A 288358-nucleotide genomic window follows, 5' to 3' on the forward strand; every position below is an offset into this window, starting at 1 on the left:
GGGCGGGGTTTATACATGAGTGGGCGGGGTTTCAGCGGCAAAAAGAGCCGTTTAGCGATTTTAGTGGCTCACTTTGGTGATCCGGCTCCTGTCAGTCTCAGCAGGGAGCCGGATCTTTGTGACGGATTGTTCGCGACCGACACATCACTAGTTTGTGCAGTACCCTGTGACGACCTGAATAGTCCAGGGGCGTCACAGAAACGCTCAGTTTTCTATGCAGATTTTCCCCATACACTTGCATTAGATGTGGAAACTCATGCGGTTTTAGTGCGTTTTCGTGAACCCCTCCACGATATTTGCCCGCAGTGGCCGGTCGCCTTGGTGACTGTACAGCCCATCATGGTTTTGACTGCAAAACACACCTATTAGTGGCCAAAATTGCTTGTCTCATTAAGGGGTTAATAAAGTTTGCAATAAATCTGAAAAGAAAAATCCCACTAAGCACATTGTATATGGCAGCCTCCCTGTGCTGTGCAGAGTGCGGGGTGAAGCTGGGCGCAGCTCCTCCACCTCTCACCTGCGACATTACAGGCTCTGCCTGGCGCACAGTGGAGCGGGCACAGGAAGCCGCCGTGCGAGCAGCCATGGAGGCGGAGGGCGGCCTGGCTGACGAGCTGCCGCGGGATGTCTGCTCGCTCTTCTCAGACACTTACACAGAGGAGAGCGGCTACAAGTTCTGCGGCCGGGAGCTGCGGATAACACAGCACTTCGGCGCCAATCTCGGGGTAGCAGCGCCGGTGTGGGACGCGGTGAGTACGAGGAAGCACCGAGCAGTGCCACGTATGATGGAGCCGTGCGGCCCCTGCAGCCATCGAGCGCCATATGTGAGGGAGCCGTGCACCCCCACTGCAGCGAGCAAGCGCCACATGTGAGGGAACCGTGCGCCCCCCCTGCAGCGAGCAAGCGCCACATGGGGTGGTGCACAGCTCCCTTACTGCACAGAGCAACTGCCACATGTGAGGGAAGTCCGTGCGCCCCCCCTGCAGCGAGCAACTGCCACATGTGAGGGAGCCGTGCGCCCTCCCTGCAGCGAGCAACTGCCACATGTGAGGGAGCCGTGCGCCCTCCCTGCAGCGAGCAACTGCCACATGTGAGCGAGCCGTGCGCCCCCCCCTACAGCGAGCAACTGCCACATGTGAGGGAGCCGTGCGCCCTCCCTGCAGCGAGCAACTGCCACATGTGAGCGAGCCGTGCGCCCTCCCTGCAGCGAGCAACTGCCACATGTGAGGGAGCCGTGCGCCTCCCCTGCAGCGAGCAACTGCCACATGTGAGCGAGCGTGCGGCCTCCCTGCAGCGAGCAACTGCCACATGTGAGGGAGCCGTGCGCCCCCCCTGCAGCGAGCAACTGCCACATGTGAGGGAGCCGTGCGCCCCCCCCTGCAGCGAGCAACTGCCACATGTGAGGGAGCCGTGTGCCCCCCCTGCAGCGAGCAACTGCCACATGTGAGCGAGCGTGCGGCCTCCCTGCAGCGAGCAACTGCCACATGTGAGGGAGCCGTGCGCCCCCCCTGCAGCGAGCAACTGCCACATGTGAGGGAGCCGTGCGCCCTCCCTGCAGCGAGCAACTGCCACATGTGAGGGAGCCGTGCGCCCCCCCTGCAGCGAGCAACTGTCACATGTGAGGGAGCCGTGTGCCCCCCCCCTACAGCGAGCAACTGTCACATGTGAGGGAGCCGTGCGCCCCCCCCTACAGCGAGCAACTGTCACATGTGAGGGAGCCGTGCGCCCCCCCCCTACAGCGAGCAACTGCCACATGTGAGGGAGCCGTGCGCCCTCCCTGCAGCGAGCAACTGCCACATGTGAGGGAGCCGTGCGCCCTCCCTGCAGCGAGCAACTGCCACATGTGAGCGAGCCGTGCGCCCCCCCCTACAGCGAGCAACTGCCACATGTGAGGGAGCCGTGCGCCCTCCCTGCAGCGAGCAACTGCCACATGTGAGGGAGCCGTGCGCCCCCCCCTGCAGCGAGCAAGCGCCACATGTGAGGGAGCCGTGCACCCCCACTGCAGCGAGCAACTGCCACATGTGAGGGAGCCGTGCGCCCTCCCTGCAGCGAGCAACTGCCACATGTGAGCGAGCCGTGCGCCCCCCCCTACAGCGAGCAACTGCCACGTATGATGGAGCCGTGCGGCCCCTGCAGCCATCGAGCGCCATATGTGAGGGAGCCGTGCACCCCCACTGCAGCGAGCAAGCGCCACATGTGAGGGAACCGTGCGCCCCCCCTGCAGCGAGCAAGCGCCACATGGGGTGGTGCACAGCTCCCTTACTGCACAGAGCAACTGCCACATGTGAGGGAAGTCCGTGCGCCCCCCCTGCAGCGAGCAACTGCCACATGTGAGGGAGCCGTGCGCCCTCCCTGCAGCGAGCAACTGCCACATGTGAGGGAGCCGTGCGCCCTCCCTGCAGCGAGCAACTGCCACATGTGAGCGAGCCGTGCGCCCCCCCCCTACAGCGAGCAACTGCCACATGTGAGGGAGCCGTGCGCCCTCCCTGCAGCGAGCAACTGCCACATGTGAGCGAGCCGTGCGCCCTCCCTGCAGCGAGCAACTGCCACATGTGAGGGAGCCGTGCGCCTCCCCTGCAGCGAGCAACTGCCACATGTGAGCGAGCGTGCGGCCTCCCTGCAGCGAGCAACTGCCACATGTGAGGGAGCCGTGCGCCCCCCCTGCAGCGAGCAACTGCCACATGTGAGGGAGCCGTGCGCCCCCCCTGCAGCGAGCAACTGCCACATGTGAGGGAGCCGTGTGCCCCCCCTGCAGCGAGCAACTGCCACATGTGAGCGAGCGTGCGGCCTCCCTGCAGCGAGCAACTGCCACATGTGAGGGAGCCGTGCGCCCCCCCTGCAGCGAGCAACTGCCACATGTGAGGGAGCCGTGCGCCCTCCCTGCAGCGAGCAACTGCCACATGTGAGGGAGCCGTGCGCCCCCCCTGCAGCGAGCAACTGTCACATGTGAGGGAGCCGTGTGCCCCCCCCCCTACAGCGAGCAACTGTCACATGTGAGGGAGCCGTGCGCCCCCCCCCTACAGCGAGCAACTGTCACATGTGAGGGAGCCGTGCGCCCCCCCCCTACAGCGAGCAACTGCCACATGTGAGGGAGCCGTGCGCCCTCCCTGCAGCGAGCAACTGCCACATGTGAGGGAGCCGTGCGCCCTCCCTGCAGCGAGCAACTGCCACATGTGAGCGAGCCGTGCGCCCCCCCCCTACAGCGAGCAACTGCCACATGTGAGGGAGCCGTGCGCCCTCCCTGCAGCGAGCAACTGCCACATGTGAGGGAGCCGTGCGCCCCCCCCTGCAGCGAGCAAGCGCCACATGTGAGGGAGCCGTGCACCCCCACTGCAGCGAGCAACTGCCACATGTGAGGGAGCCGTGCGCCCTCCCTGCAGCGAGCAACTGCCACATGTGAGCGAGCCGTGCGCCCCCCCCCTACAGCGAGCAACTGCCACATGTGAGGGAGCCGTGCGCCCTCCCTGCAGCGAGCAACTGCCACATGTGAGGGAGCCGTGCGCCCCCCCCCCTGCAGCGAGCAAGCGCCACATGTGGGGTCTCAGGATGGGATTGTGCATAGCTGTGTGGGCAGGCCGGACACAATGTATGCAGTGTACTCACTCGGGCTTTGTGGATGTTGGGGCAACCATTAAAGGGAACCGGTCATCAGAAATTTAGCTTGAAACCTAAGAGCTTCCCCCTCTGCAGCTCCTGGGCTGCATTCTAGCAAGGTTCCTGTACTTATTGTGGCCCCTTTTAAACCAAATTAAATACTTTATAAACTTGTACCTTTTGCTATGTAAATTTTGTAAATCGTCCATGGGGGCGGGCTCTCTGCTGACCGTTGCTGTTCCTCCAGCACATTGACGCCGTCCCCCCACGCTCCATTTCATCCATCAGGACGCCGCCCACTGCGCCCGAGGTGCCGCCCACGCCAGGATCACTGGTGACGTGTGTCACAAGCACGAGATTATGGGCGGAGCTGTGATTGCATCGCAAGTGCCCGCCCATAATCTCGTGGACGCGCTTTCCCCCACTGCCTCCAGCGTTCTGCGCAAGCACTCGCCGGCCAAATGACCCGACGTCACCTCCTTCCCATCTTACCCTGCAGCAGGACAAGATGGGAAAGAGGTGACGTCGGGTCGTCTGGCCAGCAAGCGCTTGCGCAGGACGCTGGAGGAAGAGGGGAAAGTGCGGTCACGAGGTTATGGGCGGCACTTGCTGATGACACTCACAGCGCCGCCCATAACCTCGTGCCTGCGCAAAACGTCACCAGCGGTCACACGTCCACACAGTGCACAGTCCCGCTACAGTCGCACAGCGCATGCGCGGGACCACGGGCGCCCAGGGGCGGCGTCCTGAGATATGAAATTCAGCGTTGGGGGGCGGCGTACATCTGCTGGAGGAACAGTACCGGTCACCAGAGAGCCCTCCCCCATGGACGATTTACAAAATTTACATAGCAAAAGGTACAAGTTTATAAAGTATTTAATTTGGTTTAAAAGGGGCCACAAAAAGTACAGGAACCTGCTAGAATGCAGCCCAGGAGCTGCAGAGGGAGAAACGTTTAGGTTTATAGCTAAATTTCTCTAGTCCCTTCCACGACAGCATAGGAGGTTGTCTCTCCACGCCCTAATTGGGACAGGAAGTTCAAGAGGTTTAAAAGGACAGTCCCACCTCCCACAGCCAGTGTCTTTCCTGTCCCCATGGGGCATGGAGAGGTTTTGTTTTTTCTCCTATGCTGTGGTGGCCGGCGAACTGCAGTATATTTTTTTTTTTTTTTTTTTTTCCCCCCTATTACCTTCAGCCGGACGGCATCGGTCGGGCCTTCACCGCTCCTCCCTTGCTGTTCCCTCACGCTGTGGGGGACCGCTGCTCCAGCCTTCCGGATCCTCCTGAGGGGTGATGCAGGCTGTTGAGCTCCCCGGCCGGCGTCCTCCCTGAGCCGCCGGCCGCCTCCCGCATGCACGCTGCCGGAGCGATCCGGAAGTGCTCCCGGAGGCGGGACTTCTGGTCTTGCGGACTTCCGGTCGAGCGCTTCCGGTTTGCGGAGGCAGCGTGGAGGCACGCCGACTGCGACTCGACCTGCCCAGGACCGGATGCGGGAGGCGGGGAAACGTTCACCGTCACTGGGGAGGCAGGCCCTTGTCCATAAGGGCTGCCACGAAGACATCAGATCAGGGTAAGACCGTGCTCCCTGTCATGTCTTCCGCTGCAGCTGCCTCTGCAGAACCCAGTGTGCCCCCTGCTACTGTGAGTATGGAGGGGACTGGTCCCTCGGACATAGGTCTCATCAGTGATTATGGCTCTCTGCTCTGTGTTTTCTAGGAGGACAAGGCCACCAAGAAAACTGACAGAAATGAGAAATCAGAGAAACCTGAGAAGTCAGAAAAAACTGACAAGTCCGATAAGCCTGATAGACCTGACAGAGTGGACAAAATTAAAAAATGTCCCATCTGTATAAAGAAGCTCCCTGCAGTATGGGATAAAAAGCTTTGCCAGCAATGTACGGACCAGGTTATTAGGGCCGAACAACCATCTCTGATAGATGAGTTGCGGTCCATGATGAAACAGGAGATTAGGGCCTCACTGGCTTCTCTCCCTGTTCCTGGCCCTGTTCCTGGCCCTGTTCCTGGCCCTGTTCCTGGCCCTGTTCCTGGCCCTGCTCCTGGCCCTGTTCCTGGCCCTGCTCCTGGCCCTGCTCCTGGCCCTGCTCCTGGCCCTGCTCCTGGACCCTCTCCTCCAAAAAAGAGGAGACTCCAGTCGACCCCTTCTGATCAGGAGGACGCTGATTCCACCTCTGAGGGTCCTGATGAAGGATTTCCATCTGGGGGGTCTGACCAGTCCTTTCTTTTTCACTCAGAAGAGTTGGGGGATCTTATTGAGGCAGTTCGGAGCACTATGGGTTTAGAGGAAGTGCAGTCTCTTCCTTCAATCCAGGACGAAATGTTTGCTGGCCTGAAGTCAGTCAAACAGTTGGGATTCCCAGTTCATGCCAATATATTGGATATTGTTTCTCAGGAATGGGAATGTCCTGAGAGGCGGGTACGGAGTGACCTTAGACGCCGGTTTCCTCTGGAACCTTCGGGACTACATTGGGAGATCCCAAGAGTAGACGTTCAGGTGGCTAGGGTAGCTAAGCAAACGGCTCTTCCCTTTGAGGATACTTCCCAACTGAAGGATCAAATGGATAGGAAGGTAGAGGGCCTGATGAAGCGGTCATGGGAGGCATCGTCTTCCTCTATTCAAGCCAACATTGCCTCCACCTGCGTATCCAGGTCCCTAATTAGGTGGTTGGACCAGTTGGAGGCTCATATTTCCCAAGGGACCCCTAGGGAGGAATTACTGGAATCCCTTCCCTTGCTTAGGAAGGCTACCTGTTTTCTGGCAGATACCTCGGTGGAATCTGTCCGCCTGGCAGCCAGGACCTCGGTGCTTTCTAACTCTGCCCGACGTGCCCTCTGGCTTAAGGCCTGGAGTGGAGACTCCACCTCTAAAATGAGGCTTTGTTCCCTTCCTTTTAAAGGGGATTTGGTGTTTGGACCTGCCCTGGATGATATCCTGGACAAGGCGACTGATCGTAAGGCCTTGCCCGATCCTAGACCTACCAGGAAGCGGTCCTTTCGTCCCTCGATGCCTCAGGCCTCCCAGCCCAGAGGGAAAGGGAAGGCAGGCAGGTGGAGCTATCCCAAAGGTAGAGGGAGAAACATCCTCATCCCTCCACATCAGCAACGTCCTCAGCAGGACAAGCAGTGACTCGGCCCGGGTGGGGGGAAGACTCTCAGCGTTTCTTACCCAGTGGCAGTCCATAACCTCTTGCCAATGGGTTCTGAAGATCATCTCGGACGGTCTTCTCATAGAATTCCTTTCCCCCCCTCTTCCGGGTCTCCGAGTCACTGCGCTGGCATCGCCGGGTTCACAGACTCTGTTGTACACAAAGATTTTAGAGTTAGTGCACTCGGGGGTCGTTTCCCCAGTCCCGAGTCGGGAAGAAGGGATAGGACACTACTCCCGTCTCTTCCTGGTCAAGAAGCCATCCGGCGACGTCCGTATAATTATCAATTTAAAAAGTCTAAACCGTCAGGTCAGGTACCGGCGGTTCAAGATGGAGTCGGTGAGATCAGCTATTCCCCTGATAGGTCTACACCACCAGATGGCCTCTATCGATCTGAAAGATGCCTACTTCCATGTACCCGTCCATCCGGGACACAGACAATACCTCAGGTTTGCGGTGCTTCACGGGGAAGAAGTACTTCATTTCCAATTCAATGTACTTCCCTTCGGGATCTCCTCAGCTCCAAGGATCTTTTCCAAGATCATGGCAGAGGTGGTCGCCTTCATAAGATTGCAGGGTATCTGTCTAGTTCCGTATCTGGACGACTTTCTTCTCGTGGCTCCGTCTGCTCCAACCCTCCGGAGTCATGTGGAGAGGTCTTTGGGAATCCTTCGGTCTCTGGGATGGATTCCCAATCTCAAAAAATCACAGTTAACCCCCTCCTCCACACGGCAGTTTCTCGGAGTGCTGCTGGACTCCGACAGACAGGCATCTTTTCTCCCAGAGGGCCACAGGATAGCTCTGTTATCCAAAATCTCGAAGCTCCGCAGGCAGGCTCGCCCAACGCTTCGAGCGGCTATGTCAGCCCTGGGTTCCATGACATCCTGCATCCCCTCGGTCAGGTGGGCTCAGGCCCATTCTCGGTGTCTCCAGGATCATATCCTGGCACACTGGGACAGACTCCCGTCATCCCTAAACAGAAGGTTTCGCCTCTCGGAGTCCGTCTCCTCATCCCTTCTCTGGTGGCTGAGTCCCGCCAACCTGCAGGTGGGGGTTGCCTGGACTCAGAAACCCCTGGTTACACTGACCACAGATGCCAGCCTACGTGGATGGGGGGCAATGGTGGCAAATTCCCCATTTCAAGGGGTCTGGAGTCCTTACGTCAGCTCCCAATCCTCCAACTACCGGGAGCTCAGGGCAGTCAGGGAAGCCCTCCTTGCGGCTCAGGACCTCGTCCGGGACTCTCACGTCCTGGTATATTCAGACAATGTCACAACAGTGGCACATCTCCGCCATCAGGGCAGTACACGCTCAGGCGCCCTGAAGTCGGTATCCTCCCGAATCTTTCAATGGGCAGAACAATCTCTGCTCTCCCTTTCTGCGGTCCATCTGAAGGGCTCCCTCAATCTTCAGGCGGATTTCCTGAGTCGTCGGGATGTTCATCCAGGGGAATGGAGCCTGGATCAGGCAGTGTTCTGCTCTCTAGTGGCAAGGTGGGGTGCACCAGAGGTGGACCTCTTTGCCTCAGCAGAGAATCGCAAGGTCGCAACATATTTCTCCCTGAACCCAAGGGACGAGGCTTTAGGGGTAGACGCTTTCTGCCACAGTTGGTCCTTTCGCCTCGCTTACGCGTTCCCCCCTCTTCCTCTTCTCGCACGGGCCCTGAGGAAGATCAGAGACGAGGGGGTCCCAACTATACTGGTAGCCCCTCTGTGGCCCCGGAGGAGTTGGTACAGCCTGGTCATGACGCTAGGAATCGACGGCCCAGTCCTCTTAGGTTCGGACCCCAGCTTACTGTCACAGGGTCCGATTTTCCATCCGGCTCCTCAGAAACTCAACTTGGCTGCCTGGCTTCTGAGGCCCGGGCACTGAAGGCTCAAGGGCTTTCTGACAAAGTTGTGGCTACGCTGCAGAAGAACCGTAAACCTGTGACTAATAGTATATACAACAAAATCTGGAAGAGATTTTCCTCCTGGTGTGGTTCTCGGCCTCCTGACCCTTTTCGGCCTAATATTGCGCAGATTCTGGACTTTCTCCAAAGTGGTTTAGACTTAGGTCTTAGGCCCAGCTCCCTGAAAGTTCAGGTGTCAGCACTCAGTGCAGTCTTTGACACGGCTCTGGCAGATCATCGTTGGATCCGTCGGTTCTTTGTGTCCGCTAGTAGACTCTGTCCACGTCGGAGGGTCCTGACGCCTCGCTGGGATCTCAATGTGGTCCTTACAGGACTATCTCAATCTCCGTTTGAACCTCTGTGCTCTTGTAACATTCGTTCCCTTTCTCACAAGACTGCTTTTCTTGTGGCTATTACATCTGCTCGCAGAGTCGGCGAACTTCAGGCTTTGTCTGTTAGGGAACCTTATCTGACCATCAGAGATGACAGCATTGTTTTTCAGCTGGACCCTTCCTTCCTTCCCAAGGTGGTTTCGGATTTTCACCGTTCGCAGTCCATCGTCCTGCCTTCATTCTGTCAGAATCCTCGGACTCCGGGTGAGGAAGTGTTTCATTCTTTGGATGTCCGTCGGATAGTGTTGCACTACCTAGAGGTTACTGCTTCTTGGCGCCTTGATTCTAACCTGTTCATCCAGCCCTTTGGCCGCAATAAGGGCAAGAAGGTGGCTAAGAGTACAGTCGCCAACTGGATTGTGCGAGCAATTAGAGATGCATACCTCGCTCAGCATCTCTCTCCGCCTACTGGATTCACGGCGCACTCCACCAGGGCTACCTCTGCCTCCTGGGCCGAACGGGCAGGGGCCTCCCCTGAGCAGATCTGCAAGGCGGCTACGTGGTCTTCGCTCCATACCTTCACGAAGCATTATCGTCTGGATCTGGATTCCAACAGGGATTTGGCCTTTGGCAGGAAAGTCCTGCAGGCTGTGGTCCCCCCCTAGGTATCAATTCTTTGGTATTCCTCCTATGCTGTCGTGGAAGGGACTAGAGAAATAAGAATTATTCTTACCGATAATTCGCTTTCTAGGACCTTCCACGACAGCAGGTAATTCCCTCCCCTATGTATTCATGTATTCCTGAATGTGTAGTACTTCTCATATGCTATGGATTCTTTGTAAGACACTGGCTGTGGGAGGTGGGAGGGTCCTTTTAAACCTCTTGAACTTCCTGTCCCAATTAGGGCGTGGAGAGACAACCTCCTATGCTGTCGTGGAAGGTCCTAGAAAGCGAATTATCGGTAAGAATAATTCTTATTTCTGATGACAGGTTCCCTTTAAGTAGACTCTGACACAGGAGTAAACCAAGTCTCTGGTTGCCGCTTCCACTCTAGGGAACTCGTCTGGGTATCTGTCCCCGCTGGTATCGCTAGTGGTCTGGATCCTGCCTCCATGCACATGTATTTTAGATGTTTGAGTGACCCCTCGGCCTGAAGCGGTCGGGGTCCCGCTCCCTATAGTTAGACCGAGGAGCTGTGCTCTCGATGGCTGACACTTGGGATTTCTGTAGACTGCATAAGCTGGAAAGCCCTATCCCCCTCGTTGTGTTAGTGCCTTCGATCTCTGAGCTCTTGGGGAAAGTTCATAAAGAGACTATCCTCCACAGGTGAATTACCAGGTTGTGTGAAGCTACTCCCTGTTCTAGGATCCTGTACCCTGCCATGCTCGGTACCTGGTTACTGGACTTTCCGATTAAGACCGTTCTCCAAAACTAAGTCTGGGCATCCTTCTCCAATACCCTGCGACCGGGTCTCCTTCTCCTCCGGTCCCAGACCACCGTCTGCGACCTAACCAAAAGTGCCACAGGGAGCTCCAGCTCCTCACTCTTTGGAAGCTACCATTAGGGTATGTGCGCACTAGGCGTTTTTTTCACGCTGCGTTATGTGCGTTTTTGTCTCAAAAAACGCACCCGCGGCTAAAAGACGTGGCAAAAACGCATGCGTTTTTACCGCGATTTGGTGCGTTTTTTGCTGCATTTTTGCTCACTGCGTTTTTAATCAGTGCACAATGCCATTAAGATTGTTGATGGAAAAAAAAGTTCTGATGTCATTTCCTTCTTCAATATGTTCTTCATTGTATGCAGGAGAGCAGACAGCTGCAGAACTAGTGTATGCAGGAGAGCAGACAGCAGCTGCAGAACTACAAGGCTCAGCATCCTCCATCCAGGACTGTATGCAGGAGTTTTTTTGCCCAAAAAGAAAAAAAAAATGACATGGGCTTCGCTATATTTTTGTATGCTAGCCAGGTACAGCAGGCAGGTACAGGCTGCCCCCAGCTGCCTATTTGTACCCGTCTGGGAATCAAAAATATAGGGAAGGCCCCTTTTTTTTTTTTTTTTTTTTTTTTCATGAATTTCAAGAAATAATTTAAAAAAAAAAATGACATAGCTTCGCCCAATTTTTGAGTCCAGCCAGTTACAACTAGGCAGCTGGGGATTGGAATCCGCAGTACAGAGTGCCCAAGCTTTCTGGGCACCCCCGCTGCGAATTGCAGTTCGCAGCCACCCCAGAAAATGGCGCTTTCATAGAATTGCCATTTTCTGGCGCTGTATCCAACTCTTCCAGCTGCCCTGGTGACGGTGGCTCGCTGGGTAATAATGGGGTTAGGGCTAGCTGTATATTATGAGCTGGCCCTAAGCCCGAAATTCATGGTGTCACGCCAATATTAGACATGGCCACCGTGAATTTCTAGTAATGATAAAAAACAACACACAGAAAAATATTTTTATTAGAAATAAAACACAACACAATTAGTGACTCCATCTTTATTGAAATAAAGAGCCCCCCTCCACAGTAATCCTGGGTCAAGAGTCCCGCGCCGTCCAATCCAGATCCAATATCATCTGATCGGTTTGCTGGAAGGCATACCGATCAGATGATGTGTCAGGTTAAAGGACGTGAATCACATCACACATCAGCTGATTGTATAAAAGCCGATTATACAATCAGATGATGCATCAGTGCAAAAAAAAAAATACTTATGTGCCGACTACCGGCAGCTCCTGGAGTGATCGGATGAGAGTCTGATCCTGTCCCATCGCTGCAGGAGCTGCCGGTAATCAGTTGATTAAGTCTCCTGACGGCAGGATCAGCTGATGGCCGGCCGGGCGCTAAAAAGCCGGCGTCACCGCGAGAATTACAATCAGCTGATGCGTCAGGTGACTGCATCAGGTGATCCATCGCCAGGTCCTGCAAGCTATCGGAGGTATCCCGGCCGTCAGCATACAGCCAGAGCGGTGATACCGGGAGAGGAGCTGGGAGCGGACATGGCACCGGGAGTCTGCAGACAGGTGAGTATGACTTTTTTTTTTCTACTGTTCACTTTTGTTTTCGCCGCTGCCTCCACCTCCCGCCCAGACATGACGCCGCACGGCAGCAGACATGCACAGGACTGGAGGTGGATGCAGCGTTGATGGTACCGGGAGGATTCATGCTTCTGTATTTACTGACAGAAGGAATCTTCTTCCTCTACACGTCACTTTAGTACCCACCCCTTGCGTTTATAGTCATAGAAACGCAGCTATATGCGTTTTTCATTGCGTTTTTGAACATCTCATTGAACTCAATGGGTGAAAAACGCAGTGAAAAACGCAGAAATAATTGACATGCTGCATTTTTGAGGTCACCAGAAAAACGCAGCTACAAAAAAAACGCTGTGTGCGGACAGCACTTATGAAAACCCATAGACATTGCTGGAGAAGCAATGTCACTGCGTTTTCAGCACAAAAACGCGGTAAAAACGCCTAGTGCGCACAAGGCCTTAATCTGACTCTAAGCTGACTTCCACCCTCCCACCAGTCTGCCTGACCCCTAGGCGAGTGGCCCTATTCCAGCTAGACCACCCACTGGTGTGCCTGACAGGGTGTGGTGTGAGGTGTGACTAGGATTTGCATGCTGATGGAGCAATACCAAAGGTCAGGATCCCATAACCATGGAGGGTGAGTTCTGCACCAACAGAGAAAGGAGTGCAGTTCCCTGTGACACCCTGATAGTCAGGGGCGTCACACGGGCACAGCCAACTGTTCTTGTGATTGACTGGCACAGCCCACTGTTTTGTGTTCTGGTGGTAGATTGGCACAACCCAGTGTTCTGGTGATTTCAAATGCAACCCCCCCTCCACCAAAACCCCTTTTCTAATATGTTTTGCCCCCTTGGCCCAGAGCTCGACGACCGCACAGACATCCTGCCATGTTTTGAAAAGTTGCAAATGATAATTAGGTTAAAACATCTGGATCACAAAACCACCTCGTTGGCCCTGATTTATCAGTTTTCACCACAATCCCGGTGTACAAATGCTGAAGCATCGCTGTGAACAGGAGATGCGATTGGACAGTGCCAATTTCAAGTCTCCTAATGGGACTAAAAAAAATCAATAAAAAGAGTGTGTGTGTATATGTGTGTGTATATATATATATATATATATATATATATATATATATATATATATATATTATATAAAATAATTAGCCCCCATTTTGCCTTATTGAAGAAAAAAAAAAGACTATTTAAAAAAATAATACACATATTTGGTATTGCCGCATTCAGAAATGCCCAATCTATCAAAATAGAACCACAAGCAGTTCTGGTTGTATATTGCTAATCCCTGCCTAACCGTCCCTGTATACACTAGCATAGATTAAGAGATCTATAGAAAAAGTATTTCTAAAGATCCTTCAGTATATGCTAATTAGGCCAGGGACTAGTCGCAGGGGTGTTACTTCACTTGGCTAGTCGGCCCCTTAGGCTGCTTTCACATATCCAGTTTTAGCAGAGCCGGCCAATGCGGCTCTAAAACCTATGCAACGGATGCGGCGACAATACCGCATCCTTTGCATAAGTTTTTGACATGCGGCCCGTCCGTTTTTTGCCGCTTGCGGCACGCTACTGAGCATGCGCAGTGGAAAAAAATGCATGCGGCGGCCGGATGCGGTGTTTGCCGTAGGACGCCGATTGCGGCGTCCATAGGCATGCATTGCAAATCGCGCCGCATTGGCGGATGCGGCGCGATGCGGTTTTTTTTTCGGACAAAAAAAAACGTGCCAGGCAGCGTTCCATCTGGCCGCCGCATCGGCTAAATCTGCGCATGCGGCAAAAACTGGACGGAACGCAAGCCCATGCTGCACAATCCGGCACTAATGAAAGTCTATGCAAAAAAAACGCAACCGGCGTTTTTTCTGCAAAGCGCTGGATTGTGCCGCACAGGAAAAACCGGAGGTGTGAAAGCAGCGTATGTTAGCACGCCCCAGTCATAACCTGTAGATGAGACGTTACAAATGCAGACCGGAGAGGTGAAAGGACCCTGCCTACATATTCATGATACTTTGTGCACAAAAAAAGAGACCTCTTGTGAATGGCGCCATAGAAAAAAAATCGCAGGCATTTGGATGCTGTCCATATGTTGTCTGTTTTTACTCTTGAATAGGTAAAAGTTTATATATATATATATATATATAATTTTTTTTTTTTTTTGCATAAAAGTGAAAAATTATTTAAATTTAATGATAAATAATGGACACAAACCAAAAATTATATCCAGCAGACTGATGAAATAGTGTTTTTTTTTTTTTTTTTTTTTCTTCCCCTCATTCACATAAAAACTACAATCTGGCTTCACGTTAAGTCCTTAAAAGGGAATCTGTTGCCAGGTTTTTCCCAACCTTATCTGAGAACCGCACAGAAGCGGATTTCGGGATGTATCGCCTACTGTGCTGCTTGCTGCAGCTTTGATGAAATCAGTTTTATTTGCTGCAGTTCTGTAAATGCTGATCTCTGTATAATCCGCCCACCCGACTGATTGGCAGCTTTTTGTGTACACTGCATCTTTCATAGCAGGTTTCCTAATCTCAGCTCTGACTGTCTGGAGCCTTGTGCTTGTTCATGGCATGTTATTTGTATGTGTAAATGTAGTCAGAACAGTTTAGACTTTAGAGCAATAACAAACAATAAGGGATTAAAGGGAACTTGTCACCAATTTTTCACTATTGAACTAAAAGTATCACCTCCTGCAGCTCCTGGGCTGCATTCTATGAAGGTGCACCTTGTTTCCTGACTCCCCTTCCAGACCCCAAAAATAACTTTATAAAACCTGGCCGTTACATATGCTAATGACCTGTGTGGCTCAGATGGGCGGGCTCATTTTCGGCTCCTGTCCCCACCTCCCCGCCGTTGTTCGCCGTCCTCCTTTCTTGATTGACGTGATGACGCCTCCGTCATCATCCACATTGCTCTTTCAAATCTCGCGCCTGTGCAGTCATGTCCGCTCGCGCAGGCGCAGTTCGCTCTGCCATTTCGCGGGCAGAGCAGAAAACATAGCTGCCCTCGCGCGTGCCAGTGAGCTAAATGCGCAGGCACGAGGATTAGGTCAGGTACAAGGATGACACAGCGCCGACCATAATCTAGCGCCTATGCAAATAGCTCACCGTTGCGCTCGAGGGCAGCTATGTTTTCTGCTCTGTCCGCGATATGGTAGAGCAAACTGCGCCTGCGTGAGCCGACCTAACTGCACAGGCGCGAGATTTCAAAGAGCAACGTGGATGATGACGGAGGCGTCCTCCCGTCAATCAAGAAAGGAGGACGGCGAACAACGGCAGGAGGGGGGGACAGGAGCCGAAAAAGAGGACGCCCATCTGAGCCACACAGGTAATTATAAACGCTGACCGCCACGTATGCTAAAGTTATTTTTCGGGTCTGGAAGGGGAGTCAGGGCCAAGGTGCACCTTCATAAAATGCAGCCCAGGAGCTGCAGAAGGTGATACTTTTAGTTTAATAGTGAAAAAACTGGTGACAGGTTCCCTTTAAGACCTTAAAGTGGTACATAAAGGCAGATCTCTGTTTGTGGCTGTGTGAAGTCCTATTGTGCAGAGAACACTCAGTATTTCTGTTTTTCTCTTTCAGGCATTATATCTTTGCACCTACTTTGAAGAACAGAAACTGAATTTCCAAGGAAAAAAAGTTATTGAGCTTGGTGCCGGGACTGGTATAGTGGGCATACTGGTATCGTTGCTTGGTAGGTGTAAGGGATAACAAATGCACATCTGACTTGTGTTAGGCTCTGTGCCCACGTTGCGTATTTGCATGCGGTTACGCTGCGTATTGCACTGCAGCGTAACTGCATGCATCCTGCGTCCCCAGCACAATCTATGAAGATTGTGCATAATCCATGTGCACGTTGCGTTTTAGAACGCAGCGATTTGCATGCTGACAAATCGTTGCGTTCTTTAAAGTGACATGTCACTTCTTTCGTGCGCTTTGCATGCGGTCCCCATTCTGTCTATAGGGAGAGGCAGCATCCAGAGCGCACGAATTCTGCAGTCACCAAACTTTCAGAATGCAGCTTTTCAGCTGCGTTCTGAAGCGCACATGCAGTGACTTTGCGCTGCGGTGCAGAGCGCACACACGTGGGCACATAGCCTTATATTGTTTAAGTCTTAATATAAATATAATAATATTTATTCATTTATATAGCGCTGTTAATTCCACAGCGCTTTACATACAATGGCAACGCTGTCCCCATTGGGGCTCACAATCTAGAGTCCCTAGCTGTATGTCTTTCGAGTGTGGGAGGCAAACGGAGTACCCGGAGGAAACCCACGCAAACACGGGGAGAACATTCAAACTGCTTGCAGATGTTCTCCTTGGTGGGATTTGAACCCAGGACCCCAGCGCTGCAAGACTGCAGTGCTAACCACTGAGCCACCGTAAATAAATAAATACAAAACTCACTAGAGCTGTAAGAGTAAAATCACACTGTACAGCTATGACCCAAATTTAGATCCATTTTTTTTTCTGTTGAGGCAAAGCCAAAAAAATGTGTGTGTGTGTGTGTGTGTGTGTGTATATGCTTTTTCTTTAAAATTTACCTCTGGCTTTGGGTGTAATTGAAACAGAAAAATGGCACCAAACTGCAGTGTATAACCTCGATCTAACTGCATGTTTACATCAGATTTGGGCGCCCTGTCAAAATTGCAGATTTGATCATTTTTGAGAGACAGCTCGGCAAAACCAGACAGATCTATGTGAGAAGAGAAAACAAAAACATGGGGGTTTCTTTCTAGCAAACAATGTTAAAAACACAGCACACAAAGACCATCAATGTGGTGTCCATATTGGTTTTTTTTCTGCACTGATATATTTATTTGAATGAGTGAGTCCTGTCCACACCAGAGTAGGACATGTTTGTTTGTTTTTTGTGGACCATTAGTATACCAAAAAATAAATAAATCTGTGTATAATCTTGGTTGAGAGAACCTGATGTGTGAACATCTTGTTTGTGATCTTTATCTATGTTTAAATTCTCTCAATTTACTGCAGTCCGTTTAGAACAAATTAGGGATCAATGGCGTCAGTATTTCTTGGCTTTATTTCAAAGGATGTAATTCAGTCATTTGCATTTGGAGGTTAAAAACGTGGCCTAGTGGGGTTACTGTTGTATAGACTATGGGACAATTCATGTTGCTGCAGTGCTTAGAGGATAGCCTGCACATGGTAGCAAACCTTCACCTAGTTTAGGACTCTAAATGGATCCATCCGCAACACTGACCTTTTTGAGGCCATACATGTACGCCTGTTTAGTAAAGTTAATATAAACTCAGAATGTATTAAAATCACTTGCGGAAGAGCCGAGGTGTAGCTAGGCTTTCTGGCACCCGGGGCAAGACTGCAGTTTGGCGCCCCCGCCCATGTGACCAATCATTCATATGTGATTTGCACATTCAGTCATGTGATGACGAGCTGCTCTTCATAATTTAATTCTCTGAATGTTCAAAGAGAAACATAGAAAGAAAAGCTAGTTGTCACATGCAAGTATGAAAATCACATATGAGTGGAGCGGCCATATGATGACTACTGGAGCCAGAAGCAGAGCTGAATTCTGACAGGGAGTATATTACATGCTGTTATGACAGGGCTACACTGCTTAATTTTATAAGTAAAGGGGTTGTCCAGGTTTGAGATGAAAATCTGCAGTCACTATGTGACTGCAGATTTCTGAATTCTCACAGTGTGCACACTGCTCGCTGTCAGGATTCTCTGGTGCCGGCGGTGAGAGTGGGAGGTCACGAAACTGCAAGTATGTAATTTACATATATGTGGTCAACTGTCGACTAGACATGCGTGGTCTCGCTCAAAATGTATTGAGTGAAGCTGGACACGTCAAATCAGCATGTGGCCAGAAGTGTAAAAATCTCATACTTGTGCTCACATGACCGTCTACTATTGCCACTGGCACCAGAGAATCCTAAAAGTGTGCAGAGCATACGTTGTGAGGATTCAGAAGCCTACTGTCACCTAGCGTCACTGCAGAATTTCATCTCAAACTTGGACAAGACCTTTACTTATACTATTAAGCAGTGTATGCCAATTCTCAGTAAAAAAGTTTTTCAATCTTACCATTTATGAATTGTTACTTGTGTACAGGATCAGAACTAATAACACCAGAACCAGCAGAGGTACAGAAATACATAATTATAACACCCAACAGTACAGAAACACAGCATCACAACCACCAGCAGTACAGACATTCATCATCAGAACCACCAACAGTACAGAAATACATCCATATAACCCCATCAGTTCAGAAACACAGCATCAAAGCCCTCATTGGTACCGAAATACATAATCAGAACCACAAGCAATATATGGTACATCAATTGTAATGCCAGGACAGACCCATACACATCTGTATTGCATGAACCTACAACTTCCAGTACATCCAGGGCTCGCTCGAGGTTTTTGTGGGCCCCAGGCGAAAGAGTCTCAGTGGGCCCCATACACACATAGAAACGCACATACACATATTTAAAGACAAATTCACTAGAATACATCTAAATAGACAAATCTATACACCGTCATATACACTGACATACATAGATACACATCGTACATGCACACACAGACACATTAGAGATATTTTTAATATGGGGAAGCCGGCAGCAGCCTCACTCACCTCCCCCGCTTGTCTCCCATCCAGCTCCTCCTGGGCATGTGGCTGTACTGTGCTTATTGGTGGCAAGGGCTAACAGACATGGCCGCACACAGTGCACACTGACACTGCTATATATATGTCGCGGGCGGGGAGGAGGGTGTCAGCACACCGCGCTCACCCCTTCTGCTCGGGTCCGGCAGCTGCTCCTTGGTGGCTCGAGCGGTGGGCCGGATCCCGGGGTGTCTCGAGCGACACTCCTCGCCCGTGAGTGAAAGGGGGTTGTTTGTTGGGTGTGGGGATTGTTATAGTTCGTGACGCCACCCACGGTTGTGGTGATTGCACCACCGCTGCTCAGTGTGGGGGTCCCGGGGATGGTGATGCGGAGCAGCCAGGTGTTGTGTTGCCCCTCCGTGGGTAGGGGTTGGTGATCCCGGGGCCCGGTGATGAGACGTGAAGTGTAGGGCCTGGAGGGCGCAGGGACGCGGGGGCAGCGCTGTGCCTTGCGGCACTATGGTACTCACTCAGCCTGACACACGGACACAGTTTGTACGGTAAACCAACGGCTGGTAGGACGGTCCCACAGACGGCTGCACCTGCACTCCCGGTAGGTAACGGTGACGTTTCTCTTCCTTGCACCTATGTTGTCTGATGGTAGCGGTGGATTCCCTCCGGTTACCCGCTCCCCGACTGCAATCTGGGCCGGAGGAGCTCTACACTTTGCCCGCAGGCGCTGGCCCTGGGGAAACTTGTGCCTTGGCGGTGGCGGTGTCTCCCCGGTAATGGTCGGACCGTTGCCGTCAATCGGGACTTGGTTGCTGGGGGATCTGCGTCCCCGTCACTGACGGATTTGGCAAATCTGGCGACTCCTAGCCTTGCCGGGGTCCGAGAGGCCCCTGCCCTGGTGCTGACTGTCCTTCGGAACACTGCTCCAGACCACCGGGCACACAGCCAACGGGGTCCTTCCAGGAACTTCCAAACTGTCCCCCTCCAAACAGTCACCGCCGTCGCTGACCTTGCTGTTCTGGCCCTACTCAAAGCGGGGCTCTCAGGCTTTCTTTCCTTCTGTCACTTTGCTTACTCTTCTTCTTTACTACTTTCCTTACTTTCACCACTGTCACTTCTCTGTTTACTCTAGCCCCTGCCTGGGCTACTCCTCACTCCTTCCACTTCCTCCTCCCTCACTCGACTCTCCCTGGACTCTAACTGCCTGGTTACTTCCTGCCTCCAGAGCTGTGAGCTCCTTGGTGGGCGGAGCCAACCGCCTGGCCCACCCCCTGGTGTGCATCATCAACCTCTGGAGGAAGGCAACAAGGATTTCTGGTTAGCAGATGTGCCTACCTGGAGTGTGGGGTGTGGTGGTGTTGTGACCCGTGTCCCCTGGCTTGCCCAGGGCGACACATATACATCACAGGAGAGGTTGTAGACATACAGCAATGGGGGAAAATACAGCTCTTGAGGGAGGCATACAGCTCTGAAGTGGTATACAGCACTGGGGTGGGGGACATACAGTTCTGGGGTATACAGCACTGGGGTAGGGGGAGATACTGCACTGGGGTGGGGGGACATACAGCTCTGGGGGTATAGCGCACTGGAGTGGGGAGACAGTTCTGGGGGATATACAGCACTGGGGACAGACAGTTCGTGGGGTATACAGCACTGACGTCAGGAGACAGACAGTTCTGGGGGTATACAGCACTGGTGGGGCAGACAGTTCTAGGGTGGTATATAACACTGGGCTCAGGGGACAGACAGTTCTGTGGGTATACTGCACTGTGGTCAAGGGACAGACAGTTCTGGGGGTATACAGCTCTGGGGTGCTCTACTTCACTGGGGTGGAGGGACATAGAGCTCTGGAGGGTATAGCTGCACTGGAGTAGGGAGACAGACACTTCTGGGGGGGGGTAAATGGCACTGGGGTCAGGGGATAGACAGTTCTGGAGGTGTACAACATTGGGGTCAGGGACCAGACAGTTCTGGTGGGTATGCCGCACAGGGGTCACGGGACAGACAATTCTGGGGGTATACAGCACTGGGGTGGAGGGGGGGGGGGCGACATACAGCTCGTCGGGACGTTAATGCTTCAGCTCCTCTCCATCTGTTGGTTGAGCCTAGAATGTATGGGCTCCTTCCAGGTTAGTGGGTGTAACCAGCTTAAGTCATTCTAGCGTCTATCTTCATCTGTGGGACAGGAGCGCAGTGCACAGTGCGTGCTAGCTCCGCCCACAGACGAACTTAGACCCTGCACGCAGCAGCGAAAGCCCCGTGCAGGTGTGGATTTAATTGCCAGCAAATCAGTGTCGGCATGAGCGCTGCGGTCCCCAGAACTCGGCCGGCGCTGTAAAAGGTTCACCAGACAGCGCCCCCCTGACACTGCGCCCGGGGCACGTGCCCCCCCCCCTGCCCCTAGATACGCCTCTGCGGAAGATTAGAAGCTTTACATTATGTGGTTATTTCTACAAACTGTATATAAATCAATAGTACAAGCAAAAATAGGGAACGTTATATGAGGGGCTGCTGATAAGTCTTTGGGTTTACCCAGAAAGAAACGAGATAGTATGATGAAAATTTACATTTATTCAACATACTGTCCACTGATGTCAACGCACTTCTTACATCAGTTTTCCAAGTTCTGTAAGCCTAGCAAAAAGAAGGATTTCGGTTGTGCCTCAAACCAGGCATCCGTAGCAGCCATGTCATCAGAATTGTGTGAAAAAGGTGTGAAATTTGGAACCCTTGAGGTGTTTCTTCAGGTTTGGAAACAGATGATAGTCGGAGGGAGCTAGATCTGGTGAATAAGCAGGGTGGTCAACCAGCTGGAAGCCCAGCTCTGCCAGTTTTGCTGTGGTCACTTGTGCAGTGTGAGCGGAGGGTTTGTCTTGCAGGAACAAGATTCCTTTGGACAGCTTGCCGCCCCTTTTGGCTTTCAGAGCTGCCTTCAATTGGTCCAAAAGTTCAATGTAATACCTTGAATTGATGGTGGATCCCTTTTGAAGGTAGTCCACTAGCAGCACGCCCTCCTTATCCCAGAACACAGACACCATCACCTTAATGGTTGATTGCACCGTGAACTTCTTTGGATGAGGAGAACCATTGTCCCTCCACTCTTGACTGCTCCTTGGTTTCAGGGTCATACAAATAAATCCAGGTCTCATCCATAATGACCAGTAACCGGGAAGTTCTTATCAATCTGGAAAGACTGACAAATGGACCGGATGTTTTCACTTGCATGCTTCTCTGATCTGTTGTCAAACATTTGGGAACCTACTTTGCAGAAGCTTCCTCATGTCCAAATGTTCATGGATAATGACACAAACACGTTCACTGGGAGTCCCCAGTATGAGGTTGTGCACAGCATCGACGATCTCCGGAACAACAACCACTCTCGGTCATCCAGGACGTTCCTCATCATTGGTGCTGAAGTTGCTTGTTTTAAATTTGGCAACCCAGTTCTTAACTGGAATATGAAGGACATTGATCCGCCAATGTCTGTGACATATCACCATGAATACCCTTTGCGGACTTTCCTTGCAGAAACAAGAATTTTATCCCTCCGCTGCTCTCAGTTGCTGTGAATATCGCATTAGACTCTGCCATTATGTTTTCCCGGGTGCGTAGAACACTGTTGCCATGAGCAACAAACACAACATTTTGAAAACATATATTAGACACATAAGGCTTTTATGTGATGTAACATTTATTACCATAGAAATTAAAAAAAAAAATCATACAGCCAAAGACTTATCAGCAGCCCCTCGTAATATGTTATCAGAGAAATTTGCTTCTTTCTCCACTGATGAGCCACTTATCCCCACCTCACCTTTTGAACTAATTATATATGCTGAAAAACAGCTCAAATCTGTCTTGGTTGCCTGATGATGGATCGTTCTTTCACTGAAATATGTTACAGCTCCTATTTAATCTTTGTGGAGAATGGAGGGAGGAGTGAGAGACCAGGCAGATGGTGCTGGAGCTTCTAGCAAATATATTTTACTTCAGTGCTGGATTCACAGCCACACAGTAGTGCGATATAATGTGTGTGTGCTCTAAGGCCTCTTTCACATGTCAGTGATTCTGGTACGTATGTGCTAGATTTTATACGTACCAGAATCACGGACATACGCAGACCCATTAAAATCAATGGGTCTGCGCACACATCAGTGAGTTTTTCACTAACCGTGTCTCCGTATGCCGTACACGCGTGTCCTTGATTGCTGCGCGAAGACATGTCCGTTTTTTTGTGGCATTACTGATGTCCCACGGACCACACTATGGTGTGATCCGTGAAACACATAACAGAAAAACACGGATATTGAAAATAAAAAGCATTTTATACTCACATTCTCCAGCAACGCTTGTCTCCTTCCTCAGCTGACTACTGCTTCTGATCCAGCTCGTTATGGTCAAGCATATTCATGTATGCAGCCACAGCCGACCCGGAAGTAGCTGCAGCGGGGGCGGAAACACAGCAGAGCCGATGAGTTCAGCACCACAGACAGCAGGAGCGTGTACAGGTGTGTATACCTTCATGTGTAATAACGGATTACGTCTCAAGGATTGCACATGAACAACCCACGTGTGCCATGAATCGCGGCACACAGAGGGACAGAGGGACGTTTTCAAAATGTATGACGTGTGAAACAGGCCCTACAGAGACAGGAGCAGAAAACCCTAATGATACTGTGTATGAGACTCCATATCAGTTAGTATTTATCCACTAGCTCAGAGACAACTGAAAATTGGAGCTGCAGCCTGCAAAGCAAGATTTGGGGAAAAAATGCAGGATATAAGTCATATAAATACTAGAAATGGTGTTATTCCTCGTGCACACACAACAGCTTCTTCTGAAAGTTACTTGAAAGGACAGGTATACTTGTCAGCTAAGTTATATTACTCACACCATGAGCAGAATGATTCACTGACCGCTCCACTATTGTTGCCTTGTAGGTTTCATTCAGACATGTGGTATTTCAGAGGAACACCCTTTAAATAAGGCTGGGCATGATACGAATAGGATTAGTCCAGGAGGCAGGTTCCTTGTGGCCTATGAGGCTCACATTGAGGCTCTCATAGATTTTACATTGAAAAAGCATCTTCTAGTCTTCACAGAAGACACTGCGTGAGCTGGATAATTTGAATAATTTGAATTTGGTGCACAATAACATAGGAATAGTAGCGGATTACAGGAGACGACAGCTATTGGGAAGTTCATTAATACATGCACACTGCATGACCTGCTTATTACACAGGTAGAAGTGGTACTTTAAAGGGGTATTCCCATAGCCAAGATCCTTTCCCAAAATTTAGTAAGTATAATATTAGCAAATACCTCCAATTAGAAATGTAGTATAGTTCTCCTGATATAGCCATGTCTCTTACCTCATGTGCAGGGCATTGCAGCTTGGGTATCACTTTCTCTAGCATTATTCACCTCTTAGGGGTACTTTGCACGCTGCGATATCGCTAGCCGATGATGGCGATGCCGAGCGTGATAGTACCCGCCCCCGTCGCACATGCGATATCTTGTGATAGCTGCCGAAGCGAACATTATTGCTACGGCAGCTTCACACGCACTTACCTGGTCGGCGACGTTACTGTGACTGCCGAACAATCCCTCCTTCAAGGGGGAGTTGCATTCGGCGTCACCGCTACGTCACTAATCGGCCGGTCAATAGAAGCGGAGGGGCGGAGATGAGCGGGATGTAAACATCCCGCCCACCTTCTCCCTTCCGCATTGCTGGTGGACGGCAGGCGCAGGTAAGGAGTTGTTTGTTGGTCCTGCGTCTTCACACACAGCGATGTGTGGAGCTGCAGGAACAACAAACATCGTACTTGCGGACGCACCGACATTATGAAAATGAACGACGTGACACAGATCACCGTTTTTTTTTTTTTTGTTTGTTTTTTTTTGACTGTTTCACGCTCGTTCATCTCTCGTAGGCTTTACACGTTGTGACGTCGTTACCGGCGCCGAATGTACGTCACTTTCGATTTGACCCCGATGATATCGCAGTAGCGATGTCGCAACGTGCAAAGTACCCCTAAGTTTGCTTACTATAGATCATTTTTTGGTCCAAAATGTTTATGCAGTTGGTAACCAGGTAAGCCGCTCCATACCTCTATGGTTAAGACCACATAGTGCAGCTGGCAGCACAGCTGAAACTCAGCTATTAGGGCAAATTGTCACATGGCTATGAAACAAAATCATGCGGCCACTTGCCACTATAGCTGAGTGGAGTTGTGTGTCCAACCTCACTTGTGTCTTAGGGGGAGACCACAGCAGTTTGTTTAATGAGCCGGAGAAAGGTATAGACACTAGTGATGAGCGAGTATGCTTGTTACTACTCGGTACTCGCACGAGTATCAATGTACTCGGGCTACTCGGCGTGGACCGAGTAATCTCGCGATACTCGTGCTGTACTCGTGGTCTTCATGTTGGCGCTCTTTTTACAGCCATCCCTTATGCAGGGATTGGCTGGCAGACCACTGCAATGCCACAGCCCTGTTGTGGAATTGCAGTGATTGGCCAGCCCGCACAGCGTGACCGTGCCTTTAGCCCGACACTTCCCCGCTCGGCTACGGCCCCTCCCGCACTCCACTCCGCGTGTATATATATATGCACGCCTACACACACACGCACGTTTTTTTTTTTTAATTTACAGTTTTATGGTTTCTACATGCTGCCGGGGGTCATTTCAGAATAATACTCGGGTCTCCCATAGGATAACATTGGGCTCGGTGCTCGGGCCGAGTACACGAGTATTTTGAGATGCTCGGCCCGAGCCTCGAGCTCCCGAGCATTTTAGTACTCGCTCATCACTAATAGACACCAGTGTTTTGGTGTAAAATAATCCAGAATTGTAGCATGCTTGGCTTACTAAATATTCAGTGTAATATTTTGTTCTTAGCTAATCTGTGCACAAGTAACTGCTGTGGTTTTTTTTTTTTTTTTTTTTTTTTTTTTTTTTTTTTTTTTTTGTTTGTTTGGTTTTTTTTTCGGATAACCGGGTGAAGTTGCCAGTTTTTTTGGCTTGAATAGTTGCAAAATTTACTACAAGTGGTGCATATTGTAGCTGAAATCTACACCAACTCATAGCCAGCATAGATTTAATTTTTTAGTGATGTGCCAAAGTTAATTAGAAGCTGCTTAAGGCTATGTGTGCACTAGAAAGGGCCTTTTTCTTAAGGGTACTTTCACACTTGCGCTTTTTTCCTTCCGTCACAATCCGCACCTTTGGAAAACAGCGGAAACCGTTAACGGATTCCGCTGTTTCCCATAGATTTGTATGGATGACTGATTGTGCCAAAAGTACCTGCGTTGCTTCCGCTGGCCGACGCTGCGTTGCTTCCGCCGGGCGGAAGGAACGCAGCATGTAACGTTTTTTTGAGCAGCGGAATCCTTAGGATTTCACTGCGCATGCTCTCTGGCTCCCTGCACCCGTAACCAGGGTACACATCGGGTAACCAAGCAAAGTGCTTTGCTTAGTTACCCGATATTTACCCTGGCTACTTGTGCAGGGAGCCTGACACTTCCCGCACTCCACTCCGCATGTACACATGCGTACACACACGCAGGTGTACACAAACGCACGCGCGCACACACGCACTCACCTGTCCTCAGCGCCATGGCCCCGCTCGGCTCCACCCACCCCGCACTCCGTCCCCCGAACACATTCTCGGCAGCCGAACGATCAGCTGGGAGCGATCACCCGGCGACCGGCTGCTGTGAGCGATCAGCTGATCACCCGGCGACCGGCTGCTGTGAACGATCAGCTGATCACCCGGCGAACGGCTGCTGTGAGTGATCAGCTGATCACCCGGCGACCGGCTGCTGTGAACGATAGCTGAGCGCCCGGCAGTCGGGCGATCAGCTGATCGTTCACAATAGTCTGCCGCCGGTGAGATTGTAAAAAAAAAAAAAACTGATTCCGGTATTTTGTACAATCCGTTGCATACGTTGTGCCACTATATGCATCCGTCACACAACGCAATGCAATGGATGCCGTTCAACGCAAGTGTGAAACTAGCCTAATTAAAAAACGGACCCTCATAAAGAATCCTGCACCTGCGGTAAAAGCCCCACCACCAAAACCGCAATGAAATCCGCATGCGGCTTACTGTGGTTTGCCATAGATTTTGTGTGGATTTACCGCGGGTTTTCCGCAAGTTGGTCCCTGCGGATTTTTACCATTATTTATGGCAAAAAACGCAGGTACCTGCGGAAAAGAAGTGACATGCACATTAATTCCGCAGCGGAAAATGTATGCTCACAGCATTTTTTGAAACCCATAGGATTTGCTGGGGAATGACGGCAGCAGTGTTAGGCTATGTGCGCACTAGAAATGTGAAGTTTCTCAAGAAAATTTCTTGAGAAACTTCTGGGAGTGAAAGATTTCCGGACCTCCAGAAAAAATCCGCACCAAATCCGCATGCGGATTTGCCGCAGATTAGCCGCGGAATTGCCGCGATTTGCCCGCGGGTGGTTCCCTGCGGATTTTTGCAGGCTGTACTGCCGAAATCCGCAGGGTACCTGCGGAAATAATGGACATGTTCATTTTCTCAAGAAAGTTTCTCGAGAAATTCTTCTCAAGGAAATTTCTTGAGAAAAATCCGCACAGTGCGCACAGCTATTTTTTTTTACCATAGAATTTGCTGGGAAATGTCTGCACAAAGATTGCAGACATTTCTCAAGAAATTTCCGCGGCAAATCCGCGGGTAAATCCGCGGGTAAAAAGCTCTAGTGCGCACAAAGCCTTAGACACATTTTCTGCAGCAAATCCGCGGCAAAATCCGTGGTAAATCCGCAGGGTGCGCACAGGGCCTAATACAATTTCCGCCTCTAACTGTAGCAGCCTTTGGGCACACGATTGGCTTATGAAGCACCAGTCTTCATAAATTACCCTCAATATTTGTAAACAAAATATAAAAGCGGAAAAAAATCTAAATTTCTGTCGCTGTCTTGGTGCTCGGGTACTTCAGCAATATGGTTTGAAAGAAATGGACGCCTAGGACTACCGCGTACCTCTTGGCAAGGCTCTGCAGCATGGCACCACCGCTGTGGTTCAGCTATTTTAGATTTAATAGGCCTGAGAGCCGCCGCTCCTCTTTAGAACCTGTTGGTGAGCGGATGAGAATTTTAAGTGCCACTTAGCTGAAGGTACTGCTGTCTTTGCGATTCCCATTCCTTCTTTAAAAAGCTTGAACAGACCTGTTCTTGTTTGGTACAAGTAATGGACCCATTAACATTTTCCATCTGGTTTATGGAAGATTTTCCCACGTTGTTGTATTACTCAAAGCACTGAACATTGGAGAATTGAAGTGACATAAAGAGATGTTAACAAGAGCATGTCTACGCATTGTGCTGCCTTTATATTACACAGTATTGATAGAATGTGAAGATTCTCCCATATGAGACTGATTAACTCCATGTTATCCATCAAGTTGTGGTAGCAAAAGCGCTCTGCTGTTCCCTACTGGACGGTCTTAGCAGAAGCTGTTTTCTTATTAATGTTGCATGTAGCTCAGTGGTGTCTCATGTCCCGGTTAGGGATGATTTGTAGAGGTTGTGTTAGGTCAGGGCTCTGGCAGACAGTATCACTAACCTTACTAAGGTGTCTGCAGTAATGGGCTTAAAGTTTACATGGTGTCAGTAAACAAGCTGTTTACGTGACATAACTGGAAAACTTTGCCTTTTTTTTTTTTTTTTTTGTTTTGGTCTTTGTATTTTTTTTTCTTAAAGGGGTTTTCCCATAAACTATCCCATCATTACTGGGGTTCTGACTATGGTATCCCCCCAACAATCACTACAGCGGGGTCCTAAGTCCCGTGTGAATGGAACGTTAGTGAGCGTATGCAACCGCTGCTCCACTGTAGAGGAGGTGACCAACACACCGCAGAAACAGGTTTGGCTTTGGGCCACTTGCTCTGAGCAGCCACTTTGTGGATAATTAATAAATGTTGATGGGGCTACTCTTTTACCAATAGCAAAATAAGTATTACCGATGACTGCTGGTATGTCTGTCAAGCGCAGTGGAGTAAATGGAGCGTTATAAGTGTGTAAAATATAACTAGAGGAGTGACCCGATGTAATTTGGTTCTGTGGGTTCAGCTGGACTTTATATAAAGTTCTGTCCGGGACCGAGACTTGACCTGAACCCTGTTGGCAGTCACTGACTGGGCAGTTTTGGTCTCCGCTCACATGTAGACAGCCATAAACAGAGCGCTTCCAGGGGATGGAAAGTACACAATATATCCGATAACGCTGCTCCATTACCCCCAATGTGAACCACTCGGGGACTGCAAGCGGCTCGCACTGGGCCGAGCACAAAGCGTACCTGGGCACAGTGATGCCCGCTGTAGTGGTCGGCATACGTGAAGAACCCAAACGCTGAACACGCAATATATATATTATATATATATATATATATATATATATATATATATTATATTATATATATTATATAATTTTTTTTTGTAAAGTCAGTGTTTGGTATTAACACTGAGCTGTAAAGTTTGGTTTCACTCATCTGTGATAACAAATATGGTGTCAATTCATGTAAGGAGAAGGATGAGAATATAAATTAACAATATTAGTTTTCTTGTGTGTGATGCTAAAATGAGATTTCAAGGGGTTTTCCCATAATTGCAGTTTATCAACACCCCACTGATTGATGAGAATGGGTATCCCGAGTCTGCTGTTTGACACAGTGGTTGAGAGTGTGCACGGACCCGACAGAGAAGCTAGAAGTCTGCGCTTGCCTCGGTCAATCCTGTACACTGAACAGGTCAGGAGTAAAAGGACGTCTTCCGCGTCGCTGATAATCCAAATTAGTATCGCCCCAGGCAAGGAGTGGATGACGTGTGGTTTGAGTGTACGCGTTTCAAAGCCCTCTGGTTTCTTCATCTAGTATTTGTCCCGATGAAGAAACCAGAGGGTTTTGAAATGATTTAGACTCCAGTAAACCACGTCGTCCACTCCTTGCCTGGTGTGATTTTAATTCCAATTTTCACCATACAGTAATTAGCCAAGCATGATTTTCCGGGTCCGAAAAAATTGCTTATGTTGTCTTTTTCTGAGACCCTTAAGATTTTAGATTTTTGGTAGATGAGACTGTGTGGGAACTTTGTTTTTTGCTCCTTGAGCCCATGTTTTTAGTGATACAATTTTGGGGTAGATACAATGTTTTCTTCTCTTCTCAATGCATTTTTTTTTTAAAGTGTTTCGGCAGACGAAAAAAAACATAATTTTGGGGTTTACGTTTTTTTCTCATTACACTTTTTTTGATCAGGTTAATCTAAGATTTTGATAGATCTGAATGTTACAAATGTAGTGATAACCACAAGTGTTTTTATTATTTTTAATGGAGTGAAAGGGGAGTCCCCTTAAGGATCTTGCGCATGTGATCATCTGATTGCTTGTGCTATATTGCGCAACACCACAGTATCACAGTCTGCTATAAACACCAGCCAGAACCTGGGGGTGACAGGAGTAGTGTGTCAGAGACTGGAGTATTGCATATGGTGATCCATCAGCACTCCGAGATCCAGTCCGTGGTGCATACAATGGTGCCCCCTACCGGTGTGGTGTAAATGCTGCTGCCAGAGATTGACATTTAATAGGTTAACAGTCGTGGGCAGAGCTGTGATATTCAGCCAAAGGTGTGGGCTCTGTTCCTTAGCCAGCATGTGATGTAACTGTACGTCATATGTCGCCAAGGGGTGAATTAATCGTCCTCTATGTTTTTGTTTTTCAACAGCTTTTAACAGATCCTCATAGACTCTTAATGGCTGAATCTAATCCAGAAACTGGATTATAACAAGACCTAAGTCTCAGTCCCTACGTAGAGCACACAGACGTGGGCAATGGATGCGTCACTGCAGCCTTTCCCATACCTCCCCCAGTCTTCAGTGCTCCCCTCCAGCACACGTCACTCATCCCCGCATCTGCCAATGGTCTGCTGCATATACAAAATCTGTCTCTGATGCCATCAGGAGCTTACCAATGTACAGAGGCCCCAATTTATCATTTGCATTTTTTTTTTTAAAGTGACTTTTCAGTATTTTGATATTACTTGCTTTCCCTTTTAGAGCTAAATTAATCAAAATGCTGCACACAATTCAAGAATTTGGTGCCAAGTCATTAAAAGGCTTGCTTCCTCTCTTGTCCTGTCTCCCCGACATCAGTGATAGTTTTGTCTTGCTTCCTGTCTTGAACAGTTTTTTGGCGCCGAAAGTCATGAAAATTGTGCTAAAATTTTAGAGTACTGAAAAATATGCAAAGGAGAGACTGGAGCGAAGTTGACAAATTTAATCAAGCTAAACCGAGAAATAAAGCAAGGAAAAAAACTGACGAACACATAACATATGTTAAAATGGAGGCAGATACAGACATTCTGCTGCAAGGTCTCCTGAAAGGACAGTTCCAGCTCTCCATAGAACTTTATCAGCACTAACTGCCTTCTCCCATCTCAGTAATGGGAACGTCTGTAGTCACTGAAAACAGAATTTACCCATGAACTGAGAATTTTGATGCTGATCAGTACAATAGGAGAAAGAAGCAGATTTCTCTAATATGTTACAAAGTCTATTACTTTACCATATACCATTGATTCATGTAAAAACAAAAATGATGGGTACTCTTATTAACCCCTTTGTTTTATTCTGCTGCATAAACTGCTGAGGGCTGTTCACTATTTAGCCTCCATCGTAGAGAATTTCATCTAATATATAAAGCTGAACGTGTGTGTGTGTGTCCGTCCGTCCGTCCGTCCGTCCGGGATTGGCATCCGCACCGTCGCAGCTACAGCCACAAAATTTTGCACACTCACACTTCTGGACCCCGAGAGCGTCATAGGCTATGTTTCGAGGGGAAATTTTAACCCCACTCTTTACAGTTATTCGCCAAAAAACCTGCCTCCATTAAAGCGAATGGAGCTGGGGGCTACAGTGCAGCCAGAACTTCAGAAGAATGCGCAGCCACGCCCTTATATGGAATGTTGGCGTGTCACAATGCAGCCAGGGAAAGAGACAGACACAGACAGGGTGAGAAACAGACATAGACAGGGTAAGAGACAGACACAGACAAAGAGACAGGGAAAGAGAGGGAAAGTGACAGGCAGGGAAAGTGACAGACAGGGAAAGAGATTGAGACAGACTGAGAAAGAGACAGACAGACAGACAAAGAGAGAGACAGATATATACAGAGGGGGAGACAGACAGAGAATGGGAGAGAAACAGAGAGACAGTTACTATCCCGGGCAGCGCCGGGTGCTATGTTGTGAGGCGTAATTTTAACCCTGCACGTTCCAATTTACCAATCAATTCTGCCCCTATCTACATAATGGAGAAAAAGTGAAACGAAAAGTGTTGGGGGCAAATTGACAGCTGCCAGATGTGAACAAGGGGGACTTAAAGAATGAGAACGATGGCGCCAAAGAGTATATACCGTACAGTTGCTAAGGTGGGGCCCCGACATGGGATACTCACCACACTCGGGGATATGAACACACACACACAAAATGCGCCACACACTACCACGTGCTTGAACACATATACCACCCTCAGCACACATCTCACCACACATACACCAACCTCGCCACATAATCGCCCTAAACACACACAAGTCTGGTATTATCCTTCAAAAATAAAAATCTGATTAATAAGCAGCCAAACTACAAGAACAACAAATGCACCATATAGGAAATACGGCAGCTGTCAGTCACATGACCTGTCTATATGTGTATGTGTGAGCTAATATATACTGTCAGGGGGAGGGCTTTCTGTTGCCTGGAGATTTATCAGGCTGCCAATAGCAACCAATCACAGCTTAGCTTCTATTTTGCTACAGTTAATTAATCTGAGCTCTGATTGGTTTATATAGGCAACAAAGGACATTCTCAGTATGTGTGAGGTCATAGGATGTTAAATCTGTGTGGAATATCTGTTGTGTTGAAATATATGTTGTGAAATGCTTCTATTAGCTTAGTTTTTGCCTTTTAATAATTCCATTTCTATCTATTTGTTTTGTGGTTTTTGTGCAGAATAAATTTTTGTTAATACATTCTATTTTGTTAACAGCAGTTATTAACCCGGGCGAAGCCGGGTAGTACAGCTAGTCTAATATATAAAGCTGAATGTGTGTGTGTGTGTGTGTCCGGGATTGGCATCTGCACCGTCACAGCTACAGCCACAAAATTTTGCACACTCACACTTCTGGACCCCTAGAGCGTCATAGGCTATGTTTTGAGGGGAAATTTTAACCCCGCGCTTTAGTTATTCGCCAAAAAACCTGCCTCCATTAAAGCGAATGGAGCTGGCAGCCACAGAAGAACTTCAGAAGAATGCGCAGCCACGCCCTTATATGGAATGTTGTCGTGTCACAATGCAGCCAGGGAAAGAGACAAACACAGACAGGGAAAGAGGCAGACACAAGGTAATAAACAGACATAGGGTAAGAGACAGATACAAAGAGACAGACGGGGAAAGAGACAGACAGGGAAAGTGACAGAGATAGACAGGGAAAGAGATTGAGACAGACGGAGAGAGAGACAGAGATATATACAGAGGGGTAGACAGACATTATAATTACGGTACATTTTTATCTATTTGTTTTGTGGTGTTTGTGTGCAGAATACATTTTTGTTAATACATTCTATTTTGTTATCCGCAGTTATTAACCCGGGCGAAGCTGGGTAGTACAGCTAGTTTTAAATGAAAGTATAAAATTGTAACCCTCTCTTATACCCTGGCACACCAGTTAGTAACTTTAACCCCTTCAATCCCTGAAATTGGAGATAAGCAAAGCCAACCTGTAAAGTTCAGTGTTTGTACCAAACGCTGGGTGTCCAAGGCTCGAAGATGAGCATGTGTGTTTGTTTTTTGTTTTTTTTTTTTCTGTTTAAGAAAAAAATGTCTGTGCCCGAGTTTCAGTGCTGTTTGTATGTAACCACTTGATTGAGCATGGGGGTGCTCGGGTATGCTTGGCCCAATGAGAGCCACTTGCAGTCTCTGAATGGCTCTCACTAGGGGTAAAAACTACTTTTTTTTTTTTTTTTGTTGTATAAAATAATAAATAAATATATATATATATATATATATATATATATATATATATATATATATATATATATATATATATATATATATATATATAAAAACCTCCCCTGGAAATGCTCTGTATGTGAACGAAGAGCTGGACTGCACAATTATTGACTTCCATTATGCTCAAGTCAAGCCCGTAAATCAGGTCCCCATTGACTAATATGGGGTCAGGTTCAAGTAAAGTCTGGGTCCCGAAACAAACTTTTTTAACTAAAGTCTGGCCGAACACAAACATCTCTGAGGCCACTATATAAGTTTTCTTACTTTCTGTTGTTTTTTGTGTTCTTCTAGGTGGTGATGTAACCCTGACGGATCTTCCACATGCGCTTCCACAGATCAGGAAAAATGTATCAGTCAATGTTCCCTCGGATCACATTGCTAATGTCTGTGCATTGTCGTGGGGAGTTGACCAAGCGCACTTTCCCCAAGACTACGACTTTGTGTTAGGAGCAGACATTATATATCTGAAGGAAACGTATGATCTTCTGGTCCAGACATTGCTGCATCTCTGTGGTCCTCAGACAACCATATTACTGTCTTCCAAAATGAGAAAGGAGCATGGAACGGTGGATTTCTTCCAGAACCTCCTGCCTCAGTATTTTAATGTGGAGGTTGTTAAGAGAGATGCCGAAGATGAGCTGAATGTCTACAGGATGACTCGCTTCCAGAATTGACCTACAGCAGCATTTTATCTACATGTTCTGTACATGAACAGCGATGACCACGATCATGGATGACGCGAAGTCCTCTGCTGGTTTCGGCCTCTTCTTTTATATTCTATTTCTATAAAACTTGCTCTTTTTTCACCCCACAAAAAAAATATAATATAATTCATTTCATAGAAGTGAATCAATTTCACTGTTAAACATTCCTTATGGTATTCAGAGATCATGCCTGCACAATTCCCATAAATTGGTCTACACCGCATCGTGTGACCTTCTGTCCTGGGTGGACTTGTCCTAAGACACAGCTCTGATCCTTCACTTGTCTGTTCATCCAAGATCTTTTTATATTATATATTTTACCAATAGTAAACACTGAAAGCTCTTATTGACTGACAGCAAGCAGAGATCTTGAAAACCAAATAGTGACCAAAGGATATTTAAAAAAACATGTATACAATTTTATTTTTTTTTTTGGTTTTTTTTTTACACTTCTAAAATTGCTGTAAATGAACTGAAAAAAGCTGCGTGGCATTGGATTTTTACCCATCAGATCCTGTAAGGAATTGTTTACCCAATGCGGATAACTGGTGGTCAATAAAAAGGACTGGCTCATGACTTATTCCTTCCAAAGACAATACTAAGGATCAGGGGCCATACACTGCGAGTGGAAGAAAAGCGATTCCGGCAGCTAAATAGGAAAGTGTTCTTTACAGTTAGAGCAGTCAGACTGTGGCATGCCGACCACAAGAGGCAGTAATGGCAGATACTATAACAGCTTTTAAAAAAGGGCTGGATGATTTCCTCAGTGCACACAACATTGTTGGTTATAACTGACTTGGGGACAAAATGTAGAACTGGTGGAGGAAGGTTGAACTAGATGGACCTAGGTCTTTTTTCAAACTATGTAACTGGAAATTGTTATTCCACTTGTTTAAAGGGAATCTGTCACCAGGTTTTTGCTCCCTCATCTTAGAGCAGCATAATATAGAGACAGAGACCCTGATTCCAGTGATGTGTCACTTACTGAGGTGTTTGCTCTCATTTTGATGAAATCAATGTTTTCTCCGCTGCAGATCTAGCCGTTATACAGAGCGCATGAATATACTGGACTACCTGGCATCACACCAAGTAGTCCTCTAATGATAATCTACTGCTGACTAAACAGTGATTTTATAAGAACTACGCTAAGCAGCCCAGTAAGTGACACATTGCTGGAATCAGGATCTCTGCCCCTACGTTATGCTGCTCTCAGATTAGGTGACAACTTGTGACAGTACCTTTTGATAAAACATCGAAAAGACTGCCACTTATCTGCACCATATGAATAAACCCTGAGAAAAAAAAAATGTAAATTAACGGACAGCGTGCCATGTTCTGCATCATTCCAAAATAAAAAAACAGGTATATTTCTTAATAATCATTTAATAAGCTGTAAAAAAAAAAAAAAATGTACACACATTTTTAACAATTGTTGATCTTCGTATGTTTAGCATTTTTACATAAATAAAACTGATTTTCTTTCTAGCTCTCTGGTCTTCGTTGCGTAACTATGAGGCACAAATAAGACTAAATAGTTTTTTTTGTTTTAGAATTTATGTAAAAGATGATTTTTGTGGCTCATATTCTACACCTACATGCCTCTGTATTCTGCTTGTGGGGCACATAGGAGTGCTAGGATGGCACAAGCCCTTTGTTTCCCAAGGACAGCACATTGCTCTCTCCCTATTCCAATAAACATGTATTCCTAGGTGATGTCTACACAGTTTTGTTGGCTGGCCTTCCTTGTTATAAAAACAAACAAAAAAAATGCTTAAACCTTGAGGCTTTTTTTGCTTATTTTTTTTATTGTTAAACCACTCTGTTGTGCCCATGTGCAGTGTTTTCAGCGCTTTTTTTTCAACTAGGTTTTCTTCAACACCTGAAGTGAAATAATGCTGAAAAAAAACTTCTCCAAATAGGCATTATCCAGTCAAAAGGCTGCAAAAAAACACTTCAGGAAAAGATAGGGTACAGTCTCACTATACGACATACCAGCAATTCCGACCACGATATGACGTCAGGATCGCTGGTACGTCGTTACATGGTCGCTGGTGAGCTGTCAATCAGGCAGATCTCACCAGTGACCAGCCACCAGCGACTCGTGGAAACGATGCTGCGCTTGGTAAACAAGGTAAATATCGGGTAACTAAGCAAAATGCTTTGCTTGGTTACCCGATATTTACAATGGTTACCAGCGCACACCGCTTAGCGCTGGCTTCCTGCACTCGTAGCCAGGGTACACATCGGGTTACTAAGCAATCCGCTTCGCTTAGTTACCCGATGTGTACTCTGGCTACGTGTGCAGGGAGCCAGCACTGGCAGCCTAAGAGCGGTGTACACTAGTAACCAAGGTAAATATTGAGTAACCAAGCAAAGCCCTTCGCTTAGTTACCCGATGTGTACCTTGGTCACCAGCGTCCACAGCTTCCAGACGCCGGCTCCCTGCTCCCCGCACATTCAGATCGTTGATCTCTCACTGTCAAACACAGCTATGTGTGCTTCACAGCGGGAGAGCAACGAGCAAAAAATAACTCAGCACTGTGTGTAACGAGCAGCGATCTCACAGCAGGGGCCAGATCGCTGCTCAGTGTCACACACAGCGAGATCGCTAATGAGGTCACTGCTGCGTCACAAAAAACGTGACTCAGCAGCGATCTCGCTATGTGAGAAGTACTCCTTGGAAGCAAGAAGTCTATTGTTGAGGAATTGGTCTGTAAAACAAAGAAAAAATCCCAAATCTTATCACCAAATTAAAGCGGAAAAAAAGCCTCCCAAACACTAAAATCGAGTCCCAATTAGAGTTGAGCGAGTACCTAACTATTTGTACTCGCTATACTCCATAACAAGTACTGTCTAATACTCACATATTCATTCCGAATAGCGTGTGCAATGCAAGTCAATGGGGAAAAAATGTAATGAGTAACCCGAATACCGCACTATTTGCTACTCGCACGAATAGTATGGCATTCAGGTTACTCATTACATTGCAAGTTTTTCCCCGTTGACTTGCATTGTACATGCTATTCGGAATGAATACGCGAGTATTAGGCTGTATGCGCACGTTGCGTTGTATCCCTGCAGAAATTTCTGCAGGGATTTGACAGTACACGTAAAATCGCTGCAGAAACACTGCGTAATGAATGCAGTGTTTCTGCAGAAAAAAAACTATTTCATGCGCTATGGATACTGCCTCTCCCATAGACAGAGCGGGAGCTGCATCCAAAGCGCATGAAAGAAGTGACATGTCACTTCTTAGAACGCAGCGATTTGGAACAAAATTTTGGCATCCAATTGCTGCGCTCTCAAACGCAACGTGCGCACGTCTCAGGCACAATCTACATAGATTATGCAGGTCGCATGCATTTACGCTGCGATGCAATACGCAGTGTAAATGCATGAAATTCGACAATGTGCGCATGAGCCCTCAGACAGTACTCGTTATGAGTATAGCGAGTAAGAATAGATAGGTACTTGCTCAACGCTAGTCTCAATCTGAATGAGGCCTCGCTCACATGAGTGTATAAATCGGACGAGTCCAATGCAATAAAATCTCACGCCACGCAGGCCAATGTTAGTCAATGAGGCCTGTGAGGTTTTTTTTTTCTCTCATGCAAAATCGGCATGAGAGAAAAATCACTGCATTCTGCGATTGACAGGTTCTTGGCTCCCATGCTCCCATACAAGTGGATGGATGGATGGATGGATGGATGGATGGATGGATGTGTGTGTGACAACAGACTGCACTGCGGTATGATATATACAGAGACAGACAATGGAGAGGATGGAGAAATTAATCTCCCTTCTCATCTGTGCTTTGATTCTCACATGCGAGAGAATCAGTTCACCGTATAATGACACTCAGATCACACTAAAAGTAAAGTTTGGGCCAAGTGTCATTAGCATATCGCATATGATTCTATATGCTCATGTGAACTCGGCCTCAAAGGGAATCTGTCATAAAGTTTTTGCTGTGTAATTTGAAGACAGCATGCTGCAGGGGTTAACACAGAGATTTCAGCAATGTATCTCATCACATTGTGTGCTGTTGCTTACCTACAATGTATGGTTTAACTTCAGAAGATTATAATTGCAGGACTAGGTCAGCTGGTTTGGCACTCCCTGTGCTGTGACTAGCAGCTCACTGTCTATAGGCCTTGTACATCCAGAGCCTGGTGTGGGTGGTGGCAGCATTCTGAGCTCTGCTACATGCTAAATCTTAACACTCTGATTGGTCAGTACTGCTGCACTTAGGAAACTAGGTGATACAACCCCCCCATGTGAGCAGACACTAAAGGGTGCTTTACACGCTGCAACATCGCTAACGATATATCCTCGGGGTCACGTCGTTAGTGACGCACATCCGGCGTCGTTAGCGACATCGCAGCGTGTGACCAATGAGCGACGATCAACGAGCTCAAAAACGTGAAAAATCGTTGCTCGTTGATACGTCGTTCCTGCAGCAGCATACATCGCTGTGTGTAAACCCGCAGAAACGACCAACATCTCCTTACCTGCATCCACCGGCAATGAGGAAGGAAGAAGGTGGGCGGCATGTTCCGGCCGCTCATCTCCGCCCCTCCTCTGCTATTGGACGGCTGCTGTGTGACGCCGCACGAACCGCCCCCTTAGAAAGGAGACAGATCGCCGGCCAGAGCGACGTCGCAGGGAAGGTAAGTCCGTGTGACGGGTGTTAGCGATGTTGTGCGCCATGGGCAGTGATTTGCAGCGATTTGCCCGTGTCGCACAACCGACAGGAGCGGGTACGCTCTCTAGCGATATTGCAGCGTGTAAAGTACCCTTTAGGCCACGTGCACATGTTGAGTATTTGGTCAATAAATACAGTGGGTAATAAATACAGAAGTGGTGCTTGTGTTTCTTTTATACTTTTCCTCTGATTGTTCCACTCCTGCTTTTGGCTCCAAATACTGAGGTAGAAAACTCACCAAATACTCAACGTGTGAACATGGCCTTACAGCTCTTTGTTAATGAAGCTCAGTCTTGCAGCTAAGCAGCCATTCCCCCAACAGCTGTTATCCCTCCATCCTTATGACATCACTCTGAAGGACTCGCAGGTCTTGTGGACCCTCCTGATATGTCCACATGGCGTCTGTTCCAGGCGGTCGAATCTGACAAGTTTTTCAAGTGGAAATAGCTTCAGGAAATGCCGGCATTTTCATTTTACAGGGCCGAAAGAGACACACGCGCAAATCTTGCATCACCGGCATGTCCTGCTGCTCTCTGGACAGAAGTAGAGTTCAGAGAAAAGAAAATTCACGGTGCTGGATAAGCGCTGCTCAAAGAGGAGCTGAATGAATATATAAGTGAAGATTTATTCATATAATGATAGAAGACACAATGCGTTTCGGGGGCATGTACTCCCCCTTCCTCAGGTAGCAATAAAATAAACAAAAAATGTGGACATATGTCTTTGTGCATATATATTTTCAAATAGATAGACAAATCCTCCCCCAGAATTAATTGGTTCCCAATCAGTCGATTTAACCCATTCACATGATTAACCCCCAATTTTCCAAAGGGGGGGTGGGGAGTTGGGGGAAACAGATTGAATTTGTATAATAAAAACAATAAATATATGAAATATATATAAAATTAAATTAGTAAAAAAAATATATAAATAAAAACGCCCACCGGCTGCTGTGATTGGGTGCAGTGAGACACCTGTCACTCAGCATGGGGGCGTGTCTCACTGCAACCAATCATAGGCGCCGGTGGGAGGGGAAGCAGGGAATACGAGATTGTTTAATGAGCGGCCGGCTTTTTCAAAATAGTAAAAGCCGCCGCAGCAGTGTGAATGCCGTGCAGCGCCGCGCAGGAGATCGGGGATGGGTGAGTATGAGAGAGGAGGGGAAAATGACCGACAGACTGTGAGAGAGGGACAGAGATAGTGACGGACCGACAGAGAGAATAGAGACCGAGAGGGAGAGACCGACTGACAGAGAATAGTGATTGACAGACATTGTGAGACATCGCTAGTTTCCAGTGTTTTAGGAAACATGCGAGAAATGTATTTAGAAAATCGCATGTCACTAGGATGGTGTGAGTGCCGTCCCGTGACATCCGATTTTTTTACATGCTCCCATAGACTTGCATTGGAGAGACTCGCAGTAGAAACTCGCAAAAAAGCAGCATGCTGCGATTTTTTTCTCAGTCCGATTTGGACTGAGAAAAAAATCGCAAATGCGAGCTGAATCATTCACTAACATGTGTCCGATTCCAATGCGAGATTTTTTCGCATTGCTCTACTGCGAGAAACTCGCAAGTGAGAAGCAGCCCTAAGTGTGTGTGTGTGTGTGTGTGTGTGTGTGTGTGTGTGTGTGTGTACATGCTGAGTGCGGGAGTAGGCGGAGCCGAGCGGTGAAGTGTCTGGCTCCGTGCACAGCCAGGGTAAATATCGGGTAAAAGCAAAGCACTTTTTGCTTGGTTACCCGATATTTATTTTGGTTACCAGCATACACCGCTTAGCGCGGGCTCCCTGCACATGTAACCAGTGTAAATACCGGGTAACTAACCAAAGCGCGTTGCTTAGTAACCCGATGTTTATCCTGGTTACCTGTGCGGGGAGCCAGAGAGCGCATGCGCAGCGAAATCCAATGGATTCCACAGCACAAAAAATGTTACAGGCTGCATTGCTCCCGCCCGGCTGTCAGTCAAAAAACGACTGACCGCACGCAGCGGATGCAATGCAGCATCATCAGTCACAATCCGTCGCCAATAGAAGTCTATGGGGAAAAACTGGAATCCTGCAAAATATTTTGCAGGATACCGTAATTCCTCAAGGCGACGGATTGTGACTGATACAAAACAACGGAAGTGTGAACTGGATTGTGACTGATACAAAACAACGGAAGTGTGAACTTAGCCTAAGGCTACATTCACACTTCCGTTGTTTTGCATCAGTCACAATCCATCGCCTTGAGGAATTACGGTATCCTGCAAAATATTTTGCAGGAATCCGTTTTTTCCCCATAGGCTTCTATTAGCGACGGATTGTGACTGATGGCCTTGTGTTGCATCCGCTGCGTGACGGATTAGTCGTTTACTTACTGACCGTCAGGCGGGTGCAGCGCAGAATGTAACATTTTTTGGAGCGGCAAAAAAAACCACTGCGCAGGATTTCGTTGCCATCCGTCAAGATCTGTAATGGTTGTCTATGGTGCTGTATTCCATCATGCTCTACTGAGCATGCCCAGCATGTTTGGCACACCCATTGGGCTGCCCCAAACATAAACAGATCACTACAGATCCGTCAAAAAACGGACGCACAACGGATGTAACGGACGTGATGGATCAGTTTTTTTTTTACAGGATTCCTGTGAACGGAATCCTGTGAAATAACACATCCGTTGCGTCAGTTGACATCTACAAAACGTCGGATCCGTTGTTGCGTTGCAACGACTGACCTGACAGATTTAAAACAATGGAAGTGTGAATGTAGCCTAAGGCCGGTTTCACAAATCCGGCTTTTCGCCGGTTTGGCGGATGCGGTACACGCCAGTACAGTGTATACTGGCAGCACAAAAAGCGCCAGTCACGTGCTGTCATGTGACCGGAGCATGTGACCCGGACGTTGCTGCCACTGTACTGTATCATACTGTACTGGCGTGCGCCGCATCCGTCAAACCGGCGAAAAGCCGGATGTGTGACACTAGCCTAAAAGAAGCGAATTACACTGAACATATGAACAGCAAGCCATTTTTACATAGAAATGTAAGTGGACATTGTTTTGAGGATTTTATGTGTGTGTTTTCAGGCGCTTTTCAAAGCAGATCTGCTCTAAATCTGCGTGGAAAAAAAAGAACATGTAAAAAAACAAAGTGGAAAATCCAGCAGTGTACATCGCCCAAAAGCAAGAAGAGGCCTGTGAGCTCTGCTATATGAGCTGTACCAAACCCGACCACTAGGGGCAGCATGTTCCTGATCAATCTCCGGGCGGGGCTGTGTGGGCGCCTGTGTCTTCACCAAAATGGCGACTGCTCCGAACTGCAGCATCTCCCTCTAGTGATAACTACTGGCGTGACGTCATCTCTCCGCGCCCTGTCATTCATCCTGGAGAAGTATGGCTGCGCTGTCAGGATTCCTGCGCTCCAAGGTTAGACGTGTCTGCAGAGGCTGTGCCTGATCACGGCGGAGGGATTCCAGTGCCGGTATAAGAGGCTCCGCGTGTGCTCCACATACATAACATACCGTATCACCGGGGGAGCATTGCGCTGTGCACTGTCTGGTGAGGTTCCTCCGGTGATTCTGCCTGGCAGCTTGTTCTGCAGGAAATTTACAGAAATTCAGAAAAATAAATGTGTTTCATCTGCTCCGTGCAGTCAGAGAAGGCTGTGCTGTGCTGTGCTGTGCTGTGCTGTGCTGTGCTGTGCTGTGCTGTGCAGATGGGGAGACTGCAGGCAGCAATATTCAGGGGGATGGACCTGATCAGCCCCCACAATCTGCCCCCTGTGAGTCCAGGAATAAGGTGATCATCTATAGATGGCGGAGTCTATACTGCTCTATGTAATGGCTTCTGGCTAGGTTCACATTTCCGTTGTTTTGCATCAGTCAGGCTACTTTCACACTTGCGTTCAGCGGAGTCCGTCACTATGGAGAATAGCACAGTCCGTTAACGCACTGCCCTATTCTCCATAGACTTGTATGGACAACGCACTGTAACGCAAGTGTCAGCGTTGCATCCGCTGGACGACGCAGCGTCGTTATTTTGACGCTGCGCTGGGCGGGAGAAACGCAGCATGTAACTTTTTTTGAGCAGCGCAATCTGTAGGATTTCACTGTGCATGCTCTCTCTGGCTCCCTGCACCCGTAACCAAGCAAAGTGCTTTGCCGATTTTTACCCTCGCTACGTGTGCAGGGAGCCCGACACTTCCCCGCTTGGCTCCGCCCCCTCCCGCACCTCACTCCGCATGATGTACACACATACACACATATACATACACACACACTCGCCTGTCCTCAGCGCCATGACCCGCTCGGCTCCACCCACTCCGCACTCCGCCCCCCGCACACATTCTCAGCAGCCGAACGATCAGCTGAGCGCCCGTCCGCCAGCATGTAAGAGTGCTCAGCTGATTTACTGGCCACTGGCATGTGAGAGCGCTCAGCTGAGCGACCGGCCGCCGGTGTGTGAGAGCGCTCAGCTGCCGGCTATTGAGAGCGAACAGCTGATCGTTCACAATAGTCTGCTGCCGGTAAAGAAGAAAAAAAAAGCTTTCGGTTGTTTTGTACGATCCGTAGCATCCGTTGTGCCACTATATGCAACGCATCCATTACATCCGTCACACAACACAATGCTACGGAAGCCGTCCAACGCAAGTGTGAAAGTAGCCTCACATGCGTTGCTTGACGCATGTGACTGATGCATTGTACAACGGATGACAAAGAACAGACTTGTCAGACTCGGTTGTGTGCGGGCGGCGGAGTTCGGGGGGATGGAGCCGAGCGGGGCCGTGGCGCTGAGGACGTCAGTGCCGCGGGGACTGCAGGGCTGGGGACAGGTGTGTGTGTGTGTGTGTGTGTGTGTGTGTGTGTGTGTGTGTGTGTGTGTATATATATATGTATGTATGTATATATATATATTATATACATACATACATTCATTCATACATACATACATACATACATACATACATGCATGCGGAGTGCAGGAGGGGCGAAGCCGAGCAGGGAAGTGTCGGGCTCCCTGCACACGTAACCAGTGTAAATATCGGGTAACTAACCAAAGCGCATTACTTAGTAACCCGATGTGTATCCTGGTTACGTGTGCAGGGAGCTAGAGAGAGCATGCGCAGCAAAATCCTACGGATTGCGCTGCTCAAAAACCGTTATAGGCTGCGTTCCTTCCGCCCCGCGGTCAGTCGTTCCACGACTGATCAGTTGGGCGGAGGGTGCAACGCAGCACCATCAGTCACAATCCGACGCTCATACAAGTATATGGAAACAACGGAATCCGCTAAACGGATTCCGTTGTTTACCAGAGCAGCGGATTGTGACTGATACAATTTAACGGAAATGTGAACCTAGCCTTAGTCTGCTTTCACACCTCCGGTTTTAGCAGAGTCGGCCAATCCGGCTCTAAAACCTTTGCAACGGATGCGGTGACAAAACCGCATCCTTTGCATAAGTTTTTTACATGCAGCCCGTCCGTTTTTTGCTACTGAGCATGCGTAGTGGAAAAAACGCATGCGGCGGCCGGATGCGTTTTTTGCCGCAGGGCGCCGCATGCGGCGTCCATAGGCATGCATTGTAAATCGCGCCGCATCGGCCGGAAGCGGCACAATGCGGGGTTTTTTTGCCGGACAAAAAAACGTGCCAGGCAACGTTCCATCCGGCCGCCGCATCAGGCTAAATCTGCCGCATTCGGCAAAAAAACGGACGGAACGCAAGCCCATGCGGCACAATACGGCACTAATGTAAGTCTATGCAAAAAAACCGCAACCGGCAGCAAAAAAACGCTTGCGGTTTCTCTGCAAAGGGCCAGATTGTGCCGCACAGGAAAAAACGGATGTTTGAAAGCAGCCTTAGGGTAAGTTCACACAGTGCATTTTTCGCAGCGCTTTTGCGCGTTTTTCGGGTGCGTTTTTGGCCTCAAAACTGCATGACTTTGCTTCCCCAGCAAAGTCTGAGTTTTCATTTTTGCTGTCCGCACACAACTTTTTTTTTAAGCTGCGTTTTTGAGCTTAAAAAAAAAAGTGGACATGTCAATTCTTTCCTGCGTTTTTCAGCGTTTTCCCCCCATGCAATGCATTGGAAAAACGCAGAGATCAAAAATGCACCAAATCGCGGTAAAAATGCATGCGTTTTTTCCGCGGTTTTTGTGCGTTTTTAGCTGCCAAAAACGCAGCGTCAAAAAAACGCAGCTTGTGCACATAGCCTTAGAAGGTGCAAGCGGCCGTGGCCATCACAGACAGCAGTGAGCCGCATACAGTCTGTCCTCAGGGTTTCTTCTTTTCTTTTTAAGGCTGCTTTCACACTTGCGTTGTTTTGTATCAGTCACAATCCGTCACCTTGAGGAATTACGGTATCCTACAAAATATTTTGCAGGAATCTATTTTTTCCCCATAGACTTATATTAGGGACGGATTGTGATTGATGGGCCTGCATTGCATCCACCGTGTGACGGATCAGTCAGTTACTAACTTGCGGCAGGAGCAACGCAGAATGTAACGTTTTTAGTGTGTGGCGGATCGTTTTTTCACTGTCAGCATGTGCACAGTAAAAAAAACATGATCTACTGTAAATTCAGTTCCAGCGGCCGGCCGATCAGCTGATCGTTCACAAAAGGCGACCGCCGGTAAAACCGTTAAAAAAAAACCAAACCAAACAACTGATCGTTTTTTGTTTTTTTTTGCAGCATCAGTCACATAGGTTGTCCCACTATCTGCAACTCATCCGTTGCATCAGTCACACAACTGATTGTGACGGATGTAAAACAACGCAAGTGTGAAAGTAGTTAAATTTGTGCTGGACTGCGAGTCATGGGCATAGCCCTCACATACTGTGATTGTGGCCCCTGAGGCTCCCAGCACCACGGTCCACTGTTTGCCCATTAGTCTGGGGACATATTGTTGCATCATTGATGTAATGATTTCTTATGGGGTGACCTGTGACTGTCACAAATGTCCCAAATGTGTTGGATTGATAAACCACACTCAATCCAAGTGGCACACAACTTGCAACTTTTCTTTTTATTTAAAGGATATTCCCATCTCCATGATCCTATCCCAATATATAGTACCGTGTTTCCCCGAAAATGAGACAGGGGCTTGTATTCTTTTCTGCTTTGAAAAATGCACTGCGGCTTATTTTTCATGGAGTGTTTTCTATTTGCCTGTTGTATTAGTGCCCGAAAATCGCACCACAATCATCGGCGCCTCTCCTGAGCTGAATGTAACCACTGCATAGACATACACAGTTTACACTCTGCTGAGGAGAGGTGCCGATGAATGTGGTGCGATCTTTAGGCTGGCAGTAATGGTAGTACAGCAGGCAGAGTGCGGGTGCAGTGCAGGACTCAGAGCGGTGGGCAGGATAATGAGAGAGGAGGGTGAATATTCATTCACTTAATAAGCCGTGGCTTAGAGCAACACAAGGGCACAATAAAAGTTACATTTCCTGAAATAGTTCTGAAAAACTGGTCAAAGTCACAGGATCAAATCAGAATGGTAGAGTTGGAAGGGACCTCAAGGGCCATCAGGTCCAGCACCCTGCGAGTGCAGGTTTTCCTAAATCATCCCAGCTATATGTGCAGCTGCCAGGGGGCAGGGGAATGTCAGGCACGGGGTCTCGTACCTGAGTTACTTGTCACCATGCCAGTGTGATGGTCTGTGATGTTGCGGTGGCCTGGCCGGCTTTGTGCCCCAAGGTGTACACCATAAGGAGAGAAGATGATGGGGGTTGTAATAGTATAAATGTTGTGACGCCACCTGTGGTACGTGGCCAGGGATTAGCCGCCGCTGCTGTTGCTGTCCTCCGGGACAGATGGTAATAGCAGCCAAAGATGGTATTGCTCCCCACAGGTGAAGCGGGCCCCAGGAAGGATGATGAGGGGAGTAGTGATGGCGAAGGCCTTTGACGCCGAGGCGCAGGGTGGCGGCGCCGGTAATAAGAGTCAGATCCAGATGCTGCGGTTCCAGGTGTCTTTACTCACTCTTTGTGCCGCTCGCCCGGTTAGTACTGGTCACTCACTGTGATGTGCCCCATCAGCCTCGAATAAGTTAGAAGCAGTTACCGTGTTGGAAAGAAGAAAGTCCTTTTTTAGAGTTGACCTTCCAGCTGTGAAGAACCCAGCTGAGAGCTCCGCTCCAAGCCTCAGGCCCTGTGAAGAAAAGAAAGAGGTGATGGTGTTGTGTCTTGGGTCGACTGACTGACGATTGAGTGAGTTTGCTCCTACTTCTACCCCAAGTGGATCCTGCCCCCCAGGTGGCTGGCCTTAGTGACTGGGGAAGTCCCATGCCTTGTGATGGCCAGCCCCTGCCTACCCTGAGCCACCCCCCCCCCTGTGGGAAGGCTCCTAAGCTGTTTGTAAAGTGTGAATGTGGAACACCGGTGATTAACCCCCTCTTTACCCAAGGTGAATATCGCACCTTAAATAAGGTGCAATACTCTGTGGTGACTGCTTTTTCATAACAATGAGACATAGCATGTGATCTTCCTGTTTTCTGTGGCTTGTGATTGGTTGGAGCATGTTGCATATATAGTTGCTTTTGATCACATAGTGATTTGGTAGTACTTTGCGTACCCTATATGCTCCAACACATGTACATGGCAATCATTAGTGTAATTTTTCTTAATTCACTGATTTCATAGGGTACAGAGAGCGATACGATGCGAAACGGGGGCGCCCAAAAAGTTACGTTGTCATACCCTCCGTTGTCAGGCAGGAGCAAGATCCCATAGAGCACTATAGGGATCCCATTTATATAGCTCATTCCCTTCTACTGGTCCTTGTGTGTTCACAAGCACTGGGTGTTTCCTATTATCAATTTTAATATTTTTCATATATTTGTAGAAAATATTAATAGCCTGTATATTAGAGGAATAAGAATGGGATCTAAATATTCTCCAAGGGTGACTTTTCCCAACGATCCAGGAGCAATCTGGTGATGATCAATGATTTTCTCAGAATGATGGAGACCATATCACAAGGCAAAAGTGATAACTAAGTGGTGGCACGGTGAACAAATCATGGAAATTTTGTTTTTCATGTTCGGGAAACGCCAAACATTTTAATCCCATTGAGAGTATGTGGTCCATCTTCAAAAAGCGGGAGGACAAATACCGTCACAGGGTAGAATCACCCGACCATTTTCCATCAGAGAAAAACTGTCCAATTATTCTGACCAGAGAACAATCTGATTTTTTGTCTCAGAGGTGGAAAAAAAGGGTCCTCCATCTTCTCCATTTAGTCTATAAAAATCGGACCTCATTCCGATATCCGAATGCAGTTCACTGGTTTCTATGGACCTATTGTTACCTTTTTTTTTTTTTTTTTGTTTTTTTCAACCTTGGAACGCTCTAAGGAAAAAATCAACACGTTTGATATTGAATCTTCACATAAGCTTGATTAATTTGTCAATAAAAGTATAAAAACTTCTGAAATGTAGAGTATTTTCTCTATAATATAATGGTCATCACTATTTTAGCTGGCTTGTTCCCTGACATGGGGCCGGCTGATATCTTTGTATTTTGTTTATTGAATCTTTGACCTAATAAAAATCTAAAAATAAACCACCTGAAATCTTATCATTGCGCTTCACTAGAAACAGCCGACTAAAAGATCTAAAAACACTGGAGCAGGAAACTTTGTGAAAACCAAAATTTTTGTCAGTCCCGAAACTTTTGGGCATGACTATAGCTTTGTTCCGGAGGTGTGCCGCCTATACTGTACTGAGTGTTCCCATGTTGATTTTTCTCCTCTTTTTTTGTGTTTGGCAGCTCTTCTCCTGGCAGCAGCTTGGCCTATTCCACTCCGGCTGCCGGTTACTAGCGGGTGACAAGGAGCTTTTAGTGAAACTCCGAAAGAAAACCGGCTACTCGTTCATAAATTGTAAGAAAGCGCTAGAAAAGTTCAACAATGATGCAAAACAGGTGAAAAATGAGAGATCTTTTCATGATGTCCTTAGAAAGAAACATTAAGGCTTTGTGCGCACTAGAAATGTGAAGTTTCTCAAGAAAATTTCTTGAGAAACTTCTGGGAGTGAAAAATTTCCGGACCTCCGGAAAAAATCCGCACCAAATCCGCATACGGATTTGCCGTGGATTAGCCGTGGAATAGCCGCGAATTTGCCGCGATTTTCCCGCGGGTGGTTTCCTGCGGATTTTGCAGGCTGTACTGCCGAAATCCGCAAGGTACCTGCGGAAAAGAATTGACATGCTCATTTTCTCAAGAAATTTTCTCGAGAAATTCTTCTCAAGGAAATTTCTTGAGAAAAATCCGCACAGTGCGCACAGCTATTTTTTTTTCTCATAGAATTTGCTGGGAAATGTCTGCACAAAGATTGCAGACATTTCTCAAGAAATTTCCGCGACAAATCCGCGGGTAAATCCGTGGGTAAAACGCACTAGTGCGCACAGAGCCTAAAACTACAAGTTTCTTCCTGTATAAATAAACTGCGTGCAGATGATTCTGGCCCAGCTTTTATTTGTCCTTGTTTTTTACACTGACTGTTCATTATAAAGGCAGAGACGTGGCTCCATCAGCAGGCACAGAAGGAAGGGTGGAATAAAGCCACCAAGTTACAAGGAAGGAAAACTGCGGAGGGTCTTGTGGGTCTCCTACAGGAAGGGAACACAGCGGTAATGGTGGAGGTTAGTAACCTATGCATCTGTGTATGACCTACATTGATTTCTTCACTTTTCTTCATTATTTATGATAGTGGAAATATTAAGACTTCTATTATATTGGTTCTATATTGCATATAGCTGTGTGTAGCCTTGTGATTTCCAGGTGCACAGTGGGATGAGTCGCTTGGGCTAAAGGCCATCCTTAGTGTTGTGTACAGCTAAAATCATCAGCTCTATTTGTTACTGCTACTAATCATGATGTAATCGGGTGTAAGATGAAAAACCTCCCTTGTGTTGGTGACAGCTTCTCTTATAAACCAGAATTTGTACTATCTCCACTCTTTCAATGCTTAGAAAAGCACTCTTATCAACGTTTTTATCCTCATAATATATTGAAATCATTATATTATATAGCACTGCGTATTTACGGTGCTCATTTTGCCTTTCTACCCAATAAATTCTTCTTTTTTATCTGCTTTTTGCAGAAATAGGAAGTCTTCTTTTTTTTTTTTCTTTTTCCCCTGCATTAATTATTACCCTCTTCAACTCCTGACCCAGCTGCTCCATCCTCCCCCCTGATAGGAACTTGAGTGATGGTGACTCATGCCGGGAAAAGAGAATTCCTGTTTCTACATAGAGCTTAGAAGGATTCAGCTAGTCTGTTTTTAATCATGTGATGTCATAGTCCTAATGGAAAAGAGAAGAATTAACTGGGTAGAAAGGCAAAAATAGCAATTGTAAGTACGCAGTGCTATATACAGTGAACAAAAATATGAGCGCAACTCTTTTTTTGTTTTTGCTTCCATTTTCTTTTTCGCTCCTAATTGGGAGACCCAGACAGTGGGTGTATAGCTACTGCCTCTGGAGGCCGCACAAAGAACTACACTTAAAAGTGTAAGGCCCCTCCCCTTCTGGCTATACACCCTCCCGTAGGAGTACGGATTCCTCAGTTTTAGCTTTGTGCGCAGGAGGTCAGACACGCACGCATAGCTCCATTGTTTTTAGTCAGCAGCAGCTGCTGACTATGTCGGATGGAAGAAAAGAGGGCCCATACAGGGCTCCCAGCATGCTCCCTTCTCACCCCACTGTATGTCGGAGGTGTTTGTAAGGTTGAGGTACCCATTGCGGGTACGGCGGCAGGAGCCCACATGCTGATTCCTTCCCCATCCCTTTTTACAGGGCTCTGGGTGAAGTGGGATTTACTGGTCTCCAGGCACTGAGACCGTGCTCCATCTACAGCCCCTGGAGAAGATGCTGGATGGAGCGGAGTACATCAGGGACATGGCCCTGCTTCCTCAAGGTACTCTGTGTCCCCGTGCATTTGGCGCTCACACCGCAGCATGCTGGGTGTTGTAGTGCGCCGGGGGACATCAGCGCTGCGGCGCTTGTGCCATGGCCTCATTCAGCTTCGCTGAAGCAGGCACACTTCTGGGAATCGGTCGCGCCGGCCGCTGGGACTGCGGCGCGGCTGGCACTTGTGGTGCGCCGGGGACTTCAGCGCGGCCCGCGCTTTTACGGCGGCCGCGCTGATAACTCGAGTCCCCGGCTTTTGCGGCCTGCTTCCGTTCGTTCCCGCCCCCAGACCTGCCAGTCAGGAGAGGGGCGGGACGCTGGTCAGTGCATCAGCGCTGAGGGCTGGAGTCGTTTTTACATACTCCAGCCCTCACAATAGGCACAGAGGGGACACTGTTTCCCGCACTTTTGTTTGGGAACTCCCACGGACCGCCCCTCTCCACAGACGCCGGCAGCCATTCCTGCTGACACGCTGAGCTGCAGAGGGGAGCCGGGGAGACCCAGACAAGGAATTCTTCGCCTCTTACCCGCTATTCAGCGGGCGGTAAGCAGCCCTCAGGGCTCACCCCCTCTTGTGCCAGTAGTATTCTTAGTATTTTGTTTCTACAAATACTTTGTATTGCATAGCGCTGGTCGCCCTTTGGCTATAGACTCTCTCACATTGCAGAGAGCCAGCAGCATGTCGTCCGTAAAACGCAAGGGTGCCAAGGCACAGACATTATATGCTTCCTGCACCGCATGTGGGACTTTTCTACCGGCAGGCTCCACGGACCCCCATTGTGTGCAGTGCTCGGCCCCTGCGGCGCTTGCACAGCCGGGGCCTCTGCTGGACGTGACCCAGGGTGTACCACCTGTGAATGCTGTCCAAGTGACAGGAACTGAGTTTGCAGCTTTTGCTGACAGAATGTCTCTCACTATGTCACAAATTCTTGACACATTGCGAGCTAGGCCTGTACTTCAGGCCACGGACACTGTGCAATCATTGCCCCCTGGTCCCCCTCAGCTGAATTACCTCCAAGCTCCGGGACGGGCATATACACCTCAGGGTGAAGACTCTGACTCGGACGATGGCCCAGGGCAGCCTAAGCGGGCTCGCTATGACGGGCCTTCACATTCATCTCAATGGTCAGGATCCCAGCGAGATGAATCTATGGGTGATGAGGCGGACGTAACTGACCAGGATTCTGATCCTGGGACCGCTCTCAATCTAGATACACCAGATGGTGACGCCATAGTTAATGATCTTATATTTAACATCAATAAGATGTTAAATATTTCCCCACCAGCTCCTCTTGTAGAGGAGTCAGCTTCGCAGCACGAGAGAATCCATTTCAGATACCCTAAGCGTACATTAAGCACTTTTCTGGACCACGCTGACTTTAGAGACGCAATCCAGAAACCCCACGCTTATCCTGAAAGGCGTTTTTCTAAACGGCTTAAAGATACACGCTATCCTTTTCCCCCTGAGGTGGTCAAGGGTTGGACCCAGTGTCCAAAAGTGGATCCTCCAATTTCCAGGCTTGCAGCTAGATCCTTGGTTGCAGTTGAAGATGGAGCGGCACTTAAAGATGCCACTGACAGGCAGATGGAGCTCTGGCTGAAATCCATCTATGAAGCGATTGGAGCGTCATTAGCGCCTTCTTTTGCGGCCGTATGGGCACTCCAAGCTATCTCAGCCGGGCTTGCGCAAGTCGACTCTGTCACACGTGCATTTGCCCCGCAGGTAGCACCATTGACCTCGCAAATGGCGGCATTCGCGTCGTACGCGATTAATGCTGTTCTTGACGCTACAAGCCGCACGGCAGTGGCGTCAGCCAACTCCGTTGTTTTGCGTAGGGCCCTGTGGTTGAGACATTGGAAAGCAGATTCTCATTCCAAGAAGTGCTTAACCAATTTGCCTTTTTCTCGTGACCGATTGTTTGGAGAGCGTTTGGATGAAATCATCAAACACTCCAAGGGTAAGGACTCATCCTTACCGCAACACAGACAAAACAAACCCCAACAGAGGAAGGGTCAGTCTGGTTATCGGTCCTTTCGAGGACCGGGCAGGTCCCAATTCGCCTCGTCGAAAAAGACTCAAAAAGACCAGAGACGCTCAGATTCTTGGAGGTCTCAGTCACGCCCAAAAAGGACAGCCGGAGGAACCGTTGCCAAGACGGCGTCCTCCTGACTTGCGGTCTCCGATTCCCACACCCGCGGTCGGTGGGAGGCTTTCCCACTTTGGCGACATTTGGCTGTCACGCGTCAAAGACCGTTGGGTGAGGGATATTCTGTCTCACGGGTACAGGATAGAGTTCAGTTCTCGTCCGCCAACTCGTTTCTTCAGAACTTCTCCACCACCAGACCGAGCCGATGCTCTGTTGCAGGCGGTGGCCGCTCTAAAGGCGGAAGGAGTGGTGACCTCCGTCCCTCTTCAGGAACAAGGTCACGGTTTTTACTCCAATCTGTTTGTGGTCCCAAAAAAGGACGGATCGTATCGACCCGTCCTGGATCTAAAGTTGCTCAACAGACACGTAAAAGTCAGGAGGTTCCGGATGGAATCCCTACGCTCCGTCATAGCCTCAATGTCTCAAGGAGATTTTCTAGCATCAATAGATATCAAAGATGCGTATCTCCACGTGCCGATTGCACCAGAGCATCAGCGTTTCCTACGCTTCGTCATACACGACGAACACCTGCAGTTCGTGGCGTTACCTTTCGGTCTGGCAACAGCCCCCCGGGTCTTCACCAAAGTCATGGCAGCAGTAGTAGCTGTTCTGCACTCGCAGGGTCACTCGGTCATCCCGTATCTAGACGACCTGCTTATAAAGGCACCCTCTCAAGAGGCATGCCAACACAGTCTGAAGGTGGCACTAGACACTCTCCAGAGTTTCGGGTGGATTATCAACTTTCCAAAGTCTCATCTAACCCCGACCCAATCTCTGACTTATCTTGGCATGGAGTTTCATACTCTCTCAGCGATAGTGAAGCTTCCACTGGACAAGCAGTGCTCGCTACGGACTGGAGTGCAATCTCTCCTTCAGAGCCAGTCGCACTCGCTGAGGCGCCTCATGCATTTCCTAGGAAAGATGGTAGCAGCAATGGAGGCAGTCCCGTTCGCGCAGTTTCATCTGCGCCCTCTACAATGGGACATTCTACGCCAATGGGATGGGAAATCGACGTCCCTCGACAGGACTGTCTCCCTCTCTCAGACTGCCAAGGACTCTCTGCGTTGGTGGCTTCTCCCCACCTCATTGTCACAGGGAAAGTCGTTCCTTCCCCCGTCCTGGGCAGTGGTCACGACGGATGCGAGCCTATCAGGGTGGGGAGCGGTGTTTCTCCACCACAGGGCTCAGGGGACGTGGACTCAGGAAGAGTCCACCCTGCAGATCAATGTTCTGGAAATCAGAGCAATCTATCTTGCCCTGCGAGCCTTCCAACAGTGGCTGGAAGGCAAGCAGATCCGAATTCAGTCGGACAACTCCACAGCGGTGGCATACATCAACCACCAAGGGGGAACACGCAGTCGGCAAGCCTTCCAGGAAGTCCGGCGGATTCTGACGTGGGTGGAAGACACGGCATCCACCATATCCGCAGTCCACATCCCAGGCGTAGAAAACTGGGAAGCAGACTTTCTCAGTCGCCAGGGCATGGACGCAGGGGAATGGTCCCTTCACCCGGACGTGTTTCAGGAGATCTGTCGCCGCTGGGGGATGCCGGACGTCGATCTGATGGCGTCACGGCACAACAACAAAGTCCCGGTTTTCATGGCACGGTCTCACGATCACCGAGCTCTGGCGGCAGACGCCTTAGTTCAAGATTGGTCGCAGTTCCGGCTACCGTATGTGTTCCCACCTCTGGCATTGTTGCCCAGAGTGCTCCGCAAAATCAGGTCCGACTGCCGCCGCGCCATTCTCGTCGCTCCAGACTGGCCAAGGAGGTCGTGGTACCCGGATCTGTGGCACCTCACGGTAGGCCAACCGTGGACACTACCAGACCGTCCAGATTTGCTGTCTCAAGGGCCGTTTTTCCATCTGAATTCTGCGGCCCTGAACCTGACTGTGTGGCCATTGAGTCCTGGATCCTAGCGGCCTCAGGTTTATCTCATGAAGTTGTTGCCACAATGAGACAGGCTAGGAAACCATCCTCCGCCAAGATCTACCACAGGACGTGGAAGATATTCTTAGCGTGGTGCTTGGCTCAAGGGTTTTCTCCCTGGCCATTTGCATTGCCAATTTTTCTTTCCTTCCTGCAGTCTGGGTTGGAAAAAGGTTTGTCGCTTAGCTCTCTTAAGGGTCAAGTCTCCGCGCTATCCGTATTCTTTCAGAAGCGCTTGGCACGGCTTTCTAAAGTACGCACGTTTCTCCAAGGAGTTTGTCATATCGTTCCTCCTTACAGACGGCCATTGGAACCCTGGGATCTGAACAAGGTTCTCATTGCTCTCCAGAAGCCGCCTTTCGAGCCTTTGAAAGAGGTTCCCCTTTCTCGGCTTTCACAAAAGGTAGTTTTTCTTGTGGCGGTCACGTCTCTTCGAAGAGTGTCCGAGCTAGCGGCGTTATCTTGCAAATCTCCCTTCCTGGTGTTTCACCAAGACAAGGTAGTACTGCGTCCAATTCCAGAGTTTTCTCCCAAGGTGGTTTCTTCCTTTCATCTCAATCAGGATATCACTTTGCCATCTTTGTGTCCGCATCCAGTTCACCAATTTGAAAAGGGTTTACATCTGTTGGACCTGGTGAGAGCACTCAGGATTTACATTTCTCGCACGGCGTCTCTACGCCGTTCTGATGCGCTCTTTGTCCTAGTCGCTGGGCAGCATAAGGGATCGCAAGCTTCCAAATCCACCCTGGCGCGGTGGATCAAGGAACCAATTCTTCACACATACCGTTCTGCTGGGCTTCCGATTCCATCTGGACTGAAGGCCCATTCTACCAGAGCCGTGGGTGCGTCCTGGGCATTGCGGCATCAGGCTACGGCTCAGCAAGTGTGCCAGGCGGCTACCTGGTCGAGTCTGCACACGTTTACCAAACACTATCAAGTGCATACCTACGCTTCGGCAGATGCCAGCCTAGGTAGACAGGTCCTTCAGGCGGCGGTGGCCCACCTGTAGGAAGAGGCTGTCTAACAGCCCGTTCATGTGGTATCTTTTTACCCACCCAGGGACTGCTTTTGGACGTCCCACTGTCTGGGTCTCCCAATTAGGAGCGAAAAAGAAGAAGGGAATTTTGTTTACTTACCGTAAATTCCTTTTCTTCTAGCTCCAATTGGGAGACCCAGCACCCGCCCTATTTGTTCTTAGGGTTTCGTTTTTCGGGTGCACATGTTGTTCATGTTGTTTCTTAAGTTCTCCGATCTTGTTATCGGATTGAATTTGTTTTTGAAACTGTTATTGGCTTTCCTCCTTCTTGCTTTGGTACTAAAACTGAGGAATCCGTACTCCTACGGGAGGGTGTATAGCCAGAAGGGGAGGGGCCTTACACTTTTAAGTGTAGTTCTTTGTGCGGCCTCCAGAGGCAGTAGCTATACACCCACTGTCTGGGTCTCCCAATTGGAGCTAGAAGAAAAGGAATTTACGGTAAGTAAACAAAATTCCCTTCTTTCATGCACAAAAGGCTTTTTTCTTTCAATTATTTTTCACAAATTTATCTAAATCTGTTTTAGTGATCTCTTCTCCTTTGCTGAGATAATCCATCCACCTCACAGGTGTGGCATATCAAGATGCTGATTAGACAGCATGATTATTGCACAGGTGTGCCTTAGGGGTACTTTGCACGTTGCAACATCGCTACTGCGATGTCGTCGGGGTCAAATCGAAAGTGACGCACATCCGGCGCCAGTAACGACGTTGCAACGTGTAAAGCCTAGATGCACCGATAAACGATCGCAAAAGCGTCGTAAATCGGTGATCTGTGTAGTGCCGGTCATTTTCATAATTTCGCTGCAGCGACAGGTACGATGTTCCTCGTTCCTGCGGCAGCACACATCGCTGTGTATGAAGCTGCAGGAGCGAGGAACATCTCCTTACCTGCCTCCACCAGCTATGTGGAAGGAAGGAGGTGGGCGGGATGTTTATGTCCCGCTCATCTCCGCCCCTCTGCTTCTATTGGCCGCCTGCCGTGTGACATCGCTGTGACTCTGCACGACCCGCCCCCTTAGGAAGGAGGCGGGTCGCCGGCCAGAGCGACGTCGCAGGGCAGGTAAGTGCGTGTGAAGCTGCCGTAGCGATAATGTTCGCTACGGCAGCTATCACAAGAGATCGCATGTGCGACTGGGGCGGGTTCTATCGCGCACGACATCGCTATCATCGGCTAGCGATGTCGCAGCGTGCAAAGTACCCCTTAGGCTGGCCACAATAAAAAGCCAATTTTTGAGCAAGTGTGCAATTGGCGTGCTGGATTTATGAATGTCTACTAGAGCTGTTGTCTGTGAGTGGAATATCCATTTCTCTACCACAAAACGTCTCTAAATGCGTTGCAGAGAATTTAACAGTATATTCAACTGCTCACAACCGGAGACCGCGTGTAAGCACAGTAGTCCCGGACCTCCACATCCAAAATCTTCCCCTCCATATATCGTCTGAGACCGGCCACCCGGACAGCTGTTGCAACAATCGTTTTACATAACCAAAGAATTTCTGCACAGACTGTCGGAAAGTCCTCATCGAGGTCTCCACCTGACTACAGCTTGTCGTAACTGACTTGAGTAGACAAATGCTCAAATTTGATAATGTCTGACCCATTGGAGAGCTGTTCTCTTCACTGATGAATCCCAGCTTTCCCTGTACAGGGCAGGTGGCAGACTGCGTGTATGATTTGTAACCAAGCAGAGGTGAGTTTTTATATGCAGCTACCAAAGAATGTGTGCACGGTTGTATGCATTTAACAAAAATCTGAAAAAGACCAAAAAAGACCTATTGTGTAATACAAAATAGTCATTTTTATTATAGTCAGAAAAAAAGTCTCAGACAGATTGCCTTACAAAAAGGGCACACATAGTTACATAGTAGAAAAGGTCGGTGGGATGAAAGAGGTAGTGGAATGAATGGACCTGCATTCAATGGTGGAGAGATAAATAGCTAGGACAAAGGGTATAAAGGTGTGGAGGTAAAATAAACCACAGTGCATAAAGAGCAAACAAACACCTCTAAGCATAATGATGCATGAAAGTACGATTGCAAGAAACACTGCAATAGTTAAATAGGTGAAGAATGTGCCCGAAGTATACATGCACTGTGGAAATTCACGAGACCTTACCCATAGCAATGCTCCAAAACAAATATGTCCACCAAGAATAGCAGGACACCTCACACCGACGCATCAGTTTTACCATATAGTGAACAGGGTGAATAAAATATCCCCAAAACAATAGTGCAATTGCACTTTTTTTTTACAATTGTTCCGCATTTGGAATTGTTTTTGCTGTTTTCCAGTACACTAGATGGTAAAACTCATGGTTTCATTTAAAAGTACAGCTCGTTCAGCAAAAAACAAGCCTTCACATGACCAGATTAACTGAAAAATAAAAAAGTTACGTCTCTTGGAAGAAGAATGGCAAAAAAAAAATGGAAAATACAAAATCGGCCGGTCGTGAAGGGGTTAAAAACCCAGCCGCTGTTCATCAGTAAATTTGGATTTGATTTTCCTCAGCGTTTGGTCCGTGTGTCAGACTTTTATCATTAGTGATGAGTGAACATGCTCGCCAGTCTTTGGCACTCCATCAGGAATCGGAATGCTCGGGTACTCGCGGAGCTCAGCCGAGTATCACGGGTGCTCGGATATTTCGTTGGTGAAACAACGACTACAAAGCACAGGCTTGCTTCACTGCATGATGTGTGCAGGAACCCCAGTGAGAACCCCTCGCAGTCGCTGAATGGCTCTCACTGGGCGTAAAACAACGTTCTCAAAGTGCGACACAAAGAAACAAACCCATTCTTCCTTCCCCCGGAAATGCTCTGTTTATGACAGACTGTGTGGGTGGAGAGACAAAATGCCTTATCAATGACTTTCCATATTGCCCGTTACTCGCGTCAAGCCCGTCCGAGCATCTGACCAGCTTGCATCAAGGAACGAGCACCTGAGCATTTTAGCGCTCACCCATCACTATTTATTATCAAATTGTCTCTGGAGGAATGAGATGAACTCTGGTGCCACCTATTGGAAGTAGCAATCCTAAAAGTGGCCCTTTAACAAGCCTTTCATTTGACCTAGGATTGAATTTGCAAACACGGTGTTTTGGGGTGATTGCCCCTCGTCAGTGCAAAGTTTGAGATCTGATCTGGCTCTACTGGGGTTTAAGGGGAAAACGTTTTTCTCCTTGCAGAGACTGACAAACCAATCTGGCTGTCAGTGTTGAGGAGTCTTATAGCTGCAATGCTCCTCTGGGTAATATTCCAATTGTCTCTTCAGGGAGGAAAAAGATTAACTCTAGTGCCACCTATTGGAAGCAGCAATCCTAAAAGTCAAAAGTGGCCCTTTAATTTATTATCATTGATTTTTCCCTAATGGGGAAAAAAAACTGCAAAGCTTCTATCCACTATACTGTTATTCAAGGACAGCAGATGGATGCCAATAGTGTGCTCTTTGTGATTTTTCACGGGCCCATAGACTTGTATGGGTCATTTTGATCTGTGACTCCAATAACAAACCTATTGTCTCTAATTATTTTGTGGGGACACAATCCTCAAAAAAGCAGGGTCATGTGAATAGCACCCTAGATGTTATTGTGTACCTGCTCTAGCCGTGAAAAAAATGAACACATAAATGTGGTCTAAAGCTGATCTGCCATGAGACTTTACTGCCCCATGTAAGAGCAGCATGCTAGGTCCACACACTTATGTTCCAAAAGAGTTGAAAGCTTTGCTATTAGAGAATGGTCCGAACATGGAGTTCAATGTGTTCATGAGGAGAGCATCAACCAGACCGTCCCCACCGTTCTTCTTGAGATTGATGGTCTGTTGTTGGAGTTGGTGCAAATCGATTCACAAGACCTGGTCCATCGGCCAGTCAGTAATCTATGGCTGTCGAAAGGGAACCTTAAAAACCACCGTCTACCTCCCAGCATCTACGGCTCTTCTCTTGATTAGCCGACCTGGTGTATTGTCGTTGTTGTGGCATGTCTAACATGTGACGTTGCGCCACTGACCACTCAAAAGAAGAGTCGCAGATGACGGGAGGTCTATGGTGATTCTCATGGCTCCAGTGTGATGGTCACAGATGACTGACGTGGCTGATGGACTGGTTCTGCACATCTATTTATGCCATCTATAGCTGATACGTCTCTCGTTCTAGTTCCTCTGAGGATTTGTTCTCACAGGGCACGTTGATCTGGTGACACAAGCCAATATTTTTTTTTTTATTTTTTTTTTTATATATAACACTGGGGAACGCAATTTTTTAGGAGTTAGGTTAGACAACTGTTCTTAATTAATTTTTGGATGCTGAATCCAGAAATGATCTCAGTTTTTCTCTATCACGTCAAGTTTTTGAACTATAGGATTTTTGTCTTCTCAAAAATATGTAAACTACTGTACATAAAAAATGTTTTTTTTTTTTTTTTTAAATAGTACAAATATGAACAAAAAATGAAATATATAAGAAATAGGCATGACAAATATGTTTTTTAACACTATCGTGTTTTTTACAAAGGATATATATATATATATATAAGTATTTAAGGTAAAAATGTACATTTATAGCTTTTTATGGAGTGTTTAACTTGAGGACAATCACGTTTGATGCTCCAGCAATAGTCAGCCATCATATGTACATCCCATCTACCCTGGTAACGGTCTTCCATAACCTTCAAATCTTGGTGAAATCGTTCACCTTGCTCATCGCTAACAGCACCAAGATTTTCCGGAAAGTTGGCAAGATGGCAATGCAGAAAATGAGAAAATGTAGTTTAATACTCATGTTGCAACCAAGCGCTTTGTAGCTCTCCAATAGTTTCTGAAGAATTTCTTTGTAATTACTTGCACGTGTATTGCCAAGAAAGTTCTTGACGACGTCTTTGATAACCAAGCATTCTTCTCAAGATCTGACATAGTCCCGGTGAAATGTTCATCTTTGATGAGCTGTCGAATTTGTGGACCATCAAACACACCAGCCTTGATTTTCAATGGTCAGTCCAGGAAGTGCCAACATGATGTACTTAAAACAGTCGCCGTCAGTTGGCAATGCTTTTACAAATTGCTTCATGAGACCTAGTTTAATGTGCAGAGGTGGGAATAGTATATTCTTCCTGTCAACAAGTGGCTGATGTAGAATGTTAGGATCTCCAGGTTTAAGACCAGATCTTGGAGGCCAGTTCGACTCAACCCAATGCTTTTCTCGAGCTCTGCTATCCCACATACAGAGAAAGCAGGGATACTTTGTGCACCCACGTTGCTGACCAAGAAGGAAGCAAACCATTTTAAGGTCAACACAGATGATCCAATTGTGTGTGTCATATTTCAATAACTCAATAACTCTCTTTACATCTCCATGTTCTTCACGAAGAGAGACAGAATGCCCAATAGTGACTGCACCAAATAAATTGCCATTGTGTAGAAGGACACACTTAAGACTCCGCTTTGAGCTATCAATAAACAGTCGCCATTCGTTTGGATTGTACATTGAAAGCCCTAATTCTTGTAGTAAACCAGGAATATTATGGCAAAACACAAAACCGCTGTCACACCGAAAGTACTGCAAAAATGTACTTTCTCTAGTACGAAAGTATGATACCTTCGCTCCTTGTTCAAGTAACTGTTCTCATTCAGCCTTGATGCTAGTAATTCTGAAGCATTTTTTGATAAGCCCAATTCACGTGCTAAATCATTTAACTCTGATCAAATCCCTTACGAACTGAATCCTTGTGAATTTCAAATTCTGCATCATTGCTGTCACTGTGTTCGTCAACATCACTCAGAACTTCTAGAGATGGTCGCTGTTCACTGGCACTGGAATTTCAGCTGAATGAGGCATTGGTCTGATAGCTGACGGTAGATTTGGATATTCTATTTTACTTTTATTTTTCCTGTTAAATCCTGATGTTTTCACTAAACAGAAGTAACAGTCTGTGGAATGACTTTTTTGCTCTCTCCACACCATGGGGATACCAAATGCCAACTTTTCACGTGTTCCTTTGGTCCACATCCGTAAACTCTCGACACACTGCTTGCACACTATGTGAGGGGCCCATGGCTTATCTTGATCACCGAGTTTTACTTTAAAATATGCAAAATATGCTTGTTTGACAAATGCACTGATGTTTGCCCTTTGAACTGGAATGGTGAAAACACTACAATTATAGCAGAAGGAGTCAGGGTTGTTTAGGCATTTACGACGAGAGGAAGAAGGAGCAGACATGATCTGAAACAAAGGAAATATGTACATAAGTAAATAAAACACTGAGATGGAAAGTTACAAGCTTTGAAAACTAACAAAGAAAAAAATCATAAACGATATATAAATTACAACTAAGCGCCCAATGTAAAGAGAAAAGCTATCACAAATCCTATTTATTCCTACTATGATACATTTTTTGTGTAAAGATATTGATAATTATGACGTATTGGGAGCTGCACACACTTCTCACCACACTGTCTCAGTTGTGACTACTCTTACAAGTTGCCACGTAGCTCTATATGAGTCGAATTGTACTCAGATAACAAGTCTTATTACAGAAATTAGTGCAATTGTGCTTCTATGGCAGGTAAGTTGAAGAGGGAAAAACTTGACGTGATAGAAAAAAACTGACTACATTTTTGGAATCGGCATGCCAATTTTAGTATAAATCAGCTCAAAAACCTAACTCAACAAACTTTTTTTTCAAATTGTTCCCAAGTGTAATTCATACATTTTTCTTAAGCCACTATATACAAAATAACCTAAACTAATTTTGTAGAGCACCATGAAAACAAGACCCAAAATACTTTTTGCCACACTTTTTGCTGTTTTTTTTTTTTGTTTTTTTTTTAGTACATTATATGGTATATTATATAGTCCCCAAAACACAAGCAGAATTTTAGCAAATTGTGCATATTGATAATAGATACATAGTGCTACAAAGGTTCACTTCCCTTATTGTCGGCGCATATTTGGGGATTTCAGCATGCGTTGTTCCCATATTTTATATCTTTGGTCGGTTCAGTCACATTAGTCCACAAGGGCTTTGTGTATAGGGTAGAGCTCTGGTTTGTTTATTATAACATTGACCTTGTTTTTTTGTAGGGCACTCGATTGGAGAGAATTTCTCCTCCCTTGTGCCCACTGTGGATTTCATGTTTCAGTGCACTACACTATACCGTATATAGAGCTACACCAAGGCACAGTAGGGTGAGTCGACGAGAAACGGGGGCGCCAGGCTAAGTTAGGGTGTCATACCCTTCGTTGCAAGGTAAGAGCGAGTCCTAGGGTATCAATAGGGCTGTTATTATCCACGGTCCCAATCAAGGGTCTGTGTTTGTATATATAACTGCTTTCTGCTTCTACTGCTACCCGCTGCCTACTAGATCCGTGGCCCTGTTGGTAGTCCCAGTGTATAACTACCCTTGATTAATTTTTTTGCTATGGTGTTTTTTTCACTTGGCTGGTTTTAATTTAATAATCAATAAAATCTGGGATTTTTGAATTTTCCTGTTAACCCTAATTACACAATCCCGCAGACATTGTGCTTGTTACATTTTTAGTACATTATATGGTAAAATTAATTATAAGTAAAAATAAAAAAAATTCTAATACAAGAATGTTGATGAAAATATAAAGTTATGACTTTTGGAAGAAGTGTTTTTTTTTTTTTTTTTTGTGCAAAAAGGAAGATTTACTGTGGTTAAAGGGTTAGAACCCACATCCAAAGCAGCCTTTGCACCCTACGACTTAGACTAGGTTCACACTTCCGTTAAATTGTATCAGTCACAATCCGTTGCTCTGGTAAACAACGTTATGCGTTTGGCGGATTCCGTTGTTCCCATCGACTTGTATAAACTGAGGATTGTGACTGATGATGCTGCGTTGCACCCTCCGCCTGACTGATCAGTCGTGGAACGACTGACCGTGGGGCGAAAGGAATGCAGCCTGTAATGTTTTTTGAGCAGCGCAATCCGTAGGATTTCGCTGCGCATGCTCTCTTTGGTTCCCTGCACACGTAACCAGGATACACATCGGGTTACTAAGCAATGCGCTTTGATTAGTTACCTGATATTTACACTGGTTACGTGTGCAGGGAGCCAGCGCTAAGCGGTGTACGCTGGTAACCAAGGTAAATATCGGGTAACCAAGCAAAAAGTGCTTTTGCTTTTAGTTACCCGATATTTACCCTGGATACGTGTGCAGGGAGGCCGACACTTCCCCGCTCGGCTCTGCCCCCTCCTGCACTCTGCATTTGTACACACACACTTACCTGTCCCCAGCCCTGCAGTCCCCGCGGCACTGATGTCCTCAGCGCCAAGGCACCGCTCGGCTCCCTCCCCCGCACACAACGGAGTCCGACAATGAATTCGGTTCTTTGTCATCCGTTGTACAACGCATCAGTCACATGCGTCAAGCAACGCATGTGACTGATGCAAAACAACGGAAATGTGAACCTAGCCTTATTCGTGGGGGTTTCCTAGTAAACATTGGTGTAATGCTCCATGTTTGGGGGTTGGTAATCCCCAAAACGCTGGATATTTAGTTGATGCAGATGTGACAATTGAGGAAGTGACCAGTCACATGTCTCAGTGTAATTGCTGCTTGTTCGCTGCTGACAGATGAATTCTGCCGCCTCTGACCTTGCAGCGTGCGGTCTGTGATGTCTGTGCGTTAGGGTTTTGTTGTATTCAGATCTGATGGTAATAATGTAAGTGCTCAGGGCAGATCGTCCATTGTACAAGTTGTACAACTCACAGACACATTATAAATCTTTGTTCCCAGGTGAATTGTGAGACCGACTTTGTGGCCCGAAATGTGAAGTTTCAGCAGTTGGTTCAGCAGGCAGCACTGTGTACTCTGAGACATTGCCGGAGCGGAGAGCAGCGCCAGGCTTCTTATTCAAAGGTAACCTTTACCCCACTTGTCCTAGATTCCCAGGAATAGGCTCGTATGAAGCTTTCATTAGTCTGCATTCCGAGGATGGAGCCAGTAACACACGATCATCACATAGGAAGCTCCGGAGCATTGATCTATTCAGCCATATCATGCAGCAAAACCATCCGATAAGAGATCTCTGCGCTTTGATTTTATTAAAGAAATCTATAGAGAGTATATTTAGTTACTTGGCCCGAAATGCCGCTAAACCACAATGAAGGCAAAAACCCCACAATTCTATATTCAGCTTTATCCCTGTAGCAATGGTGAAATGTGAGCCAGAGAGGTTTCCACTTTTCCCCCTTTTTGCTAATGACGGTGATTTTGTGCTTGGCACATTTCTTACATTAAAACATATATAGTTTCTTTTTTTTTTTTATTTGAGCAATATATTTCAGAGTATAGTGGAACCTTGGATTAAGAGTAACTTGGTTTGAGAGCGTTTTGCAAGACAAGCAAAGCTTCTTACAAATTTGTAACTTGGTTTAAAGGGAACCTGTCAGGTCCAATATGTACCCAGAACCATGAGCAGTTCTGGGTGTATATTGCTAATCCCTGCCTAACCGTCCCTGTATACACTAGCATAGATGAAGGGATCTTTAGAAAAAGTGTTTCTAGAGATCTTATATCGTATGCTAATGAGCGCAGGGACTAGTCCCAAGGGCGTTAGTTCCCCATTAGCATGTTAGTACGCCTCAGTGGGTATGCTAACATGCTAATGAATGCGCAGTGTCACAGGATGATCATCACCGCCCGCCGCTGGATTTCGTCTCAGTGCGCATCACCCGGAGTTTGGGTCATACGCACTATGTAGCCGGTTGTACGCGTCCTGGCTTCAAACTGAAGTAGTGCGCATGACCGAACCTCCGGGGTCATGTACACTGAGCTGAAATCCCCCGTCGGACGCAATGGCGGCGGGGAGGGGAGTGAGATCATTCTCTGACGCTGCACATTCATTAGCTTGTTAGCACGCCGACAGGGACATACTAACATGCTAATGGAGCCGACTGGCTGGGGAACTAACGCCCAGGGGACTAGTCCCCTCGCTCATTAGCATATAATAAGAGATCTTTAGAAATACTTTTCCTAAAGATCTCTTTATCTATGCTAGTGTATACAGGGACGATTAGGCAGGGATTAGCAATATGCACCCAGAACTGCTCGTGGTTTAGGGGAGAATAGATTTGGGGTGTGTTTTTTGTGTATTGTACTAGAAGAAAGGTTGTCATATTTATACATCATTTTCTCTCCCGCACACCAACAATTCTATTGTAAGCTAATATGCAGTTTAATTTGCTTTATATGCTTTTACTGTACAGTATTTTGTATTAGTGTACTGTAATAATTTTATGACTACAGTACATTATTTTGTATTACTGTAATAAGTTTCATTAAATGCAGTACACATTTTCTTTGTCGCTCCATTGGGAGACCCAGACAATTGGGTGTATAGCTTCTGCCTCCGGAGGCCACACAAAGTATTACACTTTAAAAAGTGTAACCCCTCCCCTCTGCCTATACACCCTCCCGTGGACCACGGGCTCCTCAGTTTTATGCTTTGTGTGGAAGGAGGCACACATCCACTCATGCATTCTCATAACTTAGTTGTCGGTTGGAAGAAAAGAGGACCCCCACGGGGTCCCCGGCATGCTCCCTTCTCACCCCACTATGTCGGCGGTGTTGTTAAGGTTGAGGTACCCATTGCGGGTACAAAGGCTGGAGCCACATGCCGTCTCCTTCACCATCCCTTAGCGGCTCTGGGAGAAGTGGGATCCTGAGCGGTCATCCATTTGCTGGGACCGTGCTCCATCCGCAGCCCCTGGTGGAACCTGCCGGACCGGAGCCTCTTCAACCCCAGGGACCGGGCCCTGCTACTTAAAGGTACTCTGTGTCCCCATTGGGGACTGTACAGGGAGCGCACCTTCTTCCCGGAAGCCGCGGTAGTTGTAAAACTGAGGAGGCAGGTGGACTTCCGCGCCGACCGGGCCTGCTGGTCGGGCGCGGCCTCAAATTTAGTCCCCGGCTTCACCGCGGCCTAGTCGCGAAAATCCCGCCCCCGGGCCTGCCTGTCAGGGGTAAGGGCGGGATTACCGACATGATGTCGGATGTGACGGCTGGAGCATCCTGCATGTCTTCCTCCCCCATCACTGACCACTGTGGAGACCCCAGACGGTACCCATTGCGGGTACGGAGGCTGGAGCCACAGGCCGTCTCCTTCACCATCCCTTATGCGGCTGGGAGAAGTGGGATCCTGAGCGGTCATCCATTTGCTGGGACCGTGCTCCATCCGCAGCCCCTGGTGGAACCTGCCGTACCGGAGCCTCTTCAACCCCAGGGACCGGGCCCTGCTACTTAAAGGTACTCTGTGTCCCCATTGGGGACTGTACAGGGAGCGCACCTTCTTCCCGGAAGCCGCGGTAGTTGTAAAACTGAGGAGGCAGGTGGACTTCCGCGCCGACCGGGCCTGCTGGTCGGGCGCGGCCTCAAATTTAGTCCCCGGCTTCACCGCGGCCTAGTCGTGAAAATCCCGACCCCGGGCCTGCCTGTCAGGGGTAAGGGCGGGATTGCCGACATGACGTCGGATGTGAGGGCTGGAACATCCTGCATGTCTTCCTCCCCCCTCACTGACCACTGTGGGGACCCAGACTCCCGCTCTTTGCTGGCGCCACTCCTCCCCTGAGAGCTCCGGCGGCCATTTTCTGGCATTCTGCCGGTGGGTGCTTCTCAGGGGAGCTCAGGGTGAACACAGCACCCGGTGCTGGTCCCCCTAGGGTGCCGGATACACATGTATATATTATATATATTTCTGTTCGGACATTTACCTTCAGTGGTCACTCTCCTAGGAGACAACAGCATTTCGTCCCAAGGAGCTAAGCTACTAAGGCACAGGTTTTTTCTCGCGGTCTGTACCTCTTGTGGGGCTATGTTACCTGCGGGATCCACCTACCCTCACTGTGAGCAATGCTCAACTCCTGCCTCGCTTGCTCAGCCGGCACTGGTGGGCCCCTCGGCTCATGTAGACCCCCCTGCTCCCCCTGAGCAGGCTGCAGGGACAGAGTCACCGGTGTTGGCCCTCAGCCATTTTCATATGAACAAATGGTCTTCTAAGCTCCTTGAGGCATTGCAGTCCAGACCGGACCTTTCACAGGCCCTGGCCCTGTTAGCTTGTCTCATCCAGGCCCCGCTTGGTTAGCGCCGCAGCGCGCTCCCAGGTTGAGCCCTAGGGCTCAGGCGGAGGACTCCTGCCCGGACCGCAGTCCAAGACCGGCTAAGCGGTCTCGCTGGGACTCTTCCCCGACTTCCTCACGCTGCTAGGGATCCCAGCTTGAGGACTCTCAGGAAGACGAGGCGGACGGGGGAGCTCAGGGCTCTGGCCCTGACTTCACCCTTAACCTTGATACTCCTGAGGGGGACGCCTTAGTAAATGATCTTATCTCGTCCATCAACCAGGTGCTGGATCGCTCTCCTCCGCCTCCTCCTGTAGAGGAGTCGGCTTCTCAGCAGGAGAAACACCAGTCTCGGTTCCCCAAACGTACACTCAATACGTTTTTTGATCACTCTAACTTCAGGGATGCTGTCCAGAAACCCGAAGTGGTCCCGGACAAGCGCTGGGTTAAACGTCACACTGACACGCGTTACCCCTTTCCATCTGAAGTCGTTAAGGGTTGGGCTCATTCTCCCAAGATGGATCCTCCAGTCTCCAAATTGGCTGCTAGGTCCGTTGTGTCTGTTGCAAATGGCTCATCCCTGAAGGATGCCACTGACAGACAGATAGAGCTCTTGGTGAAGTCCATCTATGAGGCCACGGGCGCGTCTTTCGCCCCGGCCTTTGCAGCCGTGTGGGCTCTCCAAGCAATCTCGGCTTGTCTGAAGGAGTTTAATGCTGTCACATGGAATTTTGCTCCGCATGTTCCGTCTTTGACTCTCGGGCATCAGCCTATTCGTCCTACGCCATGAACGCCGTACTGGACTCCACTAGCCGCACGTCTGTAGCATATGCTAACTCCGTGGCAGTTCGCAGGGCCATGTGGCTGCGCGAATGGGAACCAGACTCGGCTTCAAAAAGGTTCTTAACTGGTTTGCCCTTTTCTGGCGACCGTTTATTTGGCGAACGATTGGATGATATTATTAAGGAATCCAAGGGAAAGGACTCCTCCTTACCCCAGTCCAAACCTAAGAGACCTCAGCAAAGAAAAATGTCCAATCGAGGTTTCGGTCCTTTCGTCCCTCCGCCAAGCCACATTTTTCTTCGCCAACAGGCCGGAGAAAGGCCAGAGGAACTCATATGCGTGGCGGCCCACGTCACGACCCCAAAAGGCCGCAGGGGGCACGGCCTCCAAAACGGCCTCCTCATGACTCTCGGCCTCCCCTAGCCGCATCCTCGGTCGGTGGCAGGCTCTCCCGCTTTGGCGGCGCCTGGTGGCCACAAGTTCAAGACCGATAGGTGAGAGACATTCTGTCTCATGGTTACAGGATAGAGTTCAGTTCTCGTCCTGCGGCTCGTTTCTTCAGAACCTCTGGGCCCCTTCTCAGGTGGCGTGTCAACAAAGCCTTGCCGTCGCTCTGGCGACTCTCCAGGGACAAACGGCTTTCTCTGCAGGTGGGGGTGCAATCACTTCTTCGGAGTCAGTCACACCCCTTAAGGCGCCTCATGCACTTCCTGGGGAAGATGGCTGCAGCTATGGAGGCAGTGCCGTTCGCGAACCAAGGCGGCACTCGCAGTCGTCAAGCCTTCCAGGAAGTCCGGCGGATTCTGCAGTGGGTGGAAACCACAGGCTCCACCATCTCCGCAGTTCACATCCCGGGCGTAGAAAACTGGGAAGCAGATTTTTTCAGTCGTCAGCGCATGGACGCGGGGGAATGGTCTCTGCACCCAGAAGTGCTTCGAGAGATCCATCGCCGCTGGGGAACGCAGGACGTCGATCTCTCAAGGTCCTGGCTTTCATGGCACGGTCTCAGGATCACAGACCTCTGGCAGCGGACGCTTTAGTCCAGGATTGGTCGCAATTTCGACTGCCTTATGTGTTTCCCCCTCTGGCGATGCTGCCCAGGGCACTATACAGGATCAGGTCCGACTGCCGTCGCGCCATTCTCGTTGCTCCAGACTGGCCGAGACGGTCGTGGTATCCGGATCTGTGGCATCTCACGGTGGGTCAACCGTGGGCACTTCCAGACCGCCCAGACTTGCTGTCACAAGGCCCGTTTTTTCCATCTGAATTCTGTGGCCCTCAACTTGACCAGGTGGCCATTGGTCCTTGACTCCTAGAGTCTTCAGGGATATCTCAAGATGTCATTGCCACCATGAGACAAGCCAGGAAGTCAACGTCCGCCAAGATATTTTACAGGTCTTGGCAAGGCTTTCTATCCTGGTGCGCTGATAACGGCTTCCTCCATGGCCGTTTGCCTTACCCACATTCCTTTCATTCCTACAATTTGGAATGGACAAGGGTTTGTCCCTCGGCTCTCTCTCTAGGGACAAGTATCCACGCTCTCCGTGTTTTTTTCTTTCAAAAGCGTCTAGCCAGGCTTCCGCAGGTCCGCACGTTCCTGCAGGGGGTCTGCCACATGGTCCCACCTTACAAACGTCCGTTGGAACCCTGGGATCTTAGCAGAGTCCTGACTGCTCTTCAAAAGCCGCCTTTTAAGCTGCTGCAGGAGGTCTCTCTCTCCCGTCTTTCGTAGAAGGTGGCCTTCCTGGTGGCAGTCACATCACTTCAGAGAGTGTCTGAGCTGGCAGCGCTGTCAGGCAAGGCTCCCTTCCTGGTTTTCCCCCAGGATAAGGTGGTTCTTCGTCCTGTCCCGGAATTTCTCTCTAAGGTGGTATCTCCTTTTCATCTAAATAAGGATATCTCCTTGCCTTCCTGTTGCCCTAATCCAATTCACCAGTGTGAAAAGGTTTTGCACTCTTTGGATCTAGTGAGAGCACTCCGGTTCTACGTGTCTCGCACGGCGCCCCTGCGCCGTTCAGATGCGCTTTTTGTCCTTGTCGCTGGCCAGCGTATGGACTCTCAGGCCTCCAAGTCAACCTTGGCTCGGTGGATCAAGGAACCGATTCTCGAGGCCTACCGTTCTTCTGGGCTTCCGCTCCCTTCAGGGCTGAAAGCCTATTCTACCAGAGCTGTAGGTGCGTCCCGTGCATTGCGGCACCGGGCAACGGTTCAGCAGGTGTGTCAGGCAGCTACGTGGTCTAGTCTGCACACTTTCACGAAGCACTATCAAGTGCATACCTATGCTTCGGCAGACGCCAGTCTAGGTAGGCGAGTCCTTCAGACGGCGGTTGTCCACCTGTAAGAAGGGGCCGTTTTCGGCTCTTTTTTTATTGAGGTATTCTTTTACCCACCCAGGGACTGCTTTTGGACGTCCCAATTGTCTGGGTCTCCCAATGGAGCGACAAAGAAGAAGGGAATTTTGTTTACTTACCGTAAATTCCTTTTCTTCTAGCTCCTATTGGGAGACCCAGCACCCGCCCCTGTGCCCTTTGGGCTGGCTGTTCTTTTGGGTTATGGTCTTCAGTTCTCCGAACATCCTTCGGATTGAATTTACCCTAGACCAATTTATAAGTTTCCTCCTTCCTGCTTTTGCACCAAAACTGAGGAGCCCGTGGTCCACGGGAGGGTATATAGGCAGAGGGGAGGGGTTACACTTTTTAAAGTGTAATACTTTGTGTGGCCTCCGGAGGCAGAAGCTATACACCCAATTGTCTGGGTCTCCCAATAGGAGCTAGAAGAAAAGGAATTTACGGTAAGTAAACAAAATTCCCTTCTTTGGGCTGTGGAATGAATTGTCTGCATTTCAATTATTTCCTATGGGAAAATTCGCTTTGATATAAGAGTAACTTGCTTTCAGAGCACACTCCCGGAACCAATTATGCTCGTAATCCAAGGTTCCACTGTAGTATAACTCCTTAAATCGGAAATTTTAAAAAAATTGTCCAATATTTTTAAAATAACCCCTGTCAGGTGCAGTATCTACTCAGAACCATGAGCAGTTCTGGGTGTATATTGCTAATCCCTGCCTAACCGTTCTGTATCTAGTAGCATAGATAAAGAGATCTTTAGATCCTTTATGATATGCTAATGAGCGCAGGGACTAGTCACAAGGGCATTAGTTCCTGCGCTCATTCCGCCCTTTTAGCATGTTACCACACTGTTGAAGTGCTAATATTTGTGTATTCAGCCCCCATATTCTGAGCATGGCTTACAGCAAGACACACCTTAAAATGGTGTGATGTCTGCTATCTGGGCAGAATTGTGTGACCTTCATTCCTTCTGGTAGGACAATAGTCGTTCTTTTCTGCTCATGTGGATTTACACTGTGTTTTTAATATTTAAGGGTTCCCTGCCTGGGGTGGAGCTCTTGCAAATGAAGACAGATGAATCATTTCTTAAAGATGTCCTCGCAATGACAATTGGTACGTATAATAATCCTTCAGATCATGTGCTTATGATTTGTTATTTCTCCAAAAATTAGCTATTGATGGTTACATTAAATATATCTATACTTAAAGAGAATCTGTCACCAGGTTGTTGCTACTCTGTGTGAGAGCAGGGGCAGAGACCCTGATTCCAGCAATGTTTCACTTACTTTGCCTTGAGCTGCAGTTTTAAAGAAATGTGTGTTTTAATCTGTTACAATTTTACCAGTTCACTGAATGCTGAGCTTTGTATAACTCCACCCACACCATTGGTTGGTAGCTTACGGTTTACACTGTGCATAGGCAGGAAACTGCCAATCAGTGGAATGGGCGTGGTTGAGCTACGTGGCAACAGATTTATTAATCCTTTAGTGATAAAATCCTGCTGATTAAAACAGTGATTTTAGCAAAACTACATCAAGTAGCACAAACAGTGACACATCGCTAGAATCAGGGTTTCTGCATCTACATCATGCTGCCCTCAGAATAGGTGATACAAACCTGGTGAAAGATTCTTGTAAAATTGGGTATTTATTATAACTTTTTGTTTGTTTTGTATTACTCTCCATATATTAAAACATACCTATATTTTTGGCAGCCATCAGGGTCATTAACCGATGGCTGCTAGCTTCACCCCTGTTATCTTTGGACAATTTGTCCTTCATGTAAATTGTAATACTCTATTTCGAGACTACTAATCAATATATAGGGACAAAAACGTGTTAGTAGGAAAAGTGCTGCGTAAAATCTGTGTTGGTTTTTTTTTTTGATCCATTGCATCCCATGGCTGTGTGCCTATAGTCGGGACCGAGCCACTCTCTGCCCTTATTTAGATTGATGTCTTTTGACACATAGTGAGGTTTTAATATCAGAGAGTGTAGGTACCGTCCCGATTTTTGATACACCTTGTCGCGGTGGGATGGCTTTATGCTTTTTTGATCAAAAATAGTGCCTACTAAGTACCCTATGTTTATATGCACTATGCTTTTACTTAGTTACAGCAGGGTATATATTCATATTATTCTTATTTTGGGTTTTCTACATATACAATGTCTATAGACGGTGAGCTGCTAATCACTGCAGGGGGTATTACAGACTAGCTGACCTAGTTGGTATTGGTAATCTCTTGAAGCTAAAACAAACATTGCAGGTAAAAAGCACACAGTGTGGTAAGATACTCATTGCTGAAATCTGTGTTAACTACTGCAGTATGCTGTATTCAGATTACATAGCAAAAACCCACTGACAGATTCCCTTCAGTCTGGGTGTGAACAGAAAAATCATTAACAATTTAAATTATTGTGTTTGTTGTTAATGATCCCAATACTGTTCAGATTAAATTAATATTATTCATGTTTTGCTCTTTATTGGTAAGTAACTAGAGAGAAAAATGTTTGTGGGGCATGTAAATGCCAAATATTTCCTTTAGTCTTATTTTCCATATGTACTGCACATCCCTTTTTCTTTCTCTCACTTTTTTGTCCTTTGATGATATTGTAACATTTTGAGCATAACCTTAAAATGTTATTCCCATCTCGGCCAGTAATCCCTCCCTCCGCTGAAGGCTCCGCTGAAGGTTGAGCTCCGCTGTTTCTGCAGCTGCCATAAAAATAAATGCGTTATGGAAAAAGCATAGCTCAGCAGATCACCAGATCATGTTTCAGCATTTCACCTCCAATGGGCGGAGCCTGGACATGAAAATCTAAACTGGACCTATCCCTTTAGGGTGTGTGTACTCAGCGCCGGCAAACCCGATTCGTCTTGAATCAAAAGTTGCTTCCGGACAAACGCCAGCAGGTTTTTTTCTTAAAGCATCAACTTTTATGTCTATTCTGACTGCTTTGTCAACAGCCTGTTTTTTTGTTGTTCTTGTTGTTGTTGTTGTTGTTTTTGTTTTTTTTGTTTTTTGTTTTTTTTTTTTTAATTCCGTATTTCTGAAGATTGGACCAGTCACTTCTTTTAACCTCTTCATGACTTTCAAAGAAGTGAAAAAAGATGGAATATTTGCTCAGCAAGTCGTTTTGACATTGTCCCACTTTCAAAAGTATAATTATACTATTTTTATCATTGAATATATTAAAAATAAATATAAAAAAATCCTATAAGGATAGGGGTACGGACATTTCTTTCTGGGTAATTATACAAACACTTTTTATACCTGGGATCATGTCTTTACTATTATAGCTCTACATGTGGGTGTACTAATGCAAATGTACTTTTTCCTGATGGCTGATAGCCTATGAATTGTATTTATTTATTCATGTTTATATGGATAACTATGCAAAAGGGTTTATTTATTGGTATTTTTACATATACTTATTATACCTGTGATTACACAACTCTACGCATAGGTATATTTAGACGTATGCACCTTGTATGGATGATTTATAGACCATAAACTGTATTTCTACCTATATACATAATTACGCTAAACGCGATTTCTGCACATCCACTGTTGAATTGTATACACCTGTAATCTTATTGACACAGATCTGGGTTGCTATATCTCTCTAGTAGTGATGGGCGAACCCGGACTGTAAAAGTCCGGATCCGCACGGATTCAAAAGAACCCGAATACCAACTCCAGGCACGGATTTCATTGAGAAAAATCAAAGAAAAAAGAACATAAGAATAAAGCAAGCGCTTTATACTTACCAGTTTCCGTGCAGCTGTAACTCTGCTTCCAGACCGCTCACTGTACTTCCGTGGCCTCTCATTATTTTCAGGCATATGTACTGCTTTCCCCGCTCACTGGCAGTCCCGGCGTTTGGTTGCAATCAGACAGCGCCCCCAGCCTGTGTGACACTGTGCCTGACAGCAACCAATCAGAGGCACTGTGTGTGCATTTCTAATGCTGTAAAAATAAATACATTTTGCGTAGGGTCCCCCCATATTATGATACCCATTACAGATAAAGCATACGGCTGCAGCCCGCAGCTGTGTGCTTGTATTGGCTGTGTATCAAACTAAGAGGGACCCCATTTTTCCTTATTTAAATAAATAAAAAAAAACTGGCATGCGTTTTCCCCCCCAATTATGATACCCAGCCATGATAAATCCGACAGCTGGGAGCTGGTACTCTCAGGCTGGGGAGAATCATGCTTATTGGGCCCCCCAGCCGAAAAATATCAGCCTGCAGCTGCCGACGATGGTCATATCCATTAGATGTAACAATCCCAGAACTTTACCCGGCTCTTCCCAATTGCCCTGGGGCAGTGGCAATCAGGGTAATACAGGGTTAATAACAGCTCACAGCTGCCACTAAGCCCTAGATTAGTAATGGCAGGCGTCTGAGACCCCTCCCCCATTACTAATCTAAGTGAAAAGAAATAAACACAAACACCGAAAAAATCCTTTATTTTATTTGAAGTAAAATGCAAAAAACACATCCTCTTTGCCCCTTTATTAACCTTCAAAACAACCACGTCCAATGTAATCCACACGAGATCCCACGACGATACCAGCTCTGCTACATCTGAAGTGGTAGTGCGCAGGAATAGAACATGACCGCCCACTGTGAGCTTCAGGCACAGAATGACTGAGCCTCAGCAACGTCACTCAAGTTATTTGCGGTCACAACTAGAGGTTCCCACGGACCTGCACCTGTGACCACAGGTAACCTGACCTCAGGTGATCTTATTGGTGATCTTATTGAACTGATTAACCTCACCGGAAGTAACATTACAGCAGTGCGGGAGATTTAGTAAGTACCTATCCCTACTACCAGCATTTTAAAGCGCCAGATTCTGGTCCCCACAGACTCATGTGGGAATTAGTGTCCGTCCAGATATCCGGGATCAATTCCGGGCCCGAAACAGTTTTATTTTTTTTAAACCCAGTTGGACCTGCCGATCTTGGGTATCTGCGTATTCGCCCATCACTATTCTCTATATATTCTTATACCCTCAGCTACAGTCATGGCCAAAAGTGGTTATAGGAAATTATTGATTGCAGTTATTTATTCCAATGGATGTGCAAACAAATATTAAGTTGAGGGAGCCAACAATTTTGTCCGGCCCATTTTTGGAATCTTGTGTGAAATTATGTCCAATTTGCCTTCTTTTTCATTTTTTTTTTTTTTTGTGTTCCATAACACACAAAGAAAATAAACATTGTATGACAAAACCTGTGTAACTCCAATACGTTTCAGGGAAAAATACTTAATTTCTGGAACAATTTCAAGGGTGCCAACACTTTCGGCCATGACTGTATACATGTTCAATTTTTTAATTTGTATTTCCCTGCTTCCTATATTCTTTTATATTTATTTTAATATAGTCAATAATAAAAATTATGTTTTACTTTTTATTTGTAGGGATAATATGTATATTTTGTGCATACTTAACAATTTATACTATTTTTTTTGTGACTAGGTTATATTGCTGTGCATATGTTCCTTTTTGGCATTTTTTTTTTTTTTAACCCTTTTTCAGGCAGGTTTCAGATGGAAACCACCAAAAAAAAGACATCTAGTGCACATGCTCTTACTGTGTGCTTCATTTGTAGGTTGGGAATGCCATGAGCAGGCGCCATCTTATCTGCATCCATCCTTTTACTCACAATAATAAACTTTTCTTCATTTCTTAATAACTGTTGTATTTAATTTTCATGGTATGTTTGATTTTTTTAATCTTATATTTGTGTTTTTCTTTTTGTTTTACAGGAAAACTTGGAGAAAACATGTTAATGAGAAGGGCTGCATGGGCCATGGTGTCTTCTGATATGTTTTTTGGGTGGTACATGCATGGCGCTTTACAGGCCGACCAACCGTCCTTGGCAAACATGTCATTTGGCAAATATGGGTCACTGGTTGTATGTAGAAAGACTGAGACAAGTTCTACAAGCAACATTACTGAACTTGGTCGGAGACTGGGCCAGCATGTAGTAGGCATGAATCCTTTGTCGGTGGGGTCTATAGAAGATGAATCTGCTGGGGATGCAGAAACCAGAATGTTGGCCCAGCCTTTCCTGCTGGAGCCCAGCCTGACTGTAGGACAGTATCTCCAGCCACACGGAGTAGAGGTGTTGGATTTTGTGCGCTTTGAATGTGGGGAGGAAACACAGTCTTCAGAAGCCGGTCCATCTCAATGATTCATACAAAACCATTCCTGCCTTATGTACTATATGCAATAAACATGACATTCACAGCATTTATTTTGCCAACTTGATTTCTCGATTTGGCAAAAAGTGGTATTGTAAGTTTCCAAGTTTGAGTCTGTTTAATATATAATTATTGGCACATGGTGGACTTCTTGGTGCTGAATCTTCTCTTAATTCCACACTGTAGACCCAGTAATTTCATGAGAATATGGGGACCAGGACGATAATTCCAACCATCAACCTGTACTTATTAGGAAATAAAACCATATACACCATGTTCCAAATTATTATGCAAATTGGATTTAAGTGTCATAGCGATTTTTTTTTTTTTTTTTTTTTTTTCTCCTCCAATGAAAGTCATTGATGGTAGTGTGTCTCAGGGTTCTTTTGGATCACTGGAATCAATCTGACACCTGTGATTAGTTTGCCAGGTGAGCCCAATAAAAGGAAAACTGGATGTTCCATAATATTAAGCAGGCCACAGTTTTCAAGTAACATGGGAAAGAAAAAGGATCTCTCTGCTGCTGAAAAGTATCAAATAGTGCAATGCCTTGGACAAGGGATGAAAACATTAAATATTTCACGAAAACGTAAGCGTGATCATCGTACTGTGAAGAGATTTGTGGCTGATTCTGAGCACATACGTGTTCGTGCTGAAGAGGCAGAATGAGGAAGGTTTCTGCCAGGCAAGTTCATCGGATTAAAAGATCAGCTGCTAAAAAGCCATTACAAACCAGCAAACAGATATTTGAAGCTCCTGGTGCCTCTGGAGTCCCTCAAGTCTCAAGGTGTAGGATCCTTCAAAGGCTTGCTGTGGTGCATAAACCTACTATTTGGCCACCCTTAACCAGTGCTCACAAGCAGAAACGGTTGCAGTGGGCCCAGACATACATGAGGACTAATTTTCAAACAGTCTTGTTTACTGATGAATGTCGAGCAACCTTGGATGGTCCAGATGGATGGAGAAGTGGATGGCCACCATGTCCCAACAAGGCAGCGACGTCAGCAAGGCGGTGCAGGAGTCATGTTTTGGGCTGGAATGATGGGAAGAGAGCTGGTAGGCCACTAAAGGGTTCCTGAAGTTGTGAAAATGGCCTTTGCAAAGTACATAGAGTTTCTGACTGACAACTTTCTGCTTTGTGTACCATGGAAGAAACGTGCCTTCAGTAGCAAAATCATCTTCATGCATGGCAATGCACCATCTCATGCTGCAAAGAATACCTCTGTGTCATTGGCTGCTATGGGCATAAAAGGAGATAACTCATGGTGTGGCCACCATCCTCCCCTGACTTCAACCCTATAGAGAACCTTTGGAGTATCATCAAGCAAAAGATCTATGAGGGTGGGAGGCAGTTCACATCAAAACAGCAGCTCTGGGAGGCTATTCTGACATCACGCAAAGAAATTCAAGCAGAAACTCTCAAAAAACTCACAAGTTCAATGGATGCAAGAATTGTGAAGATGATATCAAAGAAGGGCTTCTATGTTAACATGGAACTTGGCCTGTTAGGATGTTTTGGATTTAAATAGCTTTTTATTTAAGTGAATGTGACCTCCTAATGCTGCAAATTCCACAAATGAGCATCTTCAGTTCTTTAAAACATATAAAATGTTTATAAACTCTACTGTGCCTATAATTTGGAACAGTGCATTTTGAGGTTTTTTTTTTAATTTTCAAGATTATACTGTTATCATTGGAAGGTTTCTTCAATAAAATTCGATGTATACTCTAACTGGTGATAACTTTTATTAGACTGACTGTCATTTGCACCGACCATTTAGGAAAATCAGAGAAAAATATAATATGCATAATAATTTGGAACATGGTGTACATACAGATAACTCAAAGCCTTAAGGAACAACATGATCGTTCAAGAGGAGGGCACCAGATGTCTATATACTCGCCCTATATAGTTACATTTTCAGGTTGAGTGTCCCTTTACCAGACCTAGTATGGCAGTGATGAGATATTTGCCTCAATTCTCCACTTAGACTAACCTGGTATCTGGCAGTATTGGTGACGGGCCCATCAAATCATGTTTTATGATTTACCTTTATTGATTGATCATGATACATTGTGGTATCCAGCTCCTTTACAGGCATATATGGGGGTTCTGTTGTGAGTAATGAACGTTAGGTCTTTTTTCAAACCTATGTAACTATGTCCATCAAGTTCATCCTTTCTTCACCAATTATACATTCTTTGTCACAAGATAATACATAACCCACAATGCTATTTGTGTTCAGGAAATCTTTCAGCCTTTTTTTAAAAGTTGTTATAGTGTCTGCCATCACTACTTCTTGTGGAGGGGCATTCCACAGTCTGACTGCTGTAACTGTAAAGAACCCTTTCATATTTAGCTGCAGGAATCCCCTTTCTTCCACTCTCAATAAGTGCCCCCTGGTCCTTAGTATTGTATTTGGAAGTCATGTGCCAGTCCTTTTATATTAACCACACATGTATTTATACATAAAAATGAAATCTCTTCTGAGACGTCTTTTTTTCTAAGCTAAATAAGCTCAACTTTTCCAACCTCTCATCATACGGAAGGCCTTCCATTCCTTTTAATTTAGTTACCCGTCTTTGAACTGACTCTGACTTTCGTATAGTCTTTAGAAAATGTGAAGCCTAAAACTGGATCCCATATTCTAGATATGACCTTATAAGTGATTTATAGAGGGGAAATAATTGGTGATGAGCGAATACTAAATATTCGGGTTATTTGTTTCGAATATCTAGTACTATTCCAGTATTAATCTAAAATATAAAACCTAATGCAAATCAATGGGAATCCCGAGCAGTTTTCTGGGAAATCGTCAAGAAAAATGCTCACGTTCCCCATTGACGTGCATTAGGTTCATTATTCGTGAGAAATACCAGAATAGTACTAGGAATTCGGTAGAAATAATCGAACATGAATATTTCACTATTCACCCATTTCTGGTAATAATACATCAATGATGAATTTGACAAGATCAAATTGTGGCTGGAAAACATCTGAGCTAACTTCACTGTGAAAACTCACCTTCTGTAGATTTGGGTGAGATCTAGGATAATTCCATGTAGCACTGAAATTTTAAAGCGTTGGTTCACTACTGTGCAGTAGTGACCACATCTCTGTAAAACTGATAGGGAAGGATTTTTTCTAAATACCTTGTGTTGCCGTTTTAGCCTCTGAGCGGCGCTATCGCGGTCCGCTTTTCCCCATCATGTGACCTCTTGGATCCGGTGATGTCAGGTCGACTTCCAGTTGACCTGACATCACCGAGCCCGGCCCCAATCTTCCTGAGTGACTGGGCTGTGGGTTGAGTTTCACTGCTCATCACAGCCCAGCGTCACTCCTGCTTGCGGCACTTTGCAGGGAAGGAGAGAGCACGACATGTTGGGCTGTGACAAGCGGTGAAACTCCGCCACAGCCCAGTCACTCAGGAAGACGAGCCGGCCGCGGTGAAGTCTGATTAACTGGAAGTCAACGTGACATCACCGGATCCCAGAGGTCGCGGAGCCCGGGGGTCACTTAATGGGGATGAGTGGTCCACATTAGCGCCGCTCAGAGTCAGAATTGGCTGAACAAGGTATTTAGAAAAAGCCTTCCCTATCAGTTTTACAGGGATGTGGTCACTACTGCAAAGTAGTGATCCATCTCTTTAAGTATTGTTTAGCAGTGTAATGAATGTACTCTAAAGCAAAAGTAAGACCATGCACATGAGATGTCAGGCATTGTGCACTGTGCATGTGTGACTGGAATTGTAAAAGAACATGACCACGCTCTGCTGTATGCTACTAGAGGCAAATACTCTGTGCACAAAAGTACTTGGACCCATATTCGGGTTTTTCAGTCAGGTGTATAAAATCCAACCTCTAGCCTTGCAGAATAACCTAACAATCAGCCATGAAGTAGCAGACAATGTAATGTCATAGGTCCGGATCGGAGAGTGAAAAAGTAGCCAATATTCTGCTAAATTAATAACTGCAGAGTTCCACTTTTCCAGAGCCCAGATCACAACCCCAAACCCCATCGATCACTAAATGGAAGCTATTTTAGCTGTAGATATGGAGCCAACTCCAAAATTAAAACCTATGAATTGATAGACTTGTCAATGATAGGCAAATGATGAAAAATGGAAACCAAAAGTTTGACAAAAATCTACATGTATGCAGTATCGAGTTTGAGCGCCAAGCACAGAAATACACACACACACACTTTGGCCTCCGTCAGTGGCTTTATTATTGTCTGAGGAGTGTTCTGTCACACTGGATGAAAATCCTCAAGATCCACTGCTGGCAGCTCCCTGTGCAACTCACGACCAATGATGTTCCTGATGTGCTTATTGGGAAACAACTGAATGAAAACTAGAGGGGTCCGACTTCTTGGTGTTGCAATTTCAATGTTTTGGAATGTAGCATGAGATGTCATAAAATCTGTGGTGAAAAAAAAAGGAAGTGTTGAAGTTTGTCGTGCGCTGTAGGTGACAAGGAGCCAGAGGTGTAGTAATAACAGATTTATTATGCACATCGCGTTTCAAGGACATCTGTCCTCTTCATCAGGTGTTGCTGATAAAGCACCTGATGAAGAGGACAGATATCCTTAAAACGCGTTGTGCATAATAAATCCGTTATTACTACACCTCTGGCTCCTTGTCACTTGCAGCGCCCGACAAACCTCACCACTTCCTTTATTTATTTATTTTTCCCCACTGAGTATCATTCCTCAGAACCTGTGCTGAGGTAGAGGTTGGAGCTGCAGCAGGTTGCCTGGACGCCACAATCATCTCACTACAGGGCAGACATCTGCAGCCGAGGTCCGGACAGCACTCAAGCGGTTACCACCAGGCTTCCACGGCATTTTAATCCTTCATCCATATCCAATACCGGGGTTGTGCAAGGGTGCACAACTCCTCTAGGTGAGTTAGGTCCTATTGACCTGTCTACAGATTTCCTTGCGGTATCACATGAGCGCTCCTGTTTTTTGTTTTTTCTTTGCATAAAAACTCCTGTAGGTGTTTCAGCATTTTTGTACATATTGTTAAGGTGTAATTGATTTACCTACCAGCTAAGTGATATGAAGCAGGGTGATTATTCACAATATACCCTGATTGGGTGACAGTTAACAATGGGGTACAACAGGGATATTTCTTACTGACTTCGTTGTGGGCATACAAAGTAGAATTTCGGTATTTGCAGATCATACTAAACCCAGGATTGGTTCTCAGTATTAGTATGGTGGGGCTCTGACCCCGAGCACTCCATCCATCAGCTCATACCAGCTCCACTGGTGGTTGATTGTAAACTGTTGAGCAGAACACCCCAGCTCCATACACTGGTGGCTGCTCCTGGATACTGAAGCTCAGTCTTTATATACAACCACTAAAAAAAATGAATACACCCACCAGTGGCCACAAACGCAGTGTGTACCTTGCCTTCAGACTTTATTTTTTACCTTCGTTGACATATTTTTGAAGAACCACCAGACTAGGTTTGCTTGCAGACATTCAGAAGTTTATTCCAAATATTGTCATAAATGTAACAAAAAGCATATGTATATCTTTTGCAACAAGTGAAATGAATGGTAAATTGGCTTCACGGATCATGGCATCTTAACAAAAAACACATGGCATTACCACCAAGACCACCTTAAGCCATGTATATTCTGTATAATAAGGCAGAAGGGAATGCCGTAACTGAACTTTGACACAGTAGTAAAACTCCCAGGAATAGGAGAGGATTGCTCCGGCTAAGCCCAATCACCTGCATCAGGCCTTGTATATTATGGTATATTGTAATTTACATGTTATCGCTAATACGGCTGTAGAGGAGTGAGCGCAGCTTTAGGATGCGATCTTGCATACTATGTAATTCTGACAGCAGAGTCTTCTACTGTACGTGTTGTGCTCTGAAACATACAGACGGTCTTTGGTAATTCCCGGGACATCGGGCTCGTGCAGGATCGAGGGAAGGTTAGAACAGTCCTAGCTGCTTTTTTATATTCAGTTGTTTCCATGAAGGTAATGCAGAAAATTCTCCCCTGGTCATCCCAAAAGCAGAGATAAAATCCCGATCAGAGAGATAGGCCTGTAACAGAAGCAGAAATGATCCGTTATAGAAGCTATAGCATAGCAGGCAGCCATGTCTGGTACACGGGTGAGGAGTCGCCTGTATTGGGAACTAACCAGTGGAGGGTGTGGTACATGTCACAGTCACGGACTAAAACAAAACCTTCTGCACACAGTCGTATAATGGCTCCATTTTGCATTGTGTTCACATACAGATGTTCCCTTCTCCCAGTTATTAAAGGAACCAATCCCCAGGATTTTCGCATATAACCTAAAGCCAGTGCTATACTGGCACTATCAGGCTGATTCTATACATACCTGTAGTGGTCAGCTCGGATGTTTTAGGTTTTGAAATCCAAAAAAGTAGTTTATAAAATGAGCTGCGTGTTGAGTGACAGCAGCAAAGGAGCAGATAATATATTCATAGTAAGGCTGGACTCACACGAGCGTATGGCATCCGATGCGAGAGCATCGGATGCGATATGCTAATGTCCCCCGGCTCAGGCTCTGCTGCGAGCGTGAGCCGGGTGTCATGCGACTGTAACCCGATCTTGCGATCGGGTCACAGCTGTGAAGCTGAGTGCAGGCGCTGCGGAGGAGAGGGAGGGGTTAATCCCCCCATCTCCTCCATTGTCAGCCTGTCCGTTTATCGCACTGCACTGCACTGGGATAACATCCCATACGGCGGTAGCAGCAAAACGCAGCATGCTGCCGCTTTTCTCGCATCCAGAATCTGGATGCGAGAAAAGCTGACCAACAGCTCAACCTCATTGCCTAACATTGGTCAGAGTGCAATGCGAGAATTTCTCGCATTGCACTTGTCCGATTTTCACGCTCGTGTGAGCGTACCCTTATACTCATTCTAACAGAGGGAGGAGATAAGCCTTATACAAATGACTCACTTTGTCTAGCAGGACCTGTGGTGAGGTCATACCCATGTGACCTGGGATCCAGCTTTGGTGGCTGAGGCCCCGCCAATTCTGGTCACATGGGTATGACCTCACACAGGTCCTGCTAGACAAAGTGAGTTGTTTGTATAATACTTATGCTAATTCTAACAGGGGGAGGGGATAACTATGAATATATTATCTGCTCCAGTGCAACTGTCCCTCAAGAAGCAGCTAATTTTATAAACTTTACTTTCTTGGATTTCAAAACCTAAACATTCTAGCTGACCACTACAGGTATGTATAGAATCAGCCTGATAGTGCCAGTATAGCACTGGCTTTAGCTTATATACAAAAATCCTGGTGATTGATTCCCTTAAATTCAGATATCCATGTTTCCCAGTCTGTATATGGGACCCAAATCCTGGACTGACAGTTCTGGGCAGGAGACCCACAAAGACTTTTGTGTCTGAGGTTTGTTAGATCGGATCAGGAGATCCATATTCGGGCTGGGCATCAGGCAGTATATGGACTGTGAAACATGGCAGTCTGAATTCGGTCTTACCAATATAAGCAGGGCTGCTTTACCCCTACAGGAAGTCTGGCCTAGATTGGACATTGGCAAGTCTATAGGAAAATTTACATTTACCGGACAATAGCATTTACATATCTCATCGACACACGACTTCTGCAGCCAATCATTGACTGTAGCAGTAACGTGTTTGACACCACTAGACTGCCAGGATTATTGTGGTTACTGGAAGACCACAAACCCATGAAGAGGCCAGGAAGGTTTAGTACAGGACTAAAAGTGGATTGGTAAAGTATTACTTCTTTTATTTTAGACAAGAGGTCCCCAACCTGTGGCTTAGGAGGCACATGTGGCTCGCAGGCCTGTGGTGTTCAAGGCTGTCTTCCAACTTGGTATATAAACACCAGGTCTACCAAGCAGCTATAAAGACGAGGTCTCAGTTTGTTGACTTTTGTCAGTAGTCCCAAATAGAAGAGCAGATCTGAATGGGGGTAAGGTAGGTACCGTTGGATCTTGGTATACTGCCTCAGTGTGATTTCTGTGGAGAAGCTTTTTCTGTCATTATACTGGTAATCGGGGCTCTGGGCATCACTACTGAGAGGGTGACAAGGACTGGATGTTTCTCATGAACCTCTCTCTGAAAGATGGTCGAGAGACACATTAAGGTCTGAGCTAGATGTGTCACTCAAGATCAGAAACATTGGGGACCCCTGTTTTAGACCATTGTCAGCTGCTCAAAAATCATGGAGAAAAGTCCTATAATCACTGCATTAAAGATTATGATACCAATGTCAAAAGTTAAAAAGGATCTTAGTATTTCAAAATGGTGCATTAGGCAGGCGTAGTAGTACCAGATTTGTCAATTAAAAAATAGATTTTCTATAGTTAGTACTGTGTGCACTTAGTCATGGACACACCTCTTCTACCAGCTATCTCACCTCTTTCCTGGTGGGATCTACTCCTTCCGGTAGCTCATGCTTCTGCTTCCCTTTTAGGTCCTCGATTGGGAAGCATTGGAAGATGTTGCTTGGGTTTGGTGTGCTGGGAGATACGGCCATTCCATTGACGTCCTGCAAGAGAAAGGTCATTGAACTGTAGCGTCAGGCTTAGAAAGCAGCAAAGAAGATTCATGATTGGGATACTTTTTGCAATGTGCAATTATGATGGAAGGCTGATTGAATTGTTTAGGAATATTATATACTATAACATATTTCCTAAAGTCATATTGCTAGAAGAAAGATACCCGAGTAATTCTCTGGATGGCTGTGGAGTCACCTAGCTCCTTCTTCATTTCCTCATAGGACTTTCCATTCTAGAAAGAGATTGGAGATGGAAATAAATAAGTTCTTCTAATGTAACGGTATTCGTACATGACACAGAGATGATGGCATGTATCGGCCCATATTTATTAAGTTCACGCCTGAATTTAGCGGGAGTTGCACACAAGTCACATCTAAACTAGATGTTTTCTACAGTCTACAGTTTAATTACCACAAAATACACCATTACGTTCTTATATTGGCTTTTTAGGCTGTAATTAAACAGTTTAAAGCGATTATTCCATACAAATCCACTGGCCATTCAGCTTCCCCATCAGCTAAAATAATGCCATGTGCATTGTTGGGCCATCAAGTACATTGATGGCCCCAATTGTGACAACCACTAAATAGGACTTGTTACCTCTACAGAAATATCTTGTTTAATAAGGCCAAGTTCACATATCCGTGAAGCATGGATCGTACTTGGATCAGAAGATCTGGTCAACAGGTCTTTTGATTTGAGCTAATTGTTTCATATATGCTCAGGTCGGGAGCCCCTGCTATCAGGCCAGGTCTTCTGATGTGACAATGGCCCATATGCACCAGCTTTAGGGTAATCCGAGATCGAGCACCCATAGTGTGGTGGCTTAACCACTGTTTGATTTTTTTTTAAGACGCAATCACTTGATTTTCAAGGGGATCAGCTGTTTCACCTGCTGCCGATTTGTAATTAACTGTCCCCGTAAAAATTAAGTTATCGCTTGACAAACATTCACCAAACAATACCTCCAGTTTTCAGCCAAGTCGTGGCAGGACCATGGCGGTGACCTGGCTGCTCCATCTGGCCTCACCCTAAATTTGCTATTTTCCATTAAATGCCAAATCTGGAGCATATTTTATTAAAACTCCTGTACCAGTGCACTGTTATTTTCCCTAGAAATTATTTGATAAATAGACAACTGGGTGTTACCTACTGGGTGTCCTTGCCCAATCGGTGCTTGTATCAGACTGCATAGGGGAACACCTTGATAATGGACATGGCACCACAAAATTATGATGCATTAATATATTTATAGGAGGAATAACAGGAAAACACAGTCCAGAATTAAAATATATCATGCTCCAGAATTGTTATTTCATGGAAAATTGAAGTATTTACAAAATCAGACATATCCGAAGTGGTGACACCTACTGTATGTCTGCAGGACGTCTAGTCAGATTAGCCATGTACAAAGGAGCAGCACTCTACACATTGTCTTTATTAGCACAGATGCCATCTTAAGAGTGCCTTCGCGCACGGGCATATTCATCAAGCTAAATGCACCTAAAATTGTCTTTATTGACTTGAACCAAATCTATGATGTGTCTTAGACACTTTTTCCACTTGTCCATCCAGGAGGCTTGGCTGGGTGAAACAGGACATGGCTTGGCGCGCAACAAAAAGCGCCAAAATTATGGCACACATTGCAGGCACATAGGAGGACAATTGTTGTGTGGTATAAACTTAGGCAAGACATACAGAAAATTAGACAAATTTGTCAACTACAATGAACGACTTTGCAAATTTAGACTTGACAGTCATAAAATGTGTCTAAAATATTACTAAAATAAATAGTTTGTCTTTATTAAAACACTGGGGCATATTTAATCAATGTGTGTTGTTTGTTTTTTTTTGCTACAGTATTAAGAAATTAAACATTGACGGGTACTGATATATTTAACAGAGACTGGATGAAGCCTATGTGCAACAACACCACATGAAACTAATTAAAAAAAAACAGAACATAAACTCCTCAACGTGGAAATTGCAACACCACAAAGAAGTCCTGGATAAAGAGATCACAGGATGGATAGACATGTTAATGAAATGCAAATTATAAATTGAGATGTTTTGAATATTTTGTTTCAGTTTTTATTTATCAAGTATAGAGTAGGAGCACCATGTGCAGAAATTCCCGCACTCGAATGTACTTGGGCACACAAATCATCAAGATGTTCCGGCAGCTCCCATAAACAATTCCTGACCAATGATATCACAGATGTATTTGTTAGGAGACGAGTCCGAAGACTCTGCAGGCCATAATAGCACATTTTTAGGCCACACAGACTATTCTCAGTACCACGAGCAACATGGTATTGTCGAGTTGAAAAACGTCTCTTTGGACATTTTGGAGAAATGACCGTACCACTAGTTCCATGACCAAATCAATGAAACACTGAGCTGTTAGTGTACCTGTAATGAAGAATAGAAAGGTCCGGGTACCATAATTATGCCACCACATAACATGATCCCACAAGTAGGACCAGTGTGAAGTTCCCTTCTAAAGGCTTTTTTATGGCGTTGACCACGTGGTCTCCAGACCAATCTGTTGCTATCATTGTGTCCAAGACAAAAGTCAGACTTTTATTTTGGACGCAAGGAGAGGATAGATATTTTTTCTAGCATCCACCATTGCCATCTTGCTCTGCACCATGACTTTGAGAGTGGTGGTGTGTGGTCAATGGAACACCTGTGGCTGGATTTCTGATTTGTAGCCTAATGTTATTCAAATGCCTTCTGATGGTCTGTGTAGACATTAATGATTAAGGCTGGGTGTGTGATTACTTACCATTATTATAATCTGCTGATCTATCTGTGCAGATAATCGACTCTATTACCGATCATGCGGTCTTTCCAGTTTGTCATTTTTCTCTAAACCACTTGGACACGCACCATTGAACAGCGGAGACATCTCAGTCTACATGCATTAGATTTGTCCGGAGTGGTAAACCTAAGGCCGGCTTCACACTTGTGAGTGACTTGGCGAGTCTCGCATGGGCATCACCCGGCACAGCCGCACACTCTCCTGACTGGAGCGAGTCGGCTGCATGTATTTCTATGCAGCTGAAACACTCCTGTCAGGAGTGTGTGCAGCCATGCCGGGTGATGCCGATGCGAGACTCGCTGACACACTCGTAAGTGTGAAGCCGTCCTTAGTCTCTCATTGCAAGGATGCTGTCCCTCTGAGTTTCCGACAAGTTGAGTAACAGGAGGCATTGCACAATCATCCCATTATACTTGATACGATTTTTGAGGTTTAATGTGGCTAAAAAAATGCTTTCAATCTGGATTTTATTCCCATCCCACATGTGAAAGAGTGGATTTGGGTGCTTAAAAATTTGATTGTTTTCAGATCTTAGGACACTTGTTACTTCCTTGTTTTGCATAACCTTACTGCTTGTCCTTCTTGGTGTTGCAATTTCAGTGTTGAGTGTGTATGTACTGTACAGTATATAGTCAAATGTAGTGTAAAAATGTAAAGAAAAAAGCTAAAAACATTTAAAAATCCCTAAAGCATACTGTATTTCAATCTGCTTTTTTTTGTGGCTTAATGACTTTTTTGGTGTTTTTTTTTTCTATTGCATTTTGTATAGAAAAAAAACCATAATAAATGTGTATGACCAAACAAAAAAACCCCACCAAAACCATTAAATTTATTGTGGGTTTTTTTTGCCTAAAAAGACATAAAAATATGACAAGTGAGCCTAAATTGTCTTGTCTGTTATAAAATAACTCTTGAAACAGTAACTTAAAATTCTATCATCTCTCACACTCCATTTCTGTGGATCCCAAGCCAAGAACCATCCGGTAAAGTTTGGTGGCTCATATCCCTGTTTGATGATAAGTATTGGAGTATCTGGATCTCGGTCACCGGGGTGAGTCTTTAGGTAATCTATAGCAGTTGCAACCGCTTCCTTCTTCTCAACATCATTGGCCTCCACTCCGATCCACAGGAAAATCTTGGTAAGGAAAGGAAATTCAAACTTAGTTTTGCTACTAAAATAATGATAGTTTCTTTGGTTCCATAAAGAAGGGGATAGCCATTACTTTTTGTACTGATGACCTTATAGGTAAGTGTCTGACACCCCCACCGATCAGCTCTTGCAACCTCTGGCAGGGGTAGATAGTGAACAGAACAGAACATCAAAGTTACATGGCTGCTTAGTGGCTTCTTCAGGGTAAGGCTAGTTAAAAACATCCGGCTTTTCGCCGGTTTGCCTCATTTGGCACACTTCAGTACAGTGTATACAGTACAATGGCAGCGCAACAAGCTCCGGTCACATGCTGTCATATGACCAGAGCATGTGACCCGGAAGTTGATGCGCTGCCATTGTACTGTATCACACTGTACTGGAGTCCGCCGAATCCGGCAAACCGGCGAAAAGCCGGATGTGTGAAACTAGCCTAAGCAGAAGTTGCTGAGCCGCAGTACCTGGCAGTGGCCACTGCACAGTGAAGGGAGCTCTGTTCTATACACTGAACATATTAAGACTATGTTCACACACTGCATCTTTTACTGCGTTTTTGGTGCATTTTTGAGATCACAAAGATGCACCTAAATTCATTCCTTCTCCCAGCAAAGTCTGAGATTTCTATTTTGCTGGCCACACTGTGCTTCTTTTTTTGGCTGCAGCTTGGCTGCGTTTTTGAAGATGTAGCGTGTCAATTCTTTCTGTGTTTTTGCCAGATTTTTTGAGCCCTTCCAGTCAATAGATTTGACTTAAAAAATGCGTTGGGAGAAATGCGGTAAAAACGCGTCAACAACAAATGCGTTTTTTTATGCATTTGTGCCGCGAGTGCATTTTTTGGGGCCAAAAATGCTGCATCTTTGTGGTTAAAAAAAAGATGCAGTGTGTGAACATAGCCATAGTGTTTAAATGATAAATGAGATGCATGAGCACGGATTTTTTAAGAATAGGTGTTAACCACAATTACAATGGAATTGCTATGTTGAAATGGAATTAGAAGGTGGAGTAATTTAATATTCCTTTAGGAGCTATTATATTGACCCTATCCCTTAACCCCTTCATGAACAGCCGATTTTACGCTTTCCTTTTTGTTTTCCTTTCTTCTTCCGAGAGACGTAACTTTTTTATTTTTCAGTCAATCCGGTCATGTGAGGGCTCATTTTTTGCAGAACGAGTTGTACTTTCAAATGAAACCATGTGTTTTACCATATAGTGTACTGGAAAACGAGAAAAAAATTTACAAATGCGGAAAAATTGCAAAACAAAGTGCGATTTCACGATTGTTTTTGGTATTTTATTCACCATGTTCACTATATGATAAAACTGATGTATTGGTATGATGCCTCAGGTCAGTACCAGTTTGTAGACACCAAACATGAATACGTTTACTTTTATCTAAGGGGTTAAAAAAATCTGAAGTTTGTCCAAAAAAAGTGGCGTACATTTGCGCTATATTCCGTGACCCGTAGCGTTCTCATTTTTTGGAATTTATGGCTCAGTTACAGCTTATTTATTATTATTATGATTATTATTATTATTTGCATCTCAGGCCTTTAATTTTAATGAAGTGAAAGGGGGGGAGATTTGAACTTTTATTTTTTTATTTTTTTTTTATTTTTCAAAACTTTTTTTTAAACTTTTTTATTTTATTTTATTAGTCCCCCTAGGAGGCTATAAGGACCAGCATTCTGATCGCTTGTTATTTCTCCCAATCAGAGCAGCACCACTCAAATCGGGAGAAATGATTGTGTCTGTTAACCTGCAGTACTCGGCGGCTGGTTAAAGGACCTGAGTCGTGAGCTACAGGACCATGTGATCACATGATCCTGTGCTACCATGAGAACCATCGGATCCACCTGATCACGTCATGTGGCGGTCTGTGAGTATGGGATTACTGCGATCACCGTTAAAATGGTGCTGTCACATTTCAACAGCGCCATTTAAGGGGTTAACAGGTACGGGTGGATAGCGATTCCACTTGTACCTGCGAGGCACACATGTCAGCTGTACAAATCAGCTGACATGTGCGTGTATCTCCACCTGTAGCCCACAGCAGCAGGTGGGGATTAACACTTTGACCATTAGGACGTAAGATTACTGCCCGCGGTCGTTAAGGGGTGCCAATGTATGTAAAGCGCTGTGGAATTAATAGCGCTATATAAATGAATAAAATTATTATTATTATAAATAAAATAGCACTACCTTGCATATTGAGCTCGCTAACAATTTTTCTTGATAGTTGTGTAGGAGTAAGAAACAATATTGGGATAGTGGCAATATACACTCACACACTTTTTGTAGGGATTGGTGGCAATAATAGGATACAATCCAGAAGTGTGGGGTGTATCTTTGAGATTGATATTCTCATTCACTTACATAAGTGAGAAGAGATTTGTTTTTTTCCAGTTTCAGGAAATTGTCATTATCACTTAGTTGTTTTTAGGTCTTAATAAAATAATAGTTTTAATATGATCCCTTTCAGTGATATCATACAATCATAGAATGGTAGATTTGGAATGGACCTCCTGGGTCATCTAGTCCAACCCCCTGCTCAAAGCAGGACTCACTAAATCATCCCAGACAGATGTCCGTCCAACCTCTTTTTAAAGACTTCCAATGAAGGAGATCTCACCACCTCTCGTGGCAGCCTGTTCCACTCGTTGATCACTCTCACTGTTAAAAAGTTTTTTCTAATATCTAATCTGTGTCTCCTCCCCATCAGTTTCATCCCATTGCTTCTAGTCTTTCCTTGTGAAAATTAGAATAAAACTGATCCCTCTACAGTGTGACAGCCTTTAAGATATTTGTAGACAGCTATTAAGTCTCCTCTCAGTCTTCTCTTTTGCAAGCTAAACAATCCTAAATCCTGTAACCGTTCCTCATTACACATGGTTATGGATATTATCTATACACTGTTGACATCTGACCACTGCTGGAGGGGACTATATGCAAACTGTATTGTCAATAAAAAAAATCTCAGAATATAATGGGTAATCAGCGTAAAGAGACTCTATTTATAATATACCCTTTAAAAAGTCAATTAACCCCTTCACGTATATTTACGTGTTCAGTCATGTCCTTGCCTTTGATGTGGGCTTACATGCTGAGCGCAAATCTTTACCTGCACTTGATGGCTGATTTAATCAGTCATCAAGTGCCTCTTACACCCCTGGGTGAATCCGAGATGCACCTGCAGCTGTTAAGTAGTTAAATGCCACTGTCAATCACTGATAGCGGTAGTTAACATGCTCTGACAGGAAGCGAGTCACTAATCCCGCCCATCAGCGTACCTATCACGTGCCATGTGGAATTGCACTTTTTTTGCAATTTCAACGTACTTGTAATTATTTCCTGTTTTGCAGTACAATATGGGGCAGAATGAATAGTGTCATTCAAAAGTACAACTCGTCCCGCAAAAAACAAGCTCTTCTATGGCTATATTGGTGGAAAAATAAAAAAGTTATGGCTCTTGAAAGGAAAGGAGGAAAAAACAAAAAATGGAAATTGCCCTGGGGTGAATGGGCTAAAAACAGAGATAACCTCAAAGCAACAAATATTAAGAGTCTAGCTTATTATCGCTGTATTGGGAACCATAGACACACATGGGATCTGAGAAGCAAAAGAAATATAATAATATAAAGTGCAAAGTGATAAACCGTGTCAGTATAAAGTGCTTCAATCTCACCAGTCCAGAAGTATGAGCATATTAGTCCGTAGAGCCCCAAGGGGAAACAGTCCAGATACACAGTAATATTTTTAATGCTCTATTATACCCAGTGTTGTGGCTCCCATCCTAACAAGGGCAGTACCCAAGTGTGGGACTAGACAGTGTCCCCAAAAAGATATATCCCCTCCAAGATGGTAAATAGTTCTCAAAAATGTTTACCATCTAGTTGAGAGGGTACAGAAAAATACAGGGTCAGTATGTAAGGGGGTTGTAAGGCTCTGTCGCCGTAGACCTGCAAATCGCCTGTCTGTAAATGTACTGTTTATTGTTGATATACTGTGTATATTGTAGATATGGTTTAATGATATATTATGTGTGCGGCCACTAGATGGCCACATGGGGTAAGCTACTTCCCTTGGTGCTCTCAGGCTAGGGAGATCTAATGGCAGGGAGGAGCTTAGTAAAAAGCCTAGGAAGACAGGAAATAACAGCAAAGTCCCCCAGAGTAGCAGAGAGATACCACACCTGTGGAAGGTTGAGGTAAAGCCCATAGGAGAAGAAATTGAGACCCTCTGGGTCATATCCCGGCACCGGACATGTGGGGTCCTGTTGAGAGGTAGGCTGACCTAACCACGTCCCAAAGGGGTGAAGTCCAGATGGCCTGGATGGTGGCTGCTCCCTGGCGTATACCCAACGAACCCCCTCTCCAGGCTGAAGGTCAGTGGGCTCCTCAGGAGTAGGTCTTGACAAACCAGAACAGAAGAGTTCTGTCCCCAGGGACCCCCCGTCGCTCCTTATAGTTAATCCCTGTGGATGGGAGACGGACCCCTGAAGGATTATATGAATCTGCCCAACAGAATGAAGATGAGTGAGGGGATGAAGGGCTCTAGGAACAGAGTTCCAGGGAAGTGGCTGGCAAATTGAGAGTAACTCCGGTTGCTAATGGCGACGACCACAGTGGAGAACCGGAGTGGAAGTCCAGAGGACTGTGTAGCATGAAGTATCTACCCATTGTAACAGAAATAAGATGTGTCCGCCACTGGCGAGATGTAAGACCGTTCATGACCATGTTACGTAAAGAGAAAATTTTGGTTAAGAAGAATCTTGTCTGTGTGTGGTGTTTGGGGACACTGGGGCCTGCTGCAGTCAGCAGCTGTGAGACGGCCCTGAAGAAACTAGCACCAGTCCTGGCCTCCGGCCTTGAAGTAAGTGTCCCGCACCACAAATCCCAGCAACCCTTCCCCTGTAGTGGAACGGAGGTGGTGGTGGTGCAAAGTACTAATCCAGGGCTGCACTGCGGCCATAGAGCGGTACCCTACTGCTACTACCAGAGTACCCCGCTGTCCCTTCTACAAGTAAGCGACAGGTATACCCTGTCTGGTATGCAAAGTGTTGCATCAGCTACAACAATTGGGGAGGATTCAGGCAGGAGCCAAAACATGGGGAGTGACAGGTAATGAAAAGTATCCCTGTGTATCTGGACTGTATCTCCTTGTGTCTCTATGGACTATGTAGAGCGAAAGTATTGAATATGTATGTATGTATGTGTACATATGCAGTTAAAACCAAAGGTTTACATCCACCATCTAAAAAGACACATCTGCAGGTTTTTCTCACTATCTGACATGAAATCAGAATAAACCTTTCCTGTTTTAGGTCACTTAGGAACCAAAATTATTTATATTTGCCAAATGCAGAATAATAAGAAGAGCGAGAGAATGTTTTAAGGCATTTTAACCCCTTCACGACCTTTGACGGATCTTTCCGTCATGGATCGTGTGAGGTTAAGCCCCGCCCCCTGCAGGATGTGGCGATCTGAGCACATATCAGCTGTTTTCAACAGCTGACATGTGTGCCTGCATGTTACGAGTGGAATCGCATTCCACCCGTAACATTAACCCCTTACATCTCGCTGCCAAAGTCTGGCAGTGAGATGTATATACCGTACGCGCAATCATGATTTTCACTTACCGCCACCCCCACCGGAAGTCACATGAGTGATCACGTGACTTTTGGTGGTTGTCATGATAGCACAGGGTCATGTGATGACGCCTGCAGCTATGACGAGTCACTTTCGTTTTCACTCGGCCCGGAGGCCAGTGAAGCAGGAAGTGACCGTATCTGCTGTTTACAGCTGTATAGCTGTGATCAGCAGATAGTGCAGAGCGATCGGATTGCTGATCGCTATAGCCCCTAGGGCAGACCTGGGCAAGGGGCGGCCCGCGGGCCACATCCGGCCCGCCTGCTCTCTGTGACCGGCCCGCCCGTCTTCAGCCGGTGCAGTGGAGCCGGGCTGCAGCGTGCCGAGCAGGGAGAGATCCTGTGCAGGTCTGCACAGTCAGTGCAGGCAGCGGAACGCAGGAGTCTTTCCTCTGTTCCCTGCCGGCACTAATTGTCAGTGACACACGCGCGCGCTCTGACATTGTCAGTACTGCGCTGCGTGTGTCATTTCAAAAGTTCCCGCCTGGGAGAGGAAGAAGCAGCACAGCAGACGGAATAATTCATCTTGCAGGACCTGCGATGATGTCACGCCCATGTGACTGTGTGGGAGGAGACACAGGATGCCGGGCAGAAAGCAAAGATACTGAATCCTGAAGGAGATGTGGACACATGATGACTGGTAATGAGAAAAGAGGGGACATAAGGGGGAGGGGGGCTGCAGGGTGAGTGGCATATGAGGGAAGATGGAGTTGCAGGGTGAGTGCATATGAGGGCTGCAGACTGACAGAAGGATGTGAAGGGGTGCAGAGTGTTTGAGAGGGGTAAGTTGGGGTACAGGCAGGGTGAGATATGTGGGCAGGGTGTGTGACATATGGGGGTGTAGTGTGTGTGATATGGGGTGTAGTGTGTGTGATATGGGGGTGCAGGCTGTATGGGGAGCAGGGTGTGTGACATATGGGGGAGTAGTATATTACAGGTGTGCTATATGGAGGTGTATATAGTGGTGTAGTATATGGGGGTATAGTGATGTAGTATATTACAGGTGTGCTATATGGGGGTGTAGTATATTACAGGTGTGCTATATGGAGGTGTAGTATATTACAGGTGTGCTATATGGAGGTGTAGTATATTACAGGTGTGCTATATAGGGGTGTAGTGATGTAGTATATTACAGGTGTGCTATATGGAGGTGTAGTATATTACAGGTGTGCTATATGGAGGTGTAGTATATTACAGGTGTGCTATATGGAGGTGTAGTATATTACAGGTGTAGTATATGGGGTGTAGTGATGTAGTATATTACAGGTGTAGTATATGGGGTGTAGTGATGTAGTATATTACAGGTGTATATAGGGGTGTAGTAATGTAGTATATTACAGGTGTACTATATGGAGTTGTAGTATATTACAGGTGTGCTATATGGAGGTGTACTATATTACAGGTGTAGTATATGGAGTGTAGTGATGTAGTATATTACAGGTGTAGTATATAGGGGTGTAATGATGTAGTATATCGGAGGTGTATTATATAGTGGTGTAGTATAATACAGGTGTATATGGGGGTGTAGTATATTACAGGTATATGGAGGGAGTGTAGTATAATACAGGTGTAGTATATAGGGGTGTAATGATGTAGTATATCGGAGGTGTATTATATAGTGGTGTAGTATAATACAGGTGTATATGGGGGTGTAGTATATTACAGGTATATGGAGGGAGTGTAGTATAATACAGGTGTAGTATATAGGGGTGTAGTGGTGTAGTTTATTACAGGTGTAGTGATGTAGTATATTGGATAGAAAGAACTGAGGTAATTATATTAGTCCGGCCCTCTAAACCAATCCCAATTTCTCATGCGTTCCCATGGGAAAATTAATTGCCCACCCCTGCCCTAGGGGGACTAGTAAAATAAAATAAAAAAAGTAAAAAAATAGTTTTAAAAAATAAAAAAAAACTAAAAGTTCAAATCACCCCCTTTTCACCCCATTGAAAATTAAAGGGTTAAAAAAATAAATAAATATACACATATTTGGTATCGCCGCGTTCAGAAATGCCCGATCTATCAAAATATAAAATCAATTAATCTGATTGGTAAACGGCGTAGTGGCAAAAAAAATCCAAACGCCAAAATTACGTTTTTTGGTCGCCGCAAGTTTTACGCAAAATGCAATAACATGCGATCAAAATGTAGCATCTGCGAAAAAATGCTACCATTAGAAACGTCAACTCGAGCCGCAAAAAATAAGCCATCACTGAGCCATAGATCCCAAAAAATGAGAACGCTACGGGTTTCGGAAAATGGCGCAAAACATGCGCCACTTTTATTGGACAAGCTTGTGAATTTTTGTAACCCCTTAGATACAAGTAAACCTCTACATGTTTGGTGTCTACAAACTCGCACCGACCTCAGGCATCATACCCACACATCAGTTTTACCATATAGTGAACACGGTGAATAAAACATCCCAAAAACTATTGTGCCATCACACTTTTTTTTGCAAATTTTCCACACTTGGAATTTTTTTGCTGTTTTCCAGTACACTATATGGTAAAACTTATGGTTTCATTTAAAAGTACAACTTGTCCCGCAAAAAACAAGCCCTCATATGGCAAGATTGATGGAAAAATAAAAAATGTTACGGCTCTCGGAAGAAGGGGAGCAAAGAACAAAAACGCAAAAACGGAAAGTGCCCGAGGGCTGAAGGGGTTAATAGTACCAACAGTCGTATTCCCAGTACCCTAAAAAATGCAGCATTACATGACTGTCTCTAGAGCAGGAGACTCTCTTCTCATGTGCTCTCCGCTCTGGATCATAAAGAGGAATCCAGTTGCTTTATTTTCCCACTATCCCTACTGTTTGCTATAAAAACTGACTTGTAATTAAGGCATTTGTTCCTGACCTGATCCCACGTGTCCAGAAGCATGACATCAGTTGGGTCAAGGTCATCTTGGTTGAAGTCAGTGACTTCTGTAACCACAAAGCGCCCGGTCTTGTTGGAGCATTCAAACAGCCGGGGATGGACATCTGCTGCAACTTGCTGGAGCCTGGAATGAACATAGGACAAGATTACAGGATGGCAGTGATGATTCAAGGATTTTTTTCCCACACATTTTCACAGTTAGTATTTGAATAAATGGGATAAACTATGGGACACATTGGGAATGAATAGTTAAAGGGAATCTGTCACCAGGTTTTTGCTAACCATAACCATCTGACAGCAGCATAATGTAGAGACCGAGGCTTTGATTCCAATGATTTATCACTTTCAGTGTTGCTTGCTGCTTTGCTAAAATCAACATCTGCTTCAGATCTACCATTTCTCTGTATAACTCCACCCACACCACTGATTGGCAGCTTTCTGTGTACACTGTGCAAAGTCAGAAAGCTGCCAATCAGTGGTGGAGCCCATGAAAATGGAGAATTACATGTCAACAGGTTTATTATTTATTGTTGATAGTCTCCTGCTGATAAAATACTGATTGTTCAAAACTTCAGCAGGCACCCCAATAAGTGACACATTGCTGAAATAAGAGTCTCTGCCTCTGCATTATGCTACTCACAGATGGGGGAGCAAAAACCTGGTGACAAATCCCCTTTAAGCTAAATGTGAAAGAATTGTAGCACAATTTCAAAACTGCCTTTCATGACTTGCATTATATATATATATATATATATATATATATATATATATATATATATATATAAAATGTTTTAGACACTCTTTGTGCTTGGATTAAAAGTTGGTTTCATCTATATTGCACCACCACAAGCCAAATTTTTTGTTCAAATTTCTGACATAATGTAATCCAACAAATAGGTGATGTAAATTTAATTTATACAATTGAAAGATGCACCATATTTATCAAAAAGCATGAACAACTGTGATAAACTAGCACACTTTAAAGGGAACGTGTCACCAGATTTGGCCACCAGTGGGCTCTTATATACAGCATTCCAGAATACTGTATATAAGAACCCAGGTCGCTGTGTGTAACATAAACACTTATTATACTCGCCTACAGGGGCTCGGTTCCAATGGGAGTTGCTACTCTCCGGTCCAGTGCCTCCTCTCTGTGGTGATTGCTGTCCTCCTGCTATGTCCTACATCATCCACACAAACCGGCATTGCAGTCCTGCGCAGGCGCACACTGATCTGCCCTGCTGAGGGCAGATCAAAGTACTGTAATGTGCAAGTGCAAGGAAAAGTTAAAGACCGCCTGCACATGCACACTACAATACCTTGATCTGCCCTGACCAGGGCAGATCAAAATGCACCCGCAGGAAAGCAATGGTGGCTAGTGTGCATGGCATAGGACATGTCATTCATACTGGGATGGGTAGAAGGAGGACGGCAATCACAGCAGAGAGGAGGCGCCAGACCAGAAAGCAGCGACACCCATCGGACCGGACCGACACGCCAGGTGAGTATATCTACAGTATTCTAGAATGCTGTATATAAGAGCTCACTGGTGGTGGCTGCAGTTCATAGTCGCCAAATCTCGTGACAGGTTCCCTTTAAGTCTGTCTAGTCTAAAGCTGGTGTCACACACAGCGACAACGACAACGACGTCGCTGCTACGTCACCATTTTCTGTGACGTTGCAGCGACGTCCCGTCGCTGTCGCTGTGTGTGACATCCAGCAACGACCTGGCCCCTGCTGTGAGGTCGCCGGTCGTTGCTGAATGTCCAGCTTCATTTTTTGGTCGTCACTCTCCCGCTGTGACACACACATCGCTGTGTGTGACAGCGAGAGAGTGACGAAATGAAGCGATCAGGAGCCGGCACTGGCAGCTGCGGTAAGCTGTAACCAGCGTAAACATCGGGTAACCAAGGGAAGACCTTTTTCTGGTTACCCGATGTTTACGCTGGTTACCAGCCTCCGCCACTCTTGCTGCCAGTGCCGGCTCCTGCACTGTGACATGTGGCTGCAGTATGCATCGGGTAATTAACCCGATGTATACTGTAGCAAGGAGAGCAAGGAGCCAGCGCTAAGCAGTGCGCGCGGCTCCCTGCTCTCTGAACTGTGACATGTAGCTGCAGCACACATCGGGTTAATTAACCCGATGTGTGCTGCAGGAGAGCAAGGAGCCAGCGCTAAGCGCGGTTCCCTGCTCTCTGAACATGTAGCACAGCGACGTTATGATCGCTGCTTCTGCTGTGTTTGACAGCTAAGCAGCGATCATAACAGCGACTTACAAGGTCGCTGTTACGTCACCGAAAATGGTGACGTAACAGCGACGTCGTTGTCGCTGTCGTTTAGTGTGAACCCAGCTTTAGGACCAACCAGCAGCAGGTAAATAAACACCGACCGGTAAATATTTACTGATGGTCGATTAATAGCCTGTTTACACATTCAGACTGCAGTTTATGGTACACCATGAATAATCTGTAATAAATCTCTCAGTTGCCATAGGACAATGCATTCCCGTGAATGATGATCTTTTGTGCTGCACTAAAGATCATTTCACCGATGAAGGAGCGTCCTGCAAGTTCATCATGTTATCAGCAGAAACATTATCAGGAAACTAGCATTGTTAAGAATATTCGATCACGATAATCTTATATTGTAAATGCAGCTTAGCTATTCCCTGTCTAAATGATAGATAGTACTGATTAATGTCTCACTGTTTTTGCTTGATAATGGCACACAGATAAGTGGCTTTTTGAAGTACCAAATTAGTATACTGAGAGACAGGGCTGAGACGAGGGGTAGGCAGTGTAGGCACCTGCCTAAGGCACTGCCTCCTGCCACCTCGAGGAGGGTGCATTTTGGGGGGGTATTATACAATTTGCTGTGAGCACTGCCAGGGACAGGAGCAGAGGAGCTGTAAACAGCCCTCTTCTCTGCCGGGAACTCGAGCAGTACGCAGACCGTTTCTGGCCTGCACCCTGCTTGAGTCGGCACACGCAGGGGATGCCAGAAAGCACAATGCAGTGACGTCATCGTGGCATCCAGCATCCACTGCTGTACAGGATATTAGAGACGCAGGCTGCGCTGGTTTGGGAGCCTGCATTAGGTGAGTATAAGCTTTTATTATTTTTTTCTTATACCGTAATTGTCAATAAATGGGCAACATGACAAAAGGGGCTGACTGAGGAGATATGAGAGGCTGGCTGTGGTGACATATGTGGGGTGGGTTGTGGTGACATACTTGGGGCTGGCTGTGGCGATATACAAGGTGATAGCTATAGATACATACGTGGGGCTGTGGAAACATACAGTTGAAACCAGAAGTTTACATAGACTATCTAAAAAGACATATGCATGTTTTTCTCACTATCTGACATGAAATCAGAATAAACCTTTCCTGTTTTTGGTCAATTAGGACCCACAATTATTTATATTTGCCAAATGCCAGAATAATAAGAGCGAGAGAATGTTTTAAGGAATTTTTATTACTTTCTGAAAAGTCAAACGTTTACATACATTTCATTAGTATTTGGTACCATTGCCCTTAAACTGTATGACTTAGGTCAAACGTTTTGGATATCATTTCACAAGCTTCCCACAATAGTTGGTAATAATTTGGGCCCATTCCTCCTGACAGAACTTTTGTAACTGAGCCCTGTTTGTAGGTTGCCTTTGTCACACCGGCCTTTTCACCTTTGCACATACATTTTTAATAGGATTGAGATCAGGGATTTGTGATGGCCACACCAAAAAATTTACTTTGCTACCCTTAAGCCACTTTGGAACCAGTTTGGCAGTATGCTTCAGGTCACTGTCCATTTTGAAGACCCATTTCTGCCCTTGCTTTAAGCTCCTGGCTGATGTCTTGAGATGTTGTTTCAGTATTGCCACATAATCTTCTTTCCTCAAGTTGCCATCTATTTTGTAAAGTGCACCAGTTCCTCCTGCAGCAAAACAACCCCCCAGCATGATGCTGCCACCCCCGTGTTTAACAGTTGGGATGGTGTTCTTAGGCTTCAAAGATTCTCCCTTTTTCCTCCAAATGCAACAATGGTCATTATGGCCAAACAGTTCAATTTTAGTTTAGTCAGACCACAGGACATGTTACCAGAAATTAAGGTCTTTGTTTCTGTGTGCATTCGCAAACATTAATCTGCCTTTATGGTTTTTTTTTGGAGTAATTGCTTCTTCGTGGCAGAGTGGCCTTTCAGCCCATATTGATGCAGTACTAGCTTCACTGTGGATAATGATACAATCTTACCAGCTTTCACCAGCATCTTCACAAGGTCTTTTGCTTTTATTCTTGGGTTAATAAGAACATGTCTGACCAAAGCACATTCATCTCTGATACACAGAACCCGTCTCCTTCCTGAGTGGTATGATGGCTTGACATTCCCATCTTGTTTGTACTTACGTATTATTGTTTGTATAGATAAACAAGGAACCTTCAGGTATCTGGAAATTGCACCCACGGATGAACCAGACTTATGCAGACTGGGAGCTGTACAGGACATCATAATGTATACGGGACTGTGTGGACATTATAATTGGGGCTGTAGAAACATAATACTGTAAAGCGCACTATGGCGACCATATTGTATAATGGGTTGTAGTGCACATCATACCCTATATTGCAGTCCTGGGGTGGACATCACACTGTATGGATGGCTGTGGTAACTATGATACCGTGTAGGGGGATGGTGTTAGGAGGGGGCACAGTTTGGAGAGGACAACATGGTGGGCAGTATGGAGGCATAGTGTGAAAAGGGGCACTAAATGGATAAGGAGAGGGGGCAGTGTGGAGATATAGAGAGTGTAGGGAAAAACAGTGGAGAGGTGCCAGTCATTGTATAGACCATGGTTCATAGGGGCAGATGGTATGGCAGTGATGGACTATAATGGCAGATAGTGGGGAGGATATGGATCATTAAGGCGGACAGGTGACATTATAATGGATTGCTGTACTAAACTTGGTGATGTAGTCATGTATTGATGGTGGTTCTGGTGATGTATACATGTACTTATGAGGGTACTGTTGTATTTATTTACTGATGGTGGTTCTTGTGATGTATTCATGTACTGATTGAGGTTCTGGTGATGCATTAATGTACCGATAGTGATTCTACTGATTTATTCATGTACTGATGGTGGTTCTAGTGATATATTTATGGATTATGATTCTTGTGTTCTATTTTTGCGCTACTGATGGCGCAGGTATTCTATTTATGTACTTATGATGATTTTGGTTTTGTATTCATGTACTGATGATGGTTCTGGTGATGAATACAGCACCAGAACCATCATCACTATATGAATGCATAAGCAGAACCACCATTAGTACAGGAATACTACACAAAAACTACCATCAGTACATGAAAAAGTCACCAGAACCACTATCAGTATAGAAAATTGGCATCAGAACCACTATTGCTTTTGTTGCAAAGTCTATTTATCACATGGCGTATGTTAAAATCAGCATGTATCCCTTTATCTATAATGGGGTCTGTTTATTTTGTATTAGTGAATCAGCCAAATGCTGGACAACTTAATTGAAACCAATTGGCCTCATTCTAGTTAACTTACATTACTCTCCATGCTGACCTTGGGTCTGACATTATAATAGAGGACGTTAGGGATGGATACAATGAACTCACTGCCGCCCGACCACCGTGCGGAGCTGCTGCCCGACCACCGTGCGGAGCTGCCACCCGACCACCGTGTGGAGCTGCCGCCCGACCACCGTGCGGAGCTGCCGCCCAATCTACACCCCACCTACTGTCTCCTCCCCATAATCCTATAGAATGTAAGCCCGCAAGGGTAGGGCCCTCTTCCCTCTGTACTAGTCTGTCTTCTGTAACTTGTATATGTATTCTGTATGTAACCCCTTCTCATGTACAGCACCATGGAATTAATGGTGCTCTATAAATAAATAATAATAATAATAAAATAATATCGTTATTCTATATAAAACTTTGAAAATACACTCCCTGTTGAGCCTCAACCCTAAAGTATATCACTTTTGCTAATATTTTGGGGTGAAAAAGGTAACAATTCCACCCATTGAAGGGGGAAGGGGTGCTCTAGGGGTCCTTTTAGCTTAGTTTCTGACCCACTCCTTTACTTAAGGGCTAAGTGTTTATCGGGGAGGGGGGCACCATTGGCTTCATCTGCTTAGTACACCAAAATTCCTTGTGTCGACCCCGCTAAGAAAGATTTACTAAGTTAAATGCAATATAATTTTGATTTAATTTCAGACACAAATCTGATGCATATGTGTAACTCCAGATTTTTTAATGTGTTTTTGACACTTTTTGCACCTCACTAGACAGTTTCAAAAAGTGATTAACCCCTTAATGACCGTGGGTGGTATATTACTTCCTACCGTAGCAGTCAGTGTTAATCCCCATGGGCTGCTGCAAGCAGCCTGCGGTGATCAGCGCACATGTCAGCTGATTTGTACAGCTGACGTGTGCCTGTCAGGCATGGGTGGAATCGCGTTCCGCCCATGCCTTTTAACCCCTTAAATGACGCTGTCAATATGTGACAGTGCCATTAGAATCGTGATTGCGCTAAAACTTTACTTACAGCCTGACACCAGAAGTCACATGACGTGATCACGTAGATCTGATGGTTGTCATGGTAGCACAGGGTCCTGTGATGACTCTTGTAGCTCATAACTAAAGTTCTGTAAGAAACAGCCGAGTACGGCTTACAAGAGATGAGCTTTTCTCCCGATCTGAGTGATGCTGCTCTGATCGTGAGAAAGGAACTAGCGATCAGACAGCTGATCCTTATTGCCCCCTAGGGGGAATATTAAAAAAAAAAAAAAAAAAGGTTTTTTGAAAAATTATAAAAACCTAAAAGTCCAAATTACCTCCTTTCACCCCATTGAAAATTAAACGGTTAAAAAAAATAAAAAATATACACTCATTTGGTATCGCCGCATTCATAAATGTCCGATCTATCAAAATAGAAAATCAATTAATCACGGCGTAGCGGCAAAAAAATTCCAAACTCCAAAATTACGTTTTTGGTCACCACAAATTTTGCACAAAATGCAATAACAGGCGATCAATGCGAATCATCTGCACAAAAATGGTACCGTTTAAAATGTTAGCTTGAGATGCAAAAAATAAGCCCTCACTGAGCCAAAGGTCCCGAAAAATGAGAATGCTAAGGGTCGCAGAAAATGGCGCCAAAGGTACTCCACTTTTTTCGTACAAACATCTTATTTTTTTAACCCCTTAGATAAAAGTAAACCTATTCATGTTGGGTGTCTAAGAACTCGCACTGACCTCAGACATAACACCAACACATCAGTTTTACCATATAGTGAACACCCTGAATAAAATATCTCAAAAACAATTGTGCAATTACACTTTTTTTGCAATTTTTCCGCATTTGGAATTTGTTTACCGTTTTGCACTTTGCAGTACACTATATGGTAAAACTCATGGTTTTGTTTAAAAGTACAGCTCGTTCCAAAAAACAGGAGCCAAAAAACGAACCTTCACATGACCAGATTGACTGAAAAATAAAAAAGTTATGTCTCTCGGAAGAAGAATGGCGAAAAAAAAAAAGGAAAACGCAAAATCGGCTGGTTGTGAAGGGGTTAAAAAAGGATGAGTCTTAAGATGCAGCAACATTTAGGTGCAAAATGTTAGTATAAAGTAGTCTTAACATGAGGACGTAAGAGGTGCCAAATCTATCATACAGTGTAAGTTACCGTGATAATTTGCATCTTCTGCCTTCTTGGTCTAGTTTTAAAAATAGTAATGATACAGTAAATCTCCACTATTATATTACGGCCAATCATGATAACATTTGCTCTTCTAAGCTTGAGATGTTATATATTAACACAATGGATTGAAAATGCATTATTACTAGTGATGAGGGAACACAACCATGCGCAGGTGCTTGGTACTCGCAAAGTATTGAGTATTTTTCCAGAAGATCTTCTGGAAAAATACTCAAGTTTCCCATTGACTTCCATTATGCTCGGTACACGAGATAAGCCCGTCTGAGCATCCAACTGCATGTAACTAGTACAGAGCACCTGAGCATGGTAGTGCTCGCTCATCACTATTATTTATAAGTAACCAAAAATTATTTGTGGAAAAATCTGATTAGTAACACAAAAGAAGGGAGCATGGGTTGACTTTCATTAAGTTGCTTTCCCCTAATATGTAATGCATGGATGTAGGCAAAAATAAAGGCAAATTAATTTTTACTGGGCACAGAATTGTTTCTTAGCATTGATTTAACATAATGTGATACCTCTTGTCATTAGCATATGGTGCTTTTCCACCCAGAATCTCCCAAAACTGCACTGTCTCCTGTCCTTCCGCTAAGGTCTCTTCACTGCCATCAGCCAAAATGGCTGCCAACTGCTTGGCCATTTCTCGTTCATCTCCACTTGATCCCTGTTACATAAAGGAAGATGAATTGTAATATGTAAATAATGTACTCCTATAAAAATAAACGGGTTATGCGATTGGTTTAGTCCATGCTCACCTTGCCATACCACAAGAAATACTCTGCCTGTGTCTTGAGGAGAAACACATCGTTGGAGTTTAGGGAAGAAGCATACGCAGGAACTTCCACAGCTTTGGTATTTGAAGGTTCTGTCCCATGAATCTGGAATAGTCTTACTGGTGGCTCAGGCTCCTCATTACCCTTCCGAGATGTACCACCCTGCACAACCAAAAAACAACATTAAGGATGGCTTGATTTTCATTAGTAAATCATAAAATTCAAATCACATTCTGTATTTTTAGGTGACTTCATCGCTGTTTTTTTTTTAGTTAGTTAAAAACATAATGCTGGTCAATAGTTTGAAATCATCTGTTCATGTAATCCTTTTCCATGTCTTTATAACAAGTGTGAAGCAAACCAGAATGTGTTTACACCTTAGATTCCTTAAAATACTCAACCTTTTTATTCTGGTGACAACGTTACACCAAATTAACAATCTGTTAAGCAGCTTCATCAGGTAGTCACTTGGAAAGGCTTCCAATGAACAGATAAGCCTCACTAAGACTTCATTTATGGAATTACTAGCCTTTAGAAAGTGTTTGTGACCATCAGGTGTGTTTTGCAGAGGCAGTGTTGGTATAAGGTTGTCTACGGTGATGAGGTATAAGGTTGTCTACGGTACTCCACAACTGTTTTAAGCCAGAATATGGCAAGAACTACTCAACTTAGTAAAGGGAAATGTCAGTCCAAGAATATAGTTTGACATGAAAGTCACTCAATCTGTAAAACTGCAAGAACATTAAAGGTATTCCCAAGTGTAGTTATTAAAACATCAATTGCTATGATGAAACGGTCTCTCATGAGGACCACTTCAGGAAAGGAAAACCAAAAATGACCTCCGCTGCAGAGGATAAGTTCATCATAGTTACAAATTGACAGAACCTCAGAAATAATAGCCCTCATAAAATGTACACAATAACAAGTAGCAGATACATCTCAACATCAACTGAGCAAAAGAGACTGCAACAAATAGTTTTATTTGCTCAAATTGCTACAAGAAAGCCATTACTGAGGACCACAAACAAGAGTTGTTTAGGTAAAGCAACACAAGAACTGAATATTATATCAGTTCAAATCTGTACTGTGGTCTAATGTACAGTATTTTGCAATTACCTACTATGCCATCTGGTTTGCACTTAGTGGGACTATCATTTGTGTTGCAACAAAACCAAAAAAACATTTCCAGGCTATGTAAGGGCTATGTGACCAGGTAATAGAAAGATGTAGTGTTTTGTCAGATGACATGACCTCCACCAAATTAAGATGGTTTGGGATGAGTTGGACTGCAAAATGAAGGCGAAAGCCAAGAAGTACTCAACACTCCTAGGAACTCCTGTTAGGCTAATGGAAAGCCATTCCACTGGACTAACTGATGAAACGGCTTGAGATAAGGTCAATGGTATATAAAGCTGTCATCAGAGTAATATGGGGTAAGGTTTAAGTCTAGTGATGAGTAAGCATTACCATGCTCGGTTGCTCAGTACTTTTAACGAGCAGTGGATTGCTCGGATGGGCTTGACCCATGTACCAAGTATAATGGAAGTCAGTGGGGAACTCAAGCATTTTTCCAGATGATTCTGGAGATATGCTCAATTTCCCCATTGACTTCCATTATATTCGGTACATGGGTCAAGCCCATGCGAGCATTTGACTGCTGGTTACGAGTACAGAGCACCTGAGCATGGCAGTGCTCGCTCATCACAATTTAACACATATTTCTTTATTCCTCATTTACAAGTCAAACAAACCATTCCAAGTGGCTATTTAATGAAGATGCTTGAGAGAATGCCAAGGGCATGTAAGCGGTCATCAGAATAAAAGTGTGGTACACTGAGGAATCTAAGATTTATACCTATTCTGTTTTTTTCACAAGTGTTTCTTAACTGCTTTTTTCCATATGTGTTCCTATGTGATTTTGCAGCTTTCAGTCTGAATCTACAGAGTGCACAAGGGAAACCATTGCATGAACAGATGTTGTCAAACTTTTGACGGATCTGTATGTGATGATGAGACTTAAGGCAACTTTACACGCAGCGACATCGCTAACGAGATATCGCTGGGGTCACGGAATTCGTGACGCACATCCGGCCTAGTTAGCGACGTCGTTGCGTGTGACACTTAACAGCGACCGCTAGTGATACGAAAAGTGCCCAAAATCATTGACCGTTGACACGTCATTCATTTCCCAAAGATCATTGCTCGTTTAGTACGCAGAATGTTCGTCGTTCCTGAGGCCGCACACATCGCTACGTGTGACACCCAGGGAATGACAAACAACAACGTTCCTGCGTCCTACGGAAACGAGGTGGGTGTGTCATTAATGCGGCTGCTCTCCGCCCCTCCGCTTCTATTGGTGGGCCGCTGTGTGACGTCACTGTGACGCCGCACGAACCTCCCCCCTTAAAAAAGAGGTTGTTCGCCAGCCACAGCGGCATCGTTAGGAAGGTAAGTTGGTGTGATGCATACCGGCGATATTATTCACCATGGGCAGTGATCTGCCTGTGACGCATAAACGACGGGGGCGGGTGCTATCGCTAGCGATGTCGCAGCGTGTAAAGTGGCCTTTACATTCGTTTTGCATTTTTTTTTCTCATTACAACTTATATGGTTCAAAATAATATATGACTATGTTGCAGAAATAAGGATACAGTCATGGGGAATCAGGGTAACCAAAGAGGGACCTCAAAGATGACCCTCAAAGTAGGGACCCTACGCTGTACCTTATCCCAGAGGTAAGCTTGATGGAAGCTAGGTCTATGCCTCCAGCATGACCCTAACTGCTGTTTAAGCCCTGATCTTACACTTCTCTCCCCCAACCCAGGTGAGGGCTGGGACCGGAAAAGCAAACTCCACAAATAACATACACAGGGGAAAGAACCAAAAAACATTCACACTGCAGTCAGACACGAGGAGAGATAATACAAACCCAGAAGGAAATAAAACACAGGAAGGAAATAAACTAACAATGGGGATATTTCCACACCACTCAGGAAAGCACACACCAGATCACCAGGCTCTGGATCAATACAATAAGGACCGATATCGCAGGAACAACGCTGAGCTATATGTGACGACAAGCAACCAGGTACAGAACCTTATAAAGAGTGAATAAACTCCTGCTGGACTGGAGAGCAGTGAAGCAAAACATAGCAGACACCCGAGTCAGGCTGTACAACTACGAGATCTCAGGTGCTTGTCAGACTCTGCGGTGTGAACAGAGTCCGATGCCACCATGACACCGAGCGAGTGCAAAGACGAACACCGCATGACAGATACATTAAGGCAACATAAACTTGTGGGTGGAGGTATCCAATTGCAATTATTTTATAAGACATGCAGTATCAGGAAATGTAAGGGCTATCCTTCAATGCTCCTCCTTAATGCAAAAGAAGGATACCATAAGTAGAAAAGTTTGCCATGTACTGAATCCATAAACACTGGATGGCTTACCTCAAATAGGACAAGCTTTCCTTTGAATATGGCCATAAAGTGTCGAGGTTCCTTTCCCATGCAAACTCGCACTTGCACAGGTTCACCATTAAAATCTTGATCAAGCTGAACAGCCAAGAAAGCGGAGGCGGCTAGCTCGTCCTGTGATGCATGGCGACCCTGCAGGGAAGACCTCAGTATTAGGTAATTGGGGAAATGTACAGAAAAGTCAGCAAGTCAGCTTGTTATTTACAAAATATGTATATACAAATACATGGAAAAATACGTAGCGGTCATCAGACAGTTATCTGGTGGTGATCACCATATAGAATACATTATAGTCATATAGTTGGTCAACCTTTATGTGTTGGGGTTACACTTACTTGCCATATGTAGAGAATATAATGTGGCTTCTTGTTCACATGATATGTATAAAGCACCAAATAACAGTCACCACCATAGAAGAATCCATACCACTCAACCTCCACTGGTACCAACTCCAGATTCTCAATCCTCCAAACCTGAAGAAATATCAATAACTGTTAATAAAATAACTATAAATTGACGACATATAAAAAAAGTGGTGTAAAAATGTGGCACGTGAAATTTTGGACAGCTTTTTGCACACAAAGAGCTAGAATTCTGGTGCGCTGGCAGTAATAAATCATCTCCACTATGTACAATCCTTCGGCTTACAGTAGATTTTGTGTTGATGCCATTTTGTGCCTTCTTCTGTAGATAGCTGGCTGCAGACTTACATAAATATAGTGGTGGATAGACTGAGGAAAAAGGGAGGAGAACAATAATACATGGTGAAGGTATAGACCGTAATCTGTTACCTCAACGACGCCGCTTCCATCATCGACCATGCGCTCCTGGGCAGCCACCGATGGCTTAGCATGGAGTAAAGAGGCATCAAATTTCTCTTGGCTGACTTTCGCTGTAATACACATTGACATGTATTCACTTTACAATCCCTTCTAACTGATTTAAGTACAAGTTTTCAAAGTTTGCAGTAACAGATAGAAAGACGTGCATAGGGTAATGAGACTCAGTAACAATAAGAAGTATTTATTTTGATAATGAAGCAAAAGGTATTATGTGGGGTCATCCACATGAATGTTTTACAAATATGCAAATAGTGTTAAAATTGTATGTAGCTCTGCTCTAATACCTTATGAAGGGAAGAAGAAAACTTCACAAATAGTCTAAAGGGTGCTTTACACGCTGCAACATCGCTAACGATATATTGTCAGGTCACGTCGTTAGTGACACACATCCGGCGCCGTTAGCGACATCGCAGCGTGTGACACCAAAGATCGCAAAAACGTCAAAAATCGTTGACCGTTGACACGTCGCTCCTTTTCATAATATCATTGGTGGTGCATGCTGCTGGTTGTATGACACCGCAGGAACGACGAACATCTCCTTACCTGCGTTCAACGGCAATGAGGAAGGAAGGAGGTAGGCGGCATGTTCCGGCTGCTCATCTCCGCCCCTCCTCTCCTATTGGGCGGCCGCTTAGTGACGCCGCAGTGACGTCGCTATGATGCCGAACGCACCTCCCCCTTGAAGGAGGGATTGTTCGGCGGTCATAGCGACGTCGCTGAAAAGGTATGTGCGTGTGACGCTGCCGTAGTGATAATGTTCGCTACGGCAGCGATCACCAAATGTCACACGAACGACGGGGGCGGGTGCTCTCGCGCACGACATCGCTAGCGATGTTGCAGCGTGTAAAGCACCCTTTAGGCTATGTGCGCACTTTGCGTTTTTTTCATGTGTTTCCGCAGAGTTTTGAACTGCAGCGTTATAATGCCAAAATGCATGTGTTTTGATTTTCAAGCAAAGTCTATGGGAAATAGGGCTTTCTTGTGCGCAAAATGCTGTTAAAAACGCAGCATTTCAGTTGCAGAAAATTTGGCAAAAACTCAGCGTTTAAAGAAGCAGCATGTCAATTGTTTTTGCCATTTTGGCAGCGTTTTGCTAACATTAGAGTCAATGAGAACTTTCAAAACGCATTCTACATCAAAATCCAAGCATTTTACATGCGTTTTTGACTTTATAATAAGATCATGATATGTCCCTTTACACACACAAATAGTCCGACAATTAAATTAATGAAAATCCATAATTTAACGGTTTTTTTTAGGCATAAATATTATAAAACAGTTATAATTTTAATAAAATTAGCTATTTTGTGCATGATTTTAATCATATTTGTTATCATTTTTTCCCTGTTTTTTTCATAGTGCTTGAATGTTTAAACTTTATTTAGTAGTGTATTTGTATTCAAAATGCATCTGACTTTAAGCAATGAAAAAGCATGTTAATCGCGGTAAAAACGCGGTAAAAACGCAAGCGTATTTTTAGCGTTTTTGTAGTCAAAACCAAATTTGACAAAGACAATTTCTGCCAGAGGATGCGTTTAGAACTGCAACAAACTCAACGCAAAGTGCGCACATAGCCTTAGAAAAGAATCTACTCATTTGTGTACACAGCTCCTATCTAGACTTATGTGTCTCCAGGGTTACAGAATAGCATGAGAGATCATGAGGGGTGTGTATTATTGTTAGTTCCCCCTCATTGCCATTTTTGTCGGCAGCACATCAACTGTTTACATAACAAAATGTGCTGCTGACAAATAACAGTTTTTGTCCACGTAATGCTTCAACGACAAATAAGCATTTATTACTTTAATAATTGAGGAGGTTAAAGGTATGTGCCCACGTAGCAGATTTGTGTATAGATTGAACGCACACAAATCTGCATGTTTTGGCAGGAAAAACGCAGCAGAAAAAAAATTACCATTTTTTATCATGTTGTTGCATTTTTTTCTCGTGTTTTTTCAAGCGTTTTTCAAAGTCCATGGCGAGCGGGTCCTTGTAAGGCGATCACGGGGACCAAATCGCTGTCATGGGAATGCTTAGTCATTACCATGACGACCCGGGTTACTGAACTACAGATCGCTTCACAGGCCATGCTGCATGGATGGTGCGTGAGGCGAAGTTTCAGTGCTGCAAGTGACAGATATAATCCACTGCAATGATCAAGCATGAACAAAAACACAGACAGAAGTGACATGCTGCTTTTTTTCAGCACCAAAATCTGCAAGGACAAAATCTGCAACATGTGCACAGCAAATCAGGATTCTAATAGACTTTGCTGGGATGCGTTTTTCCTTGCAGTATTGATTAAAATCTGGAAGAAAAAATGCATGAAAATACGTGATAAAAACGCAGCATGGGCACACAGCCTCAGGCCTCCGACAGACATCCGTGGCGCCGGTATGTGTTTGGTACGTTTTTGCACGTACCAGCGGCACGGAGACACGTAGACCAATGCTACCCTATGGTAGCAGGCACACACACGTAAAAACACACGGAACGTGTGTCCGTATCGTTTGTACGTGTGTGTGTTTTCCAACACGACATGTCCGTTTTTCTCCGGGATCACGCAGGCACGGACCCGCTAAAGTCAATGGGTCCGTGCCTCCACGGACGGCAGACGTAGCATGTCCGTGTGCTACACGCACCGTCCGTGTGCGTTTTTAAGTGAATGATGTTGGTCAATCTATTTGTTATTTGGTTATCAGTCAATTAACCTTTTTTTCTGTGGTTGTCAGTCAATATCCCTTGGTCGGTCGGTCTGTATCTCCCCCTGTCCATTACTTACCGATCCCCGATCACCAGCGCGGCGAAGAACAGCTGTGCAAAAGATACGGCGGCTTTAATTATTTTGAAAATGCTGGCCGCTCATTATTCAATCTACTATTCCCTGCTTCCCCCGCCCACCGGTGCCTATGATTGGTTGCATTCAGACACGCCCCCACGCTGAGTGACAGCTGTCTCACTGCAACCAATCACAGCATGCGGTGGGCGTGTCTATATTGTGCAGTTAAAAAATAAATAAATAATTAATTAAAGAAACCGGCGTGGAGTCCCCCCATTTTTAATACCAGTAAAGTCAAACGGCTGAAGGCTGGTATTCTCAGGATGGTAAGCCCCACGTTATGGGGAGCCCCCCAGCCTAACAATATCAGCCAGCAGCCGCACGGAAAAGCCGCATCCATTAGTTGCGACATTTCCGGGACTCTACCCGACTCTTCCCGAATTGCCCTGGTGCGGTGGTAATTGGGGTAATAAGGAGTTAATGGCAGCAGCCCATAGCTGCCACTAAGTCCTAGGTTAATCATGGCAGCCGTCTCCCCAAGATAACTTCCATGTTCAACCTGTTATTAAAATTAAATAAACACACACATTCAAAAAGTCCTTTATTTAAAATAATTAAAACAAACACCCTCGTTCACCAATTTAATAAAACCAAACAACCCATCCAGGTCCGCCGTAATCCATGGATGTCCTACGATGCTCTCAGCTCTGCTACATGACGGTGACAGGAGTGGCCACACACAATGACCACTCTCTATCACCTCCAAGCAGCAACTAAAGTGAGCCGCGCGATCACCGATGAAGTCAGTCAGGTTACTCGCGGCCACCACTGGATCCTCCACCTGTGACTGCGAGTCACCCAAGTGACTGAAGTGAGCTGCGCGATCAGCGAAGAAGTCACAGGTGAGTTGTGGTGTCGGGTGGGTGACTCCAGCTAGCCACGGGTAACCTGAGTGACGGCAGCGCTGTCGCCGCTAACTTCAGTTACTCAGGGGATTAGCGGACACCGGTGATTCCATCACGGATGTCCACTAATCAGGACGCCACACACAGACAGAGCAGTGGTATGACAATGAAGTCGGTCGAAGTTCACCCGAGTTCATTCTCATCGCTCGTCTCTGTCTGTGTCGGCTGTCAGCGGGTATGTAGCAACGACATTTTACAACACACACAGATCAACACATACGGACACCACACGGACATGACACGTACGCATACACGGATATTCCACACGCACACACGGCAAGCATACGCCATCACACGGATGTCACACGTATAGGAGAAACGCCCATAAAAAACGGAACACGGACCCGAAAAACGGAGCGTGAGACACGTACGTTTTTTATGCGGAAGTGTGTTTTAGGCCTTACATGGTTTGTGCAGTGGTCAGGAATGAACATTCGCTTGGTGATCATTACCAGTCATGACCGAACTTGCTAGATACTGCTCTCTACTTGATCGAGCATTTTGGTGCTTAGACACCAGGCTCAAGTTTCCGCCCCGCATGTTTCCCAGCTTTTTATCAGCCAGTAAACATGCAGGGATTGGCTGCTAAATGCTGTAGCCATTCTAGCCTTAAAGGTAGGGTGTCGCGTTTTTTTATTTTTGTATTAATAATAGTGATTATGAAATCAAGTATTTTTAATCAAAATTAAATTCACTGTTTATTTAGTTTTTTTTTAATTCTAGTTTTACTGAAGGCACTGGGTGGGGGCTGCCATGCTGGATTTGCTGTGTGCAACGACAGTTACTCACTCCTTTATGGCAGCCCCCTGTGCATTCACGCTGATAGTCGGACTCTGACCCCTAGGCTTATTACAGGAGAGCTCCCTGCTGTGACCTGGACTCGCCACCTGCCCTGTCCAGAGCACAGCAGAGGGAGGAGATCATCACCATGTTTCTGCAGCTCACAGCGGTCATGCTGTGTGCTGAACTTTTCCCCCTGTCACGCGATTGGCCTGTGTGAGTAGTGTACCGGCGCCGCCGATGCTACCGTCTCCAATGACACCCCCACACTCTCCCCCCATGGCTTGTCACCTGTCGGCCTGTATGAGTTGTGTCCCGACCTCCCCTCCCGGCCGCACCGGGCGTGCATGCAGAGCATTATGTGTGTGTGTGTCTGTGTGTGTGGCAGAGTTATGTGTGTGCTTGCGTGTGGCAGAGCGTGCGGCAGAGCATTTCGGGTGGTCGTGCATGCAGAGCATTGCACCGTCATGCTGCTCTGTCACACACACAGTATATACACAGTGTTCACACAGTATATAGTATATACACAGAGTATATAGTATATACACACGCTGGCTCCGTCTCCTTCATGATGCTCAGTCATATACACAGTATATACACAGTGTACACATGGTATATAGTATATACACACACAGTATATAGTATATGCACACAGTACATGGTATATAGTATATACTTGCTGGCTCCACCTCCTTCATGCTGCTCGGTCACACACACAGTATATACACAGTGTACACACGGTATATAGTATATACACACAGTATATGGTATATATTATATACACACACTGGCTCCACCTCTCTCATGCTGCTCGGTCACACAGTATATACACACTGTACACACGATATATAGTATATACACACAGTACATGGTATATAGTATATACACACACTGGCTTCGCCTCCCTCATGCTTCTCGGTCACACACACAGTATATACACAGTGTTCGTACGGTATATAGTATATGCACACAGTATATAGTATATGCACACAGTACATGGTATATAGTATATACACATGCTGCCTCCGCCGCCCTTATGCTGGGTGCTCTGTCACACACACAGTATATACACAGTGTACACGCACACACACACTGTCTGCGTCCGTGTGGCAGAGCATTGTGGGCGTGCGTGTGGCAGAACATTGCGAGTAGGCGGAAGAGCATTGCTGGACCGGGGCGTGCAGAGCGTTATGTGAGGAGCACTATGCAGCTGTCCTTGGTGACACTTTAGACATTTGTGGTCACCAACAAAATGGCTCTGGTAAAGGAAGTGGTATCCACCACTATGCAGCATAGTGGTGGATATTACTGCCTTTACAACTACCCTGACTGTCTTAATAACAAGTAGTCTGATGAAGGCCACATGGCCGAAACGTCAGATGTTGCTTTAAGACTTATGGAATAAATTCTTCGTGTGTATCACCATTTGAGAGTGCCTTGTTTCTAATTCTCTGGACACATGTGGGGTATGACCAGGTTCAGGAAACATTGTGTACCACATTATGGGGCCTTTTTTTACTTATTCCCCTCTGGGGTTAAAACAACATTGTAGTGGTAAAATTGTAATTATTTTTTCTTGATCGCCCAATAGTATAAAATTTTGTGACACATCTGTTGAGTTAATATGCTCACTGCAACCGTGGAAGAATTAATTGAGAGGTACAGTTTGTAAAATAGGATCACTTGGGGGTTTCTGCTGTTATTGCACCTCAGGGACTTTGGCAATGTGACATGGCACCTGCAACCTATTCCAACAAATCTGAACTCAAATATAGCTCTCCTTCCCTTCTTCAGTTTGTATTGTGACTCAAAAGTAGTTTTTGACCACATATGGGGTATTGATGTACTCAGGAGAAATTGCACAACAAATTGAATAGTCCATTATCTCCTGTTACCCTAGTGAATTTGAAAAATGTGAGGTTAAAGCAACATTTTCGTTGTTAAAAATCTGTGAAGAACCTGGAGATTCACAGTGCTCACCAAACATCTAATAAATTCCCTGATAGGTCTAGTTTTCAAAATGGGATCACTTGTGGGGAAGCTCTACTGTTTAGGCACATTAGGGGTTCTGCAAAAGTTACATGGTGCCTGCTAACGATTCCAGGCAATTTTGCATTTAAAAAGTCAAATATGGTGCTCTGCACCTTCCGAGCCCTGCCGTGCACTCAAACAGTTGATTTCTACCACATGTGAGGTATTAGCATACTCAGAATAAATATCATAACAAATGATGCATTTCCTCCTGTTACCCATGTGAAAATAAAAGATTTGGGGTTGAAGCAACATTTTTTGGTAATCATTTTTTTTATTCACGCCTCAAAAGCTATAAAATTTTGCGAAGCATCTTTGGGGTTCAAAGTGCTCACCATACATCTAGATAAATTCTTTTAGGGGTCTGGTTTCCAAAATGTGGTCACTTGTGGGGGAGCTCCACTGTTTAGGGACATCAGGGACTCTCCAAACGTGACATAACGTCTGCTATCTATCCCAGACAATTTTGCACTCTAAAAATCAAACGGAAGTCCTTCCCTTCCCAGCTCTGCTGTGCACCCAAACAGTAGATTTTCACAATACATGGGGTATCAACATACTCAGAAGAAATTGCACAATAAATTCTACAGTGTATTTTCTCCTGTTAGCCTTGTAAAAATGAAAGGTTTAGGGTTGAAGTGACATTTTAGTGGTAAAAATATATATATTTTTTTCACGGCTCAACGTTATGAAATTCTGTGCTGTTCCTGGGGGTTTAAGGTACATCTAGATAAATTGCTTGAGGGGTCTGGTTTCCAAAATGTGGTCACTTGTAGGGGAGCTCCACTATTTAGGGACATCAGAGGCTTCCCAAACATGACATGGCACGCTATCTATTCCAGACAACTTTGCGATCCAAAATTTAAATGGCACTCCTTCCCTTCCAAGCTCTTCTGTATGCCCAAACAGTACATTTCCACCACATATGGGATATTGGTGTACTCAGGGGAAATTGCACAACAAATTGTACATCGCATGTTCTCTTGTTACCCTTGTTAAAATGTAAAATTTGGGGCTAAAAAAGCATTTGTGAGGAAAAAAGTAAAATATTTTTTTTTCCACATTGTTTTAGTTCCATGAAGCACCTAAAGGGTTAATAAACTTCTTCAGTGTGGCTTTGAGTACTTTGAGGGGGCAGTTTTTAGAATGATGTCACTTTTGGGTACTTTCTGTCACCTAGGTCTCTGAAAGTCACTTCAAATATGATGTGGTCCCTAAAAAATTGGTTTTGTAAATTTTGTTGGGAAAATGAGAAATTGCTGATGAACGTTTGTGTGATGTAACTCCCTGGTTTAAGGGTATAAAAATTGAAAGGTTGAAAATTGCAAAATATTTGCCAAATTTCCAATTTTTTCACAAATAAATACAAAAAATATCGTCCTAAACTTACCACTAACATGAAGTATAATATGTCACAAAAAACAATGGGGGTTAAAGCAATAAAATACATGGTTGCAAACGTTTATAAATCCAGATTAACAGATTATCTTTATATTTAATCTTAGTTGACAGATATTCACCTGAATACTTTTTCAGTCTTCCATTGATATGATAATATACAGTAGTGGCCGATTTACACAATGTTACCTCAATAAAACGTAATGGAAGGTTATTTGGTGAAAATCAGGAAGTTTGCACGTACTCACCGATTTTACTGGCACTGTAGGCCTTTCCGATACCAACAGACTGGTCTTTCACAGACCATTTCTGGAAGAGTTGTTTGAACATGGCGGACTCGGCCCCATCATTAACGGTTTCTACGTTGGTACTGTGCGGATAGGATTTCATTTTAATGAACTCCTGTTATATGCAAGACCAAAAACAGCAGTTTAGACATTTGGCTCATTTCTTCAGCAAGTCCAAGTTATGCTTAACTACATAATAATGAAGAATGTCATGACAACTTAGTCATAAATCCAGGAACATTTCTTAGTAATATTCAAATGCTACTTACCAAAGCTCTAGACATTGCAGTTTGCCTTTCTGCTTTTGTGGCACCTTTTCCTTTCCAGACATATATTTTGGTTCCACCCTGATCCAAGATGTAACAGTCCTGGAGAAGGAGTTTGGAACCATTACATAATCTAATTGTTTACTAATATTGATTAAGCAACTTACTGTACACGTTTAAAAACTATAACTGTCTTTCAAAAATATATATTTTTCTTCCCGCTTCATAGTTTTTGTGAATGGTATTTTTCTGTATAACTGCATTATTGAGTAGCAGGCTTTTCCAGAATCTGCTGTGACCGATTAGATTTCGTCCCCACTGCTCTAGGGGAAACAGAGATAAACTGCACCTTCAACTCCCTCCTACCTCCTTCCTTACCCTAATGTCATACGTTCAGAGAAAGGATAGGCCAAGAAAGTGCCACTCAAAAAGGTCCATGGAGCCTCTGTTAGGCGTCTTGACACAGAAAATAGCCAGATATCCCTCCGGGAAGGACCTAGCCAAGGAGTGGTTCTTTTTAGGAGACCACCATATTAAGTGGCCCTTTTAATCAATATCCAGCACTTGACGAGTTTAAAGATATGACAAGGGAAATACCAAGGCCAGGTATCCATCCGACAGCTGTTTCGGGGTATTGCCCCTCATCCGTGTGGAGTAGGATTCTGGCCAGGTGGGAGCGATGCCTAGTAGACCAACAAGACAAAACAATCACTGATCTCGGGGAGACCAGCCAATGAAAACACTGCCGGCAGCCAGCGAGGGTGCTCAACACAGTGAAATCCTAGGTGCATTGCCCCCTGGGAAGTATGCAAATCAAAAGGTTGATGGAGCCTCTGTTAGGAGTCTCAACAAAGAAAATAGCCAGATATCCCTCCGGGAAGGACCTAGCCAAGGAGTGGCTCTTTTTAGGAGACCACCATAACCACCATATTAAGTGGCCCTTGTTTTGTCTCAAGAAAGTGCCACTGTCATGGTCATCTCTCTATTTTTGGAGACTAGTGACAGAATTAGGGTTGGTATCCCTCATTTCCATCTGCCACTCTATAATTAAACATGTTTTCATTTCTTTCAGTACTTCTTGAGTTAGTCAGTCTTGTTTCCAGGAGTTCCTAGCTGAGTGTTTCAGCTGCAGCTGCTTTGTAGCCATGCCCCTTCAGCTTTAAGTAGAGGTGTTACATAGCAATACTTGTTGAAGATACAAATTAATTTGTTCTCTGGGTCCTTGGTGGAAGAACCTGTCAAGGAGTTTTCCAGAAATCAAACTTTATATTTTTGTGTTGCTTTTTATCCCATTTGTCTCCCCTACCATCTTGTCTTATTAATGCAGTGGTGGGTCTAGTGAACCTCACCTGCCTCTCACTAGTCAGGGGATCTATAGGGTTTCTTAGGGATACAGGCTGCTGCTTGGCGACAGTTGCAGAGACTGTATAGGGACTGGCTAGGAGAGTAGGGACAGCTACAGGGGAGGACAAGAGGTGTCCCATCTACCCTCTGACTAGCGCCAGAGCCCACTATTGTTATTGTGTCCCGGTGTCCCCCCCCTTGTTTTGGGTGTTGTTTTCGTGTTTTTTTCATTGTGTGTCAGACTCCTTTTAGTCTGAATGCGCTCGCCACGCTTGTAGCGTAACAGCCACATTCCCTAGTATATTACAAAGCTTAGTGTATTCATACATAATACTGATTTAAGTACAAAAATTATAACATGTACTTTTCAAATATTTTAGCAAAAATATTCTATAAAACGACACATGACATTTTGAACAAGTCAATAAGAAACATCATTTAGCATCTGAAATTACCTGGTGGCTCAACATTTCTTGAACTAATGGACGTGCTGCAACTTCTTTCACCTCCATTTGTCCACCAGCATCTGAAACACTAGCAGGAAGGCACAAGACTAAGTTGCAATTTATTAGTTATACAGTATAAAAAAAATCAGCCCGATTTTCATCCTGAAATGTGGCACAATCACAGTTTTTCTCTTAATCTCTCCAGAAAATAAACCAAGCTTGAAGAGTCGGCTAGGGACCATGGAATAGATATGACTAGTCGGCACTGCCCCAGGCTGGCTTCTATGACTTTAATAGATAGGTTTCTCCAGAAGTGCACACTAGGGTGAGACCTGTCAATCAATTGGAGCAATGGAAGACAGCCGTGGGCCACATCAGACTCATTATATCTAATCTATGGTCTCAACCCGGCTTTTCAAAATATATTTTCTTACCGTACTTCCACCAGCGCATTTCAGAGTAAAACATAATTGGCTGCCGTTGTGCAGCCAGACTTCGATTCATGCTATCCATGGTTTGGGCATGATGAGTCAAGTAACACGATCCCTTTGGTAACGGTATGAAATAGGCACTTACTGGTATAACATAATGTTCGCTCTTTGGGTTTGGTCAGCCACCTCATCAGCGCACCCAGGGACAATTTTTTGAGTTCTCTCTCCAAGTGTACTTATAAGAAGTTTCATTAGCTCTTGTGAGGTTTGCTCATGATCTCCTTCAATCACGCCTATTTCCATCCGACCTCCTCTCTCGCGGTCACGTATGTCTTTGGCTAGTAACATTCCCTTTTGACAATGCACAAAAATAATTATATTAGAAGATGGATCTATGAAGAATCGATCCTGTCAAACTAATCTGAGGAGGTAAGTTCCAAACGACACCCTGGTAAGGCCGTGGATTTTGTATATCTCAACTCTTCAAAGACGCTCAATATGGTGCTACATAAAAGGCTGGTACATAAAATCAGAACAATGGGAAAATACATGCATTTAGGTTAACAAATGGCTTACTGAGATGAAACAGAGGTAGTTATTAACCCCTTCAAACCCAATGTTGTATTATTACAAGTTACAGGTGTAAGGCGCAGGCTCAGGAGCTGAGTCTGGTCCACACAAGTCTTGTATTGGCTTTATTATACAGCCGGCACTAAAATCTAACAGTCGGAATTAGTGGTAGCTTCAATAATTGCTCTTTAACACTAGAACTACTGGACTCGTGACACCTACAGTTAGGTCCAGAAATATTTGGACAGTGACACAATTTTCGCGAGTTGGGCTCTGCATGCCACCACATTGGATTTGAAATGAAATCTCTACAACAGAATTCAAGTGCAGATTGTAACGTTTAATTTGAAGGTTTGAACAAAAATATCTGATAGAAATTGTAGGAATTGTACACATTTCTTTACAAACACTCCACATTTTAGGAGGTCAAAAGTAATTGGACAAATAAACCAAACCCAAACAAAATATTTTTATTTTCAATATTTTGTTGTGAATCCTTTGGAGGCAATCACTGCCTTAAGTCTGGAACCCATGGACATTACCAAACGCTGGGTTTCCTCCTTCTTAATGCTTTGCCAGACCTTTACAGCCGCAGCCTTCAGGTCTTGTTTGTTTGTGGGTCTTTCCGTCTTAAGTCTGGATTTGAGCAAGTGAAATGCATGCTCAATTGGGTTAAGATCTGGTGATTGACTTGGCCATTGCAGAATGTTCCACTTTTTTGCACTCATGAACTCCTGGGTAGCTTTGGTTGTATGCTTGGGGTCATTGTCCATCTGTACTATGAAGCGCCGTCCGATCAACTTTGCGGCATTTGGCTGAATCTGGGCTGAAAGTATATCCCGGTACACTTCAGAATTCATCCGGCTACTCTTGTCTGCTGTTATGTCATCAATAAACATAAGTGACCCAGTGCCATTGAAAGCCATGCATGCCCATGCCATCACGTTGCCTCCACCATGTTTTACAGAGGATGTGGTGTGCCTTGGATCATGTGCCGTTCCCTTTCTTCTCCAAACTTTTTTCTTCCCATCATTCTGGTACAGGTTGATCTTTGTCTCATCTGTCCATAGAATACTTTTCCAGAACTGAGCTGGCTTCATGAGGTGTTTTTCAGCAAATTTAACTCTGGCCTGTCTATTTTTGGAATTGATGAATGGTTTGCATCTAGATGTGAACCCTTTGTATTTACTTTCATGGAGTCTTCTCTTTACTGTTGACTTAGAGACAGATACACCTACTTCACTGAGAGTGTTCTGGACTTCAGTTGATGTTGTGAACGGGTTCTTCTTCACCAAAGAAAGTATGCGGCGATCATCCACCACTGTTGCCATCCGTGGATGCCCAGGCCTTTTTGAGTTCCCAAGCTCACCAGTCAATTCCTTTTTTCTCAGAATGTACCCGACTGTTGATTTTGCTACTCCAAGCATGTCTGCTATCTCTCTGATGGATTTTTTCTTTTTTTTCAGCCTCAGGATGTTCTGCTTCACCTCAATTGAGAGTTCCTTAGACCTCATGTTGTCTGGTCACAGCAACAGCTTCCAAATGCAAAACCACACACCTGTAATCAACCCCAGACCTTTTAACTACTTTATTGATTACAGGTTAACGAGGGAGACGCCTTCAGAGTTAATTGCAGCCCTTAGAGTCCCTTGTCCAATTACTTTTGGTCCCTTGAAAAAGAGGAGGCTATGCATTACAGAGCTATGATTCCTAAACCCTTTCTCCGATTTGGATGTGAAAACTCTCATATTGCAGCTGGGAGTGTGCACTTTCAGCCCATATTATATATATAATTGTATTTCTGAACATGTTTTTGTAAACAGCTAAAATAACAAAACTTGTGTCACTGTCCAAATATTTCTGGACCTAACTGTATATAGAAATACATGGTGCAAAGTAATCAAAATGACTACCTCAGTAGTTCTAGTGTTAACCCCCATTAAATTCCCTAACCTTTTAACTGGCAAAATCCTACTGGGACTCCCATTAAGGCATCAATCAACCCTCTGCTCATATTTTATTGGTATTAGTGCTTATTTTGTATTAAGGAAGACTTGGGGTTTTCATGTCCCATGCTGGAGGTGGTGTATATGTTACATAGTATTTGGGTTTTTTCCATATTTGTTTAGATTTTTCTTGTACTTTCAGTCCTCATAATGATACAAATCTAAGGTTTCATAATAGTAACATATGGTATTTACTATATACTCCCTAAACATGAAGTTTAATTAGAATCCTCTACATTTTGGCATATGGGGGGACCAGAATATGGAGATAAGAGGGTCATCATAAGGAATTCTGTTCCAATGTCGAGTGGTCAATCTATCATCCTATATACAACCTGTGGGACACTGTAGCCAAGTTCCTTAAAGGGAATCTGTCAGCAGGTTTTTGACATCTAATCTGAGAGCAGCATAATGTAGGGGCAGAGATCGTGTTTTCAGCGATGTGTCACTTACTTAGCTGCTTAATGTAGTTTTGATAAAATCACTGTTTTATCAGCAGGAGATTATAGAGGACTAGTAGACCTATTCCCAGGTAGTCCACCATATTCATGAGCTTTGTATACTCCTGCCCCATTACTGATTGGCAGTGACAGCTTTCTGTGTACACTGTACATAGGCAGAAAGCTGCCAATCTGTGGTATGGGTGGTGTCATACAGAGCTCAGCATTTAGAGAACTGCTAGATCTGGAACAGATGAAACAGTGATTTTATCAAAATGACAGAAAGCAGCACAGTAAGTGACACATCACTAGAATCAGGGTCTATGTCCCCATGTTATGCTTCTCTCAAGTTTGGGTAGGAAAAACATAGTGAAAGTTTCCTTTATGGAAGCTAGCAGCTTCCTCATGTTTAGTAGGGACTGATGTTATACACTTTCCTGGCTCACAATTACTGGTAGACTGTTAGATAGACATAGAGGGCTGTTTAATATTGTTTAGCCAAAGGAACCCTCTGCTGTCCGTCTGTGGCATTGGTCAATCTAATCCTAATGCTGCTTCACCTTGTACACATTTCACCAATTTTCTAGGTACAAGTAGAAGATTGAACTGGATAGCTATGCCTGTCTTCTTCTATTTTACCATCTGGTCAGATACCTTCATTCTCTCTGCTTTGTTGCTGTCAGGGCCATTCCATTGAATAATAACTTTGCCGAGGTCCAATAAGAAGACATCACCGAGGTTAAAACTGCTCCAGTTCAGCTCCACCTATGTACAGGGCAGAATTTAGGGTGTTATTGATGAAGAGAGCACATATTACCGATCTATCAAAAACATTGCAGGATATTTATTAGGCCCCCTTCACACGTCCACGTTTCCAGGACTTGTGGTGTCCGTTTTCCCACAGTTACACATGCATACTCGTCAAAATCTCTGATGATTCTGAAACTTCCATGTTTTCACATAGACCATGTGTCCATGTGAATCCACATGTGTCCGAGGGATCCATACGGAGACATGTACATTTTCTACCAGTAGCACGGATTAAAATTGTGTCAATAGAACTCTATGGGTCAGTGAAAAACACGTACGGCACGCGGATTACATCTGTGTGACACGTACCAGAATTAAATGCTTTCAAGAAATTAATGTATTTATGTGTTAAAGATGTGCAAAGAGAAGATCTGATAACTGGCAAATATAAAGCAGACAGTTATGAGCTGATATTACAGGTCTGGGAAGGTCCATAGGTATTGGGTCTTTCCCAGCCTAAAAATACCAGCCCGCAGCCGACCCAGAAGTGAAGCATCATATTCCGCCTTGCAGTAGCCTCATCTTGCAAAGGTGATACACTAAAGGGTGCTTTACATGCTGCAACATCGCTAGCGATTGCTAGCGATGTCGAGCGCGATAGCACCCGCCCCCGTCGTACGTGCAACATTTGGTGATCACTGCTGTAGCGAACATTATCGCTACGGCAGCGTCACACGCACATACTTTGTCAGTGACGTCGCTGTGACCGCCGAACAATCCCTGCCTCAAGGGGGAGGTGCGTTCGGTGTCATAGCGACGTCACTGCGGCGTCACTAAGCGGCCGTCCAATAGAAGTGGAGGGGCGGAGATGAGCGGGAGGTAACATCCTGCCCACCTACTTCCTTCCTCATTGCCGGTGGACGCATGTAAGGAGATGTTCGTCGTTCCTGCGGTGTCACACATAGCGATGTGTGATGCCGCAGGAATGATGAACAACATCGTACCTGTGGGAGCAACAATATTAAGGAAATGAGCGATGTGTCAACGATCACCGTTTTTAAGCGATTTTGCGATCATTGATCGTCGCTCCTTGGTGTCACACGCTGCGATGTCGCTATCGGCGCCGGATGTGCGTCACTAACGACGTGACCCTGACCATATATCGGTAGCAATGTCGCAGCGTGTAAAGCACCCTTTAGGGTTTATTCCCTATTTTGATATATGGGTACATCCACATGTCTTCTCATTTATCTTTGGTTGCAAATAGGAACTACGGCTACTTGGAAACACAGGTTTTCACATCAATTTATTTCTGTTGCTGCTTCATTATTTTATCTCATATCCCAATTGGGTTTTTGTTTGCATATTGTCCTTTCCTTGTCATACTGTGTGCAATTTGATTAGCCAGTGTTATATGTTTTGCTTCCATTACTTCTTGGCATTATTATTACGACTCATATTATTTGAATCTTGATAGGGGAACCTTAGCTTTATAATAAGCCGGTCCTGGGGTATCTATTGTTGCCTTTGGATTTTTAAAGGTTCTTATATTGTCTGTTTTTTTTATATTCAATAAATATTTATTATTTTAAGATAATCCCTTTTCGGTGATACTTTTCTTTTCCATATCACTAATGTATCTCATTAGCACACGTCCTTGATGCATGGTCACTAAGGTGCGGGCGACCAGTAGTCCTGACATTACTTGTCCTGTTCCCTAGGGTTCGACCTGTACCCTCTTCACTCTTTTCTTCTAAGGACATCCGGGCCCAGATCGGCATAGTGAGCACTGTCTGACAATGTGGTAAAGTCAGGGAGATATTAGGGGCTACAATTACTTTTCCGAGGGGTTGGGATGCTGCTGGCAACCTTTGACTAGCCCGGATCAGCTATTGGAATACTCTTGTACTCGATGGTGTCATGTCACATGTCTCCAATCACTTCCACATCGACTATTTGCCAGAAACTGTCCCTCTTTTTTCAGGACGTTGATCCCCAATTAGGCTTTTCACTAGCACAATCTCCTTCTTTCCCACATTTCTTCTACAGATATTTATCTCCATCCATACTACACCCGCTACTGGCATGGGCAACTGGTTGGCAGCCATCAGTCAAACTCAAGGTTGGGCCCCTTCTGAATCAGGTGACGTTTGAGAAGTGTTGTCGAAAATGTGCTTTTGGCGCTGTGGTTACCTGAGACCCCATGTCCATTAAGCAGCGCATCCTCTGTCTATCTAATTCAGCCCACCTTGTGGTGCTCTCAGAAATGACATCTTTAGCGCCTTCATTCACCTCTCTAGTCGAGCCCCGTGGTGTGTGCATGTCAGTTTAAGAGCTGCTTTTGCTGTTGGTTTTCTTGAGTGGGGCAATTCCTCGAGATGTGTCCACTACCTCTACAGGTCCAATATTTAACCCTACGCACATCTAGTAGGCAACTTGGTCAGTACTGCTGGTTTCTCAGTGGGGTGTAAAGTCTCTCTTTATAAAGAATAAGATAAGATAAAGAATCCAGTTGTGAGGTAGTTGCAAGGGTTCTTCTCATACTAGATAATTTTCCTCTGATTTCTCGCATCTCCTGAAGTAATTTATGAGCACTGTCTGGCTCAGCATTGGGCAACCTCGATGTGGTCAGTTCATGGCTCTGGACCATACCTGCCAGAGTTGTCTCAAGTAGGAATCTCTTAGCAGAATAAGTAAAAATGCACAGCTCACTAGAGAAAATTAAGGGTGGTGGTGCACAGACAACCTGCTTTGGCTGACAGGTGAAATACAAAATTAGAAAGGGAAAAAAATCCAGCACCAGCAACTAAAATGTAATTAAGAGCCTTTTTTTGCTTGAAATGCGTTGACGTTTCTTTGCTCTGTACCCGCCCTAACAATTTTTGTTATGGGCTTTTTAATTATGCTTTAGAAATCTCTTAGGCCCACAACCATTTGATCTCTTAGTACCACGTCCAGGGGTTCTAGTCCTCTATATTCACTGTCAGATTGTTAGTGATGTGAGCTGTTACCTCCTGCAGACTGTTCACAAATTGGGCCACTATCTCTACCTCTCTCTGAACTCGACAAAATTTGCGAATATTTCAATTGCCCAAGTCAGTCTTATCGCCATGCATGTCCTTTAGGATCCTAATCACCTTATCTACCATATCATGCTCTCCTAGTTGTCTAAATATGACTGTCTATCAGGCCCCTCTGTCCAAAGTCAGCAGGGCTATTTCCACCTGTAAGACAGGGGTCATAGGGTGCATACGTAACATACTTTTCAGTCATTCAATCCAATCCCACCACAGTAAACTGTCCCATGTAAATTTAGGTAAGTTGTTAAATATAGCCCCAACAGGAAGACTCCCCATTGTTAAATCAGTAATCGACTGATCCGCCATTACTGAGTTTGAATGTTACATCCTAACAGATATGTCATGTGTAAACAGGGTTCAAGCATACAATGGTGCAGAAAAGCACAATTTATTGGTAACTTAAACAGCAAGTATTTATTTCACGCAGATAGTGCCTTGAGACTGAGACAGGAAATGGCACCAGAGGTGATAATTATAGCAGAGTATATAACAGCAAAAAATTTGACAATGCAGATATACAGGGTAAACACACAATCTTATGTACATGTTATCACTTTAAATACGAAAAATTGGCCATAGTTAATGCACCGAGAGAGTAAAGGCCCTGTCACACACACAGATAAATGTTTGGCAGATCTGTGGTTGCAGTGAAATCATGGACATGTTGTTCCATTTGTACACAGCCACAAACCTGGCACTGATTGTCCACAATTTCACTGCAACCACAGATCTGCCGCAGATTTATCTCTGTGTGTGACAGGGCCTTAACTGAATAGTATCCCTCGGGAATAGTGCCAACTCCAGAAGGCATATGAAAAGGGGAGAAAAAAGGAGATAAGGCATAATTGGAATAAATTAGATATTTTATTAATGACTAAAAGACAAAATAGAAAATAGTACAAAAAACATAAAAATGTATGGAATTGGTCGCCGGTAATGTGGAGAGGAAAGAGTTCCTTATGGAGGGTTTAAAGGGGTAACAAACTTACCACACAGAACCAGCCGTAAATTTTTTTATGATTAAATAAATGTATATTATTTGTATACACACCAGTATCGTAATGTAAAGTAAAAAGCTCGAGTGTGGTAAACTAATGGGGGCGCACGTTAAAAGGAATATATATACAGTTAGGTCCAGAAATATTTGGACAGTGACACAATTTTCCCGAGTTGGGCTTTGCATGCCACCACATTGGATTTGAAATGAAATCTCTACAACAGAATTCAAGTGCAGATTGTAACGTTTAATTTGAAGGTTTGAACAAAATATCTGATAGAAATTGTAGGAATTGTACACATTTCTTTACAAACACTCCACATTTTAGGAGGTCAAAAGTAATTGGACAAATAAACCAAACCCAAACAAAATATCTTTATTTTCAATATTTTGTTGCGAATCCTTTGGAGGCAATCACTGCCTTAAATCTGGAACCAATGGACATTACCAAACGCTGGGTTTCCTCCTTCTTAATGCTTTGCCAGGCCTTTGTAACTTGGGCAGGGGGCGCCTCAGGGGGTGTAGTCGAGTCCCCTCGCCTTGTGGGCCGCAGGCTGAACCCCGGCTCGGCCGTCACTTGCAAAACAGGTGTGTTGTTGGGGCAGAGTGTGGATGCTTGGGGCCCATTCATGACAGCGTTCTTTCTGTGCTCTCCAGCTCCTTCTTCACTTTCAGGAAAAAGACAATTGCAGGCAGCGGGTAAACCAAACACTGATTTATTAAACAAAGCTTCCATCTTTTTGTTTGCAGCAGGCTTACTTTAGTACGTTACAAGTTACAGGTCCTTTTCTACAAAAACGGTTTCCTTTTCTCTACGGGCACTTTCCTTTGCCTGCAGGGGACATACGTTAACCCCCTAGTAGCTGCGCTCTAACCCGGATTTACTGTAGGGCAGATCCAGCACACACTACCGGCTCTGGATAAGTTCTCACCTCTCCACTTCTTTGTCAGGGCACTAACCTTCGCCTGGAGGGGCCACTTGTTATCCTCCTGATAGCTGCACTCCACTCTAGTACACACCACCGCCTCCGGACTAGTCCCAACTCTTCCACCGTTTCTCATGGGTTTCCTCTGCTTTCTAGCCAAGAGTACTCACTCAGGCTGACTGCCTCGTCTCACTCCCACACTCTGCCCCGTCACCTCAGACCGAGCTTGCTCGCCTCTCACATCTCACTGCACACTGGACTCTGCATTCAGAACCCTTCCTTCCCCACCTAGGCTGCCCTGCCCCTTCCTTCCCTGCCACTGTTACCAGGGGAACCACTGCTCTACACTGGCACCTAGTGGGGAAACAGTTTATGACAGGTAACATTTTACCATCAACATTTACAATTTGCCACCATACTACTGTGGCGTCTTCAGGGGGGGAAAAACCGCTCCTTCACTACCAGGGGTCCGACTACCCCTTACATTCCTCCCCTCTTTAACCTCAGCCTCCTGGCGAGGTTCGTACCTGCAAAACAACACATGTAGGAAAACACAATACTTAAAACACACAGACTGGCACACAAGTTTGGTGCCCGGAGTCCCTCCAGGGAAGCTCCCGGTCTTAGTCGCACATCTGCCCGGAGGCCCTCCTCAGGCACTCCCGGTCTTAGCTGACCTTCTGCCCGGAGGCTATTTCCAAGCGCTCCCGGTCTTTGGGTGGGCAGAAAACAACAAGACAACAAGATTCCTTCTTAACAGTCACGGAAGGAGTCCACGCACAGTTCTGCATTAAGCTCCTCCCGGGTTCAGTACTTTTAACGTTACTGTAACTGGAAACATTCACCGGCTTTCAACAGTACCGGTTTTCAATGGCAAACAAATCACTCTCTTCCGGACGATTACATCTGGTTCTGGGATATCTTGCCAGTACAGGGCCTTAACTCCTGAAGCAGAGGGCCTACCTTAACAGACGCGGGCGCCTCCGGAATCTGTACGGATGCTCCTGGTGGCCCGCTCCCCAGAGTCAGCCGGGACTTGTAGGTGGCCCGGACTTCCGTCGTCGTTTCCCCGGTAACGGCATCCCATGAGGTAAAAAACGTGACCTTCGCTGGTTTCTCCGAGACCCCAGTCACGACCGTTATCATGCTTGCCGGCAACGTGATGGTGGGTAACTCTCCCACCGAGCTCTCCATCGGACGTCCTCTTCCGCGTCCTACGGGCACCAGCGCTCCCGCTACGGCTTGCTTGTCTGTCCTGGCCTCCATTTTGTGTAGCACAGGTAACTGGAACTGTTGCTTCTGCTGCTGGGATTGCAATGGCGCCGGGGAAGGTGGAGGCGGTTCTTCTTTTCTCGCTTTAGCACACACTCCGCCTCCGGCTTCACCCACCAGGTCTGCATAGCGTTGGCGACGCCTTTTCTTTCTTGCGGCGCCGCCCACATCTCTAGACCTCTGCAGCTTCTTGGGGCAAGTACCTCCCCTCTTTGGGTGGCGCACTCCGGGCTTCTTCCTCCCAGGCAAGCCCAGCGCTTTTCGTTTGGCGCCAACTTTTCGCGCCTCTGCTGAGTCCATGAGGACATCCGCCATTTTGCCGCCATCTTGTGGCCCGTTCAGCACGTCAGGCACCACTTGATGTTCCTCACAGTCTCTGGTCATGGTTTCTTGCATGCAGGCTTCATCCTGCCGACTACGCCAAAATGTAACGGGGGCAGGGGGCGCCTCAGGGGGTGTAGTCGAGTCCCCTCGCCTTGTGGGCCGCAGGCTGAACCCCGGCCCGGCCGTCACTTGCAAAACAGGTGTGTTGTTGGGGCAGAGTGTGGATGCATGGGGCCCATTCATGACAGCGTTCTTTCTGTGCTCTCCAGCTCCTTCTTCACTTTCAGGAAAAAGACAATTGCAGGCAGCGGGTAAACCAAACACCGATTTATTAAACAAAGCTTCCATCTTTTTGTTTGCAGCAGGCTTACTTTAGTACGTTACAAGTTACAGGTCCTTTTCTACAAAAACGGTTTCCTTTTCTCTACGGGCACTTTCCTTTGCCTGCAGGGGACATACGTTAACCCCCTAGTAGCTGCGCTCTAACCCGGATTTACTGTAGGGCAGATCCAGCACACACTACCGGCTCTGGATAAGTTCTCACCTCTCCACTTCTTTGTCAGGGCACTAACCTTCGCCTGCAGGGGCCACTTGTTATCCCCCTGATAGCTGCACTCCACTCTAGTACACACCACCGCCTCCGGACTAGTCCCAACTCTTCCACCGTTTCTCATGGGTTTCCTCTGCTTTCTAGCCAAGAGTACTCACTCAGGCTGACTGCCTCGTCTCACTCCCACACTCTGCCCCGTCACCTCAGACCGAGCTTGCTCGCCTCTCACATCTCACTGCACACTGGACTCTGCATTCAGAACCCTTCCTTCCCCACCTAGGCTGCCCTGCCCCTTCCTTCCCTGCCACTGTTACCAGGGGAACCACTGCTCTACACTGGCACCTAGTGGGGAAACAGTTTATGACAGGTAACATTTTACCATCAACATTTACAATTTGCCACCATACTACTGTGGCGTCTTCAGGGGGGGAAAAAACGCTCCTTCACTACCAGGGGTCCGACTACCCCTTACACCTTTACAGCCGCAGCCTTCAGGTCTCGCTTGTTTGTGGGTCTTTCCGTCTTAAGTCTGGATTTGAGCAAGTGAAATGCATGCTCAATTGGGTTAAGATCTGGTGATTGACTTGGCCATTGCAGAATGTTCCACTTTTTTGCACTCATGAACTCCTGGGTAGCTTTGGCTGTATGCTTGGGGTCATTGTCCATCTGTACTATGAAGCGCCGTCCGATCAACTTTGCGGCATTTGGCTGAATCTGGGCTGAAAGTATATCCCGGTATACTTCAGAATTCATCTGGCTACTCTTGTCTGCTGTTATGTCATCAATAAACACAAGTGACCCAGTGCCATTGAAAGCCATGCATGCCCATGCCATCACGTTGCCTCCACCATGTTTTACAGAGGATGTGGTGTGCCTTGGATCATGTGCCGTTCCCTTTCTTCTCCAAACTTTTTTCTTCCCATCATTCTGGTACAGGTTGATCTTTGTCTCATCTGTCCATAGAATACTTTTCCAGAACTGAGCTGGCTTCATGAGGTGTTTTTCAGCAAATTTAACTCTGGCCTGTCTACTTTTGGAATTGATGAATGGTTTGCATCTAGATGTGAACCCTTTGTATTTACTTTCATGGAGTCTTCTCTTTACTGTTGACTTAGAGACAGATACACCTACTTCACTGAGAGTGTTCTGGACTTCAGTTGATGTTGTGAACGGTTTCTTCTTCACCAAAGAAAGTATACGGCGATCATCCACCACTGTTGTCATCCGTGGACGGCCAGGCCTTTTTGAGTTCCCTAGCTCACCAGTCTATTCCTTTTTTCTCAGAATGTACCCGACTGTTGATTTTGCTACTCCAAGCATGTCTGCTATCTCTCTGATGGATTTTTTCTTTTTTTTCAGCCTCAGGATGTTCTGCTTCACCTCAATTGAGAGTTCCTTAGACCGCATGTTGTCTGGTCACAGCAACAGCTTCCAAATGCAAAACCACACACCTGTAATCAACCCCAGACCTTTTAACTACTTCATTGATTACAGGTTAACGAGGGAGACGCCTTCAGAGTTAATTGCAGCCCTTAGAGTCCCTTGTCCAATTACTTTTGGTCCCTTGAAAAAGAAGAGGCTTTGCATTACAGAGCTATGATTCTTAAACCCTTTCTCCGATTTGGTTGTGAAAACTCTCATATTGCAGCTGGGAGTGTGCACTTTCAGCCCATATTATATATATAATTGTATTTCTGAACATGTTTTTGTAAACAGCTAAAATAACAAAACTTGTGTCACTGTCCAAATATTTCTGGACCTAACTGTATATATATATATATATATATATATACTAGAAGGTGGCCCGATTCTACGCATCGGGTATTCTAGAATTTACGTATTGTGTAGTTCATGTATGATTTTTGTTATATATATATATAGATGTTGTTGTGTGTAGTTACCAAGTGTTTGTGTAGGGCGCTGTACATGTTCTGGGTGTTGTCTGGGTGTGATGTGGGGTGAGAGCAGTGTTGTTTGTGTGTTGCGTTGTTTGTGGAGCGCTGTGTGTGTGTAGCGTTGTGTGTGTGTGTTGGCTTTGCATTACAGAGCTATGATTCCTAAACCCTTTCTCCGATTTGGATGTGAAAACTCTCATATTGCAGCTGGGAGTGTGCACTTTCAGCCCATATTATATATATAATTGTATTTCTGAACATGTTTTTGTAAACAGCTAAAATAACAAAACTTGTGTCACTGTCCAAATATTTCTGGACCTAACTGTATATCTATATATATAATTGCCTTATTCTGTCTGTCTGTCTGTCTATCTGTCTGTCTATCTGTCTATCTGTCTGTCTGTCATGCTCCGAAATTGTGTCCTTACGGTGACACAAAGCTGATTGGCCGCTGGGCTCGCCATGGCCCCGCCCCCCCACACGGATTGGCCTCTCGCCCCGGCTCTCTGCAGGCCCCGCCCCCCTCACGCAATCCACGCTCGCTCTGGCCCAACTGACACGGAGCCCCGATTCCCAGGTGAGTACACACACACACATCAGATCACACTCACTCTCACACACACCTCACACATCACAACATGCTGGGATATCGCTTGCTTCTACACCGGCTCCGTCAGGATCCCAGCAGCGCCAGACATAACCTTGCGATGCTGGGATCTTCACGGAGGCCGTGAAAGCTGGTAACCATTATACACATCGGGTAACTAAGGTCCCTTAGTTACCCGATGTGTATCATAGTTAACAGTGTACAGCGGCTCACACTCACTCTCACACACACCTCACACACACATCACACACACATCACACACACATCGCATCCACACATCAAGGTCCTGCAGCGCCGGAAAATACAGACACATAACAGCACACACACATAACAGCACACACATACACACACACAAATCAGATCACACTCACTCACACACACACATCACATCGCATCCACATACTCACAACATCCTGGGATATCGCTTGCTTCTCGGCCTCGATACTGTGCTGTTGTGATCTTCCAGGACCTGCCGGAGGATCACATGGCCAGAAGCATGTGATATCCCCGGATGTTGTGAGTATAAGCGCGTATGTGCGATATCGTCAGTGTCTGTGTGTGTGAGTGGATGCGATCGGGTGTGTGTGAGTGGATGCGATCGGGTGTGTGTGAGTGGATGCGATCGGGTGTGTGTGAGTGGATGCGATCGGGTGTGTGTGAGTGGATGCGATCGGGTGTGTGTGAGTGGATGCGATCGGGTGTGTGTGAGTGGATGCGATCGGGTGTGTGAGTGTCGGCAGAGGAGCACGGCGTGCTGGAGGAGGCTGGGAGCAGAGAGGCTGATCATGGGGAAGGCTGGGAGGAGAGAGGCTGATGGTGGGGGAGGCTGGGACGAGGGAGGCTGATGCTGGTGGAGGCTGATGCTTGGGGAGGCTGGGAGCGGAAGGCTGATGCTGAGGGAGGCTGGGAGAGGGAGGCTGGGAGGAAGGAGGCTGGGAGGAGAGAGGCTGATCCTGGGGAAGGCTGGGAAGGGGAGGCTGATGCTGGGGGAGGCTGGAAGGAGAGAGGCTGGAAGGAGAGAGGCTGATGCATGGGGAGGCTGATGCTGGGGGAGGCTGGAAGGAGAGAGGCTAATGCTGGTGGAGGCTGATGCTTGGGGAGGCTGATGCTGGGGGAGACTGGGAGGGGAAGGCTGATGCTGAGGGAGGCTGGGAGGAAGGAGGCTGGGAGGAGAGAGGCTGATCCTGGGGAAGACTGGGAACGGGAGGCTGATGCTGAGGGAGGCTGGAAGGAGAGAGGCTGATGCTGGGGGAGGCTGGAAGGAGAGAGGCTGATGCTGGTGGAGGCTGATGCTTGGGGAGGCTGATGCTGGGGGAGACTGGGAGCGGAAGGCTGATGCTGAGGGAGGCTGGGAGAGGGAGGCTGGGAGGAAGGAGGCTGGGAGGAGAGAGGCTGATCCTGGGGAAGGCTGGGAAGAGGAGGCTGATGCTGGGGGAGGCTGGAAGGAGAGAGGCTGATGCTGGTGGAGGCTGATGCATGGGGAGGCTGATGCTGGGGGAGACTAGGAGCAGAAGGCTCATGCTGAGGGAGGCTGGGAGGAAGGAGGCTGGGAGGAGAGAGGCTGATCCTGGGGAAGGCTGGGAAGGGGAGGCTGATGCTGAGGGAAGCTGGAAGGAGAGAGGCTGATGCTGGGGGAGGCTGGAAGGAGAGAGGCTGAGGCTGGGAGGAGAGAGGCTGATGCTGGGGAAGGCTGATGCTGAGGGAGGCTGGGAGGGGAAAGCTGATGCTGGGGAAGGCTGGGAGGACGGAGGCTGGGAGGAGAGAGGCTGATCCTGGGAAGGCTGGGAGAGGGAGGCTGATGCTGGAGGAGGCTGGAAGGAGAGAGGCTGATGCTGGCGGAGGCTGATGCTGGGGAGGCTGGGAGAGGGAGGCTGATGCTGAGGGAGGCTGGGAGGAGGGAGGCTGGGAGAGGTAGGCTGAGAGAAGAGAGGCTGATGCACACACACACACACACACACACACACACACACACACACACGCGCGCACTGCACAACACACCACACACACACACACACACTGGGAACCACAAACAACTGCCCTACACAGACACCCACACATACAGACAACGCTGCACACACAGACAACGCTGCACACACAAACACCGCGGCACACACAAATATACGCACATACCGCACAACACACACATTGCTCAAAACATACCTCCCCCCAAAACACACCACACACACACAAAACGCGCAACACACACACAACGCTACAGACACACAGCGCTCCACAAACAACGCAACACACACAACACACATACAACACCGCTCTCACCCCCCGTCACACCCAGACAACACCCAGAACATGTACAGCGCCTACACAAACACTTGGTAACTACAGACAACAACATCTCTCTATATATATATATATATAACAAAAATCATACATGAACTACACAATACGTAAATTCTAGAATACCCGATGCGTAGAATCGGGCCACCTTCTAGTATATATATATATATATATATATATATATATATATATATATATATATATACACAGTACAGACCAAAAGGTTGGACACACCTTCTCATCTCTAGAATAACTATTAAGAGGAGACTTTGTGCAGTCGGCCTTCATGGTAAAATAGCTGCTAGGAAACCGCTGCTAAGGACAGGTAACAAGCAGAAGAGACTTGTTTGGGCTAAAGAACACAAGGAATGGACATTAGACCAGTGGAAATCTGTGCTTTGGTCTGATGAGTCCAAATTTGAGATCTTTGGATCCAACCACCGCGTCTTTGTAGAAAAGGTGGACGGATGGACTCTACAAGCCTGGTTCCCATTGTGAAGCATGGAGGAGGAGGTGTGATGGTGCTTTGCTGGTGACACTGTTGGGGATTTATTTAAAATTGAAGACATACTAAACCAGCATGGCTACCACTGCATCTTGCAGCGGAATGCTATTCCATCCGTTTTCCGTTTAGTTGGACCATCATTTATTTTTCAACAGGACAATGACCTAAAACACACCTCCAGGCTGTGTTAGGGCTATTTGACTAAAAAGGAGAGGGATGGGGTGCTACGCCAGATGACCTGGTCTCCACAGTCACCAGACCTGAACCCAATCGAGATGGTTTGGGTGTGAACTGGACCACAGAGTGAAGGCAAAAGGGCAAACAAGTGCTTAACGTTCTCTGGGAACTCCTTCAAGACTGTTGGAAGACCATTTTCGGTGACTACCTCTTGAAGCTCATCAAGAGAATGCCAAGAGTGTGCAAAGCAGTAATCAAAGCAAAAGGCTACTTTGAAGAACCTAGAATAGAAGACATATTTTCAGTTGTTTCACACTTTTTTAAGTATTTAATTCCACATGTTTTAATTCATAGTTTTGATGTCCTCAATGTGAATCTACAATTTTTAGAGTCATGAAAATAAAGAAAACTCTTTGAATGAGAAGGTGTGTCAAAACTTTTGGTCTGTACTGTATATATATATATATATATATATATATATATATACACCTGTAGTCAGGCATGTAAACAATCGTGCGCCCCACATGAGTGTACCACAAGAATTAGATACAGAGTGCAACTCAATCATTAGCAGGCACTGCCCTGCTCTAGCGACTTGACTCCTTGTAAGCAATGAGAGTAGCTATCAAAATGCCCAGGATAGGAGCAGTGTGCAAGAGAATGGAGGGCACAAAGTAAATTCTGTAGAAGAGTTTATACAGTACTTGGTGGTGTGTAAGAGGCTGGTTCTGATGGTAAAGTAGCCTGCTAACAGCTGTTTCGCAACACGCTTTTTCTGAAGGAAGTGTGGTCTGTGTGTACCGCCCTGAGAGGGGCCCGGCCGCTTCCTGCACTTGCTCGGGCCGATCCGCTCGAGGTCCGGGCTCGGGTTTGTCGGTGGCACGAGCACCTCCAGACCGGGGGCCACGTCACTCTTGTTAAGGGGAAGTAGGCGGTGGGAGGATGGTGGTCGTGTAATGGGTCGTGACGCCACCCACGGGTCGTGGTGACGGGGGAAGCACCACCGCTGCGGCTGAAGTAGTGGCGGGCTCGTCCGGGATCGGTTTTGCGGCCGCAGCCGAGATGTTAGCCCCTCCGTGGGTAGGGGCGGTGTGTCCCGGGGCCCGGTGGGGGACTGTAGGGGTTGGTGGTTGTTGTAGTCGGGGTGCAGGGCGCCGTGCCGCGGTGTAGTGTGTCGTGCCCGGATGGCACTGGTGTACTCACGATTAATTCACACTGAGTCACTGGTAAACCAAAGTTCGGATTTGGTCGGTCCCCGCGGCCGGCTGCTGATGTCCCGTGTGAGGTTGATGGTGGCCCCTTTTCCCGTGCACCTCTGGATGTTTGTGTTTCGGCCCCCCCCTGCCTGAGCAGTGGTAGCCCGCTCCCCGGCGTTGAGCTACCGGAGGAGCCCTCAGTTGCCCGCAGGCGCTGGCCCGTTGGGTGTTTGGCCCTTGGCGGTGGCGCTCACCCGGTCTCGGTGGGCTTTTGCCTTCTTTAGGGACTTTGGTTGTGGATGAACCCCTGAGGTCCGGCCAGGAATCAGTCAATTTGCCTATACTCAGTGACTTCTAAGCTAGGACGAGCAATTTGTTGCCCATGTCGCACAAAGTCGTTTACCCCTGTCACACGTACTTACCTCCCAGACGACCTTGCTGTGGGTGGCGAAAATCCTCTTCCTGAAGGGGGAGGGACGTTCGGCGTCACAGCGACATCACACAGCAGCCGCCCAATAGAAGCAGAGGGGCGGAGATGTTCGCGATGTAACATACCGCCCACCTCCTTCCTTCCACATTGCCGGAGGACGCAGGTAAGGAGATGTTAGTCGTTCCCGGCGTGTCACACAGAGCGATGTGTGCTGCCTCGGGAACGACGAACAACCGGCGGGCAGAAGGAAGAACGACATTATGAAAATGAACGACGAGTCAACGAGCAACGATAAGGTGAGTATTTTTGCTTGTTCACAGTCGTTTGTAGCTGTCACACGCTATGATATCTCTTACGATGCCGGATGTGTGTCACGGAATCCGTGACCCCGACAACATATCGCCCGATATATCATAGCGTGTGACGCCACCCTTACAGTGAAGAGAGAGAAATTATTGATTCCTCCTTTGATGCGAACATCTTCACTCCACAATATATACATCGGTATATTAAAATTATGCTATGCCCAGATAAAAGTGCTATACAGTGCTCAAATATAAATTCACAAGTTTGCTGATGATGATACTAAAGGAATAGGTAGTTATTTTAAAAGGATGGCAGAGACCCACTTCTATGCCTTGGGAGTAGTTAAGCAATACATTGGCATTATTTCAATAAAAAGCTTTATGTTATTGGATATTTACCTCAGTAGCAGTGACATTTCTTTTCCCTTTTACATGAAGCAGTCTCTTTACATCATATGTGTTGGTGTCTACATGTTTCATCCCAGATGCTACTCCTCCTTTCTTATAGCTAAGAGAGATACAAAAGGAAAATATTGTACATGCACACATTATTGGTAACAAATGCACCGAATAAGTAACTCCAATTGTTCACAAAAGGATGGTATAATTTATATTATATTACCCAAACTAACCAATTTTGGCAAGAACAACCTACTATGTAAAGTGAGTGGGGATCTTCTGACTCTACCCCGACAGATGAAACTTTATAATATACTAGAAGGTGGCCCGATTCTACGCATCGGATATTCTAGAATTTACGTATTGTGTAGTTCATGTATGATTTTTGTTATATATATATATATATAGAGAGATGTTGTTGTCTGTAGTTACCAAGTGTTTGTGTAGGCGCTGTACATGTTCTGGGTGTTGTCTGGGTGTGACGGGGGGTGAGAGCGGTGTTGTATGTGTGTTGCGTGTGTTGCGTTGTTTGTGGAGCGCTGTGTGTCTGTAGCGTTGTGTGTGTGTTGCGCGTTTTGTGTGTGTGTGGTGTGTTTTGGGGGGAGGTATGTTTTGAGCAATGTGTGTGTTGTGCGGTATGTGCGTATATTTGTGTGTGCCGCGGTGTTTGTGTGTGCAGCGTTGTCTGTGTGTGCAGCGTTGTCTGTATGTGTGGGTGTCTGTGTAGGGCAGTTGTTTGTGGTTCCCAGTGTGTGTGTGTGTGTGTGGTGTGTTGTGCAGTGCGCGCGTGTGTGTGTGTGTGTGTGTGTGTGTGCATCAGCCTCTCTTCTCTCAGCCTACCTCTCCCAGCCTCCCTCCTCCCAGCCTCCCTCAGCATCAGCCTCCCTCTCCCAGCCTCCCCAGCATCAGCCTCCGCCAGCATCAGCCTCTCTCCTTCCAGCCTCCTCCAGCATCAGCCTCCCTCTCCCAGCCTTCCCAGGATCAGCCTCTCTCCTCCCAGCCTCCGTCCTCCCAGCCTTCCCCAGCATCAGCTTTCCCCTCCCAGCCTCCCTCAGCATCAGCCTTCCCCAGCATCAGCCTCTCTCCTCCCAGCCTCAGCCTCTCTCCTTCCAGCCTCCCCCAGCATCAGCCTCTCTCCTTCCAGCTTCCCTCAGCATCAGCCTCCCCTTCCCAGCCTTCCCCAGGATCAGCCTCTCTCCTCCCAGCCTCCTTCCTCCCAGCCTCCCTCAGCATGAGCCTTCTGCTCCTAGTCTCCCCCAGCATCAGCCTCCCCATGCATCAGCCTCCACCAGCATCAGCCTCTCTCCTTCCAGCCTCCCCCAGCATCAGCCTCCTCTTCCCAGCCTTCCCCAGGATCAGCCTCTCTCCTCCCAGCCTCCTTCCTCCCAGCCTCCCTCTCCCAGCCTCCCTCAGCATCAGCCTTCCGCTCCCAGTCTCCCCCAGCATCAGCCTCCCCAAGCATCAGCCTCCACCAGCATCAGCCTCTCTCCTTCCAGCCTCCCCCAGCATCAGCCTCTCTCCTTCCAGCCTCCCTCAGCATCAGCCTCCCGTTCCCAGTCTTCCCCAGGATCAGCCTCTCTCCTCCCAGCCTCCTTCCTCCCAGCCTCCCTCAGCATCAGCCTTCCCCTCCCAGTCTCCCCCAGCATCAGCCTCCCCAAGCATCAGCCTCCACCAGCATTAGCCTCTCTCCTTCCAGCCTCCCCCAGCATCAGCCTCCCCATGCATCAGCCTCTCTCCTTCCAGCCTCTCTCCTTCCAGCCTCCCCCAGCATCAGCCTCCCCTTCCCAGCCTTCCCCAGGATCAGCCTCTCTCCTCCCAGCCTCCTTCCTCCCAGCCTCCCTCTCCCAGCCTCCCCAAGCATCAGCCTCCACCAGCATCAGCCTCCCTCGTCCCAGCCTCCCCCACCATCAGCCTCTCTCCTCCCAGCCTTCCCCATGATCAGCCTCTCTGCTCCCAGCCTCCTCCAGCACGCCGTGCTCCTCTGCCGACACTCACACACCCGATCGCATCCACTCACACACACCCGATCGCATCCACTCACACACACCCGATCGCATCCACTCACACACACCCGATCGCATCCACTCACACACACAGACACTGACGATATCGCACATACGCGCTTATACTCACAACATCCGGGGATATCACATGCTTCTGGCCATGTGATCCTCCGGCAGGTCCTGGAAGATCACAACAGCACAGTATCGAGGCCGAGAAGCAAGCGATATCCCAGGATGTTGTGAGTATGTGGATGCGATGTGATGTGTGTGTGTGAGTGAGTGTGATCTGATTTGTGTGTGTGTATGTGTGTGCTGTTATGTGTGTGTGCTGTTATGTGTCTGTATTTTCCGGCGCTGCAGGACCTTGATGTGTGGATGCGATGTGATGTGTGTGTGATGTGTGTGTGAGGTGTGTGTGAGAGTGAGTGTGAGCCGCTGTACACTGTTAACTATGATACACATCGGGTAACTAAGGGACCTTAGTTACCCGATGTGTATAATGGTTACCAGCTTTCACGGCCTCCGTGAAGATCCCAGCATCGCAAGGTTATGTCTGGCGCTGCTGGGATCCTGACGGAGCCGGTGTAGAAGCAAGCGATATCCCAGCATGTTGTGATGTGTGAGGTGTGTGTGAGAGTGAGTGTGATCTGATGTGTGTGTGTGTACTCACCTGGGAATCGGGGCTCCGTGTCAGTTGGCCAGAGCGAGCGTGGATTGCGTGAGGGGGGCGGGGCCTGCAGAGAGCCGGGGCGAGAGGCCAATCCGTGTGGGGGGGCGGGGCCATGGCGAGCCCAGCGGCCAATCAGCTTTGTGTCACCGTAAGGACACAATTTCGGAGCATGACAGACAGACAGATAGACAGATAGACAGACAGATAGACAGACAGACAGACAGAATAAGGCAATTATATATATAGATGCTATCAGATAAATCTGCTTCCTTTTCCTCCAGGATTAATCTTTCATTTTCATTATTTTCAATTCACTGGTAGAATCTGTATTCAGTGAAGACAGATTGTTACATTACTGAGATAGGATCTTACAAGCAACTGCTATCCCCTATGTAAAAGAGAGGAGGAGAAGGGAAAATCTGGGTGCAATGCTTCTCAATCGCTAGCCGCACAACTGAAAACACCACTTCAGACCTCGCTCCCTAAAAGGCCATTGAAGGGTTTCTTGTACCTCCTGAGGAACCATAGGGGAGGCCACTAACCAGGGGAGGGGAAGTGGTATACAAGGGCTCAAGGAAGGTGAGGAGACTTAGAACATGTGCAAAAAGTGGGTAAAAGCAGAATAATAAATTAAACAAGAACCTCCATCCAACCTGAGGAAAGGTTTTGGAAAATCAGACAAACAAACACAGCAGAAATGCAAATGGTGTCTGCCTAGCAGAGAACATCCCTTTGCTGAAGGGCAGGGACTCCATAGCAATAATACACCTACAAGTAAAGCCAGCGTGGAAATTTAGTGAAGGGAGAATATGTATATTCCACCCAGACTTTGATACGACAAACCAAAAAAGGACAATGGAAAACATCTAAAGAGGATAAAGCCCGGAAAGATAAAATAAAGGTAATAGAAACCATCAGCATTAGGACGAGAACAAAAGGACCATAGAACAGTAGACAGGGAACCAATCACTAGATCAAGTCACCAAATTGATCCATGACACTATGGCAGTAATGTAACAAACTGTCTTCATTGAATACAGATTTTACCTGTAAATTGAGAATTTTGAAAATATAAGATCAGTCCCAGAGGTGAAATAAGCAGATTTTCATGTGTATTATTTAATTATGAAATAAAAATGTAAATAAAGGTCATTCTTGAAGCCCCTAAACGACAATATGCCTTTTAACGGTGTCAGGAAAGGGTACTTATTCCTTTGCGCCGCTTTTTAACAGCGCTCAGTAAAAAAGGTATAGCATGCCACAGCGTCAGAAAATCTCTGGGGGTTCAGCTACTGGGGGTAGCTGAGACCCTGGAGATCACGATCTGGATAGTTTTTTCCGGTCCCCAGTCACATGATCGCCGTTATAAACTGTATAACAGTGACCATGTGAAAGTTAATGCAGCACCGGTAAAAAATTATTCATCTCTCATCTGGCATGATCAAACATGTCAGATGGGAGATAAATCTCATCCCCCGTTCCCCTGATGTGGCCAAGGTCTCCTCCCCCACCCCCAGTCCCCATCTCCTGTCCCCGTACCCCTCTCGATGATCTAAAATTGCTGCCGCACTTGTGGTATGCCTGCCGCATTCATCCTCCTTCTCCGATTTCTGTCTCAGATGACACTGAAAGGTGCGAAAACCGTTCATCGCATACACGTCGTTCATTTGCTAAAAATTGCACGTTGGGTTGTTCAATGTTCCCGAGGCAGCACACATCGCAGTGTGTGACACCCCAGGAATGATGAACACATCTTACCTGCGTCCCGCCTGCAATGCGGAAGGAAGGAGGTGGGCGGGATGTTTACATCCCACTCATCTCCACCCCTCCACTTCTATTGGCCGGCTGCCGCGGTGACGCCGAACGACCCTCCCACTCCAGGAAGTGGATGTTCGCCGCCCACATCGAGGTCGTATGGAAGGGTAAGTACGTGTGACGGCAATTAATCGTTTGTGCGGCTCGGTCAACAAATTGAACGTGTCGCACATACGATGGGGGCGTGTCACATCGCATACGATATCGTATGCTTAATTGTAAGGGGTAAAGCAGGCTTAAAAGTGAGAAATTTGGTGCTACAGCAATATATTTTTGTGAAGTACCTGTGGATTCAAAATGCTCACAATACCCCTGAATAACATTATTGAGGGGTCTAGTTTCTGCTGTATAGGTACCCCAGGGGCAAATGCCACATGGTGCTCGCAATTAAACTTTTCCAAAATTCAAATGGTACTGCTTCTGTTCCGAGCCCTACCGTTTGTCCAAACAGAAGTTTTTGGCCACATGTGGGGTATCCCTGCGCTCAAAAGAAATTGAATAACAAATTCTGAGGTCCACTTTTTGGTGTTTCCTCTTGAAAAAGTGAGAAATTTGGTGCTAGAGCAAATTCTGTGAAGTACCTGTGGGTTCAAAATGCTTACCATACCCCTGGATAAAATCCCTGAGGGGCCTAGTTTCCAGAATGGGGTCACTTGTGGGAGGTTTCTACTGTTTAAGTACCTTAGGGGCCCTATAAATGCAACATGGTGCCCGCAATCTTTTTCCGCCAAATTTGTGTTCCAAAATTGAAATATTGCTCCTTCTGTTCCGGGCCCTCCCATTTGTCCAAACAGAGGTTTCTGACCACATGTGGGGTATCAGCGCACTCAGAAAAAACTGGGTAGCAACTTTTGGCTTTCACTTTGTTGTGTTATTGTGTCGCCCAGGGATAGGGGTAGTCAAATCCAGGCCAAGGGGTCACTTCTGTAGGTATCACGGTGGTGTTACCCGGTCTGTGATCCCAGGCTCCACAACCAAAAAGGGGGATTATGTACAGGGGAATTTGTAAGTCTATGATCCGTGTCGCCACCCGTGGTGTGCGATGAGGTAATGGAGCACCACCGCTGACGGTCAAAGGATCCCGGTGATGGCGATGGGCAGCAAGGATTTTCCCTCCACGGGTAGGGTGTTGATGTCCCGGGACCTCGGTGTAGTGGATTGGGGAGTGACGGGTTCAGTCCACGGCTTGGACCGGGTGGGTGCAGGTGTACTCATAATATAAAGCAATAATTGACACGAGTCCAGGAATTAACCAAGTTGCTGGTAACTGGTGCCCACGGATGCTGTGAGGATGGGTCCCACACCCGTGGGTGTATTTCAGGTGCTCTTCTCCTGCCTGAGGTCTGTGTCTGCTTCGTACACAGGTCCGGACTGGGTCCCGACAGTCGAACCGGGGGGCCACTACCCTCTCCCGGTCCACTTCGGGTCCCACAAGCGGCTGGCCTATTCCTGAGGCCCTTACTGCCACTTTTCCTAGCTCCACACAGGAGCTGCTTCAAGACTTCTCTCCTCCTGCAGACTGACTACAGCTCAAACTCTGCTCTGCCCGTCCTAAGCTCCTCTCGCCCCCTCCCATTTTCCTGGGGAGGGGGTGAGTAGGGCCTGATTGGCTGGTGTGTATCTGTATGGGAAACTCCCCAAGGGAGAGTGAGATCTGCACCAAAAAGATGGATGCAGACCTCTGTGACACCCTGGTTTTGCCAGGGCGGCACACACCCCCTTGGTTAAATACAGACCATCCGCAAGCTGTCCAGCTACCAGCATTTATTATTTAACGGGAAAAAGAAAAGTTAAACATTACAAACATGCATCTTCCCACATCGGGAGGTACATTTGCTCAAACTGTAAAGTGTTAACGTTACGGCGCCCACAGCCCACCTCCCACCAGTCCACAGCAACAAACAGGTCACCGGTCCTCATGGTGACTGGACCTCGGCTACTTTCATCACAGGCCTCTCCTCATACAGTCCACTCCATGTTGTGCTTTAGTCCTGGTGGGGCATAACAGGGCAAAAGGGGTAGCCGTGTTTCGCTACCAAAACAGTTAACTGCCCATCGTCCTCCACCTAGGGTCCCCAGTGACACCGACATGTCACACACTATTCACGACCCTTATGGCCCCATCTGGTTCCCACCAGAGGGGTTCAACAAGAACGACGGGCCTCTACCACCTTCCACCTGGGATTCCGGATGGCCTCTCCCGGGGAACGTGGGGAGGTTCAACAAAGGTGATAGGCAGTCACTTTTAACTTAAAACCTTTAAACTGTCAACTTGTGGGTAGCCTTCCACGTTCCGCTACCGCTGCTGCTGCTGCCGCCACTCCCAGTACGGGGTACGGGTTCCGTGCTCTGCCTCCTGCTCAGGAGCCAGGCCCACTCGGATGCCCTCGGCGCTGGCTACAACCAGCCTCGCTAACTGCCGAGGGCCCCATCGCTCAGTGGCCTGCTCCTCCTCTCTGCAGGTGCACTCCCGCTGTTCCACAGCCGGGATGGGGTACCTGGGAGCGGCTGGCGCTGCATCTGGGGCAGACCTCCGGTTGGGTGTCACTTCTGCTGGGCCAGGCGGACTGCCGGGGCTGACATCATCACTGTTGCGGCCGGGCGGACTGCCGGAGCCGACGTCATCACCGCTGCGGCCAGGCGGACTGCCGGAGCCGACGTCATCACTGTTACGGCTGGGCGGACTGCCGGGGCTGGGGATGATGTCATCGGGGTTGCAGCCTGGTGTGACATCTTGCCACTTTTGTGTCCAGGAACGGAATTTTGCAGAGTCCTGGCGTCCCTGCACTTTACAGCTCTGGTTACATGCTGCAGCTTCTTCGCCCGCCCCCCCCCCCTTGGTCTTTTGCCAGCACTCCTTCATGCCGCTGGTTAGTCTCTCTTTCGGCCTCAGGATCCTCCTTCCGGCCGTGTTCCAAGGGAGCGGGGCTACAGCATCGCGCCCTTTCTCGGGGAAGAAGACGCTGGGCTGTCGTTTTTCGCGCCAAAAGATGGTGGCAAAATGGCGACCTCTAAAAATTTTGCAGCGGAGCACCACTGACAGTCCAGAATAAGGCGCACTTCCTCCAGGTAAGTGGATGGGTAAGTATCCTGTTTGTGATGCCAGAAGTTGTATTGCCCAGGGATAGGGGGTACTCAGATCCGGGCCAAGGGGTCACGTCTGTAGGTATCACGGTGGCGTGACACGGTCTGTGATCCCAGGCTCCACAACCAAAAAGGGGGATTATGTACAGGGGAATTCGTAAGTCTGTGATCCATGACGCCACCCGTGGTGTGCGGTGAGGTAATGGAGCACCGCCGCTACCGGTCAAAGGATCTCGGGGATGGTGATGGGCAGCAAGGTGGTGATTTTCTCTCCACGGGTAGGGTGTTGATGTCCCGGACCCCGGTGTAATGGATTGGGGAGTGACGGGTTCAGTCCACGGCTTGGACCAGGTGGTGCAGGAGTACTCACAGTATAAAGCAATAACTGACACGAGTCCAGGAATTAACCAAGTTGCTGGTAACTGGTGCCCACGGATGCTGTGAGGACGGGTCCCACACCCGTGTGTGTAATTCAGGTGCTCTTCTCCTGCCTGAGGTCTGTGTCTGCTTCGTACACAGATCCGGACTGGGTCCCGACAGTCGGCACCGGGGGGCCACTACCCTCTCCCGGTCCACTTCGGGTCCCACAAGCGGCTGGCCTATTCCTGAGGCCCTTACTGCTACTTTTCCTAGCTCCACACAGGAGCTGCTTCCAGACTTTTCTCCTCCTGCAGACTGACTACAGCTCAAACTCTGCTCTGCCCTTCCTAAGCTCCTCTCGGTCCCTCCCATTTTCCTGGGGAGGGGGTGAGTAGGGCCTGATTGGCTGGTGTGTATCTGTGTGGGAAACTCCCCAAGGGAGAGTGAGATCTGCACCAAAAAGATGGATGCAGACCTCTGTGACACCCTGGTTTTTCCAGGGCAGCACATTATTACTTCTGAAAGTGAATAAATTGGGGCTAGAGGAATATTTTTACGTAAAGTGAAAATTTATGTTTTTATTTAATTCCACATTGGTTTAGCTCCTGTGAAGCATCTGAAGGGTTAATACACTTCTTGGTGCAGTTTTTATAATGATGTTAGTTTTGGGTATTTTCTGTCACCTAGACTGCTCAAAGTAACTTTACATATGATGTGGTCCCTAAAAAAATAGTTTTGTAAATTTTGTTGACAAAATGGGAAATTGCTGATGAACTTTGAACCCTTCTCACTTCCTAACCCCCAAAAATTTTGTTTAAAAAATTGCGCTGATGGAAAGTAAACAAGTGGTAAATGTAATTTATTAACTGTTTTGTCTGATATAACTTTGTGGTTTAAGGGCATAAAGATGAAAAGTTTGAAAATTGCAAAATTTTCCAAATTTTCATCAAATTCCCGTTTTTTTCACAAAGAAAAGAAAAAAAATCGTTTTAAGTTTATAACTATCCTGAACTAGAATACGTCACAAAAAAAACAATAGCAGAATCACCGGGATCCGTTAAAGTGTTCTAGAGTTATAACCTGAGAAAGTGATACTGGTCAGAATTGCAAAAATTGGCCTGGTAATTAAGTACAAAATTGACTTCGTCCTTAAGGGGTTAAATCCTTTTTTTCTTTAGAGATAAGCATCTGCCAGACGTTTCCAACAGCGGCTTTCTCCTATTTCCCCAATGAAGACAAGCCAAATGTTAATTTTTAAAGTGAATTTGTGAACCACAGTCTGTGCGAATGTTGACCTAGGATCTAGGATAGTTCTTTCCTTCGCCATGGGTGCATCTTACCTACAACTGATTCTCAGGAACTAGCACATGCGGGAGTGTGGCCCTTACCAGGGTGCAAAACGGCACTGCTGAGCTCCCTCACCAAGATACAGAATAGCACTGCATGCAGGATGTGCCAAAAAAGTTGGGTCTTTGTGTGCCTTCTTTTGCATATGCCTAAAGTGTGACTTCAGCACCCTTGATTGCTCAGGGAGTTCTCCACAGTCAAGTATCTTTCCATGAGGCTCACAAGGTCAATTGCATTCTGGGGCTTTCCCTGTGCAGCTCGGCTTTGCACAGTTTTCAGTAGTGCTTGGAGAATTTGGTCCACTACAACTCTCTTTGCCATTTTTTCCGGAGAGGAGGTCTCAGGCCATTTTTGCACCAGATGTGACAGGTCTAACATCTGGGACCGAGGAGGATTGTCATTTTGGCAGCTCCAGAGCCACATCTGCCATGCTCTAACTGCCAGGAGTATGCCAAACTGTAGCATACAGTACCATAATCTCCGCTTTCCGCTTGTTGTACTTCTTGGTAGAGCAAGGTTATAGTAGACTTTCTTTAGCTCCACAGTAAGGTATGGAGCTAGGACCTCTGCCAATTGTGCTGTGAGCAGTTTCTCCCTGTTTGCCACCCTCTCAAAGACAGTCAGAAAAGCCTTGACATTGTCATCCAGTGTAATTTTCTGCAAGGCTTCCTGTACTGTTCGCCTCATATGAGTACCCTCCCTTTGGCTGGCAAGAGGTGCCATCTCCCTGTCCTGGACAGTTTCTGCCAAGAGAGCCCTCTACTGCTGATGCTACTGTAACTGCTTCTAATATTGCTGCTGCTGTAACTACTGTTGATACTGCTGCGCCAGGAATTTGTTAGTTTCTTGTTGGGTCTGCTGCTCTTGCTGCCATTGTTATGCGGGCTTTACACGAGTCGACCGATCGTGCGATTTCACGATCGATCGTACCCGCCCCCGTCAAATGTGCGTCACGGGCAAATCGCTGCCCGTGTCGCACAAAGTCGTGAAGCCCCCATCACACATATGTGGCGCCCTAGGACCTGGTCGCCACAGCAGCATTGCCCTCCCAAAGGGTTAATGCTGAGCCTGGAGGTAATTGGGAGATCCATTGGCCAGCAGGTTTAACACCCAACACAGTTCTCCCTCCGGCCAGCAGGGGGAGCTCTGAACCTGGAATTCCAGGGAGCCTTCCTCTACCTGACCAGAGGGAGGAAGTGCAGCCAGTCTGTAGGGAGTAGTGGAAGTGAACAGACGCAGAGTGAGCTGTCCTGTGAATCTGGGGCCTAGAGCTGGAGCAGCTTGGCCCAGAGAAGCAGGAATAGCTGAGAGGCAGCAGAGAGACTCAGACATCGGAGTCTGTGGTTGCCAGGGTATAAAATCCGCCCCTGGTAGCCGAGTCCGAAGGGCAGGAGAGCTGCAAGCCCCTGGCCCAGAAACATCCAAGGTACAGCTGCAGCATCAGGGCCCGGTGTGGACTCCAGCGGAGAAGCACCAGAGAGAGGGTCTGCGCAGCCACCTACAGAAAGAAGGGACGTGCCATCGGTCCCAGCAGCAAAGAGGGCCATTGCTGGATTCAGAGAAGCAGGGTCCTATCATCACAAAGCAAAGTACAGGAGTAGGCCTCATACTCAGCTGGCCAGAAAGATCATCCCAAGTACTTCCAGGCCGACCGGATCCCCATCACCACCTGTAACGGTCTCCTAGGACTGGACTGTTCCCAGAGTAAAAGAGGAGAAGGTAAAGAGACTGTTGTTTGTGCCTGGTTCTTTCCTCGCCTGTCGGCCCTGCACCGTGTTAGCCACACAACACCATAGACTTTCACGGGCACCAACTGTATCCCGGGGCATCGCTCCACCTGTGGGGAGCAGTAACATCATAGCTGCCATAACATCACCCCGGAGTTCTCCCATAGCAGCGGCGGCTTAATAGCCGCATACCACAGGTGGCGTCACGAACATTAACTTCAACTCATCAGCCACATATTCAACTGACACCCACCAGGGCCACGGAGCCGGGCCCAGCCACCACTGACTACCACCGGACTAGTCCGGCCCGGCACCGGGTGTCCCCTAGCCCTGGGGTGGGCGAGTCAACATTTGGCGTCACGAACAGGATTTCGTGCCCGGTTCCACCGGGTACTGTGCGCCTGAATAATTGCACTTTAAAGACTGTATTACTGCGTGTTTCACTGTTTGAAAACTGCCGCCGCCATTATCCTCACTGAGCGCAGGAAGAAGGGGGGCGTGCCTGACAAAGAGCGCGAAGGGAGCGCGCCATCAGAGCAGAGCGCTGTTAACCCCGCGCGACCCGGAAGGAAATTTGAAAAGTGAACGGAGCCTGGTAAGGTTCACTAAGGGGGAGGAAGATGTCCGACGCAGAGGGAGGGCAGGTGGCTGCCATAGCCCGAGACGCCGCAGCGCCCGCCGAAGCGATCCCTGTCGCCGTCGCCCCATCCCCCGCTGTAGCGCCGGTAATGCCGATCACCATGCCGTACATACCGGGCGCAGAATGGCTGCCGCAGTATTCCGGGGAGTCCCATACCTTGAGCGACTTCAGAGAAAGCCTGCACAGCTTATTCCGGGTGTATCCGCTGACTGAGAGCCAGAAGGTGGGCATATTAATGGGACAGCTAGCCGGCGCAGCCCAGCGTGAAGTGAAGTCCTGGCCTGATACAGATAAAGGGACAGTAACCCAGATACTGGCCAAGCTAAAGAGTACTTTTGACACCCGCACCGCAGCAGAGATAAAGATGAGATTCTTTGGGTGCAAGCAGCGGCCCACAGACAGCATAAGGGACTATGCCTTAAACCTGCAGGAGGCCCTGAAAGCGGTTAAACAAGTGGACCCAGAGAGTGTACGTGAAGAACACAAACTCCTAACTGAGCAGTTCATAGAGGGGCTCCTGTCAGATGCCCACAGGACCCAGCTGCGTATCATGGTCCTGCAGAACCCTGCTCTGGACTTTGCAAAGTTTAAGGACCAGGCCATCCGGGTACTGAGAGAATCTACACCGAATGACCCAGTGCCCCTCCGGCCTCTTGCTATCACGTACCCCGGGGTGGTGCCTGCAACACGAGCCACTGCAGGGGCTGAGGCGCAGTCCCTGGATAAGGATCCCACTGCAGAGCTCAGACAGCAGTTCCAGGAGCTGACCAAGACTGTAGCTGCCCTTGCCAAGATCGTGCAGTCCCTACAAGTGACCCCATCGCCTGCAAAAATCGAGTTGGCCTCCAGCCCAGATGACGTCCCATGGATGCGACAGAGGAGGGTTCCGCCGACCCGAGGCAGAGACACAGACCGGTATGATTCAACGGGACAACCGATCTGCCGCCGCTGCAGCCAGGTGGGCCACATTGCACGATACTGTCCTTTAAATGGGCCGAGCCTGGGGCCAGGAGCCGACCCCCAGGTGTAAGGAAGCCCGGCTCAACCCCCAGCCGCAGCAAGTATGTGGGAGGACGACCGGTCCTTCCTATTGTGCTGGATGGGATCCCTTTGAATGCCCTCCTGGATACTGGGTCCCAGGTAACGACCATCCCCTATAAACTGTACAAAAGATATTGGGCTGATTCAGACATTGACCATGGCCCAGATGATGATTTAACAATTGTGGCCAGTAATGGTCAGCCCTTACCTCAAATTGGGTATAAAGAAGTAACCATTAAAGTGGGGCGGGTGGAATTGCCATGTCAGGGGATGATAATTGTAGATATTGATCGCAAAGAATCTGACCCGCTGGTAACCATTGGTACAAATGTGATAGAAAATTGTATTGCCGAAGTGATAATTTTGTTGCAGCAGGCGTCTGAAACTGCCAGCTCCGGGCAGCAGCGTGCCCTACAGAGGGAGATCAGAGCCCTGATGAGGAGGCAGCAGGTGGAGCTGGCCGGAGGAGAAATTGGCAGTGTGAGGGTAAGTGACCCCCTACCCATTGCAATACCCCCAAGAAGTGAAATGTTGATATGGTGTCGGGCAGCAATAGGCCTCAAGGGTCAGGATTACCATGCCTTGGTAGAACCGGTGTATTCAGACAGTAGGCCTGGAGTCCTGATAGCCAGAGGGGTAGCAGACGTCCGCAAGGGGAGAGTGCCCATCCGTGTCCTGAATTGTGGGGAGGAGGAAGCCAAATTGCCCCGGTACGCCACTGTAGCAAAACTGTACACTGTCAGCAACAACACCATCAAAGCAGTGGAACCCTTGATCCCGTCCGACCAGGCGGAAGACAAGGGCTCCAAGGGGCAGCTGGAAGACTGGTGCCAAAACTTACATGTGGGCACCGACTCCACCCCCTCACACCAAAAGAATGGGGTTTACCGGGTGGTACAGGAGTACGAGCGGGTCTTCAGCAAACACCCCCTAGATTTTGGGCAGGTGAAAGGGGTTAAACATCAAATCCCCACGGGTGATCATCCTCCCGTTAAAGAGAGATACCGCCCTGTACCCCCCGCACAGTATCAGTGTGCCAAAGAAATGTTACGGGAAATGAAGGAGGCTGGGGTTATCAGAGATAGTTGTAGCCCCTGGGCAGCTCCACTAGTGCTCGTAAAGAAAAAGGATGGTACAATGAGAATGTGTGTAGATTACAGGCAAATTAACCGCATTACACATAAAGATGCTTATCCCCTACCCAGAATAGAGGAGTCACTAACAGCCTTAAAGTCAGCTAACTATTTCTCCACCTTGGATCTCACCAGTGGGTATTGGCAGGTTCCCGTGGCAGAGGCGGACAAGGAGAAGACTGCATTCACGACGCCGATGGGCCTCTGCGAGTTCAACTGCATGCCATTCGGGCTCTGCAACGCCCCAGGGACATTCCAACGGTTGATGGAGTGCTGCTTGGGCCACCACAACTTCGAAACCGTGCTGTTGTACCTGGATGACGTCATAGTCTACTCCAAGACTTATGAAGACCACCTGAAGCACTTAGCAGAAGTGTTCGAGTCTTTGTCAAAATATGGCCTGAAGATCAAGCCGTCCAAATGTCACCTCTTGAAGCCAAAGGTACAGTACCTGGGTCATGTGGTCAGCGCAGAAGGTGTGGCACCTGATCCGGAGAAAGTCACCGTAATCAAGGACTGGCCAAGACCCACCACGGTAAAGGAGGTGCGGCAGTTCCTTGGGCTGGTGGGCTACTACCGAAGGTTCATTGATGGTTTCACCAAGATAGCAGCGCCCCTTCAAGATCTCCTGGTGGGCCAGCCAAAGCAGGCTAAGAAGCAGAGCCCTCCATTTGAATGGAGCAGCCAACTAGAAACCTCCTTTGTCCAGCTGAAAGGGGCTCTCACGGGAGAAGAAATTCTGGCCTACCCTGACTACAGCCAGCCGTTTGTACTGTATACAGACGCCAGCAACGTGGGCCTGGGAGCCGTTTTGTCCCAGGTGCAGGGAGGCAGGGAGAAGGTGATAGCGTACGCCAGTAGGAAGCTTCGGCCCACAGAAAGGAATCCAGAAAATTACAGTTCCTTCAAGCTGGAGTTCCTCGCTATTGTTTGGGCAGTGACTGAACGCTTCAAACACTATCTGGCGTCGGCCAAGTTCACCATCTTCACGGACAACAATCCGTTGACACACCTGGCAACAGCCAAGTTAGGGGCGTTGGAACAGCGATGGATGGCCCGGCTGTCTAACTTTGACTTTACCATCAAGTACCGGGCTGGCAAGAAGAATAACAATGCTGATGCGCTGTCCAGAATGCCTCACTTACCCGAATCTGGAGAAGACCTGGATGAACTCGAAGAGATAGAGTTACCGGCTTTCCATCATCAGGGCGTTTCCCAGTGTGAGCATGCTGTGGGAGTGAAGCGCTCGAGCCAACACGAGGTCCCGGTTAACCCATTACTCCACCATAATTGGGAAGAGACACAGAACGGTGACCCGGCGGTGCGATTGGTCAAAGAAAAGCTAGCACAAGCTGAGACTCATCTTGGTCCAGATGCTCCAGAAGAAGCCCAGCAGTTGTGGAAAGAGAGGGGACGACTGTTCACCTACCAAGGCAAGCTCTGCAAGAGACACGTCAACTGGCGAACAAATGAACTTGTCTGGCAGATCGTGGTTCCGCAGAGGGATGCTCCAATGGTCCTAGCAGCTTATCATGATAACGCAGGCCACTTTGGGTGGAAGAAGTTGGAGGCCCTACTCCGTGATCGGTTCTATTGGGTGCACATGAGAAAGGTGATCGAGAAGTGGTGCCGAGACTGTGGCCCGTGTAACCTGAGGCGGAAGGATGATGCCAGCCAAAGGTCTCCCCTACAGCCAATTGTTACGAAGCAGCCCCTGGAGTTGGTGGCCCTGGACCACGTGAAGTTAACACCAAGCCGGTCAGGCTATGTGTACGCCCTCACAATTGTGGACCATTACTCTCGTTTCCTGGTAGTAGTGCCTGTGAAGGACCAGACAGCCAGAACAGCAGCTAAAGCGTTCCAGGCATCCTTTTGCCGGCCTCACGGTTATCCGGAAAGGGTACTGACCGATCAAGGCCCTGCGTTCGAGGCGGAGGTGTTCCAAGAGTTTTGTAACATGTACGGTTGTAAGAAAATCAGAACAACACCGTACCACCCCCAAACCAATGGACTGTGCGAGAAAATGAACCATGTGGTTATTGATATGCTGAAGACTCTACCTCTGGAAGAAAGGAACCAATGGCCAGAGAAGCTGCCAGATCTGGTCGACCTGTACAACCATATCCCAGTAAATTCGACCAACTGCAGCCCCGCTTACCTGATGCGAGCCAGACCTGGCAGGTTGCCTGTAGACTTTGAGATGGGGACTGTGTCGCCTGAGGCGGTTCAAGAAATAGAGGATTGGGATACAGAACGGCAGCAGCAGTACCGTAAGGTCCAGGAATGCGTAGAGAGGAGCCTGTCTCAAGCCAGAACAAGACAAGAGCAGCAGTACAATCAAACGGCCCCAGCAACTCCCTTAGCACCTGGAGAACAAGTCCTCAAGAAGAAGCGGAGGACGCATAAATTGGATGATCAGTGGGAGAACGAGCCCTACACCATTATCCCCTCCAACTTTGACAACAGTAAGGTGTGCCTCATAAGCAAGGACGAAGGCAAGACTTGTCAAGCAATATCCAGAGACCGCCTGAAGACGTGCCCTGAGCGGTGCAAAGTTCAAAGGGAAGTGGAGGAAGTTCGAGAAGAAGGGGAAGAGATGATACAAACGATCCTCGGCAAATTCCCCAAGACTTGGACCCGCATAAATGGTGCCGTAGTGGTACCGGTCCTGACGTTCCCACAGTTGGTCGAGCCAGAAACAGAACAGGTTCCGGATCCACCCAAAGAACCGTCCGCCCCGACACGCGGTGACACGCCAGCAGTGGAACAGGAGGATCAACCCCCTGTCAGTGGTGAACCTGTCATACCCTTGGCGACTCCTAGACCACATAGGCAATCATCATGCATACCTATTGGGGTTAGGCCTACCGGTAGTGCTGAGATAGGAGACACACTAAGTAGTCAGGGACAAACACCAGAGCTACGCAGGTCTCAACGCAGCACTCGGGGACAACCCCCTCTAAGGTATAGGGAATCAACTATATAAAGAAAGAGTATTTATTAGAATGTAAATAGTTATGTGAAAAGTCTGTAATGTCGTGTACAAAATGTTTTTTTTTTTGTGATTGCGAAAATGGACAATTGGGCCACTGGACTATGGGTGGCCAACACCTAAATTGTTTATAGTTAGCACCAGTGTGCTCAACACCCCTGAAGAAAAACCCGTCCGGCGTGCATAGAGTGGGGTCATCAATGCTCTGACGCACGCCCAGAGCCTACGTTGGGGGTTTGATCGCGGCGGGTCCCCCATGGAGCAGTGTAATGGACACCCGGCAGGGAGCCACACTGGACTCTTATAGTACTGTCTGAAGTTGTAACGTTAAAAATAATGTGCCTCCCATATTGGGATGAAATGTATGACATGTTATGTTTTGTTTCCACAGTCCGGGAGTACTGAATTTAACTAAGGGGGAGTGTGGCGCCCTAGGACCTGGTCGCCACAGCAGCATTGCCCTCCCAAAGGGTTAATGCTGAGCCTGGAGGTAATTGGGAGATCCATTGGCCAGCAGGTTTAACACCCAACACAGTTCTCCCTCCGGCCAGCAGGGGGAGCTCTGAACCTGGAATTCCAGGGAGCCTTCCTCTACCTGACCAGAGGGAGGAAGTGCAGCCAGTCTGTAGGGAGTAGTGGAAGTGAACAGACGCAGAGTGAGCTGTCCTGTGAATCTGGGGCCTAGAGCTGGAGCAGCTTGGCCCAGAGAAGCAGGAATAGCTGAGAGGCAGCAGAGAGACTCAGACATCGGAGTCTGTGGTTGCCAGGGTATAAAATCCGCCCCTGGTAGCCGAGTCCGAAGGGCAGGAGAGCTGCAAGCCCCTGGCCCAGAAACATCCAAGGTACAGCTGCAGCATCAGGGCCCGGTGTGGACTCCAGCGGAGAAGCACCAGAGAGAGGGTCTGCGCAGCCACCTACAGAAAGAAGGGACGTGCCATCGGTCCCAGCAGCAAAGAGGGCCATTGCTGGATTCAGAGAAGCAGGGTCCTATCATCACAAAGCAAAGTACAGGAGTAGGCCTCATACTCAGCTGGCCAGAAAGATCATCCCAAGTACTTCCAGGCCGACCGGATCCCCATCACCACCTGTAACGGTCTCCTAGGACTGGACTGTTCCCAGAGTAAAAGAGGAGAAGGTAAAGAGACTGTTGTTTGTGCCTGGTTCTTTCCTCGCCTGTCGGCCCTGCACCGTGTTAGCCACACAACACCATAGACTTTCACGGGCACCAACTGTATCCCGGGGCATCGCTCCACCTGTGGGGAGCAGTAACATCATAGCTGCCATAACATCACCCCGGAGTTCTCCCATAGCAGCGGCGGCTTAATAGCCGCATACCACAGGTGGCGTCACGAACATTAACTTCAACTCATCAGCCACATATTCAACTGACACCCACCAGGGCCACGGAGCCGGGCCCAGCCACCACTGACTACCACCGGACTAGTCCGGCCCGGCACCGGGTGTCCCCTAGCCCTGGGGTGGGCGAGTCACATACTTACCTGCTGAGCGACCTCGCTGTGGGCGGCGAACATACTCTTCCTGAAGGGGGAGGGACGTCCGGCGTCACAGCGATGTCTAACAGCCGCCGGCCAATAGAAGCGGAGGGGCGGAGATGAGCGGGACGTAAACATCCCGCCCACCTCCTTCCTTCCGCATAGCCGCCGGGAGCCGCGGGACACAGGTAAGCTGTGTTCATCGTTCCCGGGGTATCACACGGAGCAATGTGTGCTGCCCCGGGTACGATGACTGGCGCCATTTTAATTAAACAATTTTTTAAAACTAAGCGACGAGTACACGACTCATGATTTGTGAGCGATACTGCGTCGCTCGGAGGTGTCACACAAGACGACGTCGTGAACGATGCCGGATGTGCGTCACGAAAAGTGTGACCCCGACAATGCATTGCACGACAGATCGTCTCGTGTGAAGCCCGCATTACTGTTGCTGCTAAACCAGTTGTTTAACAAGCTTCTCTAGGCTTTCAGATTCTGTGTGCAATGCTGTAGCTTCCTTTACCCAGGACAATCAGTGTTTAATCTGTAATCACCTGTGTTTGTTGGGTCTTCTGTCCCACAGTCAAACACCAATTGTAGGATCCTAAGGGGTGCTTCACACACAGCGAGCTCGCTGCCGAGATCGCTGCCGAGTCACGTTTTTTGTGACGCATCAGTGACCTCATTAGCGATCTCGCGGTATGTGACACTGAGCAGCGATCTGGCCCCTGCTGCGAGATCGCTGCTCGTTACACACAGCCCTGGTTCGTTTTCTTCAAAGGCGCTCTCCCACTGTGACACACAGATCGCTGTGTGTGACAGCGAGAGAGCGACGAAATGAAGCGAGCAGGGAGCAGGAGCCGGCGTCTGGCAGCTGCGGTAAGCTGTAACCAAGATAAACATCGGGTAACCAAGGTGGTTACCCGATATTTACCTTAGTTACCAGCCTCCGCAGCTCTCACGCTGCCTGTGCAGCCGGCTCCGGCTCTCTGCACATGTAGCTGCATTACACATCGGGTTAATTAACCCGATGTGTACTGTAGCTAGGAGAGCAAGGAGCCAGCGCTAAGCAGTGTGCGCGGCTCCCTGCTCTCTGCACATGTAGCTGCATTACACATCGGCTTAATTAACCCGATGTGTCCTGTAGCTAGGAGAGCAAAGCTAAGCGGTGTGCGCTGGTAACTAATGTAAACATCGGGTAACCATACCCGATGTTTACCTTAGTTACCAGTGTCCGCAGCTTCCAGATGCCGGCTCCGTGCAAGCGCAGCGTCGCTTGCACGTCGCTTGCACGTCGCTGCTGGCTGGGGGCTGGTCACTGGTCGCTGGTGAGATCTGCCTGTTTGACAGCTCACCAGCGACCATGTAGCGATGCAGCAGCGATCCTGACCAGGTCAGATCGCTGGTCGGATCGCTGCTGCATCGCTAAAGTGTGAAGGTACCCTTAGTTAAAGCTAGCTAGGTACACATAATCAATGTGATGCTCTAATAGCCCCTTTACACACTGAGACTTTCAGCGATCCCACCAGCGATTCCAACCTGGCCGGGATCGCTACAAAGTCTCTGGTGAGTCTCTGGTGAGCTGTCAAACAGGCAAACCTGGCCAACGACGCAACAGCGATCCGGACCTGCAGAGCGACCTAGCTAGTCAAACACTGGAAACGAGTGATGTGTCACAATATCTGTCAATCACTATTCTCTGTCAGTCGGTCTCTCCCTCTCGGTCTCTATTCTCTCTCTGTCGGTCCGTCACTATCTCTGTCCCTCTCTCACGTCTGTCGGTCATTTTCCCCTCCTCTCTCATACTCACCGATCCCCGATCCCCGGCGCGGCGCTGCACGGCATTCACACTGCTGCGGCGGCTTTTACTATTTTTAAAAAGCCGGCCGCTCATTAAACAATTTCGTATTCCCTACTTTCCCCGCCCACAGGCGCCTATGATTGGTTGCAGTGAGACACGCCCCCACGCTGAGTGACAGGTGTCTCACTGCACCCAATCACAGCAGCTGGTGGGCGGGTCTATACTGTGCAATGAAATAAATAATAAAATAATTAAAAAAAACGGCGTGCGGTCCCCCCCAATTTTAATACCAGCCAGATAAAGCCATACGGCTGAAGGCTGGTATTCTCAGGATGAGGAGCTCCACGTTATGGGGAGCCCCCCAGCCTAACAATATCAGTCAGCAGCCGCCCAGAATTGCCACATACATTATATGCGACAGTTCTGGGACTGTACCCGGCTCTTCCTGATTTGCCCTGGTGCGTTGGCATTCGGGGTAATAGGGAGTTTTTGGCAGCCCATAGCTGCCAATAAGTCCTAGATTAATCATGTCAGGCGTCTCCCCGAGATACCTTCCATGATTAATCTGTAAATTACAGTAAATAAACACACACAACTGAAAAAATCATTTATTAGAAATAAAAAACACAAACACATTCCCTCATCACCAATTTAATCAGCCCCAAAAAGCCCTCCTTGTCCGGCGTAATCCACGGACCTCCAGCATCGCGATATTGTGACTCGTTTCCAGTGTTTTAAGTCCCCTTTATACACTGAGACTTTGCTACACAGCGGGAAACAAAGGACCAAAGAACGGTCATGAACGATTTGTAGCGATCAGCAACTTCACAGCAGGGGCCAGGTCGCTGATGTGTTTCACACACTGCAATGTCGCTGGGGAGGTCGCTATTACGTCACAAAACCGGTGACGTTACAGCGATGTCGTTTGAGATGTTGCAGTGTGTAAAGCCACCTTAACACTAGGTGTCGCTAGATACACTAATGGAGGGGAAGTGTGATGTTTGAACACTAGATATCGTTAGATACACTAGTGGAGGAGTAGTCAAACAATACTAAGGTCAGGAGCCGGAGAATTCACATCAGTTAGGAGCGAAGAAAGTGGAACCGAAGTAAGGATACAAGCCGGGAGTTCGGAAGCCAGGAGAACACATCAAGTACAAAGGGAGAGAGCAGAGCCGAGGTCAGGATACTGACCGGGGGTCTGGAAGCCAGGAAGGCACTTCAGGTACGAAGGGAGAGAGCAGAGCCAAGGTCAGGAAACAAGCTGAGGGTCTGGGAGTCAGGGAGTCAAGTCATGGAAACAGGCGGAGGAGAGTACTAGGAACAAGGTAGCTGGACAAGATCAAGTAGGTCACTTACGGGAGCCAGCAACAACTGCTGCAACACAGGAACTTTCACGGGCGGTGTTCCGGATGATGTAGCTCCAAAATAAAGCAGAGCAATCACCTGGAACAAGGCTCTAATGAACAGGCCCCTCCCACAGAGCCAAGACCGGGAACAAGCAGAGAATACTAGAAATCCAAGCATCGGCTCTGCAGGAGAGCAAAGCACCACCAATCAGAATCATGACAATCAAGACCTGCAGTGCCAAGGTTTGTTACACCTGTAATTGTTTTACAAAAGTAGTAGAATAAGTTGTGATGAAGTAATGGAGAATAATGCTGAGAACATACAGGTGAAGAGCTAAATAATGTAATACAATTAAAACATAGTAAATAATTAATATAGAAATGTTACATAAGTAGAATGTAAACCTTGCTACTCTGTTACATAGAGCTGCCTACTATTTACAGAGAACTTAACCAAGATTAGGCCAGGACATGAATGACTGTCAGTACTCACATGATCCCTTGCTTAAAGTATCCCTTGAATGACTCTGACTCATATCCTTGTACCTCCCGATGTTGGACTGGGCTACCACCCAAAAAGTCATCCAGTTGAATGGTATATATGGCTGCTGAGCCCTGTTCATCTTGTGATGAGTCATTTCCGATCCAGTAGTGGATGTCATAGAATAAGGAATTGCCAGATTTTCTTGTCTGGAATTTGAAGATGAACAATCAATGATAGTTTCCACGTGTGGCCTTGAGGGTCATAATATTCATTATTCATTAATCATTTTTAAAGTGAGTAGACAGGACGTCGGAGTAGAAAAAAGCTTGGAGGATTCAGTTTCAGCACTGCATTTACTGGATTCTGGGTTCTGGTAATAGCTTTGCTGGCAGCATCCTCTGTTTGCTTACCTTGAGGCTCGCCAGTTGTCTGTACAGACATCCTCCTCGCTTTCTGTTTACATATTGATTATACTGTTCTTACTTCCCTGAGCTACTCAGCATATTGTATAATCTGTTCCTGATGAAGGTTTAAAGGGGTTGTCCAGTTTAAATTCAAACATTTTCAGTCACTCTATTGAACATCCTTCTGTGCTCCGGTTGTTCATCGTTCCTGAGGCAGCACACATCGCTCCGTGTGACACCTCGGGAACAATAAACTGCAGCTTACATGCAGCCGCCGGCAATGCGGAAGGAAGGAGGTGGGCGGGATGTTTATGTCCCGCTCATCTCCGCCCCTCCGATTCTATTGGCCGGCCGCTGTGTGACGTCGCTGTGACGCCGAACGTCCGTCCGCCTTCAGGAAGAGGAAGTTCGCCGACCACAGCGAGGTCGTTTGGAAGGTAAGTACATGTGACGGGGGTTTACGACTTTGTGCGACACAGGCAACAAATTGCCCGTGCCGCACAAGCGATGGGGGCGGGTGCGATCGCAAATGCGATCGCACGACATATCGACACGTGTAAAGCAGGCATTAGAATTTTCACATTGCATGCACTGTGTGAGTATTCATAGGTCTCGGAGCCGGGAACGCTGATCACATGGCGGCGAATATGCGATATGTAGAATCTGACTAGATTATGACGGCCCTGCTCAGAACACTTGCATTGAGCAAGGCCACAAACCTCTGGTTGGATTCTGGCCAGGAGTTGCATATTACATACTCGTGGCCATGTGATTGTCATTCCTGACTCTGAAACTGACAAATCCTCCCAGCACAAGGTGCATGCAATATGAAGATTCATGTCTGCAGTCATAGAGTGACATAGAGTGACAACAGACTTACGAATTGAGACTGGACAACCCCTTTTAGCCAAATACTATGTTTTATGGTCAGATTGTTCCTAGTATTGAGCCACTTACAGAGAGTAGGAGGTAACAGTCTCCTTCATAAAAGTTTCCATAGGCTTTCTGTGGCACCAGCACAAGATCCATTTTCTAAGGAAATGGGAAAAAAACCCAAAACATTGAATTAAATAAAAGATGATTTGTCACCAGATTTCACAATACAAACTGCATACATTACAAAATAGAGCTCTTAGGGGTACTTTACACGCTGCGACATCGCATTCGAAATATCGTCGGTGTCACGTCGTTAGTGACACACATCTGGCGCAGGTAACGACATTGCAACGTGTAAATCCTTTGTGCGAAGATAAACGATCTCAAATGCGTCGAAAATTGGTGATCTGCGTAACGTCTTTCATTTCCATAATGTCGGTTCGGCCGCAGGTACGATGTTGTTTGTTGTTCCTGCAGCTCCACACATCGCTGTGTGTCAACCCGCAGGAATGACAAATATCTCCTTACCTGCGTCCCGACGGCAATGCGGAAGGGAGAAGGTGGGCGGAATGTTATGTCCCGCTCATCTCCGCCCCTCCGCTTCTATTGGCCGGCCGATTAGTGATGTCGCGGTGACATCGCTGTGACGCCGAACGCACCTCCCCCTTGAAGGAGGGATTATTCGGTGGTCACAGCGATGTCGCCAAGCAGGTATGTGCGTGTGAAGCTGCCGTAGCGATAATGTTCACTACGGCAGCAATCACCACATATCACATGTGCGACGGGGACGGGTACTATCGCGCTCGTCATCGCTAGCCGATGCTAGCGATGTCGCAACGTGTAAAGTACCCCTTAGGCTTGATGAGCCTGATATACTTTTTTGTAAATTCTCTTGCCAGATATTAAAATGAAGATCTTGAGACAGACAGGACCCTATACATGAATGTGGGCTCCTTCTTATGATGTTATGTTTTGCCTTATCTGTAAGAAGTGCCTAGTATCTGTTTCCCCCTCCATACCCTTTTCATGACCATTAAACAGGTACTCTGGAAAGATATACAATTTTTCTACTGACCATGCCCTCATAAACTAAAGATGAGATCCATAGTGCTGCCTGTGTACCTCTAACTCAGTGTGACACTGGACCTGCTCCCCCTCCCTTCTGAGATGTTGCATCCCAGAAGAGGGGGTAGCCTGCTCCATGCTGTTGGGAACACCCAGGAGATTGATTGTGTGTGGTGATGCCCAAATGTTTGAGCAGCCACGGTCAGAAGAAGCCAACAGTGGGGAACAGCAATTACTGTCTCAAAGAGGTGGATGATGATAAGACACAGTTGCCAACAATTAATGTTAAGTCAACAAGGAGGAGGACCAGATTGAGGAACTGGAAGATGAGGTATGGATGATAAAGCCACTGATGCAACCTGGCAAGGTGGCATGCAGAGCAAAGACATCAGAGCAGAGGGGTAGGAATCCATAGCACTGCTATAGGCAGGAAGAGGCAGTTAGGTGGCCAGAGGAAGAAGGCTGGCAACTGTTCCCAGAGCACCCACATGCGGCAAGTTCACCAGCCAAGGGTTAGGTGTTCTCTGGCGCTTTTTTCAAGAAAGTATGGACGACAAAAGATTGGTCATTTGCAATCAGGCAGGAGCCTGATTACTAGCAGCCTGACCACCCCCAGCATGTTCAGGAACTTGTCATCAAAGCACCCGACTAGGTGGGCCTAATGCCTGGAAAATGTTTTCTAAGGCCCTTCTCTACTTGTCTTCAGGGTATCAGAGTGCCATCATTTAATTTTTAGCAGCCTTTGCACATAGTGCATCGGCTTTTCCAATCTAGGAGTCCCACGTCTTCCATTTCTTTACAGCAGACTTGTCTTCATTATCATCATCATCATCATCTCTCAAGCACATCAACTCCTGTAACCAGCGGCGTAACTAGAGTTTGATGGGCCCTAGTGCAAAATTTGGACCGGGGCCCCCCTCCACGTACACCGACACTTAGGGTATGGGATAATGACACTGACACTCGGGGTACAGGATAATGACGCTGACACTTGGCTTTTACCCTCAGCACCCAGGTTTCCCATGATCTGAAATCCCTCTATCAGCCCCCAGCTTTCCCATATTCTGATATCCATCTTGTCCTCGGCACCCAGTTTTCCCATGCTCTGCTATACATCTTTCCCTCAGCACTCAGCTTTCCCATATCAGAGCATGGGAAAGCTGGGTGCTGAGAGAAGATGTATAGCAGAGCATGGGAAAGCTGGGTGCTGAGAAAAGATGTATAGCAGAGCATGGGAAAGCTGGATGCTGAGAGAAGATGTATAGCAGAGCATGGGAAAGCTGGGTGCTGAGAGAAGATGTATATCAGAGCATTGGAAAGCTGTGTGCTGAGAGAAGATGTACAGCAGAGCATGGGAAAGCTGGGTGCTGAGGGAAACAGCCTTTTTCCCTCAGCACAAAACATTACCATCCCATACTTGTATCTTTGTCCCCCCTCGTATATAGTTCTCCAAATACTATAATGGCCCCCACATAGCCTTCCATATAGTATAACAGGTCCCACATAACCCGAAATATATTATAATGCACTCCCATACTTCTCCATGTATTACAATGCATTTCCCCAAAGTTCTCCATGTATTATAATTCACCCAATAGTTCTCCATATATTATACTGCACCACAGTCCTCCATGTTTTAAAACACACCCCCATAGTTCATGTATAAGGTAACCTCCATATTCCTCCATATATTATAATGTAGCCCCCATTGTCCTATATGTATTATAATGCAGCGCCATAAACCTTCATATTGTATTATGCAGGCCCTTACTCCTCCATGTATAATGCACCCCTAGTCCATGTATAAGGTGTCCTTCATGTTTATTATGCAGCCCCATAGACCTCCATGTATCATGCAGCCCCATAGATGTCCATGTGTCATGCAGCCAGGCCCCTCCAGGCCTCCATGTGTCATGCAGCCAGCAAAATAAAAAACAATTAACTCTCTTCTCCTTCCGACCCCTGCGACCGTGGTAGTTACGCCCCTGCCCCGATATGTCACACACCCTGCTCCCCATACAGCCTGCACCCCCATATCATACACTCTACACCCCCACATCTCACACACCCTGCTCCCCATACACCCTGCACCCCCCATATCACACACACACTACACCCCCATATGTCACACACCCTGCTCCCCATACAGCCTGCACCCCCATATCACACACACTACACCCCCATATCTCACACACCCTGCTCCCCATACAGCCTGCACCCCCCAGATCACGCACACTACACCCCCATATGTCACACACCCTGCTCCCCATACAGCCTGCACCCCTATATCTCACACACCCTGCTTCCCATACAGCCTGCACCCCCATATCACACACACTATACCCCCATATGTCACACACCCTGCCCACATATCTCACCCTGCCTTTTCCCCAAACTTACCCCTCTCAAACACTCTGCACCCCTTCACATCCTTCTGTCACAGTCTGCACCCCTCATATGCCACTCACCCTGCAGCCCCTTCCCCCCATGTCCCCTTTTTTCTTATTACCAGTCATCATGTGTCCAAATCTCGTTCAGGAATCAGTATCTTTGCTTTCTGCCCGGCATCCTGTGTCTCCTCCCACACAGTCACATGGGCGTGACATCACCGCAGGTCCTGCAGGATGGATTATTCCGTCTGCTGTGCAGGTCAGGAGCACTCCTGCTCTGCTACAGCTCAGAAACGGCTGCTGGGCCTCTCCAGGTCAGGGGCCCCTCTACTGACACTGGGCTCCCCTGACGGTCGCATAGTCGGCCACTACACAGCGGCACTACACATAGGGGCCCTGCAGCCGGCTCTGCAGAGCGGCTGCCGGGCCCCTATAACCCTGTGGGCCCGGTCACAGTGGCGAACTCTGCGACCGCGGTCGTTACGCCCCTGCCTGTAACCTACTTGGCTCTGCAGGGACGGCCGTAATGGGGCGACTTAACCTACCGTTTCAGACCCACTCCTTTAACATTGCAGCGGATCGTGCGGCCTGGCGCGCTGGACGGATGGACTCTTATGATGTCCTCATATCGCGACGGCGTTCCCTGACATACTAGCAAGTGCCAGCCTAAGGTAGGAGCGTCCAACTTCTCCTTTAACATCTCCATGACTTCACTGGACTTACACTCTGCTGCAGTAGAGCCCGCTTGAGGTATCTTTGCTTCTGTCTTTCTTTCTCTTTCTATCTTGTCTCTGTTCTGCTGCTGTCACCTCCACCCAATGCACTCCCCTCCGCTTCTCCTGACCCTCCTGGACCTCTCTTTCTTGTTCTTTCCACTACAATAGCATCTCCCTATCTTAATGAAACAGGAAGCTGCCTTTCTCTATATCTCTTCCTGTGCTGATGAGCCACCCTCTCACTTAACCCCTGCTGCGCTGTCACTCCATACCCATTCCTTCTCATTAAGGGACCTGGGACCCATTTCACCTGGTGGGAGCCGGCTGTATTACACAGGAGAGATTACCATACAATAAAATTACAATGCAATACAGACACATACATAGTTACATAGTTACTTAGTTACTTAGGTTGAAAAAAGACCTAGGTCCATCTAGTTCAACCTTCCTCCACCAGTTCTACATTTAGTCACTAAGTCATTTATAACCAACAATGTTTTGTGTACTGAGGAAATCATCCAGCCCTTTTTTAAAAGCTGTTATAGTATCTGCCATTACTACCTCTTGTGGTAGTGTATTCCACAGTCTGACCGCTCTAACTGTAAAGACTAAAGAACCCTTTCCTATTTAGGTGTCGGAATCGCTTTTCTTCCACTCGCAGTGAGTGCCCCCTGGTCCTTAGTACTGTCTTTGGAAGAAATAAGTCATGTGCCAGTCCTTTATATTGACCACACATGTATTTATACATATAAATGAGATCTCCTCTGAGACATCTTTTTTCTAAGCTAAACATATCTAACTTTTTCAACCTGTCATCATATGGGAGGCCTTCCATTCCTTGTAATAGTCTAGTTGCCCGCCTTTGAACTGACTCTAACTTCTGAATGTCCTTTTTAAAATGTGGAGCCCAAAACTGGATCCCGTATTCCAGATGTGGCCTTACAAGTGATTTATAGAGGGGTAACAATACGTTGGGATCACGGGATCTAATCTCTCTTTTTATACACCCTAAAATCTTTTTTGCTTTAGCAGCTGCTGCTTGACATTGAGTGCTGCTGCTCAGCTTATTTGTAATGAGAATACCCAAGTCCTTCTCCTGTTATGTAGTCCCGAGTTTACTTCCATTTAATGTATACGCAGCTATAGGATTACTCCGTCCTAGGTGCATTACTTTACATTTATCAACATTAAATCTCATTTGCCAAGTATCTGCCCATTCTGACATCTTATCCAGATCTTTTTGTAATATTGTACTATCCAGGTCAGTTTTTAATATCCTACATAGTTTGGTGTCATCGGCAAAGACTGACACTGTACTATCAATCCCATCCACAAGGTCATTAATAAAGAGAGTTAAAAGAATCGGTCCAAGCACAGATCCCTGCGGCACCCCACTGCTGACTATAGCCCATTTAGAGAATGTACCATTTATGACTACTCTTTGTTTCCTATCTTTTAGCCAATTCCTTACCCAGTTGCATATTGTGTCCCCTAGTCCTTGCTTCTGGAGCTTTAGTATAAGGCTATTATGTGGTACAGTATCAAATGCCTTTGCAAAGTCCAAATAAATCACATCAGCTGCATTACCAATATCCAGGTTTGAACTTACCCCCTTCATAGAACCCCAACAGGTTGGTTAGACACGACTTATCTTTCATGAATCCATGCTGTTTGTCAGTTATCATATTATTTTCTGCAATATATTTTTGCATGTCTTCCCTTAAAATGCCCTCAAAAACTTTGCATACTACTGATGTCAGGCTTACTGGACGGTAGTTGCCTGGATCTACCCTCTTACCTTTCTTAAATATCGGTACCACATCAGCAATCCTCCAATCCTGAGGCACCAACCCTGTTACAAGTGAGTCTAAAAAGATGAGATACAGCGGTCTGTCGATTACAGAGCTCAATTCCCTCAATATTCATGGATGAATGCCATCTGGCCCTGGGGATTTGTCAATGTTTAATTTACTCAGACGTAGGCGTACTTCATCTTGTGTTAAATTAATTATATCGGGTGGTGGACTTTGATTTTTCACTTGTTGAATGATCCCTGGTACAGTCAGTTCCTTGGTGAATACAGATGAGAAATGCCTATTTAATATCTCAGTCTTTTGTTTGTCCTCTATAACTAACTTGTTATTATATTTTAAGGGGCCGATACTATCCTTTGTTTTCCTTTTGGTATTAATGTATTTATAAAAGATTTTGGGATTTATTTTAATGTCATTGGCGATTTTTGTTTCAGTAGCTAATTTTGCTTGTTTGATTTCTTTTGTACATTTCCTATTGATATCTTTATACTCCTGCAATGCTATTTCTGTATTCTCAGCCTTTAAGATTTTAAATGCCCTTTGTTTTTGTTTTATTATACTTTGTACAGTCTTATTTATCCATAGTGGTTTCTTTTTATTCCTGGACATTTTATTACCAGAGGGTATACATTTTTTACAGGACTCTAGTAGTATATCCTTAAACTTACCCCATTTATGTTCGGTATCCCCAGTTACCATGACTTTGTCCCAATCTACACATTTAAGCTCTTCCCTTAATTTGTTGAAATCAGCTTTCCTAAAATTCCAGGTTTTAGCATTCCCCCTTTGAAATGTTCTATTGAATATTATGTTGAAGCTTACCATATTATGATCGCTGGTGCCCAAGTGCTCCCGGACCTGTAGATCTGAAATTGAATCCGGTCTATTTGACAGGACCAGATCTAGCAAATTATCTCCCCTGGTCGGTTCATCTACCATCTGAGAGAGGAAATGGTCTTGAATGGTAGATAAGAACTTACAGCTTTTAGCAGAACCAGAAGATTCTATGTCCCACTGAATGTCTGGATAGTTGAAATCCCCCATAATAAGAACCCGATTATTATTATTAGCTGCCTTTTCAATTTGTTCCAGCATTTCACCCTCTATTTGTTCAGGTATGTTAGGAGGCTTATAGCAAACTCCAATTAGCATTTTTCCATTATTCCCCTCCCCATGTACATTTACCCATACTGACTCTACATTGTTGCTGTTCCCCTCAATGTCATCATACAACACAGGTTTTAGGTTAGATTTAATAAATATACACACCCCACCACCTTTTTGGCCTTTCCTGTCCTTCCTAAATGTACTATAACCCTGTATGTTTGTCACCCAGTCATGGCTTTCATCCAGCCAGGTTTCCGTACTGCCCACCACATCATAATCCATGGTTGACATTAGAGTCTCCAATTCATTCATTTTGTTTGCAAGACTTCTTGCATTTGCCAGTAGACATTTAATCCTATTAACACCTTTATTACTCCTAGCCTCCCTATGTTCCTTGTATGTCCCATCCCCCCCTAATCCTTCATTGACCCCTACCGTCTCCCTGTCTCTATCTGCTCTATCTATCCCTTTATTTGCTCCACTACCCTCCCTCCCCCCCGACCCTAGTTTAAAAGCTCCTCCATCCGTCTGACCATTTTCTCCCCCAGCACAGCTGCACCTTCCCCATTGAGGTGCAGCCCGTCCCTACCGTAGAGCCTGTAGCGGACTGAGAAGTCGGCCCAGTTCTCCATGAACCCGAACCCTTCCTTCCTGCACCAATTTCTAAGCCACATATTTATCTCCCTAAGCTCTCGCTGTCTTTCTAGTGACGCTCGTGGCACCGGTAGTATTTCTGAAAACACCACCTTGGAGGTCCTGGACTTCAGCTTTTCTCCTAGTTCCCTGTAATCATTTTTAAGGACCTTCCACCTGCCTCTAACTTTGTCATTAGTACCAATGTGCACCATGACCGCTGGGTGGTTTTCCCCAGCCCCACCCAGCAATCTGTCTATCCGATCCACAATATGCCGAACCCGAGCACCCGGCAGACAACACACTGTTCGGCATTCACGGTCTCGGCGACAGATGACCCTGTCTGTCCGCCTAATTATAGAGTCCCCTACCACCAACATCTGTCTGGGCTTTGCTGCATTCCTATTTCCCTCCTTCCTACAGCAGTTGTTTTCCTGGTTGCTAGGAGCAACATCCTGCTGTAGTGACCCTAGTCCAGGCCCTTCATTCCTAATATCAGCCAAACAGGCATATTTACTAGGTTGTGCCAGGTCAGGACTAGGCTCCCTGACACTTTTCCCCCTACCTCTTCTTCTAACTGTTACCCAGCTACCTACCTCTGGGTCCTGATCTTCCCCACTTCCACCCTCCTCCATATCACTGGCCCCAGCCAGAGAAAGCTCAGTGAGCTCTAAACTCCTCTCTAGGTTTGCAATGCCCCTTAGTGTTGCAAGCTGCTTATTTAGATCAGTTACCTTGGCTTCCAAATACGCAACATGCTTTCATCGAGTGCAGACATAGTCACCCTTGAACGGCTGCTCAAGGCATGCATACATCTGACAAGATACACACCTGGTAGCATTGTCCATGGAGCACCTATCAAATGGGGATAAACAGTAAAGTAGAAAAACAAAGAGAAAAAAAACGAAAAAAACCCAATGGGAAACGTATAAGGATAAATTCAAACTATGTTCTTGTGTCAAACTATGTAATTGTGTTGAAACTATGCACTTATCTTAAATTCAGCACTTTACTTCAGTTTAGCACCTCGCTTTTGCTGGGTGGTTTATATAGATGTACAATGACTATCATAAGCTGCTAAAAGCTTCTAGAAACAGGTGTGACTAATCCTACTAATTAAATCACAAGACTAACTTTTTTTTTTTTTCCCTTTTCACAGAATCACAAACAGACACACAATTCCCTAATGAAATTCAACAATTACAGTTATCACCACTATGTAATTGTGTTGAAACTATGCACTTATCTTAAATTCAGCACTTTACTTCAGTTCAGCACCTCGCTCGCTCAGCGCCTCGCTTGTGCTGGGTGGTTTATATAGATGTACAATGACTATCAGAAGCTGCTAGAAGCTTCTAGAAACAGGTGTGACTAATCCTACTAATCCTTCAATACATTGCTACCATAATACCATACAGTCATACATAAACATTTGCATTGTAATATCATAAGTCACCAAACTTGAAGTGGGGGCAGTAGGGTACTAGTCACCCTATTACAGTAGTATAGGCTGCCTATAAATCCTTAGGTAGAAAACAAGAAAAATATCTACATCATATTAACTTGTCCACTCTTGGCCGAGTGTTCATGTGGTTTCAATGTGAAGTGAGGAGAAAGACACTGCCAGACTCTTCTGGCAGCAGTTTATCTCTGCTTAAAACAGAATCCTTGGGAGGCACACATACTTCAGATGGTCATCTATTCCAGCTAAAACCTTTGCGTTCTGCTGACTTCCATCTAATATTAATATTTATGAAGGCCTTAACAGTTAAGACAGAATGATTATAAATTGCAAGCAACTAAATAGTAAAAAATGATGATTATCCATTAAATGCCGCAATATGCTGTCACAAATGATGTGGCAGCTGAAGTGGAAAGCCTGGATTTTCTCTTTAACTACTTCTGGACTGCCCATAGACTATAAACATTCAGGCAGTCCACAGAGCAAAAAAGCAGAGTGCGGTCCTGCACCACCCAAAATACCTTATGAGATGCTGAAGAGAAAGGAATCGGTCAGATACTCCAGATGACGCTGTCAGGAGGTACACGCTTATAGTCAGAAGAAAGTCCAGCCATATGTCCATGCAGAGGAGAAAAAAACAGCACTCTCCCTGCCTTTATAAAAATTCACTTTATTGAAGAAGGTGCATTAAAATCATGCAGGAGAAAAGCCGGGTGCAGGCACACAGGAGGACGACAGCCGTTTTGCGCAACCTGCGCTTCTACGGGTCCATTCAGGCAGTCGACACAGGCAGGCCACACAATACTATGCACTGACAATGGTCATGATTTTTTCGCTTGGAAGGCATTGACGTTTCTGTGCTCTGTACCCGCCCTAACAATTTTTGTTATGGGCTTTTTAATTATGATTAAATACATTTTATTTGCTGGTGCTGGATTTTTTCACCTCCTATTTTGTTCTTCACCTGCCAGCTGAAGCAGGTTGTCCGTGCACCACCACCCTCAATTTTCTCCAGTTAGCTGTGCATTTCTCCTTTTTCTGCACCTATCAGTACCTGCCATCCCAGCTGTACCTGCTACACCTGCCACATCAGCCTTACCCTTCGTACCAACCTGAACCAGCTGCACCTGTCTGCACTAGACTGGTGTGCCGCCTCACGCCAGCAGCCGCCGCTGCTCAGATCCGGACCTTCTAAAGGGGTGGCTCGAGGGTCTCCGGACCCGGGGTCTCGCGGAGACGCCGAATACAAAGGGGGATGTTTATGTACAGGCTAGGCCGTATTAAGTTCGTGACGCCACCCACGGTGTGTGGTGAGGTGGGACACCACCGCTGCTGAGGTGGGCACCCGAGGGAGATGTTGTGGCAGCAAGATGTTAACTCCTCCGTGGGTAGGGATGGTTGCCCCGGGGCCCAGTGTCCTGTGCAGGGTATAGCGACAGCAAGGAGATGTTTTGTTACAGTCAATGAATCACATGAGTTTTTGGTAAACCAAGGTGCTGGTGGCCGGCGCCGCGGCCGGTTGCATTCGGACCCCCCACCCGGGCTGGTGGTCTCTATCCTTTTCCCCTGCACTAGTTTTGTGAATGGTGGACTGCCTGGTCTGGAACTCAGGAGTCCCCTTCCGACTGGATGTGGCCTAAGGAGCTGTGCCCGCAGATTCTGGCTCGTGGGATCTATGGGCCTGGCGGTGACCTCCTATCCCTATCGGTGGGCTGTTGTCATCTATGAGAGACTTTGGGTGGGACAGGACCTCTTATCCTGGCCTCAATCAGTTAATTAACCAGGCCGCTGGTTTCCGGTCCTGGCTTCAGGGTCCGAGTACCCCCCTTTGTGCTCCGGTTTCCGGGTCGGTTCCCCGTGTCGGTACCGCGGGCTACAACCCTGTCCCGGTCCACCTCGGTTCTGCCGAGCCATTTTCCCGTCTCCTGCTGACGGAGACCACCGTCTGCATTCTAGCAAAGGCACCAGGGCTTCTACCCTGGCACCGTTCAACTTGAACTTCCTCTGCTGGAGCTACTCCTAGCTCCAGCCCACACTCCTCTCCACTTGAACTCCAAACTTATCTGCTTGTTTTCCCGCCCCGGGCTTTCTAGACCCCTGGGTGGGCGTGTCCAACCGCCTGGTCCCACCCACTGGTGTATCTGTCTTTCCCTAAGGGGGGGGTGACTAGGGTTTCAAGTCGGCTGTGTGTTTCCTAAGTGAGGGATGGTGTTGTGCGGGGGCCTATCTGTGACTACCTGGTTTTGCCAGGGCATCACATTCCCCCTTGGTTTAATACAGACCATCCGCGGGCTGTCTGAATACCAACATTTATTGAACAGGAACTGAAAAAGGGGTAAAACACAATACAAGTATACTAACATATTTACATCAAAGTATATTTGGTTTTTCCCCTTACGGGAGGCACTTTTCTTAAACGTTGCACATTTAAAACCGGGACGGAACGGACCGGGTCCTTCTCACCTCACCCACCCAAAACAACCTTCCCCCTGGTGCCACCGCTAAGCAATGGTGCGCGCCCCTTGCCCAAGTCCAGGACAGGTCCGGATGTTTCCCGTAGTGGCCGGGTTAAAAGTTCCTTACCCGGCAGTCCTTTTTTTCAGGGACCCCACGTCCAGGGGACCCCTGACCCGGAGGGTAGTCACCGGTTTTGCTGGTGACAGGGTCTCGGCCGACTCTACCGCAGGCCCTTCCTCCAACCAGCCTCTCCAGAGACTGCGGCAGGTGAGAAGGTTGGTCAGGGACTATTTACAAGACCCAATAGTTTATGGGTTGGCCTGCCAGTTCACGGCCATGGTCCTTTTTAAAACATTTTTAATAGACTTTTAACGGATAACAGTCCCAACGGGGACTTTGCAGGGGAGGTAGCCGGGAACCACTACCTAAACATCCTCTTCAGGGCTGGAGAATGGCGGAGAGGGGCGGAGGCAATGCCTTTCACCTTTGCTCACCCACATCTTTTCACATCGAGGGCAAACCTCCCTTTCTCCGCAATGCCGGGTATACGTCACCAGCTCCCCAGGCTCCAGGTCCCGGTCTGGGTGGCCAACAGGCAGATGAGGGGCCACAAAGATTTTGGCCTCCAGGCCCGGCTCGTAAATTAAGCCCCACCCCTTTTGGGGGTTAAAGTACCGGACCTGGCCTTGGTACGTCGGGCCCCGCACCCGGAAAGTGGCGTTCCAAAGACGGTCCTTCTCGCTGTAGGTCCGGGACAGGACCTCCGCCTTCCTTTTCTCCCGGGCGGCAATCTCCTTACCCAGCTGGCGCCGCTGCCGCTCCCAGTACGGCGCATCTGCTGCCTGCTCCGGTTCAACCTTCGCGGGGGCCAGGCCCAGCCGGAGTCCCTCCGTGCCGGCTACAACCGGCACCTTTGGCAATGGAGGGCCCCGCTGTGACATGGCCCGCTCTGCTACCCTGCAGGTGCATCCTTGCTGCGCCTTAGCCGAGGCCGGGAGTTTGCGAGCGGTCAGCGTCCTTGGCGGTGCTGGCTTCCGGTCGGGGACTGTCTCCACTGAGGCCGGGCGGATTGCCGGGGCCGTCGTCATCGCGGGCACTGCTTCCTCCGGAACCGGACGGGACATCTTTCGGGCTGTGCGCTGGCGTGGAGCTGGTACGGGTGCCGGGGTGGTGACAGGGTCGCTGTCGACGGCTTCCGCTGGCGGGTCCTCGCGGGCAGACGGAACGGGTACCACTGCCGGTGTCTGTGGCAGCGGACCGAGTGGGATGTCAGCAACAGGTGCGGGCGGCGAGGGAGGCAGCGTGGTGGGCAGGGGCAGACTGGGCTCCTCAGCCTGGTCGGCCGGTCCCTGGGGGACATAGGGGCGTGGGTCGCTCACCCGCTCCTCCGAGGCTGCCTCCACTTCACGGGCCTGAACGGCTGCAGCTAACTCCGCCATCTCGGCCGTCCATCGTTTGAGGAGAAAGCTTGCCTGCGCCTGGATCCAGCGGCACATACGCTCAGTCTGGGCTTCTACCCAGTCGGCTGTTCCGGGCACGGGCTCCTTCACTACGGACTTGCCAGACGGGTCAGCCATGTTGCACTGTTGGTATCCAGGAACAAGAAGGGTGGCAGGGTCCTGGAGTCCCTGCCCTTTATTTGCTCGGGTCACATGTTGCAGAATCTTCACCCCCCCCCCCCCCTTGGTCTTTTGCAGGCACTCTCTTCTGCCGCAGGTAAGTTTTGTTTTATGACCTAGGGGTTAACCTTCCGGCCGTGTTCCCAGGGGGCGGGGCTTCAGCTTTCGCGCCCTTTTCCCGGGGAAGAAGACGCTGGGCTGCAGTTTTCGCGCCTAAAAATGGCGGCAAAAAATGGCGACTTCTGAAAATTTAGCAACGGATCACCGCTGACTGTCCAATTCAAGGCGCACTTCCACAAGGTAAGTGGATGGGTAAGTATCCTATTCGTGATGCCAAGTTTTTGGGGTGTGCCGCCCCGCGCCAGCAGCTGCCGCTGCTCGGATCCGGACCTTCTAAAGGGGTGGCTCAAGGATCTCCGGACCCGAGGGTCTCGCGGACACGCCGAATAAAATGGGGGATGTTTATGTACGGGCTAGGCCGTATTAAGTTCGTGACGCCACCCACGGTGTGTGGTGACACCACCGCTGCTGAGGTGGGCACCCGGGGGAGATGTTGTGGCAGCAAGATGTTAACTCCTCCGTGGGTAGGGATGGTTGCCCCGGGGCCCAGTGTCCTGTGCAGGGTATAGCGACAGCAAGGGGATGTTTTGTTACAGTCAATGAATCACACGAGTCTTTGGTAAACCAAGGTGCTGGTGGCCGGCGCCGCGGCCGGTTGCATTTGGACCCCCCACCCGGGCTGGTGGTCTCTATCCACAGATGCTGGCCCGTGGGATCTATGGGCCCTGGCGGTGACCTCCTATCCCTATCGGTGGGCTGTTGTCTTCTATGAGGGACTTTGGGTGGGACAGGACCTCCTAATCCTGGCCTCAATCAGTTAATTAACCAGGCCGCTGGTTTTTGGTCCTGGCTTCAGGGTCCGAGAACCCCCCTTTGTGCTCCGGTTTCCGGGTCCGTTCCCCGTGTCGGTACCAGCGGGCTACAACCCTGTCCCAGTCCACCTCAGTTCTGCCGAGCCGTCTTCCCGTCTCCTGCTGATGGAGACCACCATCTGCCTTCTAGCCAAAGCACCAGGGCTCCTACCCTGGCACCATTCACCTTGAACTTCCTCTGCTGGAGCTACTCCTAGCTCCAGCCCACACTCCTCTCCACTTGAACTCCAAACTTATCTGCTTGTTTTCCCGCCCCAGGCTGTCTAGACCCCTGGGTGGGCGTGTCAAACTGCCTGGTCCTGCCCACTGGTGTGTCTGTCTTTCCCTAAGGGGGGGTGACTAGGGTTTCAGGTCGGCTGTGTGTTTCCTAAGTGAGGGATTGTGTTGTGCGGGGGCCTATCTGTGACTACCTGGTTTTGCCAGAGCGTCACACTGCACCTGCCTGCATCTGTGTCTGTACCTGCATTTCCTACTCTTGGGATCAGCTATCACAGTACCAAGTCTCCTGGTTGCTAGCACCTGGCGGATACCTTCCAGCACAAGCCTATCCTCTCCATCAGAGGCTCTAGTGAAGACAAGGTAGTCAATTAGTTACACCCCTCACGGCGAACTGGTATTGTGACCCAGCAGGTCCACTCCTGCTCGCACCCGCAAGCATAACACAAACAAAATGGACATTAAAAACATCGGCGACCTGAAATTCTAAGGTACCGTCAACAATCACTGGAGGCGGCGAAAAAGGTGACGGTTCACAGGATGCAACATACTTCTTGAGTAACAACCCATGGAATGCATTATGGATTTTAAGTGCTTGAGGTAAGTCAGTACAAAAAGTCATATAGTTAATGATAGCAATAACTTTGTAAGGACCAATGAGCCTATGACCAAGTTTCCAAGAAGGAATATTTAACTTAATATTTCTGATCGATAACCACACATAGTCATTCACATAAAGGTTTGGACCCAGCAAAGGTTTTTTCACCAGTCATGCGTTTCAAAGGTATGGTAGACCTGGATGAACAAGTATGCGGAGTCTTAGTATGTGCACAAATATTGCAAGTGACACAAAATGAACCACATCCTGATGCCACCAAAAATGATGAAAAACGAGGTCCAAAGTTGCTTTTCTACTTGAGTGATCCAAAAGAACCAATTTATGATTTTCACTTAAGGTTTATAGAAGCAAATTTAAAGGCTAAAATAATTTCCCTGTAAGACAGGCAACAAGGGAATCCCCCTAAACCTTGGCAGCAGGGGCGTCCTTTTGAATCTTGGCACCTCCCCCTCAGAATCAGATCACACAGTGGAAACCACCACCCCCTTTTGCAAAATAGGTACAATGTCATCAGAACTATTTCCCCAAGGGAAACTCTGGGGAGACATCCCCTCTGATACAGTGTGGGTTTTTATCAGGGTTCATCTGGAAACCTGAAGAAGACTGGTGTACCCCCAAAAATTGCACCTCCTCTGTAATACCTGTCTGAAATGTACCTGATGTGACTCAAAATTGGGCTAGTAAATCAAAATATCATCAAGATAAACCACTACAGACCTGCCCACCAAATGGCACAAAATATTATTAGTGAAATGTTGCAAAACGGCGGTAGCATTGGTCAGACCAAATGGCATGATCAGATTTTCATAATGCGCTTCAGGTGTATTAAATGCCATTTTCCACTCATCCCCTTTCTTCATTCTGATCAAATTATAAGTTCCCCTAAGGTCCAACTTGGAGAACCATTAAGCACCAACAATCTGATTAAATGATGGTAATCTGATTTAACTTACGAAAGTCTAAACAAGGATATAAGTGTCCATTTTTCTTAATAAAGAACAAACTGAAGTCCTGGGAGATGAGGAGGGTCTAATAGTCTCTTAGCAAGGGCTTAGGAGATATAATTTTTCATAGCTTGCCTTGCAGTGCTAGAAAGACTGTATAATCTGGTTTGGGATAGTTTTGCGCCAGGGAGCAAATTAATTGAGCAATTTTAAACACGATGTGTGTGTAAATCTTGACACCCTTCCACAAATACATCCTCAAAACTGAACAGAGAAAAGGTTAGGGTCGTGGTGAAAACTGTAGAGAGAACAGTATTCATACAGTTATTCTTACTTAAATCACTCAACCTAATAAACTTCCTTGACTGCTAATCAACCACCGGATTGTGCCTAACCAGCCAAGGGAGACCCAGTACTATAGGAGTTGGAAGGCCTTCAAGAGCATGACACAAAAAAAGTTCATTGTGAAGGACCCCTATGTGGAGACACGGTGGGTGCTCTCGTCCGCTGGCCCAGCTGCCTTTAGAAAGACAGCATGGCCCAGGGCTCATCCCAACTGAACGCCCGACCTCCTTAACCGTGGGCGGAACACTACTCAGACAACACAGGGCGAGGGAATCACAATATTAAGACTTTATTGGATCCCCAAACAATTAACGGCATATAGCACATAACCAGCAAAACACACAAATGTAACAGGTAACAGTTTCTCACCCTTCCGCTGGCTCACCAGGGATTTAGAATGTCTGTGCCTCAGAGCTTCCAGGGCTCCTTACTCCAATCCAGCAGCACCCCGCTTTCGGCGGGCACCCACTGAGAATGGAATAACGCCAGATTTAGGAAGCTGGCTGAGGTCTGCAAAGTCTGTAGCCAGGTGATCAAATTGTCCCAACCTGGGTTTCTTCTTTAAGTAGTCTCTGGTATGATGATCTATATATATAATTGCCTTATTCTGTCTGTCTGTCTGTCTGTCTTGCTCCAAAATTGTGTCCTTACGGTGACACAAAGCGGATTGGCCGCTGACCTCGCCATGGCCCCGCCCCCGCACGGATTGGTCGCTCGCCCTGGCTCCCCCCCACACGGATTGGCCGGCCGCTCGCACAGGCTCCGCCCCCCACACGGATTGGCCTCTCGCCCCGGCACCCTGCACGTATTGGCAACTCGGCCACACCCCGCCCCCCTCACGCAATGCACGCTCGCTCTGGCCCCGCCCCCCACACGCATTCCCCGAACTGACACGGAGACACGACTCCCAGGTGAGTACTGTACCCCCGGGAGCCCACACCAGCATACGCTGCCAACCCAGCCGACACAAACCCTCGCATTGCTGGGGTTTGCCGCCGTATGCTGGTGTGGGCTCCCGTGCAAGTGGGGGACGGGATGCGCTGGTAACCATGGTAGCATAGTTACCAGCGCATCAAGGTCCTGCAGCGGCGGAAAATCCACACGCACACACATAACGACACACACACACACACACACACACACATCAGATCACACTCACTCTCACACACACCTCACACACACATCAGATCGCATCCACACACTCACAGCATCCGGAGATATCGCTTGCTTCTCGGCGGCGATACTGTGCTATGAGCTTCCAGGACCTGCCGGAGGATCACATGGCCAGAAGCATGTGGTATCTCCGGATGTTGTGAGTGTGAGCGCGTATGTGCAATATCGTCAGTGTGTGTGTGTGTGAGTGTATGTGATCGGATGTGTGTGAGTGTATGCGATCGGGTGTGTGTGAGTGTATGCGATCGGGTGTGTGTGAGTGTATGCGATCGGGTGTGTGTGAGTGTATGCGATCGGGTGTGTGTGAGTATGCGATCGGGTGGGTGTGAGTGTATGCGATCGGGTGGGTGTGAGTGTATGCGATCGGGTGGGTGTGTGTGTGTGTGAGTGTATGCGATCGGATCTGTGAGTGTCGGCAGAGGAGCACGGCGTGCTGGAGAAGGCTGGGAAGAGAGAGGCTGATCCTGGGGAAGGCTGGGAGGGGGAGGCTGATGCTGGGGGAGGCTGATGTTGGGGGAGGCTGGGAGGGTGTAGGCTGATGCTGGGGGAGGCTGATGCTGGGGGAGGCTGGGAGGAGAGAGGCTGATGCTGGGGGAGGCTGATGCTGGGGGTGGCTGGGATGAGAGAGGCTGATGCTGGGGGAGGCTGATGCTGGGGGAGGCTGATGTTGGGGGAGGCTGGGAGGGTGTAGGCTGATGCTGGGGGAGGCTGATGCTGGGGGAGGCTGGGAGGAGAGAGGCTGATGCTGGGGGAGGCTGATGCTGGGGGTGGCTGGGATGAGAGAGGCTGATGCTGGGGGAGGCTGATGCTGGGGGAGGCTGGAAGGAGAGAGGCTGATGCTGGGGGAGGCTGATGTTGGGGGAGGCTGGGAGGGTGTAGGCTGATGCTGGGGGAGGCTGATGCTGGGGGAGGCTGGGAAGAGAGAGGCTGATGCTGGGGGAGGCTGATGCTGGGGGTGGCTGGGATGAGAGAGGCTGATGCTGGGGGAGGCTGATGCTGGGGGAGGCTGGAAGGAGAGAGGCTGATGCTGGGGGAGGCTGGGAGGGTGTAGGCTGATGCTGGGGGAGGCTGATGCTGGGGGAGGCTGGGAGGAGAGAGGCTGATGCTGGGGGAGGCTGATGCTGGGGGTGGCTGCGATGAGAGAGGCTGATGCTGGGGGAGGCTGATGCTGGGGGAGGCTGGAAGGAGAGAGGCTGATGCTGGGGGAGGCTGATGCTGGGGGAGGCTGGGAGGAGAGAGGCTGATGCTGGGGGAGGCTGATGCTGGGGAGGCTGGAAGGAGAGAGGCTGATGCTGGGGGAGGCTGATGCTGGGGGAGGCTGGGAGGGGGAGGCTGATGCTAGGGAAGGCTGGGAGGAGAGAGGCTGATGCTGGAGGAGGCTGGGAGGAGAGAGGCTGATGCTGGGGGAGGCTGGGAGGAGAGAGGCTGATGCTGGGGGAGGCTGGGAGGCGGAGTCTGATGCTGGGGGAGGCTGGGAGGCGGAGGCTGATGCTGGGGGAGGCTTATGCTGGGGGAGGCTGGAAGGAGAGAGGCTGATGCTGGGGGAGGCTGATGCTGGGGGAGGCTGGGAGGGGGAGGCTGATGCTGGGTGAGGCTGGGAGGAGGGAGGCTGGGAGGAGAGAGGCTGATGCTGGGGCTGGCTGATGCTGGAAGGAGAGAGGCTGATGCTGGGGGAGGCTGATGCTGGGGGAGGCTGGAAGGAGAGAGGCTGATGCTGGGGGAGGCTGATGCTGAGGGAGGCTGGGAGGTGGAGGCTGATGCTGGGGAAGGCTGGGAAGAGGGAGGCTGGGAGGAGAGAGGCTGATCCTGGGGAAGGCTGGAAAGAGGGAGGCTGGGAGGAGAGAGGCTGATGCTGGGGGAGGCTGATGCTGGGGGAGGCTGGAAGGAGAGAGGCTGATGCTGGGGGAGGCTGATGCTGGGGGAGGCTGGGAGGAGAGAGGCTGATGCTGGGGGAGGCTGGGAGGAGGGAGGCTGGGAGGGGGGAGGCTGAGAGAAGAGAGGCTGATGCTGGGGGAGGCTGAGGCTGGGAGGAGAGAGGCTGATGCTGGGGACAGAGAGGCTGATGCTGGGAGGAGAGAGGCTGATGCTGGGAGGAGAGAGGCTGATGCTGGGAGGAGAGAGGCTGATGCTGCGGGTAGAGAGGCTGATGCTGGTCCACCATGGGGGATGGAGCACGATGGGGGGTGCGCAGCATGGGGGATGGAGCACGTTTGAGAGTGCGCAGCATGGCGGATAGAACACGTTTGGGACTGCGCAGCATTGCGGATGGACCACGTTTGGGAGTGCGCAGCATGGCAGATGGAGCATGTTTGGGAGTGCGCAGCATGGCGGATGGAGCACGTTTGGGAGTGCGCAGCATGGCGGATGGACCACGTTTGGGAATGCGCAGCATGGCGGATGGACCACATTTGGGAGTGCGCAGCATGGTGGATGGAGCACGTTTGGGAGTGCGCAGCATGGCGGATGGAGCACGTTTGGGAGTGCGCAGCATGGCAGATGGAGCACGATGGGGGGTGCGCAGCATAGGGGATGGAGCACGATGGGAGGTGCACACCTCCCCCCAACACACACACACACACAACACACCACACACACACTGGGAACCACAAACACCGCCCTACACAGACACCCACACTCACAGACAACGCTGCACACACACAACACCCAACACACAAACACCGCGGCATACATAAATATACGCACATACCGCACAACACACACATTGCACAAAACATACCTCCCCCCAAAACACACCACACCCACACAAACCGCGCAACACACACACACACAACGCTACAGACACACAGCGCTCCACAAACAACGCAACACACGCAATACACAAACAACACCGCTCTCACCCCCCGCCACACCCAGACAACACCCAGAACATGTACAGCGCCCTACACAAACACTTGGTAACTACACACAACAACATCTATATATATATATATAACAAAAATCATACATTAACTACACAATACGTAAATTCTAGAATACCCGATTGCTAGAATCGGGTCACCTTCTAGTATGATATAATCCTGGCAGCCAGAGTCGAAATCCCTAGACTGCGATTATGGTCTCCAATCATAACCGAAGTCCCTAGATTGAAGCTATGTAGCCAAGTGATCCTCTAGTCGGAGCCAAAGTCCCTAGACCGAGTCCACAAGGCATCCTGGTTCTGATCCCCTAGCCAGCTCCTAAGAGCTTAGACTGGATCATGCAACATCTATCAACCCTGGTGACTCCAAGAAGTCCCCTTTTATAGTCATAGCCTTCCCTTAAGATATACTGTGCCCTTATTGGATTGGTTCTACAAGGTTGCTTCTCTTATTGGATGAATTTCAAGCTGTATACAAAATATCCCAGTAATAATGGTCAATGGCAGAGACAGCTAAGTTAAATCACATCCAGCAAACACAAGGTAATACAATGGGTATCTGGCCTTCAGTGGCCAAAACAATTACATGAGTCAACAAAAACTTCAATACTAAACTCCCAAGAGTCTTGTAGAACAATGAGGGATTATCCCCCATCTATAAACAAACTGTCTTCATGTCTGGGTGAATTTTAAGAAAGTTAACCCATGCTAGGCACTGAGAGTCAATGTTGTCACACCCTATAGGAAAGTGCAAGTTATACACAACTCACACCAAAGACCCCTATCCAAGTGGTGCAAAGTTGATAGCAAACATGCAGATAGGTTTCGCCAGAATACTACAAGGAAGACCAGGAGTCTGGGCAAACCAAGCATCCACCATATTGACCTCTCTCCCCAATATCCAAAAGAACAGAAATAATTTCAGATTTCGTATAAAAACATCTGCAAGTAGGACAAACTAAGATGCACATGTCAAGGAGATATATTCTCCTGGGCTGTAATCCTCTATAAAGCCTGGTGTCAGACATTTTTCAGACAGATTATTTTTTTGTTTAAGTATCGAAGATCAGGCACCATCAAAATGACTCTCTTTATCGCAAAATAAACAAACTCCCATCTTGCGTTGAACAGCAGTAGACTCCCCCTAAAGGTCCAGTCACACTAAGCAACTTACCAGCGATCCCAACAACGATAGGGATCGCTGGTAAGTTGCTAGGAGGTTGCTGGTGAGATGTCACACTGCGACGCTCCAGCGAACCCACCAGCAACCTGACCTGGCAGGGATCACTGGAGCGTCGCTACACGAGTTGCTGGTGAGCTCACCAGCAACCAGTGACCAGCCCCCAGTGCCGCGTGGAAGATGCTGCGCTTGGTAACTAAGGTAAATATCGGGTAACCAACCCGATATTTACCTTGGTTACCAGCGCACGGAGCTACACGTGCAGAGAGCAGGGAGCAGCGCACACTGAGCGCTGGCTCCCTGCTCTCCTAGTTACAGCACACATCGGGTTAATTACCCGATGTGTGCTGCAGCTAAATGTGCACAGAGCAGGGAGCAGCGCACACCGCTTAGCGCTGGCTCCTTGCTCTCCTAGTTACAGCACACATCGGGTTAATTACCCGATGTGTGCTGCAGCTAAATGTGCACAGAGCAGGGAGCAGCGCACAATGCTTAGCGCTGGCTATCTGCTCTCCTAGCTACAGCACACATCGGGTTAATTAACCCGATGTGTCCTGCAGCTACATGTGCACAGAGCAGGAGCTGGCACTGACAGTGAGAGCGGCGGAGGCTGGTAACAAAGGTAAATATCGGGTAACCAAGGACAGGGCTTCTTGGTTACCTGATGTTTACATTGGTTACCAGCCTCCGCAGAAGCCGGCTCCTGCTGCCTGCACATTTAGTTGTTGCTGTCTCGCTGTCACACACAGCGATGTGTGCTTCACAGCGGGACAGCAACAACTAAAAAATGGCCCAGGACATTCAGCAACAACCAACGACCTCACAGCAGGGGCCAGGTTGTTGCTGGATGTCACACACAGCAACATCGCTAGCAACGTCACAAAAGTTGTTCGTTAGCAGCGATGTTGCTAGCGATGTTGCTTAGTGTGACGGGGCCTTAACTGCATGGGTTTATCTGGAAAAACAAGAGAGCTTTCAACCCTGAAGACATCTATAGAAAAAGGGATCAACACAGGTCTATCTCTGAGGCGTATATCAATTTGGATGGCCAAACCATAGTGACCTCTAAAGACTCATGCACTTCTTACATAACCAGAGTATTTTTTAACCTTTCAGACAGGTCCTGACAAAATTCACTTCTAAGGGTGAGGTCATTCCACCTGGTGTCAGTGGCATTTCTGCAGAACACTGAAGAAAACTCCTCTCTTGACCGAACCCTCTGCTGAAGTCTATGTAGCTTGGACTTGGCAAAGGAGTCTTGATTCTGGTCATCAAAAATGAGGCCCAGGCTAAAAACAAGTTGTCTACCAACTGAAAGGACTGAAAATTGGTCAGAAAAGTGAAGGCCCAGGACTGAGGATCCCCTTACAGGAGTGAGACAACAATCCCCACCTATTGTTACTGTTTCTCACTCTTTGAGGTGCAAGGACAAAGCATGAAATAAAGTTTACAAGCTTCTCTGAAAACGACAAATGTATCTCTCCCCGAAAAAAATCTGTCCAAGAGGGCTACCTTGGGTACTGGTTGAGTCTGGCTGACAGCTGACAGGCTGACAGCTGAGACCAACAGACCTGCAATCTGCTGCAGCTGCTGCTCAACCGATCCGACTCTTCCAGAGATAAACTTTGTAGCTGTTGTGCAAGAGCCACAAGTGGATTCATATTAGAATCCTGGAAAAAATGTGTCCGTTTAAAAATTCACAACAGGTGCGAGATGACACTCGGTGAGCAGCGCCACACAAAAGGAAAACCAGGGAAGAAGTACAATGGAAGTCCCTGTCAAATAGGAGAGGAAGTGGGGTCACCTCCTAACACTCACCTATATCTGATGCCTACGCTTCCTAACATCCCTAGATGGGTCCTTCCTCCTATGCTCAGTCACGTGCCTAGGCTTTTGCTGACCTTGTACTTACCCTGACAAGTGTGTAGGCCAACAAGACTCTAGTCTCCATACTGAAATAAAACAACACAAAGAAGGTAAGACAAACGGGTGGGGAAAGACACAACACATAGCACTCTTCTGCTTCTCCAGCAGGAAACTTCACAGCTGCAACTGAAACAAACATCTCAACTTCTCCAGAGACAGACTATCTCAAAGTGGTCTGTATAAAGGAGCTATAATTGGCAAGGAGTGAGGTCAGAAGTGGGAAAATATAGCCGAAGGGAGTGATGATAAGATGCTGCAGCTGTGATTAAGGCTATGAGTAATCTCAGCCAGAAAGGAAAGGGTCATTAACCCCTACAGCATCAGATGAAAGTACATCCACACCAATATAAGATTACAGTCAAATGGACTCCATAGAGGACCTGCGATCAATTAAGCTTTGGGAATGCCTGATCCCAGATCCCCCAGAGGTAACATGGGAATGCGACACACTCAGGAAGGTGTTAGGAAGACAGGTGGCCGTGAGTTCTTGCCAACTCTAGATAAATAGAATAGAACATTCCTGACTTTAAGCTTCAGGAACACAGATGAAAATATATAGGCATCCACTTTATGTCAACGAGAGTTAAGTATATTTTCTTGGTTCTAATGAAGTTGTAGTAACTAATTTTTTGTTCCGTTTAATAAAATTCTGTGTATTATAATATATTAACATTGTTATTAGTAAATTTAAAACTTCCTAGAATAAATGTCCAAGATTTTGACTATTCACAGGGTTTAATCTGGTATTGGATCCTGTCTATAACACAATTTTTTCTGTAAAGTGCTCTAGATGTGTATTTGCTCACTAAAACCTTTCCTGTTTCTAACATTGGATTCAAGTTGGCCCAATAGACTGTAAGCCCACGAGGGCAGTGACTTCTCCTTTCAGTTCAATGCTGTCATTGTTAGTTTTTCCATTGTAATTTATATTTGTATTTTTGTATGTAAATCGCTTTTCGAATCAATGGTGCTCTAAAAATAATTAATAATAAGTTGTCCAAACCCAGTAATTTTGAAGCGATCAGTCAAGGAGTATGATATCTACTTGGACCAGCCCCTAACCTAACATTCCCTATTGAAGAGAATGGGCATGTTGAATTTAACCCTTTTGCGCCAGAACCTGTTTTTGCCATTGTGACCTGGCCAATATTTTCAATTCTGACTAGTGTCACTTTATGTGGCAATCACTCTGGAATGCTTAAAAAGATCCTAAGGATCCAAAGGATCTCTACTGGCTAACACGGTACAAAGATATATTTTACCTGCATCTAAAAGGATCCCAGTGATTCTGAGAGTAATTTTTCATTACATATTGAATTTCATGTTAGTGGTAAAGTTTGGTCAATATTATTTGCGTTCATTTATGGAAAAATAATAAATTTGACCAAAAAAAAATAAAATTTAGCAATCGTTGAACTTTGTGAATTTTTAGGCATTTAACAAGAGTATATTAGTTAATATCACACAAATTTGTAATAAACAACATTTAATACATATTTACTTTACATCAGCATAATTTTTGAAACATAAATATTTTTTGTTATGAAGTTAGGTTAACAATGTATCAGCAATTTCTAATTTTTTAAGGGACGGACCATATAACATTTGAGTTGACTTTGAGGAGCCCATGTGACAGAAAATACCCAAAATTTACACCATTCTAAAAATTACACCCCTCAAGCTGCTCAAAACCACATTCACGAATTTTTTTTTAACTCTGGGGGGTTCACAGGAATTAAAGCAAAGTAGAAGGAAAAAAATGAACAATTTTACTTTTTTCAACAAAAACGTTGTTTTAGCCCCATATTTTTTATTCTCACAAGTGTAGAGGGAGAAAATGGACCATAAAATTTATTGTACAATTTCTCCTGAGAACATTTAAACCCCATATGTGGAAGAAAACTACAGTTTGGGCATATGGCAAGACTTAGAACAGAAGGAGCACCATATGACTTTTGGAGTCCAAAATTGTCTCTAATAGATTGCGGACAGTATGTCGTGTGTGCAGAGCCCCTGATGTGCCTAAACAGTGGAAATCCCCCTTAACTACTCCATTTTGGAAACTACGACACTCAAGAAATTTATCTAGATGCGTGAAGAGCACTTTAAACCTACAGGTGCTTCACAGAATTTTATAATGTTGAGCCGTAAAAATGAAAAAAAAAATTATATTTCCCTCAAAAATGAAGCTTTAGCTTAAATTTTTTATTTATTTCTACAAAGGTAACTGAAGAAAATGGACCATATAATTTGTTGTGCAATTTCTTTTGAGTATAACAATGCCCCATGCGGGGGATAACTACTGTTTGGGCACATGGCAAGGCTTGGAAGAGAAGGAGCACTATTTGAATTTTGGAATGCAAAATTGTCTGGAATCCTTAGCGGACGCCATGTCATGTTAGCAGATCCCCTGATGTGCCTAAACAGTGGAAATCCCCCACAAAATACACCATTTTGGAAACTAGACCCCTCAAAGAATTTATGTAGATGTGTGGTGAGCATATTGAACGCACAGGTGCTTCACAGAATTTTATAAAGTTGAGACAAGAAAATAAAATATCATATTTTTCCCACAAAAAATGTTTTAGCCTTAAATTTTGCATTTTCTCAAAAGTTACAGGAGAAAATTCACCATACAATTAGCTGTGTAATTTCTTCTGAGTACGTCATTACCCCATATGTGGTGGAAAACTACTGTTTGGGTGCATGGCAGAGCTCACAAGAGAAGGAGCATCATTTTGCCTGGAATAGATTACAGATGCCAGGACACATATGAAAAGTGCTCTTCATGCCAAAACAGCAGAAACCCCCATAAGTGACCAAATTTTGGAAACTACACCTCTCGCAGAATTAATGTACTAGAGTAATGAGCATTTTTAACCTTCAGATGATTCACAGAATTGTATAATATTGGGCTGAGTAAATGTAAAATTATCATGTTTTCCAATAAAACGTTGCTTTGGTCCCAAGTTTTTAATTTTCAAAATGGCTAATAGGAATACACGAATGGTACAATTTGTTATGCAATGTCTCTTGAGTACATAAATATGTGACACCCTGGCAAAACCAGGTAGTCACAAATAGGCCACCGCATTACACCGTTCCCTCACTAGAAAACACACAGCCAACCAGAAAACCCTAGTCACCCCACTTAGGGAAAGATAAACACACCAGTGGGCATGACCAAGCGGTTGGGACATGCCCACCCAGGGGTCTAGACAGCACGGGGCGGGAAAACAAGCGGTTAAGCTTTAAGTTCAGTTGAAGAGGAGTGTGGGCTGGAGCTAAGTGTAGCTCCAGCAGGAAAGTTCAAGTTGAACGGTGCCAGGGTTGGAGCCCTGATGCCACTGAATTATTTTCAGAGTCCATATACAGAGCCCCAAAGTGCTAGAATATCAAAAAACCCTTCAAGTGACCCCATTTTGTAAATTACACCCCTCTATGAATTTATGTACTGGTGTAGTGACGATTTTGACTCAATGGGTGAAGATTGAAAATTTGCCATTGTAGTGCCTGTACATTGCTTCTGAAGACACCCACCCCGTAAATTAATTAATCTCTCTACTACAGTAATACCAAATGTTAACGCTAAATGTTGTTTAGGCACTCTGTGGGGCTCAGAAGGAGGGGGTCATTTTGATTTGGGAGTGCAGGTGTCACGGTCTTCTCCTTGTTTTTGGAGATGTGGCAGCTTGAGGACTGGAACACCTTATCTCTATGTGGGACTCTGCATTTAAATGTTGTTTAATTTCCTTTGGCTCTGAAGTTAAATGTCAGTTTTTTTCCAGCAGCTCTGATGCAGTTAAGGTCAGCTGCATCGGCTTTGTAGACACACCCCTTGTGCTTAAATAGCCAGGTCTCCCAGCAAGCTTTGCTGACTATACAAAGCCATCTGTATGAAAGTCGCCTTGGTGGAAGGAGCTTGTGTGGATTCTCCTGAAGTTGTATCCTCTCCATTTTTGGTTGTTTACCCCCCCATTTATCTGCCCTACCCTCTTGTTTCTTTAGTGCAGTGGTGGGTTTAGTTAACCTCACCCGCCTCTCACTAGTCAGTTCATCTATAGGATTTCTCAGGAACCCAGGGTGCTGCTCGGTGACAGTTGCAGAAACTGTATAGGGACTGGCTAGGAGAGTAGGGACAGATACAGATGAGGTTAGGAGGTGCCCACCTACCCTTTCACTAGTCCCAGGGCCACCCATTGTTATTGTGTCCCCAATGTTCCTATCTTGTCTGTGGTGTTTTTCATTGTGTGTCAGACTTCTGTTGGCCTGAAAGCACTCACCACGCTCGTTGCGTGATAGTAGATTTTTCTGCATTTATTTTGGGGGAGTCAGAGAACCGACCTGGATAAGATGTTAGAATGGGCAGACACTTGGCATATGAGATTTAAGGTTGATAAATATAAAGCAATGCACCTAGGATGGAGTAGTCCTATTGCTACATATACATTAAATGGAAGTAAACTCTGGACTACAGAACAGGAGAAAGATTTAGGTACTCTAGTTACAAATAAGCTGAGCAGCAGCACTCAATGTCAGGCAGCAGCTGCAAAAGCAAACAAGATTTTAGGGTGTATAAAGAGAGATTCGATCCTGTGATCCCAAAGTATTGTTACCCCTATGTAAGTCACGTGTAAGGCCACATCTAGAATATGGGATTCAGTTTTGGGCTCCACATTTTAAAAAGGGCATTCGGAAGTTAGAGTGAGTTCAAAGGTGGGAAACTAGACTACTACAAGGAATGGACAGGCTCCCATATGATGACAGGTTGAAAAAGTTAGATTTGTTTAGCTTAGAAAAAAAGATGTCTCAGAGGAGATCTCATTTATATGTATAAATGCATGTGTGGTCAATATAAAGGACCGGCATATGACTAATTCCAAAGACAATACTAAGGACCAGGGAGTACTCACTGTAAGTAGAAGAAAAACGATTCTGGCAGCTAAATATTAAAGGGTTTTTTACAGTTAGAGCAGTCAGACTGTGGAAATGCCCTACGAGAAGAGGTAGTAATGGCAGATACTATAACAGCTTGTAAAAAAGGGCTGGATGATTTCTACAGTACAAAACATTGCCGGTTATAAATGATTTAATGACAAAATGTAGAATTGGTGGAGGAAGATTGAACTAGATGGACCTAGGTCTTTGTTCAACCTCTGTAACTATGTATGTAACTATGTAACTAACTATGTAACCTTTCCAGAGCCTTTGAACTACCAGTAATAAGAAAGCCCCCCATATATCCATTGGCACAAAATAGTCCTGAGTAGTAATTTTGTTGTTTTTTTTATGGATTGAGTTGAAGCTTTTATTGGGAACATTTTGCAGAACATTTTGGTTCTGTTTTCATTTAAAACTCCGAGTGACGGGATTTAGATGACACCTCCAAGGGATCTATTTACTATTAGGCAGCAGCATTACTCTGGACACATTCTGGCCTCTGTTCAGCGGTGTGCTATTCAGAAGTGTACAAAACTGTTGTCAATTGCTCTTTATGCACCGCCTCATTATATGGAATCTTCTCTCAGGGGTTTTGTCTGAATCACATATGTCGGAGATTTGCACGGAAACCCGTGTAAGCGCTCAGCTTAGAGCCCTGGATAAATATGAGCTGTACCTTACTGCAATATGTGGGAGGAAGAATGAATATATCAACAGCAGGTCAAGAATTGCTTTTAATTATTGTTTACACCACTCACCGTGCGGTATAAGTGATTAGACTGCTTTATTCTTCAGGTCTTTGCAATTTCAGATATATATAGTTTTTTTATGATTGGCTACTATCATTTGCTAAAAATGCTTTTTTTTAACATAAAATGTTTTTGCATCACCTTATTTTGAGAACAATAATTTTTTTAGATTTCTGCCAGCACAGTCACATGAGGGCTTGTTTTTTGCAGGATGAGTTGCTGTTTTTACTCATATCATTTTTGTGCACATTTCATTTTTGGATTGTGTTTTATTCCGATTTGTGGGAGGCAGAATGACCGTGAAACAGAAATTCAGGATTTTTTTTTGTCTTTTTTCTCCTTATAGACTTTTACTCTTTGGTAAAAGTAATAACACATGTTTATTCTTCAGGTCAGTATGATTATAGCAATAACCATATTTATATAATTTTTTTTATTTTTTTCCGCTTTTATACAATAAAAACAATTTTATAGAAAAAAGAATTGTTTTTGCATTGCTGTATTCTGAGAGCTATAGCTATTTTTTTGCTGACAGAGCAGTTTGGTGGCTTGTTTTTGTGGAACAAGATGATGTTTTCAACTATACCAGTTTAATTACATTATTTTTTTGCAACATTTTTTTTATGCTGTTTACTGAAGTAGGCTAAATAGTGTGATAGTTTTATAGATCAGGTCATTCTGGACACAGCAATACCAAATGTGTGTACATTTTTGTTTATTTTTATATAATTAAATTTATTGTTACAATTTTTTTTATTTTTTTGTTCTTAATTTTGTTTTTTTTTGTTTTTTTAAGACATATTTTTATAATATTTTTGACTTGGTCTCCCTATGATACTAATTTTTATTAGTCTAATCGCTGGTGTAATATATTGCCATGCACAAGTACATTACACCTGTCAGTGTTACACTGGCAGATTGCATGTTAGACCCTGCTTCTGGCTAGGTCTAACAGGCAGCCCTAAAGGTCATCATTTGACTACCGGATGCCATGACAACCCTTGGATGTGATCATGTAATGGGGGTGCAGGAGGGATGAGAGAAGGAGCCCAATCCCTCTCACAAACTTCTATATGCTGAGATCGCTATTGATCACAGCATATGGAAGATAGCAAAGGGCTGTCATCATCGGGATCTGATCATAACAGGTTCCGATGATGTCTTCGGTCAGAACTATAGTTTTGCACTGGAGTGCCGACGCCTGCTGAACTCTGGGGGTTCAGATCTCCTCCTTACCACAGACTATAGAGAAATGTCAGTGTTACACAAAGCCCAGCAGAAGCTGATGATTATCTATAGTGGGCAGTTGGGAACAGGTCAAACATATTGGATATCTTGTTCCTGTGGGTGCCTGACATTGACTTATTTCCTTATCTACATATAAATCAATATGCATACTTGGCCAAGTGTGCAAGTGTGTACGTATACAGGGAAGTCAGCTGAGATACTATTCTAGAACTCAACTACACAATGTGCATGGCGTTCTTACTTTTCCCTGGATAGCTCAAAGCCTCATTTGAATCTGTGGGCAAAACTTTGGATACTCAATCACCCACAGTGTTTATAGGATCTGTCTGCTAATCTATATTTATTTCACAGAGGACGAGCGGCTGTCAGATGTTCTTTATATTTGTTATTCTATCTGATGTCAACTTGTTATTTAACAAACAAATGTCCTAATTTGCACAGTACGGTAAAAGAAATCACCCGGTTTGTGCCACTGACTGTTGTGTAAACACAGTAGTATTGGCACAGTGTCACATTTCATTTATTTCTCTACACTATGAATTGAAATTTGGCACACTAGTATTTCACGGAGAAGAAAACCCTGCCGCAGCTGGGAAAATGCATTGAAGCAAATCATTCTAAGCTTCTATCCTGCTGCCCAGAAGATGCATAATAGGCATTAAAATACAAAGTAGTCAAAACCACAAAATTAAGAGAACCTTGTTCCCCTTCACTTCTTGAATTCCACAGACTATGGCCTCTTTATTATAACCCTACAACCATTGCCCAGAGGTAACATGTACAAAGACCTTCATAGGTACCCATCACCTGTGACCTCATGATATCTGACTGACCTGTAGGAATAGACATGCAACGTTTCATCCTCAGTGGTGCTTAACAAAGACCACTAAGGGTAAAACGTTGCATGTCTGATGAATAATGATGGACGAGCGTGCTCGGTACAGTTCAGTACTTAATTAAGTATCAGGGTACTCTGGTACTTGCAGAGCTCGGCTGAATATCAGTAAAGAGTGTAGACTCTTTATTGACTCATCCAAAAAAGTCTGAAAGCTGCTACTGTACAACGGGAGCAAGTAAACTCCAGCGCATGTAAGTCATTCTGTACACCTGAGGTTAAACTATGAGAATTTAGACTTTTTTCTGTAGAAACTTAACTATGAGGATCAAGGAAAGTCAATATGTGGTGATCTAAAAGTTCTCTTTTTGATCCTTGGGCAGCAAGGAGGATACACAAAGTACTCATGCGTTTTGTGTGAATGGGAAAACCGCAATAGGACTCATCACTGGAACCAAAAAAGTTGGCCAACAAGAACATCTTTGCAACTTGGACTCAAGAACATAGTTGCAGAAAGTTTAGTTGATCCCAATAAAGTTCTCCTGCCACCACTGTACATTAAGCTTAGACTGATGAAGCAGTTTGTGAAAGCTCTACAAAATGAAGGAGAGACTTTAAAAGTACCTGTGCACCAAGTTTCAGGGACTGTCCAAAACTGAAGGAAGGCATTTTTGTGGATCCGGATATTCAGAAACTCATGAAGTACGATGGGTTTGAAACAAAAATGAAAGCTGTTGAGAAAAGGACTTGGGATTGTTTTAAAGAAGTCATGAAGAAGTTTCTAGGTAACAACAAAGATCCAAAATTTAAGTCCATCGTGGAGATCATGCTGAAAAGTTTCAATGCCTTGGGCTGTCTGATGAATTTGAAATTACATTTTTTACATTTGGACTACTTTCCTGAGAACCTTGGTGCTATTTTCAAAGATCAAAGAGAAGATTTCATCAGGATATTAAAGAGATGGAATGACGATACCAAGGTGGATAGAATGTGAACATTATCGGGAACTACTGATGGATGCTTCACAGAGAAGATCCACAGGCCTCTATAAGAGGAAAAGTATCAAGAGAAGCTTTGCAGAGAAAAGGAAAAATCGCAAGAATCAATTTCCAATAAAGTTGCAGAATGAGTGTTCAATAAATTTTTATATATACTATTGTGTATCATAAGAAAACATAACAATCAGTTATTGGATTCGAAACAATTTTCAAAAACCCAAATTTTGCATATGTAATGAACCTGCTGGAAACTCTTCTTGAAAGGACAGAAAGTGAGAGTCTAAAAATGATCTGTTATATTCCAAAATAAGCACATCTCTATGTTATCCATATACCTTACTATCAGACCTTTTTATTTTATAAAACTGATACAAAAAAATGCAGAATTGCAGATGTTTGATGCTTTTAGAGAACCGCCTGTAACACATTATCACATGAACTTCTTATTAGTCTGTTTGTAATGTAATACCCAAAAACCTACCTCAATTCTCCAAATTAAAAGCCCTGGGGATTTGGTGACTGCTTTAAAAGCACCACTGAGTGCCATGATTTTTCCGTTGTATTCTTCTGAGACCTAGAAAATATCAAAGAACATTCAGAGGGATCCTGCACATCCTGCAGAAGAAACCACATTAAGGTATAGGGATCACATTATCAGTCACAGAATTTCTGTAACAAATCTGCCATGTATAACATAGAATTTACCCTTAAGCGGGCTTTACATGCTACGATATCGTTAATGAATTATCGTCGGGGTCACGGTGTTTGTGACGCACATCCGGCGTCATTAACGATATCGCAGTGTGTGACACTTATGAGCAACCTTAAACGATCGCAAAAGCGGTCAAAATCATTTGCCGCGGAGAGGTCGTCCTGAATAAAAAAATCATTTTCTGCTTATTAGCGATGTTGTTCGTCGTTCCTGCAGCAGCACACATCGCTGTGTGTGACACCGCAGGAGCGACAAACATCTCCTTACCTGCCTCCACCAGCAATGCGGAAGGAAGGAGGCGGGAGGGATGTTACGTCCCGCTCATCTCCGCCCCTCCGCTTCTATTGGACGCCTGCCGTGTGACGTCGCTGTGACGCCGCACAAACTGCCCCCTTAGAAAGGAGGTGAATCGCCGGCCAGAGCGATGTCACAGGGCAGGTAAGGCCGTGTGACGGGGTTAAGCGAGGTTGTGTGGCACGGGCAGCGATTTGCCCGTGACGCACAACTGATGGGGGTGGGTATGATCGCTTGCGATCTCGCTAGCAAGATCACAGCATGTAAAGCCCGCTTTAGGGTTCGCTCAAACTGGTGGATATCCAGTGTATAACTCGGACGAGTGATTTCCAATGTTTTATAGGACATTCATTTTTTTTTTCACAAATAAACACATAATGAGGAAAAAAAAATTGGGCCCATGAAGGTAAAACCAGCGCTTGTAGTTAAATAATATAACTTATGACAATTCCTCACTGGTTGTTCATGTTGACAAAAGGAATTCTCTGAGTTAGAAACACGTGGGATTGAAGATATGGATGCACAGAGATTTTTGCAACATATTTTAATAGACCTGAAATAAATGTTAGACTTTTTAACTGCAAGTGATTGATTCACATTCATTGACTACTTTATGTAGCAGGCGAGGGTTTACATGCATTTGGAATTAAGGATTGGGTGTTTCATGGACATAAAGGGAATCTTTCTGGTTTTTGCTATGTAAATAGTTGCACACACATTGATAAGAGAAGCACAGTTGCATTTTGTTTTTTAACTTTTACAGCATGCTGTCCTCAGCTAATATACAGTAGCAACAACCTTCTGACAGATTCCCTTTAAGTACTATTTGTTTTATTATTTGCTCGGAAATATGAGGCTGTCTCAGGTTTCTACTGCTACCAGTCACATGTAGTTTAGACCCTAGTATGACTATCTGATATGGATTCACTATAACAATTTTAATAAGTGACAAACAGGAATGCTGATATCTCATTTCAAACAATAGGAGGCGTTTTTCATACAGATTTTGCCTTGAAATATACGGCAAAAAATGCAGGAAAAAATCCATATTAACATAATTAAATGCTGTAGATCCCAATATGTCAACAGTTATCATGTCAAAGATGCGTATTCTTCTATTCACATATATTTGAAATGTAATGGTTGAAATTCAAGAGTGATTTCCTTCCATTTAGAAAATGACTATATTTCAGCAGAACAATGCTCATTATAGTCTCTGCTGCCTGAAAAACAATACCACAGTTTCCCACTAGACCCAGCTTTATGAGCAATTAGCCTCATGTAATCAATTGTCTTGTAGTGATAATGCTGCATAATGTAGGTTACAATCTTGTCTTTAGCCTCCTACTACATTTTATAATTTCTCTTGATGATCTTTGGCCCCAAGCTTTGCATTGTAATCATTTATCCATTTTTTTAACTGCACTTAGCATAATCAGCATAATGGTATGGCTTCTGGTTTAGGTTTTAAAGGTTGTGTTCATGATTGTGCACAATTTTACAGTTTCTACATACAGTACATATGATGTTGTAGAAATACATGTTAGAGGCAACTGATCTGTTAACACTAGAAGAAATTTCGAGCTCTCTGGGTTCCAAAGGTAGAAATGTTGAATGACCCCTCTCTGGGACTTCTAGTGTTAAAGGGGTTGTCCCAGACGTATATATTTATGACCTATCCTTAGGACAGATTGATGCTGGTCTGACACTGAGCACCACCACTGCTCAGTTGTTCGCTGTCGCTGTCAAAAGTTTGGGCTTAACTGTTTATGCAATGGGTTAACTTGTTCTTTTTAGATTGTGCACCTTGTAGATTCAGACTGAAGACAACAAAGCAACAAAGGAACACACATGTAAATAAAGAGTAAAGAAAAATGTTTTGGTACCGTGTTAGCAAGTTGAAAAATGAGTGATTGCTCTCAGTGAGAGAAACAAAATTAAAATTTTGTAGTTGTGATACCTTTTAATGGCTAACTAAAATAAAATAAAATGATGTTACAAAGAAACACATGTGAAACAAACCAGAATATGTGTTAAACCATAGTACCCACCTTTTATTCAAATGACAGCTCACACACCCTTGGAATTCTTTTAACACGCTCCATCAGGTAGTCAGATAGTGGGATAATCTTAAGTAGGGAGGCTAATTCATTGGGCCAGGAGGTGGGCAGCATGTCCTAATTCATTTATTTCTGTTTCTTTGGGACACAGATGAAGTTGCACATTATAATGGAGCAAGGGGCCATCAGCTTCTCTATCCACCATTCACCTGTGTTATATGAGGCTCAGTCAGGTATAGGAACATGAGAGAGTGTAGATCAGCTCCATTTATCACAAGGGGCTAGGTGAATTATTTAAAATATATATATATATATATATATATATATATATATATATACAGTACAGACCAAAGGTTTGGACACACCTTCTCATTCAAAGAGTTTTCTTTATTTTCAGGATTCTGAAAATTGTAGACTCACATTGAAGGCATCAAAACTATGAATTAAAACATGTGGAATGAAATACTTAAAGTGTGAAACAACTGAAAATATGTCTTATATTCTAGGTTCTTCAAAGAAGCCACCTTTTGCTTTCATTACTTCTATGCACACTCTTGGCATTCCTTTGATGAGCCTCAAGAGGTAGTCACCGGAAATGGTCTTCCAACAGTCTTGAAGGAGTTCCCAGAGATGCTTAGCACTTGTTGGCCCTTTTGCCTTCACTCTGCGGGTCCAGCTCACCCCAAGCTATCTCGATTGGGTTCAGGTCTGGTGACTGTGGAGACCAGGTCATCTGGCGTAGCACACCATCACTCTCCTTCTTAGTCAAATAGCCCTTACACAGCCTGGAGGTGTGTTTGGGGTCCTTGTCATGTTGAAAAATAAATGATGGTCCAACTAAACGCAAACCGGATGGAATAGCACGCCGCTGCAAGGCATGCTGGTTCTGAATGCCTTCAATTTTAAATAAATCCCCGACAGTGTCACCAGCAAAGCACCCCCACACCATCACACCTCCTCCTCCATGCTTCACAGTGGGAACCAGCCATGTAGAGTCCATCCATATACCTTTTCTACAAAGACACGGTGGTTGGATCCAAAGATCTCAAATTTGGACTCATTAGACCAAAGCACAGATTTCCACTGGTCTAATGTCCATTCCTTGCGTTCTTTAGCCCAAAACGTCTTTTCTGCTTGTTGCCTGTCCTTAGCAGCAGTTGCCTAGCAGCTATTTTACCATGAAGGCCTGCTGCACAAAGTCTCCCCTTAACAGTTGTTCTAGAGATGAGAAGCTGTGTCCAAACTTTTGGTCTGTACTGTATATATATATATATGTATATATATATATATATATATATATATTTATATAAAAATTACGATGAAGCTGAGGGGCATCATATAATACTGGGTGCCTTCTGGGTGTGGGGCTATTTTAGTTTTGGGATGGTTTTTTAGGGCATCATACTGAGTGGGGGGTATCATTGTGGGGGGGACTATTTGGTACCACGTATGTTTGAATACTGTAGTGGCATCATATCATGTGGGGGGTACTGTGAGGTGTGACGCTCCTGCTGTAACCAGGTGTCACAAAAATAAGGTAACAACAAGGTAACAGCTTGGATCCAACATGACTGTGCCAGTTACTACACGCACACTAGCACACCAGGACATTTACACTCGCTGTACCCGGCTGGGAGACTCAATTAGCCATATGACAGGGCTGGGCACTGTGAGATAACAGGCAGCGAACTGGGGAGGAAGAGACCTGACCTGGGGGGGAGGAGAAAGTGACCTGGGGAGTGTGGCTAGTCAGTCGGAGAAAGACTAGGAAGTGAAAGAGGAAGGAGTTGTGAGTTGAGGAGAGGAGTAAAAAGGAAAGGTGTCAAGACAGACAACAGACTCTTGAGACACAAGGAAAGCAGCAAAGAATCAGCAAAGACCTGAGTAGAAAGATCAGCCACTCAGAGGAGGAAAGTAGCTGGAGAGCGAGATAGCAAGCTCCAAGGACAGAGGGATCCTGTGGGGTGGACATCCAGGGCTCACAGTACTTTGCACGCACGGGTTGCAGATCCCACAACAGACCAGGACTTCAAGTCATCTGTTAACTCTGCCAGGCGGGTGGGTTTCCAGGACTCATCTACCACCACTAACGTCCGAGACATCAGCAGCAAAGAGGGGACCGGGACATATTCCCTTAAACAGTCCAAGCTGCCTGCAGCAGGAGCCAGACACCAGGAGGACCTCCAAATGCTCCACACCTGCGAGGATCCACATACACCAGAGTGCAAAGGTGGAGAGTGGCACCAGGTTGGCTGGCACAGCCATCAGGGACACGGGCGCACCTAGGATCCAGTATGTCCTCAGGGTGTGAAGCCAGTAAGTAAAGACAATCAAACTGCACTCTCTGTCTGGACAGCTTCATTGCGCTGCACCTCCAAGTGAACCGTTCACCTGCCCCAGGGGAAAAGCCATGCTCGCAGAGGGCTCCACCATCCACGATGCCCCCATCCATCATCCCTAATGGGAACCCGCAGTAGCGGCCCTACCATCCCTGGCCGCACACCGCGAGTGGCGTAGTTGGACTTTCTTTTTCTTTCTCTTTTCATTTAAAACTGGTCTACGGTGCCCCCGGGTCCAGAACCCCTTGAGCCACGAACTGTCTGGATCCGAGCAGCTCGGCTGGCCCGGGGCGCGACAGAGGCATCATACTATCTGTGTAATCGAGGAGTATCTATGTGTGTTTGGGGGACATCTTTTAGTTGTCATGCTTTGTGGAGGGGACTTCACTGAGGCAGAATTCTTGAGCTGGGCAGATAAATGACCTGGGTGGGTTTGGAGTATGACTTAGCTGTTACAAAAATAGTGAAGGTGCATCAAAGGTGTTCCTGTTTAAAAAGAGCCTGTGCCTTAATAATGTTAATTTGTTCCAGTCTTTTTGTCAGGAGAGCATCAGTGTCACTCCTGCTCTTGTCACAGAAACTCTTACATTAGTAACTCAATATATATGTATATATTAAAACGCTAGGCCCAACGTGAAAGCAACACAATCTACTATTCCACAAGTCCAACTTTAGCAAATGTCTTTCCTTTCTTAGCACAGTTGTTACGGGGGGACCGGCAGATTAGGACCAGGGAGTATATATCCTAATCGCCAGTCGGGGCCCACCGTGCTCCAGATGACAAATGAGCTGCTGGCACCTGAGGGTTAGGTGGAGACTATAGAGCAGGATGGCTCTGAGATAACCCAGGAAACCGGTCACGTGTGTAGGGACACGTCAGACTGGACGACAACCCAGTTACCGTTTCGGTGGAATTGGCGCAACCCCGACCACATGTGCAGGGAACACGTCAGGCCGAATGGTGACCAGGTAGCGTTGACCGAGAAGACCGCTGCGATAGCGCTCTGTCGGCCACGTGTGTCAGACACGACAGGCCGAGCGGTCCTCCGATTAGCGTTTCTGGTCACTATGTGAATGGCCAAGTGTGTAGAGGACACGTCAGGCCAAGAAATCACACCAGTAGCGTTGACTGGGAGGCCAAGGAGGATAATAGATTCACACACCTAATCCAGGAACACCCTGTTAACTCCACAGGGGTCCTGGGGTATGCTGTCTGTGCGCGTAGGAGGCACAAGCGGACAGGTAGCGCTGCAGGTGCATTGTCCGTGTGCGTAGGGGGCACAGTCGGACAGGAGGCGCAGCAACCGCAGCCCAGTTAACTCCACTGGGCTGTACAAGTAGGACTGGACGGTAGGAGGTGGAAGCCCAGTTCCTGACACTAACGTGCTGAGCCACGGGTGTCTTGGCGTGACAAGCTTTGGACGCCTAACCCTACCTACCACTTCCAAACACAGGCTTATGCCGCAATAAGGCTCTAACATGGAGGTGTGCTCTGTCTGAGCAAATGTGAAGACTGCGCGCCTCCATGTTGTCTCCAGCCCCTTTTATAACCTGGGTCCGCCCCAAACCCAGGGTGGACCACAATGGCACCTCCAGAGTCCAACAGCAGAGTGCCATGTCATCAGCGACGTCACCAGCGGCCTATCCGGAACCGTCACGTCATTGATGACCTCATGGCAGCCACGCCCCAAACACTTCAGTCATCGTCTGACGACCAATGGTGAGGTGTCGTGTCATAGGAGCGAGCCTCTGCGAGCCAGTCCGGAGTGGCCACATCATCAGGACACCTGATGTGTGTCGGCCTATCAGAGCCTGCCATCTCCCGGACATGCCCAGTGAAGTCCTTACCGGACCTAGCCTCTGATGCACTAAGTGCCTGAGCATGCTCAGTAGCCTGAACAACAGTCTCGGAAATCAGACTGTCTGCCTGAGCATGCTCAGTAGGCACAACACAGGACTTAGACACAGCACGATGTCCAAGTACCTGTGCAAAGAGCCTTTTTGCACTAAGTGTAGGAGCATGCTCAGTAGCCTGAACCGAGGACTTAGCCTCAGAAATGACACTATCAGGCTGAGCATGCTCACTAGGCGAAACACCGGGCTTAGACTCTGGCTGGGGTAAATCGGGGAGCGCATGCGCACTAGCCGCCTCTCCACACTTAGACTTGGAGGAAGAAGCAGCCAGCTGGACGACCCGAGGCACGGCCAAAAACGGCAGCCGGCACCTGGGTGCAACAGGAACTGCAGCAGGCTGCTTGCGGCTATGGCGGTGCCGATTCGTAACAACAGTATGTCACAACAGGAAGCAACAGCTTGGCTCACTCAGATGTTGGGGCGTATGTTCTTTTTTTGGTACTTGACCATTGGCATCTGATATTCAGTATTTGAGTTCCTTCTGTAGTTGGTATTCGAACTTCAATGCTTGACTGTCAGTGTCTGGTATTCGGTCTTTGGGTGCCTTCTGTTGTTAGTATTTGATGTTTGACCGTTCTTTCTTCTGATCTCATTGGAACCTACTGTGGCCGTGGGGCTATCAGCCCACTCTGGTGCCACAAGACTCTCCTGGTGCAGGGTGTGGCGCCAACTCATCCCCTTCTTGACCCGGCCAGGCCTGTTATATTTTGTAACTACAACACAACTGTCACTTGACCCGGCGTCTCTTCTCTTCTCTTCCCTTCCCTAAGGGAAACACACATTACACTCTTTAGTTCCTGCTACTTTTCTGGCCACCAGATGGCAGTGTTCTCCCACAGACACTGCCAGATGTCAGCTCAGTGTGTCTTCTATCCAGCTGCTTTACACAACCATAAGGTTTGTGCCAAAAAAGTAAGACAGACAAGGGTATTTCATGTTAACCCTGCTGTGTCTGTCACTGCACCAACCTCACATGAGCTTCTGTGTGGGTCAGAATTCTGACAGACATGAAAATGTAGCTAATGAGAATTAGTGACTACCATGTTTGGGACAGTGGATCATAGGTGTGGAAAATCGATGAAACATATGAGTTTCTGGTAGGCGTGAGATAAAAACGGCTGTCAAGCTGGGGTACAGCTAGGCTTTATTATGGGAGCACAGTAGTCTTGTTCATGTACAAGCAAATTGTGGGTCACTCTTAAAGGAAATGTGAAAATATTCTGCAGTGTGCATGTACTTAGGGAGGGTCTAGATTTCATATCAAAATATAGGAGAGTATATGAAAATACCAGTGCCATAGAGATTTATCATGAAGACCACAAGTTTCACCTCCCAGTAGACAACAATAAGACTGGAGTTAAAATTTCCAGCAGCTCTTTGTAATTCACTTTTACCAGAAACATCAGCCCACACACAAGCTATGGAAAGCTTTTATACACTCCCCTAATATTTTTTTGTGCCTAAGTGCAAATTAAAACCAGAGCTGTTGTCTGCTAAGTTGCTGTGGTTTTAGGATATTAACCATTTACACAAACCTGTAGGGTACAGTTTTTATACTGTGCACATTGTCACCATCATGACTACATTACACTATGGTGGGTGGCCACTCATGTAAACCTCACTTAAACCTATAGACATGCAATCCTTTAATTATATATCACATCTTTACATGGCTGCACTTTGCCATGATATTCCTCATCCATGTACAGACTACAATATCTCATGCAGACATGATGTGTTGAATGATTCAAAATTCATTGATGTTAAAGTCCTCCGAATCAGCAGACATGCCGCTGGAGCCTGTGGTAAGGGGAGATAGGTGACCAAGATCGTAGTTATGTACTTGGTCGTAAAGGAGTTAATACAGGTTTCCCATACTTTACCTTCAACTATGTTAAAGGGGGTGTCCAGTCTAAAATAACAAGTCTGCAGTCATTCTGTGTGACTGCAGACTTGTAAATCCTTACATTGAGTGCACTGTGCACTGTGAGGATTCTCTGGAGTCAGCACCAGGCCACGTGACTGCAAGTATTCGATATACATACTCCTGGACAAAATCCAACTAAAGGGGAATGGCCTCTCTTAATACACTTGCATTGACCGCACCACAAACATCTAGTTAAATTCTGGCCAAGAGAATGCATATCACCTACTTGCGGTCACGTAAATGCCGTTCCTGGCACTCACACCAGAGAATCTTTACAGTGCGTGCAATATGAAGATTCACAAGTCTGCAGTCACATAGAGTGATTTCAGACTTCTCATTTCAGCTTGGTGCATTAAATGCATTTAAGGGGATAAACCTATCCGAACATGCTCTTTCTACCACTGATATGTCCGTTTTGCTAGGGGGGTTAACCTTCTCTCCCTGTTCCAGTTTAGATCTTCTTACAGTAATCAAAGATTTACACATATTCACTCATTCTCTAAACTTCAAGAAATGGTTTCCTAATGAGAGAAAACACCTTTTTCCATCTGATGCTGAACAAGACGGTTTATAAACACTTCAGGAATTGCCGGTTGAACATTCATCCTCTACTGTAAGTAAAATTCCAGCAGCCATTCGTTCCAAGTCACAGAAATTCCCCCTTTATGCAGTTGTCCTAGCTTTAATCTTTTTGTAAAACTTGTCTCTAAAGAAATGTTTCAAATACAGCATAACAAACACAATGACAATCTGACTAAGGGGGAAAGGCAGAGTCTCATATGGTTTGAAAACCAGCCAGATGTCATTTTTATACCTGCTAACAAAGAAGGAAACACAGTCCTTTGGCCTCTGCAGATGCATGTGGCTAAAGCATACAGATAACTGAAAGACAAAATTTCTTATAAGAAATTAACCTTCAACCCCTTTTCGTCTTTCAGATCCAAGCTTCACAAGATTCTTGATATGGCATATTAATGCGGCCACATCAACAAATCACTAATTGAAGCTTTGACAGCATCGAAGCCAGCAATCCCGACTCTGTACCTGCTACTCAAAGTCCAAAAAAAACCCCATCATACCACCAGGTAGGCCTGTCATATCTAGAACAGAAGGTTTGACTGAAAAAATGTGAAAATATATAGATGAAAAACTCAAACCCTCAGTGGAATATCTACCCTCATACCTACAGTACATGATACATCTGATTTCTTGCGGAAGATAATCGTCAGGGTGAAGAAACTGGGTGTATGCCACGCTGTCACATGAAATTGCAGGTGTTGATTATTTTAAACTTCTTTTATTCAGGTCGACACGGTTCAGAGAGCTCAGTCTCCTTCATCAGGACATTAAAGCAAAACCATGTTTTTTCTTTAATGTCCTCATGAAGAAGACTGAGTTTTCTGAAACGTGTTGACCTGAATAAAAGAAATTTGAAATAATCAACATCTGGACTTTCTGGTGACAGCGCAGTATACACCCGATTTATCCACCCTTACGTATAATCAGAATCCTGGGACTGCGGCAGTTACCATCTCTGATGCGCATTTAGAAATTGTGACTGGCACAACTCTTATAGGTGAGTGCAATTGCCTTGCTTTATCTGTTACCTTACCTGGTAAGACCCTATTCTGTGCTTTCATCCGTAGTTTTTGTATCTTCTTGTGGAAGATAGAGGGCCTACATATGGACAATGACATACTACTATTCATGTGTGACACTGAGTCACTCTGTACTAGTATCCGCCATCACAATGGTGTCTGAGCAGTCTCTCATATCCTAGACATGAGCAATATGGACTCCACTCATGCCGATTTCATTATTCACCTTTTGGATTTCGTCAAATGCACAACTTTTTTACTTTCAATGTGTCCTTCTACCTGCAATTCCAGGGCACGGTGATGGGTGCGACTTGTGGGTCTGTTATGCTAACCTTTTACTAGTACTGTGCGAGAGGGACCTGTTCATGTTAGATAGCAACCCATCAATGGACTGTGCCATCTTTTGGACACGCTACATTGATGATATTTACCTTATCAGACATGGCACTTGTACTGAATCTCAGTTGTTTTTTGATGCTCTCAATAAGAATGATCTCAATATTCATCTCATCTTTAATTATGACCCTCTCAAAATAGACTTTTTAGATGTCAAATTCCTTTAATACTTTTTTCAGTCTTACACCTTTTTTTTGCACATCTATTACAATCATACTGAGGTTTATTTCTTTATCTCATCTATTTACTTTATTTATTATTTCATAACTGCCCCTCATAATTCATTTTTGTTTTCTTATCATCTATATTCATCATATATTTCCTGCTCACATTCTATAAACATTCCATTTATTTCCAGCCTCATGAGCACTGGTCTCTGTCTGGCTGTCAAACTCGCTGCTGTGTCTCACTACTCGGCTTCCCCACCCATGTCATGTTCTGTGCTGGGATTGGGCTCACATGACCCATCCCTCCTCTGATTATACGACAAGGAACATGTTGGTTTCTGATGGTGTCCCGTACCTATGCCGCTACCATTTGGAAATAACTTTTGCACAGCACTCCTTATAGGCTTAGGGAGGTTTACATACTTTCTCCACTGGACTAATGCCACCCCCTGACAAAGGTTTGCGCTGAAACGCATTTGCTATTTTACCAATAAATTCATATTTAATCCTTATTCTGCCTGCACACGCTCTTGTAGGTTTATACAGTCTCTCAGGTGTTTCCATCCTCTATTCTTTTTGTGCATGCTCTACTGTGGTGCTTTTCACTAACTATTTAACTCTATTGCTATTTATTTACCCACTCACACCAATTTTTTATTTCTGCCTCTTGTTTATTGAGTATGATTATAACTGTCAGTCATTACATGTCTCACATTAATAAAGCCTCCTTTAATTTAACATAAACTCTGGAGGCAAATTCTCAAGAAGATCTATGTCATACTCATAGATCTTAAGAGCTCTTTTACAAATGAAATAAAACATAGATTTCTCTAGACTAGGACATCGGACCCAAGATATCAAGGTACCAGTTTATTCAGCTGACCTACATGTCCATATAGATGGCTTGAAAGGTTCATCCTGCTGACAGATTCCTTATAAGTGGAAGAGTGGATTTTGGGTTCTTCTAGGGAGGGACCAGGGACATGCCACTGCATCCTCTATAAACTAAATACTTTTAGCTGAGACATTTTGAGTCCACATAACATTAATGGTTTTCTAAATTAGCAATGGAAAAATCTTTAAGATATATTGGTATAATAGCTCTGTTATCTTAACAAATATTGAACTTTTCTTTGCCGACCTCAGATTCTCTAGATGAGGCCACCATACACAGTACATGTCAGCAGACAGATGATACCTCCTCACATAACAACTCCAATTAAAGGGTCCAGAAAATATTTGAGAAAAGCTGTCTGAACCTGATGATTTGAGGTCAGCAGATCTGTGAGAAGAGACTACATATTGTGTTCCTCAATGGAATGAGTGATAGAAATCCCCACACAAAAAGTCTGTCCGCCAACTTTTCGTTAAATATCTCTAGTTCTGAGAAACTAGTTCTGACACCCCCAACTCATGACCCACCTCTATGAGGCAAAATGAAGGACTCACTATTCTCACTAGGGCGGCTCCAGTCTGTCCATGTTTTACAAGTAGTGCCTAGAAAAAGTATTCATACCCCGTGAACGTTTTCATATTGCTTCCACGTCACACCCACAAACTAAAATGTATTTTACACTAAGCAGCAATTATTTGTGACGTGTAAAGTAACTATGACATGATTTTTAAATATTTTAAAAATACAGATCTGAACATTGTGACATGCATGTGTATTGAGCCCCCCACAGAGTCAATAGATTGTAGAACCACCTTTCACTGCAATTACTGCTGTAAGTCTTTTGCGGCATGTCTCTACCAGCTTTGCACATCCAGAGGTTGAAAGTTTTGCTCATTCATCTTTGCAAAATAACTCTAGCTCAGAGAAATTGGGTAAGGGTATCTGTGAACAGCAATTTTTAAGTCTTGTCACAGATTCTCAATGGGATTTAGGTCTGGACTGTGACTGGGCCATTCACACACATGAACATGATTTGATCTAAATCATCCATTGTAGCTCTGGCAGTATGTTTAGAGTCGTTCTCCTGCTGGAGGGGGAACCTACACCCCAGTATTAAGTCTTTTGCAGCCTCTAACAGGTTTTCCTCCAGGATTGCCTGGTATATGGCTTAATCCATCTTTCTATCAACAGGGACCAGCTTCCCTGTACCTGCTAAAGAAAAGCCACCCCACAGATGATGCTGCCACCACCATGTGTGACTGTGGGGATGGTGTTTTCAGGGTGATGTGCATTGTTAGTTTTCCAACACACATAGCATTTTACATTTAGTCCAAAAGGTTCTAGAGTATATAAATAGTTGTCCTGTGGACATAATTCTCCCACCTGAGCTGTGGATCTTTGAAGCTCCTCCAGAGTGACCATGTGCCTCTTGGCTGCTTCTCTAATTACTTACTTGGATGTCAGTATAGGTGGATGGCCATATCTTGGAAGGTTTGCAGTTGTGCTGAACTTCTTCCATTTGGGATGATTGATTGAACAGGGCTCTGTGAGATATTCAAACCTTGGGCTATTTTTTTTTTGTAATCTAACTCTGCTTTACTCTTTTGCAAAACTTTATCCTAAACCTGTCTTTTGTGTTCCTTGTTTTTCATGATGCTTTTTGGTTCCTAATGTTTTCAAACAAACCTCTGAGGACTTCACAGGACATCTGTAATTATACTGGAAATAAATTACACACAGATGGACTCTGTTTACTAATTAGGTGACTTCTGGAGGCAATTGGTCAATCAGGATTTTATTTAGGGTATCAGACTATAGGGGGGCGGAATACAAATGCACGTCCCAATTTTAAGATTTAAATTTATTAAAATATTTGTAAAACCATGTATTATTTCCTTTAGACTTCATAAATACTTGCTACATTTAAAATTGTGGGAATAAGATGAAAAAATGTGGAAAAGTTCATGGGGTATGAGTACTTTTTCAAGGCACTGTAGGTCATTGATTTGTATGGCTAACTATAACCCCTGGGTCTCTAAACCTGTGCTTCTGATTGATTGAACGGGAGCCTTGCCTTAAAGAAGGGGTTAACTTAAAGGAATATGTCAGTAAGTTTTTGCTACTCCATCTGAGAGCAGTATAATGTAGAGACATAGATCCTGGTTCCAGTGATGTGTCACTTACTGAGCTGTTTGTTGTCATTTTGATAAAATCAATGCTGTACATCTACACAGAAAGCCGCTAATTAGTGGTGGGGCGAGGTTATACAGAGCTCATGAATATGCTGGACTACCTGGCAGTACGCTAAGTAGTCCTCTAATGATAATATCCTGCTGATTAAACAATGATGTTATCAAAACTGCACCAAGCAACCCTGCAATTGATACATCACTGGAATCAGGATCTCTGTCTATTCATTTGGCTGCTCTCAGAATAGGTGACAAAAAGATGGTGACAGATTCCCTTTAAAGGGGTTGTCTACAATCCCTTTTTAAATGCTATAGTGCTCCTCATAAATATCCCTTTATGAGAGTCCAAAAAGATTGAGAAATAAGGGTGAGTCGACAAACGTGAAAAAAGTAACAGAAAGGGAAAAGGAGACAAAATAATATAAATATATGTGATATGTATAGAACCAAATCATAGTTCACTGTTGAATAAGCTACATTAGTAACATTACCGATCTAGACTAAGTCGTACCAGTGCTAAAAATATGGCATCTGGTTACATTTACCACTGAACCAAAACATCAGAGAAAGAAATTTCATTTCCCAAATCACATCCCATTTCCAGCACAGGAGTCTGATTTCACTATAGAGGACAATGACGATTAGGAATCCAATCACAAATACACAAGTCATTACGGGGCCTCTGATGACGCTGCCTTTCTTCATGTAATTAGGCTATTGCTGTCAGCTGCCTAGGATCTGGTCCAAGCATGCAAAACTTTGTCACTAGTCATGTAAAAGGGTCATAAAAGAATCATTAATATCCATAATGGCAGACAAAGACCGCTTGAATATCAACGTCATTATGGACGGAAAATGAATCACAAACTATTATAGACATAGGTAGAAAAAAACTATTATAGACATAGATAGAAAAATCTATTCTTTCCTCCTATTACTATAGTAATATACAAGTGAGGGACTGATCAGTATATACATTATACACGGGACTAAGCAGCAATGTACTTACTAGAGCCGAATACACTCAGTGTCGCCTCCCCAGATGCAGTCGTCTGGTATCTCGTGTGCAACAATGCCAGCAGAGGAGCGAGCTACACTGCCCATTATATGTCACACCCAAAGCCACGTGGAAAGCTCTGCATTTACTGCCAGTTTGCATAGAGAGCTTTGTGGTGAACCTCGGACTATTCTGCTGCGGGCTGCATATGAAATTATATAGAGAGGCTGCAGACAGAGGAGCAGTATGGCTATTAGCGCTGACCAAGCCCCTTATGGCAGCAGTTATACAGGGATTTATTTTTAGACATCAGTCAGATTTTCTTTTCTTGGTGCTTTACATACTAAAATTTACTTTATCCTTACCCCTATTCTTTCTGATGTAGCAGATTTGAATTTGTCATTTAATTCCTTAGGAGTAGACGTTTTCTGGATCATTTTCCTGTAGGTTTATATGTAATTTATGTAAGGAACAGAAACACGAGATTTGGGGCTCAGTGGTAATATCTATTGTGTAAAACATGTATATACTTGTGAAATGAGCCCCAACATTTATACTCAAGAAATCAGCACAATTTGGTTTAGGCAATGTTCACACTTCTGATCATTCTATTTTTCTGTTCTATTTTGAGGAAGACACGAAATTAATTAATTTGCAAAATGGATGTGTTGCAAAAGGAAAAAGAGGGACCCCATTGACTATAATGGGGTTCTTTTAGGTTCCGTTATATGTGAGTTTTTAAAATGGAAAATAAATTTCTGCATTATGTGCTTTTTGCTTCTAGTCTAAAATCGGGCACATAAAAGAACCTACATGAACCCCATAATCTTCTATAGGATCACTCTGCTTCTGTTTGCATCAGATCCATTTTGAAGACTAAATTTGTTTGCTTCCCAGAACAGACAAATGGAATGTTCAAATGTAAGTGTGAATGTAGCCGAAGGGGTAGAGGCCAAAAACAATTAGTAGCACACAACCTAAATAAGTAATGATGTTCTCCATTAGGTTAACCCAACCATCCTTTCCTTGGTTGAACTTGATCAAATTAGGTTTTTCTACCTAAAGTATAAGATTGCCTTCCCAGCAGGTCCTACTTACAATATCTGCAGTGTTCCCCAACTCCAGTCCTCAAGGGCCACCAACAGATCATGTTTTCAGTATTTCCTTATTATTATTAGTTATTATTATAGGGTAGGGGGTTAGGGTTAGGCCCAACCCTGCATTTGTAGCCAACACCTTGATGGTCTGTGTAACAGTTGTAATATGTAAATGCATTGTGTAGAACCGCCACCAGGTGGCAGTGTAGCAGCACTGTTGTCCTGGCACCTGGGTGAGCAGAGAAAGAGTTAAGGAAGAGGAGGAGAGCAGCATGTATAAAAAGGTAAAATAGGAAGTAGACAGCAGGAGAGTCCCAAGGGAGAAAGAGTGTAAACAGCCCATACTAAAGATTCTGATCCTAAGGGTCACCCCTGTGACCTTGACACGTGGGATCCGCCTGGATTGTTGAACTGCATCCCTATGAAGAGGGTTTTAGTCTGATGGTCGGGGTTCTGGCGTCCATATTACCTGGCTTGCGATACTCAACGACTTCCTCACTGACTGAAGGTCAGTGCACTCTCAAGAAGTAGGATATGGCTGGATGGCCTGGGCATGGATGGCAGAGCCCTGTCAGTTGCGGTCCTTCTTGCGTGTTAGCGTCCCCTGTGAGTGGGGTGAAATGCCTCAACAGACTTAATGAACCGGTCGGTGCCAGTGTGAAGTATAGTGAAGAAATGAGAGGCCTAGAGGTGTCAGAAAAAAAACAGGTGCCAGGGATACAGACTGCTGCTAAATTGTGTTTGAGAAGATGGAATGGCAGGAACCCCTATGGGAAGACTACCGGTACTGGCAAAGCGTGGCCCGAGGTGATGCAGAAATTGAACAAAAATAAAGTTTACATGTTTAAGAGGAGAAACCTTATCTGGACTTTATTTGCTGAAAGTGAGAAAGTGATGTCGCCTGAACGACAAAAAGGACTGCCATTGTATAGAAGCACATGGAGGTTCTTTTTTTAGGAGAGCAAAAACAATGAGTTTTCTACTGGAAACTGCTTCAAGAAATGTTGCTTTTTTGGGAAGTTTTTAGAGGAGTATTTTCTTTCCTGAAATTTTTCCTAAAGTAATTTTGAAGAGTTTTTAAAGCATCACGGAAGTTTTTTTTCCAGAACCATTTTTTGCAGCCTTTTGATTGGACAGCGTCTAATTTGGGCAATTCCACCAGAAGCCGCTTCAAAGAAGTGATATGCAGTTTATTATTTTGCACCAGGTATTTTCAGAAAAAAAAAATGCTCAAAACACTGAACATATGAACAATAAGCAGGTTTTACAATGCATTTTTAAGGCTTTTTCATGTATTTTTTGATCTTGGTCATAAAGTTGATTAGTAAAAACATTGAAAGTAGAGTTTATATGGTATTTGTCTTGTGATGTCAGTGATCTGATTATTTAAATAGATAATAAAACAAGCGCACTATGAGAAGCACCCGTGGAATCCTTTTAGCGTTTAAAAAATTAGAATTGCTCACCTTTGTTGGTTGTGCGCCCCCGCACAACTTCAGTGAAGGCTAATCAGTCTGGAGTTCCTCCGAACAGATCCTATGTCCAGGCTTCCAACATCCAGATTGTGGGTATCGTTGTCGGCTACTGATTTCCACCGGCACAATGGAAATCAGGTTCTTGTTCCTCTCTCCTCCAGCTAACCAGCTGGATTTTTTGATATGTCAGCAGGTCCTTTGCTGCTAATACCGATTCCCAACAGGGAGGGGGTAAATGGATAATTATTTCGGTCTAATATAGCGCAAAAAGGATATTTGCTGATATTAATTATTTGAACTTTATTGAATAGGCACTCCTATTATTACAACGCGTTTCAGCAGAGTTGCTTTCATCAGGTAAAATAGGAGTAGTACTACTCCTATTTTACCTGATGAAAGCAACTCTGCTGAAACGCGTTGTAATAATAGGAGTGCCTATTCAATAAAGTTCAAATAATTAATATCAGCAAATATCCTTTTTGCGCTATATTAGACCGAAATAGTGATCTGATTATGTCAGAGGAGTTACTGACAAGACTGGAAATTAGTTAGGAACAAACAGCCAATTGGGATTAAATCTTCCTACAACATGGACTTGAAAGAAGCAACCCGATATGAAACTAAGAATATTTGGTTGGATTTAGACATCTAAACTTCCAGAACCTATATTATAAGAATAGACGCGTACATACTCAGGAAACTTTTCAATTTTCTTATGAAAATGTTTGGCTATTACACAGACATTACTTACTTTAGACATCGCCGACTGTCATGGCGGCATCAGAATCTATGGAGACTACAGATTTTGGAACTCTACCCGTTAACTTCTCTGTCTGTGATCAGTTCAGGCAGACTCGGGTGTTGACCCACTGACTTGGTGTAGGGGAGCCATTCACATTCGCTCCCCTTATATATATATATGTTGTCTGGAATATTCTATTAATGCTAGCTATAGCTCCTTTATACTGGGTTGGTGAAGTGTTGTGATCCAGACTTACTGGTGGTTATAATACCTTATTGGTGTGAGTGGTTGTGGTGTTAACACTTGTTGTCCTTCTGTTGCTGCCTTACTTCTCTTGCTTTTCTCCTCAGTTTCTTAGTGTTTGTTTCTGTGAGTTTGCAGTGCGCCTGACTTTTGTTTTTCCCCTGTCAGTCCTAAAATGTGTTGCCATCACACTCCTACCCCTTTCTAGCTTGGGGGGAGACAGTTTAGTTCTGTTCAAGAGAATAATAAGGCACATGACTCCTGCATCTCCACCATCAGGGGTAATACAGGAGGTTAGAGATAGCCCACGGTCCCCTAGCAGGAGGGACAGTATAGGAGTCCCCTGTCCCTCATTATCCTGCAGTCACATCATGACAGACATTTGGTAAAATCCACTATCTTAGAAGCTGCCAGGAGTCAACTATCCAACATCAGTGCCCATATGAGAAGGGTTGAATACCAACTAAGAAATAATAATTAAACTTGCAGACAAGGGGGGTGCAATAGTCATGATGAGCAAATCAGATAATGGGAAGGAAGCAAACAGATAACGGATGGACACAGGCTACTACAAAAAATTAGGGTCTGACCCTACACAGGACTAATGCAAGTAGCGCAATTTGGTCAATTGTCTGCCTGACAAATCCTTAAAGGCGTTTTCCACTACATTGTCACCCCCTTGCCATATATCTTAGCTCTTTAAAACAATACCTCTTGTAATATACTTGTATTAGATGTGTAGCTTATTGGATGTGTGCACTGGATTGTAATGCAGATTTTTCTTCTTTCTCTGTTATGTCAGATACTTCTTTTACCAGTACAGAAATCAGACCAAATGAAAGGAAGTTGTCACTAGGCTCCTGATGCTGAAGACACAATTAGTCTGCCTCACTGCAAGCTGAACTGACAGTTTGCCAAATGGGCTGGTATCTACCCTGGGCTGCTCTGACACTTGGTATCTCCCAATATCTTCAGCAGCACAGGGTGGAGAATGGAGGGGGTATACTAAGTGCTGGCAAATAGTCTACAGCAATGCATGATGCATCTTGTAGTAATAGAATACAGTAAACCTGGGGAGAGGAGGTGATCAAACATCAGAGCTCCTGCTGCAGACACCAAGTGATGATCTCTGCATGATAAAAGGTTTATATTACTATAATAAGTGTATGGATGCATTAGTGGTCTATAATCATACGATTGATGAATAAAAATGAAATGAGTTAGAATAGTGGATAACTTCTGGCCCAGAGCCGAGTGAAGCAGAACATTAGCATATCTGCTGTTTACAGCTGTATAGCTGTGATCAGCAGATAGAGCAGAGCGATTGGATTGTTGATCCATATAGCCCCCTAGGGAGACTAGTAAAATTAAAAAAAAAAAGTTAAAACAAAGTTTTAAAAAATTTAAAAAAAAACACAAAAAACCTAAAAGTTCAAATCACCCCCCTTTCGACCCATTGAAAATGAAAGGGTTAAAAAAATTAAAAAATATACACAAATTTGGTATCGCCGTGTTCAGAAACGCCCGATCTATCAAAATATAAAATCAATCAGATATAAAAAAAATTGAAAGCGAAAAATCGTCCGGTCGTGAAGGGGTTAAACCCCTGGCAAAAGATACACCCAGCTACATTCAGGACACAACTGACCTACTTGAATAAACTGGCAGCAATAGGTCGACTACCAGAAGAAACCATTTTAGCCACCATGGATGTGGAATCTTTGTATTCTAATATCCCACACCAGGGTGGATTAAAGCCCTGCAAAGTCTTCACGGAAAATACAGTAATTGATGCCGATTCTGTGGTGGAACTTATAAAATTCATCCTCACTTTGAATTTGAAAACAACATATATACCAACATAGACAGTCATAGTGATAGGGAGCAAACTGCACCACAATATGCAATATTTTCATGGCCAAGTTTGAAAATGACTTTTTTTCTGGGCTATCACTGTATTGATGATATTTTAATCATCGGGACAGAGTCTGAGCAATAGCTGAAGACGTTCCATGAACACTTCAACTAGTTTCATCCCACTGTCAATTTAAAACTCAACTACTCCTGCACTGAAATTATCTTCTTGGACAATAAACTGAACAATGAAATAGAGACATCCCTGTAACAGAAGCCAATTGATCCTCCAATAAGTTTTCATCTAAAACACAAAAACTATTGTCTACAGTCAGGCCATCAGATGTAATTGGATATGTTCCAACCCTACAGATAAAGACAAACACCTTGGGGTCCTCAAAAAAACGTTTTTCAGTCAGGGCTACCATCCAAGAGTAATTGAAGACCACATTGCAAGAACCACCAGAATATCAAGGAATGATCTCCTACTTTACAAAACTAAAAAAGAAAACAACCAGGTACCTTTAGCAGTCACCTACAATTCATATCTGAAGGTGTTAAAGGGAGGGTGTCGTCCAAAAAAAAAAAAATTCAATAACTGAACAAATGTAAAGTATTAATGTTTTAATGTTTTGTTTAAATATATTATTTGTTTTTAATTGAGCAAAATATAAAAAAAAAAGTTTAATATTTTCTATTCTTAAACACTAGGGGGAGCAGCTGCTGAAATCCTACTGTAGAACTACTATAGAACTAGCTCACATTACAACTGCAGTAAAAGTGGGTGGAATCTGCTCTCATGTGTGTGATGTCACAGCTCCCCCTCCCAATCTGGGTGTTTCCAAAAAGAGAACAGTGCAGAGCCATTTTGATGGTGACCGCAAAGAGATCCTAGATATGTAAAGTGTCACCAAGGAGAGCTGAATAGTGCTCTTCACATAGCGCTCTGCACGCCCCGTAACCAGCAAAGCTCGGCCGCATGCACGCCCGCCCGCAATGCTCTGTATGCACACCCACCTTCAATGCTCTGCTGCATGCACGCCCGCCCTCAATGCTCTACCACATGTCCGCCCACAATGCTCTGTCGCACGCCCGCTCACAATGCTCTGCTGCATGCACACCTGCATTGCTCTGCCGCATCCATGCATGCCCGCAATGATCTGCCGCATGCACGTTCGCCCGCAATGCTCTGCCGCCCGCAATGCTCTGCAGGATGCAAGCACACCTGTAATGCTCTGCCGCATGCACGCAGGCCCGAAATGCTCTGCCAGATTGTACGCACACCCGCAATGCTCTGCCGCATGCATGCCCGCCCGCAATGCTCTGCTGCATGCACGCCTGCCTGCAACGCTCTTCCGCATGCACGCCCACCTGCAATGCTTTGCCGTATGCCGCTCGCAATGCTCTGCCACACGCATGCCCATGTATACCGCGCTCCTCAGTATACTGAGCACTGTTGAGCTGAGGAGCGGAGAGCGGGGGGAGCAGCGGGGGGAAGGTAGTGGCGGAGGGGGGAGTGGCGGCAGTGGGAAGAGTGGCAGAGAGAGGAGGGAAAGTAGCAGCGGCGGAAGGGAGGGTGGGGAGAACAAGGGGAGGGTAAGGCAGTGAGGAGAGCGGGGGGAGGATAGCGGCGGCGGGGAGAGCAGGGGGGAAGATAGCGGCGGCAGCCCGGCGCTGGTACTCACACATCCCGCGTGACAAGGAGGGTAAAGTGCAGCACACAGCATACTCTATGAGCTCCATAAATGTGGCGCCGATCTCCTCCCTCAGCTGTGATCTGGACAGCCCAGGGGGTGTGTCCGGGTCACAGTAGGTAGCTCTCCGTGTTATGTCTAGGGGTCGAATCGCGACTATGAGATCAAATACCCAGGGCACTGCCATAACTGGGGGGAGTAACTGTCGTTACACACAGCAAATCCAAGATGGCAGCGCCCAGGGCTTCAGTAAAACTAGCATTAAAGTAAAAACTAAATAAACAGTGAGTTTAATTTTGTATTAAACATACTTGATTCCATAATCACTATTATTAATGCAAAAATAAAAAAAAGTGACATCTTACCTTTAAGAGGTGCGACACGGAAAATACAACCTTTACTAGCCTGATAACATACAATATCCATTTATCCAGCCCCCCCATTTCTGTGTTTTAGACAGCCCTTAAATCTGAGAAGCATCATTGTCAGAAGCTCTCTGTCCTCTCCAACAACAGGAACATTTCTGTGCAACCAGAAAAAATATAAAACTTGTCCATTTATATTGACAACGGACAAGATAAAGACTCCCAGCTCCCATCGGGACTACAAGATCCCAGGTACCTTCAACTGCAACACAATCAATGTGGTGTACTTAATTATATGTACCAAATGTCCACCTGGGGGTCTGTACGTAGGGGAGACAGGACAGAAGCTTAGAACATGGATGAAGCAGCACATAATTAAAGAAAAAAGGATAGATCTACCTGTGGCCAAACATTTTTGAAGGCCAGACCACAGCATCATGGACATGAAATTGCTGGTATTGAAAGGTAATTTCAAGTATCAGAGAGGCAGAAGAGTCTGGGAATAGACACTTATGATGACGTTTGACACATTCAGAGCAGGAATGAATGTGTCACATCGATTTATGTCTTTTTATATCAAAAAAGGAATGTGCTCCTCAGACCATCTGGGGGCATCACAACTCTGGACCAGACCTTAATCAAAGGTCAATAAAACTTTCATGCTCCTTATCTATGAACTGCTCCAATATTTACTGCCACTACTGATTTTCCCCTTCCCGTATGGATCATTCTGCTTCACGTCACTTGTCTTATTTACTGCTCCATTCTATGTCCTGTTGTGTATAAATATGTTACTCTTCAGCTTTTGTGTTATGCTGAGCCTGATGAAGAGACCTGAGTAGTCTCGAAAGCTTGCTATTATTACCATCTTTTCAGTTAAGGGCACTTTACACGCAGCGATATCGCTATCGATATCGCTAGCGAGCATACCCGGCCCCGTCGGTTGTGCGTCACGGGCAAATCGCTGCCCGTGGCGCACAGCATCGCTTACACCCGTCACATATACTTACCTGCCTAGCAACGTCGCTGTGGCCGGCGAACCGCCTCCTTTCTAAGGGGGCCGTTCATGCGGCGTCACAGCGGAGTCACTATGTGGCCGCCCAATAGAAGCGGAGGGGCGGAGATGAGCAGGATGAACATCCCGGCTACCTCCTTCCTTCCTCATTGTGGGCAGCCGCAGGTACGATGATGGTCCTCATTCCTGCGGTGTCACACATAGCGATGTATGCTGCCGCAGGACCGACGAACAACCTGCGTCCTGCAACAGCAACGATAATCGGGAAAGGAACGACGCGTCAACGATCAACGATTAGGTAAGTAATTTTGATCGTTACGGTCGTTCGTGCGTTTGACATGCAACGACGTCGCTAACGAGGCCGGATGTGCGTCATGAATTCCGTGACCCCAACGACATCTCGTTAGCGATGTCGTTGAGTGTAAAGTGGCCTTTAGCCATTAAAAGGTATCAACCACTGATGACTCTCAAATTTTAATATTTTGGTTATTACACAAAAATTCCATATTAGATTCTGTTCACGATAACATCATCATGGCTTCTTTTCTGAACATAACAGTATGAAACTTTTGTATGACTGGTGCATTTTTAACCCGATCCCAATACATTTAATACGACCCATTTTTCCAGGTTTGGTACGATTGATAGCAGACTTCTATATTCTTCTCATCGAAAAAATACACTTGATCTAGATAAATATAAATTGCTAATATTACTAACATTGACATACAGGACAAAATTACTCTTGATTCATATTTGTGAGATTTGTCCTGTACATGTGATATCCAATGCCCACCACAAAACTCTAAAAATCGAATAAAGGACCAATATAGGGCTAAAAAAACTTTCCCTTGTTATTTTCAATGAACAAAATCCATCATGGAAATTCCATTGAACGATAGATTTTATTCATTAAATCGGAATTGAAGAGAGAAAGTTATTATCCATATGTGGGACTTTGATTTTTTTGGAGTGGTGGACACTTGTCTGGGCCTTTGGCCCAGTGTATATAGGGTTTATCGAGGAAGGGCATTGTCCTGGGAGAAAACAGTTCAATTTATGCATAGCCAGTAATGAGATCAAGAACAGTAGTTTACCATAGTAATAAAGAATGACTAGAAATAATAATGCACATGTCTAACCTCGTGATCAGCAGTCTTCCCCTGTTGCGCAGGACGCAGGGCTGTGATGCACTGTTACCATTCACTATTGAAACTCTTCACCAGAAAACAAAAAAGTGGAGAAGAAAGAAAATAGGAGCTTTTCTCAGGACTAAAGTGATTCAGTTTGTGCAAACAGGGTGGCTATTCTCTTCCAGTACTTCACATTTGCCTGTGTTTGCATTCTCGTATCTCTTCCCAGGTCTTGAGCCAATCATAGATGTGATGACCCATTCATCCAGCATATACAAATGAGATGGAAATCATCTGTTTGTCATTATTCAAACCACCAGTATGTGGAGGTCCAGTGTCCTTTCACATTTCATTTGCAGCCAGGTCGTTCTCATATTTCCTACTGTGATTGATTTTTTTTAAGTGCACTTTTTAGCTGATCAATAATTAATTGTGATGGATACATAGAGGAAATGACCAGCAGATTGTTTGGGGGAGAAACGTTACATTTGTTATATGGACAATGTAGTCATGAACAAAGTTCATTGATATTCTTCTCAAGAAGGAAATACAAATTTGGGTAGGATGGATTTAATATTAAATTGGTTTATCTAGAATATATATTCATCTTTATCTATTTCTAAGGCTGGGGTCAAGACTAGTGACCATCAGACATGAGCACAATTTTGAAGCATAATAAATGTTTTGGTAAATATATAATGCCTAGAATAATAGAAAAAAATGCCCACTAGTTAATTCTTTCCGAATTGATGGCTAACTTTTAGAATTAACCATTGGGGAGGACATTTTGCCCCTCTAGCCAGTCCTCTGTGCCTCCTCCATGTCTAGTTTCGCATGAGTTGAATTTGCATTTCGACACTAGGGTTTACATTTGTCCAAGCATTATGCATAAGTAACCATCTGAAAATGCTGCTTTCCAAGACATATTTTTAGAGGCTTTATCTTGTGCCTGGGAGATTTGCCAACTCAGACCAGTGTTCAGGAAGTCTACTCTTCATTTTGAAGGGTTGACAAGAAAGCTTAATGTACTGTTGTCTGATCCTGTTTTCACTAGTTCCTAATATTGATTTCCCTAGGCAGAGCTATAACAGGCATTCCTAGTTACATAGTTACATAGGTTGAAAAAAAAACCCTAGGTCCATCTAGATCAACCTTCCTCCACCAATTATACATTTTGTCATTGTCATTTATAACCGACAATGATGTGTATACTGAGGAAATTATCCAGCCCTTTTTTAAAAGCTGTTATAGTATCTGCCATTACTACCTCTTGTGGTAGGGCATTTCAGTCTGACTGCTCTAACTGTAAAGAACCCTTTCCTATTTAGCTGCCATAATTAATTTTTTTCTCCACTTGCAGTGAGTGCCCCTTGGTTGTTAGTATTGTCTTTGGAAGGAATAAAGCGGGCTTTACACGCTACGATATCGTTAATGAATTATCGTCGGGGTCACGTTGTTTGTGACGCACATCCGGTGTCATTAACGAGATCACAGCGTTTAACACTTAAGAGCGATCTTAAACGATCGCAAAAGAGGGCAAAATCGTTTGCCGTGGAGAGGTCATCCTGAAATAAAAAATCGTTTTCAGGATGTAAGCGATGTTGTTCCTCGTTCCTGCAGCAGCACATATCGCTGTGTGTAACACCGCAGGAGTGAGGAACATCTCCTTACCTGCCTACATCGGCAATGCAGAAGGAAGAAGGTGGGCGGGATACTTACGTCCCGCTCATCTCCGCCCCTCCGCTTCTATTGGCCGTCTGCCGTGTGACGTCGCTGTGACGCCGCACGACCCGCCCCCTTAGGAAGGAGGCGGTTCACCGGCCAGAGCGACTTCACAGGACAGGTAAGTCCGTGTGACGGGGGTAAGTGAACTTGTTCGACACGGGCACGGCACGGCACGGCACGGGCCCGTGTCACACAACCGACGGGGGGGTACGATCACTTGCGATCTCGCTAGCGAGATCGCAGCGTGTAAAGCCCGCTTAAGTCATGTGCCAGTCCTTTATATTGACTACACATGTATTTATACAAATAAATGAGATCTCCTCTGAGAGGTCTTTTTTCTAAGCTAAACATATCTAACTTTTTCAACCTCATCATATGGGCGGCCTCCATTCCTTGCAATAAACTAGTTGCCCGCCTTTGAACTGACTCTAACTTCTGAATGTCCTTTTTAAAATGTGGAACCCAAAACTGGATCCCATACTCTAGATGTGGCCTTACAAGTGATTTATAGAGGGTTCTCAATACGTTGGGATCACAGAATCTAATCTCTCTTTTTATACACCCTAAAATCTTGTTTGCTTTTGCAGCTGCTGCTTGAAATTGAGTGCTGCTGCTCAGATTATTTGTAACTAGCGTACCCAAATCTTTCTCCTGTTCTATAGTCCTGAGTTTACTTCCATTTAATGTATAAGCAGCTATAGGATTACTCCATCATAGGTGTATTACTTTGCATTTATCAACATTAAATCTCAATTGCCAAATGTCTGCCCATACTGACATCTTATCCAGATTGTTTTGTATCGAGGTTAGTTTTTAATATCCTACATAGTTTGGTGTCGTCAGCAAAGACTATCACTTTACTATCAATCCTATACACAAGGTCATTAATAAAGAGATTAAAAAGAATTGGTCCTAGCACAGATCCCTGTGATACTCCACTACTGACTATAGCCCATTTAGAAAATGTACCATTTATGACTACTCTTTGTTTCCTATCTTTTAGCCAATTCCTTACCCAGTTGCATATAGTTTCTCCTAGTCCTTTCTTCTGGAGCTTTAGTATAAGGCTATTATGTGGTACAGTATCAAATGCCTTTGCAAAGTCCAAATAAATCACATCAACTGCATTATCAATAGCCAGACTTGCATTTACCTCCTCAAAGAACCCCAACATGTTGGTTAGACATGACTTATCTTTCATGAATGCATGCTCTGTCAGTTATTATATTATTTTCTGCAATATATTTTTGCATGTCATCCCTTAAAATGCCCTCAAAAACTTTGCATTCTACTGATGTCAGGCTTACTGGATGGTAATTGCCTGGATCACCCTCTTACCTTTCTTAACTACTGATACCACATCAGCAATCCTCCAATCCTGAGGCATTCACCCTGTTACGAGTCTAAGAAGATGAGATACAGTGGTCTATCAATTACTGAGCTCAATTCCCTCAATATTCGTGGATGAATGTCAACTGGCCCAAGGGATTTGTCAATGTTTAATTTATTCAGACCCAGGTGTACTTCTTGTGTTAAATTAATTATATCAGGGCGTGAACTTTGATTTTTGACTTGTTGAATGATCCCTGAAACAGTCAGTTTCTTGGTGAATACAGATGAAAAGTGCCTGTTTAATATCTCAGCCTTTTGTGTGTCCTCTATAATGAACTCATTATTATATTTTAAGGGGCTGATACTATCCTTTGTTTTCGTTTTGGCATTAATGTATTTAGAACATTTTTTGGGATTTATTTTTATGTCCTTGGTGATTTTTGTTTCAGTAGCTAATTTTGCTAGCTTGATTTCTTTTTTCCATTTCCTAATCAGATCTTTATACTCCTGAAATGCTATTTCTGTATGCTCAGCCTTCAAGATTTTGAACATCCATTGTTTTTGTTTTATTGTACTTTATACTGTCTTGTTTATTCATAGTGTTTTTTTTTATTCCTGGACATTTTATTACCAGAGGGTAAACATTTTTTCAAGACTCTAGGAGTATATCTTTAAACTTGCCCCATTTATGTTCGGTATCCCCAGTTACTATAACATTGTCCCAATCTATACAATTAAGCTTTTCCCTTAATTTGTTGAAATCATCTTTCCGAAAATTCCAGGTTTTAACATTTCCCTCGTGATATGTTCTATTGAATATTACTTTGAAGCTTACCATATTATGATCGCTGGTGCCCAAGTGCTCCCGGACCTGTAGATCTGAAGTTGCATCTGGTCTACTGTATTTGACAGGACCAGATCTAGCAAATTGTTTCCCCTTATGTTTACCTTGGTTATAGCTTACCACAGGCTGTCAGACGCCGGCTCCTGCTCCCTGGACATTCAGGATTGTTGCTCTCTCACTGTCACACACAGCGATGTGTGCTTATCAGCGGGAGAGCAACAATAAAAAAACGAACCAGGGCTGTGTGTAACGAGCAGCGATCTCACAGCAGGGGCCAGATCGCTGCTCAGTGTCACACACAGCGAGATGGCTAATGAGGTCACAAAAAACGTGACTCAGCAGTGATCTCAGTAGCGATCTCGCTGTGTGTGAAGTACCCCTAAGACTCGGCTCACGTTTATGCTGCTCTCTATGCTGAGGACTTTCACTGGGGCATTCGTGTAAATCTCTGAAATACGGGCTTCAGATGAAACCCCTGATGTAATATTCACTATAATGAGGCAGATAGAGACACTGTGGACTGTCTCTGGTCTATAGTTCTGTGGTGACCGTCTTTTTAAGCGTTCATAAAAGCGTGGTATGCCACAGTTTTGTGAACTTCTGAAAAGATGGATACCAGTGAGCAGAGGCCAGCTGGATTCCAGCGTAACTCTGATACCTCAATATAGTGCATGGATTCTTCAAGGGTGTCATCTGAATTCGAAGATTTAGATAAAGCCAAAACCTCAAAGTGCTGAGAGTAGTGTACAGTGATCCAAAATGTCATGTAAAAGCCTTCACTCACGTCTGTCATCTGTCAATGGAAATACAGGGAGCTTCCATGTTACTGGTAATCCAAAGGCTCTGGACAGGACTTCCCCAAAACAAAATCCAGAAAAATCTGTGCTCCCAAATTCAAATGCCGCCCCTCGCTTCTGAGCCTTACAATGTGCCAAAACCACATCTAACATGCTCCTGTTTCGCATTTCTGTAGTGAGGAGAGCCCACTTAATTTACCAGGTGCGTGTCTCCAGAAACACGAGCTGCGCACAATCTATGGGTACTACAATGGAAGATTTGCAAATTTCACTCAGCAACATCCATTGCTGGTTGTTTCTGGAAAACACCCATAGAGTCAAAATAATTACAAAATGTGTCATTTCCAAAATAGGATGATTTGAGGGAGATTTTGCTGTTCTGCACTTAGGGGCTCTGTATATGGCGTCTGCAAACCATTCTAGGAACATCTATGCTCCAAGGGTCAAATAGCACTCCTTCTCTCCCTTGCGTCTCACAGTGTGGCTAAGCAGAACTGTACGGCCACATTTGGGGTATTGCCATGCTCAGCAGAAATTGTGGAACACATTCTGGTGACATTGTTACTTATTTTCCCATGTGAAAATGTAAAATCTTGGGTGAAAATAATTTTTTATGATAAAAATGTAATTATTTTTTCTTCACTGCTCAGTGGTATAAAATTCTATGACATACTTGTGGTGTCAATCTGATCAATGTGTAGCGTACCATGGAGCCTTAGGGTACTCGTCACCGGGCCAGTGGTTCTTTGCGGTAGCTGTGACTGGCCTGACCAGGTTCCGTAACCCCGTCGGCTACATGAAAAACGAACAACAAACATACAAGTGTCCAGTACAGATGGGGATGGAAGGAGGGTGACGGGTACCTGGGCAGCGTGTCACCGGTTTCAGCGGTGACTGGGGCCTCGGCCTCCTCCGCCGCCGACCCTTCCTGCGACTAGTTCTCTTCAAAGGGCAGTACTGGATGGGGAACGGGGATGCTTCGCAGCACAACCCGCGGTATGCAGCTAGGAACTAGTCGCCACTGCACAGTCTCTCTCCGGGGAAGGTATTAGGTTCAGCCGGGATGGCAGAACGGGGGCGGCAGTCCACGGGAGCACCAGAGTGCAGGGCAGCGGCAATTACTCACAGAGTCACCTGGTGCTGGTTCCAGTCTCTTTATTTACTGGCTCAGGTGGTATCGCACCCGGGGTGCTGGTCCTCGCCGTCAGAGACTCCGGTCGATCCCGGGCAGGTCAGAGGCTGGATCTGGTTTTGTAATCTGTGGCCTTTCTCCTCCCTGCACAACTCTGTACTCTCCTCTGGTCCTGGTCCGTACGGCCGGCAGCCTGGGCCTCTCGTGGGTCGGACCTCTGTCCCGTCTCCCAGGCTCCCTCTCTGCTGCTGCGCCATGGCCACCTGAACCAGGGCTGTACCTCTCTTGTGCTCAGTCCCATGCTCTGGCGACTACTCTAAGTCCTTGATTACAGGTGTCGGGTCCTGTCTCTCTAGGTGTTACTGGCCCCGACTTGGCTGTGCTGTCTGTACGGTGTTACATCCAGACAGCTCTGTTCTGCCTCCCTGAGGGCCTGACAGCAACCCTCAGGGAGCTACACACTGTGCGTCTGTTCTGTCTCGTGTCCAAGCTCTTCTGCCTGACTAAAAGTGAAACTGCCTTGTTTTCTACTCCTAACTGCTCAAGCTCCCACTTTTACAAGTTGCTATGGCAACCACTTCTGATCTAATTAGTGGAGGCCCCCTGGTGTCTGGCAGGAACTGTGTGTGTAGAAACATTGTTAACCCTTTCCTAGTGACTGCTTCTCCCTGCTGTATGGTGGTGTGAGGTGTGGGTAAACTTACCCGACCAACCTCTCCCTGACTGGGAAGGATATAATGATATACCCTGTAGCGACTAACCTCAGGGGCGCCCCAAATGCACCCTAGACGAATTCATTGAGATGTGTAAAATGAGGTCACTTGTGGAAGGTTCTGCTGTTTTCGCACCTCAGGAGCTCTGCAAATTTGAAATAGCACCCGCAACCCATAACAGCAATATCTGTACTACAACAGCACCATGTTTATGTGTAAAATGTATTTTTTCATTTTCACTGCTCAATGTAAAAAAAAAAAAAGTTCTGGAAAGCACTTCTGGGCTCAATGGTGCACTACTCACCACACCTTTAAATAAATTTCTTGAGGGTTGTAGTTTCCAAAATGGGGTCAGTTGTGGTGACTTTCCACTGTTGAGGGACATTAGGGGCTCTGCAAACCCGGCATGGCATAACTATTTCAGCCAATTTTGCATTCCAACAGTGAAATGGCACTCCTTCCTTTCCGAGTCCTGCCGTGCACCCAAACAGTAGTTTTCCACCACACATGGTGTATCGGTGTACTCGGGAAAAGTTGTGCAACAAATTGTATAGTGCATTTTCTCCTATTATCCTTGTGAAAATGCAAAATTTGAGGCTAAAGCAACATTTTTGTGTGAAATGTAAAGGAAAACAAAGGATAGTATCAGCCCCTTAAAATATAATAACATGTTAGTTATAGAGGACAAACAAAAGACTGAGATATTAAATAGGCATTTCTCATCTGTGTTCACCAAGGAATTGACTCTACCAGGGATCATTCAACAAGTGAAAAATCAAAGTTCACCACCCGATATAATTAATTTAACACAAGATGAAGTACGCCTAAGTCTGAGTAAATTAAACATTGACAAATTCCCAGGGCCAGATGGCATTCATCCACGAATATTGAGGGAATTGAGCTCCGTAATCAACAGACCGCTGTATCTCATCTTTTTAGACTCGCTTGTAACAGGGTTGGTGCCTCAGGATTGGAGGATTGCTGATGTGGTACCGATATTTAAAAAAAGGTAAGAGGGTAGATCCAGGCAACTACCGTCCAGTAAGCCTGACATCAGTAGTATGCAAAGTTTTTGAGGGCATTTTAAGGAATGACATGCAAAAATATATTGCAGAAAATAATATAATAACTGACAAACAGCATGGATTCATGAAAGATAAGTCGTGTCTAACCAACCTGTTGGGGTTCTATGAGGGGGTAAGTAGAAACCTGGATATTGGTAATGCAGCTGATGTGATTTATTTGGACTTTGCAAAGGCATTTGATACTGTACCACATAATAGCCTTATACTAAAGCTCCAGAAGCAAGGACTAGGGGAAACTATATGCAACTGGGTAAGGAATTGGCTAAAAGATAGGAACAAAGAGTAGTCATAAATGTTACATTCTCTAAATGGGCTATAGTCAGCAGTGGGGTGCCGCAGGATCTGTGCTAGGACCGATTCTTTTTAATCTCTATATTAATGACCTTGTGGATGGGATTGATAGTAAAGTGTCAGTCTTTGCTGATGAAACCAAACTATGTAGGATATTAAAAACTGACCTTGATAGTACAATATTATAAAAAGATTTGGATAAGATGTCAGAATGGGCAGATACTTGGCAAATGAGATTTAATGTTGATAAATGTAAAGTAATGCACATAGGACGGAGTAGTTCTATAACTGTGTATACATTAAATGGAAGTAAACTTTGGACTACAGAACAGGAGAAGGACTTGGGTATTCTCATTACAAATAAGCTGAGCAGCAGTACTCAATGTCAAGCAGCAGCTGCTAAAGCAAACAAGATTTTAGGGTGTATAAAAAGAGAGATTAGATCCCGTGATCCCAACGTATTGTTACCCCTCTATAAATCACTTGTAAGGCCACATCTGGAATATGGGATCCAATTTTGGGCTCCACATTTTAAAAAGGACATTCAGACGTTAGAGTCAGTTCAAAGGCGGGCAACTAGACTACTACAAGGAATGGAAGGCCTCCCATATGATGACAGGTTGAAAAAGTTAGATATGTTTAGCTTAGAAAAAAGACGTCTCAGAGGAGATCTCATTTATATGTATAAATACATGTGTGGTCAATATAAAGGACTGGCACATGACTTATTTCTTCCAAAGACAATACTAAGGACCAGGGGCATTCACTGCGGAGTGGAAGAAAAGCGGGTTAAAAAAAACTTCTTGGTTTTGAGCACTTTGAGGGGTGCAGTTTTTAGAATGATGCAACGTTTGGGTATTTTCTGTCACTTAGGCCTCTCAAAGTCACTTCAAATGTGATGTGGTCCCTAAAAGAAATGGTTTTGTAAACTTGTTGGAAAACTGAGATTTTGCTGATAATCTTTGAACTTTTCTAACTTCCTAACATATATAATTATGTTTCAAAAATGGTGCTGATATCAAGTAGACATGTGGGAAATATTATTAATATTTTGTGTGGCATAACTCTCTGGAGTAAGAGCATAAAAATTAATTTGCCAAAATTCCGATATTTTCACAAATGAACGTAAAACTTTTTGCACCTAAATCTACCATTAACATAAAACAGAACGAGATAGAGAAAAAAAGTGAATTAAAAAATTGTAGGGCATCATCAATTCAATACGAATCGACACCTTGCATACAGAAATGCTATGATATGAAACCCATGACCCCCCCAAAACATTGAATGCTGGTCTTGCATATGTCGCTCATTTAACTTTGATGCTCAAAGTGGCCACCGTCAGCTGCAATGCACATCTGGACTCTGGACAGCATACTGTATCTTGCTGCACGTTGTGCAATGTGGTAGGTGACACGTTTGCTCAAGCATCTGTGATACGTCGTCGTAGGTTCTATAATGTTGGTGGAGGGGGTCGCATACACCTGCTGTTTGATGTGACCTCACTGAAAGAAGTCCAATGGGGTAAGGTCAGGTGAGCGTGGAGGCCACTCCACACAGCCATCATACCCAATGACTTGTAGGAAGGTCTCCATGAGGTATCGCTTCACGTCCACAGCCTTGTGAGTTTTACACGTTCTAATCATAGCATTTCTGTATGCAAGGTGTCGATTCATATTGAATTGATGATGCCCTACAACTTTGTAATTCACTTTTTTTCTCTATCTGGTTCCTTTTTCGAGATAAAAATGCTAACATGGGAAACCTGGGTGCTGTGGGTAAAAGCCAAGTGTCAGCGTTATTATCCTGTACTCCGAGTGTCAGTGTCATTATCCCGTACCCTAAGTGTCAGTGTACGTGGTGGGGGGGCCCCGGTCCAAATTTTGCACCAGGGCCCATCAAACTCTAGTTACGCCACTGGATAGATTAGATACATATATAATAGATAGATTAGATACACATAGATTTATAGACAGAGTGATAGATAGATTAGGTACACACATAATAGATAGATAGATATGCACACATTACACATGGACTCACCCCTCTCTGCAGATGATGGCACATGGGGCCCAGGAGGGCAGGTCCTTTCATCTTCTCTTGTGGTGCAGCCTCTCCTCATCCTCCTACTTCTCCTGGGGCCCGACTGATGTATTTTCTTTCAATAAGTCCAGTGCAGGAGGGGGAGAGCAGCTCAGGGATGAGGGGGGCAGGGAGCCATGTTTGTATACAGAGGCCCCTGCTCTGCGAGTCTGCTGGAGACGGAGCTGGTGGACGGAGTCTCCTCTGTCTCTGAGAAATGACATCATCCTCTGCGCGCCAGCCAGCAGCTTCTGAAGACATGAATTCTCCCTCCTGCAGGTCCCTAACAGGTGAGGAAGGGGCCCGTGTCAGCTCTGCATAATGATGTGTTCAGCTGATCGGGCCCCTGCTTCCCTTGTTAGTGTCCAAGCTGCTGCAGGCAAAGGAAATCCCCATATGTTTTCAGGCCCTAGGGGCCCCTGTGCGGCTGCACATGTGATATGTCCGCCACTGCTTAAGTCCATTGAGTTCAACCCATAGCCTACTTCCCAGAGAGCACCTTTCAAGCACGCACTGGAGATCGCTGGACAAGAAGTAGCAGTGACTTCAACATCTCCACAAAAGAATCATAAAGCCAATGCGCATAGAAGTGTGGAACACTCAAGTGGAACATCGGGAATTGCGGTGCACAGGTGCAGGATTTCCCAGACCACAACTAGATGTCACAGGGATACTATGCCGCTGATGGTAGACAACAGCTACGTTAATGAAGCAAGGAAGCAGCACTATCTTCGAGGCAGCATCCGCCCCCTAGGCTGAGAAGACCTAATTTACATTAAAAGATGACTTTTCCATAAGAATACATCTGATCAGGTATGATAATTTTTAGCACTCTATTACCTGTATGCCCATATTAATAGGGTAGATACATCAAATGGGGTGACAGATTCCCTTTCATCATCATTTGAAGTTTCCTGTTAATTAGATTTTGGTGTACAGGGGCAAACTGTACACTGGGTCTTCTCCTCCCTGTCTGTGATTCCCCTGCCTTTCTGTCTCCCTCCAGTCTATAAATGACAGGTCACTGCTGACATTTCAAATAGAGGTGGCAGCTCATTCACAGTCTGGAGGCAGGTGGAGTGGCTGGGGAATCACTGACAGAGAAGGACCAGTATACACTCTGTCTCCTGTACACCAAAATCTAATGAGCGGAAAACTGCAAATGGTGATTAAAGAAGAAGAACAAAGTGGATTTCTTTCCCAAAGGTATAGATGTAATCAATTTTACCGCATCATTTCAAGCATGACTTTACTTTAAATTACAAAATCGTGTTGACAGGTTCTCTTTAAAGATCAGGAATGCTCAGTCAACCTTTCACATTTATGAGGGGGACAGCAGAGATCTCATGTGCATATGCACCTTAAAGAGGCAAAACAGAAATAAAAGAATAACTGACTAATGGAAATTTAATTCAGACACAACAGTATAAGCTTGTTTTTTTTTTTTATATAGGCACTTCCATCAAATTGTGCATTTCAATAGGCACAATACATGATTTTTTGCAGTTTGTGATATCTTTACATGCAGAGTTAGGGGTACTTTGCACGCTGCGACATCGCTAGCCGATGCTAGTGATGCCGAGCGCGATAGTACCCACCCCCGTCGCACATGCGATATCTTGTGATAGCTGCCGTAGCGAACGTTATTGCTACGTCAGCTTCACATTGCACTGCGACGTCGCTCTGGCCGGCGACAAGCCTCCTTCCTAAGGGGGCAGGTTGTGCGGCGTCACAGCGACCTCATACAGCAGGCGGCCAATAGAACGGAGGGGCAGAGATGAGCGGGACGTAAACATCCCACCCACCTCTTTCCTTCTCCATAGCTGGTGGAGGCAGGTAAGGAGATGTTCCTCGCTCCTGCGGCTTCACACACAGCGATGCCGCAGGAATGAGGAACAACATCGTATCTCCTATTGGTGCGATATTAAGAAAATGGCCGACGCTACACAGATCACCGATTTTTGACGCTTTTGCGATTGTTGATCGGTGCATCTAGGCTTTACACGTTGCGATGTCGTTACCGGCACCGGATGTGCGTCACTTTCGATTTTACCCCGACGATATCACAGTAGCGATATCGCAATGTGCAAAGTACCCCTTATAATTAACTTATGTTTGCAGCTTCTAGTATTTTAGAAGGTAAATACATTATCTAGCAGGGAAAGGACTTTTGCATGTGCAGTTTAAACGTTGACGTATGTAAATTATTTTCTTCAACAGTAATGAGTCACACATGACAGAAGCAGAAGGTGGCGGCAGAACAATCTAAGATCATAGCTATAATATGACTTTGTCATGGGATTAACATTACAAGCTACAATACAAGCTCAAGAAAATATCATATCTTGTTACAATCTTATGAGAAAAGGACACAAGACTACCAATCAACCACAAGGAGAGGAACTTGTAATTTCCAGTAAAGCTGTGTTCACATCAAAGATAAGAGCTAGAGATTAGAGATGAGTGAAACTTTCAAAGTTTGATTCTCCAATCTTTGGTGAACTTTCCGATGTTTGCCGAAAGATCCGCTGAACACATTTAATCTCCATTGATTTCAATGGGAGGACAAACTTAAGACAGAGAAAACACCTTTAAGGGGGTCGAAAAGCTGCCAAACCAGCAAAAATACGTTTCACAGTACAGCCCCACTGTTTTGGCATAGCCATTAGCTTCCTAGACTATTGACATAAGAAATATTGAGGTGGATGAGAGACCGGTGTAGGGCTGGTGCTCCCACACCCCTGCCAGTGAAGACAAGACACAACATCATATTTGCCCCCCCTCCCCATTTCCCCATAGTGTCTTTGCACAGTAGTCAGGTATGGTCCATGCAACACACAGGATGTGGCCTGGCATTTCCATTTTTAAAATCAAGAGGTGCATGAGTGACAGGATAAGGCCTCTTGCTCCCACACCCCTGCCGATGCAGGCAAAAGACAATTTTGAGAACCTACTTGGAGTCTCCACATTTCCAAAAATTAAGGTCAGACAATAGGAAAAGTGGAAACAATTGGCACAGACTACAAATAGTCATATGCCTGTCACGATTGTGTCAAGGCCGGCTGACAATCCTGTGGCAGCAAGTGTAAGAAAATTCCAGAGATTGGCAGCACGTGTTATCTGACAGTTCCCGGTTTCTGAAGCAGCGGGCTCTAGTACCCTGAGAGACTGTCAGTTTTTGGTCTCAGTTGCCAACCTCTGACTCTCTTCATAAACCTCCCTCTGGGGATATTTAGGTGCGGTTTATAGTTTGTTCCTGACTGAGCTGTGGAGCAGTCGTGTTGTTCTGTTGCTCCAGACTCCTGTGGCTACAACTCAGATAAGTATTGTCTTTGCTATCTACCAGGGCTCTGGTGATACCTGTTGTGTTTCCCCTGTATTGTTCCCTTGTGTCCTCCTTTAGTGATAGTGGTGTTGATGAAGAGCTCACACCCTCCATCCTTACTTAGGGCCCATTTGCTAGGGTGAAATAGGGTTCCAGGTATTCCAGCTCGGCGACAGTTGCGGAACCTGTATAGGGTCTGTTAGGATTGTGAGGGTGAGCTGCGAGTCATAGTCAGGGGTCACCACTTCCCCCATTCCCTAGCTAGAAGGCATTCCTTCCTCTTTCCTGTGTGTTGTCCTTTATAGGTTCTATCCCCAGCTGTGACAACGCCGCAACATGGGTGCGTGGGACCAGCCCTGTAACAAGGCCTGAACTAGCATTTCTACTTTCACCAGAGACAGCAAGATGACAGCTAGGCATAGGGCTGTTTCTCCTAGAACCCCAGGCACTACAGGCAAAAGAAAATATGGAGACCCTACTTGGACTCTCCACATTTCTAAAAATTAAAGTCAGACAACAGGAAAAGTGGCAACAATTGGAACAGACTACAAATAGTCGAACACCGCAACATGAATGCTTGCGATCGGCCCTGTAACAAGGCCTGAACCAGTATTTCTACCTTCACCAGAAAAAGACAGGTGTAAGGCTGGTGCTCCCACACCCCTGGCACTACATTAACACCTAGTTTGCACAGTTTGGGACTGGGGTGGCAAAGTCATTGAACATCCATGAGTTGTTCATCTTGATGAAAGTTAGGCGGCCTACACTTTCAGGGGACGGCCATATGCGCTTATCCGTCAGTACACCGCCAGCAGCGCTGAAGACACATTTTGAGAGAACGCTGGCTGACGAGCATGCCTAAACTTCCAAGACGTGATTGGCGAGCTCAGACCACTGTTCCATTTTTGAAGACCAAAATGCAAAAGCATCGATATTATGGCATCGATATTGAGCTCTTCACCATCCTCTACAGTCGTTCACTATGTGTCACACTTCTACTCTGTTCTGCTGGTGCATGCGATGGTCTAAAAAAATGTGTGCCAAATCTCACAGAAATTGCTTCTGCCACCTTCTGCTGCTGCAATTTTTTTTGCAATGATGACACCACGTTCCCATTGTTGGGATTCTAGAACTACCATGCACACTGTGTGCCTCACTGCTGTTTTGTGGAAAACTACTGTTAAGATAGTCAACAAGCTTGTTTCGATGTTCCAGTATCCGCGCGTCCCTTTCCAAGGGGTAAGCTTCTTGCTAAACTTACTCTTTGACTGTGGATCTAACAGAGTGGCAACACATTTGGCACTACTTCTAATCCTAACAATACAGACCATCATGTTGTACATAGTGCAGAAAGAAAGCACTCATGTGTCGGATGCTTCCATGATGCCCAAGTCCTTGTTTTGTTGGTGACGGGGTAACGATCAAGCTTGCCTCTTCCATACCCTCCTGCCAACCGTGAACAACAGAGACGGAATCAATATCTTCTTCATCTCCTGAGTTTTCTGTGCCCATCACTTCTTCCTCCGACATTTGTTCATCAGCTCCTGCACCTTCACTACCAGATTGTCTGTTACCATGAGCCTGCTTCGATCTATGGACTCCACCCTCCCGTAACCCCTGTGCGACGACCGTCCGGACCTTACAAAAAATGGTATCCCTTACTCACCCTTCTCTGCTTCCTCCTCTTCCTCTGGGACCACTACCTTCTCTTTCAGACTATTCAAAGTATGCTCCAACTAGAGTTGAGCGCGGTTCGCGGTTCGTGGTTCGCCAGTTCACGGTTCGAGTGATTTTGGGGGGTGTCCTAGATCGATCTAGAACTCGAGCTTTTTGCTAAAAGCTCGACAGTTCGAGTTACGTTCGAGAACGGTTCTAGCAGCAAAAGCAGGGCTTTTTACAGCTACAGTGTGCAGGGAGCCATCGCTGGCAGCCTGCCAGAAGCTGGTAACCAAGATAAACATCGGGTATCCAAGCAAAGCACTTTGGTTAGTAACCCGATATTTATCCTAGTTACGTGTGCAGGGAGCCGACACTTCCCCTCTCAGCTCGCTCCGCCCCCTCCTGCACGCGGCATGTACACAGACACACACACACCTGTCCCCAGCCATGCAGTCCACGACACTGACGTCCTCAGCGCCACATGGCCCGCTAGGCTCCACCCACTTCGCACTCCACCGCCAGCACACATGGCCCCGCTAGGCTCCGCCCACCTGGCACTCTGCACACATGGTCCTGCTAGGCTCTGCCCACCTGGCACTCTGCACACATGGTCCCGCTAGGCTCCGCCCACCTGGCACTCTGCACATATTACCCCGCTAGGCTCCGCCCACCTGGCACTCTGCACACATGGCCCTGCTAGGCTCCACCCACCTTTCACTCTGCACACATTACCCCGCTAGGCTCCGCCCACCTGGCACTCTGCACACATTACCCCGCTAGGCTCCACCCACCTGGCACTCTGCACACATTACCCCGCTAGGCTCCGCCCTCCTGGCACTCTGCACACATGGTCCCGCTAGGCTCCGCCCACCTGGCACTCTGCACACATGGTCCCGCTAGGCTCCGCCCACCTGTCACTCTGCATACATTACTCCGCTAGGCTCCGCCCACCTGGCACTCTGCACACATGGCCCCGCTAGGCTCCGCCCACCTGGCACTCTGCACACATTACCCCGCTAGGCTCCGCCCACCTGGCACTCTGCACACGTTACCCCGCTAGGCTCCACCCACCTGACACTCTGCAGACATGGCCCCGCTAGGCTTCCGCCCACCCGACACTCGGCACACATTACCCCTAGGCTCCGCCCACCTGGCACTCTGCACACATTACCCCGCTAGGCTCCACCCACCTGGCACTCTGCAAACATTACCCCGCTAGGCTCCGCCCACCTCGCACTCCGCACACATGGCCCCGCTCGGCTTACCTGCGGTGATGAAGTACCGCCCTCCCGACCTCAGCGCTGTCACTGTCCTCCATGGTCGCCGCTTGTCACATCACCTTCTCTCGCTTCCAACCCGAGACTGTGACTAGCGGTGACGTCACGGGCCGCTCGCGATACTTGGCTGTGAAGGTCATTGAAGTCAGTGACAGGTGCTGTCAGCAGTGCAGGAGATCAGCGCAGGTAATGTACCTCGCTCCTGACAGGAGCAGTTGTCATCCCCTGCAGTGACCTGGGCTGACCTATTGATGTTAGCTCAGGTCACTGCATTGCTCTCCCAGCCAATGGGGAACATCCAGCTCTTCATTGACTGGGACAGTGTGGATCGTCATGGGAACCCCTTGGATTACAGCAGACCTGGATTTGTTTTTCTTTCTAATAAATTGGTTAAAGAGGGAATGTATTGGGGAGTGTTTTTTCAAATAAAAATGTGTTTGTCGTCTATTTTTTTTTATTACTGACTGGGTTGGTGATGTCGGGTATCTGATAGATGCTTGACATCATGAACCCCAGGGCTTGATGCCAGGTGACATTACACATCTGGTATTAACCCCATATATTACCCCATTTGCCACCGCACCAGGGCACGGGATGAGCTGGGGCGAAGCACGAGGATTGGCGCATCTAATGGATGCACCACTTCTGGGGCGGCTGCGGCCTGCTATTTTTAGGCTGGGGAGAGTCCAATAGCCATGGACCTCCCTAGTCTGAGAATATCAGACCCCAGCTGTCTGCTTTACCTTGGCTGGTGATCCAATTTTGGGGGGACCCCCACGTGTTTTTTTTTTAAATTATTTATTTAATTTAAAATAACAGCGTGGGGTGCCCTCAGTTTTGGATTTCCAGCCAAGGTGAAGCTGCCAGCTATGGTCTGCAGGCTGCTGCCGTCTGCTTTACCCTAGCTGGCTACAAAAATAGGGGGAACCCCACATCATTTTTTTTTAATTTTTTGGCTAAATACAAGGCTAAGCACCCCTTAGTGCCACATGAAAGGCACCAAAGGGTGCAAAATTACAAAATGCAGGGGAGTGGGACATTATGTGTCTTTCTGCCATTATAATGACAGAAATGACTGATATGAAATGTACAAGCACAAGAAAATCACCAGAGCGCTCTACGCTGTGAAAAGCAGTAGAAAATGGCACTGGAGTGAACATGTGACCGCCTCATGTAGGTTGAAGCTATGGATCTGTAACGCCCTGGGGGCTCGGCTGCTCTCCGCCGAGCTGCTCGGATCCGGGCTCGGGTTGTCGGTGACTCGAGCGCATCCGGACCAGGGGCCACGTCGCTCTGGAAAGGGGGGGTTTGGTTGTTTGGTTTGGGGTAGACCGGTTCACGGCCGGAGTCGCGGTGACCGGTAACAGTTCGTGACGCCACCCACGGGTCGTGGTGAGGTGATGGGCACCACCGCTGCGGTGAGGGTGCGGGGGCTCGTCCGGGATCGGTGGTGGGTCGCAGCTAGGTGTTGACCCCTCCGTGGGTAGGGGGTTTGTTGGTCCCGGGGCCAGGTGGCAGGAGCGGGGGGTTGCAGGACGCAGGGGCTCGCTTGCAGCATGGTGCCTGATGGCACTGGTGTACTCACGATTAAACCACACAGAGTCAATGGTGAACCAAGTTCGGTGTAGATCGGTGCCCGCAGCCGGCTGCGTGTGTCCCCAGTGAGGTTGGTGATGTTGCCTTTCTCCTGCACCTTTAAATTTGCTATAGTGACTCCTATGCTTCAGCAATGGTAGTCCACTCCCCGGCTTTTGGGTACCGGAGGAGCCCTTTTGCCCGCAGGCGCTGGCCCTTTGGATCTCTGGCCCTTGGCGGTGGCTCTTATCCGGAATCGGTGGGCTGTTGCCGTCTATCGGGACTTTGGGTGGGACTGAACCCCTGAGGTCCAGACCGCAATCAGTAGATTTGTCTGAGCCCGGTTGCTTCTGGGCTAGAACGGGGTCTGAGTACCCTGCCTGGTGCTCCGGTTGACTTGTTAGCTCCCCGGTTCGGGTCCGAAGGGTCACCACCCTCTTCTCGATCCCTACGGTTCCGCAGTTCAGTCCCTGACCGGACTCTTGGAGACGGCCACCACCGTCTGCCTGCCTGACCGTTCCAAGGGGTCCTAGGCTCCGTCCTAGGCCCCTGACTCTCAGCTCGCCACTTCTACTCCTCTCACTACTCTTCTCCCCACTCGACTCACTTGTGCTTTCCCTGCCTCAGGCCAGCAGACTCCTCGGAGGGCGTGCCTATCCGCCTGGCTCCGCCCACCTGGTGTGCCTTGCTAGACCTGAGGGAGGCGGTCAGGACTTGTTGGCTGCTGGTGCCTCACTGGGGTGGGGGTGTGTGTGGTGTTGTGTGTTGTTACCTGTGACCCCTGGGGGTCCAGTGGCATCACAGATCCTGGGTAAATTTATGTATTTTCCCTCCTTCAGTTTTTTTGCAGTACACAAATAAACGGAAGGCACACGGATGACATACGGACCGTATATGGAACAGAAACGGATGCCACATGGATGCACCCGTAAAAAAACGAACCGTGTTTTGCGGACCACAAAAACGGATCGGTCGTGTGAATGTAGCCTTATTCTGATCTGCCGTTTATAAACAGCAGGCAGAAATAAGTGAATAGCGCCCCCCAGCGTCAGAAAATCTCCGGGGTTTCAGGGTGTAGCTGAGACCTTGGAGATCATGATTTAGGCCGTTTTTTCCGGTCCCCGCTCACGTGATCACCGGTATACACCGTATACCGATGATCACGTTACAGTAAATGACAGCGTCAGTAAAAAATTATTTATCTCCCATCTGGCATGAACAAACATGATAAATCTCCTCCCTGGTCCCCTCCGGTCCCCCGGTGTCCCTAAAGTGCCCCCCCTGAACCCCTCCCGCAAATCCAAGATGGCCACGCCACAGCAGCGCGTCGGCCGCATTCACCCTACTCCTCTGATTTCTGTCGCATGTGCCATGACACATGCGACAGAAAACTCCTCCCCAGGCCCTGCCAGGTCATCCCCTATAACCCCACCGGTGTTACCCGGTGTCCCACGGTACCTGTGCAGCGTTGATCCCCCGCGGCCCTCTCCTTCACAATAGATGCTGCCGCATGCACAGAGCGGCTGTCAGCTCAGCTTCCTGTGTTCAGACACAGTGAGTGGCGGTAACCATGCATCTGTAACCTACTGCAATGCCCTGCTCATGAGGTAAGGAACATAGTTGATCAGGAGAGCTATACTATATTTACAAATGGAGGGATTCGCTATTTCTGTTGCCCTGCTGAACGACTACCAAACATGAGAGTCCGTTATACGCCACAAGAAAACATGTCTAAATAGCGAGCTCTGTTTAGTATTCATTCAGCAGGATAACTGGACTTAAAGGGGTATTCCATCTCTAAGATCCTATCCCCAATATATAGTAGGTGGAATAGCAATAATATCAGCAAATACCAATATTTGGAAATGTAGAATAGTTCTCCTGATTAGGCATGCCCTTACCTCATGAGCAGGGTATTGCAGCTTTGGTAGCAACCGTTACGACATGGACTCTGCTGCTATGGACCCAGGGAGAGTGAGTGCAGATTCATTGCACCCACACTCCTCACATGGAGAGTCTGCACTCCTAGAAAATGGGGGATACGTTCCCTGAGTGTCTCCCCCCCATATTCTAGACGGTCCAGAGTCGTCGTGGGACCCCCTTATTTTTTTTCTTACAATAAATTGGTGAACGCGGGAATGTTTTGGGGAGTGTTTTTTCAAATAATTTTTTTGTCGATTTTTTTTGTTAGTACTGACAGTTTATGATGTCGGGTATCTGATAGACGCCATGACATCACAAACTGCTGGGCTTGATGTCAGGTGACTTTACAGCTAGTATCAACCCCATTTATTACCCCGTTTGCCACTGCACCAGGGCACGGGATGAGCTGGGGTGAAGCACCAGGATTGGCGCATCTAGTGGATGCGCCACGTCTGGGGTGCCTGCGGCCTGCTATTTTTAGGCTGTGAAGGCCCAATAACTATGGACCTTCCCACCCTGAGAATACCAGACCACAGCTGTCCGCTTTACCTTAGCTGGTGATCCAATTTGGGGGGGACCCTATTTTGTTTTTGCAATTATTAATATTTATAAAATAATTATAAAAAAAGAGCCTGGGGTGACCTCCACATTGGATCCCCAACTACGGTAAAACTGCCAGCTGTGGTTTTCAGGCTACAGCCGTCTGCTTTACCCTAGCTGGCTATCAAAAATGGGGGGACCCAACGTCATTTTTTTTTAACTATTTTTTAAATAGAAAAAATTAATGGGCTTCCCTGTATTTTGATTGCCAGCCAAGGTAACACCAGGCAGATGGGGGTGGCAACCCATAGCTGTCTGCTTTATCTGCGCTGAGAATCAAAAATACCACGGAGCGCTACGTCATTTTTTTTAAAGATTTATTTTTACAGCACTGTCATGTCAGGCAATCAAAATACAGGGAAGCCCTTTTTGTTTTTAGTTATTTAAATAAATAATTAAAAAAAATATATATGGGCTCCCGCTGCATTTTTTGTATTGCTAGCTAAGGGTAATCCAAGCAGCTACTGGCTGCTAACCCCCACTGCTTGGTGTTACCTTCACTGGCAATGGAAAATCCAGGGAAGCATTTTTTATTTTTTTTGCCAAAAAACTACAAAAAAAATTACGTGCACTTCGCCATATTTTTGTATGCTAGCCAGGTACAGCAGGCAGGTACGGCTGCCCCTGTCACGCTTCCCGGTCCCCTTGTCCCGTTCTCCGGTCCCCGTGGCCCGCTTCCCGCTCCCCGGCGGCCTCCCCTGCTCACCACTCCGGTCCCGTCCTCCTCGTCCCCGCCTGCAGCCTCCACGCGTCCAGCTCCCCGCTCCCGGCGCTCCTCTGCGAGGTGGGACTCCCAGCCGGGCGCCCCTGCCCCCTCCTCACCGCTTCCTGGACTGGCTTCTGGCACACGGGCCTCGCGCATGCGCATTAGGGCGCGCGCGCGGTCATTGACCCTTTCTTAAAGGGCCAGCACCCAGAAACAGGATATTGCATAGAAAGGTACAGGGTATATAAGGGTTCTCTTTCCTGGTGGGCGGGGCCTGTTCTACGTGTTTAGTAAGCTAGTGTTCAGGTCCCCTATTGCTTTGCCTTGTACCTTGCCTGCATTAACCCTGTCCTGTCTCGTAGAGCCTATCCTGCCATGCCAGCCGCTCCGAACCACGCTCATTCCCGTACCCTGACGGTGACTTCGGCGGATGTTCCACCATCTCTGCAGCTCCGCCAGTCTCCAGTCCCTGGCTCCGCTTGGTGACCCGTTCCATCGCTCAGCAAGTTCCGGATCCCGCCTGACCTTACCACCTGGCCTCGGACTCTGAGCCTCGTCACCCGGACCACCGTCCAGAACTCCATCCACCTTTCCTGCTCCCATACGGACTGTCCGGCTACCAATAGTGCTTCGGCCGCCGTGCACCCAGACCCTCTGGCGGGGTGACCTGCCTGGCTGCCTCCTCAAAGGAAACCGGTGTACGGTCCAGAGGTTCCACCACCCGGACGTTACAGCTAGAACAGGCCATGGATCCCGCCGAAGCACTAGCGGCCCTGCAGCAGGAACTCACACGACAGCGCGAGACCCAGACCCGCATGCTAAACTTCATGACTTCTGTGGATGCCCGTCTGAACGCGCTACAAGCAGCGGCCACGCCTGTGGCATCTCGGGTTCCCACTGCACAACCCACGACCGCAGCTCCCGTGGCAGTCTCCTTGGATGCTTCCAAACTCCGTTTGGCCTCACCACCCCGGTACGCCGGTGATCCCAAGACCTGCAGGGGATTCATTAATCAGTGCTCCCTCCATTTCACGCAGCTGCCGCACCTTTTTGCATCTGACCAAGCCAAGGTCGCCTTCATGATGTCCCATCTGGAAGGAGAGGCACTGGCCTGGATGAACCCCTTGTGGGAGAAGGAGGATCCGGTAACTACCAACATCCAGGAGTTCCTGCAGGCATTTCGTACCACCTTTGACGAGCCCGGACGTGCCTCCGCGTCTGCCTCATCCCTCCTCCGGCTACGTCAGGGGACTCTGACGGTGGGCCAATACGCCATTCGGTTTCGCACCTTGGCCTTGGAACTCGGGTGGAACAATGAGGCCCTAACCGCCGCCTTCTGGGAGGGACTCTCGGGTCGGATTAAAGATGAGCTGGCGGGTCGGGACGTGCCGTCCTCCTTGGATGCCCTGATTGCTCTAGCGACTCGAGTGGATCTTCGTTTCCAGGAACGATCCAAAGAGGTGTCCCGCGAGAGGCGTCCGATGCGGCACGCCTCCCCACCACTGAAGCCCATCGCTCCCCAGACGGCGTCACCTGGCGCTTCTACCTACGAGCCCATGCAGATTGACCGCCTGAGGCAGTCTGAGCAACGCAGAGCAGAACGACTAGCAAAAGGTCTCTGCTTCTACTGCGGAGCTGGCACACACCTGCTACGCTCTTGTCCCGAGAAGCCGGGAAACTCCAAAGCCTAGGCCTGGTAGGAGAGGCCACCCTAGGTGCTGGGACACTCTCAGACTCCGTTACCTGGACTATTCAAGTCACCACAGAAGAGACCCGGTTCACGGCAGAGGCGTATCTGGATTCCGGAGCAGCAGGCAACTTCATCCAGCAGGCCACGGTGGATAAGTACCAGGTGCCTGTCCTCCCACTAGAGAAACCGCTGGTGATCGCCTCTGTAGATGGGAGACCCCTCTCTGACACCGTCTCACTGATCACCAAGCCTGTGGAAGTACGGATCGGTGCTCTGCACACCGAGAAGATCACCTTCTACGTCCTCCCGCGTATGTCTCATCAGATCCTGCTGGGACTCCCATGGTTACGGACACACGAACCGTCGGTCAGCTGGAGTACAGGTGAAATCACCCGATGGGGCTCTTCGTGCCACGAGAGATGTCTGAAAACCATCCAGCCCGTTCGACGCCCTCCGGTTCCAGAGTCTCTACCAGGACTGCCTTCTGCCTACTGGTCCTTCTCGGACGTTTTTGATAAAAAGGAGTCAGAGGTACTACCGCCTCATCGTCCCTACGACTGTGCCATCGACTTACTGCCGGGAACTACGCCTCCTAGAGGACGGATATACCCCTTGTCCCCTGCTGAAACACGAGCTATGTCTGCCTATATTACCGAGAGCCTGGCAAAGGGGTTCATTCGGAGGTCCTCATCCCCTGCCGGAGCAGGGTTTTTCTTCGTCAAGAAAAAGGAAGGTGATCTGCGCCCTTGTATCGACTACCGGGGTTTAAACCAGATCACCGTAAAGAACAAATACCCTCTGCCGCTTATCCCCAAACTATTCGATCGTCTCCGAGGAGCCCGGGTCTTCACCAAGTTGGACCTTCGTGGGGCCTATAACCTGGTTCGCATTCGCTCTGGAGACGAATGGAAAACCGCCTTCAACACTCGGGATGGGCACTATGAATATTGTGTCATGCCCTTTGGTCTGTGTAATGCTCCGGCAGTCTTCCAAGAACTGGTGAACGACGTGTTCAGAGATCTCCTCTATGTCTGTGTCGTGGTATATCTGGATGACATCCTGGTCTTCTCTCCGGACCTACAGACCCACAGAGAGAACGTGCAGCTAGTTCTCCAGAGGCTTAGAGAGAACCGTCTGTACGCCAAGTACGAGAAATGCATCTTCGAAAAGTCATCTCTTCCCTTCCTGGGTTATGTAATCTCGGACACCGGCCTGCAGATGGACCCAGAGAAAGTGTCTGCCATCATCAACTGGCCTCCTCCTTCCGGACTGAAGGCTATCCAACGCTTTCTCGGCTTTGCGAACTATTATCGGCAATTCATCCCGCATTTCTCCGCCTTGACTGCGCCTCTCTCTGCCTTGACTAAGAAAGGAGCTAATCCTAAGGACTGGCCCCCGGCGGCCGATGCCGCGTTCTGCTCCTTGAAACAGGCGTTTGCTTCCTCCCCGGTTCTCCATCGCCCTGAATTGAACCGACAGTTCACCTTGGAGGTGGATGCCTCCTCCTCAGGAGCTGGAGCAGTGTTGATGCAGAACTCCCCCTCCGGCAAGCTGGTCACTTGTGGATTCTTCTCCAAGAGCTTCTCAGCACCCGAACGCAACTACACCATCGGGGATCGGGAGCTACTGGCCGTGAAGCTTGCCTTGGAGGAATGGCGCTACCTCTTGGAGGGCGCAGTATACCCTGTAATCATATACACAGACCACAAGAATCTGGAGTACCTGCGGTCAGCCCAAAGACTGAACCCACGACAAGCCCGCTGGTCCTTGTTTTTTGCCCGATTTGATTTCCAACTCCATTTTCGGCCTGCGGACAAAAACGTGCGGGCAGACGCTTTGTCCAGGTCCTTAGTGCCCGTGGAGTTGGAGGAGGAGACGTTCCAGCCCATCATCAACCCCAGCAACATCATGCCGGTGAATCCTGTCACGGTAACTCAGATACCCCCTGGGAAAACCTATGTCCCAGATACTGACAGACAGAGAGTCCTGCACTGGGGCCATGCCTCGAAGATCGCCGGCCATGCTGGTCAGAAGAAGACTTGGAGCACGATTGTCCGTCACTACTGGTGGCCGTCCCTCCGTAAAGATGTCTCAACCTTCGTCTCGGCCTGTCCGTCCTGTGCCCGGAACAAGACACCCAAGCACCTACCATATGGACGTCTCCTGCCTCTGCCCATTCCTTCTGTTCCGTGGCAACATATCGCAATGGACTTCATTACGGACTTACCTTTATCCTCTGGACACACAGTCATATGGGTTGTGGTGGACCGTTTCTCCAAAATGGCTCACTTCATTCCCATGGCCGGGCTGCCCTCTGCCCAGGAGCTAGCTGACTCCTTCATCCAACATATATTCCGATTGCATGGCTTTCCCGCACACATTGTGTCCGACAGAGGAACTCAGTTTACCTCGCGCTTCTGGAGGGCCCTCTGCAAACATCTGGAAGTATCTCTGGACTTTTCTTCAGCCTACCATCCTCAGTCGAATGGGCAAGTGGAGCGGGTCAATCAAATCCTGACCTCCTTCCTGCGCCACTACGTTAATGCCCATCACGATGACTGGTCCACGCTTCTTCCTTGTGCTGAGTTCTCCCACAACCATCACATCAGCGAGTCCACCTCCAGTTCTCCATTCCGAGTCGTTTACGGACTTCAGCCTTCAGTTCCGTTGCCAGTATCCTCGGCTTCCGATGTCCCCGCAGCAGATGCCCTGGTCCAGGACTTCTCAGCCATATGGAGCTCTGTCAAGACCTCCCTTGAGCGGGCTTCTTTGCGGATGAAGAGACATGCGGACAAAAGGCGCTTGGATCCCCCGTGTTTCTCCCCTGGTGATCTGGTCTGGCTTGCATCCAAGTATGTACGATTGAAGTTGCGATCGTACAAGTTGGGTCCTCGTTACATCGGGCCGTTTAAAGTCATCAGCAAGATTAATGCAGTCTCCTACAAGCTGCAGCTCCCGGCCACGATGCGGATACCCAACTCTTTCCATGTCTCCTTGCTCAAGCCTGTTGTCCTTGGTCCCTTCTCCGCTGAAGTCGGTACTGCTCCTCCTCCCATCGCTGACGATGACATCTATGCGGTAAGGGATATCGTGGCCATGAAGACCGTACGTGGTCGGCAATACTTCCTGGTGGACTGGGCGGGTTATGGTCCTGAGGATAGGTCCTGGGAGCCCCGGGAGAATGTTGGCACTCCTCTGATTCGTGCCTTCCTGTCCTGCTTGCGGGGGGGGGGGGGGGGCGTGGGGGAGGGGGTACTGTCACGCTTCCCGGTCCCCTTGTCCCGTTCTCCGGTCCCCGTGGCCCGCTTCCCGCTCCCCGGCGGCGTCCCCTGCTCACCATTCCGGTCCCGTCCTTCTCGTCCCCGCCTGCAGCCTCCACGCGTCCAGCTCCCCGCTCCCGGCGCTCCTCTGCGAGGTGGGACTCCCAGCCGGGCGCCCCTGCCCCCTCCTCACCGCTTCCTGGACTGGCTTCTGGCACACGGGCCTCGCGCATGCGCATTAGGGCGCGCGCGCGGTCATTGACCCTTTCTTAAAGGGCCAGCACCCAGAAACAGGATATTGCATAGAAAGGTACAGGGTATATAAGGGTTCTCTTTCCTGGTGGGCGGGGCCTGTTCTACGTGTTTAGTAAGCTAGTGTTCAGGTCCCCTATTGCTTTGCCGTGTACCTTGCCTGCATTAACCCTGTCCTGTCTCGTAGAGCCTGTCCTGCCACGCCAGCCGCTCCGAACCACGCTCATTCCCGTACCCTGACGGTGACTTCGGCGGATGTTCCACCATCTCTGCAGCTCCGCCAGTCTCCAGTCCCTGGCTCCGCTTGGTGACCCGTTCCATCGCTCAGCAAGTTCCGGATCCCGCCTGACCTTACCACCTGGCCTCGGACTCTGAGCCTCGTCACCCGGACCACCGTCCAGAACTCCATCCACCTTTCCTGCTCCCATACGGACTGTCCGGCTACCAATAGTGCTTCGGCCGCCGTGCACCCAGACCCTCTGGCGGGGTGACCTGCCTGGCTGCCTCCTCAAAGGAAACCGGTGTACGGTCCAGAGGTTCCACCACCCGGACGTTACAGCCCCCAACCCCCAGCTGCCTATTTGTACCCGGTTGGGAACTAAAAATGTAGAAAAGCCCTTTTTTTTACTTAATTCATGACTGGTCACATGCTATTTTGATGACATCACGTAGGTCCTGCATCACTGCTGCTTAACAGGAGGACGCAGCGATTATCGGGAGGAATAGCGGCAGGAGACAGAGTGCAGGACGCATCCCGGGGACAGGTAAGTGTTATGGCAATGTTTATTAACTGTATGTGTACATTTCTAATGCGTTTTTATGTGTTTGTGATTGCCTCCCATTGTTTCCTATGGGTTCGAGCGGTTCGCCGAACCGGTTCGCAGAACTGAACTCGAACCATACCTCGGTTCGGCGAGCCGAACCGCGACCGGTTCGCTCATCTCTAGCTCCAACATGTATTTGACCAGAATAGTGATGCTGATGACGGCATCATCAGCGCTAACCATCTTTGTAGTCATTTCAAAACTGTGCAGGAGGGTGCAGAGGTCCTTCATCTGTGCCCACTCTGCAATCGTAATTTTCCTCACATCCTGACTGTTGAGTGCCAGGCTATGCATCATGACATAGTGCATAGAGCTCGTTGCTGCTGCCACATGTGCAGAGTGAAATTCCTCCATGTTGGCATATCGCATATTAAGCGGTAACCGGTAGGACAAAAGACCTTTGTAGCAATGCAAGTTGATTAGCTGCGGTGTGCGAACAGTGGAAATGAGCATAAAGTGACTTTGTCTTCTGCAGCAGCACATCCAGGTCGGGATAGTGGCCTAGAAATTGCTGTACAACCAGGTTGAGGACATGAGCCATGCAAGGCACATGTGTGATGTCGCCCAGGCGTAGGGCCACCAGGTTTGCACTATTATCGCACACGGCCTTCCCTGGCTCTAGGTACATTGGAGACAGCCATTGATCAAACTCGGCCTGGATAGCGGTCCACAATTCTGCAGCTGTGTGACTGTGTTTTCCAATGAATATTACTTTCAGCACTGACTGATTGTGTTGAGCACTGGCTTCACTGTACAGAGGTGGGAGGACTCCTTTTGCACTGTTGGAATATGTGTTACATTAAGGGAGAGGTTGAAGGCACAGGTGGAGGCCCTAGTGGAGGAAGCGGTAGATCCAGAGGTTTATCCCACAAGCCTTGGGGATTTCAAGACTTGGGAAGCAGCCCCTTTCCCACCTACCCCTGCAGCCACCAGAGTAACCCAGTGCCCAGTCACCGAGATGCAGCATCCCTGGCCATGCTTGCTCATGCAGGTGTCAGTGGTGAAATGCGAGAGTTTTTCAAGGAAAAGGTAATGTTGTCTGCGACATGATGGTGCAGCACAGGCACAACTTTATTAGAGAAGTAATGGCGACTTGGCAACTGGTACTGAGGGTCTGCAATGGCCATTAGCTTTCGGAAACCCTCTATATCCACCCAGCATTCCCGTGGCCAACAGATTGGATATGGTGAAGTTCAAGCATGTGCCATTTGACATGTGTAGGAGAAAATAATATTTTCCGTGACCAGAACTACCGGACCGAGGGCTGGCTTGTGTGAAAGAGAAGGCAAAGTACGTTGTACACGACAAACTGGTGGATTACGAGAGTGGTGCAGGCATTGATTTAATGGTGGGTTGCTAAACGTGTTTGTCTGTGAGATTGCTCAAAATCCACGGGCATGTCCAATCCGTAACAACTGATGTGTTCTCACTCACCCCGACTCTAGTAGGAAAGCAAGTGGAGGTCCTGCAAGCAGAGACTTGGGTGAGAACAGTTTCAAGAGAGGCAGAGGAGGAAGAAGCATTAGATGTGGTTGATGGGGCTTCAGGTGGTTGGGGATGTGTGGCGCCCTGGACAAGCAAGGTCGTCACAGAACTACACCAACACACCCCACACCCCGGTTAGGCACACCGAAGCCAAACACAAAATCCTTGTTGCCTTCCTCCAGGGGCTGATGTCCACACCAGGGGGTGGGCCAGGCGGTTGGTCCTGCCCACCGAGGAGTTCACAGTCCTGGAAGCGGGAAAAGGAGAGAGAAGAGATTAGAGTTTGGAAGTGAGAGGAAGTAAAGTGGTAGAGGAGCAGTCTGAAGGCGGTCCGGGTGTGTGGCCCGGACGGAACAGCAAGGTTGGCAGACGGTGGTGACCGTCTGCAGGAGAGGCTAATTGGAGCAAACCGTATGGACCGTGGATGGGCGGTGGCCCGGCTGTACCGGATCGGAGAGTTAAGAGAAGCCAGCACCATCCGGCAGGGCTTACGGACCCCAACAAGGCTAGGAGTCGCCGTCAAATTTGTCAAATCCATTAGCGAAGGAAACCTCCGGGGTTTCCCAGCAGTCAAGACCCGATTGAAGGCAACCGCTCAAACCGTAGAGGGAAACACAGTCACCGCCAAGGCTACAGTTCCCAGGGCCAGAGCCTGCGGGCAAAAGGGGCTCAGCATCCATCCAAGCTGGGGAGCGGGTTACCGGTGGGAAGCCATTGGAACCGTAACACAACACAGGTGCAGGGAAAGGCAGTCACCATCAACCTGCCGGGAGGAGAAACACTGCAGCCATCTGTGGGACCCGTCCATCCAGCCATTTGTTTTCCCGGTTACTTTGCATTCGTCATTGGCTGAGTGAGTACCACCGTGCCGTGCGGCACAGCGCTGCCCACGCGACCCTGCACTTCACCAGGCCCCGTAACCCGCCTGCCATCCCTAAACCCCTCACCGGGCCCCGGGACAACCAAACCCCCTACCCACGGAGGGGAGAACCAACATCCAAGCTGCTCCCTGTCATCGCTCCCGGGATCCCCGTCCAGAGCAGCGGTGGTGTCACCAATCTCACCACAACCGTGGGTGGCGTCACGGACAATATCCCTAAACCCAAACCACCCCCTTTCACTCATGGGCGAGGAACGCCGCTCGAGTCCCCGGGATCCGGCCCACCGCTCGAGCCACCACCGAGCAGCAGCAGTAGCCGGACCCGAGCAGTGGGTGAGCGCAGCGTCCTCTCCTCCGCCCGCGACAGATGCCCGCCAGGCCACATTTTAGCGCAGTAAGATTTCCAGACTAACACATGTTGGTTGGTCATGTGACGGTTCATGCATGTAGTAGACAAATTAATTACATTTCTGCCTCTACTGAGTCATTTTTTTTTACAAGGTTTACAGAGAACGTGAGTTGGGTCATCCATAATCATCGCAAAAGAGACCCAGGCTAGGCAACCCTTGCCGCCCATGCAAAATGTATACCTGCCACTGCTGCTGGACACAGCCAGACTTGTGGCTGAGGATGTAATAGTTGACCTGGTTGCTTCACTCCGTGTCTGTGTGTGAAGCACCTAGTCTTCCTCCTCCACCTTCTCTGCTGAGCTACTCAGCTGTGTGGGTCTGGGTTCATATTAAGTGGGATCTAAAACTTCTTCATCATCCTCTCTGTTGTCCCAATTCTCGCCTTGACAGTCACCCTCCTCCTCTTCCTGACCTGACATCACAGTACAGTAAATGTGCGCCTCAGGTATCGGAATTTCATCAGCACCTCCACAACTAGGAGTTAATGTCTGTTGACGAGGGTCTGGATGCTGCTCGGACCCTACTTTGTCCGGGCCAGATTCAAATTGACAAAGATTTTAGGCATCGGTGCAGATGCTTTCCTCCCCTTTAGCCTGTGAATCTTTGGAGCAGACCTTTGATTCCCATGGCATAAAAGGTGTGAGTAGCTCTGCAAATTCGCCCATGTGTGGTTCCCCATAGTCAGTTGGGTGGTTGGAGAGTTGTGACGCAGGTGGAAACAAGTGGGGCGGCACCTCTGAGGAATGAACTGTGTGTGATGTTGAGGTGCAAGAAGAGGAGGAGAGGACACTTAATGCAGCGCTTGCCATCCACTCTAAAACATGCTGTTTCTGGTCCTCATTTACAAGTTGCAGTAATGTGCAGCTGTCAAAGAAATGGAGTGGAGTATCCTGTCCAGTAACGGAAGTTGTTCTCAGTTCTTTTGGGATAGTCCCACACCTGTCAGACAGCTTACACAAGAGTAAAATTCTGTATTTCTTGGCTGAGATGGCAATATTGGGATAGCCCACAGAAGTACTAGTTAGATGGTTTACTGGCTAATTTTTAACATGTACTAAAAAGTACCAATACCTAGTTAAATAGTTTACTGGCAAATTTTTAGCAGGCACTAAAAACTACCAATACCTATTGAGATGGTTCATTGCCAAATGTTTAGCAGGCACTAAAGAGTACCAATACCTATTTAGATCATTCACTGGCAATCTTTTAGCAGGCTCTCGCAAGTCGCAATCGCTATTTAGATAATGAAATGCAGATTTGTGGCACACAGCTTTCCATACACTGCACGTCAGTTGTTTTCTAAGCGCACTACTCCAATCCTCAGACAACCATTTCTTCTTATGGCTGGTGTGTATACACTGGCGCAGGCACGATGTCGTCATTACACTGAAACGTCACAGAAATGGCAACATGAGCTCCCCGGGACCTTGGCTGCCATTCTGTATGGCTGGGAGCTTCAGGGCATTCTGGTCATAGGCACGTCCGCAGTATTGTGTTCCAGGCGGTAGACCTAATTGCCATCATTGTAATTTGTCTATGGTATAGGACATTTCCAAGTCATTGCATTCTTGTTTTCTTTACATTTTACACAGTGTCCCAATTTTTGGGATATCAGGAATTGAATATTGACTCTCTGCTACTACTAATATATGTTTTTACTTTTAGCAGCTAATTAAACCCATATATTTTACTGCTTTTTATAAAGTATATAAAAAGGAGTAAATCATAATTCTCCTGTTATTCGGCCCTTGTACCTTGATCAAAAGTTCCCCTCTACACAATTTGATGGCCTCACAGTCTCCCATACACAGTATGATTCCCCAACATGATGATCAGGCTCTCTCACAAAGAGAATAATGGCTTTGTAGCCCCCTCCATATACAGTATTGTGCCCCGACAGAACCCCTCTACACACAGTATGATGGACCACACACACAATATCATGCCCCCCCCACAGCCACCCACACATGGTATGAGGGAAACCACAGCCCAGCACATGCAATATGATGGAGTCCACAGCCCCCACACACACAGTTTGATGGAGCCCACACACAGCTTTTTACACGCAGTTTGTTTCCCTCACAGTTTTTCAGTGTGTTCGACCTACACAGTATGATAGACCCAATGCCGTCATGCACAGTATTATGGACCCCACAACCACCTATACAGTGAGAATTGCCCTTCAGTTCTCCACAATATAATGGACCCACAGAATATAATGGACCCAGCAGCTCCCCACACAATATGATGGGGCCCACAGTCTCACACAGTATGTTGAACCCATACAGTTTGATGAATAAACAGTTCCGCACATGGTAGTATGGATACCCCCCCCCCCCCCCCCCCCACACACACACACACTATTATGAACTTCTCAGAGTGGAATATACCAAAAAAAATTATGAACCCCTCAGTTTTCCACACAGTATGATGGATTCAAAAAACTGTGATAGACACCACAGCCCCCGACATACAGTATGATGGTCTCCACACAGCATAATGCTTCCCACAGCCCTCCATACATAGGATGATGGATCCAAAGATCCATCAACAGCATGATGGACCCACAACCCCCTCACGGTATGATAGCCTTGAACACAGTATGATGGCCCCACAGTTTCCAGACACAGTATGATGGGCTCACATAGCATAAAGGACCCCACAGCCTCCCACACACAGTATGACTTACCCCAGAGCAACAAAGAGGCTATAAAGGGCAAACTGTGAATAATTTTTAATTAACCACAACTGCAATAAATAATTTTATCTCCAATACACGTACAGTTAGGTCCAGAAATATTTGGACAGTGACACAAGTTTTGTTATTTTAGCTGTTTACAAAAACATGTTCAGAAATACAATTATATATATAATATGGGCTGAAAGTGCACACTCCCAGCTGCAATATGAGAGTTTTCACATCCAAATCGGAGAAAGGGTTTAGGAATCATAGCTCTGTAATGCATAGCCTCCTCTTTTTCAAGGGACCAAAAGTAATTGGACAAGTGACTCTAAGGGCTGCAATTAACTCTGAAGGCGTCTCCCTCGTTAACCTGTAATCAATGAAGTAGTTAAAAGGTCTGGGGTTGATTACAGGTGTGTGGTTTTGCATTTGGAAGCTGTTGCTGTGACCAGACAACATGCGGTCTAAGGAACTCTCAATTGAGGTGAGAACATCCTGAGGCTGAAAAAAAAGAAAAACTCCATCAGAGAGATAGCAGACATGCTTGGAGTAGCAAAATCAACAGTCGGGTACATTCTGAGAAAAAAGGAATTGACTGGTGAGCTTGGGAACTCAAAAAGGCCTGGGCGTCCACGGATGACAACAGTGGTGGATGATCGCCGCATACTTTCTTTGGTGAAGAAGAACCCGTTCACAACATCAACTGAAGTCCACAACACTCTAAGTGAAGTAGGTGTATCTGTCTCTAAGTCAACAGTAAAGAGAAGACTCCATGAAAGTAAATACAAAGGGTTCACATCTAGATGCAAACCATTCATCAATTCCAAAAATAGACAGGCCAGAGATAAATTTGCTGAAAAACACCTCATGAAGCCAGCTCAGTTCTGGAAAAGTATTCTATGGACAGATGAGACAAAGATCAACCTGTACCAGAATGATGGGAAGAAAAAAGTTTGGAGAAGAAAGGGAACGGCACATGATCCAAGGCACACCACATCCTCTGTAAAACATGGTGGAGGCAACGTGATGGCATGGGCATGCATGGCTTTCAATGCCACTGGGTCACTTGTGTTTATTGATGACATAACAGCAGACAAGAGTAGCCGCATGAATTCTGAAGTGTACCGGGATATACTTTCAGCCCAGATTCAGCCAAATGCCGCAAAGTTGATCGGACGGCGCTTCATAGTACAGATGGACAATGACCCCAAGTGTGTCGCCCTGGGCAAGCCAGGGGTCACAGGTCACAACACCACCAAACCCCACACTCCAGGTAGGCACATCACAGCTAACCAGAAATCCTTGTTGCCTTCCTCCAGAGGCTGATGATTCACACCAGGGGGTGGGCCAGGCGGTTGGCTCCGCCCACCAAGGAGATCACAGTTCTGGAGGCGGGAGAAACCAGGCAGAGAGCCCAGGCAGGGCAAGAGAGCAGTCAGCTCAGGGACGAGCTTGAGTAAACAAGTCTAGTCAGGGAGGAGGAAGTGGAAGGAGTGGAGGAGTAGCCCAGGCAGGGCTAAAGTAAACAGCAAGTGGAAAGTGAAGGAAAGAAAAGTGGAAAAGGAGGAGAGCAAGAAGTGGTGACAGAGCAGAGAGTGTGCAAAGCCTGAGGGCCCAGCTTTGTGTAGGGCCAGAACAGCAAGGTCAGCGACGGCGGTGACTGTCTGGAGGGGGACCGTTTGGAAGTTCCTGGAAGGACCCCGTTGGCTGTGTGCCCGGTGGTCTGGAGCAGTGTTCCGAAGGACAGTCAGCACCAGGGCAGGGGCCTCTCGGACCCCGGCAAGGCTAGGAGTCGCCAAATTTGCCGAATCCGTCAGTGAAGGGGACGTAGATCCCCCAGCAACCAAGTCCCGATTGAAGGCAACAGCTCAACCTGAAGCAGAGAGACACCGCCACCGCCAAGGCACCAGTTTCTCAGGGCCAGCGCCTGCGGGCAAAGTGTAGAGCTCCTCCGGCCCAGATTGTAGTCGGGGAGCGGGTAACCGGAGGGAATCCACCGCTACCATCAGTCAAACATAGGTGCAAGGAAGAGGGACATCACCGTCACCTACCGGGAGTGCAGGTGCAGCCGTCTGTGGGACCGTCCTACCAGCCGTTTGGTTTACCGTACAAACTGTGTCCGTGTCTCAGGCTGAGTGAGTACTACAGTGCCGCAAGGCACAGCGCTGCCCCCGCGTCCCTGCGCCCACCAGGCCCCGCACCTCACAACCCATCACCGGGCCCCGGGATCACCAACCCCTACCCACGGAGGGGCAACACAACACCTGGCTGCTCCCCATCACCATCCCCGGGATCCCCATCCAGAGCAGCGGTGGTGCAATCACCACAACCGTGGGTGGCGTCACGAACTATAACAATCCCCCACACCCAACCACAAATTCCCCTTTCACTCACGGGCGAGGAGTGTCGCTCGAGAAACCCTGGGATCCGGCCCACCGCTCGAGCCACCACTGAGCAGCTGCCGGACCCGAGCAGAAGGGGTGAGCGCGGTGTGCTGACACCCTCCTCCCCGCCCGCGACAACTTGGCGTCACGAACAGGATCTTACCGCTCTGCCGTTTGGTAGAGGTGCGCCTTGTTACCGCCGGAGGTATCCGGCAGAAAAATTTCAGAAGCCGCCATCTTTGGCGCGAAAAGTTCCCGCTCGAGCGTCTTCTCGAGCAGTAGAGGCGCGAAGGCCAAGACCCCGCCCAGGGAGAGGAGGGGCCGGAAAGAGCTAAGGGGGACGAAATGGCGGCTGGCCGCATGTGAGCGCGGCTGTGGAAGCAGGGACGCCAGGACCCTGCGGCCATTTATTGGTTCCTGGAAGAGGCCGCTGCTAAAGATGCTGAGTCCGACCAACAACACCGTGGTCCCCGCGCCTGGCATCGCGGCGCGGGTGGAAGTCCGGACCGCCCAGCTAAGCAGCCGTCTGCAGGTCCACATGCAGCTCCTCCTGGAGGAGTGGGAGGCCGACATGGTGGAAGTGGTGGCTGCTATGTGGAAATGCGAGGTGGAGGAAGATTTGGAGGAACGGGTAAGAGACCCACGTCCCTGTATTCCCGAGGGATAGGCCGCTGCGGCTGAGGGGCCCGGCCTACACCCGTTCACCCTGCTGCCTCTCCCGCTACCCGCGTTAGCTGCTGCTACCCCGCCACTAGGCCCGCTACCACCACCACCGGTAGCGGTACCCTGCCAATCCGCCCCGGCGGACCGACCTGCAGCAGAAGCTCATGACCACCCTGAACGGCTTCTATGGAAGAAGCCAAAGGCTGAGCCCGTCAGCAAAGATGCACCGGAGGCACGGCGGGGATGCAGCTGCCAGGAGGCAGAGGAGGCCATGTCACAGCGGGGTCCCTCATTACTGAAGGTGCCGGTCGTAGCCGACACGGAGGGACTCTGGCTGGGTCCGTCCACCGCACACGCTGAACCGGAGCAAACAGAAAGTACTCCCGGCTGGGAGCGGCGGCAACAGCAGCTGCGCAGGGAGATCGATGCCCGAGAGGGGTGTAGAGCGGATGTGCATGCCCGCATGTATATGGAAGAAGATCGCCTGCAGCGAGCTACCATTGGGGTCCAGAGCGGTGCACCATGTGAAGGTGGTACTAGAGCCCCACGAGTGAGAATGGACTGCTGAGCCGCAAAAGGCAGCGGAGTGCCGCTGCACAGTCCCCGTTGGGACCACCACTTTGTTGTTTGTTGAAAGTTTGAAAGATGATAAGTGAAATTACCGAACAGTTACCTGATCTGCTAAGTGATTGAACCGGCTGGAGCCGACACCGTTGTCCCCGTGGGGACCGTTTAAAAAGTTATTTTGCATGGGAACTATCCATGGACAAGCCCGTGAACTTGCAGGGCAACCACAGAAGTTAGTGGCTTGTAAATATGTTGGTTACCGTTACCGTTTTCCGCAATGCCGCCTCCGGAGAGGCAGGTTGGAGGGAGGGCCCTCAGCAGAGCAGGCCAGGGCCCAGCCGCCAAAGGAACCGGTGGCTACCCTCTGGAGGGAAGGACAGATCCCGCTCGGGTACCGTGTGCTGGACTGTGGGTCAAGGGGTGCTGCCTGGGTTTTAGGGGCAGCATCAGGGCCAGGTTACTTGGGTGGGAGAGAGCGGAAACCGTAACCGTAAACCGTTGCAACGTTAAAAGTAAATGTGCCTCCCGTCTTGGGAAGAAGTTATTAAAAATGTTATTCATGTTTGCTTAACCTTGTTACCCCTTTTTCAGAAAAATAAAACCGGTGTAGGACGGCAGCCCGCGGACGGTCTGCATTTTGCTAAGGGGGAATGTGTCGCCCTGGGCAAGCCAGGGGTCACAGGTCACAACACCACCACACCCCACACTCCAGGTAGGCACATCACAGCTAACCAGAAATCCTTGTTGCCTTCCTCCAGAGGCTGATGATTCACACCAGGGGGTGGGCCAGGCGGTTGGCTCCGCCCACCAAGGAGATCACAGTTCTGGAGGCGGGAGAAACCAGGCAGAGAGCCCAGGCAGGGCAAGAGAGCAGTCAGCTCAGGGACGAGCTTGAGTAAACAAGTCTAGTCAGGGAGGAGGAAGTGGAAGGAGTGGAGGAGTAGCCCAGGCAGGGCTAAAGTAAACAGCAAGTGGAAAGTGAAGGAAAGAAAAGTGGAAAAGGAGGAGAGCAAGAAGTGGTGACAGAGCAGAGAGTGTGCAAAGCCTGAGGGCCCAGCTTTGTGTAGGGCCAGAACAGCAAGGTCAGCGATGGCGGTGACTGTCTGGAGGGGGACCGGTGGTCTGGAGCAGTGTTCCGAAGGACAGTCAGCACCAGGGCAGGGGCCTCTCGGACCCCGGCAAGGCTAAGAGTCGCCAAATTTGCCGAATCCGTCAGTGAAGGGGACGTAGATCCCCCAGCAACCAAGTCCCGATTGAAGGCAACAGCTCAACCTGAAGCAGAGAGACACCGCCACTGCCAAGGCACCAGTTTCTCAGGGCCAGCGCCTGCGGGCAAAGTGTAGAGCTCCTCCGGCCCAGATTGTAGTCGGGGAGCGGGTAACCGGAGGGAATCCACCGCTACCATCAGTCAAACATAGGTGCAAGGAAGAGGGACATCACCGTCACCTACCGGGAGTGCAGGTGCAGCCGTCTGTGGGACCGTCCTACCAGCCGTTTGGTTTACCGTACAAACTGTGTCCGTGTCTCAGGCTGAGTGAGTACTACAGTGCCGCAAGGCACAGCGCTGCCCCCGCGTCCCTGCGCCCACCAGGCCCCGCACCTCACAACCCATCACCGGGCCCCGGGATCACCAACCCCTACCCACGGAGGGGCAACACAACACCTGGCTGCTCCCCATCACCATCCCCGGGATCCCCATCCAGAGCAGCGGTGGTGCAATCACCACAACCGTGGGTGGCGTCACGAACTATAACAATCCCCCACACCCAACCACAAATTCCCCTTTCACTCACGGGCGAGGAGTGTCGCTCGAGAAACCCTGGGATCCGGCCCACCGCTCGAGCCACCACTGAGCAGCTGCCGGACCCGAGCAGAAGGGGTGAGCGCGGTGTGCTGACACCCTCCTCCCCGCCCGCGACACAAGCATACAGCCAAAGCTACCCAGGAGTTCATGAGTGCAAAAAAGTGGAACATTCTGCAATGGCCAAGTCAATCACCAGATCTTAACCCAATTCAGCATGCATTTCACTTGCTCAAATCCAGACTTAAGACGGAAAGACCCACAAACAAGCAAGACCTGAAGGCTGCGGCTGTAAAGGCCTGGCAAAGCATTAAGAAGGAGGAAACCCAGCGTTTGGTGATGTCCATGGGTTCCAGACTTAAGGCAGTGATTGCCTCCAAAGGATTCGCAACAAAATATTGAAAATAAAAATATTTTGTTTGGGTTTGGTTTATTTGTCCAATTATTTTTGACCTCCTAAAATGTGGAGTGTTTGTAAAGAAATGTGCACAATTCCTATCAGATATTTTTGTTCAAACCTTCAAAGTAAACGTTACAATCTGCACTTGAATTCTGTTGTAGAGGTTTCATTTCAAATCCAATGTGGTGGCATGCAGAGCCCAACTCGCGAAAATTGTGTCACTGTCCAAATATTTCTGGACCTAACTGTATGTATTTAAGTAAAAAAAATTGTCTTCAAAATGTTTACAATCACAAAGGAATCTGTCAGCAATTTTTTTATTTGTAATCTGAGAGCACCATAATGTAGGGACAGAGATCCTGATTCAAGTGATGTGTCACTTACTGACCTGCATGCTGTCATTTTGACACAATTAGGCTATGTGCGCACTTTGCTTTTTACCTGTTTTTTACCTGCTTTTTACCTGCTTTTTCAACTGCAGCGTTTAATGCCAAAATGGTTGTGTTCTGCTTTTCAAGCAAAGTCTATGGGAATTTGGGTTTCTTGTCCGCACTATGCAGTTCAAACTGCAGCCTTTTTGTTGCAGAACTTTGGTCAAAAACTCAGCTTTGCAGTGCAAAACCCAAATGGCAAAAACAATTGTCATGTTTTTGTTTTTGCCATTTGGGTATTGCCCTGCAAAGCTGAGTTTTTGACCAAAGTTCTGCAACAAAAAGGCTGCAGTTTGAACTGCAAAGTGCGGACAAGAAACCCAAATTCCCATAGATTTTGCTTGAAAAGCAGAACACAACCATTTTGGCATTAAACGCTGCAGTTGAAAAAGCAGGTAAAAAGCAGGTAAAAAGCAAAGTGCGCACATAGCCTCACTGTTATCTCTGCTGCAGGCCTAGCAGTTTTCTCAATACTGAGCCCTGTATAACCTCGCCCACACTACTAATTGCCAGTTTTCTGTGCACACTGTACTGTACTGTAACAGAAAGCTGCTAATCAGTTCTGGGGGTGGGGTTACACAGAGAATTTAACTAGGAGGCACGAGACGCCAAGTCCTGTAGTGATCATATCCTGTTGATAAATCACAGATTATATTGAAACACCAACACTCAGCCCTGTAAGTGACATATCACTGGAATCAGGGGCTCAGTCCCTGACTCATGCTGATCTCAGATTACATGGAAAAAATACCTGCTGAAATATTCTCTTTAAAGAAGACTACATATAATATGTAAGTCCTCTGTTTGCATTACTGTAAAACAACACAGGAGTGGCTCCTGGCATAACTATACCATCCTTATGCAAATGTGTAAAGTAGTAGAGTTTAATTTTGCATAAGAGGCGCCAGATTACATACTGCACATCATTTGATGGTAGCTTTTTATAAAATACAAACCATAAATGTAATATAAGGATAACGCATGAAAACTTACATGAGATGAAAGGAATGTTTGGTAGAACTGTATAGAATTTCTCCATATGTAACACCCCAGGGTGGACGGGGTTTTCACCTGACACGTCGCCAGGCCAGGGGTGCAGATCCTCTGCGTTGTCACGGGCTGGCCTGGCCGGGTTTCATGACCCCGAGACATACAGAAGGGAGGGAAGGCGGTGTATGGGAGGCAGGATGGAGGATGGGGGTGGTAGTGACGGTTTAAGAAAGTCTTTTTAGATCGTGACGCCACCTGTGGTATGCGGCCAGGGATGGTCCGCCGCTGTGAGTGCTGCTCTCCGGGGCTGATGGTGAGGGTCGCAGCCTGGATGGTGTCGCTCCCCACAGGCGGAGCGGGGTTACCCCGGGGAGGATGAATGACTGAGGATGGATGGGGGTGGTGGTAGTCCCCATTGGCGCTGCAGTCGCTCGGGTTCGGGCTCGTGTGTGTCGGTGGCTCGAGCGCCTCTGGATCCGGGGGTCACGTTGCTCTGGAAGGGTGTAGTGGCGGTGCACGCAGGGGTTGTGGGGTGGTTGTGTTGTTAAGTTCGTGACGCCACCCACGGGTTGTGGTGATGGTGGGCACCACCGCTGCGGTGTAGGGGTGCAGCTAGGTGTTGACCCCTCCGTGGGTAGGGGATGTTGGTCCCGGGGCCCGGTAGTGAGGGCCGGGATGCAAGGGCAGTATTGCGGTGCAGCGCGGTGCGGTGCCTGATGGCACTGGTGTACTCACGATTAAACCACACAGTCACTGGCAAACCAAACGGGGTGACGAACGGGGCCCGCAGCCGGCTGCAGTTTCTCCAGATAGGTTGGTAATGTCCACCTTTCTCCTGCACCTGTATTTGATCTTGGCTACCGTGCCTGGGCACTGGTAGCCCGCTCCCCGGCGTGTATGTGTCATAGGAGCCCGTTTGCCCGCAGAGGCTGGCCCTTGGATCTCTGGCCTCTGGCGGTGGCTACTATCCGGACGGGTTGGGCTGTTGCCTTCATTCGGGACTTAGGTGGGAATGAACCCCTGAGGTCCAGACCGCAATCAGTTGATTTGACTATGGTGGTGGCTTATAGCCTAGTTCGGGGTCTGAGTACCCTGCCTGGTGCTCCGGTATCCAGTTAGCTCCCTGGTTCGGTTCCGGCGGGCCACTACCCTGTCCCGGTCCCTTACGGTTTCGCTGGTCGTATTCCCGGTCTCCTGCAGGCGGCCACTATAGACTGCCTGCCTGACTGATCTGGGGTCCTAGGCTCTAGCCCAGGCCCCACACAGAACTGAGCTCCTCTCTCTCCTCTCTCCTCACTTCACTCTCCTAACTTCACTGTTTGTGTTTTTCTTGCCTCAGGCCAGCAGACTCCTCGGAGGTCGTGTCTTTCCACCTGACTCCGCCCACCTGGTGTGCCTGTCTGACTCTGAGGGAGGCAATCAGGTCTTTTGGTTGACTGTTGGTACCTTACTGGGGTGGGGGTGTATGTGGTGAGTGTAATGACCTGTGACCCCTGGGGTGTCCAGGGCGTCAACTGGCACCAGCAAATGAGAGGCAGAGGCAGGGTATGCGGTTCCAGGTCTTTTACTCACAAGTAGTTCAGGCTCTGCCCCGATGTCTGCCACGACGGGCTCCAGCCGATCCCGGATAGTCGGCGGTCACCGCCGGTGCCTGTGAAAGTCTTTCTAGTAAAGTGTCCCTCAGTTGCTATCCGGAACCCGGGCCGAGCCTCCAGCTCCAAGCGCCTCGGGTCCCATGAAGAGAGAGAGAAACACTAAACTCCAATTGTCTGTGCCCGGGAAAGTCTGCTTTAGTATGATGGTTGCGCCTACTTCTTCCCCATGTGGTGCCCGCCCCCAGTGGTTGTCCTAGCGACTGGGAAAGTCCCATGCTTCATGATGGCTAACTATCCTGTCTGCCCTAGTCCAAGCCCCTGTGGGTATGCACCTTGCTGTTGTATGTGAGTGTTTTGTGAAGGCACCGGTAGCTTAACCCCTCCTAACCCGGGATAGATATTACCCCTGAAAAGTGGTGTAATGCCCTGTGGCGCCTGAAGCCCAGGGGTGCCACATTTTCCTGTGGCAAATGGTAGCACTGCGGGGCTGCAACATTGTACAGGAATCACCACATTTTGTTATGCATTAATCCAAACATCATTTCTTCTCTTTTTGGGAGACACAGCAAGTAAAATATTTCAACTTTTTCAGACAGGTCAGCAGGTCATATCAGCTTTTTAAAGAAAACAATTAGCAGAGAAAAAAAAAAAAAACATTCAGCATGTCAAAAGCATCAACAACTATTCTTGCTTGGTTGCTGGTGTTTCAAAAGGGCTGCTCCGAGCCCACTGGCGCCAGTTACTTATAAGACATCCTTGAGTAAAATGTCCAGCTCTCTTACAGTGACGACAGATTGGTACCAAAACGTCCACTGTACCAGGGGTAGACTCCCTCTCAGGGACTGCTCCAGGATTACCTTCCAAAGTAGTTTTTGGCAGCGGTTGGATCGCGCCTACCTCTGGCTTCTCTTTATCATGGCGCTCAGGGTGATAGAACTGCCAAGACCGAATCCCTCCAGGACTTGGGTAGACTGAAGGTGTCATCTTTACTACCGCAGCCAAGTGGGGTGTTACTGACAGGTTGCAGGGCCCGTCTGCACCTTCACCCTGTGGTTGCAGTGTTGGCAAATTCGGTTCTTCTTTCTTACTGAAGGAGTCTGGTATTATAGGTGTTATGGTTGCAAGGGCTGGAACAACCTGATCCCCCGCATAAATTGCTAGATACTCCTCCTCAGTGGACATATTTGTGCCGACCCTGGAGCAGACGAACTGCTCGGATCCAGGGTTGCCGTGGCTCAAGGGTCTCCGGACCCGGGGCTTGCGGCCACTTCAAATGTAAAAGGGGGGGATTATTTACAAGGGACAGTTTGTGACACCACCCGTGGTTCGCGGTAAGGGGAGTACCGCCGCTACCGATGGGAGATGGAGTGGGGCACCAAGGTGATGATCCACCCATGGGTAGGGGGAGACCCCGGGACTCTGGAGATAGGTGGCGGATAGCGTTGTGCAGGTTATGCGGGAAGGTAGGACGCAGGGTATGCAGTGTACTAACTCAGGCTGTGCGGATGTTGGTGAAATCATTACGCAGACTCTGACACAGAAGTAAACCAAGTCTCTGGGTGCCGCTGCCACTCGGCGGAGCTCGTCCGGGTATTCGTCCCCACTGGTACTGCTTAGTGGTCCGGAGCCTGCCTCCATGCACAATTGTGTAGATGTTCCTAAGTAACCCTTCGGCCTGAAGCTGTCAGGGTCCCGCTCCCTATGTTGAAATAGTGGAGCTGTGCTTTCGATGGCTGACACTTTAGATTTCAGTGGGCCGCATAAACTGGAAAGCCCTATCCCCCTCATTGTGTTGGTGCCTTCGATCTCTGAGCACTTGGGGAAAGTTTATAAAGAGACTATCCTCCACAGGTGAATTATCAGATTGCGTGAAGCTACTCCCTGATCTAGGGTCCTGTACCCCGCCGTGCTCGGTACCTGTCCGGTTACTGGACTTTCCGATGCCGACCGTTCTCCAAAACTAAGTCAGTGCACCCTTTTCCAATACCTTGTGACCGGGTCTCAGACTCCTCTGGTCCCAGACCACCGTCTGCGACCTAACCAAAGTTAGCTACAACTCCCTCCAGCTCCTCACTCTTTGGGAGCTACTACTAAACTCACTATGTCCCTCCCACCAGTCTGCCTGACCCCTAGGCGGGTGGCCCTTTTCCAGCTAGACCACCCACTGGTGTGCCTGACAGGGTTTGGTGTGAGGTGTGGTTAGGATTTGAGTGCTGATAGAAGCAATACCAGTGTGTAGGAACCCAGAACCATGGAGGGTGAGTTCTACAGCATGAGAGACAAATGTGCAGTTCCCTGTGACACCCTGATAGAGTCAGGGACGTCACATTTCCCCTTGATTAAACGTAACTCGTCCCTGAGCTACAGGACACCCAGAGGTTTTATTTTTGTTTCAAAACTGTAAAAAGAGAATAACAGGTTATGCATAAATATTCATCCCACATAGGGGAGGCAATACTCTTAAATGTTGCAAACTCTCAGAGTCCATTAGCTAGAACAACGGGGAACGCTACCAGTTGTAGCAGTAGTTGGTGGCTCAGCCTACACTGCTGAAGCCCCTACCTGCGACAGTTCATTCCCATTGTCCCTCTCCCTTCAACCCGCCACCCAAACAACCTGGATCCCTGATGCCACCTCTAATCCTGGTGGGCACCCCTTTTCCAGGTACCTTAGTAGTCCCTGGTGACAGCATTGAAGTCCTGGAGGTGCAAAAGACGACTCTGGAAGGCGCACTGGGCGCAACTATATACAAAAGGCACAATTCGTGCTAACTGCTGCCAGTCCTGCAGCCTTGGTCCATTTTTAATAGTAAAGTGCAACTAAAAGTCAGGTAAAGTATACGGGTAATTGGCGGGCATTTAAATCAGCATTTTCAACAAACGTGCAAATAATCAGCATTTTCAACATTAATATCAGCAGCATAAACCATAACTTTTTACAATGGAGTAGCCGGGTTCCGCTACCATTAATATCGGAGGTAGTCGGGGGCAGTGGTGGGAGCTGTCATCACTTTTTCGCCCACCATCACATGCTTTTTGACCTCTAGGGCGTACCAGCCCCGCTCCCCGCAATGCCAGCAATAGGAAACCAGGTCAACCGGTTCCAGGTTCCTGTCGGGGTGTCCCTTAGGAAGGTGCTCTGCAACATCCCTCCTTGAAACAAATACCCCAGCGGTAAGGCCTGGCTCTTCAATGAACCCCCACCCCTTAATGGGGTCAAAGTGCTCCACTTGGCCACGGTACCGCGGACCTCTGACCCGAAAGGTGACGTTCCTCAGATGCTCCTACTCTCTGTTGGTGCGGGCAGCGATCTCCCTCCAGTGCTGCTCTCTAGTAGCAATTTCTGTGTGCAGCCTTTGCTGCTGTCTTTCCCAATAGGGAGCTCCGCCTTCTCTATGGGAATTGACTGTAGATGGACTCCTGCGGCCCTGGCGGCTACCGGGAGGCCGTGCGGCGGTGGAACCAGCATCTCAACAGGCTCCGCCTCCACTATGGTAAGTGAAGAAACTGTTCCGCAGCCAGGATTGCAGAGTCCGAGTGCTCCGTACCGAGGTACGGGCCCGGTGATGCGGCTGGGTCTGGTCGGGCCGGTGGAGAGGCCGGAGGCATTGCGGCCTGTTCTGGTCTGGCCGGTGGTGAGGCCGAAGGTGAGGCGGCCTGCTTGCTTTCTGCTGGGGCTGGAGGTTCTGCTGCTGGTGTTGGGGGTAGCGGCTCAGCGTCCACCGAAGGTGAGAGTGGTGGCTGGGTAGTCGCGGTGGCCGGGGACAGACCGGATCCCGTGGCCGGGTAGGCCAGTTCAACCGGGACTGGGTAGCTGCTTACCCGTTCCACGCGCAGGGCCTCCATCTCACGGGCCCATACCACCGAAGCCAGGCTCCTCATTTTTACTCTCCAGTGGTCCAGCATGTAGAGGAACTGCGTCCTCATCCTCCTGCAGAGTTGCTCGGTCTCCTCCTCGATCCAGGTTGTGGTCCCGGGAGCAGCACGCTCCGGTGACCAGTCCCTTGCTGCCGACATCTTTTCTCTGCGGGTTCAAGGAACTTTATGGGCAGAGTCCTGGCGTCCCTGCGCCACTTCTGCTGTTACATCATGTTATGCCCCCTTGGTTTTCGGCAGCCAGCTCTCCAGCTTCCGGCTGCACTCTCAGGAGGAGGCTGGAGCTTCAGCTTTGCACTCTTTTGGCGGGAAAGATGGCGTAGTTATCCTTTTCAGGCACCAAAATGGCGAAAAATGGCAGCAACAAGATTTTTACACCACAGTTCAGATTTTTCAAGGCGCATGTCACCCAGGTTAGTGGGCCCAGTTCGATCCTGTTCGTGACGCCAGAAATTTGAGTTGTGCAGCCCCTGGATCAGAAAAACTGCTCGGATCCGGGGTTGCCATGGATCGAGGGTCTCCGGACCCGGGGTTTGCGGCCACTTCAAATATAAAAGGGGGGTTATTTACAAGGGATAGTTCGTGACGCCACCCGTGGTTCGCGGTAAGGGGAGTACCGCCGCTGCCGATGGGAGTACCCGGGGGAGATGGAGTGGGGCAGCCAGGTGGTGATCCCTCCACGGGTAGGGGAAACACCAGGACTCTGGAGATAGGATAGCAGATAGCATTGTGCAGGTTATGCAGACAGGTAGGACGCAGGGTAGGCAGTGTACTCATTCAGGCTGTGTGGATGTTGGTGTAATCATTAAGTAGACTCTGACACAGAAGTAAACCAAGTATCTGGGTGCCGCTGCCACTCGGGGGAACTTGTCCGGGTATCCGTCCCCACTGGTACTGCTTAGTGGTCCGGAGCCTGCCTCCATGCAGAATTGTGTAGATGTTCCTAAGTGACCCTTCGGCCTGAAGCTGTCAGGGTCTTGCTCCCTATGTTGAAATAGTGGAGCTGTGCTCTTGTACCGCCCTGTGCTCGGCTGCAGCCGAGCTGCTCGGATCCGGGCTCGCTGGTGGGTGGCTCCAGCGTCTCCGGACCCGGGGGACCTGTGGTCACTTCGATCTGAAAGGAAGGGCTGGTGGTTTAGGGGATGTAGGTGTACGGCCGGAGCCGTGGTTAAGTTCGTGGTGCCACCCACGGGATGTGGTGAAGGTGGACACCACCGCTGCAGTTACGGGGCACCCGGGGGAGATGTTATGCAGCAAGTTGCTAAACCCTCCGTGGGCCGGGATGGTGGCCCCAGGACCCGTTGGGGGTGTTTGGCGGTGCAGGGAGATGGGCGGCCGGAGGGCACTGGTGTACTCACGATTAGAAACCCACACAAGTCTCTGGTAAACCAAGGTGATGGTGGTCGGTGCCCGCAGCCGGACGCAGTCTGGTCCCCCACCCGGTTGGTAGTCTCCGCCTTTCTCCTGCACCTGTTTGTGATGATGGACTACCTGCGCCTGCAGCGTCAGGAGTCCGCTCCCCGGCTTGTAGATGTCGGAAGAGCCCTTTGCCCGAAGACGCTGGCCCGTGGGATCTCTCTGCCGTGGCGGTGGCTTTCTATCCCCCTCGTTGGGCTGTTGTCTTCAGTCGGGACTTTGGATAGGAAAGGACCTATAGTCCTGGCCGCAATCAGTTAATTAGCTAGCCCCCAGTAGCTTCTGGACCTAGCTTCAGGGTCTGAGTACCCCCCTTTGTGCTACGGTTTCCGAGTCGGTTCCCCGGGTCAGTACCGGCGGGCCACTACCCTGTCCTGGTCTACCTCGGTTCCACCGAACCGTCTTCCCGGCTCCTGCAGGCAGAGGCCTCCGTATGCCTCCTAGCCAAAGGTGCCCAGGCTCCTACCCTGGCACCTGTCAGTCTACTACAGGCCTGGCACACAGGCCTGACCTCCTCCACTGAACTCTTACACTACACTCCTTTTTCAAACTGCACTGTTTTCCTGCATCAGGCTCTCTGAACTCCTCGGTGGGCGTGGTCAACCGCCTGGCTCCGCCCCCTAGTGTGTCCATCAAGCACTGAGAGAGGTGACTAGGTTTTAATGGTTTGGCTACTGTCACCTTGTTAGGGGACTGGTGTTGTGCGGGGCTCTATCTGTGACTACCTGGCTGGTCCAGGGCATCACACTCTCGATGGCTGACACTTTAGATTTCAGTGGGCCGCATTAGCTGGAAAGCCCTATCCCCCTCGTTCATTCCCATTGTCCCTCTTCCTTCAACCCGCCACCCAAACAACCTGGATCCTTGATGCCACCTCTAATCCTGGTGGACACCCCTTTTCCAGGCACCTTGACAGTCCCAGGTGACAGCATTGAAGTCCTGGAGGTGTAAAAGACAACTCTGGTAACCGTCCTGAGTAACCTGGTAGCCGTTACCCTTTGCGCCAACCTCCATCAAGGGCCTCTGGTGCAGTCTACCAGCGCTGCACCGTCCAAGACCCTGATGGCCTTTTTACCTTCAACAGAGCATGGGAAAAAGGTTCAACAAAGATGACACAGTCTATACTGGAGCATTGGCTCTCCTGTCACCTTCCACCAAGCACCCCGCAACCGGTCCCCGACTGCCTTCTCCACTCAAACTTAACACTGGAGAACATTCAACAAAGGTGACAGGTCCAAACAGTCAGTTTTCAAACTCTTAACAAACTTGTGGGTAGCTATCCATGTTCAGCTACTACTGCGGCTCTTGAGAACCAGTTCCTTAGTGCCGGGCATCCCCCGGGCACACTCTAGCAAAGTGCCCTGGCAGGCCGCAGCAGCGACATATGGGCACCACAACATCAATAGTATCATCCGGGGTCTTGTCATCTGAGGTGGATTCCTCTTCCACCTATATTACCATTACCTCCGGCACTGGCCTTGCTGACAGGGAGACTCAGTAGCCGTTTCTCCCAAAGCGCGGAACCCAGGCAGCTTCCGGTGTACTAGAGCCTGAATCCATCTCTTCCTCAATCTCCTCTGGGTCTGATGCTATAGGAACCGGAACAACTTGATCGACGTCCGCAACCTGGTCATCCTCCGCGGGAGTCGAGGGGTCCGCTGCCGGTGTTGCGGGCAGTGTCTCGGTGGCAGCTGCAGTCGAGGACGGAGGAGGTGGTACGACGGTGGCGGTGGTAGACCGGGTTCCGCGGCCGAGTAGGCCGGGTCAACTGGAATTGGGCTTCTGCTTACCTGCTCCACATGCAGGGCTTCCATCTCACAGGCCTGCACCGCTGCGTCCATGCTCTTCATCTCAATCCAGGCAGCTGTTCCGGGAGCAGCACCCTCGGTCCACCAATCGCGTTGGTCCAACATCTTGCCTCTGCGAGTTCTAGGAACTTTATGGGCAGAGTCCTGGCGTCCCTACACCACTTCCGCTGTTACATCCCGTTACGCCCCCTTGGTTTTCGGCATCCAGCTCTCCAGCTTCCGGCTGCGCTCTCTAGACGAGGGGCGGAGCTTCAGTTTCATGCTCTTTTGGCGGGGAAGATGGCGTAGTTGTACTTTTTAGGCGCCGAAAATGGTGGGAACAGACTTTCAGCATCGCAGTTCGGATTTTTGAAGGCGCACGTCACCCAGGTTAGTGGGCCCAGTCCGATCCTGTTCTGTGATGTGTAAGTTTTCGAGGTGTGCTGCCCCTGCAGCAGTCAAACTGCTCGGATCTGGGGTCCCTGTGGCTCGAGGGTCTCCAGACCCGGGGGTTTGCGGCCACTTCGAAATGTAAAGGAGGGGAATTATTACAAGGGAGAGTTTGTGACGCCACCCATGGCTTGCGGTAAGGGGAGTACCGCCACTGCCGATGGGACTGCCCGGTGGAGATGGAGCGGGGTAGGGGGTGACCCTGGAACTCTAGAGAATAGATGGAGGTTAGCGTGGTGCAGACTGTGTCGGCAGGCAGGACGCAGGGAGAGCAGTGTACTCACTCAGACTGTGCGGATATTGGTGCAACCATTAAGCAGACTGACACAGAAGTAAACCAAGTCTCTGGGTGCCGCTGCCACTCTGGGGAGCTCATCCGGGAATCCGTCCCTGCTGGTATTGTTAGTGGTCTGGAGCCTGCCTCCATGCACAATTGTAGACGTTCCTAAGTGACCCTGCGCTGCGGCCTGAAGCTGTCAGGGTCCCGCTCCCTATATTAGAATAGTGTAGCTATGCTTTCGATGGCTGACACTTGGGATTTCTGTAGGCTGCATAAGCTGGAAAGCCCTATCCCCCTCGTTGTGTTGGTGCCTTCGATCTCTGAGCGCTTGGGGAAAGTTCATAAAGAGACTATCTGTCAGGTTTCCGGGTTTTCCAGTTCTCTTTTGAATGAGCTTGCCCTCAGTTAACATGGAGTTTACTGTTCTGTTGCCCTACTTCCTGTCCAGCTGCTTAAAAGGCCGCCTCTAAGCTTAGTCCAGTGCCTGAGTATACTGCTTGCTGTGTGCTCCTGCTTTGCTGCTTCCAAATCCTGATTGCCTTTGGATCCTCCTGAAAGACTACCGACCGACTTTGGACCATACCCGGTTTCTTCAAGCTGTGCCCGGATTCCGTCTGCCATCTTCGGTCAGCACTCTGCCCGGTTTCCCTCCGGTTCGTAACCACTCTGGACTATCATCCCGTACGGACACTTCTGGACTTTACCACTTGCCCCTTGTGTCCCGGCTGCTGCGCATTTAGGCCTTCCGGGGTGATTGCTGGACAGTCCCTGTATAGGGGTTCGCTCTGGTGGTCTCCCTGGGGGAGTCCGGTGCGTGGCCCCGGGAATTCCCTTCGCTCCGTTCCGGGAAGGTATTTTGTGTGTTTGTTCTACTGTGTTTGTTCCGTTGTGTATCTACCGTGGTTACATATTATAAACATCTTGTACCCAGAACTCGTCTCTGGTTGTCATTGCCCTAACGAAATCCTCAGAACATACAATAAGTATTACACTATCCTCCACAGGTGAATTACCAGGTTGTGTGAAGCTACTCCCTGATCTAGGGTCCTGTACCCTGCCGTGCTCGGTACTGGTGCGGTTACTGGACTTTCCGGTGCCGACCATTCTCCAAAACTAAGTCTGGCCATCCTTCTCCAATACTCTGCGACCGGGTCTCCGACTCCTCTGGTCCCAGACCACCGTCTGCGACCTAACCAAAGTCTCCCAGGGAGCTACAAATCCCTCCAGCTCCTCACTCTTTGGGAGCTACTACTCAATTCACTATGTGCCTCCCACCAGTCTGCCTGACCCCTAGGCTGGTGGCCCTTTTCCAGCTAGACCACCCACTGGTAGGGGTGCCTGACAGGGTGTGGTTTGAGGTGTGGTTAGGATTTGAGTGCTGATGGCAGCAATACCAGAGTTAGGATCCCAGAACCATGGAGGATGAGTTCTGCACTATAAGAGAAATGAGTGCAGTTCCCTGTGACACCCTGATAAGGTCAGGGGCGTCACATCAGCACCAAACGTCATTGACACTTTCAATGCCAAATTCTCCAAAAAAGCAAACGTAGTTTATGAATTTTGCACAAACATAAAATGCTTTTGGAGTCTGAGTTGTATCTTCATTTGTTCCTTTTTTTTTTTGTCTAGTTTTTGGTGTGTTTTTTTTTTCTTTCTCATTTTGCCCTATATTTTTACATAATCCCTTTATTAAAATCTAATTTATGCGTTCACCTTTTTTGTTTGTCATTGTGAACAAAGTTTTGATTTCTAAATGTTTACAACTGATTAAGCAATTGTAACTTAAAATATTCAAAAACGTTGGCACAAATGTACGGCCGTCCCCCTCCTACAATGCGATATTCCATTTTTAGCTGAACGTGCCACTTTTTACACTAAAAAATGAAAAGCAAAAAATAAAGAGCATTTTTCATTTTATGCAAAAAAATAACGAACAGGCGCAGTTTTGAAAAATTTGCTACAAAACCTCATTGAATAACACAAGACAAAATAAGTAAAATTACTTAAAAAACTGAAAATGATAATTCGTTCCTCAAAAGTTACAATATTTTTGAGCAATTTCGAGTTGGGCAAACAATTTGCTACATTGAAGCACCACTTCAGCATTTTCTTGTTGTTGTTGTTTTTTTTTTTTCTAGCTCGGAGTGGTACATTAAATGTAAGGCTATGTTCGCACGTTGCGTCGGAGTACCTGCAGTTTATTCTGCACGTTTTCCTTCCCTTGGTTTTTGACCAAATGGCTTTTGACCATTTTTTAGCGCTAAAAACGCATGCGTATTTACCGCGTTTTTAGTGCGTTTTCAGCGCTTTTCACCTGCGTTTTCACCTGCGTTGCTGCAGATGCGTTTTGTAGATCAAGACACTGAGAAAGTTGAAATAGTCAAAAAGACTGAAAAAAGAGAAAAAAAAAGTATAAAATTAACTTTTAATAAAACTATATGAAAAATTATCAATTTTAATGAAATAATAGTGGTTATGCACATTTTAACTGGAAAATAGGTAAAGTTTATTATTTTTTAGCATTTAAATTTTCGGTTATTGTGTGTGTGTAAAGGAACATTAGAACCCTTTAATTTTTGGCCAGAAAAGCATGCGTTTTTGGAGACAAAAAGGCAGTGGAAAAGCAGGTAAAAAGCATGAAAAACGCAGGAATTGTGCTTTTGGTTGCATTTTGCCATTTCTCATTGACTCCAATGTTAAGGAAACGCTGCAGAAATGGCAAAAACAACTGACATGCTGCTTCTTTTTCAGCATGGTTTCTGACCACAAATATGCAAATTAAACGCTGCAGAAAAAAAAGCAAAGTGCAGACAGGATTTCATCTTTTCCCATAGACTTGGCTGGAAAACAAAAACGCATGCGTTTTAGCGCAAAAACGCTGCCGCTAAACGCTACGGAAACGCGGGAAAAAACGCAACGTGCGAACATCGCTCAAGTCTCCTGCCCCTTGTCAGATACTCACCTTTTGGTGGCTTCCCCTTTAACCGACACCATCCTTTGACTGTAACTTCTGACTGTTCAGAAGTCAGAAGTTATGTCGCAAGCTCTCAATGCAAGTCTATGAGGACCAGTACAAGGCACTCATAGACTTGTATTGAGTTTTGACTAGTGATAAGAGTGCACTACCATGCTCAGGTGCTTGGTACTCAAAAGATCAGATGTTTGGACTGGCTCAAATCGAATATCCAGCATAATATAAGTCAATGGGAAACTCAAGCATTTTTCAGTAAGATTGCCCATAAAAACGCTTGAGTTTCCCATTGACTTCCATTATACTTCGTACTTGGGTCGAGCCCGTCCGAGTGCACAACTTACTTGTTTCGAGTACTGCGCACCTGGGCATGGCAGTACTCGCTCATCACTAGTTTTGACCACTGGCGCGCTAGAGCAAACACTGGAGCTGCTAGTGTGGCGCACCTGAGTATATCAGGGTGCCACAGGGTACTGCATCCTTTCACCCAGGGTGCAGGGCCTACCCCCCAATGGTTCCAGGTTCCCAAGAACCGGTGTCACTACCATCAGCACCACAAATCCCAACTACACCTCACATCATGACCTGTCAGACACACCAGTGGGTTAGTTAAGCTGGAATAGGGCCACCCACCTAGGGGTCAGGCAGACTGGTGGGAGGGAGGAAGTGAGCAGAGTAGTGAGAGCCCTCAAGGAGCGAGGAGCTGGAGTAGTAGCTCCCGGGGAGCCAGACCGAGGTTGGGTCGCAGACGGTGGTCCGGGACCAGAGGAGTAGGGGACCGGTGGCAGTGACATTGGAAAAGGGTGCGACGGACATAGTCTAGGAGGACTGTCGGCATCAGAAACGCAAAAGAACTGACCGGTACCGAGCACGATGGGGTACAGGACCCTAGGTCAGGAACCGATTCAACGTCCTGATAATTAACCTGGAAGGGAGAGTCTTTTCACGAATTTCCTTAGGAGATCAGAGATTGAAGGCGTCAGGACACCACAGGGAATAGGGTTTTCCAGTAAAGCAGCCCACTAAAATCCCAAGTGCCAGCCATCAAGAGCACAGCTACACTAAATATAGTGAGCGAGGCCCTAACAGCTCAAGCAAAGGGGCCACAACAGACAAACTAAATTGTGCACATAGGTAGGCTCCGGATTATCAAGTGACACCGGTGGGAGTGGATACCCGGAAGGGCTCCCTGCAATGACAGTGAGGCACAGAGACTTTGGTTTACCTTCAGTGTGAGTATCTACTTTATAATCCTCATCCAGCACCACGACTACCCACAGTGAGTACCCTGGTCCCCTGCACCTTGTGCTCTCAAATATCCCCCAAAATCCCAGAGGCCGGGGTCTTCCCTACCTGCGGAGGGACTGACACCTTGCTGCTCCACACCATCTGCCCCGGTACTCTTTCCAGCAGCGGCGGTATTCCCATTACCGCAACCCGCGGGTGGCGTCACGAACTTCTCCGCTGTAAATAATCCCCTTTCAAGGATCGGAGTGTTTGCTGAGCCTGGGTTCGGACCCCTCGAGCCATGACCACCCCGGATCCGAGCACCCCGGTCCGTGCCGGGGCGGCACACCAGCAGGTCACAAATCGCAAGAGACCGACTGGAGCGGCAGCATTAGAAGATGAGGCCATCGGAAATTGAGTATGAGACAGGTCAAGGGATAAGTCAGGGGGCTTAGATTTAAAGCACCACTCCAATGGTGAAATTAAAAAAAAAAAAAAAGAAGTGCCGGAGTAGTGTTTTAAAGCAGGAGCCAGAAATCTGACAAAACCGCTTGATGAATTGTCCCCTACAGCCTCATTCAGAAGTGAGTCATACATGTTCCATCTGTGATTTTCAAGGATGATCACATGCCTATTATAGTCTAGGGGGCTCCTTCACATGCAAAGAGAGTGATATGCAAAAAAAATCAGAGCCATGTCCATTTATGATCCGATTCATTGATCAAAATTACACATATAAAGGGTGCTTTACACGCTGTGACATCGCTAACAATATATCGTCGGGGTCACGTCGTTAGTGACGCACATCCGGCGCCATTAGTGACATCGCAGCGTGTGACACCAAGGAGCGACGATCAACGACCGCATAAACGTGAAAAATCGTTGCTCGTTGACACGTTGCTCCTTTTCCAAATATTGTTGCTGCTGCAGGTACAATGTTGTTCGTCGTTCCTGCGGCAGCATACATCGCTATGTGTGACACCGCAGGAACGACGAACATCTCCTTACCTGCATCCACCAGCAATGAGGAAGGAAGGAGGTGGGCGGCATGTTCCGGCCGCTCATCTTCGCCCCTCCTCTGCTATTGGACGGCTGCTGTGTGACGTCGCTGTGATGCCGCACGAACCGCCCCCTTAGAAAGGAGGCAGATCGCAGGTCAGAGCGACGTCGCAGGGAAGGTAAGTCCGTGTGATGGGTGATAGCGATGTTGTGCGCCACGGGCAGCGATTTGCCCGTGACGCACAACCGACGGGGGCGGGTATGCTCGCTAGCAATATCGGTACCGATATCGCAGCATGTAAAGTAGCCTTTAGTCTATGGGTCCCTGAAAATAACAAACAGCTCAAGTAAGCCGTCAGTCTGCAGTCTGTGCACTGTCCGTGATTAACATTGTAATGTATAGAAGATTTGTCATTTATTTTTCCATCAGTAAACATCATTGATGAAACACTGATGAAGCGTGGATTAAGGTCTATGTTTTTATGCACAAGAGAAATCACAGACATCTGAATGAGGCCTAAGTGTTTGTAGACGCGATAATTCCAGGTTTTGAAATGTGAAAAAGCTAAGCAGCACCGCCATCTACTGGTAACAACAAAAATTGAAAACCTCTTGAGAAGTCGGGCATTTAATGCTTTAATTTTTCCAGTAAATTATTATTTATTATTATAGCGCCATTTATTCCATGGTGCTTTACAAGGGAAAAGGGTAGACATAAAAACAAGTAGAGGACAACAATCATTAACAATACAAAATAGACTGGTATAGGAGGTTAGAGGACCCTGCCCGCGAGGGCTCACAGTCAAATTGCTGCTGATCTTCATTTATTTCTACTGATCATTTCCTCCCAGTAGTCGTACTGTCAGTAAGGCGGCCATGCAGCATTGTATTGCTACTTAACACCCCCCTTCCAGCCAATTTTCACTTTTATGACCAGGCCAATTTTTTAAATTCTGACCAGTGTCATTTTATATGTAATAACTCTGGAACGTTTCAACAGATTCCAGTGATTCATGACATATTGTACTTCATGTTAGGCTAGGTTCATATTTCCGTCAATTTGTATCAGGCACAATCCGTGGCTCTGGGAAACAACGGAATCCGTTTGGTGGATTCTGTTGTTTCCCATAGACTTGTATGAGTGACGGACGCGCAGCGCATCAGTCATTTTTGGACTGACCGCCGGGCGGAAACAATGCAGAATGTAACGTATTTTGGGTCGTCAAAATTAACGCACCGTGCAGGAATCCATCAAGCTTGTAATGTTTGTCTATGGTGCTGGTTTCAGTCGTAATCCGTCTTACGACGGAATCCAGTGCTGGATTCAGTCATGCTCTACTGAGCATGCCCAGCATGTTTGGCACACCCACTGGGCTGTCCCAAACACAAACAGATCATGACGGATCCGTCAAAAAACGGACGCACAGCAGATGTAACGGACGGATCAGTTTTTCCCACAGGATTCCTGTGAACGGAATCCTGTGAAATAACATAGCCGTTGCGTCAGTTGACATCTAAAAAACGACGGATCCGTCGCTCACTCCCAATGACGGACCTGACGGATTTAAAACAACTGAAATGTGAACCTAGCCTTACTGGTAAATTTAGGATATTTTTTGCATTCATCTGAATTTTTATACCCTTAATCCAGAGGGTTATGTCACAAAAGATAGTTAATAAATAACATTTCACGTGTCTACTTTACATCAGCATCATTTTTGAAAAATCTGTTTGATAGGAAGTTAGAAGGGTTAAAAGTTTATCAGCAATTTCTCATTTTTCCAACAACAGTTACAAAACCACTTTTTTTTTTTTAGGCACCACATCACAATTAAAGGGACATTGAGAGGCCTACACACGTGGTCAAAATTGTTGGTACCCCTCGTTTAATGAAATAAAGCCCCACAATGGTCACAGAAATAACTGACTGATTACAACATTGTAGACACCTGTGATGCTAATTAGTGGACACACCTTGATTTAACATGTCCCTTTTGTCTCATTATTTTCAGGGGTGTCATCATTTCTGTCCAGGCCTGTTTTATGAGTTTTATTTTTTTTAAATTTTGTGGAAGCAGAAAAGCAATGTATGACTTTCATTTATTCATTTTCATAGATTTTTTTTATTTACTATTACTTTTTTCAGATTCAATTTATTTTTGTGACCAATGTGGGTTTTTCTTTCATTAAACGAGGGGTACCAACAATTTTGACAGAAAATACCCAAAAGTGACAATTCTAAAAAGTGCCCCCTGAAACTGCTCAAAACCACATCCAAGAAGTTTGTCGCTTCACAGGAAATAAAGCAATGTGGAAGGAATAAAATGAAAATTTTACTTTTCCCCACAAAAATGTTACTTTAGCTCCAAATCTTGCATTTTCACAAGAGCAACAGAGAGAAAATGTATCACACAATTTGTGGTGCAATTCATCCTGAGTACACAGATACCCCATCAGTGGTGGAAAACTACTGTTTGAGCGCACAGCAGGGCTCAGAAGGGAAGGAGTGCCATTTAACTTTTTGAACTCAAAATTGGCAGGAATCCTTTGCTGACACAGTGTCACTTTTGAAGAGCCTCTGATGTGCCTTAACAGTGGACTTCCCCTACTAGTGAATTTGTTCTGAAAACTAGAACCCTCAAGGAATTTATCTAGATAATTGATGAGCACCTTCAACCTCTAGATGCTTCATAGGATTTTATAACGTTGATCCGAGAAAATGAAAAAATACTTTTTTTAAAAACAAAAATATTACTTTAACCCAAAATCTTTTATTTTCACAAGGGTAACAAGAGATAATGCACCAAACAATTTATTCAAAAACAAACATCTAAAGATCAGCTCACCCCATCCAGAAGACTAACTCCAGCACGGATACTGGTGAGTATCTGGGGGGTACACTGGGAGTAGAGAGAAAATATAATTTATTGTGCAATTTCTCCTCAGTTTACCAATACCCCATAGGTGTTCGAAAACTACTTTTGAATCACAGTGCAAAGTGAAGAAGTGAAGTAAAGATCCTCATATTGGAGTGTTGATTTTGCTGGAATGGTTTTCAGGTTATATCTCACATTTGCAGAGCCCTGGAGGAGCCAGAACAGCAGAGATATCCCACAAGTGACCCCATTTTACAAACTGCACCCTTCAATGGATTTATTTAGGGAGGCAGTGAACATATTGACACTAGTAATGTGTCACAAAAGTTCATACTATTGGCCGATGAAGAAAAAATAATGACATATTTACTACTAAAATGTTATTTTAACCCACATTTCCAATTTTCAGCAGGGAAATAGGAAAATAAGGCTCCATCATGTATTACACAATTTCTCCTGAATGTGGCAATACCCCACATGTGACTGTACAAAACTGTTTGGCCGCACTGCAGGGCTCAGGAGGGAAGGAGCGTAATTTGACTTTTGGAGCAACGATTTTCCTAGAATAGTATGCAGACTCCATTTGCAGAACCTCTAAGTGCCAGAAAAGCAGAAAACCCCTCAAGTGACCACATTTTGGAAATTACACCCCTCTCTGGGAGTTCATCTATGGGTGTAGGGATTATTTAGTCTCTGGAAAACACCTGAGGAGTTAGAGTGAATGAAGCAGAATTACAAATTGCAAATCAGCCCTTGTGCCCATACATTGCGTCCAACTCATCCTTCTGGAGACTCATACCCTGTAAAATTAGGCAAGCTTCTCCACTACAACATTGCCAAACATATACATTAACTGTGGTTTAGGCATATTGTGGTGCTCAGAAAGGAGAAGAGCATTTAGATTTGGGAGTGCAGATTTTGCGGTTTCTTTTTGAGGGACAACCATAACTCTTGTCCAGAGCCTTTGTGCGTCCAGTAACGTGAAAGCCCCCTGTATTTGCATTAACTGATGATGGACCTCAATGGGGACTTGTTTTTGTGTGTTGAGTTGAATGCCATTTGGTGGCAATTTGGGATGCAGAACATTTTGGGTCCGTTCACATTTATTCTGCGCTCTATGCTGAGCACTTACATTAGGGTATCCATCTACATCTCCAAAATACATGGTTTAGGTGAAACTCTCGAAAAATCCATTCACTATAATGAGGCAGCAAAGTTTCTCCAGACTCCGTTTGACCTCTGTTTAGCGGTGTCTGACTTTTCAAAAGGTGCACAAAACTGTTGACTTTTGGGCATGTCTAAAAAAATGGACAACGCTGGGCGGGAGTCCAAAGTGACTTTTTGCCTCATTACAGTGAATTTTCCATTGCAAATTTTGTCTGACTCACCTTTTGTTAGAGATTTAAATGCAATCACCAATGTAAGCGCTCAACATAGAGCACAGGATAAATGTGAGCTATGCCTTACTGCGATCTTTGAGAGGCTGAATGAACAAATTAACAGCAGTTGAAGAATTGGCTAAATTTTATTATGCCGTTCACCTTGCAGTATAAGTGATATGTCAGCTTTATCCCTCAGGTCAGTACAATTACAGCAATACCAGAATTATATTCATTTTTCAGCTTTGGCTATCAAACTAAAAACACTTTTTTTTACAAAATAAATGGTGGTTTGTATCACTGTATTTTGCAGGCTATTTTTTTATTTTTCTACAGACAGTCATATGGGGGCTTGTTTTTTACAGGATGAGTTAGAGTTTTTATTGGTACCAGTTTGGGCCACATAACATCTTTTTATTTTTTTCTATTCTGCTCTTTGTGAGGCAGAATCAAGAAGAAACAGAAATCAGAAATTGTTTTTTGTTGTTTTTTACAGCGTTCACCATGTTGTAAAAGTGCTAAGAGTTTTATTCTTCAGGTTAGTCATCACAGAGATAAAACATTTATATATTTATTTATTTTATGTATTTTCACTGTTGTACCATAAAACCTATTTTATAGAAAAAAAAATGTTTTTTCATTGCTGCATTCTGAAAGCTAAAGTTTTTTGGGTTTTTTGACAGCTGTATGGCTTGTTTTCTGCAGGACAAGATGAAGTTTTCAATTATACCATTCTTATTTACATATGCCTTTTTGATCACATTTTATTCCACTTCTTTTGTCAAGTGCATGATAAAAAGACAGTTTTAGCTAAGTTTTTTTATTTTTCAGTGCTCACTGACGGGGTTAACTAGTATGACAGAACGGGTTGTTCTGGACGGCTATACCAAATCTGTCTACTTTTTTGTTTATTTTTGTTTTTACATAAATGTGTTTATTAGTATAATATTTTTTTTATTTGGGGATTTTTAAAAATTATTTGTACAATTTAACTTTTTATTTTTACTTAGTCCATATATGGGACTTTAACTTTTATTAGTCTGATGCTGGTGTAATGCATGCAATGTACTTTTTTTTTTTTTTAACATAAACATTTATTGCTAATGTGCCTGCATGATCGTCAGGACATACCATTAAAGCTGTAGACACATTAGCGTATGGCATCTGATGCGAGAGAAATGGATGCGAGATGCTAATGACCCCCGGGTCAGGCTCTGCTGCGAGCGTGAGCCGAGTGTCATGCAACTGTGGTCAGATCTTGCAATTGGGTCACAGCTGTCAAGCAGAGGGCGGGTACTGTGGAGGATAGGGAGGGGTTAATCCCTCCCATCTCCTCCATGATCAGTCTGTGCGTATATTGCACTGCACTGGGATAACATCTGAGTGCAGTCCGATGTTTCTCTCACACCCATACACTTGAATGGGTGCGAGTGATCCGGCCCTCGTAGACATTCGCAGCGTGCTGCAATTTTGTTCCTCAGTCCGTTTAGGGCTGAGGGAAAAAAAAAAAAAAGAAAAATCGCTGATCTGATCTGCAGCATTGTCTAAAATGGGGCTGAGTGCAATGCGAGGTTTTCTCGCATTGCACTCGTCCAATTTATACGCTTGTGTGACCGTACCCCAAGTCCAAAGTCAGGAAGTCCCCGCCAAATAGGATGTACCAGATTGTCTGATGTCATGAAGAGTTTAACTGCAGATTAGCCCTAAATCGCTTTCTCCAAGTTGGCACTTCTCTTTAACATCTAGCATCAATTGAAGGCCGTAACGCCCATGCCGCCATCCTTGCACAATCCTGCTCCCCTCCCCCAGCGAGGATGTCAGTTTCTTCACCTGTCCAAGCATCCTGCGGCGGTGGTCCCATCCCTGTCCTATGCTGCTACCTCCCGAGCTTCTGGCCTCTGCCCGTAAAGTGTGCCCGTGGCCACGCCCTTTCTTAAATGGCTAGCGTCCTCCTAACCCGGAAGTACCTCACAGGTCAGCTAGAAGGCTGCAGGTACTAAAAGGCACCTCTGTCCTATCAGTGGTGCATGGGCAACGAATCTAAGACATTGATAGTTCTCAGGTCCCCTAGCACTGTGCTGCTGTCGCTGTTATACTGTGCTAGCTCTGATGCTGATACCTGTTTGTATTCCAGTGTGCTGTGGCTATCACCCCTAACCTGCCACTGCAACCCTCGCTGCACTACCTGCCTACCACGATACCCGCTGCCACGAAGTATTGTCTCCTGCTGCCGCAATCATCCACGCTGGCCAGCTTACATGATACCCGACTCTACAAGTCTCCATGCCGAACGCTGCTGCCGTATCATCCATCCATCCATCCATCCCAGACGGAATCTCGACACCTGTTGCTGCTGCAACCTATTTCCAGAGACTGTTGGTCCCATGCTCCTGGGGTCAGCCAACTCAGCACCAGTCTTCCCGAGTGGCACCCGGACTCAGACCTGCAGCATAACATCACCACCATTAGGGGCTCTGGAGAAGATCAGGTGTAGGGTTGTAGTCAAGCCCCTCTGGGTTTTCAGTGTGCTGTCGCCCAGTGGGTTCACTAACATCTCTGCTCACCCAGCAAGCATAACAAAGGCCTCTATCAAACATCCGGTTTTTTGATGTACGAGTGAAAAGGAATTAGTTTCATCAGTGATTTTAATTAGAGTTTGGCCAGAGTTATATCAGTTTTTCTTTTGACTGATGAAAAAAAACCAACTTTCTGCGCCTTCTCCTATCAGCCAGTGACAAATGGACAGCACACGGATAGCATGAGAATGCTGTCCATTATTTTCACAGACCTGTAGACTTTCATTGCAGAGTTTGATCGGACACTTGGATTAATATCATAGTATCATAGTATCATAGTTTTTAAGGTTGAAGGGAGACTCTAAGTCCATCTAGTTCAACCCGTAGCCTAACATGTTGATCCAGAGGAAGGCAAAAAAAAACCCCAATGTGGCAAACAAGTTCCAATGGGGAAAAAATTTCCTTCCTGACTCCACATCCGGCAATCAGACTAGTTCCCTGGATCAATACCCTGTCATAAAATCTAATATACATAACTGGTAATATTACATTTTTCAAGAAACGCATCCAGGCTCTGCTTAAATGTTAGTAGTGAATCACTCATTACAACATCATGCGGCAGAGAGTTCCATAGTCTCACTGCTCGTACAGTAAAGAATCCTCGTCTGTGATTATGATTAAACCTTCTTTCCTCAAGACGTAGCGGATGCCCCCGTGTTCCAGTCGCAGGCCTAGGTGTAAAAAGATCTTTGGAAAGGTCTCTGTACTGTCCCCTCATATATTTATACATTGTGATTAGATCCCCCCTAAGCCTTCGTTTTTCCAAACTAAATAACCCCAAGTTTAATAACCTGTCTTGGTATTGCAGCCCACCCATTCCTCTAATAATCTTGGTCGCTCTTCTCTGCACCCTCTCCAGTTCAGCTATGTCCTTCTTATATATCGGTGACCAGAATTGTACACAGTATTCTAAGTGCGGTCGCACTAGTGACTTGTACAGAGGTAGAAGTACATTTTTTTCATGAACACTTATACCTCTTTTAATACATCCCATTATTTTATTAGCCCTGGCAGCAGCTGCCTGACACTGTCCACTAAAGTGAAGTTTACCATCCACCCATACACCCAAGTCTTTTTCTGTGTCTGTTTTACCCAGTGTTCTACAATTAAGTACATAATCATAAATGTTATTTCCTCTACCCAAGTGCATGACCTTACATTTATCTACATTAAACTTCAATTGCCACTTCTCAGCCCAATCCTCCAATTTACATAAATCTCCCTGTAATATAAAATTATCCTCCTCTGTATTGATTACCCTGCAGAGTTTAGTATCATCTGCAAATATTGAAATTCTACTCCGCATGCCCCCAACAAGGTCATTTATAAATATGTTGAAAAGAAGCGGGCCCAATACTGACCCCTGTGGTACCCCACTATGAACTGAGACCCAGTCCGAGTACGTACCATTAATAACCACCCTTTGTTTCCTATCACTGAGCCAGTTTTTAACCCAGTTACACATATTTTCCCCTATCCCCATTATTCTCATTTTATGTACCAACCTTTTGTGTGGCACCGTATCAAAAGCTTTTGAAAAGTCCATATACACAACATCCACTGCATTTCCCTGGTCCAGACTTGAACTTACCTCTTCATAGAAACTGATCAAATTAGTTTGACAGGATCGATCCCTCATAAACCCATGTTGATACTCTGTCATAAGGTTATTTTTCTTGAGATACTCCAGTATAGCATCTCTCAAGAATCCCTCAAGGATTTTACCAACCGTAGAGGTTAAACTTACCGGCCTATAATTTCCCGGCTCAGTTTTTGTCCCCTTTTTGAATATTGGCACCACATTTGCTATGCGCCAGTCCTGCGGTACCGACCCTGTTATTATGGAATCTGAGAAGATTAAAAATAATGGTCTATCTATCACAGAACTCAATTCCTGTAGTACTCTGGGGTGTATGCCATCCGGGCCCGGAGATTTGTCAACCTTAGTGATTTCGAGGCGGCGGCGTACTTCCTGCTGGGTTAAGCAGGTAATATTCAAGGGTGAATTTATGGTATCACTGGTCATGTCATCTGCCATGGCATTTTCTTGTATAAAAACCGTAGAAAAAAAGTCATTCAGCAGGTTGGCTTTACCCTCATCCCCTTCCACCATTTCACCAAGACTATTTTTAAGGGGGTCAACACTATCGCTTTTCAGTTTTTTACTGTTTATGTAGTTAAAGAATATTTTAGGATTATTTTTACTTTCTCTCGCAATGAGTCTCTCTGTCTCAAACTTAGCTAACTTAATTTGCTTTTTACATATTTTATTTAATTTTCTATAATTATATAATGCCTCATCACTACCTACCCTCTTTAATTCTTTTAAGGCTTTCTGTTTTTCTTTTATTGCTTCCCTTACAGCTCTATTTAGCCATAGGGGTTTCCTCCTATTTCTAGCATGTTTGTTCCCATAGGGTATATTTTCTGCACAAGCCCTATTCAGGATGCTCATAAAAGTCTCCCATTTGCTTTGTGTACTTTTATTACTTAGTACATCATCCCAGTTTATTGCACTAAGAACATCTCTCAACCGTTTAAAATTTGCTTTCCTGAAGTTTAGTGTCCTTGTAGCCCCTCTACTAGACATCTTACTAAAGAATACATGAAAACTTATTATTTTGTGATCACTATTCCCCAAGTAACCCCCAACTTGTATATTTGATATGCGGTCTGGCCTATTGGTTAGTACAAGGTCTAGTAGTGCTCCCCCTCTTGTGGGGTCCTGTACCATTTGTGAAAGGTAATTATCTTTCATTGTTATCAAAAATCTATTTCCTTTGCTGGAACTGCAAGTTTCTGTTCCCCAATTTATATCAGGATAGTTAAAGTCCCCCATAATAATTACCTCTCCAAGACTCGCTGCTTTATCAATTTGCTTTATGAGGAGATGCTCTACCTCTTCCATAATATTCGGCGTCTTATAACATACCCCTATCAGTATTTTATTATTCATTCTCCCACCCCTTATCTCCACCCATAGGGACTCTACATTCTCAGTACCCTCACATATGTTGTCACGCAGGATGGGTTTTAAGGATGATTTTACATATAGACACACACCTCCCCCTCGCTTATTTGTACGGTCATTCCTGAATAGGCTATAACCCTGTAAATTAACAGCCCAGTCATAGCTCTCATCCAGCCATGTCTCTGATATCCCCACTATATCATAATTTTCTTCCAACAATATTAATTCTAATTCCTCCACCTTATTTGTGAGGCTTCGGGCATTAGTGTACATGCACGTTACGTATGACTCTGTACCTGTATTCCTGCTTACTGTATTAACTGTCCTAACCCTTCCCCCCGTACCACCCCCAATTTCATTACTTGTGCCCTGGTCACTATCTGCACTACATTCCCCTTCTATAAAGTGAATACCCTTGCCCCCCATTCCTAGTTTAAACACTCCTCCAACCTTCTAGCCATTTTCTGCCCCAGCAGAGCTGCACCTTCCCCATTAAGATGCAGCCCATCCCTAGCATAGAATATCCAACATGACTTCACGATTTGCAGACCACTCAGTCCGCAAAAAAAAATAAATAAAATAAAAGACATGTGTACAGTCCCATAATGAAAAACACAGATAGAACTTGTCTGTGAAAAACTGACATGTGAATGGCCACTTACAGAAAATGAGTAAGACACAAACAGCGACTTATTTTTTTATTCCATCAAAACAATGGCATGTGTGAATGCAGCCTAAGGGCTCATAAAGCTGAAACCATTGTCAATGTCAGAAATATCCAGTATCATCTGTTGTCCACTATGGTTGTACATCTTTCAAAACTACAGTAAATATGTGAGTAGGGTGAGGATAGGAGCTGAGCACAGGACAATAGTGATGAGTGAGCACTACCATGCTAAGGTGCTCGGGACTCAAAACTAATAGGTTGGATGCTCGAATGGGCTCGACTCGTGTACAGAGTATAATGGATGTCAATGGGAATCTCAAGCATTTTTCCTGAAGATCGCCCAGAAAAATGCTTGAGTTATCATTTACTTCCATTATATTCGTTACACGAGTCGAGCCCATCCAAGCATCCGACCTGCTCATGGTTCACCAATTTATTTAAAAGAAAATAAAAATATGCAGGTCCGACGTGGTCAAGGGTTCCTGACAGTCCACAAATTGAAACATGAAAAACATAAAAAGAGGGAAATAAAAACAAGAGACTGTCCCTCATTCACCAATTTATTAGAAGGAAAAGCTCTCTTGCAGGTCCGACACAGTTTAGCACTTCCCACGACATTCCCAAACTCCGATGATTTCATTCTGAGGCTCCATAGCCTTTGATTGTAAGAGTTGGGGGAACGTCATGGGAAGCACTGGACTACGTCGGACCTAACTTTGCTTTCTAACAAATTATTGATGAATGAGGGAGTCTCTTCTTTTTATTTCTCTCTGTTTAGGTATTTCACTTCTCGACCAATTTATTTATAAAAAAAAAAAAATTGGTCGAGAAGTGTTTTTTTTCAAATAAACTTTGTTTTTTGATTTTTACTTATTGGGTTAGTAATGGGGGTTCTGACACCTCTCCATTACGAACACCAGGGCTTTATGCCACGTGACATCAACCCCAACTACCATTACTCCAATTCATAGAATGGTAGAGTTGGAAGGGACCTCAAGGGCCATCGGGTCCAACTCCCTGCTAGTGCAGATTTTCCCAAGTCATTCCAGCTATACATTTATCTAGTTTCTGCTTGAAGATTTCCATTGATTGACAGCTCACTACCTCTTGTCGTCGCCTGTTCCACTCTCTGACTGCCCTGTCAGAAAGTTTTTCCTAATGTCTAATCTGAATCTCCTTCCTTTTAGTTTCATCCCATTGCTTCTTGTACTTCCTTGTGCTAATGAGAACAGGGTAGTTCCCTCTGCACTGTGACTACCTTTCAGATATTTGTAGACCACTATTAAGTCTCCTCTCAGCCTTCTCTTTTGCAAACTACACATTCCTAGTTCTTTTAACCGGTCTTAATATGACATGGTTTGCAGACCTTCTACCATCTTGGTTGCTCTTCTGTGGACTTGCTGCAATAAAAAATATTTTTTTATATAGCACCAACATATTCCACAGCATTCTACATACATCATCATCACTGTCCCCCTTGGGGCTCACAATCTAAATTCCCTATCAGTCTTTGGAGTGTGGAAGGAAACTGGAAAACCCGGAGGAAACCCACGCAAACAGAGGGAGAACATACAAACTCCAATATATCAATGTCTTTCTTGAATCGGGGAGCCCAGAACTGTACACAATATTCTAGGTGGGGTCTGACCAGGGCAGAGTATAGGGGAATAATTACCTCTCTTGATTTAGATTAAATGCGTGTCTTGATACATCCCAGAATTTGGTTGGCCTTTTTAGCTGCAGCACCACACTGTTGGCTCATGCTGAATCTGGGACCCTTTGCCCAAGCCCTTTTCCCCTGATTCCTCCCATACTAATATTTATTTATAATATATATATTATATATATATATATATATTAATTACACACACACACACACACACATATACATACATATATACACACACACACACACACATATGCACTTTTTACATTTCTTTTACCTAGATGTAGGACTTTGCATTTGTCCCTGTTAAGTACCATTCTGTTTGCCTCGGCCCATTGTTTGAGTGTGTCTAAATCCTTTTGAATCCG

At 46.8% G+C, this 288358-nt stretch overlaps 3 protein-coding genes across 5 annotated transcripts; 2 read left to right on the plus strand and 1 right to left on the minus strand.

Moving 5' to 3' along the window:
- The first annotated feature begins 516 nt into the window (after positions 1-516).
- Positions 517-35906, plus strand: EEF1AKMT3 (EEF1A lysine methyltransferase 3). Its single transcript, XM_075334484.1, has 3 exons — positions 517-749; positions 15594-15705; positions 34009-35906. The coding sequence occupies exons 1-3, from the start codon at positions 585-587 to the stop codon at positions 34389-34391; spliced, it is 660 nt and encodes a 219-aa protein (XP_075190599.1). The 5' UTR covers positions 517-584; the 3' UTR covers positions 34392-35906.
- A 6580-nt stretch (positions 35907-42486) lies between these two features.
- TSFM (Ts translation elongation factor, mitochondrial) lies at positions 42487-79951 on the plus strand. The gene is made up of 6 exons (XM_075334485.1): positions 42487-42531; positions 48876-49028; positions 49620-49748; positions 64886-65008; positions 72371-72449; positions 77116-79951. The coding sequence occupies exons 1-6, from the start codon at positions 42499-42501 to the stop codon at positions 77541-77543; spliced, it is 945 nt and encodes a 314-aa protein (XP_075190600.1). The 5' UTR covers positions 42487-42498; the 3' UTR covers positions 77544-79951.
- A 3068-nt stretch (positions 79952-83019) lies between these two features.
- On the minus strand, positions 83020-221597 carry AVIL (advillin). Of its 3 annotated transcripts, none has more exons than XM_075337113.1 (20): positions 196845-196902; positions 187579-187618; positions 164198-164272; positions 162846-163042; positions 140898-141006; positions 125844-125954; positions 122319-122524; positions 121752-121830; positions 119956-120054; positions 119648-119801; positions 111396-111496; positions 110940-111077; positions 110578-110736; positions 107107-107286; positions 106870-107015; positions 98581-98725; positions 89876-90064; positions 86269-86337; positions 85964-86095; positions 83020-83625 (listed from the first exon to the last, which is right to left on the minus strand). In XM_075337113.1, the coding sequence occupies exons 2-20, from the start codon at positions 187615-187617 to the stop codon at positions 83512-83514; spliced, it is 2442 nt and encodes an 813-aa protein (XP_075193228.1). In that variant the 5' UTR covers position 187618; positions 196845-196902; the 3' UTR covers positions 83020-83511. The 3 variants fall into 3 exon arrangements, with proteins under 3 accessions (XP_075193228.1, XP_075193226.1, XP_075193225.1); XM_075337111.1 differs by lacking the exon at positions 187579-187618 and adding an exon at positions 221479-221597 and having other exon boundaries at positions 83021-83625; positions 196845-196937; XM_075337110.1 differs by lacking the exon at positions 187579-187618 and adding an exon at positions 211864-212049 and having other exon boundaries at positions 83021-83625; positions 196845-196937.
- Between the last annotated feature and the right edge of the window lie 66761 nt (positions 221598-288358).

Source organism: Anomaloglossus baeobatrachus, chromosome 2 (genome assembly GCF_048569485.1).
Source record: "Anomaloglossus baeobatrachus isolate aAnoBae1 chromosome 2, aAnoBae1.hap1, whole genome shotgun sequence".
Taxonomy (NCBI): Eukaryota; Metazoa; Chordata; class Amphibia; order Anura; family Aromobatidae; genus Anomaloglossus; species Anomaloglossus baeobatrachus.

What these genes read in the sequence shown, in the direction of transcription:
- EEF1AKMT3 (XM_075334484.1), top strand. Translation starts at nt 585, where the DNA reads ATGGAGGCGGAGGGCGGCCTGGCTGACGAGCTGCCGCGGGATGTCTGC. An exon ending in CAGCGCCGGTGTGGGACGCG is followed by an intron (nt 750 to 15,593) that starts GTGAGTACGAGG and finishes TTTCTCTTTCAG; the next exon opens with GCATTATATCTTTGCACCTA. An exon ending in CATACTGGTATCGTTGCTTG is followed by an intron (nt 15,706 to 34,008) that starts GTAGGTGTAAGG and finishes GTGTTCTTCTAG; the next exon opens with GTGGTGATGTAACCCTGACG.
- TSFM (XM_075334485.1), top strand. Translation starts at nt 42,499, where the DNA reads ATGGCTGCGCTGTCAGGATTCCTGCGCTCCAAG. An exon ending in CAGGATTCCTGCGCTCCAAG is followed by an intron (nt 42,532 to 48,875) that starts GTTAGACGTGTC and finishes TGTGTTTGGCAG; the next exon opens with CTCTTCTCCTGGCAGCAGCT. An exon ending in GCCAGGCTTCTTATTCAAAG is followed by an intron (nt 65,009 to 72,370) that starts GTAACCTTTACC and finishes TTAATATTTAAG; the next exon opens with GGTTCCCTGCCTGGGGTGGA.
- AVIL (XM_075337111.1), bottom strand. Translation starts at nt 196,910, where the DNA reads ATGGCACTCAGTGGTGCTTTTAAAGCAGTCACCAAATCCCCAGGGCTT. An exon ending in ATGGAAGCGGCGTCGTTGAG is followed by an intron (nt 111,078 to 111,395) that starts GTAACAGATTAC and finishes ATATTTCTTCAG; the next exon opens with GTTTGGAGGATTGAGAATCT. An exon ending in TTCTGGACACGTGGGATCAG is followed by an intron (nt 90,065 to 98,580) that starts GTCAGGAACAAA and finishes TTCCTTACCAAG; the next exon opens with ATTTTCCTGTGGATCGGAGT.